Source organism: Nycticebus coucang, chromosome 24, assembly GCF_027406575.1.
Source record: "Nycticebus coucang isolate mNycCou1 chromosome 24, mNycCou1.pri, whole genome shotgun sequence".
Lineage (NCBI taxonomy): Eukaryota > Metazoa > Chordata > Mammalia > Primates > Lorisidae > Nycticebus > Nycticebus coucang.
In genome coordinates this window covers 11,314,178-11,602,535 of record NC_069803.1, presented here as the reverse complement: position 1 = coordinate 11,602,535, position 288,358 = coordinate 11,314,178, and the positions used below count along the sequence as shown (strand labels likewise).

General features: G+C 38.8%; 2 protein-coding genes, 1 non-coding gene and 1 pseudogene across 9 annotated transcripts; 2 read left to right on the top strand and 2 right to left on the bottom strand.

Moving 5' to 3' along the window:
* The first annotated feature begins 360 nt into the window (after positions 1 to 360).
* On the top strand, positions 361 to 914 carry LOC128576415 (ragulator complex protein LAMTOR5-like; annotated as a pseudogene). Its single transcript, XR_008377369.1, has one exon. The product of XR_008377369.1 is annotated as a ragulator complex protein LAMTOR5-like (transcript).
* Positions 915 to 51,247: 50,333 nt separating this feature from the next.
* Positions 51,248 to 91,774, bottom strand: PURG (purine rich element binding protein G). 2 transcript variants are annotated; one of them, XM_053578462.1, is made up of 3 exons: positions 91,486 to 91,774; positions 90,309 to 91,181; positions 51,248 to 52,127 (listed from the first exon to the last, which is right to left on the bottom strand). In XM_053578462.1, exons 2-3 carry the CDS (start codon positions 91,173 to 91,175, stop codon positions 51,951 to 51,953), a joined length of 1,044 nt encoding a protein of 347 aa, XP_053434437.1. In that variant the 5' UTR covers positions 91,176 to 91,181; positions 91,486 to 91,774; the 3' UTR covers positions 51,248 to 51,950. The 2 variants fall into 2 exon arrangements, with proteins under 2 accessions (XP_053434437.1, XP_053434436.1); XM_053578461.1 differs by lacking the exon at positions 51,248 to 52,127 and having other exon boundaries at positions 89,216 to 91,181.
* A 333-nt stretch (positions 91,775 to 92,107) lies between these two features.
* WRN (WRN RecQ like helicase) lies at positions 92,108 to 240,657 on the top strand. Of its 5 annotated transcripts, none has more exons than XM_053578458.1 (35): positions 92,108 to 92,326; positions 111,923 to 112,030; positions 125,794 to 125,909; positions 130,797 to 130,942; positions 131,410 to 131,558; positions 132,659 to 132,808; positions 134,469 to 134,538; positions 139,443 to 139,557; positions 142,934 to 143,363; positions 145,515 to 145,595; positions 152,766 to 152,904; positions 153,856 to 153,931; positions 155,384 to 155,451; positions 156,041 to 156,149; positions 157,612 to 157,680; positions 161,715 to 161,797; positions 166,005 to 166,111; positions 183,060 to 183,247; positions 187,162 to 187,336; positions 192,448 to 192,629; positions 196,610 to 196,711; positions 196,994 to 197,086; positions 201,835 to 201,976; positions 210,552 to 210,722; positions 210,800 to 210,903; positions 211,471 to 211,543; positions 212,368 to 212,441; positions 216,784 to 216,859; positions 217,068 to 217,180; positions 219,007 to 219,121; positions 224,087 to 224,215; positions 226,582 to 226,744; positions 234,889 to 235,100; positions 237,464 to 237,598; positions 240,264 to 240,657. In XM_053578458.1, the coding sequence occupies exons 2-35, from the start codon at positions 111,935 to 111,937 to the stop codon at positions 240,381 to 240,383; spliced, it is 4,371 nt and encodes a 1,456-aa protein (XP_053434433.1). In that variant the 5' UTR covers positions 92,108 to 92,326; positions 111,923 to 111,934; the 3' UTR covers positions 240,384 to 240,657. The 5 variants fall into 5 exon arrangements, 4 of the variants coding, with proteins under 4 accessions (XP_053434433.1, XP_053434434.1, XP_053434432.1 ...); XM_053578459.1 differs by having other exon boundaries at positions 212,365 to 212,441; positions 234,889 to 235,082; XM_053578457.1 differs by having other exon boundaries at positions 212,365 to 212,441.
* LOC128576648 (U6 spliceosomal RNA) lies at positions 135,359 to 135,464 on the bottom strand. The gene has a single exon (XR_008377476.1). It is a non-coding gene; the product is annotated as a U6 spliceosomal RNA (small nuclear RNA).
* Positions 240,658 to 288,358: the final 47,701 nt, after the last annotated feature.

The following is a 288,358-nucleotide window of genomic DNA, read 5'->3' as shown; positions in this document are numbered from 1 at the left end:
ACTACAAGCACCCACCATGACACCCAGCTAATTTTTCTATTTTAGTAGAAATAGGGTCTCTAATTCTTTGGGCTCAAGCAATCTACCTGCCTCAGCCTCCCAAGGATGCTCTTTTTATTCAAGTTCTCAGTTATCCTGAGAAGATAATGAAGATCCCCTGTTACCTTTTTTCAAGGAATTCTACTCAACCTTCCGGTCTCGTTTCTCTTTCTCAGTAACTTCTGGTCCTTGTATTGTTAGCTTGTATTGAAATATAACTTTGTGCTCTTTAGATAAGAAATTGAGGACATGACTGAGGTCTGTGGCAGAGAGGGATGTGCTACACGTAAGAGTTTTGTGCCAAAGTGGATGGTGGACGGGATGGAGGCAACCTTGTGGCAGCACTTGGAGGACACAGTGAAGAGTCCCGCCATTGTTGGAGTCCTGTGCACAGATTCACAATGACTTAATCTGGGCTGTGTGGGACCGTGTCAGATGAACATGCTGGAGTGATATCTGTTCTAGCCCAGCAAGCAGCTAAGCTAACCTCTGACCCCACTGATATTCCTGTGGTGTGCCTAGAATCAGATAATGGGAACATTATGATCCAGAAACATGATGGCATCACAGTGGCAGTGCATAAAATGGCCTCCTGACATCTCATATCAGCTCTCTAGTAGCCTTTCATTGGGACTCAATGCTAACTATGTTGATGATCTTATAGAATTACTGAAGTTCCAGCAGTTAGGCAATTCATTTAATGGACATTGGGCACTTTTCTATTTATTTTAAACTAAGTTGCTTCTTAACTAACTCTATGGCCTGACTAACCTATCAAGATACTAAATATTAGTAAGAAAGGATCATGTTTTTAAGCAGCAGGTCCATGTCACTTTGTATATAGAATTTTTTTATGTTTAATAAATCTGTTTAGAAGAAAAAAAAAATTGAGGAAAATGTAATACAATGTGATTTTGCTCCTTGAAAAGACTTGTTAAGAAAAATATAGCTGGCCAGATCCGGTGGCTGACGCCTATAATCCTAGCACTTTGGGAGGCTGAGGTGGGTGGATCTTCTAAGCCCAGGAGTTCAAGACCAGCCTAAGCAAGAGCAAGACTCGTTTCTAAAAAATAGTCAAGCATTGTGGTGGACACCTACATCCCACCTACTTGGGAGGCTGAGGCTAGATTGCTTGAACCTAAGAGTTGGAGGTTATTGTGAGTTGTGATGCCACTGCACTCTACTGAGGATGACAAAGTGAGACTCTGTCTTCATAAAAGAAAAAAGAAAAGGAAAAAATAGAAAAATACAGCTTATAACTCTGGTTTAGAATCAAATTGCCAAAATACCTTAGTTTCTGTACAGACTTGCATTATTTTTTCTTTGTATTATATGTATTAACCTAAGTTAATAGAAAAAGATGCATATAAATGTGACTAGAAATGCAACACAAAATACTACACTGTATGCCATATGATTTTTATTTATTTATTACTTATTATTATTATTTTAATGACAGTCTCACTTTGTTGTCCTTGGTAAAGTGCCATGGTGTAATAGCTCACAGCAACCTCAAACTCTTTGGCTCAAGTGATCCTCTTGTCTCAGCCTCCCAAGCAGCTAGGACTACAGGTCCCTGCCACAATGCCCAGATAGCTGGGGTCTTGCTCTAGCTCAGGCTGGTCTCAAACTCCCAAGCTCAGGCAATCCACTTGCCGCAGCCTCCCAGGGTGCTAAGATTACAGATGTGAGCCACGGTGACCAGCCTTTATTTTATTTTTTGAAGACAGGGTTTCACTCCATTGCCTGGGCTAGAGTTCAGTGGTGTCATCATACCTCACTACAATCTCAGACTCCTGGGCTCAATCGATCTTCCTCCTTCAGCCTCTGGAGTAGCTGGGATTACAGGCATGCACCACCATATCTGCCTAAATTTTTCTTTTAATTTTGGTAGAAATAGTCTCACTGTGTTGCTCAGGCTGGTCTTAACCTCCTGAACTCAAAGGATTTTCCCATCCCAGCCTCCTAAAGTGCTAGGATTATAGGCATGAGCCATTGTGCCCAGCCTAATTAGTTTTTAAGACCTTTTGTCAGGGCAGTTAAACTCTGGGTTTGTTTTTTTGTCTTATTTTGAGATTGTTTGTGTTTTTCCTTCAGTTGTGTGGTTGAAAACCAATGGATAAGACGGTCTTTAAGATTCCTTCGAGTTCTAACATTCTCTCACTCCTATGTCATAAACTCACAATCTGAGCTTCAGGGCATGCTGGGACATTCCAAACAGCAGGATCTAGGAGCCAGAGCCAGAGAGAGGCATTGCCTGGGAGAAGCCAGCAGATGCATCAACTCCCACTGGGGAGAAGGTGTGCCGACAAATCAGCAAGTCCAGGGGGGTGCAGCAAACTCCAGGTGGATCTGGGTCAATAATGCTCTCCAAGAGGGGAAACTTGATTCCAGAACATGGCACCGTGTGTGGGGTTTCTGGGCAGTGGTGATTTTCAGCCATCAGATGCTTTTCCAGGAACATAATTCAGGGAGGGCTGTCACAATAGAGTCATTGTGAGAGTTGTAAAGGGAAAAAGGTGGACTAAATTGGGTGAAGGAAATTTGGATTATGGTCTACCAAGCTGGGATGCAGGAAGCTTTGTTGCCGAAGGGAAGCTGCATGGGGAGAGAGAACCCTGCTAGCCCCGTTAGACAGACTGCCCATCCCAGGAAGCTGTAAGTGTGAGTGAGTAAATGTGTCTGTCGTTGGGGGTGAGGAGTACAGGGGAGCCTCTGCTCAACATTCACATAGACATTCAGGGCTCTCTTTGCCTTTGCCATAATGATTTTTTCCAAGTCCTTCGTGAGAGGGGAGAGCCTCTCCATTTTTGCCAGGCTGGATTTCAGAAATGGGCAAGGCTGAGCCAACACACAGCAATGACTGGCTCTCAGCAAGTGGAAGAGAGAACAGACTTCTCCGTGGCCGTTTCAGAGACGGAATGCGGGCTACCTGGTAGTCATAGGAGGAAGACTGGGCCTGAGCTGCCCCGAAATGAAATTTTTATCACTTAAGTATTAAATTAGAGTTGTCTGAAGATCTATGGGGGATACTGTGGAAGGGATTCCTGTGTTGAGTGGGAAATTGAACCAGAAAATAAGAGTCAAGTCAACTGTCTTTTCACTTTTTACCCCATTATAGGTTCTGTTAATGAATCATATTAACTCACATAGGGTATACCAGGAGTAGGTATGATCCAGCTTTAAGGCGTTGTCCTCCTCTATTACAAATATAATGCACACAGTTAACTTCATTTTTGCTCAGCCAATTTGGATCTGGTGTTCCTCAAGCTCCCCTTCAGTGGTTTCTGCCTTCTTTGCTCAGTTCTTTGAACTCTGATTTTGCCACAAGTATGACTGACTTGATGTACCATTTTATTTTATTTTTTATATTTATTTATTTATTTATTTATTTATTTATTTTGAGACAGAGTCTCAAACTATGTCATCCTCTGTAGAGTGCCATGGCGTCACAGCTCACAGCAACCTCATACTCTTGGGCTTAAGCAATTCTCTAGCCTCAGCCTCCCCAGCATCTGGGACTACAGGCGCCTGCCACAATGCCGGCTATTTGTTATTGTTGCAGTTGTCATTGTTGGTTAGCTGGCCTGGGCTGGGTTCAAACCCACCAACTTTGGTGTATGTGGCTGGTGCTGTAACCCCTGTGCTACGGACACTGAGCCTGTTTTTTTTTTTTTAATTTTTTTGAGACAGTCTCACCCTGGCTAGAGTGCCATAACATCATTGCTCACAGCAACCTCAAACTCTAGGGCTAAAATGATCCTCTTGCCTCAGCCTCCCGAGATGCTGGGACCACAAGCATCTGCCACCATGCCTGGCTAATTTTTCTAGTTTTAGTAGAGATGAGGTCTCACTCTTGCTCAGGCTAGTATGGAACTCCTGAGTTCAAGCAGTCCACCTGCCTTGGCCTCCCAGAGTGCTAGGATTATAGGCATGAGCCCCTGTGTCCGGCCTGATGTCCAATTTTAGATGTAAAACACAGCCCAAGCTGGAAGTGTCCCTGGACAGAAACAGATTAGATGGGCTCTTTTTACTTTTCTTTTCTTTCTTCCTTTTTTTTCTTTCTTTCTTTTAGAGATGGGTCCTTTCCCAGGCTGACCTTGAGCTCAGGGGCTCAAAAGATTCTCCTGCCTCCACCTCCTGAGTAGTTGGGACTATAGACATGTGTTATTGTCCTTGGCTTACATGGGTCTGTTTTCAATTCAGCCATGCTGCTGAGAGAGGGGAACTGTATAGCATTCACCATTGTTATTTCCTTCTTTTATGCAGTGACCTGAGCTAACTGCTTCCCAAGCTACACTTTTCAAGAAGAGAGCATTTGAGGACAAAATTAAATTAAAGGAATGGAGAGAGGAAAATGAGATGAGGCTATTTTTGAGCAGTGGCTGAAGATGTACTTGGGAAGAGAAGTGACTGTCATAGGTCTGAATTTCTAGCAGCAGACTATGTGTCAAGGCTTCATGTATAAGCGATTTATTATAGAAGTGCTTCCAGAAGAAATGGATAAGGGAATGGGGGGTGTAGGACAAAGAAAGAAAAGGAGCTGAACAAAGGTGAGAATGCAAGTACTTGGTTCATTTCTTATTGCTGTGCACCTTAAACTTAGTGGCTTACACAGTGATTTATAATCTCATAGTTTCTGAAGGTGAGAATTCGAGGCACACCATAACTGAGTCTGCATAACCATAACTGAGTCTGCATAACTGTAGGGTCTCACAAGGCTGCAATCAAGGTGTCATCCAGGACTGTGGTCTCATTTGAGGCTTGGGGTCTTCTTCTAAGCTCACATGGTCATTAGCAGAATTCATTTCCATGAAGCTGTGGGACTCATAGTGGTTTGCTTCTTCAAGGAAGACAGGAGAATATCTCTCTGATCTTAGGATTAAAGAGCCCTCTTTTAAAAACTCACCTGAATAGATCAGGTCCAAACAGTCTCCTTTATAAACTCAAAGTCAACTGATTAGGGACCTTAATTACATCTGCAAAATCCTTTTATTTTGCTATGTAATGCAACATAATCGCAAGGGTGGCATTCCATCATATTCGCAGGTCCTGCATCCACTCGGGGGAAGGGTATTTAGACATTGGCTGCTATCTTAGAATTATGCCTAGACCAGGTGCAGTGTCTCACGCCTGTAATCCTAGCACTCTGGGGGGCCAAGGTGGGTGGATCGCTTAAGCTCAGGAGTTTGAGACCAGCCTGAGCAAGAGTGAGACTTCTATCTCTACTAAAAATTAAAAAACTAGCCAGGCTTTGTGTGGGCACCTGTAGTACTAGCTACTCAGGAGGCTGAGGCAAGAGGATCATTTGACCCAAGAGTTTGAGGTTGCAGTGAGCTATAATGTCATGGCACTGTACCTAGGGCCACAAAGTAAGAATGTCTCAAAAAAAAAAGAAAGAAAGAAAGAATTCTGCCTACCACAGGTATAATACCAGCAACTGCACGATCCTGTTGAAACCTCTAGGAATTGGTAGAACTTGAGACAAGGTTGGCTTTCATGTTCTCTCACCAGTCAATCACTTGCTAAGTGCCTCTTCGGGGGCTATAAATTCCCAGGTAATCTTCGCTCTTAGCAAGTATGGGCAGTGGCTCTGGTAGCTCTGTTGTATGAAGAACATATCTTCTCGGGCTCAGAGAAGATAAGGCTCACAGAAAGAACTAAGGAATCGTAGGGATCTGGCAAAGCACCAACAGTGGTCACTACTGGCCACTCATTCAAATATTCAGACCTAGTAAAGTCTCGCTTAAAGTCCCTCCAGCCTGTCATAACTCCTTCAAGACCATGGATGGCCACATTTCTGGGGGGAAATACTAGAGGAACATGGGTGAGGTCAGGTAAAGCTCCCATTGCTGAAGTTGGTCTTAAAGTCATAACTGACATGCTTCATCTCCCTTCTCTACTACCAGTTCTAATTTCTCTCACCCTCAGCAAGCATTTCTGCTATCTCAGTGGCTTATTGATGAGATAAACAGATTATTGATCTAAGACCCTGATCACTACATCCTTATCAGGCCATTTATTGCTGAGATTGCCCATTCAGAATTAAAACTGGGCCTGGGAGCACCAGAAGTTGCCCCAGTGGGTTCTTGGAGTCCTGGAAACATTCCTCTTGCCTCCTTCTGTAATAGTAGTTCTATGTCCTCAAGATGAACAGGGTCAATTGTCCTTGCCAGGATAATAACTCTTCTTTTTGCCTTTTATACTACTGGCAAAAGGAACTCTGTCTCTGTCCATCTTGTGCTACTATAACAGAATACCTGAGCCTGGGTCATTTATAATGAACAGAAATGTGTTTTCTTACAGTTCTGAGACTGGGAAGTCCAAGATCAAGGTGGTAGCATTTGGCAAGGGCCTTCTTGCTGCACCATCACATGGCAGAAAGTGGAGGGCAGAGGCCAACGGGGGCCAAACTTGTCTTTTTATAACAACATGAATCCCACTGGCCCATCATCTACCAGAGGTTCCATATCCCAGCACTATCACAGTGGCAACCAAATTCAATGTGAGTTTTGATAGGGACAAACTTTCAGAAGTCACAAACCCTTGGTGACCAGGTGGCAGCTATAGCTTGAGGTTTATTAGGATTCTAATGGTATCCCATGGTGGAAGCATTTCCACTCTGGCAACTTGGATATCTAGACTAGCAGGACCTAAACTTGTGGAGACAGGAAGCATGAATTCCTCAGGTGGGTAAGTGGAAGTGACAGCAGTAATACTTTGATTTCCGCTCCTAAGTTCCTGAGCTGGCACATCCATGAACCATTCAAACCTTGCCAACCAGTATCGTAATTAAGTTCACCTTGTCTCTAGTGGTAAAGAGCTGCCCATTGGCCTTTACAATTCCAGAATCCAATCATTCCCAGTAGGGAGAACACATCCGTAATAGTACCTGAAACTATCAGCTCTGAGAAATGGAGGACCCTACAACTGGGTGTCTCAGGACGCTGTGCCCCCCTCATGTGTATGTCCCTTATTGCATAAGTCAAAGGAGCATCCTCTGGGTCCTTACATAGAGAGCTGGTGGGCCTGTGAGTCTGACATAGATTCATTCTGATGTGTTCTTTTCTCTGAGCCTTTGAACACCATCCTTAATACTGCTGAAGTACCGCTGGAGTCTCCACCTCTTTTAACATGGGCCATTTCCCTCGCCCTCCCACCCCCACCACCACACACACAAATTTCCAAAAGCCATCTCCACAGTCCATTGGGATGATTCTGTTGCCAGGGCATGAGTTCTAAGGCCCAGGACAGTGTCCTTGTAATTAAAAATCTCCTTTGTCCAGCTTGGTTCACTGCTCCCCACTCATTCCACCACACCCAAGATCCTCTCCTGCAGACACCTGCCAAGCCTTGCAGCTCTTTCAATGACCGCTCCCTTTCATTACTTGGTAGGACCAACACATCCCCAGTCAGGACACAGTGAAACTCGTCTCTCATTATTGGTCTAGTGGCCGGGGTGGGGTGGGACGGGAGGCTGCTGAACTTGAGGAGGAAGAGTATTATGTTGAGAACCACAAGGCATATGCGGCCTTGGGGCCTTTGTGTGGTCTCCAGCAAGGGTAGGCCACTATCCTCCTGCCCACCCAAGGGGGTCAAGGTTCTTAAGTGCATTTACCCAAGTCTTAGGTTCACATTCCTTCCCTGACAAGGCCCTGGTCTATGAGACTTGAAGTTGCAAGGTCAGCCTTCTTTGAAGTTCTTCCACTCTGACCCTTAAATGCAAGCCTCCTCTCCAGCACACTGCATCCTCTGGTTTCTGGAAAGTGTCTCTAAGTGATTTCGCAGGAGGCCTTCTGAGTTTCATGCGTCAGCTTATCATTTTCTCTTCAATGCATCAATGATGCCCAGAATCAGTCAATCAACTTCACAGTCCTTTTTTTTTGAGACAGTCTCATTATGTCGCCCTTGGTAGAGTGCCATGGCGTCACAGCTCACAGCAACCTCAAACTCTTGGGCTTAAGTGATTCTCTTGCCTCAGCCTCCCAAGTAGCTGGGACTACAGGTTCCTACTGCAGTGCCTGGCTATTTTTTGTTGTAGTTGTCATTGTTGTTTAGCTGGGCCAGGCTGGATTCGAACCTGCCAGCCTTGGTGTATGTGGCTGGCGCATAACCACTGTGCTACAGACGTGGAGGCAATTTCACAGTCCTTATAATTGCCATTTCCCTTATACTTCTTGAAGAACAAAGAAATAACACAAGCCAGTGTCTCCTTTCCTTCTGTGTCCCACCCCAATTTACCACTGGAAGTCTTGGGGATTGCAGTTCTACAGTGACAGGGGCTATCAACTCCCCCATTCGCTCTAGCAGGGAGGAAGTCCTGCCTGGCTGCCAGTCAAGTAACCCAAATACAGAAGCCCATGCTGAGGGCCCCTTTCAGAATCTAAAACCTTGGCCTTGGTTCTGCAAAAGCAGATATTGAGACAAGGATTTGTGAGCAACTGATTTAACAATGAGGTACTCCCAGAAAAACCCATGAGGAAATGGGGAAGCAGGACATGAAAAAGAAGAAATGAAACGAGTGTGCCATTTGGGGGCAAAGTTTCAGCTTCAGCCTGTCCCTGTTGGGCCTTCTGGAGTATAAATTACCATTGAAGGTTGGACTCTCTCAAGAAGGGAGATGAGTTTTCACCCCACACACACAAGGCAGTCATTTGTTTTTTGAGACAAAATCTCACTATGTGCCCTCAGTAGAGTGCTGTGGCATCACAGCTCACAGCAACCTCAAACTCTTAGGCTTAAGCGATTCTCTTGCCTCAGCCTCCCAAGTGGCTGGGACTACAGGTGCCTGCCACAGGGCCCAGCTATTTTTGTGTTGCTGTTGTCATCATTATTTAGCAGGCCCAGGCTGGGTGCAAACCTGCCAGCCCTGGTGTAGGTGGCTGGTGGCCTAACCACTGAGCTACGGGTGCTGAGCCAAGGCAGTCACTGTTTACAGGCCCCTCCAGGGTGAGGTGGCCTCCCAGGCACATCTGCCCTGGCAGTCCTGGGGCAGTACTCTCAAGGGAGTTGCTGGTGTGTGCTGTCAAAAGCAAAACGACAGAGGGGCTGGGAGAAACGCCCTTAGAAGTGATAAATGGAATCTAAAATGATCTGGAAGGAGTCTCTCCATATTTCTACTACCCTGAACAAAGGGGGTGATTATTATAGTGGTGCACATGTCAGCTCTTCCAATAGACTTCCCTGATTAGTAGTGTAGTTGGAACTCCAAGTGAGGCCAGGGGACAACAGCAGTGCCAAGTCAGAAGACTGCCTGGATTGTGTCTATTGCATGGGAGTGATAAGGATTCTGTCTCCCTCCCTCCTTCCCTCCCTGTCCCTCTCTCTCCCCCTTACTCCCCTTCTCTCCCTTTTTCTCTCCCCATCCCCCTCCTCCTTCCTTTTCTCTCTCTCCCTCAACCTCTCTCCCTCCCTCCCCTCCTCCCTCCCTCTCTCCCACTCTCCCTCCTCCCTGTCTCTTCCCCTCTCTTCCCCTCTCCCCTTCTCTCTCCCCCTTCTCTGTCTCTTTCTCCCTCCCTACTCCTCCCACTCTGTTTCTCCCTCTCCTCCCTCTCTCTCTCTCTCTTGCGTTGTGAGTCCTCAATGCTGTCAGGTTTCTTCTGGGCTCGGGCTTGCATTCCCTATGATTCAATTGCCATCAGAAGTAATGTGTCCACATTTCCATATCAGTGGAGTGAAGGAAGGGTTGTAGCCATTCCTGTCCTTTGCTTCATGGTGGATGAATTGTCACCTCATGCTTATTATAGAAGCACAAAGCAAATGGAACCGTGGCTATAGTTCTGAGAATTAGTGAACACCTATCCAGCATAAGGCCTGGTGTGCAGGCCCTCCAGATGACGGCACGTCTAACCAAAGATCAACTCATCAGAAATTACCCAGAATAAAAATTAACTTTTAGAAATAGGATGAAGTTAGATAAATGACCTTCATTTATTCAGCAAACATATTCTGGACACTATTGCCTGCCAGGCATTTTGTTACAGGAGAGGCATATAGTAACAAATAGGACGGATCCCTTCTCTTTAAGCTTACACATTAATGGAGAAAACACACAGATGTACGGCTACACAATACGAACATATATATATATATATACAATATTTTTGTGTATATGTGAAAATAGAGGTATATAGAGCTTCTAGAGAAGTACAGAAGCTGAGTGTGGTAGTTCATGCCTATAATCCCAGAAGCTCAGGAGGCTGAGGTGGGAGAATGGCTGGAGGCCAGGAGTTCAAGGCTAGCCTGGGCAACATAGTGAGAACACTGTCTCTAAAAAAAGGGGGGGGACGGGAATTTAGTCAGGTGTGGTGGTACTTACCTGTATCCCCAGCTACTAGGGAGGCTGAGGCAGGAGAATAGCTTGAGCCCAAGAGTTTGAGGTTGCTGTGAGCAACCCAGCCTGGGTGACAGTGTGAGACCCCATTAAAAAAAGAAGCACAAAGTAAGGCTGCTAGGAGGGTGCCTTGCTGCAGCCTCGGGAATACTTGGTAAAACTGTGGTTAAAAACTACAGATGCAGGGATGGGTGCGGTAGCTCATGCCTATAATCCTAGAGGGAATTCTGAGAGGCTGAGGTGGGAAAAATCACTTGAGCTCAGGAGTTCAAGATCACCCGAAGCAAGAGCAAGACATTGTCTCTACTAAAAATATAAAAATTAGCCAGGTATGGTGGCATGCACCTGTAGTCTGACCACTTGGGAGGCTAAGGCAGGAAAATCAATTGAGCCCAGGAGTTTGAGGTTGCAGTGAGCTATGATAACACCACTGCGGTACTCTAGCTTAGCTAACAGGGCAAGACTCCATCTCAAAAAAAAAAAAAAAGTTGAGCAGCGCCTGTGGCTCAAAGGGGTAGGGTGCTGGTCTCATATGCTGGAGGTGGCGGGTTCAAACCCAGCTCCGGCCAAAAAAAAAAGATGAAGCAATCAAGGGTCCCATGGGTCCTTCATACGTTGCAAAAAGTATCTTTCCTTTATATCACTCATTTCTTTTGTTTTCTGGGTGTTTTTTGTTTTTTTTTTTTTCCCCAGATGGCCAAAGAATTTTATCTTTAAAGCCTGGTAATTTTTCTAGAATATGTCTTGGCATTGGTAATTCTCAGGTTGATATAGGTACATGGTGTGCTCATTGAGCACACAGTTTTAAACGTTCTTGTAATTTTAGACAACATCTCTTGAATTATGGATTTTAATATTTGTTCTGCTGTCCAGCTTGATTTGCAGGGGCAGGCCTCTTGTCTGCACCTGCTGCTGGACTGGACAAAACCCTCTCCCAGGTTCAGACGCTGTTGTGAATCTGCTTCCCTGAGAATACCTGTTAACTATCTGAGGTTCTCCAATTTCAAAGCCTGTCGGTCACTTGCTCCCCTCTGCCTTTCTCCTGCATAAGCGCAGATACCATGCAGGTCTTATGGCTGGTTTATCCTCCTGCTGCCCTTTGGGGGTGTGGGAATATCTTGTTACCTAGTTTTGGTTTTGATTTTGCTATGTAATTACTTTAACTGGTTATATAATGATATGTGGGGGGAGATTCAAAAGCTATGCTGCTGTTGCTGTCTTCCCAGAATCCCCTTCTCTGGAATAAAGAGAAAACTCTGAAATTTTCAGAATGGATCAAGAATCAGAAATGTGTCATACACAGAAGCAATAATGCTGGAAATGAGAAAACGGAGAAGAAATGTCTTTAAATATTAAGGGAAAATATTTTTAACTTAGAAATGCTCTACCCAGGTAAACTACCAGAAAGGGGGAAATAGGACTGAGTGGAGACCTTTGTTTTAAATTTTTCTTTTGTAAAAGGCAGGGTCTTGCTCTGTTGCCCAGGCTGCATTGCAGTAGAGCAATCATAGCTCACTGCAACCTCAAACTCCGGGGCTCCTACTTTAGCCTCCCGAATAGCTATGATTATAGGAGCATACCAGCACACCCAAATATTTTTTTTTAATTTTTTAGAGAGGAGGGTGTCACTACATTGCCCAGGCTGTTCTTGAACTCCTGGCCTCAAGAAATCCTTCCACATCGGCCCCCCACAAAGTGCTGGGATTGCAAGGATGAGCCATCGTGTCCTGTTGTTTTAAGTTTTGAAAACTTGCAATACTACTTGAGTTTTAATAAATCTTGGGTGGCTCAGTGAGCAAGGGTGCTGGCCCCATATACGGATGGTGGCGGGTTCAAACCCAGCCCCAGCCAAACTGCAACAACAACAACAACAACGAAATAGCCAGGCATTGTGGCAGGCGCCTGTAGTCCCAGCTACTTGGGAGGCTGAGGCAAGAGAATCGCTTAAGCCCAAGATTTTGAGGTTGCTATGAGCTATGATGCTATGGCACTTTACTGAGGGCAAAGGGGACATAGTGAGACACTGTCTCAAAAAAAAAAAAAACTCATGATAAACGTTTTTTTCAAGAACTTAAATATTAAGTAATTTTCTCCAGCAATTTTCAAACCACTTTGCTTGAATATTAGTCTGAAGAAAAAATATATTTAAAGAGCTGAGACTGGGGCGGCACCTGTGGCTCAGTAAGTAGGGCACCGGCCCCATATGCTGAGGGTGGTGGGTTCAAATCCAGCCCCGGCCAAACTGCAACAACAACAACAACAAAAAAATAGCTGGGCGTTGTGGTGGGTGCCTGTAGTACTAGCTACTCGGGAGGCTGAGGCAAGAGAATCACCGAAACCCAGGAGTTGGAGGTTGCTGTGAGCTGTGATGTCATAGCACTCTACCGAGGGTGAAAAGTGAGACTCTGTTTCTAAAAAATAAAAATTAAAAAAAAAAACTATTAAATCTTGTTCTTATTAGATAAAAGTAAAAAAGTGGGTATTAGAATGCCAAAGTGGCTTAGAAGGTAAAGAGTAAGGATAAAGGACATCTGAGATAAAGCTTGGAACATTAGGGGGCATTCGGGAGGAGAAATGTGACAACACAGAAATGAAACACACACCCAGACAGGGTAGAGTCAGATGACAATGTTGTTACATTTCATTTGTATGTCACAAAACGTAGTAACATAACAGAGTTCACCTGGTAGAAAACAATAAGAATTCAACAGGTAGAGAATTTGACAGGTCAATCATAATTAGCATAATTATATAAACTTATTAATCATATATTCACCAGGTTATAATGATAGCTCAGACTCAGCCCCTGCCTCATGTTTCTTATAGTACAGCATGGAAGGAAGTCATTAACTAAAAAAAAAATGAAAGCATACACCTACAGCTATGATAAACAGTGTGTGTGTAGAACAAACGGAGGGTGGGCTGGGAGCGAGTCCGGCTGACCCGGGAGGCCTCCTCCAAAAGAAGCAAAGCTGGCCAGCATGCTCGGTGTGGTGGAGGGCCGGCTGGGAGCAAGTCTGGCTGACCCAGGAGGCCTCCTCCAAAAGAAGCAAAGCTGGCCAGGATGCTCTATGTGGTGGAGGGCAGGCTGGGAGCGAGTCTGGCTGACTGAGGAGGGCTCCTTTCAGAAGAAGCAAAGCTGGCCAGCATGCTCGGTGTGGTGGAGGGTGGGCTGGGAGTGAGTCCGGCTGACCCAGGAGGCCTCCTCCAAAAGAAGCAAAGCTGGCCAGGATGCTCGGTGGAGTGGAGGGCCGGCTGGGAGCGAGTCCGGCTGACCCAGGAGGCCTCCTCCAAAAGAAGCAAAGCTGGCCAGGCTGCTCGGTGGAGTGGAGGGCCGGCTGGGAGCGAGTCCGGCTGACCGAGGAGGCCTCCCTTCAGAAGAAGCAAAGCTGGCCAGGATGCTCGGCGTGGTGGAGGGCCGGCTTGGGAGCAAGTCTGGCTGACCCAGGAGGCCTCCTTTCAGAAGAAGCAAAGCTGGCGAGGATGCTGGGTGTGGTAGTCCATTGTCTGTTGCATGTAACAGAATACCTGGAATTGGGTATTTTTTTTAAAAAAGAATTTATTTCTTATAGTTATGAAAGCTGAGAGGTCCAAGGTGAAGGGGCCACACCTGGTGAGAGCCCCTGGCTGGCGGGGAATCTCTGTGGCATCTCAAGGTGGTGCAGGGCATTGCCTGGTGAGGAGGTTGAGAGTGCTCATGTTCTCAGGTCTTCCTTTCTCTTCTTCAGAAACCACCTGGTTGGGCACGGTGGCTCACACTTGTAGTCCCAGCTACTCAGGAGGCTGAGACTGGAGAATTGCTAAGCTCAGGAGTTCGAAGTTGTAACAAGCTATGATGCTGCCACTGTGCTCTAGTCCAGGAGACAGAGGGAGACCCTGTCTCAAAAAAAAAAAAAGGGAAAAGATTCTGCCAGTTCCTTTTCCACAGTATCCCATTAATCCGTGACTCCATGAATCCTTTTATGAGGGTAGAGTGCTCATGATCTAGTCTTCCCTTAAAGGCCCCATCTTTCAAAACTGCCACATTGGGGTTTGAGTTTCTAATGCATAAAATTTAGGGGACATATCAAAACCATAGTATTCAAAGGAGAGGGAAGGGGAAAGTGGCACAAAATGGGACTGGAGAGTTAAGGTGATGCTAGATCATGCAGGGTCATGGGGATGTAAGTAGGATGCCATCCTTTTTCTAACAGAAATAGAAATACTGAACAAGGCAATGATGAGATCAGATTTTTGATTTCAAAAGATTGCTTGATCATACTGTTTCTGTTATTTTAAACAATATATTCATAATGTGCTCTCAGCAAACTAGGAATAGAGAACTTCCTCAGCTTGATAAAGAACATCTACAAAAAAACTAGTATCATGCTTAATGACGAATCTTATAGGCTGAGTTGAGTCCCTCCAAATTCATATGTTGAGTCCTAATTCTTGGTATCTCTGAATGTGACTGAAATTGGGGACAGGGTCTTAAAAAATAAAAAGAGATAATTAAGTTAAGATAAGGTCATTCACTAGCACTCTAGGAGGTGAGTATGGATTGCTTGAGCTCAGGAGTTTCAGACCAGTTTGAGCAAGAGTGAGACCCCTCTCTAAAAATATCCGGGCCTTGTAGCCGGCGCCTGTAGTCCCAGCTTCGTGAGAGACTGAGGCAAGAGGATCTCTTGAGTTCAAGAGTTTGAGGTTGCTGTGAGCTATGATGATCCTATGGGACTCCACCCAGGGCAACTGAGTGAGACTCTGTCTCAAATTAAAAAAAAAAAAAGTGAGGCCGTGTGCGGTGGCTCATGCCTGTAATCCTAGCACTCTGGGAGATGGAGGTGGGCAGATTGCTTGAGTTCATGAGTTTGAGACCAGCCTGAGACAGAGTGAGACCCCATCTCTAAAAATAGCCAGGTATTGTGGTGGGTGCCTATAGTCCCAGCTACCTGGGAGGCATCTCTTGAACCAAGAGTTTGAGGTTGCTGTGAGCTATGAAGCCACGGCACTCTACCCAGGGTGACAGAGTGAGACTCTGTCTCAAAAAAAAAAAAAAAATCTAACAAAATATGTACAAGATCTATATGAGTAAAACTGATGAAAAAATCAAAGATACAAATAAAATGGAAAAATATCCCATGTATATGGATAGAAATATTGCTTAATATTGTCAAGATGTCAGTTCTTTCCCAATTGATTCATTCCCAATGGATCAATTTCCCAATGATCTATAAATTCAATGCAAATCCCAGTCAAAATTCCAGCAAGTTGTTTTATGGATATACATCTACATTTTTGCATAACTAGAAAGATTCATTAGAAACTGCTAATGGTGGCCCATGGGTGAGGAGCAGGGGATCTGGGAGGAGACCTGCCTTTACATATTTTGTACCTTTTGAATTTTGTATCATGTGCATGTATGTAGATAAAAAAAATTTAGGCTAGAAAATAATTTAACTAGGTCACAGAGATAGTAAGGAGTAAAAAGTAGTTAAATCCAGGTCTTCTGCACTGTAAACCCAAAGCCTTTTTTTTTTAATTATCCCACTGTGAAGGTGGATAAGGAATGGGATTTCTCTTTGCATAGGGTGGCAGGTAGTGAGAAAGAGGGATGGAAAGAGCCTCGTGGTTGGATTGGGAATGGGGTAGGCAGAAAACCAGGCTGAGAAGTGCGGATGTTCCTCTGTAGGAGGCCAAGGCCAGTGGATTGCTTGAGCTCAAGAGTTCTAGACCAGCCTGTGCAAGAGTGAGCCTCTGTCTCTACTAAAGATAGAAAAACTAGTCTGGCATTGTGATAGGTGCCTGTAGTCCCAGCTACTTGGGAGGCTGAGGCAGGAGGATTGGCTGAGCCCAGGAGTTTGAGGTTGCTGTGAGTTATGAAGCCACAGCACTCTACCCGGGCAACAGAGTGAGAGAAAAAAAAAAAAAAAAAAGAAAAGAAAGAAAAGAAAGTCTCATTCTGTTTGTGCTGCTGTCCACAAGAAACTGGGAATTCTGGGTAACTTATATACAACAGAAAAAAAAGGAAAAGAGAAAGTCTCATTCTATTTGTTCTGCTATAACAGAATTCCACAGGTAACTGGGAATTCTGGGTAACTTATTTATTTATGGTGGGGAGGTAACTTATATACAACAGAAATTCATTTCTACAGTTTGGAGGCTGGGAAGTCCAAGATCAAGGCAGCTGCAGACTTGGTGTCTGGTGAGGGCTGTGTTCTTCCTTCAAAGATAGCTTCTTTTTGCTGCATCTCCAAGGGCAGAAGGGTGCAAGGGAGTTTGCTTCCACCTCTTGTATAAGGACATTAATCCCATTCACGAGCATGGGCCCTGGTGACCTAACCACTTCTGAAGGGCCCCACCTCTTAATACTCCCGGGTATTAGGGTCCAGCATATGAATTTGGGGAGACACCAACACTCAGACCCATAGCAGAGGGATTCTGTAAGAATTGAAAACATAAGATATGGAAAGATTCTCCAAGAGTGCTGGGGAAGACATGGTAGCATAGAAAGTGATGGAGGGAGGATTTGATCAGTAGCTCAGCAGGGGGCATGTGTGTAACTGGTGAGCAACAAGGAGACAGGGAGAAGGTCTGCGGAAAAAGCATCAGGAACAATTCTGACGTTCCTGACTACCCTTCATACCGATTGCTTTTTTCTCTTGTACAAAGAATTAAGGAAATTGCTTTCAAATTAGAATTCCTTTTCAGCATTATGAAAGAATCTAGGATCTAAAAGTCATCGCATTTTTACACATAAGCCCAGCTGTAATGCAATCATTTGCATTTATATAGCAACATTCATCTACGGCAGAAGCGTCGTCATTAATTCTCACAGTGTCCTTGTGTAGGAGCTGGTAAGCAGGATTATCTCCATTTCACAAATAAGAAAAATGGAGCCAGTGAGAAGATAAGTGATTTGGGTGCAAATAGGTTGAGTCTATATGGGGAATTAATACTAGTATCAATAGAAGTCTCTTGGAAATGAGTTATAGATGATTGGTTCAGCACTGTTTGGTGTTCAGATACTCAAGAATTTTTTACATCTTACTTTGGCTTTCCAACCAATAGAGTATGATTGCTACTCAGGTTTTATTCACCCTGACTGATGAATAACAAAAATCATCCTGTGGGATTTAAAGCCACATTTCTACCGTGTTTTTCAACCTTTTTAATCTCATGGCATACTTGAACCTATAGTTAAACTTCCACACACACTTAAATTATGTTAACAAAAAAAAAGAAAAAAGTTAAAAAAAGAATATACTTATTGCCTGGCTCAGCACCTGTAGCACAGTGAGTACAGCGTCAGCCATGTGCACTGAGGCTGGTGGGTTTCAGCCTGGCCCAGGCCAGCTAAGCAACGACAACTGCAACAAAAAATAGCCAGCGCCTGTAGTCCCAGCTATTTGGGAGGCTGAGGCAAGAGAATCACTTAAACCCAAGAGTTTGAGGTTGCTGTGAGCTGTGATGCCACGGCACTGTACCAAGGGCGACACTGTACCGAGGGTGAGACTCTGTCTCAAAAAAAAAAAAAAAAAAAAAAGAATATACTTACTGTGCTTTGAATTTCTTTTGAAAATAATTTAATTAGTGATCTTTAAGAATTTTCAAGGCACACCTAAGATCCTCTCATAGAACACCAGTGGAAAATCACTGCTCTAGAGCCCAGCAGTCTATGAAAAGAATTCTAAGATCAGAGTAATAATAAGAGAAAGTTACTTGGTTTAAACAGGTTATTTGCAATTTGCTTTGTTTTTTTAACTCCTCGATAGTCAAATTTTAAGGTAAGGATTTGGGGTGTAAGTCATTTATTCAGAGGTTATACCAGGAAGCATATGGAGGAAGTGGGGGAGATCAGAGAAGAGAGGAAGGTTGATAAAGGGTCCCATCGTGAGTGAATCATACTGGTGGCAATGCTGTCTGCTGGCCCCTCTGTGAGACGCTGTAGCCCACCTCAGAATTGTCTCACCCATGGGCAAGGAAGTTGGGGTTTTTTTACCCACCACCTCGCGACCCTTTTCAGACGAGCATTACTCTCCTGTCATTTCTCTTCTGTCCTGTGCTCAGGATTGCCAGCTCTGGCCCAGACAAAGAAATGCTAGGAAGCCTTCGGCTCATACCGAGATACCATATTTAGAATCGCTGATGATGATTTCTGGTCTCAATTAAAATTTACTGATATTATATAATCCTGAAATTCCATATTCTTTTCTGATTTCCAAAGTGCCACTGGGTGAATTCTTTCTCAGGATGGCACAGCTGTTAATGAGAAAAGACAAGCCCCTGTCTGTTCTGAAATACAAATGCATTCCCGATAGCATTTGAGTACTTTAAAAACGGCTCTCAGTGGTCAGCCTTCTCAGTCCTCATTGTTGTATGGGGATTGTAGTAAGCATAGCAAGATCCTTATTTGAACATAGAGGCAAAGGTGATTTGCTATCCAGACAGAGGGCTATTTCTGCATGGTGGTTAAATCACGTGGATTATATTTCTAGACAGTTTGTGAAGAAGGTAAATAAAGTAATTTGGGGTGGTGAAGAGGATTCAAGTCCTATCTCTGTTAACTCTTGGGTAGTGTTTGCTGACTGTTGAACAACACTCTTGGGCATCTTTGTGATTTCGTGTGTGTGTGTGTGTGTGTTCACAAAGGCAATACTAAATGAGTGTTTTAGCCATTTTGCATTATCAGAGCTATGTTTACTTGAAAAACTGAGAGTTAATGCCACATCTGCTTGTTTTTGTAGCCATCCTCAAAGGTGAACAGAGGCTATCAAGAAAGACATAGGAGGTATAATTATGTAATTCTGCCAGCAAAAGTTGACTTCCTCTTTCACCCATGGGAACAATCTGAGGAGGTGGTAAAGCATGGGCCATAGACAGAGATTTCAATCTATTATATAATTCACAAGCTGAATATTCTCATTTTGGCAACATTCAGTAGTTCATTATGTTAGCTGCTGGGAGTGGAAGAAAGGAGAAAGGGACTGGAAATGTAGCCTTTTTATCACTTCAGAAAACAATTCCAAATGGAAATCACAAGGGCACATTAGTCTCTCAAGAATGTTGGCCAAAAAGGGAAGGAGAAAGATAGACTGGGAATATAAAAAGAAGCAGGATCAAAAAACTAACAAGCAAGCAAGTGAGCAAGCGTTCTGTCCTCGTGGGATATTATCGAATGAAAGCAGGATGTTTTATTTCTGCCTCTAGTCTCTAAATGTCCCCTTTGGTTTTCATTTTTTAGCAAAAATGTCCGAGTCTCTACCCTGTGCCCCATGCTCTCACTGCGTGTGGGTTAGGGTAGGGTTAGGGTGGGTTAGGTGGGGCTGACTCTGTTCTGCTCTAAGAGTGAGAACACATTTCATGGCTGGATAGTCAGAACAGTCCATCATCCCCCTAGCAATGGGATTGGGCATCATCCACGTGAGGCCAATGAAATCAGTGCCAGGATTTTCACTGGAACTACTGGGAGAGAGGGACTCTGGCGTGGTTGGTGAGGTGATAGGAGGTAGGCCTGGAGCTGTGGTGTCCATTTTCACTATCATCTGTAGAGGAGCCTGCATAAGCATGAAATTAACATAGAGGACTGCATGACCAATAGGAAGAGACAGAATTATAAGGACACTGAATATCTGAATCCAGCCATACCTGAAATATAAACTTGATTAACTTTTCAAGAATGTGAGCCAATACCTTTCTCTCTCTCTCTCTCTCTTTTTTGTATAAACAAGTTGAGTTTATTTTCTTGTCCGTGAGAACTAAAGAGTTCTAATTTTATGGCCAGGTGCAGTGGTTCATGCCTATAATCCTAGCACTCTGGCAGACCGAGGCAGGTAGATTGCTTGAGCTCAGGAGTTGGAGGCCAGCCTGAGCAAGAGAGAGACCCTGTCTCTAAAAATAGCTGGGTGATGTGGTGGGTGCCTGTAGTCACAGATACTTGGGAGGCTGAGGCGAGAGGAACTCTTCAGCTCCAGAGTTTGAGGTTGCTGTGAGCTATGATGCCAAGGCACTCTACTAAGAGCAACAAAATAAGACTGTGTCTCAAAAAAAAAAAAAAAGTTCTAATATGATCTTGTATTGATCAATTGCTTCTTCTTTCCTTTGCTCCATTCAGCTTGTATGTGTAACAAAAAGCCTTTTTTCATTGTCATAAAATACCCAAACTATGAAATTTCCCATATTAACTATTTTTAAATGTACAGTCTAGTTGGTTTAAGTATTATACATTCACAGTATTGTTTAGTCATCATTGCTATCTCTTTAGCTCTGTCTTTTTAAAGAAAGCAGTGTTTCAGCTACATTTTCTTCTTTGTAATCTACTTCCTAAGAGGTTTAGTCAATTACAGGACTGCTGGATCAAAACCATTATATGAAATTAACTTACAAAATCAATGCTTGTGGGACAAAGAAATAAGCCATCCACAGATCACAGAGGAGCTGTTTCTCCCAGAGACATATTCAGTGGATTCAATCTTGCTGTACCCTGCATACCTCTTAAACTAATATTAGTACTGTAGAAAGGCCCAGAACAAGAAAAGCCTTATTAAGTAACGAAGCTAAATTAAGACTTAAAATCAGAGACACAAATTGATGTCTAAACACCATTGGACCATTGGCAAGTAAACCATTCTAAGTCCTTGATCGTGTGGTTTGCAGTACTCTTACCATTTGAAGTCTTTGAAAAATAACTTTGAAAACTTTTAGAGACTTAGCAATGGAGAATAGAAGGCGCCGAAGTGAAATTTGTTGCAAGAGACATGTAGGACAGTGTTGTAAGATGGTGGAGGAGTATGTGTGTGTGGGTCTGTGTGTCTGGTGAAGGATGGGGAGTTGTGTTTAGGGAGACTTGACCAGAGCACCAGCACAGGTTTCATCTGAGTAGACCAAGGCAGCCTTTATTTAGAAAATCTGAGGGAGTTGTTAGACGTGGTTTTTCACTTCGCAGCCTTCACCTGTCCATTCCTTTTCTCTTTCTGTTGTCCTCACCCTTCACCTCCTGACCAGTTGTTTCTTTCTTCCTTTTTTTTTCCCCCTCAGTCCTGTAACCAGTACCAATGATAGTGGTAGACAGTCCTAAAGCGTGTTTTCTTTTTTTTTTTTTTTCTGTAGAGACAGAGTCTCACTGTACCGCCCTCGGGTAGAGTGCCGTGGCATCACACGGCTCACAGCAACCTCTAACTCTTGGGCTTATGCGATTCTCCTGCCTCAGCCTCCTGAGCAGCTGGGACTACAGGCACCCGCCACAATGCCCAGCTATTTTTTTGTTGCAGTTTGGCGGGGGCTGGGTTTGAACCCGCCACCCTCGGCATATGGGGCCGGCGCCCTACTCACTGAGCCACAGGCGCCGCCCCCTGAAGCGTGTTTTCAAAGCTCCTTAGAGTTCCAAAGTGAGTCCATTCTGGTCAGGAATCACCTTAATTTCCCAAAGTCAAAATTTAACCCTTTCTTATGACTAGTTGGACAGGAGTTCAGAAGTCAAGTTCCCTATTAAATGTGCATGGAATTTTCTTGTAGATATCACATTATTGTGATTCTCATACTTCAAGCCCTCAGGCATTTTTTCTTTTTTTAAAAAATTTATTTATTATTAAATCATACCTATGTACATTAATGTAATCATGGGGCAACATACACTGGTTTTATAGACCATTTGACATATTTTCTTTTTTTTTTTTTTTTTTTTGTAGAGACAGAGTCTCACCTTATCGCCCTCGGTAGAGTGCCGTGGCTTCACACAGCTCACAGCAACCTCCAAATCCTTGGGCTTACGTGATTCTCTTGCCTCAGCCTCCCGAGCAGCTGGGACTACAGGCGCCTGCCACAACGCCCGGCTATTTTTTTTTGTTGTTGCAGTTTGGCCGGGGCTGGGTTTGAACCCGCCACCCTCGGCTTATGGGGCCGGCGCCCTACCCGCTGAGCCACAGGCGCCGCCCCATTTGACATATTTTCATCACACTGGTTAACATAGCCTTCCTGGCATTTTCTTAGTTATTGTGTTAAGACATTTATATTCTGTGTTTACAAGTTTCACATGTACCCTTGTAAGATGCACTGTAGGTGTAATCCCACCAATAACTCCCCCTGCCTCCCCTCCCTCTCCCCCTTCCCAATATTCTTAGGTTATAACTGGGTTATAGCTTTCATATGAAAGCCATAAATTAGTTTCATAGTAGGGCTGAGTACATTGGATACTTTTTCTTCCATTCTTGAGATACTTTACTAAAAAGAATATGTTCCAGCATATTCTTTTACATATTCCATCCATGTAAACATAAAAGAGGTAAAGTCTCCATCTTTCTTTAAGGCTGCATAATATTCCATGGTGTACATATACCACAATTTATTAATCCATTTGTGGATCGATGGGCACTTGGGCTTTTTCCATGACTTAGCAATTATGAATTGGGATGCAATAAACATTCTGGTACAAATATCTTTGTTATGATGTGATTTTTGGTCATCTGGGTATATGCCTAGTAGAGGGATTATAGGATTCAATGGCAGATCTATTTTTAGATCTCTAAGTGTTCTCCATATCTCTTTCCCAAAGGAATGTATTAATTTGCATTCCCACCAGCAGTGCAAAAGTGTTCCCTTTTCTCCACATCCACGCCAACATCTCTGGTTTCGGGATAGTCTCACTGGAGTTAGATGATATCTCAAAGTAGTTTTGATTCCCATTTCTCTGATGATTAAGGATGATGAGCATTTTTTCATATGTCTGAAGGCCGTGCGCCTGTCTTCTTCAGAGAAGTTTCTCTTCAAGTCCCTTGCCCAGCCTGCGATGGGATCACTTGTTCTTTTCTTGCTTGTACGTTTGAGTTCTCTGTGGATTCTGGTTATTAAACCTTTGTCAGAGACATAACCTGCAAATATCTTCTCCCATTCTGAGGGCTGTCTTCTTGCTTTACTTACTGTGTTCTTGGCTGTGCAGAAGCTTTTTAGTTTGATCAGGTCCCAGTAGTGTATTTTTGAAGCTGCTTCAATTGCCCGGGCGGGGGGGGGGGGGTGGTCCTCCTCATAAAATATTCGCCCAGACCTATTTCTTCAAGAGTTTTCCTTCCACTTTCTTCTAGTATTTTTATAGTTTCATGTCTTAAGTTTAAATCTTTTATCCAGTGAGAGTCTATCTTAGTTAATGGTGAAAGGTGTGGGTCCAGTTTCAGTCTTCTACAGGTTGCCAGCCGGTTCACCCAGCACCATTTGTTAAATGGGGAATCTTTTCCCCACTGAATGTTTTTAATTGGCCTGTCAAAGATCAAATAATGGTAAGTAGCTGGATTCATCTCTTGGTTCTCTATTCTGTTCGATACATCTACCTCTCTGTTTTTGTGCCAGTACCATGCTGTTTAATCACTATTGATTTATAGTATAGTCTGAGGTCTGGTAGCGTGATTCCTCCTGCTTTGTTTTTATTTCTGAGTAATGTCTTGGCTATTCGAGGTTTTTTCTGATTCCATGTAAAACGAAGTATTATTTTTTTGAGATCTTTAAAGTATGACAGTGGAGCTTTAATAGGGATTGCATTAAAATTGTATGTTGCTTTGGGTAGTATGGACATTTTAACAATGTTGATTCTTCCCAGCCATGAGCATGGTATGTTTTTCCATTTGTTAACATTTTCAGCTATTTCTTTTCTTAGAGTTTCATAGTTCTCTTTATAGAGATCTTTCATGTCCTTTGTTAGATAAACTCTCAAATATTTCGTCTTCTTTGGGACTACTGTGAATGGAATAGAGTCCTTGATTTTTTTCAGCTTGACTTTTTTTGGTATATATAAAGGCTACTGATTTATGAATGTTGATTTTGTAACCTGAGACACTGCTGTATTCCTTGATCACTTCTAAGAGTTTTGTAGTAGAGTCCCTAGTGTTTTCCAGATACACAATTATATCATCTGTGAAGAGTGAAAGTTTGTTCTCTTCTGACCCTATATGGATACCCTTGATCACCTTTTCTTCCCTAATTGCCATGGCTAAAACTTCCATTACAATGTTAAAGAGCAGTGGAGACAATGGGCAACCTTGCCTGGTTCCTGATCTGAGTGGAAATGACTTCCATTTAACTCCATTCAATACCATATTGGCTGTGGGTTTGTTGTAGATGGCCTCCTCAGGCATTTTTCAATGGAAGATGCAGGAGAAATGGTAATGATCAAGAGTTATTAACAGTGCGTATAATCTAAGTATAACTTTTTTCAAGTCTTAATGGGTAATAGAAGGAACTGGTGATCAAAGGCTCTTCAGAGTAATTGATAATGATTAAAATATCTGTCCTACTTGATATTCCTCATGTAACTATTTTGTGCCATTGGAGTTACTATGTTGAATTCTCATTTGGTTAGCGTGTTGCAGATGTTGGGGATACTGTATGTCACCCCTGTGAAAAGACTGAGGACTCTCTCTGAAGGGACCAATTATTCCTAGTGTCACTTATTCAACTGGCCTTAACTCAATAAATCAGAACTTAGAAAATATAATAGGGGATAGGTGTCCCATTTAGGACCTTATTCTTTATTGGAGTAGATTTGTTTTCTTCTTTTTCACTTTTTCTTTTTTTAAGAATCTTGATGACAATGAAGGGACTTAGATTTTTGTTTTTGAGACACTGTCTCACTTTGTCACCCTGAGCAGAGTGCCATGGCATCCTACCATAGCTCACAGCAACCTTAAATTCTTGGGCTCTTGCCTCAGCCTCCCAAGTAGCTGGGACTATGGTGCCCACCACCATGCTGACTTAATTTTCTATTTTTAGTAGAGATGGGGTCTCATTCTTGCTTAGGCTGATCTTGAACTCATGAGCTCAAGCAAACCATCTGCCTCGGCCTCATAGAGTGCTAGGATTACAGGTGTGAGCCTCTTTGTGCCAGGCCAGGGTTTGAGGGAGGTGAGTGCCTGGATGTGGGCTCCTCAAGCTACCTGGAAAACACTGTGTGACCTGCCCTGCCCCAGGTATGGACACTTGTGGGTCTATTAGATTTCTACTATTGGAAATGCTGGAATTTTGACACTGAGAGTCCGAGTGTGTTGGATGAGTATGTATACTTGAACTAAAAGATCCTGGAGTTGATTTCAGGGTAAGGGCTGGTCCTTGTCACAGCTGAAATTGTGGGATCCTAGAGAACTGGTCTTCAAAGAGAAGCAGGAGAAGAGATTAGCAATGCAGGCAGAAGAGACCAGAGGTTACACAGCACCCGATTAGTTAGGGAAAGTAACGCCAGCTGCTACAATAGAGAAAACCCAGTGACGTAACAGATATATTTCAGTAGTTTAACACACTATAGAAGCTTGTTTTTAGCGACTAATGTCCAACTGGGGGCCCTGGGTTGGTGGGTGGCCGTCTACTTAATCACTCAGGAACCTAAGGTCCTTTCCTCTTGAGACTCTGGCCTTCTCTAGTGGTTCATGATTATATTTTTGATACATGCATACCGATTACTATATTAGAGTAAATAATGCTCTGTAACAGATACATTCTCACCCCAGTGGCTTAACATAATGGCAGTTTATTTCTTGCTCATATAAACCCCATTTGGGATTTCTAGGTGGAGAACAGCCATCCATGTGGACATGCTGGGTCCCAGAACCCTCCTATTACAGTTCCGCCCCCTTCTAAGGCCTTGGCATGCTCTTCATTAAGTGATCAAATGGGGAAAGAGAAGATTGTGTATAGGTGGTTTTCATGCCCCTTCAAAGGGGCATGATGTCTATTTCTATTCCATTGAGCAGAGCTCAATCATTTGACAATAGCTAACAACAAAGGAAGGTTGGGGACTGTAATCTTAGCTCTGTGCCCAGTGGTAGAGGAAGGTGGGTTTGGGGAGCAGCTAGCTGATTTTTATCACAAACAATGGCTCCAGTATTTTCTACTTCCAGTATTTTCTTTATCTTCCATAACATTTAAGACCTTGCGACATAATGTATATTTCATTTATTTTTTTAGTTTATTGTCTGTTTCTACCATATAATGTAAACTCTCTGGTAAAGAAGGTTTGTCCAGGGAAATATTTTACTACTATATCAGCATCATCTAGAACTATGGCCCATACCTCAGAATAGATGCTCAATGCATTAATAAGATTCAGAACTTTCTTTTTCTTTTTTACTTTCTTTTTGAGACAGAGGCTCACTTTGTCATCCTTGTGAGAGTGCTGTGTTTTTATAGCTCACAGCAATCTCAAACTCTTGGGCTGAAGCGATCCTATTGCCTCAATCTCCCAAGTAGCTGGGACTACAGGCGACCGCTTCGAAGCCTGGCTATTTTTAGACACAGGGGTCTTGCTCTTGCTCAGGCTGGTCTCAAACTCCTAAAGCTCAAGCAATCCACCTGTTCCCAGGTGGTTAAATCAGCTCTGCTTTGTTTCCTACGTGTGAATGTGGTTTTGATCACCTGTTGCATCCTTTTTTTAAAAAAAGTAAGTCTTTTCATTTGAGCTAATTTGACTGCAGTTTTATTTATTTATTTATAGAGTCTTACTCTGTTGCCCAGACTACTAGAGTGCTCTGGTGTCAGCCCAGCTCACAGTGACCTCAAACTCCTGAGTTCAAGTGATCCTCCTGCCTCAGTTTCTTGACTACAGACTACAGATACCTGCCACAACATCTGGATAGTTTTTCTATTTTTAGTTTAGAGACAGGGTCTCCCTCTTGCTCAGGCAGCTAGGTATAACCATGTGACCAAAGTGCTCCCAGTGGAATGAACAAAAATGAGCTGTGCAAATTCTTCCTCCGTTGTTTGTGAGGGAATCCCAGCTTTGATTATGTTGTATTCAGTGTTGTACCCACAGCCACCTGTACGAAAAACTCGGACCCCACTTCAGATATAAATCAGATGGTGATTTATTACACCTATGCAGGTGGGTCGCTGCCCAAAGGGCAAATGGCCCTGAAATGAGGAACAGGCTGATTTTCATACCATTTTTGTGCTGTGTTGGCAGGCAAACTGGTGAGCACAGGAGCAGAACATGGCCATTTAGCTCAGGGACGGGGTTACAGAGTTGGCTCAGGAGGGCTACAGCACGGTGGTTGGCACCGGGACAAACTTAGCTTGGAAAACTAAACTTGAGTAAGCTTTCACCGTTTTTACCTGTGGTTGGGAGTTTTTGGGAACTCAGGGAACTTCCTTATTCTATTCTGAAACCTGTTCCTGGATTTTGCTGGTGGGGTTGGGGTTTGAGATATGTGGGGACTCAGGTTGAGACAGGGGCCTTTAGAGTTCCTTTTGCTGGGTATTACAGATTAACCATTCTTTTCTTCTGTCATTTTCCTGGAGTAGTAAAGACAAGAGTGCCCTTGGAAGCCACACATTTGATACTGCAGAGTAGTTATCAGCCAGGGTTCTTGGACCATCCTTCTGGACAGGAGTGAGAGATAGAAATAAACTTTTAGGAAAGTTATGTTATTACTTTGAGACTTGTAACCACAGACTGATAGGCAATCCCAAAGAGAAAATAAGTCTTGGGGGCTAAAATCAGGGCTGCGACACCCCTTGGAGTTGGCAGAGTGTGTGCAAGTATTAAAGTCTCACTAAGGAGTGCTGATAATCACAGATAGGAATTGGTTTCTGGCTTGGTGCCTGTGGCTCAAGTGGCTAAGGCACCAGCCACATCCACCTGAGGTGGTGGGTTCGAATCCAGCCCGGGCCCACCAAACAACAATGATGGTTGCAACCAAAAAAGAAAAAAAAGAACTGGGCGTTGTGGCCGGCGCCTGTAGTCTCAGCTACTTGGGAGGCAGAGGCAGAAGAATGGCTTGAGCCCAGGAGTTGGAGGTTGCTGTGAGCTGTGATGCCATGGCCCTCTACCCAGGGCAACAGCTTGAGACTCTGTCTCAAAAAAACAAAGAGTTGGTTTCAACTCACTTGTTAGCTATCTGGGTCACCGTACATGAACTTTGGCTAATTACAGTATCATTTGCATTGTGCTTTTAAAATTTCTTCACCCTTGAAATCACCATGACAGTTCCGTATATGGTATAAAAATGGGAGGGAACCAAATTCTAGGAATTGCTATCCAAAGTCTTCATAAAAGCAGCCCCTTAGCCTTGAATATTCCTCCCTTCCATTAGTAAGACTTCGAAAGACCGAAAACCAGATCCTTCTGATGCAGCTGCTCTTTTTGAGCCTGCCCACCCTTTCTCTCTTGAGAGAGCATACTTTTACTTTTGCTTTCAATAAAAGCTGCTTACTTTGGCTTACGTGGTGTGACCTAAAATTCTTGTATCTGATGATCACCAAGAACCCAGGGGAACATCCACTGGGAGGACAGTAACAGTGTGATGCCTAAAACCAGAGGCTTTGGGAGGCAATAACCTGGGGTCGAATAATGGCTTTTCCATTTAAAGCAGGCAGCTTATTTAATCTTTCTGGGCCTTAGTTCTTTCTTTTGTTATATAAGGATAAAAATAATGCTATTGATGATTTTAGAAGGGATTAAATGAAATAAGTGTATCAAACACATGGTAAATATTTAAGAACAGTAGTGATGATAACTTTTATTATAAGAATTCTTCCTTCATTGCCAACTTTAGAGAAAACATCTTATGTTTATTGGAGAGACAGTGGATTTCCTAAAAAGGCACAGAAAGAGCTTTTGTTTATCTAAGTTGACCATAGTTGGACACGGAATGCCATAATCTCTGACTCTTTCAAACCAGAAGTGTTCTCACTTCGCAAAATTGAGGTACAATTCACATACAATAAAACACACAAATTTTAAGCATATAGATCAATGAGCTTTGAAGAACATATACATTGGCTCAAACATCACCCCGGTCAAGTTATAGAACATTCCCATCACCCCAGAATGTATCCTCATACCCTTTCCAGTTAATTCCACTCCCAGTGGTGACCAATGTCCTGATTTCTATCATCATAGCTTAGTTTTGCCTGTTGTACAATTTTATTTTATTTTTCTGAGACAGAGTCTCACTACATTGCCCTCTGTAGAGTGCTGTGGCATCACAGCTCACAGCAACCTCCAACTCTTGGACTTAAGCAATTCTCTTGCCTCAGCCTCCCAAGTAGCTGGGACTATAGGCACCCACCACAACACCCAGCTATTTTTTTGTTTGTAGTTGTCATTGTTGTTTGACAGACTCGGGCTGGATTTGAACTCGGCAGCTCCAGTGTATGTAGTCGGTGCCCTAGCCACTGAGCTACAGGCATCTAGCCCTGTTGTCAAATTTTAAATAAGTGAAATGATACAGTGTTTGGCTTTTTCCATTCAACTTAATGTTTCTGAGATTCATCCATGTTGTTGGTATCATGTCAAAGACAAAATTAACAAAGGCTATTTATTCATTAACTTGGGGCAGAGAAACCCATCTGCCATCACTTTTTGTGTCAATGAGGATTCAGAGGTGTTAAGGAAGGAAAGTAAGTTTCATACACTGGGTGTGGTAGCTCACACCTGTAATCCTAGCACTCTGGGAGGCTGAGGCAAGAGGATCACTTGTGCCCAGGAGTTGAGTTTGCTGTGAGCTATGATGACACCACAGTGCTCTACCCAGGGTGACAGAGTGAAACTTTGTCTCAGAAAAAGAAAGTAAGTTTTATAGAGCAAAAAGAGAAACTCCCGGGAGACTGAGGCAGGAGGATAACTTGAGGCTGGAAGTTCGAGATGAGCCTGGGCAACACAGACAGACTTTGTCTCTAAAGAAAAGAAAGAAAGAAAAAAAACTAGCCCTGTGTTGTGGCCAGTGCCCATAGTCTCAGCTACTTAGAAGGCTTTAGTGGAGGATCCTTAAGCCCAGGAGTTTGAGGTGGCTGTGAATTATCACAATGCTTCTGTGCTGTAGCCTGAGAGACAGAGTTAGACCTTGTGTCAAAATCAATCAATAAATTTTTTTTTTTTTTAAAAAGGGAGGAAATCCTGAATCCTGTGACAGTCTCTAATTGGGAAGTGTTCAGGTAAGGCAAGATTTTTGGAAGCAGGGGAAACTTTCTAATTGGTTTCTAGACACATTTCATCTGACAGTCCCCTGGTTGGCTGCAAGGCAGCAAGCCAGCAGTTTGGGAACATTTCAAAAGAAGCAAAAGAGCTTAGGAGTAGAGGGTTTTCTGAGGCTAGCTATTTCCTGGAACAAATGAAGATCAGTGTTGTTTTTTTTTTCTTTTCTTTTGGGGGTGCGGAACCTACCTTGGCAGGCCGCTCCTCAATCAGTAGTGAGGTTCTTTCCATTTCTGAATAGTATTCCATTCAGCACAATGGGTATCATTCCACCTAGCTCACAGTAAACCACAGTTTGTTTGCTCGCTGATAAATTATCTTATAAGAAAACTCAATACATAGCCAATAAATTTGCTAAACTGTTAAGTTAGGAAACTATTATTCATATCACAAAGGAATTTTTCAATTTCAAAAGGACTTTGCTCAGAGATTCCCTTAACTAGGAAGGACCCTAGTAGCCCTTAAAATGTAGCCAATCAAGTCAATTTATATATTTTTTAATGTAAAAATTGTATCTGTATATCAGGGTTCTAGTCCGGAAGACTAGAATTTAAATTTAAATTTCTTTTTAAAGTCCAGGATTCATGATACATTTAGTGGTTTTTCTCCTCTCTTAGGGGGAAAAAAATAGAAATATGAATCACTGATTGTTAAGTATTTCTCAAGCAAGTCTCACCAAGGTCCATCTGCACTTTTGTTGGAAAAAAATTCACATTATCACCACAAATAGAACATATAAAGTTCATAAATTTTCTATGGGAAATTGCTGTATAAATATTAGTACTAAAAGTTGTACTAATATTAATATTATCCTAATATTTGAACTAATACAAATATAGCATTAGTACTTAAGAATAGAGGGACCTACCTATTGAGCGAAGTAATAGAGTTATAATTACATGCCCTGATTGCCCCTCTTTTCTGCATCAGAATTTTTTTTTTAAACATTCTGGAAATGCTTTATCCCTTTGAAGAAAGGGAAAAGTGTTGCAACCTTTTCATTTTTTTTTTTTTTTTGTAGAGACAGAGTGTCACTTTATGCCCCTAGGGTAGAGTGCCATGGCATCACACAGCTCACAGCAACCTCCAACTCCTGGACTCAAGTGATTCTCTTGCCTCAGCCTCCTGAGTAGCTGGGACTACAGGCGCCCGCCACGACACCCAGCTATTTTTTGGTTGCAGTTCAGCCGGGGTCGGGTTTGAACCTGCCACCCTTGGTATATGGGGCCGGCGCCTCATGGACTGAGCCACAGGCGCCGCCTGCAACCTTTTCATTTTTTATATGAAATGCAGGGAGGGCTACATCCCTGCATTAAAAGTATGAAAAAAGGGGGCGGCACCTGTGGCTCAAAGGAGTAGAGCACCGACCCCATATGCCAGAGGTGGTGGGTTCAAACCCAGCCCCAGCCAAAAACTGCAAAAAAGAAAAAAAAATATATGAAAAAAAGTGAAGACTCCCTTAGGCAGAAGTCTAAACTAAAGGCTAAAATAGAAGGCTATAACTGTGATAATGCTCGAATGTTGCTTAATTTCATTTTTGTCAGAGTTGGGGGCCCTACCGTGGCTCCATAAGAACCCTCCCCTCTCCTCCTCCTCCTCTTCTTCTAAAACAAAGAACACAAAAATCCTAGTTAGCCCCACTTCCTGAAGAAATTCATGCCAAAGGACCCTAACTCACCAAAGCCTTCCCTCCAGTCCTATATAAAAGGGGTCTCTAACTGCCTCTGGGCAGATGCCTTTTTTGCCCTGCCCAGCTGGGTTCACTGTCCCTTTCAGTAAACCTGGCCTGAAACTGTCAGCTCCTGGTCCAGTCTCTGGGTGGGGCTGCAACACTTTTCAATCAGTGAATAAATAGGTATTATGAACTTTTTTTATGGGCCTCTAAGTCTTTTTTGTATTTTTAAACTTTTTCTTATAATTTATTTAAAAGAACCAAAATTAGGCCTAGTTCAAAAAAGGGAATCGTCTCTGATTTTAGCAAGCGCTTAGCATAGGTACTAATTGATCCTCTTACATTTGTCTTTCAGGAACCATCAGTTCTGAGCAAGTAGAATGACAATTTGCAGGATTGTATCGTCTACTTACGAGTGCTCATGTGATTCTCAGAATTCTCCCTGGTCAAAGCCTGCAGTTTACATATTTTTTTTCAAAAACAATAAATTATTTAGCATTATTATTTCTGTGTAACTAATACTTATGTGCCAATCCCTATTGTCAGGGACACAGTAGTGAAAAACCAATAAGTTTATCGCAAAACAAGTTGAAAATACTTGGTGAATTTTCAAGTGAGAAATTCATCAAGTTGAGATTTTGCTTTGGGGAAATAGATGCAGGTAACTTGAGAAATAAAGATCTAAGCTGAGCTTTGTTAAGGAATGGCATTCACCCTAACCTCCACAAGCTTGAAAAGGAAGTTCTGTGGTCAAGAAGCTGATATTTAAGATTAAAATATTCATTCATTAGAATAATTCCAATTCCCTCCTCCTAACATGGAACATTGTTTATAAGCTGCCACACACAAAGAGCAGCAGTCTTTAAATTTGTAAGCAAGATGGAAGAGGTAGCCTGCATTTTGTGTAAGAAATTCATAGAACATGAAGTGCGGCTCAAGGAGTAGGGCGCCGGTCCCATATGCCGGAGGTGGTGGGTTCAAACCCAGCCCTGGCCAAAAAAAAAGAAATTCATAGAACATGCAGACCAAAGAGCAATATGAGTTTGTTTTATCTCACTAAAAAAAAGTGAATATCGGGTGGTGCCTATGGCTCAAAGGAGTAGGGCACTGGCCCTATATACCTGAGGTGGCAGGTTCAAACCTGGCCCCGGCCAAAAACTACAAAAAAAAAAAAAAAAAAAAAGAATATTGTTTAAATTATCCTTTTAAGGGAACAATGGGCAGAAACTGAAGCCTGAGGAAACATTTGTTACTAATACGTAGATTTTCTTCATTCCAACAACTTTCTACCATTAATGATGAGAGTGAGAGATAAGCCTCAAATGCAGATGCTAAGTCCTTACCCCGACCTGTTTATACTGCTGTCTAATCAGGAGGCTAATAATGTCCAGCACAGGTGGGGATTGCCCTGAAAGATGAGAGCCATCCCTTGCTGTTTAAGTGACTATTCCTGCTGGCAGCAATCTTCACAAAGAGAGAACACACTAGCTGGGAGGAAAGAAAAGTTCCTTTCCACCGTTATTCTTCTATAATGCCAAAAATAACCTGCTGAAAAGTAGTGGGGAGCAAATCTAAAAGACAATGGAGTTTGCTTTTTTAAAAAAATATTTTTAATAAATTGACTACACTGCATAATTATTTTTGCACCAAGTAGAAACAATTTGAGACTTGCCAACAATTTGAGACAGACTGCTAGGCCTGTTACTTGATAAACCATGTAATGATAGTTGTGCTAAGTGGGATTTAAAAAAATTTTTTTTGAGACGGAGTCTCACTATGTTGCCCTTGGTAGAGTGCTGTGGCGTTACAGCTCACAGCAACTTCAAACTCTTGGGCTTAAGCGATTCTCTTGCCTCAGCCTCTGGAGTAGCTGGGACTACGGGTGCCCGCCACAGCACCTGGCGATTTTTTTGTTGCAGTTGTCGTTGTTGTTTAGCTGGCCCAGGCTGGGTTCAAACCCACCAGCCTTGGTGTATGTGGGCAGTGCCATAACCACTGTGCTATGGGTGCCGAGCCTGTTAATGATATTTTTTATGTTTTTTTTACAGAAAGGCAATCCCCTGACTTTGGTTTATTTATGAGCAGCTGAATTTTTTTACTCTGAGTTTTCAGACATCTGTTTGCTATTTGATTAAAGAAAAGTAACGTTTTCATCAGTCTTCAAGCACCTAATTTTTTCAGCCTTTGTGTATACATTAAAACTATTAACTTTCCATGGGTTATAGAAAAATATTAAGAGGTCATTGTTTTGGAATAAGCTCCTGCACTAGGACCCAACAGACTAGACTAAAACTCAAGAGTGGAATCACTCATGCTGAGCTTCCTTGTCACAAAAACCAGTTTATGTTGTTATCAGACCTTTTAAAGAAGATTTTATTTTATTTTTTTATTTTTTATTCTTTTTTTTTTTGCAGTTTTTTTGCCAGTTCCAGGTTTGAACCTGGCATCTCCGGTATATGGGATCTGCACCCTACTCCTTTGCGCTACAGGCACGGCCTTTTAGAAATCAAGAGAGAAAGCTAACAGCCTCCTTTCCCAATGGGCCACTTCCAATCAGCATGACAGTGAAGTTCCCTCTACTTAATTCTTACAACATAAGGTAACCTGAAGTAACCCGATATCAAACAATCAGGTATTTCTTTTTCTTTTTTCTTTTTTTTTAATTATTAAATCATAGCTGTGTACATTAATGCGATCATAGGGCACCATACACTGGTTTTATAGACCGTTTGACACATTTTCATCACACTGGTTAACATAGCCTTCCTGGCATTTTCTTAGTTATTGTGTTAAGACATTTATATTCTACATTTACTAAGTTTCACATATACCCTTGTAAGATGCACCGCAGGTGTAATCCCACCAATCCCCCTCCCTCCATCCCTTCCCTTTCCCCTTCCCCCTATTCTTAGGTTATAACTGGGTTATAGCTTTCATGTGAAAGCCATAAATTAGTTTCATAGTAGGGCTGAGTACATTGGATACCTCCTTCCCATGTTATAAGGGAAGTAACTTTGAAATGACCAAATCCATTTTTTTTTATTCCTTTTTTTGTTTTCTTCATCCCTTCTCTGTCTATAAAACCAGCACAGCCCATAATGATGTGATTGTAACTTTAGGCTTCCACAGAAGAAAAGGTCAAAATTTGTGTGGCTCATTGGAACACTTATTTTATTTAATGGCATGAAATATTGCCAGATTCTAGAATCACAAATAAAGCCAGTCAAGATCTTTGAGCTAACTTGTGAATTTGTCTCTTGACGCACACATGGAATCTATGAATTTGTAGAAATGGAGAAATATACCATCAAATTTAAGGCATATGTCCTAATTTATTCTTTTTAATTATCATTTTCTAAACTTAAATTATACAGCTATCAAAATGTGCAAATAAAAAATTCCTACCTTGGCACGATCAAAATAAAATATTTTGGTATGCAACTAAATTACATGTTTATCTTCAATATACCTTACTTATGTCAATGGAAAAGAAGCCATCCTCTGTAAAATAATTTAAAGAGGCTTATTCTGAGTCAAATTTGATGACCAAGACCCAGAGCCACACCCATGAAGCCTTGAGCAAGTGGACACACGGTGGTGGGGTTATAGCTTGGGTTTATACATTTTGGCAGACAAGAATTATAGGCAGAGTCATAAATCAATACGTGGAAGGTATACATTGGCTTGGCCCTCAAAGATGAGACATCTCAAAGTGGGGGCCCACAGGTTATTGGTGGATTTAAAGATTCTTTGGTGGACTGTTGGCTAAAAGAGTTAGGAATCAGCGAATAGGAATTCTGAGTTAATGTAAGGGTCTATTAATCAGAGACAAACTACAGGACATATGTCCGGACTCAAATGGTTTGTTGTGTATACAGAGGACCTACAGGTGGGTCTTTCATAGCCTGAGGCCTGTTAAAGAGTCACAGAGGACATCTCTAAGAAGAGGAGGGGGCCATGGTGAGGCCTGTCTGATCTCCTTTCTCATGACTAGCAACTCAGTTTTAGGGATCCCCTGTGTCAAGAGGGGGTGCAGTCAGTCAGTCGCTAGGGGAAACTTAAGATTTTATTTTAGTTCACACTCAACATCTCACAAAATGTATTTGAGGCTGGGTAGGGTGGCTCACTGCCTGTAATCCTAGCACCCTGGGAGGCTAAGGCAGGTGGATTGCCTGAGCTCAGGAGACCAGCCTGAGCAAGACGGAGACTTTGTCTCTGCTAAAAATAGAAAAACTAGCCTGGTATTGTGGCTGGCACCTGCTGTCCCAGCTATTTGGGAGGCTGAGGCAAGAGGATCTCTTGAGCCCAGGAGTTTGAGGTTGTTCTCTACCCAGGGCAACAGAGTGCGACTGTGTCTCAAAAACAAACAAGCAAAAAAAAACAAAAGAAGCCTGAGAGATTTTATTTGATACTTGGATATTTTAAAAGCCTTTCCTATAAATGAAGTACTGATTCATGCTGCATGGCTGAGCCTTGATTCCTTTTATAGGAAATGTGCAGAATAGGCAAACCTCTAGTGACAGAATGCAGATCAGTGATTGCTTAGGACTGGGGAGTGGGGGTGGGTTGGGGTGAAGGGTTGGGGGGCTTGGACTTTGCTAATGGGGATGAAGTTTCCTTTAAGAGGGATGGAAATGTTCTAAAATTAGATCACGGCATGTTTGTGAACCAGCCTTTTTTATTTCCCTTTAAGCCTCCAACAAATTTGCATGTGGGAGCACATACCACTTTAAGTATTGACATAGCAAAATCACATAGTTACATTCAGAGCTATTCAGTGGTGAGATTTGCTACTGTTTCTATCCCATCTTTCACAGAGTTGGAGTGTGGCCAGCGCCTTCATATCCATACACAGAGTGCCCTGTTTTCTGGTGTAATTAACAAGTGAGAATGTTTAAGTGACTGATGCTGTGTGTCTAGTTTTAACTCAACCATCAAACCGTCTTTCAAAACCAGGAACTACAACATAAAGAAAGGAATTCTATTTAAATAACAATGCTCCTTCTATAGAAAATCAAAGCCAATTATTCTCTTTCCTCTGTTGAGGATACAGGCAAGTGAAGAAGATAATCCTTATTCTGGAATCCTTTTGCTCCCAGCTGAGCAATGAATATATGAACGCACAAGAAAGGGAGCTACGTTAAAGATCGCATATGTGAAAGAAAATAGCATAGTGGGGAGCATATGGTGGATAGGAGATAAATGATACAGTAGTTTCTTAATAAATAGGAGGGGGGTTTTCTGTTAAATAGAAAGCGGGCTTCCCCTTGAAGCTCTTCACTAATGTATAATTACTATTTCAGTATGTGAGAGATTCAGAATATAATTAGTGATTTTCAGTATTTAGACCTTTGCTGACTGGGGCAAGGTAGAGAGAATAGACTGTAGAGAGGAGATGACTGTTCTTCACTAGGGGCTCAGTTTTTGTTAGTGTGGGGTCAGAGCACTGAGCCTGTTGGGTGCGTTTTTAACCTTTCACTCTCTGGTCTCCTTTGAGAACTGTCGGGAAATTTTTTAATTTTCACTCTTTCTGCTTTGAGACCCATGAATTAGGAAGATGTAGAAATAGTGTCCTGAGAGACAAAAATGATGTCCAACCTAGCAGCCCCAGCCTAAAGCTGATTTGGGAGAGGTGTTGAGTGCCCAAACACCATGCCAGATTGCTTTGACCTGTGACAGTAACGACAGTAACAGGAGACAGAGGGATAAGAGAATTCAGAGACAAGGCCAGGCGCAGCAAGCCTTCTCGGCAATTTCATTAAATACACTCGTAAGCAGGCAAGCATCTACCAACACATTCCTCCAGCCAGGAGTAGAAAATCTCCAAATCATCACCTGTTGGGGAATTCTGAGGACAGACGCAAGGTCTGTCGCCTTCATAAAATCTGATAGTGGCAGCAATTGTTTTAAGATTGTAGAGAAAAAAGGAGAGGACCTCTTTTGGGCAGGGTGTGTCATTCATTCATTCCTTCACTAATTCACTCAGCTTAATAAATACTGAGTGTCAAGTATGCACCAGGCTCTGTTTTAGGTATTGGAGATACTTTATTAAATCAAGACATTCAAAATTGATAGTGATGCTGAGAAGAGGAGATATAAATGAGGAAAGGAAATAAATTAGAGTTGTTTCTAATCTCCTCACCTCCTAAGAGGAAGAAGCTTAGGTCATTACTGACCCAAATTAATAGGGATAATGGGCAAAGTAAAAACAAAACCAAAAATAAATAAAATGGAGAATATGGAAATATTAGTGGGATTATATGAGAAAAGAAAGCTTTACCAGAAGATGAGAAAGAATGGTTAGGGAAATGGAAATAGAGAAGGAAAGAAAATAGCTAACATAGTTGAATTTGCCTGAAACTTTTGAAGATCATGAAGATGGATGAACAAGGGCTTTGTGGCAACTTTTTTTGAGCATGGAATTAGAAAAAGAAAGTGTGAGAAAAGAAAACAGAAAAAAATGTGTTTGAATAAATTAACTTACTCTTTTGGAATTTTCTTTTTGGTCAAATTTATTTTTGAATTGGTAATAGGTGGTTTCAGGGAGAAAAAAAGTGTATATACCAAGAATGTCTCCTTCCTAGTCTGTCACACAATTCCTTTTCCCTAAGTCATGAATTATTATTTGTTGCTCCTATGTCCTTCCAGGAATATTGTGCCTCTAAAACCAAACACATGTATATTCAGTAATATTTTACCTCTTTTTATGAAAATGGCCCATAATTTATACAAAGCGAAAAAGTATTGAAAGTCTTCTGAGATCAGAATTACAACTTGGGAGGAAATGCACCATTTGTACTTGACTAAACAGAGGGTGCCAAAAACATATGCGCATTTTTTTTCTTTTTTTTTTTGCAGTTTTTGGCCAGGGCTGGGTTTGAACCCACTACCTCTGGCATATGGGGCCAGCACCCTACCCCTTTGAGCCACAGGCGCCACTCTACATTTTAAGAGATGTTATCTATGCATTATTTTTTGAGTTTGAGTTGAATTACACAGTAGCAATATGTAGTGTGACATTCATTCAAAAGATGACATTAATTAGGGCGGTGCCTGTGACTCAGTGACTAGGGTGCTGGCCCAATATACTGAGGGTGGCGGGTTCAACCCCGGCCCTGGCCAAACTGCAACAACAATAAAAAAAGCCAGGCGTTGTGGCAGGCACCTGTAGTCCCAGCTACTCGGGAGGCTGAGGCAAGATAATCGCCTAAGCCCAAGAGCTGGAGGTTGCTGTGCAATGTGATGCCACAGCACTCTACCGAGGGTGACAAAGTGAGACTCTGCCTCTAAAAAATAAAAAATTAAGAAAAGAAAAAGATGACACTAATCAAATGAATGCTAGCATCACCATGAAACAGCTAGGATGGCCAAAGAAAATGGCAGAAACAAGGTTGTCATTCAAGGAGGAGCACAAGACCATTTTGAAGTGGTGTTTGAAATTCGATAATGCTGTCGAGGTACAATGACAATGGAGTATGCAGCAGACCCTTCACCACACTTAATAATTACACACATTTATGATGAGTTAGAGACACATGGTACTGTGTGTGGTGTGCACAAGGAAAGATCTGGGAGGCTTCATGATATTGTTCAAGACAGAGTTCACCTGAGAGGTTTAGGTTAGAGACAGAGTGAGGATCTGCAAGAAAGAGGGGAGGTGAGGCCAGGGGTAAGGAAAGGCTTTACTAGAGGAAATAAGGGTAAGGGAAGGCTTTACTAGAGGAAATAGGGGTAAGGAAAGGCTTTACTAGAGGAAATAGTGGAGTCAGCTCCCCCTCACACAGTTGCAAGATAGAATAATTAAAATGAAATAAAAACAGTCAAGCATTTGTTAAGAAACACAAGAAGGCAAGAGCCTGTTTCTTTAACCTTTAAAAACTAAAGACATGGGGCAGCGCCTGTGGCTCGGTGAGTAGGGTGCTGGCCCCATATACAGAGTTGGCGGGTTCAAACCCTGCCCTGGCCAAAAACTGCAAAAAAACCCCAAACAAACAAACAAACAAACAAAACTGAAGACAATGTTAAGGACAGAATGCTTGATGGGTTTGAAATAGTTTGGTAAATCAGATTAGAAAACGCCCTATACATTGTTTCCCCAGGCTTTGATGTTGACACAAGACCACCTGTGTGTCATTAGTATGGTCATATTTCCTTTCCTACCCCTAGATTATCTTGATGATTTCAGTATTATTTGAAATGTTAATAATATTAAGAACACAATAAAAACCCTGTGAAGTTTTAGGTCCGGGGCAGTACTTCCTTACAACCTGTTGGCATGTGACGCTGTTTGCCTCTCTGAGCCTCATAGGTTATTTCTTTGAAAATAACTTAGTGGAATGTAATTGTCTTAACACAATAACTAAGAAAAATGCCAGGAAGGCTATGTTAACCAGTGTGATGAAAATGTGTCAAACGGTCTATAAAACCAGCGTATGGTGCCCCATGATAGCATTAATGTACACAGCTATGATTTAATAAAAAAAAAAAAGAAAAGAAAAGAAAATAACTTAGTGTAAGTTTAGTTTTCATGCTGTCCCCTCACCATTTGTTCCTGAAAACAGAATGACAATAGGAAGAAGCTTTTATTAGCCTTGTCAGTATAGTTGGAATCAGGGGGAGATGACAGCAGTCATTCTTTTCTGATCGATGTTTGTCTCTGGGTTGCCCCTCTAGTGCCAGCCAGGATATGGGTAGGATGTTTCCAAGGAACTCTTGTCTTAAAGTGCTCCCAGGAGTCTGGGAGTTTCTGACCTGTTTTTCTAAAATATCTGACTCCTGTCAGGGTTATCAGAATTCCTTTCCCATATTGCCATAATCAGAAGTATCTGGATACTGATGGTAAGAACTTGGAAGACCTCTTATAACTGCAGAAGTCAAATGCCACTTGTATTCTTCTTTTGTTATTAGTATATATTGAGTATTACAATTTTTTTTTTTTTTTTTTGTAGAGACAGAGTCTCACTGTACTGCCCTCAGGTAGAGTGCCGTGGTGTCACATGGCTCACAGCAACCTCTAACTCTTGGGCTTATGCGATTCTCTTGCCTCAGCCTCCCGAGCAGCTGGGACTACAGGCGCCCACCACAACACCCAGCTATTTTTTTTTGTTGTTGTTGTTGCAGTTTGGCCGGGGCTGGGTTTGAACCCGCCACCCTTGGCATATGGGGCCAGCGCCTTACCGACTGAGCCACAGGCGCCGCCCAAGTATTACAATTTTAATATAGCTTTTTTCCAGGCCAGGTGCGGTGGCTCATGCCTGTAATCCTAGCACTCTGGGAGGCTGAGGCAGGTGGATTGCCTGAGCTTATGGTTTTGAAACCAGGCTGAGCAAGAGCAAGACCCCGTCTCTGAAAAATAGCTGGGCTTTGTGGCGGGCACCTGTAGTCCTAGCTACTTGGGAGGCTGAGGCAAAAGAATTGCTTAAGCCCAGGAGTTTGAGGTTGCTCTGAGCTATGATGCCACGGCACTCTACTGAGGGTACAAAGTGAGACTCTGTCTCCAAAAAAAGAGAAAAAAAGAACAAAAGAAGAGCCAGGTGCAGTGGCTCATGCCTGTAATCCCAGTGATTGGGGATGCTGAAGTAGGAGGATTGATTGCTTGAGCTCAGGAGTTCAAGTTTCCAATGAGTTGTGTTATCACCATTGCACTCTAGCCTGGGCAACAGAGCAAGACCCTGTCTCTTACAACAAAAAACAAAATCCCACAAATACCACATGAGATGGCTAGATATGCTGTTCAAATTTTGAAAATTTAAAAAATTGGCCATATCAAGTATTGGCAAGAATTTTAAGAAATTGCTGGTAGGAATGTACTAATAAAATGGAACAGCCACTTTGGAGAATAGTTGGCAGTTTCTTAAAAAATTAAACATATACTTACCATATGATCTAGTTAATCCATTCCTAGGTATTTAGCAAAGAGAGGTGAAAACAAATGTACGTAACAATACTTGAACACAACTTTTTGTAATAGCTTTATTTTAAATAGCTGAAGACTGTAAACAACCCAAATATCCATCAGTAGATCAACAAAGGAACAAATTTAGCGTGTCCACACAATGGAATACTATTCAGCAATAAAAAAGAATGAACTATTGATACATGCAACAATATGGATAAATCTTAAAATAATTAAATTGAATAAAAGAAGTCAGATAAAAAAAGAGTACATATTATACTCAATTTATATAAAATTCTAAAAAAGGCAAACTTATCTATACTGATGTAAAGTAGGTCAATGGTGGTCTTGTGATAGGTAAGAATGGCTGTCAGTGAAGGAAACTTTTTTGGGTGATTAATATGTTTATTATTTTGATGGTAGTGAATGTTTCATGGTTGTATACCTAATCAAAACTTACCAAATTGCACACGTGAAATATATACAGTGTTTTATTTGTCATATATTCCTCTATAAAATAATTAAAATATGCACCTTTTTTGACTAAGACACTTCATTTGTTAAGCTGTGTATAAAATATATAGCAGTGGTTGACATTGTAAAAACCAAAGAACAACGAAATGTCCATTATTAGGTGATTAGTCAAATAATTTTCGATGCCTTCATACAATCATACAATGAAATATTAAAGTTACAAAAAATAATTGTATAAATTTATACACACAGAAAGATGCTAAAGATGATTTAAATATAAAACGTAATTTGTTTGCTGGTGGGGTATAAAATTGGAAAGCTATTGTACACAATAGTTCTGGCAATTCCTCAAAAAATTAAAGATAGAATTGCCATATTATGCAGAAATTCTACTTTTTGGTAGATAACTCAAGAGAACTGAAGATACCTGTGCATCCAAAACTCATACATGAATGTTGATAGCAGCGTTATTCGTTATAGCTCAAAGAGGAAACAACTCTAATGTTCATCTGGTAAATAGATAAATAAAACATGGTGTATCCATATAATGAAACATTATTGAAGCATTAAAAGAAATGAAGTACTGGTTGGCCCAACCTACCCCAGGGATGAATGTGGAAAACATGATGCTACATTGAAGAAGCCAGATGCAGAGGACCACGTACTATATGACCCTGATGAGACGAAATGTCCCAAACGGGGAAATCCATAGAGACAGAAGGTAGATTAGAGACTGACAGAGCCCCAGGGGAAGAAGAACTCGAGACTAACTGCTAATAGGTACAGGGTTTCTTTTGGGGAGGGGAAGAAAATATTCCGGATGATGTGGTGGTGGATTGCACAACATCATGAGTAAACTGAAACCACTGAGTATACCCTTTCAAAGAGGAAATTTTATGTTACTTGAAGCATATCTCAGTTTTTAAAAATATTATTTTAAAAATCTGTGAAGAGTAAAAGGAGAAATATTTTTAAAAATTCATTTGGACATAGTATAATTCGGGGCAGGAAAATACTATTTTTTCTTAGAAATCATATACACAGGTTAAGGTGTGCATACCAACAAATTCAACACATTATTCACTGAAGTCTGAACAATGGTTATCTTTGAGGTATGATATTATGGAGGACCTTCACTTTCTAAATAATACACCTAGATGCTATTTGATTTAAAAAAACAAACAAACATTATTTTGTGGCTTGGCACCCGTAGCTCAGTGAGTAGGGCGCTGGACACATACACTGAGGCTGGCAGGTTTGAGCCTGGCCTGGGGCTGCTAAACAACAGTGACAACTGCAACCAAAAAATAGTCAGGCATTGTGGTGGGCTCCAGTAGTCCCAGCTGCTTGGAAGGCTGAAGCAAAAGAATTGCTTAAGCCCAAGTGTTTGAGGATGCTGTGAGCTGTGACAGCACAGCACTTTATGGAGAGTGATAAAGTGAAACTCTGTCTCAATTAAAAAAAAACCCAAAAAACATTATTTTGTGATCAAGTAAAATCAAAGACTTTTAAATGATTAAAGAAATACACTAGCAGAGTTTGCTATTACATACAAGATATAGGGAAATTAGGCACAGTGACCCAGGCCATTGGGAGGCCCAGGTGAGAGGATCACTTGAGAACAGGAGTCCAAGACTAGCCTAGACAACACAGTGAGACCCTGTCTTTACAAAAAGTAAAAAATTTAGTCGAGCATGATAGTGTGTGTGCCTGTAGTCCTAGTTATTCAAGAGGCTGAGGCAGGAGGATGACTCGAGCTCAAGAGTTTGAGGCTGCAGTGAGCTACGACCACATCCTAGCTTGAGTGAGACCCTATAAGATTATTTTTAAAAAATAATCTTTTAAAAGTGAAAATAACTCTATATTTACTTTTTGTGCAAACGTAGGTTTTGAATGAAAGAAATGTTTTTCTTTCAATATATAAGATATATGTGTGATATCTGTATACTGAAATAGTTTTTAAAGTTTGATTTTTTGGTGATAGGAATTTGACTATTGAGCTTAAAAGTACACAGTCATATTTAAATATTACTTTTAAATTTATTACTCATGGTCAGTTCAGATTGTAATTAGGATAATTCTTTCCCCCAATTTTGAATATAAGAATCAAAATCATCCCCCTCTCAAACTGAGCAAAATAGTCACCGTTTCATTTATGATTGAGATTAGCTCTTTGTGATCATAAACTCCTCTGTGAGATGCAGCAACTCTGAGTCTGTGCCTCTCAGATCTGCTGCTGCAGGGAGGAAATTAACAAATGGCTTGAGCTTCTGTGCTCTGACTTCCATCAATGTGTTCAGGCCAAGGTCCCACTTCCCCGGTCCTACCGACTGCTATGGCAGGATACTGAGGCAGACCCATTTCTGTAGACATAGGATTCTTCTGAAGGGCCCCTTTGACTCGAAGACTCCTGTTGGCCTTGCTAACTTCCTAGGACAGCACTTGAGGCTAAAAGCTACCTCTTCTCCTTCACATGGGTTGGTCATCATTGCTGTTTGGTGCTTCTCCCAGCCTGCTCCAGCTGCCCAGCCCCCCCTCAGTAGTGTTTGTTCCCATATCCTATCTTGGCTTTTGTTTCTCAGGTGACCTGTACTAACACAAGTAGTACCAAGAGTGATCCAAGAAAATAGATAGTAAGTCTATGACTTGGGACTGACCCATTAACAGTCCAGTGGTTAAGTAGGTGGGGCATGGAGAGTCCTTATAATAAGCAAGGAAGTCAAATGTTAAAGGTTTCACTGGTGGTGATCTGGGCAAATGTGCTGGCAGTGGGCAAAGGTGTTGCTCATGTGATGACTGAAGCATTTGAAAACTATGGAGAGAAAAAAGTCCTCAAAGGTAGCAGACTTGTTGGCTGATTACTGCTAACTGGTACTGTTGGTAGCAGTGGGATAACAAGAGCAATTAAAGGACAGTTGACGGCCACGTGTTTGAGGCAGGGTCTTTCTTTGGTTGCTTATGGAGAGGCCCTTGCCTTCTGCAGAGTGGGAGAGTACACACAATTGAACAAGATCAAATACTTAGAATTGCAGAGATCCTTAGATGTTTGAACATTCAGCAAAGAACAGTGTTGGGTGGGGTGATGGTGAGGGGTATGTGGAACTCTGAAAACTGGGATGAGGGGATGTAGGTGAGGCCCTTGAATACACTGTCTGTGCTGACTGCCGCGCAACCCCAGTCTTTTACTCTTGTAAAGATGTCCCGTCCTTCCTGGTAAGACCTGGCGCCTTCATTGTGCAAGAAGATACCACAGAGGACTCTCCCTCCCTAGGCAGCACACACTCCCCTCAGTGGTTCCCTCTTCTCTTCTCCTGTCTGATAACCTAATTTCAATCCCAGCATAACTGGGACGGGTATATGCTGGGTACAATTAAGAAGGAAGGAGACTGCCTCGGCACCTGTGGCTCAAGCTGGCAGGTTCGAATCCAGCCCGGGCCCACCAAACAACAATGACGGCTGCAACCAAAAAATAGCTGGGCTTTGTGGTGGGTGCCTGTAGTCCCAGCTACTGGGAAGCAGAGGCAGGAGAATCACTTGAGACCAGGAGTTGGAGGTTGCTGTGAGCTGTGATGTCACAGCACTCTACTCAGGGTGACAGCTTGAAGCTCTGTCTTAAAAAAAAAAAGAAAGAGAGAGAGAGAGTAAAGAAAGAAAAGAAAAGAAAGAGAGAGAGAAAGGAAGGAAGGAAGGAAGTAGGGAAGGAAGGAAGGAAGGAAGGAAGGAAGGAAGGAAGGAAGGAAGGAAGGAAGGAAGGAAGGAAAAGAATACACCAGGTGAGCAGCAGGAATTTGCAGGAGCAGATGAGTGCACCTTGATCCGTACCTCGAGAGCTTGAGCCAGGGGCCCGGAATTTAAGTTTCTCAGAACCTGAGGTCTAACACCTTGGGAAGGACTCCAGGGAACAGGGCAAACACAGTGCTAGGGTGGTACTCAGAAGTCTGGGAAAAGCGATGGCCAATACTCAGGGAAGTGGAAATTTGAAGAATTCTGCTGCAGGCCAGCGTTAAGCACCACGGCCCATTGGTCCATAAGCTCAGAGGAAGGGATACAGAGGCTGACGGAAGTGAAAGCTCTGGAATGCGCTCTAGGAACATGCAAGATCTTTACTTCAGTGAAGTTTTTAGGGGCTCCAATAGGAGCATGCCAGGTCATCTCCAGAGCAAAAGACAAGGTGCATCTTGCATCCCTGCTACATAAAGGAAACTCAGCACCCTGTCAAATCTTTCTGGGTTCAGGAGACAATACATTCCACAGATAAGAGTATTGCTCTGGTCCATATACGAGTGAGTGACATAGATTATAACCACCAGTTTTGAGTTGGGCTCAGGGCAAGAAAGTGTTCTGCAGCAGGTGAAGCAGACCTGTGACTCAGTCCGTATGGTCAGGCAGACTCTGTGGCATTGGAGTGTCAGTGCAGGGAGAAGATGCAGTGGGAAAAGATGGAGCTTATGGCGAGCCCCAGGAGTTGTAGGCATCCATTTTGTATGGAAGAAGTAGCCTGAAGTAAAAGTATTTATAGTTCCTGGGCTGTGGTCAGTGGCATGGCCATCTGGTCTCCTGAAGAAAAAGGACTAGAAGGAAAAGGACTGGAAGATTGGGATGAGGAGGTTTGGGGTGGAGGCTTGTGGGTCCATACGTGGTAGTAGTTACCAACTGCGATGAGTTTTGTATCACATATTAACATCCTCCGGGGAGAGGCACAGAACAACCAAGTTGACAAGATGACTTGGCCAGTTGCCATGAAGCACACTGTTATTGGCCGCCTAGAATTGGCAGGATGGGCCCTTGAACAGAGTGGCCATGGCAGCAGAGACAGAGATGTCCAACTAGAGGGCCACTTCACAGCAAAGAGGCAGATGCACAGTGCAGGCCTCGGACGTGAATACCACACTACCTAGAAGCAAGCCCCACAGAATCAGAAGTAACCTGTGGGCCAACTGTGCTCCCCACGGTGGGAGATCTCAGAGATGCATTTTCATGGACACCACAGGCCACTCTGCACTGCACTGTTCTATGTCTCCACCTCACTGACCCTCAGACCCAGCTGCTGTGCTCTGAAATCTGTTGCCAGTTCCTAGGCTGCTCCCAGCCCATGTCTGCGTGTGGCAGGTTGGTACCTCAGTACCTTGCAGGATGACTTTGGCTCAAGGACTCCCTGTAGGCTGGCCTAGAGCTTGCTTAGAACTGTACTGTAGTCTACGGAGTGATCTCCTTATTGCCATCTTCCCTCCTGCCCTCCCTCTCCTCTCCTCTCTGTTTTCACAGGGGACAGTCCTGCATCAGTCTGACGGCTCCTCCACCAGCTCCTTCTACATTTTCCCTCTGGCATTTACTCCAATAAATCCCTTGCACATCAAATCCCATCTTGGCACCTGCTCCTTGGAGGACCCAGACTAACGCAGAAGGCCTGTGTACATGCTGGTGGGCTTCTAAGGCAGAATGGCCAATGTCAATCTTACATGCTAACTCAGTCAGCTGGAGTGGCTGCCAGGTGAGTGTGGGGTTGAGAAAGATTCTAGAACTGTGTCTGGCCTGTTGAAATGAATGCCCTGGTCTATCAACATGGTCTGCCAGGAGGGTTAAGGTAGGAGGGTCCTGGTCTTTCATTAGTCACTTCTGCTGAACTGTGATGTTCCCCAAATTTCTATCAAGAACGGTCACTGAGGTCAGAGAGAGAGCTGTAGCATGCAAAGCTTTTGTAAATGATGAATGACATTCATAATGAGAACGAATAATTAATGATAATGAAGTTAATAATTAATAATGATTATAAAATGATTATATAATGGTGAAAATATGATTATATAATAATACTTGATTAATGACAATGCTTAATGATGAATGAAAATTATAAAATGGTATTATATCACCGAGCATCCTAAAGTCATACTAAATGTAAGAATACATGGGTTCATTTTATCATATAAGCAATAATATTTCCATGCTGAAAGATGATGAATCACATGGAATCGAGATAAAAAGGTTCAAAGCCTACACATTTGTTAGCAGTTTCTGTCTCTGACCGGGGTGAGTGTGCAGTGTGATTATTCCTGCTTCCTTGGTGGGTCTGTGTCATGGAGCCCCGCGTAACATGATGCTATTCATGAATATTACTCATTTCCCTTTATTTGATTTTATATTTGCCAAGCAACATCCTGATGTTAATTAGATTTTAGGAGTAGGTTTTCCTACTGGAAAGAGAACGTGCTGACCAGTTGATACAGCTATTTTAGTCTGTCTAGCCCTTCATTTCCCTGTTTTAAAAGGTCATTTAAAAAACTACAAAATAATACATGCTTATCATAAAATAATACTTAAAAAAGTAAAAAAGAAAACGTCTAACTTCACTTCTTACACCCAGCGTCTTCCCAGTCCTCCTCAGGAGTATCACTTTGTTTTTTGTTGCAAATTAATTGGTTTCTCCATTGGAGATCTGATGCTCAAGATGTTTTCCTCATGACTTTGTTTAAAAGGAATCTCTTGTGAACTCAGGATGAACTGGGTTTCTAAATATATAAAACTGAGGGCCAACTCTTTCATTCAGAGTCCTTTTTATCTTCCTGTGCTAGTCTTCTTAACAATCTTTTATAATAGCAAAATGCTTTGCAAAAAGTGTCAGCTTTACCTACCACTCCAGGAATATGAGACCAATTTGGAAGAGTATGTGTAGGCCTGAGTCCACTGCGTTTTATGATTTATTTAGTCTTATGAACTATTACCACTCACATATTTTTTTGTGGAAATTATATTACTTTTTAGTTATTTTCTAGGAGTCTCTTCATCATTGCCCAGCAGCTGTGAAGGATAAAATAGTGGGTAACATTTACACTTTAGTCTAGTGCAAATCAGTCAGTATAGACTTCAGTGGTTTTTTTTTTAAATGTATGAAGACAAATCTGAAGTGATGCAGATTTCATTGGATTTGTTTATTTTTTAAGTAGCTAAAGATTATGATTATTGGCCATTTTCAAGCTGAAAGCAATTCTTGTTGAGAAAAATTACTTCCATAAGAAGAGTAAGGTTAGGCTTTTAGCAGAATCCATTTCAAAAGATTTTCCTTAATGCAGAACATCTGAATCTTTTTTTGAACCTGCTTTCCTACAAGGATTTACGGAAGACACCTTAAACGTAAGTTCTCTAAGGGAAATTATTATTTTAGGAACAAGAAAGACAATTTACTAAAATAATATGGCTATAACTATAAAGGCAGATATAACTGTGTAATTAAAAAAACCTTAAATCATGGTTTCACTTAGAGAGACTACATTATTTTCATAAATAAACCAAATTTACAAAGTATACTTTTTTAATTTAAGGATGGTGAGTTTAAAAAATAATTTCAATACTACCAAAAACAGCTGATAAATATTTTTAGGAATAACTTTTTTATATGGGACAAACATTATAGTAAAAATTAATACAGAAATCTGGTTGACTGATCTTTTCATATAGATCAAACAGATAATTTTTCTTCCAAAAGCATCTCTTATCCTTTCCTAAAATTAGGATTAATTTTTCTGCTATTAACAAGGATATTACCAGAGAAAGAAAGATTTTCTAAAACATTCAAAGACCTACTTATTTTCTCTCTCTTTTTCATTAAAGAAAATGTGGAATTATTTTGTAGCACATTTATTATTCATCAGTTTTCATAAAATGGAATGCTGTAAGGGAAGTTACAAAAAATATACTGTAGAAATATCTTTGAACAGGTGCTGTAGTTAATAAATATGGTAGAACCTCTGTAAGTTGATCATCCAAGGGACTGTAACAATCTGGTCAACATACAGAGGTGGTCAATGTAAGGAACTAGGCCTGTTGTACTGGTATGTATATGTGGTGCATGTCCAGTCTATGAAAATTAGGTCAGCTTAAGGAGGTGGGTTTTTTTAAATGTATGAAGACAGATTGGATTTGTTTATTTGTTCAAGTCAGTCACAGAAACAAACCTAGGGTTCACACTGGTTCTGTTCCCTAAACTTCATTTTCTGATATTGAAAATCAGACATGATTTAATAGCTATTTGAGATAAAATTACTGCATCTTACACTCTTTATATAATAAAGGACCATAGTAATATGGGAATGTCATTTCAGTCATCAGATTTGCTAGAGTAGATTGATGGATTTGATCATCTTCTATGCAAGGCCAGTGATTGTTGCTTGAGAAGTCTTAATCCATTTGTTCTGATTTTTTTTTCTTTTTTCTATTATCCATGGGTTAGGCAAAATACCAAGCTCAGAATGCAAACAAACACTGCCTTCATATTGAATTTATCTCTGGCGTGGGAGAAACTGCCCTCTGCCATCATGAAGATATTAGCAGCTTCACATGTCCCACTGTTGTGATTCTTAATTTAGATTCTAAAGCTAAAAATCCAATGAAACTATTGCAATGAATTTATTGATTATGCCATTCTATCAAATGATGTCAAGTTTGCCCTGGAAAATTCTAATTTGGGGGGTTTCTTATTTTCATAATAAGGAGTAGAACTGTTACTTTAAATATTAGCAAATAGGACTCGCCTTTTCAATGTCATTTGAGTTGCAATAAAGGTTTTGAAGTCATACTTGCTTTTATGCCAATGTTCTTTCCCGGCTCAAACACATGGTAAGACTTAATTAGTAAAAAATGAAACAGGTATAGACACTCTATTGGCACATTTTTGGGGCTTCTCAACTTACTTATTTTCAGGTTTGATAGGTCTAGTTTTTATAGATCCTACCTAAACATGAATTTAGATGCCAGGTAAACTGGATTTAAATTCCCAAAGATACACACACACACTCAAATGAATTCACCTCAAATTTGGGGGCGTAATTGAAATAAGGCAATAAACACAAGATCAACTTCTGGAGCCCATGAGAGCTGAGATTCTTTCTGTAAAATAATTAAGAATCCAAACTACTCACACATATAAACAAGTTTATTAGATTGTCAGTGATACTTTGAGACAAGTTCAAGTTATCTTATTTTACTTCTTATAAACAGAGGAAGGGAGGAAAGTTGTTAAACTTCAAGCTTTGTTCAGCATGTGTGCAGTTAGCATCCACAAAAGCACCATCGGATATGGAAGAATTAGCACCACAGAATTTTAGGACCTAACTGTTAACATGCATCACTGAAAAATCTGGAACATCAAAACTGAAGGAGTACGTGGTATGGTCTATAATAAACAATACAAGGCAATTTATGATTTGTTTTCATACAGTACAACACAGTCACAATAAATGAGAATCTTTTAAGTACAATACAGGACAAACCCCCACCTGTACCCTGTTAACACTAAAGCAGTTACAGATTTTAAAAAAATGTGTCTTGTAAGAGAAAGTGGGTTGAAATTATTCCTCCCCACCTAAATTTTTAAATTCAGAGTTATATAGTTACATGATCTCTTAAGAAAGTATTTTCAAATCTATACGTCTCACTACCTCAGTGCTGACAAACGTGGTTTGAAAAGTGAAAGGTGTGGCGAATTCAAAAAAACAAAAACCAAAACCTGATAGAGGTGAGAAGTACTCCAAAGTGCTGGAAGGTATTTCACATAAGATCAGTTTGAAAATGATGCCAATGGTGTTGAAACTTGTCTTATGTCAAGTACAGAAGCTTGTACTCAGGAGGAACTTTGTTCATTTCTTTCACCGAATGCCTTTATTTTGAGGTGTAACACAAGAGACTTATTCCTTATTCCTCCGCTGTTTTCTGTCGTATCATAGGGTTGTTCCTTATGCTTGATTTGACAACAGTGAAAAGGGTTGATATTCCCTCTGGGTTTAGGGTAATTTGTGAGCTAAAGAAAAAATATTAATTTAAATTTAGCAAATACGAAATTTTAAAGGGAGTTCCACTATTTTCATAGTACAAACCTATAATCAATAACATTGAAAACCTTTCTGTGAGAAAGCATGTAACAAACCCTCGATTTTTAGTTGTGTCTAGGCCAATTTTGGCACATTAGAAGCTACTGTATAAGAAATGTGCAATGAAGGCGGATAGATACAGGTATATTCAGATCTCAAAGCACTGATGCCAAGGAAAATATAATTTTACTCACCAAGAGAAGAATATACCTTGAAGCCGCTATGCAGACACATGAACTAGTCATGTATCTGCCCAAATTCTAAGCCTGGAATAGTGATAACAGGGTCATTTAGGAAAAAGTACTCAATTACAGTACAGCAGCAATTTTATGTTATATATTTCACAGCAAAACATTTTTGAAAATAGATTCAATACTATATGGTTAAGTTTACAATTCACCATTGCTCTACTTGTAATACATGCGTTTATTTGTTTTCCAAGTTTTTAAAAACCCCACTAGGACCAACATCTTTCAGAACAACAGTCTAACATTAAACAAAACTTTCTAAGGAAAATATTTAGCATCACAGAGATTTGAGAAACGTCTGCTACTCTGCATAACAAAATACTCAGTAGGTCTACATTTAAGATTGTTCATGCCATGACATTAACACACCTTTGGGTTAATGTGTCCTATTTTAAAAAGAAAACAAAGAAACCAAACAATACACATGTAATTGGTCTTTAGTCTCTCCTTGGGAAGGATAGACCTCCAATAAATTGGACTCCTATTTATACCATGTTAATGATGACTCTGCCTATGAAACTGCATTTACATTTAGTAAAATGTTTAAAACTAAAGATAGAAAAATGGCCACCACAGAGAAAGACTTAAAAATATGTAAAATTATAGAAACAAAAATTTTTTTAAGTGTACTGCCCCCAAATAAGAAAGCAAAGTTTGAAATATTCTTCTGTTGAAAAACATTCTTGGGTAAAAGCCTATCCTTATAACATCAAAAAGATGTTGAAGTTTAAATTAACAGGGTTGAACTCTTTTGAAAAAATTATCCCAGGCTTTTTGTACTGAACTAAACTCATTGTATACATCAACTACTAATTTTCCGAGCAGGAAACAACTTATACACAGCAATACATCCATGTTGATGATTTAAATCTGATAATTCACCAGGCTCAGCTGACTTGAGCAAAGAAGAAACAAACTGATTTTATAATGTTTTAGGGTTACATTAGAAAAACTCAACTAAACCAAAAATGATTTCAAGATAAGGTAGTACCAATTAAAAATAAGGTTAAAAAATTAAAACTGCCCAAAAATGTTTAATGAAAAAGCCTTCAAATTTAACAACATTTTAAACTCTCAAATGACTATAGACTTAGACTAACAGTTTTGTCATTATCACATACAATTCTGTTACTGGAGTTTTATTTCTGTATTGTTCATTGGTTATATTATGTAATACAATCTTTTGTTAAATTAAAGTAGTTTGGATTATTACATTATCCTATAAGAGGCTTTAGAAAAACATATAACTAGGATAAATTTATAAAAGGATAAAGAGTAAGGGATTTTAGACAAATTCTATACAGACATCGCTAGTTCAAGGTAATAAAGTGCCTTTTGTTCCTGGTATGTAATTTTTCACTAAAATATTTTAAGGCTTTATAAGAAACTCAATGTTATTAGATGGTTGATAGTACACAGGGTTGTGTTATTAATTAGTGTTTTTTTATAACTCTTATTCCATTTACTCTTCAATTCATCTGATAATCTTTAATAATTAGCAGCTTAAAATTATAAATTTAAATTGACAGTTCTGAATTCATTTTGTGAGGAAAGGGAAAGATGTATAACTTCCAAATGCTGTGATTTGTACATATGACTCACATGTTGCTTGTGAACAATACAGTTTATGTCATAATAAACTATATTGTTATATAATACAGCAGCCAATACCCCTCAACAAATTCAACAGGACATTTATCTCAGGGCAAACAGGGCCATCATTTCATTCAGTCATTCTTATGTTCTGTCATCTTTACATTTAAGATGATCGTGCAGCCTTAAATAAAAAGGCCAGGGAAAACCCAAGGCAAATTCTTCAGATGCAGGCACAATGAATATCTTTTATTGCAACAGTTTATGCATAATCTGTATTGATGCCAACATTAATATAAAGCATTTATATTCATTTTTATTTTGCTTCTACGACTCATAGGTGTAAAATGGTAAAATACTGGTAACTTAATAGAAGTATATATATATACTGTAGTGTATATGTATGTGTATATATACAAAAATATGTATATAATAGCAAACGTATAATGACACAGAATTCTACTTCTTCTAAGTCTTATGTTTCTTTGGGAGAGGGGGTGTGTTTTAAGCATAGCTGTGCACATGGTTATCTTGGCAGCTCCAGATTTTAGATAAATTATGACTATGTGGACATCAACCACTCAATTATTCATAACAAATGAAAACGTATGAATGTTCTTTTTTAGGGATTCAGTTGTTTCATCAGAAAATTACTAAAATTTGGCATGTGATTAAATGGCCATGATATCTAAAATATTTTTCTAGTTACCAACAGATTTAAAATGCTTCTTAAGTTAAAGATTTTGAAGTTAGGATAGAAAAGGGAAAGCTAAAACTCATTGCCAAAAATGGTTTGTTAAATGTTCCACAGAATTGGAAAAACAGAAATTACCAGGAGGAAAAAGTGCTAGTCTTAAAATTGAGTTTGGTTTTGAATCTAAAGCCTAGTTAAGAATAATTCCTGGGAATTAGAAAACAATACAATGGCATAAACCTTTATAATTGCACAATCCTTCACCAAAGTGCCATAAGTTACCAAATATTTTTCTAAAATGCACTTGATGCTACTTTTCAACATTTAAATAAACAGTTTTACCTTCTTCCTACTAATATAGTACAGTTTCACAGTCTTAGCACAAATATAATTAGGATGAGTTATATTTTATAAAAACAGTATAGTCTGTGGTTTTTTCTTTTTTAAGTAACTGTTGAGAGCCTTTGTCATTATGAGGATTCAAATCCAAGTACTGTATAGCGAAAGTGTTCCCATAAAACCTGAAAACATTATGAGAGTTCTTTTAGGTAAATTTTAGTAATACTCTGCCATGCAATGCATGTAAGTCATATGCTTTTTTTTGGAAAAAACATTGGTTTAATTATCCTGTTTTTATTGATTTGACTACATATTATACTTACTGTCTTCAATCACTAAACTGATAATTTATGTAACAACCAAGCTTTGAAAAGAGTATTAAACACACTTTTTTCACCTTAACTGCTCCCTCCTATGAAGTACAGCAAAAATGTTTGATGCATGGGTTATTAATGTTCATGCGTCTATCTCTTTACTCTCAATAGAAACACTAAATGGAAATGTACAAAGATAATACAATAAGGACAAAAGGACATCTGTCCTTGACATGTGACATAAAATGATATGCAACTGTGTGGAAGTCTCCATATTATTGAATTTGGCAAAATAGGGGAAGACAATAAAAAATGAAGACCTCTCATCCGTGTAATAAGTATATCATTATATATTTTCAAATACATAAATGTCATGCACATGAAGTTAAATTTTGAATATTTCTGTTGTCTCTGAGTATGATGAAATTAGACAGTTGCCTTATTACAAACTAAGACAAAAAAAAATCCTATCGTTCAGAGAAAGAGAGATTGCAAGATCACGATGCCCCATGACAGGTCATCTGGGTCTGTTACGCCAGAGGCTGAACACTGTGATGTAATACCCCATTTAATTTGGGTGAAAATGCTGGTAAAAAAATAAAAGTACTAATGTTAAAATAAGATTTAGTTTATAGTCACAGAATATTAATGACTACCAAAAAGGATATATTCCTTTTCCTACACATTGAGAATCTCAGTCATAGGTATGAGAATGACTATATAAAAGCATCTAGAAGAAACGCCCAGTTTTATAAATTCTTCCTCTTCTGAGGATGTAGAAAGGGATATAAACTGGTATCTTTTGAGAAAATTAACAAGCTTTAAAAACATAAGTAAAATCAGAAAGGATCAGGTGTAATAAGCCACTGAAAATAACTCTCCAAACCTAACATACCGACAGGTTAATCATAAAAGGGATAGCTATTCTTCTTATTTAATTTAAAGAACCTCCTCATAGTTTCTGAGTATAAAAATATAATCCTTACATGGATGGAGCTGGAACATATTCTTCTTAGTAAAGTATCTCAAGAATGGAAGGAAAAGTATCCAGTGTACTCAGCCCTACTATGAAACTAATTTATAGCTTTCATATGAAAGCCATAACTCAACTATAAGCTAAGAATATGGGGAAGGGGGAGAGTGGAAAGGGAGCGGGAAGGACGGGCGGAGGGAGGGTGATTGGTGGGATTACACCTACGGTGCATCTTACAAGGGTACATGTGAAACTTAGTAAATGTAGAATATAAATGTCTTAACACAATAACTAAGAAAAAGCCAGGAAGGCTATGTTAACCAGTGTGATGAAAATGTGTCAAATGGTCTATAAAACCAGTGTATGGTGAAAAAAAAATAATCCTTATTGGCAAACAATGGTCTTATATAGTTTCAGCATGTAAAAACTATTAGAGAAATATTTCCCACCAATGAGGATGCAGAAGATTCTTAATAGAAGCTACAGAGGTGTAGAAACTCTGGACTATACGTGATATTTCAACTATGCTTAGCTCATGTAATGCCAAAAATACAAGATTCTACAATCTCTCCTGCTGGTCTGAGAAGTGTTTTGATTTTGTAAGAGCTAGGCAATTTTATTTACCTAAAATAGCTTTTCCATGGTAGCAGTCCTATAACATTGACATGAATTCCGAACTTACCTAGGAGAACTGTTTCTACCCTGTACTTTAATCTTATTTTCTGTTATTCAGCTCTTTGGTAGCACTTTCATTTCCAAAATGCCTCACAACTAGTTATAATAGTTATTGCTCATTGTATCCTGAAGAAGAGGGCAGAGTTAATACTTGTGCAGTGGTGGAGGTGCACAGTTTGCGAAGGTCTTAGGCAGCTGCTCTGCTCTGTGGGGCGGCTATCTGGCCTTGTCCTATAGTGTGCGTATCTACCATATGCTCTTTGGGGCCCAAGACTAGATCTTGTTGTCTTGTTGTTTTCCAGACCTAGTAGAACATTCAGCTCATGCCATAAGCAAAATAAATATCTGTTGATTCAGTGAATGAGAAATGGGGGGCGGCGCCTGTGGCTCAGTTGGTAAGGCACCGGCCCCATGTGCGGATGGTGGTGGGTTCAAACCCAGCCCCGGCCAAACTGCAACCAAGAAATGGCCGGGCGTTGTGGCGGGCGCCTGTAGTCCCGGCTGCTCGGGAGGCTGAGGCAAGAGAATCACATAAGCCCAAGAGCTGGAGGTTGCTGTGAGCTGTGTGAGGCCACGGCACTCTACCGAGGGCAGTAAAGTGAGACTCTGTCTCTACAAAAAAAAAAAAAAACGAGAAATGGGACTAAGAAAGCAGAACAAAAACCTCACCATAACATTCCCCCACAACTAGCCCCCACAAAAATCTGTGCTGGTCTGCTTTTGCTTCTCCACTACAATAGGGTGGATAGGACAACTTGTCTTAAATAATAGGAAAGGTAGTATTACCTGTCTTAAATAACACGGTAGCAGGAGTTTGAGGCTGCAGTGAGCTATGATTGCCCCACAGCACTTAAGCCTGGGTGACAGAACAAGACCCCATCTTAAAAAAAAAAAATCAGTAACAATAAGGTAGTGTTACTCTTGCATCACTCTGACAAATCCCATCTGGTATGTTTTCCAATGGTACGTTCCAATGGTCTGGCTACGTTCACCAACAACACAATTGACTCTTGCTATGACTACTCCTAAAACTTAAAATGACTCATCTTTACCTTTGCCAGCATTTAAATCGAAAAGTGTGCTTCTGCGTGTGGTAGGCTAATCTTTTCCTAGGCTAATTCAGGCATGATGAATCAAGGACGTAACCCTCACGGCTGCAATCATTAGCATGAATGTCAAGAATATCAGAGGCAGGGCAGGCCTGTGGCTCAAGGAGTAGGGTGCTGGCCCCTGTACCAGAGGTGGCAGGTTCAAACCTGGCCCTGGCCAAAATAAAAAAAAAACTGCAAAAGAATATCAGAGGCAATGGAAAGGCAGTTACGCATATAGCATATACAGCAGAGGGGATCCAGGGACCAGCTGTCTTCATTTGTTTTGGAAATTAGGGCAGGAAAACTACTAAGACTTGAGAATAGAAATCTTATTATCAGGTGAATACTAAGGACTTTAGACCACATGATGTTAAAAGACTTTTCTAGCTCTAACATTCCATATTGTGCTAAATGGTTCTTCCTCTGATAAGATGGGAATCTGTACAGTATTCTATATGTATATAGACATATTTAAGAATAAAGGATAGTTGATCCTGAACAGTTTGGTGTTCAGCTCAAACCACTGAGAATATTAAATGTTTTCTTTAAAGCACTATTACTTCTTCTTTTGCAACAAAAACATGTCTTTTAAATCCCAAATAAATCTATTAAGAGTACATGAATATAATGTGGACGTTATAATATTCTACATTATCCACCAAATTAGTAGCTAAAAGTTTGTTCCTACTCCCAAGACTTTATTTGAACTTGTCCCCTAAAATTATACTTAATTGTTATCAATTAAGTATAATTTATAACCTCATTTCTAATTTCAAAGATAAAATTATAGCTATGATTTTAAATTATATCAGTGGAAAAACAGATAGCTTTTATATTAAGTTGGAATGTCCAATATAAATTGCTGTCATGTAAAGAAACCACTTTAGGCCAGGCACAGTGGCTCACACCTGTAATCCTAGCACTCTGGGAGGCTGAGGCGGGAGGACTGCTTGAGCTCAGGATTTTAAGAACAACCTGAGCAAGAGTGAGATCCCATCTCCACTAAAAATGGAAAAATTAGCTGGGTGTTGTGGCGGGCACCTGCAGTCCCAGCTACTCAGGAGGCTGAGGCAGGAGGATCACTTGAACCTAGGAGTGTGAGGTTGCTGAGAGCTAGGCTGATGCCATGGTACTCCAGCCTGGGCAACAGAGGAGACTCTGTCTCAAAAAGAAAAGAAAAAAAAGAAAAGAAAATCAATTTAAGTTACAATGTTTTGATTGAGAAGCAACAAAAACACTCTTAATTTGAAAACTAGGAAGCAAAAACCTAATTTTTATTAGCCAGAACCAGAAATAGATGGGAGGAGGAAAGATGATTTACTATCCACTTTAACTTCTGTTCAACTAGGACTCTTCAAAATCCTCAAGCAGAGGATATTCCCTCGGAAATGAGGTTAATAATTATGTATTTCACAACCTAAGCTCTCTTTACCTTTGTAACATTAACCTAATATTATTACTTATATTCGAATTAGGGATATGGGCCATAGCCTCAGTTTTCCATCTGGCAACACACATTATTGGGAGTTAATTAAAATTAATTACTACAATTAAAATGATGTGAGCGGCATAGAGAATTCAGTTTATACTTTTGAGCAATTGCTCAAGAGTAGCTACCAGTCTTTAGAGTTTGGAAAATACATCCTTGAGGCTTAGTACAACGGTACTGCAAAACCTCCTCCTGGGTTAAATTATACTAATGAGATTCACTTGGTAATTCACATGTACCTGCTCTTGAATGAGAAATAAGACTTGGGGCAAATTCTGCGCTAAAGTAGGTCATGTTAAAGGGAAGCTTCATTTCAATATTTTTGGAATTATCAGAATGAAATATGAACATGGTAAAATAATTTAGGAACTAGAAGAAGAAAAGTGTGAGAGGGGAGAAGGAAAGTATGTATATTTCAGTGGCAGGTGAAGGAAATGAGAAAAGTGAGTAAGAGGGATTTAGAAAATGAGAATAACCTGAAATTTTATAATAGTCTCTCAGTACTCTGGCTAAATTTCTTACTTCAGGCTCGGTGCCTATGGGTCAAGTGGCTAAGGCACCAGCCACATACACCTGAGCTGGCAGGTTCGAATCCAGCCTGGGCCTGCCAAACGACAATGACAGCTGCAACCAAAAATAAATAAATAAATTTCTTATTTCATGTGGTAGGTACTCTTTTCCATTGAATTGATATGACCATGATAGTACTAAATGGCTATTCTTTCTCTTGCTGAAAAATTGTATAAACCTTGAAAATGATGTACTAATTTTTGTAAAGATAAGAAAGTGGCTGTCGGTATGCAACAATATTTGGCACCTGTTTGTGTTTCTGTAGCTACTATTTCAGAATCTTGAAGGTGGAGATGGTAAGGGATAGGATTAGAGTAGCTAAAGGTCAGTCCGATCTTCTTTATTTTGTGAAGTCAAAATTCAGGCATCTTTTTGGTAAGAATAGAATTTTCTTGAAAAAGATAATAGAAGAGAGTAAAAATTCAACCTTTAGATCGATTGGTACACAATTTACTATGGCTCCCTAGAATCACAGTATAAATAATCTTTGCTTCAATTTATTGCTGCTCCCCAGATTTTCAATGAATCTTTGCCTACCAGAGCAAGATGTAGGGACATTTCAGTATTAGTTTCAGAACAACAAAAACGCAGTGTGAATGTCGCTCTTATTGTATCTATTCTTCTTTCACTTATATAATCTTAGCTAGAAATGACAGGGTGAAAGTAAATTTCTAATCAAGTACTAAGTTCATCAGGTCTTTTTTTTTGTTGTTGCTGCAGTCTGGCCGGGGCCGAGTTTGAACCCACCACCCTCGGCATATGGGGCTGGCGCCCTACCCACTGAGCCACAGGTGCCGTCCCAAGTTCATCACGTCTACATCAAATCATTTTAAGAGTGCATTGCCATATTGATAAACAATGAAAGCAGTCTTTAAAAAAAGGCAGTCTTTCCAACATGTTTGATCATTGAGATACTATAAGAAGTCTACCCTCACCTGAGATTATCTTACACCTTCACTTTCTGAAGTCAATGTAAAACTGTACAGTGATGAGAACCCATAACAATAATAAGATGGGAGAGTTGAGTGTCAGCAGTCCTGTCACATAACATTAATATTACAGAGCATTTCTCTCCCTGCAGTCTTACTACAGGTTTGTTGCCATAATTTTAATAGTTATGCATCAATTAAGATACTCAGTGAAGATCTGCTTCTTTCTTTCTTTTTCTTTTTAAGTATCATCAGCAATGAAATGGAACTCTCTAGTGACAAACTCAACAACATGGATGATATCAGAACTATTAGGCTGAGTGAAAGAAGCCGAAGAAGACAAAACACTGCCAGTTTAACCTGAAATTCAAAAGAGACAAAACTTACAGAAATCTGATCAGGGATTGCTTTTGGAAGTCAGGATAAGGGGGGTGTTGACTGGGATGGGGTACATGGGAACTTTCTGGGGTGAGAAATGTCCTGTCTCTATAGTCCTTAAAACTGAATGGTCACACTTATAGCCTTGAATTAAGCATTATAAAAGCTATACATGTAAAAAAAAATCTGTACCCCCTTAATATTTTGAAATTTTAAAAAATCTGAATGGTATATTAAAATCTAAGCATTTTATTGTATTTATTATTTTATTTATTATTATTATTATTTTTGAGACAGAGTCTCACTATGTCACCCTTGGTAGAGTGCTGTGGTGACACAGCTCACAGCAACCTCAGACTCTTGGGCTTAAGTGATTCTCTTGCCTCAGCCTCCCAAGTAGCTGGGGACTACAGGTGCCCGCCACAATGCTTGGCTATTTTTTTTGTTGCAGTTGTCATTGTTGTTTTAGCAGGCCCAGGCTGGGTATGACCTGGCCAGCCTTGGTGTATGTGGCCAGCGCCATAACCGCTGTGCTACAGGTGCTGCCCATTTCACTGTATTTAAATCATATATATATATATATATATTTTTTTTTTAGACAGAGTCTCACTCTGTCACCCTTGGCACAGTTCTGCCATGGCATCATAACTCACAGCAACCTCAGTCTCTTGGGCTCAAGTGATCCTCCTGCCTCAGCCTCCCAAGTAGCTGGACTATAGGGGCCCACCACCACACCTGGCTATTTTTTAGAGACAGGATCTTGCTCTTGCTCAGGCTGATCTCCCACTCCTGAGCTCAAGCAATCCACCTGCCTTGGCCTTCCAGAGTGCTAGGATTACAGGTGTGAGCATTGCACACAGCCTTGTAAATTATATTTTAATAAAAAGTACTGAAAAGCATTACAACACACAATATTCTTGCTCTAGCATTAGAGCTTGGTTGGCATTTTTCTTCTATTTCAGAAGTTCTCCCTTAAAACCTGTCCCATGGAGAACAACATTCCCTGTAAGACTCTTCAGAAGACATGGATTTTCTATCAGGAGCTACTGGTAAGGTGGTGGTATACCACTAGCACAGGAAGAAGATTAATTCACTTAAAACTTCTAGGAGGGAAGGAAACAAAAGTTTACCTAATGATTCTCGGGGCATAATCAAGTATGTGCGTGTATATATATCTACAACAATTTAAAACCATTTTGAGTGCCAGGGGCCTAATTTACAAAGATTACTTCACCACTTCAAATCTAAGAGGCCACATTTTTATCAGCTTTTAAGAGGTTATATTCAGATCAAATATCCAATGAATCCCTGTTTCCTATAAAAATAACCTTCTTACACTGACAATTCTAAAAATAAATAAGTGTGAAAATTCTATTGGTTCTGAGAAGAATTGTAGTATCTGAACAGAATTTATCCACAAGCGATGCTACGTATTCATTTATAAAATTAAAACTGTAATCAAAAGCCAATTCTTTCCCTAATTTATTTCTTTTTGTAATTCAAGTTGAAGCCCACCAAAGGATTATGCTGCCCCAAATCCATATGTCATACAAAGACATCTAAAATGTGTGATTTTACTACTCATTATCACCTCTACCTGAGATCAGAGGGAAAAAAAGAAAAATAGTACACAATTTCCCTAGACAACGCCTAGCCTCTGGGACGAAGTCAGTACCTATCTGCCAAATAAAAAAATGAATGAATGCTTTCATTTCTCTTAAATTGCCCTTTCTCACAACATGCTAAATACATTACATATTTAGCATGGTTAAAATGGAAAAAGCACAGGCACATAATTAGGTAAAAAAACGAAAGCTCTGAAACCACATGCCATTCTTACCCCTACGTTTATTGTTAACACAAAGATAGCATAAATACAAATTGACACAATTGTAAAACCAAGACTAAATTGATACAATGTGGATTCTTAGCTATAAAATTTTCCTCTTAAAAACTCTATTAATGACACTAAATGACATTGTTTGGCTCCCTAGAGTGAACATAAAACTTTCCTAATTAGCCCATGTGCAGTGGCTGGCACCTACCTCCTCCTAGCATTCCAGGAGGCTGAGGCCAGAGGATCATGTGGGCCTGGGAATTTGAGGCTGCAGTGAGCTATGATGACACCACTGCACTGCACTGGGGCTACCGAGGGAGACTATGTCTCAAAAAAAAAGAAAAGAAAAAGTCTTTTGCAATCAACGGAAAGGATAGTTATGTGATGTTTCATGTAAACATTTCTGATAGTGAGAGAAAGTTTCATTAGTTCCAGAGGAAAACAGAGTTCCAAGGGCTAGAACACAGAAAAAACATAGTCCAAATATTAGAGAGGAAAATCTAAGTATCAAGATGTTAGGCTGTTAGGAGCCTTTTTTTATGACAGTTGCTGGGGCTAAATTATAATGGTTCTTTACTATCTCGAAATAAAGGGTTAAAATATGCATTACCTTTCAAAAACTATTTTTTTCAGAGTCAAATGACCCATTAACATAACCTTATGTTTATGTTTTCAACTTTAAAATAAATAGGTGAGAAAACTGTAATTGAGAGATTAAAAAAAAGAAATATTCTGGGTGGCGCCTGTGGCTCAGGGAGTAGGGCGCCAGTCCCATATGCCGGAAGTGGTGGGTTCTAAACCCAGCCCTGGCCAAAAACCATAAAAAAAAAAAAAAGAAATATTCTGAACGAAGACCACTTACTCTGCTGATTTTTCTTTTCTTTCTTTCTTTCTTTCTTTTTTTTTTTTGCGGTTTTCGGCCAGGGTTGGGCTTGAACCCGCCACCTCCAGCATATGGGGCGGGCGCCCTACTTCTTTGAGCCACACATGCCGCCCTACTGCTGATTTTGAAGTGAAGTAACAGAGAAGCAGACCCTGACCAGTGGGAGGACCACCTAAGGATGGTCTTGTCTAGTCCAAGTTTTGAAATGATGAGTTAAATGATTTTGAATAAGTCACATATCATCATCTTATGTGTTATAAATGACGGTGTTATGTGACTCCCAAAGACTCCTTCAGGCAAACAAACAAAAGCCCCAAAACAAAAAAAGTCAAAGTTGATGGCAGATTTAGACAGGAAAAACCTTAGGTTGTTGAGCCATTGTGGGTCCCTACACCAATATTAGAGAATGGGTGAATATAATCCGTTCAGTGCTGGGGCAAGTGGTCCCCAAACCATACAAACTGCCGAATGATCATCTTTTTTTTTTTTTTTTTTGTGTAGAGACAGAGTCTCACATTATGACCCTTGGTAGAGTGCCGTGGCGTCACACAGCTCACAGCAACCTCCAACTCCTGGGCTTCCGTGATTCTCCTGCCTCAGCCTCCCGAGTAGCTGGGACTAGAGGCGCCCGCCACAATGCCCGGCTATTTTTTGGTTGCAGTTTGCGCCCTACTCACTGAGCCACAGGCGCCGCTTGTTTCCTCTTTTAAAAAGATGATCATTCGGGCGGCGCCTATGGCTCAGTGAGTAGGGTGCCGGCCCCATGTGCCGAGGGTGGCGGGTTCAAACCCAGCCCCGGCCAAACTGCAACAGAAAAATAGCCGGGTGTTGTGGCGGGCGCCTGTAGTCCCAGCTGCTCGGGAGGCTGAGGCAAGAGAATCGCTTAAGCCCAGGAGTTAGAGGTTGCTGTGAGGCGTGGGACGCCACGGCTCTCTACCCGAGGGCGGTACAGTGAGACTCGTCTCTGTCTCTACAAAACAAAGTAAAAAAAAAATAAATAAAAATAAAAGGAGTAAAAGAGGAAACAAAGCTGTTCTGATCTCCAGGAAGAAAAATAAGCTTTGATATTTCCCAGTCTGTGGACAGTTTATTTATTTTCTGAAAGGTGTCTCTGATGAGTAGAAAATGTTGATTTTGATTTTGATCGAGTATAATATATCATGTTTTTTATAATATATCATGTTTTTTCCTGTCTAAGAAATTTTTACCTATGTAATCGTGCCCTTTTATAATCGACTGAAAACGGTTTCAAGAGATTATAATTAGACCAACTCTCTTGCCGCAGCTATACCTGAAAGTTCCTATGGTTAAAGGAGGCGCCTTCCAACTTTAATTTTGTTATACTTTCTGGGGGATCCATTTATTTTATGGGTTAGGAAGGATTAACAATAATGCTCATTAACATTTATTACATGTTTTTTATATGGCAGACATTTTACTAACAGCTTCATGTATGTGAAGGCATTTAATTTTCTTTAAGAGAATTCTGGTTGACTATGGGTTCTATGAAGGCAAGGAACCTTATGTTTTATTACTGATACAGTCCCCTGGACCTAGAATATTGCCCAGTACACTGAATGCTGGATGAACCAATAATTACAATAACTCTACCCAGTTACATAAATTGCCCCAAATTATACAATAAGTGATAGAATTTAGAATTGAACCCAGGACTGACTGATACCAAGGTTTGTGCTGGGTACTCTGTACCAGGTCACTGTGACTCCCTGGTAACTCGGTGGGGACCTAGTAGCTAAAAACACAATTGAAGCTACTGCTATTGCCTAAGAGGGTGGAGGAAATGGATTTCAATTATTGTTGTTTTATTCTTCTCTGAGAAAAAGGCAATTATGGAACTTCTATCAAGCTCCTCTTTAATAATCTTAGGTATAGTGATCTGATTTTTTATATTTATAACTGTATGATAATTTGGTCAGTTTGAGTCAATACGAAATTTTTACGGCCATAAATATAGAAACAAGATAATTTAATCTACATACAAGAATCTAGAATTTAGCCTGCTAATTCCTCAGTGGGGCTGCAAACCATGGTTAATTGGAAATGCCAGCGAGCCGAGTCATTTATTCAATGGCATTTCCTAGTTGACAGAATGTTTCTAATCCTATTAAAACTGAAATTTACTAATATGTGCATTTTGACTTTCTGCTTTAATAAAGACAACCTAATGAACAGGATTAAATTGTGTGAGTGTGAATGAGAATACTGCAGTGCTCCAGGGTCTTCATGGGTAACAACCAGAGTCACCTGCAGTGAAGAGGCAAGAGTGGGTTCTGGAGGTGGTTGGATAAAAACCTGGAATGTTGGGTGGTACCTGTGGCTCAAGGAGTAGGGTGCTGGCCCCATATGCTGGAGGTAGCAGGTTCAAACCTGGCCCTGGCCAAAAACTGCAAAAAATAAAAAACCCACAAAAAAAAAAAACAAACCTGGAATGTTCCTTTCAAACAGATTTTAGAAAAAGCTTGCTTCCAACTTATTATATAATCATTTATCTCTTTTTCATAAAAGTGTAGAGATTCACTTGAATTTCAACTGACTTCTTATACATATTAAGTAGCTCTACCTCTTAAATTCTCTTCATAGTACCATTTTTACGGTGCTACTCTGCAATGCAAGTGCCATGACAAGACCTGAGATAGCAGGTCAGGGGGAGGGGTCAAATTCTAGAATGTGAGCTAAGGTGGGAAGCTCAGGTACAGAGGATCAAACTCAGAGTTCAAGGTAGAAGCTGATGAGACTCTAGGCCAGGAACTACGCCTGGAAACCATTGTAACGAGTTTCTGGGCCTCCCCGGGGCCAGAACACTGAGAGTACACTGGGTACATAACTGAGCCTACAGATGTGATCAAAACAAAATATACCTCTAATATTTTTCAAAAGCCTCTTTGTGGTAGCTATAAAAACGTGTGTTTAATTTCATCAAAGTTTGATTTCAAGATTACTATTTAAAGTTTCTGCAATGTTATTACAAAGCCTCTAAGAACAGTGGGCTTGTTAAAACCCTAGTATTTTAGTAAGTAGCTAAGTGATTACAGCAAATCATTTTACTTGCCAGGGCCCTGGTTTTCTTCATCTGTTAAGTGGGGATACCGATATTAAACTAAACTAATCTAATTCAGTAGTTTCATCAGGATGAAATGAGATGGAATTTGTAAAGGAACTTTAAAACCTATTTCAAATTATATGTAAGTTATAATTTAAAATGGATCCACATTCTTTTTACATTTAATTGAGCCAGAAAACATTTCATAATTAATTACCAGTTATGAGAAAATTTTTAGGACAAACAAATCTTTGGTTTACATTAGAAAAGATTTTGTAGAAACTGTGTCTAACTATGTTGTCCAGGCTGGTCTCAAACTCCTGGCCTCAAGTGTTCCTTCTGCCTTAGCCTCCTAAACTGCTGGGATTACAGGTGGGAGCTACTGCCTTGGCTCTAAATTGATCTTTATTGCAATGTTTGTTTTTTTTTTTGTAGAGACAGAGTCTTACTTTATGGCCCTCGGTAGAGTGCCGTGGCCTCACACAGCTCACAGCAACCTCCAACTCCTGGGCTTAAGCGATTCTCTTGCCTCAGCCTCCCGAGTAGCTGGGACTACAGGCGCCCGCCACAACGCCCGGCTATTTTTTGGTTGCAGTTTGGCCGGGGCTGGGTTTGAACCCGCCACCCTCGGCATATGGGGCCGGCGCCTTACTGACTGAGCCACAGGCGCCGCCCTATTGCAATGTTTTTAAAAGTGACAATTATTATTACAACTGCTGATTTACTAATACAGCCAGAGTAGAATCAGACTTATTTCATTTGGCCAAGACATCAATAAGATAGTCATTATAATCGATGACTGATGGACTTTTGTCAATCCAAACATATGAAAAGGAATTTGTGACCATATGGTATATGCAGTATGAGTGAACTAACATTTAAAGTGAGGATGAACACATGAGCTGAGGGCAGGGAGGGGATGGCATGTGTGAGACGCATGTCACTACTCCTTGCCTTCCTCAACTACTTCCCAAATCAATACCCATCCATACACAGAAATCACAGCAGTCTTTTTTTTTTTTTTTGTAGAGACAGAGTCTCACTGTACCGCCCTCGGGTAGAGTGCCGTGGCGTCACACAGCTCACAGCAACCTCTAATTCTTGGGCTTACGCGATTCTCTTGCCTCAGCCTCCTGAGCAGCTGGGACTACAGGCGCCCGCCACAACGCCTGGCTATTTTTTGGTTGCAGTTTGGCCGGGGCTGGGTTTGAACCCACCACCCTCGGCATATGGGGCTGGCGCCCTAATCACAGCAGTCTTATTTATGATGGGCTTGTGTAGAGCTTCATGATCATCTCCAAGCTAGGGGTTGAGATGTCATTACCACTTAAATTGTTATTTTTATCCAAGGACATCAAGAGAGATTTGGGATGAAGACAGACTTATTGTTTAAAATGATATTATTGTATTTGTCTAAATCTGAATCAATAAAATACATTTTGACTGCTATGACTGAATGTAGATAATCATATTCAAAGGTACACTTTTAAAGGGAAAACAACATACAGGATTGGATAGTAGCTTCAAACACAATTCTCATATATACCAACACACTGCCTGGCGCATGGCAGATATTCAAATGGAATTATCTGGCAAATTAAGAAAACGACAACTTGATCAGGCTCAAAAAGCTGCTTTTAATCAAATAATTTAGGACATTGCACCCTTGAAGCTAATGGCACTCAAATCTGTGTCTTTTGTAAATTATTGTATTCTTATTTTCTAGCACAGGATCTGGCACAAAGTATCCACTCAATGTCCATTGAATGAATAGAGTAGCAGCATTTACCTATTAAGCAAGGGAAATACTTCTGAAATAAAATTTAGGATGGGCAGAAAATAAAAGTTCCCACAATTAAATTATAGCGTAATTTGTACAACACAGTATTTCTTGTCAGGTTTCTAAATCATCATTTCATTAACGCTTGTCGCCATTTAGATTTGTCTGTTAAACAGTGTGAGTCTAAAGCAACAGATTTGAAAGATAAAATAGAAAAAGGAACGCTGGTCATTAAGTGAAGACAGATGATTTAAGCAATCAGCTCCGTGCTAGGTGTACAGAATACAAAACAGGAAAAAACAGTCTCTAGTTTTAAACTTAAATTCAAATTAAGGAGATGGGATTCTTACATGGCAAACTAAGTTTAAAATATATTTAATCAAGTTTTAGGTTGTTTGTCTAAAAAAATCTTTTGGAACTGAAATAATTGCCTATTTAAAGCTTTTCTGTATAAGGCCAAAGATAAGTCTTACTAATTAAATATATCATGAACAATTAGCTTTTGTGTTCGTTCCAAGATAATTTATATATAAAGTTAAGCAGCATTGGCTGCCAGTGGTGGCTCATGACTGTATTCCTAGCCCTTTGGGGGGCTGAGGCAAGAGGATAGCTTGAGCTCAGGAGTTCCAGACCAGTCTGAGCAAAAGCAAACCTCCATCTCTACTAAAAATAGAAAAATTAGCTGAGCATGCTAGGGATGCCAGTAGTCACAGCTATTGGGGAGGCTGAGGCAGGAGGATCACTTGAACCCAAGCCTCTGAGGTTGCTGTGAGCTAGGCTGATGCCATGGCACTCTAGCCTGGGTGACACAGCAGGATTGTATCTCAAAAAAAGGAAAAGAAAAAGAAAAAACAAAAATATTAAATAGCAAGGAAAAAAGTGGACTATGCAGATTAGAGAAACAGCAATACTGCAACACTGTAAAGCAGTGATAAATAAATATGAAGGATGCCAAGAACAAATGGATAGTCAATATACATTGCATGAAACAAAGAGATAGAGAAAAATGAGAAAAGGCCATAGGAGGAAGTCGAAGATAACTTGAAGTTTCACTAGACTCGAGAGATACGAACTTGAAAGGGTTCTTAGAGGTCATTTTCTCTGATTCAATCCCTTCAATTTAAGATTAAGCAAGCTGGGGTTGACAGAGGTTAAATGACTTGCTCTGGTGTTGCCCATAGCTCAGTGGGTAGGGTGCTGGCCATATACACCGAGGTTAGCAGATTCGAACTTGGCCTGGGCCAGCTAAAACAACAAGGCAAGAAAAAAATAACAGTAAATAAATAAAAACACAGGAAAATGTAAAAAAAATAAAAATAAAAAAGACTTGCCCTGGCCCAGCCAGAAAGCACAGATCCAGGTCAGGAATGGTGGCTCACACCTGTAATCCTAGCACCTGGGAGGTGGATTGCTTGGGCTCAGAATTTTTAGACCAGTCTGAGCAAACAGAAAAACTATCCAGGGTTTGGGGTGGGCTCCTGTAGTCCCAGCTACTTGGGTTGCTGAGACAAGAGGATCGCGTCAGCTCAAGAGTTTGAGGTTGCTGTGAGCTATATAATGACACCACGGTACTCAACCCCGTCCACTGAGTGAGACTCTGTCTCAAAAAAGAAAAAGAAAAAATAAGAAAGGAAAAGAAAAGAAAAAAGAAAAGAAAGCACAGATCCAGGGCTTCTGAAGGAGAGCACACGGTCTCTATATTACACTGTTGCATACCAGGAGGTCAATGGCATCCTGTAAGGATTTTTTAAATTCCTTGAATGCTTAAAATCATACTCCAAATAATACCTTTTTTACTTCATTAATTATAGCATAAACACAGTGAGTAATTTAACATTCATGTGATTTTATAGTTATTTTGTAAAAAATTTACTAACTAGTCGTTCAGAATTGAGTTACTAAAAATCTAGTTTAATGCCTGTAATCCTAGCATTCTGGGAGACTGAAGCGGGTGGATTGTCTGAGCTCAGGAGTTGGAGACCAGCTTGAGCAAGAGTAAGACACTGTTTCTAAAAATATTTGGGCACTGTGATGGGCACCTGTAGTCCTAGCTACTTGGGAGGTTGAGGCAAGAGAATCACTTGAATTTAAGAGTTTGAGGTTGCTGTGAACTATGATGCCACAGCATTGTGCCAAGGGTGACAAAGTGACTCTGTCTCAAAAAAAAAAAAAAAGTCTAGCTTAAGAATCAAGCTGTGTGGGCGGCGCCTGTGGCTCAGTGAGTAGGGCATCAGCCCCATATACCGAGGGTGGTGGGTTCAAACCCAGCCCCTGCCAAACTGCAACCAAAAAAATAGCTGGGCGTTGCGGCAGGTGCCTGTAGTTCCAGCTACTCGGGAGGCTGAGGCAGGAGAATCGCCTAAACCCAGGAGTTGGAGGTTGCTGTGAGCTGTGACGCCATAGCACTCTACTGAGGGTGATAAAGTGAGAATTGGTCTCTTAAAAAAAAAAAAAAATCAAGCTGTATGTTTACCTATGATTTTTTTCCATGTAAATGTAAAACATTTCTATCAAATAAAATGTTGATTTTACGTAATATGTCTCAAGTCAGATGTAAATCACCACAATGGAAGTTACTGCTTGAATTACAGGTGGGTATGTCATTAAATGTGATATTTGAGTCTTTTAAAAAATGAGTGAGGCCAGGTGCAGTGGCTCATGCCTATGATTTGAGCAATTGGGGAGGCCAAGATGGGTAGATCGCTAGAGCTCAGGAGTTCCAGACTAGCCTGAACAAGAGCGAAACCACTAACAGGCATGGTGGTGGGCGCCTGTAGTCCCAGCTACTCAGGAGGCTGAGGCAGGAGGACTGCTTGAACCCAGGAGTCTGAGGTTGCTGTGAGCCCTGGCACTCCAGCCGGGGTAACAGAGTGAGATGCTGTCTCAGGAAAAAAAAAAAAGAGTCAAACAATAAATGGTAATTAACAAAACAAATCATAATTAGTTATCGAATGATCCAAAGACTCCCTTTAAAAAACAATAATGTTTGGGTAGTGCTTGTGGCTCAAAGGAGTAGGGCACCAGCCCCATATACTAGAGGTGGTGGGTTTAAACCCAGCCCCAGCCAAAAACTGCAAAAAAAAAAGAATACCGTTTAATAATGCTTTAAGAACAACAATGCAAACTAACTTTAGTTATTAGAAATCATACAGGCGTTCTTCATTTTAAGTCGATTTATTATTATAATTCATAAACAAAGGAAATATTTATTAAATAAAGGCTTAGAACTTGGTGAATTTTCAGGCTGCAATTTGCTATTATATATATTATATATTACTTTATATTATTATATAGATGTTCCTACTGGCAGAATATTAATGCCTAGCTTATGTTAGTTCTGGCAGCATGTCCTTTGATGAATGCAGGAGATGAAATGCATTTCTGTGCTTTAGAGGTGATGATGGGGAACAATGAAGAAACATCTTAAATAGGGAGCATAGTGATGAAAGAAAAGTTATTGCTTGGTATGTTACTGAAACAGCTGCACTTTGGTTCCTTCATTCAATTTTTTCAGCTCAAGTAATTCTTGTCCCCTTACTAAGAAAACATTTCTAATTAATAGAAATCAAAGAAATAATGAGATTCATTATTTAAAAATTAAATTTAGAAAAATTTAAAAATTAAATTTAGATAAATTAAAAAAATTTTTCTTTGCAGTATATATCAATAACTTGCAGATCATTAAGGAAAAATCTGAGTGCTACAAAAATTAAGAAAATTATTACAAATGGTTCAATAGCATTTGTTTGTCAAACTCATAAGGAAGCACTGATGTTATGAATTATAAAAATTTAAAAAATGAATGAAGATTCAGATATCATCATCCAAGAGTCAAGATCAACTAGTTTTTATGCTTGTTTTAAGATAATTTAGGCCAAGAAAAGATAGATTATTTTCCTGTGGAAAGATCATAAACATTATACTCATACCATTTTGGGTTATTTAGATGTATATTACTTATAGGTTTTAAAACTTTTATTGACTTCTTAGATATTTTTAATAATAGGAAGACTTTTTTTAAAGAAAAACTTTTGAAGAATAAAAGTTTTTAAAATATATTTCTTTGGTTGACTTTTTCTTACTGCTAAAGATTTTGAAAATAATACTCGAAACATTTCATCTACAGAAAAACACATTTTTTTTTTGACAGAGTCTCACTCTGTTCCCCTGGGGTTCAGCGTTGTGGTTTCATCATAGCTCACAGCAACCTCAAACTTTTGGGCTGAAGTGATTCTCATGTCTCAGCTTCCTGAGTAGCTGGGACTACAGGTACCTGTCGCAACGCTCGCCCAATTTTTATTTTATTTTTTTACTAACGATAGGGTCTTGGCGCTTGCTCAGGCTGGTCTGGGACTCTTCAGCTCAAGCCATCTGCCTTTCTCGGCCTCCCAGAGTGCTAGGATTATAGGCGTGAGCCACCGCGCTCGGCCAGAAAAATGCATTTTTATTTTCTACCTATTTCCTTCCAAATTATGTTTTCAATAAAGCTGTTTAAAGCTAAACAGTTTTATATTGAAGTAAGAAAAACTTGTGAAATCATTTAGTAAACACTGTCAAATCCCACAAAAACTTCCAACCTACCACATAGGTTACAATGTGTTATGGTAAAAATAATCATAGAATGTACATAGGAAAAAGCAAAGGAAATCTTAGAATTTACACCCAATTGCTCTGGTAACTCTAACCTCAAACCTTCAATAAACAAACAAGGAAGCAAGCACAAAATGATTCCCCTGGGTCTTATCTTTCTCTGTAAATCACTGGAAAACCTTCCACGATAAAATACCCTTCATTCAAAGCCACCAAATATTACAAGGATCTCTTATCTTAATACAGCACAATTGCTTTGTTATTGTAAATCTTTTTGCAATGTGAGAATTATCACAACACAGGTGATAAATTTTATACTTGCAGCCCTAACTGATAACTGCAAACCCATCATTAATGGGAAAAGGATAAAGAAAATACCCATTTAAAAAAGCACACAATTAGGGTGATGGGGACTTAACAACTTTGACTCAAACTGTACAAAAGCAATTTATGTAACCAAAGCATTTGTACCCCCACAATATTTTGAAAAGAAAAAAAGAAAAAAACAAGGTTGAGAAGAAAAGTACAGGCCGTGTGTGGCGGTGGCTCATGCCTGTAATCCTAGCACTCCAGGAGGCTGTACAGGAGGATCGCCTGAGCTTAGGAGTTGAGAGAAGCCTGAGCAAGAGCAAGACCCTGTCTCTACTAAAAATAGAAAAACTAGCTGGGCGTGGTGGTGCATGCCTGTAGTTCCAGCTACTTGGGAAGCTGAGGCAAGAGGATGGCTTGAGCCCAAGAGTTTGAGATCGGTGTCAGCATTCTACCCAGGGCAACAGAGTAAGACTGTCCCCAAAAAAAAAGTACAACGGTCGGGCGGCGCCTGTGGCTCAGTCGGTAAGGCGCCGGCCCCATATACCGAGGGTGACGGGTTCAAACCCGGCCCCGGCCAAACTGCAACCAAAAAATAGCCGGGCGTTGTGGCGGGCACCTATAGTCCCAGCTGCTCGGGAGGCTGAGGCAAGAGAATCGCTTAAGCCCAAGAGTTGGAGGTTGCTGTGAGCTGTGTGAGGCCACAGCACACTCTACCGAGGGCCATAAAGTGAGACTCTGTCTCTACAAAAAAAAAAAAAAAAAAAAAAAGTATAACGGTAGTTGCTAAATGGGTATAGGATTTCAGTTTTGCAGGACAAAAAAGTTCTCAAGACAGGTTACAGAACAAGATGAATATACGTAATACCACTGACTACAACATTACTGTTCACTTTGAAATGGTTAATATGGTAAATTTTATGCTATGCATTTTTTTAACCACAATTTCAAAATAATCAACACCACAATATATGAGGCATTCAAAGATTAACTAGGGATATTTTTTCCACCTCTAATAAATTGTAGGTTTATATAGTATTTTAGGAAAAACAAGGTTGAGAAGAGTCCTTTGAGACTTGGAAGGTTAACTTGAGACAGAATGACAGATAATCACTGGACCTAGGATGGAAATACTCAAAATGTTTTGTTTGTGAAATCTAGGGAGTAGGCAACCAATGGTTAGATATCAAGTTAGAACAGTTTGAACTGGAGCTGAGGAAGTGTGTCCAAAACTAGCATTTCTAGTAATCACTGACCAGAAAGCTTGTCAATATGACAGCACAAAATCTTAAATACCCAGATTTATGCATTTAGCCTCATTGTGTTTAAAGTGAGTCCTAGATAGTACTTGTTAATACTGGCACCAAAAAAAATCATCATCCCATGGTGTCATGGCTGACAGTATTTAAAGTGTAAGCAATTCCAGCAGGAAAAATGATATGGAAGAAAGAACACAAGCCAAAGTTTAAGTCCATGACATAGAGTGGTTTCCATACCATCTACATCAAAATGAGTAAGACTCTAGGATTAAAACAGTGTCTTTGAATTATTAAAGGAGACATTCCTAGGTGTGTCACATGGTAGTTTGTGCTGCTTGCCAGTTGTCTGGCTAAGCTTGAAATTTTTAGAGCTACAAAGGGAACTTTTATAGCTCTACAGAAGGAATAACAAATAGCAAGTATTTGGGGGTGAGTGCTGTTCCCTGTCTTTCTCTCTGCAGATGCAGATTTTAAATCTTCAACACTTTAGGGCAGCCAATCAATTCTAGTAACAAACAAGATGAAATCAATTTGCCATTATTTCTCTACGGGCAAGGAAAAGGTAGGCAAGACTGAGTTCTCTTTATAAATTATACATACAAAGAGTGCCAAAAAAATGTACATGCAATTTAAGAAAGGGAAAAAGTATATTAAAATTGTAATATTCAATATATACTGGTAACAAAGATGAATACAAGTCATGTTTTACTTCTGTAATTATAAGAGGTGCCCAAAGTGGTTACCATCAGTGTCTGGACACTTCTGATTATGGTGAACTACTGTTTGAACAAAAGTAATACATAGGCTGGGCGCAGTGACTCACACCTGTAATCCTAGCACTCTGTGGGCTGAAGTAGGTGGGATTGCTTGGGCTCAGGAGTTCCAGACCAGCCTGAACAAAAGGGAGACCCCCGTCCCTAAAAATAGCCAAGCGTTGAGGTAGGCATCTGTAGTCCAGCTACTTGAGAGGCTGAGGCAAGAGTATTGCATGAGCCCAAGAATTTGGGGTTGCTGTGAGCTATGATGTGATGGCCCTCTATCCAGGGTGACAGAGTGAAACTCGGTCTCAAGAAAAAAAAAAAAGTAAAAAAAAAATACATATATAGATAACATTGGTTAAAATGTGTGAACATTTTTTTGGCACCTGCCATATACATGTTTTTGCGCACACACATGTATATGTATAATATAGTGGATATTGTAAGGTTTGTGCACAGGATTCAAATTTGCTTAGCTAAGTATTTAGAAATGCGTAAGATAGTTTATAGATGTTGGCGTAATATATTTCAATTTATTCAGATCTTTCCATAAAAGGTATTATTTGTTCATTTTGAGATTAGAAATGTTACAGTATCATAAGAAAGTACAGATGATTGGAAGCACTGGCAAGAAAAAAGTCAAGCCTGTCAGGAGAACTGAGTTTCATGTTAGTTTGCAGTGGATCTTGAATTTAGATATTATTGCTACAGCTACCCTTCTGCTCTTTACAAAGCCTCGAAACTCTCCAGGAGAAAACTACGTATCATCAGTAGCAATAATTAACTTACTTGGAATCTGGTTCTTTAAAACAGAATATTTAAGATAAAATTAGTGAACCATGTTGTTTTTCCCACTTCAATGAGCAGTGCAAGAAAAAATGGAGAATGATATTGTTCAACTTTGAAACAGAATTCAACCTGAATTTTTATAAAGAAAATCTTTACAATATCCAATAATTTGGTTTTCTAATATGCTCCAATGTCTCTTATGTCTTCAGAAATAAATCTGTAGCAAGTACTTTCAAAATAGCAATATAGGTACTAAATGTATTCCTTTATATATAATCTCTTTAGAAGAAAAATTATAAATGTAAAATTTCTTTGTAAATTATGAGAGGCAGACTCAATTTGCAGGGTAAACTTTATGAAAACTATTTCAACTAATCCATATAGTTAGTAAAGCTCATGCAGATGTGAAAACTAGTTCTTATGCTGTTTTGCAATAACAAAGGTTAGGAGAAAGGTTAAGTTTTTGTTTTTACGATAATACTAGAAAATTTGAAATCATACTTCTTTCTCCAAATTGGTAAATGAACAGAAAATCTGAATTTCTGTTCCAAGCAAAAGTTTCAAGTATTATTCCTAATAAATTTTAAGTTCCTCAGAGTTGATAAGAATCTTTGAGTTAATATTTCAATTTTTGATTTATTAATTTCTTTCACATATACTACCTTAAGGGCAAGTCTAATTTCTGCCTTAAATAATTCCAGGAATAGGGAAGTTACATAATTCTTGAAGTCTGCCCTCATGTTGAGCTGAATTCTGCTTCTACAGTCTGAAGACTATTCAGATTGTAATTTTAAGTAATAATTAAAAAATTTTAAAATCTAAAATGTGTATTATAGCTATAATACCAACAGTACAAAGATTTTTTAAAGAAGTTATACTGCCTGTTATGATCCATTTGAGTTCATGACTATCTGTTATGTCAGCAGTTAATCTTTTTCACAATCAGGAATCCATTTAGTGTTCTGGAGCAGTTATCTTTGAAAGGTAGTAGCTGGAGAGTCGATTAACTTGCAGAACTGCCAAATGTCTATGTGTGAATTAATTAATACTATCAGTAGGATGTAATTCACTAGAATGACAGCTATCAAGGGGTTTATAGATAGTTTATATGCAGCATATACAGAGGGTGTCCCCAAAATGTATTCACATTTTAAGAAAGGAAAAAACTGTATTTAAATTGTAATATTCGGGGGCTGGGCGTGGTGGCTCATACCTGTAGTTGTAGCACTCTGGGAGGCTGAGGTGGGTGGATTGCCTGAGCTCAGGAGTTTGAGAGCAGCCTGAGCAAGAGCAAGACCCTGTCTCTAAAAAATAGCCAGCTCCTATGGAGGGCACCTGTAGTCCCAGCTACTTGGAGGCTGAGGCAAGACAATCGCTTGAGCCCAAGAGTTTGAGGTTTCTGTGAGCTATGATGCCATGTCACTGTGTATCAAGGGTGACAAAGTGAGACTCTGTCTCAAAAAAATAAATAAAATTGTAATATTCCAGTCATGTTTGACTCCTGCAGTTGTTAAGAGGTGCTCAACATGACTTGTATTTATCTTGTTACCAACGTACATTCAGTATTACAATTTTAATACAGATTTCCTTTTTTGAAATGTGTATAATTTCGGGCAACCTTTGTGTATACGTTAAAATTACATATAAAATATAATTTTATTAATTTTGATCAACATATTATGGTACAGTGTGTCCCCAATGCTGGCAAAAATAGAATAATTTATTTTAAAACATATTAGTTATGCTTTCTAATAATATACTCAATGAGTGATCAGTTGAAACATCTCTAAATTTAAAGTAATAAGTTCAAATGTTAATCTGAAGAAAGTACCACAAATACACTGTAGTACGTAGTTTCTGTATCCTGTACATACAGAGAGGATACAGGACGATGGTGGAAATGCTATATGCTTTCAAAAGAGGTTAGTATATTTCTCACCATCTATATATATCTTGAGAATCAGCATTGTAAGCTTTATTATTTTAGTAATTAAGAACCATTTGACCTACATAATTTGTGTCAAAAAATGTAAAATTAAGGGACTAAAGTAATTTCAAGGTCCTTCAAGTCCTAATATTTAATATTAACTAAACTTGTATTAATAATTCTTCAATAGAGAAATTACTCCCTTTACTAGGATTTTTATACCAGAATCATGTGATAAATTAAAAATATCCGTCCATCTCCGCACATCTGAAAGCTAAACTTTTCATAAGGCTGCGTAATTGTTTACTCCTGTCAGATGTATCTCAAGATGGCTAGAAAAATGAGAAGGAATCAGAAAGGTTATTAAAAAGGGGAGAAAATAGTATTTTACAAAAACTCCAGTCAACTTATAAAAAATCTTGCTTAAGATTTATAAGCTTCTCAAGGCAGGATGAGTAGCATGGAGTCTTTTTTCTACCACAATACTAGCTGTTTTGACTAGCTTTTTCCTTCACTATCTTTTGTTGCTAAGGTAAAATCTCATCAGTCTAGAACAGTGGTTCTTAAAACATGGTCCCCAGATCAATAGCATTCACTCTCCTAGGAATGTGTTGGAAATGAAAATTCTTGGGCCCCCTCCCACCTCTCCAGTCCTACTAAATGGACACTCTGAGCTGGGAGATTCTGTGGTTTAACAAACCCTCCAGGTGATTGTTACATCCAAGTTTGAAAGTTATTCCTCTGGGTGGTGCTTCAATGCATAGGGCGCCAGCCCCATATACTGAGGGTGGCGGGTTCGAACTTGGCCCCGGCCAAAGTGCAACAAAAAAAAATAGCTGGCGTTGTGGTGGGCACCTGTAGTCCCAGGTACTTGGCAGGCTGAGGTAAGAGAATCACTTAAGCCCAAGAGTTTGAGGTTGCTGTTAGCTCTGATGCCACAACACTCTACTGAGGGCGATAAAGTGAGACTCTGTTTCTAAAAAAAAAAAAAAAAAAAAAAAATTAAAAATGAAATAAAGTGAAAGTGATTACCCTACAGTAATGGGGAAAAATGTGCATCTGCAAACAGAGCAATTATCTTAGTTGATCCCGCTGGAGTTAAGAGAAAGAGTAAGAAATTTGGTAATTAAATATAAAAAGGAATGGAACAGTGTAAGGAAGAATATGAACAGGAAAAGTGGTGAAAAGTCAATTAAGATGACAGGAAAAGTTGTGAGAAATCAATGCAAATCTCAGTAATACTGATAGGATTTATTTCCAAATTAATTTAACATAATGAGTTGTTTTTGGTTCACGAAAATGAAATTGTAGTCCCACCATAAGCAGTAATTTGTTTCCTTTCTGCACTTAAAGAGAATTATTATAGGACTATCTACCTACATTCTTATTATTAATCCTTCTTAAAAATTACTGATAATTAGCTGGGGATTGTCGTGGTCACCTGTAGTCCTAGTACTCGGGAGGCTGAGGCAAAAGGATCTCTTGAGCCCAAGAGTTTGAGGTTGCTGTGAGCTGTGACACCATGGCACTCTACCCAGGGCAACAGAGTGAGACTCTGTCACAAAAAAAAAAAAAAAATTACTAATATTTATTGGAAATAGCTAATCAGGGTTAGATGTTCTACCTGAACACTAAGTACTAAAGATTAAATAACCTGTGATTTTTAGCACTAACTTTAACTGAATGAATCCTCATAAAAGCAAGGGTCTCTTAGAGATACTATAGTTTCATACATGGCGGTATAGTCTTCAATAAAATAATTCCCAGTGAACTGAGGCACATTTATTTATAATGGTGATTGGGGGTCGATGGCACTTTCTTGAGTTGGTGGGATCAACTGCAGAGTTAGTCTTAAGGATAGTTCAACCTCACTGAATAAGTGTAGTTTTTGGCTTTGGTGTCAATTTGGGTTCAAATATATTAGTTCTGAGATAACTGTACTGGCTTCTAAACCAGTGGAAAAGATCTAAACCAGTCTGGAGATCTACTGTGTACTGGAAGTTGGAGTAACTGACATTTCAGTCCATATCATGCCAAGTGAAATCTGTTTTACAGTCATACTGTTATATAGAAATAAGTTAAGTGTTGAGATTAGTTCAGTGAAATAATATCCCTTCCTTATTAAGAGTCTATAGATCTAATTCATACAATTTCTAATTTTTCAAATAGACTAGCAGCTCTAGTCTTTATTGTGTTTTAGTCGTCATCTGAACTAATAAAGAGGATGGAGTAGGTCCACTGCGGTAGTGAGAGAAATTAATGCTCTTACCCACGTCCTATAGGAGAAAGTGTAGAGGAGGGAAGAAGGGAAGATGGATGGAATTTTAGGATTCTACTTTTACATCTGATAAAACATGGCACACTCTTATCGGAGTATTTACTAAGCAGCAATAGATTTTGTTCTATTTAAATTCTAGACTCAGAATAGTTGGAATAAATCACATTGTCAATCCAGAGAATGTAGAAATAAAATACAGCAGTCTCTGAAGACAATAGCAAACAGTAAGAAATGTTTTGAATTTCAATGTCTGTACATATCCTTGCCCTTGTTCTTAAATCATTATCTTATGGTTCTGCTGTTTGATGTTGCTGGTTACTCCTGGCACTTATGTGTGCTCTTTTGGTAAAGCTGCTTAGATAATGTTTGATGGGAAGCCGAGGAAAATTTCTACAAAATGGCAAGGGTAAAGAATTGCCAAACTAAACTATTCTCTTGCATCCTTAGATTTCAAATAACACTGAAAAAGAAGCAATCACTAATCAATCTAAAATGTATCTGCTGTTTTGAGGAGAAAAGAGAGAAAACATTTTCTACAACAGCCAGTTCATTCTGTAGAATTTGTTGAAAATAGATCAAAATGCTATTTTGAACCACCACCAGGCCAAAAATTGTTTATCGTAAAGAATATTTCTGCAATGTAATTTTATGTGCACAGACATTTTTGAAATTAACAAAACATGATGTGCATACGCACTTCCAAATATGCTTAAGTTATTCTTGACCACTGTCACTGATAAACAATTAGGCACCAAAAGAGAGGCCTAGGAAAAAGGTGTCACTATTTTCTTTATCATCTCTTCTGATCCTTGTGGTGACACTGCACAGTAGAGGGTGCTTAACTAAATGCCTCTGAGATAAAAATCTTCTGTGCTGCTTCACCTCTCCTCGAATCATCAACCTTGGCAGTTTTTCAAGGCTAAAAAATCTCAAACCATTAGATGTTTTATCTTTGCATAGCCAGGTAGTTCCACGTTCTCTAAAACAGAGCCATACTGTTTGTTTTTCTTGATGGGCTATGTTAAAGGTCCTTATTTGCCATAGGACACATTCAGTAGGACCAGGAAAAAAGTGTAAAAGGCATTATTTGATTCTCATAGCTACTATTATGACAGTTGCAGCGTATTATTTAGCAATGTAATTTGTGGTTATTTTCAGGAACAATGGCAGGCACTTCAGGAAGTGACTGATGTTAATTTCTAAAATTCCTTTACCATGCAGACTTTAAGAAATGATCAAAGAATGAGCAGAAACAAGCAGTGCCCCTTTCAAAGAATAAGATCCCAAATATAGATGATAAAAATACTTAAAAAATTAAAGTATAGGATATTTATGTAGTTTGTATATCAACTTGGTTTTAAAAAGGACTAGGAACACAATTTCATTTTGTGTGGCCAAAGAAGTACGTACTGACATTACGAACTACAAACTGACATTTCTGCATTGTCCCGTTGAGTGTTACCACAGTTGCTGCATTATTATAATTGTTTTTAATATAAAGAGAGAAATTCATATACTTTCCCATTCTGGTATTCTCCATTTGTATGTTTCTTTTATACTCCACTGATACAGAATTTAAAAAGTTTAGGGAAAGAAGGAGTCTTAGCTTGTAACACAGTATTGTCCATTTTTCCCATGAGGAAACCATCTATAAGACACTGAATGACTTATATAGGGTCAAGCCATAACCTGGTATAAGCAGGTCTTATTATTCTTTCTTAAGTGCTCTTTTAAAGGTTAAACAAATAGGGATATAGTTTTGAGAATTACTTATTTCTCTCATTCTGTTAGATTGGTTTTTTTTTTTTTGTTATAGGCAAGCAAAATCAGCCACTATCTTTCCCTTCCATTATTTCTTGTTCTCTACTTGATATCTCCAGGCAATAACCTCAAGAAATCCACAACAAATAATAAAGAAAATCCTGAAGAATATTATCTTATTTTCTGTAAGAAAAGTAAAATACTGAATATTTCTGAATATAAAAGTTCCAGATAAATTCATCTTGAACTTCCAAGTTAGAAAAAAAGTTTCAGATAAAAGAAATTCTGACTTAGATCAAATAAAATAATCAGGTTTATACCATTACTTTGATAAAGACAAAACCCAGCATAAGCCTTTCCCCCCCCAAGCTTATAATCTGAGCAATTCTAACTTTTAAATACTATGAACACTTTCCTGTTAGGGATTATTTTCCCTTTTCTTTGTTCGCTTTCCTAGGAAAATGAAAACTGAATTGAGCAACTCTTACAGAAACTAAGGATAAGGGGGTGAAATGATAGGACAGGAAACTGCTATTCAATCTTAGAAATAAATCAACAAAATTAAAGAAGAAACCATACATTCCATGTAAATGAGTTATTTTTTTCATATTCATACCATAAAGTAACTTCACTAGAGCAGCACTAATTCATCACGTTTTAATTTGCTGGTGGATGTCACTGGCCTCAATAAAAATAAGCAAATTTTCACAAGGGATATTCCAAAGGAGATGAAGTTTGGAAATATAATTTACCAGAAAGCACTAACATGGTAGAGTTTTCAATTAAGTATGGAAAATTCTGAATATTTTTTAGCTTAAATTTAAGTAGAATTCATTCCTAAAGGCTAACTTGCCTTCTTTTTGACCCCTCTCTTTAAATAAAGAGAAAAAAATACACACACACACACACACACGCACACACACATGCACACACACCATTTTAAGCCTAAAGAAGCAAATATCCGGAGAGCTCTACTAGTTTTACAGACAAAGGATAATGGGTTATTTATCATGAAAATAAAAAAGCAAACTTTTTATTGTTTTAAAACATGTTTAAGCAGATCCTGTGTTCTAACATCTTCCTCATTTTACAAACAGGAAATTATGCCACCAGTTATGGAGACATCATTCTAAAGTTTCAACCAATGCTTTAAATTTTTATATCTTATGACATTTTCATAAAATTTACAAATAACCAATATGTTAACAACTTTTTTTACTTGACCCACATGTTTTTTAAGCTTTTTCTAACTGTATTAGATCTTTTTTTTCTGGTTGCTTTAATTTATAACTAGATAGTGTTTTTCAGGATTTAAGTATGGGATATTTAATTTTTTGGATAATACTTTTTTGGTGGCCAATAGAAAAGTGATCCTAAAATGTACCCTTGATGGTAATGAAAAGAGGATTATTATTTTTTGGGTGGGGGGATGCTTAGGCAACTATTAAAGCAAATCTACTAATATTTACAGTAATAATAATGATGCTATCTTCATTTATAAATACTTATATTTACTATTTTATGTTCTTCCAGCAGAAGATAGAGATGGTTTAGTTGTACTTGTAACCTCATAAAGCCCTACTCCCCCAATTTTTATTCCTTTCCTGAATTAGCATAGCATCTTCTGGTCCCAAGGATTTCTGACAGACTCTGGGTTCTTCAATGAAAAAAATCAATGCTTTAAACAAGCAGGACTAGTGTTATTTCCTTGCTTAGACTCGAATTTGATGAAGTTGCTAAATGAATCTTATACCCTTTTTATCATAAAGATAAAAGCTCCATATTAATAAATCAAAAGATTTCAACAGAGTAATAACATAACCTTTTACTATAGTTGTAATACTCATTTGCTCTTAACGGCAAGGTCTTTGTATAAAAATATGGTAATTAGTAAAAGAATTAGTAAAAATTGAATGTGATAATTTGTTAAAGCTTTTAAATATGAGTGTTTTTCATTAGAGAGCATAGTTTATCTAAAATAACACTTGGTTAAATTATTTAATATCTTGCTACTCCCGAACTGTGTTACTTCAGGAAAAAGACAAATATTTTTTTGAGGGAAGAAAGAGTTGGAAAATAGGAAGGCAAGATGGCTAGAAATAAGGAAGGAAACTAGTAGGATAAACTGAATATCTGTACATTTAAAAAATTAATTTATGCATATATTTTAAGGAAACACAAATGGTATTCATTCAAAATTTCTTTGATATTCCCTTGTAATATAGCTCATTTATAGTTACCTATATTAAGTATACTAAGTAGAAAAAATTACTGAAAATGACAGATCTAAAATTGATCCTACTAAATACAGGATAATATATATATGTCTTCATCTGTATGTTTAAAAATAATATATACACACACATATGCTTATAATGCAGAACTCTAGAGGGACACACAAGAAATTGATGACACTGGGATACTTCTCACTGTCTATCCAGCTGTAATGGTTAAATTTTGTATTATATATTTTTCCCTATTGAAAAATATTAATTAAAACCCCATTACTAAAATAAATTTAAATGGTTTAAAATAGCATGTCAAATTAAGAACAAAGACTGATTTTTTTTTTCTATTATACATAAAAATATACTTACACATGTACTATTTTTCTAAGACCTGCCTACATAAATTTGGGTCTATTTTCTTTATGACAGAGTTACTGTGATCTAAAAACCCAATTTTCACATGACATTAAATTGGGAAAAACATTTCCCTGTACTTCACCGCTACGGTATTGTGGACTAGGGATTATCTCTCCCGTGTGCTAACATCCTTATTCTCTTCCTCTGATGGGCTGTCCATTAGCCACCATTTATCTTAGAAATTCAAGAAAATTTTTAGGTATTTCCAGAATGATTTTAAGACTGCCAATTGGGCAGTGATAAATATTATACCTGTGTTATTATGTAGGTACAGAATCAATGTTAACCTCTCTTTGTATCCTGCCAAAGAAGTTTGGTGTGTTAGTAAAGACGGGACTTCAAACTAAGTGGCGACCAAGCAAAGCCCTTACATAAAGCTTAGAATAGGATTTCATAAATAGTTCCAATGAAAGACATTTGGAAATAAGCAGAAACAAAATCTCACATTCATGAAAATATTATTTTCAGAAAACGACCTGAAAATTCAAATCAAATACTATTCATTTAAATATTAAAATAAACCATAAAACAAAATGTAAAAGAATGATAATACATACATCAGCTTTCAATGGTAGCTGGTTATTAAAAAGAGTATCTGAGGGTATATTCGAATTTCATCTCTTCAAATTGTGCAGCTCAGATAAATGTTTATTTTACTGAAAATATTTGCAAAATTACAATATAAATACACGATTATATTAAGATGACTATATATAATGTAGTCTTATCTATAGATATAAAATGAATGCAGTAAATATAGCACACTCTTGATGAATTGTTAGTACACAGTGTTTCTCAGTAAAGTACATACAACCTATTATTAAGCAACAATGATCTAGTTTTCAAATGTACATCTTAGGAAGTTTTTAGGATAAAAGGATATACTAAATCCCCCAATACCCTTCTCAGTTGGTGAAGGTTAGTACTTGTGTAATTTTTGAAATGTCACATTTAAACAACTGTTCTTAGGCTCTATGCATTTCCTTAACTTGAAACTTTATTTCTTTAGTCTGGCTGTTTTTAAAATAATGCTATTTCAAGATATCTATACTTTTAATTCTAGTACAGTATCAAACACTGCTTTTTAATTAGTTATCTAAACATATCAACAAAGAAACAAAATCATTAAAAAAATTTTTATCTGGGACAAATTCCCAAAATTAACTTTCAGGGTATTAAGAGGAGTCTCAACTAAATATCGTCTCAACTGTAATATTAACTCAGGTTAGAAATAGTTTTTAAAATTTATTGTAGTCTTTAAGAATACAAATATGAACTCTACTTTAGAATTCTTTGTTAAATGTACTGGGATTGCTTCAAAAGCATCTTTTACCCTTCTCCATTACACTGATTTAATGGAAACCTGTTACTACAACAGTTCCAACACAAACAGAAGCATGCAAGAGATCTCCCTACGGATTCTAACTACATAGTTACTGAAACACATCCCACCTGTCAAGTGGCATAAATGTACATCTTCTATATACAAAAGATAAAGTGCATTATTAAATTAGTGAACTGACAGATTGTCTGCCTGGACCATATAGCTTTCAAATAGACAAATGTGAAATTCTCCCATTAGAACCCATTATTTAAGAGGTTCCAATTAGCTTTTCCACCCTGTCATTTATTTTTTTGGCCATGCTCTTTAGTGCAAATAAGCTTGTGTTTGACTCAAGTTTAAGGGACATGGCAGTTTGGGGCTTTAACAAGGAAAATTATAAAACGTGGCAGAACTTTAATACTTTTATAATACATTGCATCTTTTGCATATAAGCAACAGATTAGTGCTGCTTTCAATTGCTAGGAGCATACTGCCAACTATTACAAGGAACCCGTTTCCAAATTTCATACTATTAGCTTATATTATTACAGTTTGGAGTATGTACCACATTATGCTTGGATTATTATGTGCAAACATCATCAGCGTTTTAGAATTATACAGTGAACTAGTACTTTTGGTTACTAACTTTCATGCTCATTTTTTTTTACTTCTAACTTCAGTTGCCTTAAGAGTTTAATGTTTTCAAGGCAGGAATTCTGTTATTTTGAAGAATACCATGTACACTTGCAGCTTCATTTATGTTACAAATGACAGTAAATAAAATGCATATTGCACAGATAAGAATAGTAGCTTATTTTATAAGATACATGGCAATACATGTTGTAATATCAGAGTTTTGAACTGTATTATATTTGATTATGGCTAATGAATTCTTGGGAATTTAAAGTATAAAAAATTATAGCATCATTTTGTTTTTCAGTGAATACCTTAACTAAGAAAAAATGAAACCAAAGTACTGGCAGAAGGCTTACTGATTCTAGAATATATCAATTGCCAGTATATATGAATCTATCAACCTGCAGTTTTGAGATGGTAAAAACCTTGACATTTATGTACAAGGTAGAAAATCTGGATAATTAACTAATTCTTTACTTAAATAACTAATGTAAAACTAAACTTAATAATATTTAAAGAATTAAAGGTGTTTATCTTTAAGTCTGACAAAGTAATGTATGTACGTACTTCTACGTATATATACCTACATATGTATACATACTGACACACACACTCAAATCTTATCAGACTAAAAATCAAAACAAATCATTTTGACCTAATGGATATAAATATTTTAGAAAGGAAGATTTTAAGAGTATACACTCATAGCAATAGTGATAGGAACAATTGAATACTAGAATATTCACAGCTCCAGTTTACCAAAATTTGACAGGTTGATTATTATTAGGCACCATGATGGGCAGCAATAACAATCAGTAGTACAGTAATTCAAGTGCACATCACTCCTTCATATACCAGAAACTACCTTTAAGCAAGCCTATATAATTATCTTACAGTTAAGACTGTTTAAAAATCCTTGCTACTCAACACCCACCATGTGCTATTAACTGTAGTACTAACATTCTCTTCTAACTTTCAGTTGTTCCATAGTGATCCAGAAGGTCCATAATTATAATGAACTAATGAGATTCCTTTATACTACTTGAGGAAACATGAAATACAATCTGCAAACCAAGACCAGTATGTATGTCTGGGTTATTGATTGCTTGTTCTTAAGTAACATAAACCAATGAAATAAATTTTCTTAATTTATACCATAAAGTTTTCTTAGTGATCTTATTTAAATGTATTTGGGGACAAACCTTTGAAGGAAAAAAACTGTTAAAAACAATTGTGAATTACTTATACACGTGGCATATAGAAGAAGAGCTACATTCTGATCTCAATCCATGCAGCCACCTCTCATCAATGAGAGCTATATTGGGGGATTGAAATCAGTGTTCTGGCTCTTAAAAATGACTTGTGTGGGAGGTAAATAAAGCCAAGATAAAAGACAATAATTTCATTCAAAATAAAATGTAGCTCAACAAATGAAATTTCAGTCAGTTAATACAGGATGGGTTGGTACACAAATACACTATATCCACGTTTAAAAAATTGCTTAGGTGTTGAAAAATTGCTATGGCACTTCCTGGAAAGTAATTTTTAATCAGGTAAATGGGTGAGTCTTGTGTAAAGTCATAAACAGCACCTTGGAAAATGCTTGAATTTTCCTTTCAAATATATTTATAACCAATCTTCAAATAATATTTTTCCCAGACTGAAAATTTGTATTCTAAATACTTTTTAGAAAAAAATGTCCTGCCCCCTCAGCCCCCCATGGAATTAAAACATCTGTAAAAGTCAGGCTTACATCAGAAGTACTGACATAGTTTTAAGGATAGCAATTGCAAAAGTGCTACTAAAATATATTATTACAGATGTATTTTTATATCAGTTAACTGGTGCACCAACCCCTCTGAGAAAGTGTTAAAGAAGAAGCATAAAATATAACACCTTGAGTCCAAGATAGATTTTTGGGGAAAAAACCTCATAATCTTCAAATTAGCATGAAAAGCTAAAACACCAAGATTTCCATAGCAAAGCCATTGGATGATGCCTCCCACTCAATAGTGACATAAAAGTAATTCCTGAAACTTTGGAAAGTCCATAAAAATATATGATACAATAAATAGCTGAAGATGGGATTGTAAATAGCTTAGAATAACCAATTAAAATTCTTCCATGGCTTTGATATGGCAACTAAAAACCGTAGGGTTACCACAAAATTTGAAATTACAAAATACTATAGTAACTCTTAAGAAATATTATGACACTGTATTTTTAAGGTTTAATTAGGTAAGATTTGATCCATTAATGATATTGTTTAATATTCAGTTATCCAATAGATGATATATTTCTATTTGTACTTTTATAAATAAATATATTTATATATACTTGAGGTCAATTTCTGTTTCTGTGGTAACTGTCCTACAGGTAAGCTTAGCAGCTTTTAATGACATAGGAATGAAATGCTTTTGGGGGAACTTATTAAATAGAAATTCACACTTTCACTTAAGTATATGTATCCTTTTTCAGGATTATGTCATAGTGCAATGTAAATCTTAGTTATGGTATTTAGAATGTCACATTTTGTGCTGATTTGCATACTTCAATAGTCTGGAGCAGTTGAAGCTGCTAAACAAGTTAGCTCTGGGAAGGTTGGAATTCCCATAAGCATTATAGGGATCTACGTGTAACATAACATTGAAAAATCAGACTTCTTGAAGTATAAACTACTAGAGGTATTACTAATAACAAAGGGCCAAAAAAAAGAGGAAAAACTTCTTCATATGATTATGGATCAGTACTTTTAGCCAATTTATGATTTTAAATTTTGCCTGTTGGAGTTCAATTTCACTCTAGTCGAGGCATTCTTGTTCTTCACCACTGGCCCTTCTGCCATCCATTCTCTTTTCTTTATGGCTGTTGCAAATTTTCCTCATCTCTTCTTCATACTTGATAAAATTCTCCCCAAACCTTGTCCAAGCTTTGAACGGAACAGTAATAGTATTACGGTAAGGTGGCCTCACCTCACTTACCTTCAGGAATATTCCATATTTATTAGAGCCCACATCAAAGTAGAACCTTTTATTGTCCACTCTGAATGAAGTCCCCTCGGGGAGCTCAGGCGGGTCATCATCTCCACCTCTACGTTCTTCAATGTCCCCTTCACCATAGTCTTCAATCAGCTGAACCAAGGCATCACGAAACTCAATCATTCCTTGTGCTGGGAGGACGATAGTCTGTTCTTGGCCCAAACTGTGGCCAAAATAGCCTATCATGCCAGTCCCCCGCATCATGGTTTGTCTAATCCTTAGGAAGCGACCCCGCTGATTTTCCTTTAGGTCTAGGTAATATTTCCTGTTGTCCCTCTCTATATAGTCTGTCTTGAGCACACTGTGAGGATGCTCTTCGGACCCCACCGAGACTGGAGGGGAGGGTGCTGAGTGCTTCTGTCTCCTTCTGGAGCTTTGCTCTTTGCTGTGGCCGTGCTCTTGCCGGTGGCCTTTCAGGCCCAGGTGGGCGTAGTGCTCGATGAAGTCCCCTAGACAGTCCTTCAGCTCAGCTGCCACCGACAGGGACAGCGTCAGTTTACTCTTTCTGATGTTGTCCTGCCGGCCTCTCCCTATCCAGACTTCGGCTATCTTCAGGAACCGGCCCCTGGAGCTTTGCTTCACGTCTAGGTAAAACCTCTTTTTCTGGATGTCCACTCGTTTGGAGGCCAGCTCCTGGATTTCGGCTGCGCCCCCGGCCTGATTAGGGGTGGCTGAAGCCGCGTAGTGGGGGTAGTGGGAGTGCTGGGCCTGGGGATAGAGTCTACTCTTGCTTAGGCCAGAGCCCCCCACATTCTTGCCTCCGCGACCGCGGCCGCCGCCGCCTCCTCCCCTTCGCCTGGCTCTTTCCATCTTCAGCTGCAAGTGACAAACAGACACACGGGGTGGGGGGGGAGGGGTGTTGAGAACAATCGCAGACGCCCCTCGGCCTGCGCCGTCCCCGCCGCCGCCCGGGACCCCCACGCCGGGCCCGGATCCCACGGCGCCGGCCGCCGCAGCGCCGGGCTCCAGCCTCAGCCGGACGGTCGTCGTCAGCGGCGGCTCCCGGCTCCGCAGCGCGCTCACAGCATCCCTCCGCCGCCCCCGGCCTCCCGCTACCGCACGCCGCCGGGCCGCCCGCCGCGGGCTCGCAGCCCCCGGTCCCCAGCCAGCAGGCACTCACATCATCTCTGCCATCACGGCCGCCGCCGATGCCCTTCACGACCACCGCCGCCGCCGCCAGCTCTCGGCCCCTCTGCCGCAGCCGCCGCCCCCCGCCTCCTCCCCTGCCGCCGCCGCCGCCGCCGCCGCCGCCGCCGCTCGCACTGCCCCCCGCCGGAGCAGCCGGGCAGGGGCATCGCCTGCGGCGCCCACCGCCGCCGCCCCGCCTGCGGCCGCTGCGGGGGCCGACGCCTTAACTCGGACGCCGGCCCGACACCCGCCGGGAGGGCAGGGGAAGCGGGAGGCGGGGAAGGTGACGGCGGGGGGCGGGCGGCGGACCCCGCCTACCCCAGCACGGCCCGCTGGAGGGGGTCTCGCGCTCTCCCTCAGCGCGAGCCCTGACGGAAGCCCAGCGCGTGGAATGGAGCGCAAGCGCGAGGCGAGGGACAGGTGTGAAGACAGGAATAAGGAGCGGACGGCGGGAGTGTTCTGACTTCTCCAGATTCCGCCGGGATGTGGGACTCCGGCTGTCCACCGACACCTGCGCAGGGACTACATTTCCCGTAGTGCTCAACGCCCGCTAGAGGTTCTGCGCAGGCGCGCCGGCCGCAGCGGGCCGGGCTGCGGTGGGAGGGCTGCGGCGCCGCGCGGAAGTCGCCGAGGTGGGCCGGGGAAGGTTAGTGTTCTCCGGCTGGTGCATACCGTGTACTGCGGCGTCGCCCCGGCTTGCTCTCTGCAGCGTGGGGATAACGTTTATTGATTTGGTGCCTGGCCTGGTTGCCTGGGTTGCAGGCCCTGCTGTCGTGGCGCTCCTCAAGTTGTCCAGCTGAACGAGAAGACCCGTTGAATTGGCTCTGCTCAGGGTAACGTGTCCTCCCCACTCTTGTGTCCGCAGTTCTGCACCCTTCTCCGTCACGTGTGTGCTTAGGCCGGCGGAGGCCCCTGGACTGAGTTTGGGATAGTCCCTAGAAACGGACGTTCCCTTACCCACTCCGCGTTTCGAGCACCACCAGCTGAACGGGAGCTTCTTTCAATCAAAAAGCGGGACGGGTCGGGTGTCCTTCATGCTCTTAAGGATTACTATTCTTCTTGTTCGGCCTTTACTCTTGCACAAATTGCGCCACTCCTTGTTTACACTACACAGTCGAGGGAAATAACCCGATAGATATGATTTAGCAAGTTATGCTGGTTTTTGAGTTCTCAAAGTTCAATCCTTAATGGTTTTTGCCCCTCCGTCTCGTTGAATCTGAGCTCTATGGGTAGGTTACATAAGTAAAAATACCACTCGCTGTGGGAGAGAGTAATACGATTCTTAGGATGCTAATTTAGGAGTGGAAGTCAGTACTTCCGGCGTTATATTCTGTGGTCCGTTCATTTTTACAGGTTGGAGGTCGAGATAGGAAAGTTCAGATCTTGAAGTCATTGAATAGTGGTGTTTACCTAAAACCAAGAGGCTGAGGTACTAAATATAGCAGTTAACTTGAGTGAGGACAGCTGCTTGGGACTCACTTTCCACTTACCTTGGGGAGTACCCCTTGGGCCTTATTTATAAGGAGGTTTTCTTTCTTTTCTTTTTTTTTTTTTTGAGACAGAGCCTCAAGCTGTCGCCCTGGGTAGAGTGCTGTGGCATCACAGCTCACAGCAGCCTCCAACTCCCGGGCTCAAGCGATTCCCCTGCCTCCGCCTCCCAAGTAGCTGGGACTACAGGCGCCCGCCATAACGCCCGGCTATTTTTTTATTGCAGCCGTCATTGTTTGGCGGGGTCCGGGCTGGATTCGAACCCACCAGCTCAGGTGTATGTGGCTGGCGCCTTAGCCGTTTGAGCCACAGGCGCCAAGCCTTCTTTTTTTTTTTTTCTGGAGACAGAGTCTCACGACGCCCGGCTATTTTTTGGTTGCAGCCGTCATTGTTTGGCGGCCCAGGCTGGATTCGAACCCTCCAGCTCTTGTGGATGTGGCTGGCGCCTTAGCCGCGTGAGCCACAGGCTCCGAGCCTATAAGCAGGTTTTTAAAGGCAGAGGGAACCAGGAGTGGGGCGGGTATAAAGTATTGGTCAGGAATTCTAATTGGTTTGCAAAGATGAAGTTACTTGGTGTCAGCTAGAGCCTACATAGTAGGTGGCTAAAAGACATAAGTATTTAGCTCAAGGGGACGTGACATGGCCTGGTTTTCTTTTTTATTCCACTGCCACCCTCGACCTCCATAGTGTTAGGATTATAGGCGTGAGCCACCGCGCCCACCTTGAGAAGGTAATTTTTTAAGTAAAGAACTGAAGGAAGTGGGAGAGAGAACCTTGTGTTAACTGGGAGCAAAGAAAGCGCAAAGGAGCATGCTTGGTTGTATTCAAAGAGCAGCCTAGGAGACAAGCAGAGTGGGAGGGTAGGTTAGGTCAGACTGGCAAGGGCAGGGGATAGATTGTGTGAGGACCCTGGGCCATTTTGAAAATTTGTGCTTTCATTTTGAGGGAAAGGGGAAGCTATTGAAGCTATTATGGAAACTGTGTGATCTAAATTATCTTTTTTAAAAAAATTGCGGTAAGATATACATACCATAAAATTTGCCACCCTAACCATTTTTAAGTGTACAGTTCAGTGATCATGAGAATGGGCAAGTATCCAGTGTATTCAGTACTTAACATGAGGCCAGTAGAGGATCTAACACACTGCCCACAGGAGAGAAAAACTCAATTCAATTCAAGATGTGGGGAGAGGAAAGGAAGGACAGGGGAGGGAGGGAGATTGGTATGCTTCTACTTAATGGGCACAGTGTAAAGGTATGTGGTACACCTCGGGGCAGGACACAACTACGGAAGTTATCTACCTAACAAATGCAAACATTGTAACCTAATTATGCCCTCACATTAATTTGAAAGAAAATGTGTACAGTTCATTTATGTTAATTACATTCAGTGTGCTAAGGAATCATCACTATTATTGCCAAAACTTTTTCGTTACTTTAAATGGAAATTCTAACCATTTTGCAATAACTGCCAGTTGCCTCTTCCACCCAGCCTTTAGCCACCTTAAATATACATTCTTTCTCTATAAATTTACTTATTCCAGGTATTTTATGTAAGTGGAATCATATAATATTTACATTTTTTGTATTTGGCAAATTTCATCCAGCATAATTTTTCTAAAAGCAACTTTATTGAGATATAATTCACATACCATACATTCACTCATTTAAAGTGTACGATTCTGTAGGTTTTAGTTTGTTCACAAAGTTGTGCAACCATCATCACAGTTTTAGAACGTTTTTATCACCCAATAAAAAAACTCCATAACATTTAGTACCCAACCCCCTACCCCTTATCTATTATTATACTTTCTGTTTCTATACACAGTCATCTCCCTTTTATCCAGCACCCATGGGTAGATTCTGGATAAATGTAGTTTTCTGTTGAGAGTTACTATTAAAAATTAGCCAATTCTATACCCCGTACTATATCATACCATAAACTCTTCATTGACTTAATAATGAAATACACTAATTCAGAGCAAGTAAAGACCAACTTCATTTAGTGTAACACAGTTTTACTATATTATAAAATAGCTTTGTAAATGCAGTGTACAATTTTTGTTAAATGGCAGTCAATAAACTTTTCAGCTTCACTACCATATTTTAAAACTGTTACAGAGAGGCCGTGTGGTGGCTCACACCTGTATTCCTAGCACTCTGGGAGGCTGAGGTGGGTGAATTGATTGAGCACACTAGTTCCAGATCAGCCTGAGTAAGAGCAAGACTCCGTCTCTACCAAAAAATAGAGAAAACTAGCCAGGCATGGTGGTGGGTGCCTGTAGTCCCAGCTACTTGGGGGCTTGAGGCAAGAGGATTGCTTGAGCCCAAGAGTTTGAGGTTGCTTTGAGTTATGATGATGCGACAGCATTCTACCCAGGGCAACAGAGTGAGACTCTGTCTCAAATATAAAACAAAACAAAACGAGCTATTACAGAGAGCGCACAGGAGCCAGTGAGTGACATAGGAAGTGGTAGGCTTACTGACAGCATCATCAAGTTTAAACTCGGATTTTTTTTTTTTTGGCGGGTTGCATGCTTGACTTCCAGATAATGGGGAGTTTACTGTATAGTATCTGTCTAACACTACAACTTATTCCTTCTATTTAACTTTTTCTCCCTGTTAACCAATCTCTCTGCATCACTATCCCTGTCCATCCTAGATTTGAGTAACCAACATTCTACTTACTACCTCAATGAAATCAATTATGAGTAGCTCACACATATGAAAAAGAACATGCAATATTTGTGTTTTTGTGCCTGGCTTATTAATGTAATATCATGCAGTTTCATCTCTGAAATGAAATGATAGAATTTCATTTCTATTGCAGCAAATGATAGAATTTTTTATGGCTGAGTAATATTCCACATTTTCTTTATGCATTTATCTGTTGTGGGACATGTAGGTTGATTACATATCTTGGATATTATTGAATGGTATTGCAATAAACATGGGATTGTAGATAACCTCTTCAATATATGAATTTCATTTCGCTTGGATACATACCTGGTAGTGCATTTGCTATATTATATAGTGGTACAATTTTTAGTATTTTGAGAAATCTCCATTCTCTTTTCCATATTGGTTTTACTAGTTTACATTTCTGCCAACTGTGGCAGGGGTCTGGTTTTGCATCCTTGCTAAAGCTTGTTAACTTTTTTTTTTTGTTAATGGCCATCCTAACAGGTGTGAGGTGCTGTCTCATTGTAGTTTTGCTGTGTGTTTCCCTGATGATTGTTGAGCACCTGTTCACGTAACTGTTGGCCATTTGTACATGTTTTTTTGAAAATGTCTATTTAGGTCTTTTGCCCATTCATTAATAGAGGCTTTTTTTTTTTTTGCTATTGAGTTTTCTAAGTTCCTTACATGTTTTGGCTATTAACCCTTATCAGATATATAGTTAGCAAATATTTTATTCTTTAGGTTGCCTTTTCACTTTGTTGATTATCTCTTTCCTTTTATGTGCAGAAACTTGTTAATTTGGTGGAATCTCACGTGTTCATTTTTGCTTTGTACCTGTGCCTTTGGTGTTAAGACTTCAAAATCTTTGCCAAGACCAATGTCAAGCACCTTTCTCTTCTACAGTAGATCCCCTGTAAGTTGACCAAGGACTGTAACAAACTGGTCAACATGTGGAGATGGTCAGCGTAAGGAACTAGGCCTATGTGGTCATGTCCTGTCTGAGGTCAACTTAAGGAAGAGGTCATTGTAGGGAGGTGGTCAATTATGGAGATTCTACTGTATTTTTTTTCTAGTAGTTTTACAGTTTCTGGTCTTAAATTTAAGTCTTTCATCGATTTTGAATTGATTTTTGTGTATGGTGTACGATATGGGTCCAAAGACTATCATTCTCCATTGTGTGGTCGTGGGACTCTTGTCAAATGTGTCCGTTTCTTGGTTCTCTATGTGTTCCTTTGGTCTGTATGTCTGTTTTTTTTGCAGACTATTGAGTGAGCTCCTGTGTTCCTCTTCTTGAAGAGACTATTTTGTCTTCTGGGTGGCCTTGTTGAAAAGTAGTTGACTGTATGTGCTTTTGTTTATTTCTGGGCTCTCTATTCTGTTCCATTCTCTGTGTCTGTTTTTAATGCCAGTACTGTACTGTTTTGGTTATTATAACTTTGTAAAATACTTTGCAACCAATAAGTGTGATGCCTCTGAGTTTTTCTTTTTCAAGATTGTTTTGAATATTTGGGATCTTTTGTGGTTCTATATAAATTTTAGAATTGTCCATTTCCGTGAAGAATTGTCATTGGGATTTTGATAGGGATTGTATCAAATCTGCACATGGTTTTGGGTAGTATGGAGATTTTTAACAATATTAACTCTTTTAATCAAGAATAAGTTACATCTTTCTGTTTGTGTCTTCAATTTCTTTTATCAGTTTTTCAGTGTACAGATCTTTCACTTTTTGTGATTAAATTCATGTTAAGTATTTTATCCTTTTTGATAACATTGTAAATGGGATTGGTCCTGTGATTTCTTTTTTTGGATATATCGTCAGGTTTATTTCCTCTGTTCTAACCCCAATACTGAAGGATGGTGACTAGGACTGAGTTGATGGAATAAATGAGCAGGCCAAATAGGCTAGCGAGCCAAACACCAAGATTTATTAGACACAGTATATTCACGTGTCTATATCCTCAGTGGAAAAGGACCCCAGGTTCCTAACACACGTGATTTTTTTTTTTTTTAGATGCTTCCTGAGGCTGCCCCTCCTCCTTTTAGGTGGTATTTCCATTTCCTACCCTCGGGTAATTGACAGGTTTCCTTACAAACTTCCTTAGTCTGTGTGCATGGGTCCTCTCAGAATTGTCCATGAAAACTCACTGACCTCTGCTCCCAAAATGCATTATAAACTAGATAGTAATGAACCCTGGGCTAGTTAAAGGACAATCAGAATACCTCCTGTGTGTGTTCTAGAAAGCCCCTTGATCATACTCCACTTTGTGGTTTCTCTACCTCTTTCTGGTTATAATAGACTAAACATCCGTTCCTCTAGAATCCCCCTAGTTCAGTCATCTCTTCCTCTTCCCTCCTCCTTCTCCCTACCTAACATAGATCGCTATCCTATGCAAAGAAATGCAAATGATTTTTGTGTGTTGATTTTGTATTTTGCTACTTTACTGAATTAATATATTATGGGTTTTGTTTGTTTTTGGAGGCAGAGTCTTACTGTGTCACCTTGGGTACAGTGCTGTGGCATCATAAGAGCTCACAGCAACTTCAAACTTTCGGGCTCAAGCAATCCTCTTGCCTCAGCCTCCTGTGTAGCTGGGACTATAGGTGCCCACCAAGACACCCAGCTAGTTTTTCTTTTTTTTTAGTAGAGACGAGGTCTCGCTCAAGCAATCCACCTGCGTCAGCCTCCCAGAGTAGTAGGATTACAAGCATGAGCCACATGCCTGGCCTTATTCTGTTTTTTTAATGGAGTCTTGTGTTTTCTATATATAGGATTGGACATGGTATGTTTTTTTTTTTTTTGGTGGTTTTTTTGGCCAGGGTTGGGTTTGAACCCGCCACTTCCGGCATATGGGACCAGCGCCCTACCCCTTTGAGCCACAGGCATGGTATGTTTTATTGTGTTGATTTATTTCTGTATTTTTACACCATTTCCACACTATTTTAATTACTGTAGTTATATACTGTTTTATATTTAATGAGGCGAGTTTCCCCTTACTGGTCTTATTTTTCATATTTACTGCTCTTGAGCATTTTCTCTTTGAAGTGAACTTTAATAAAAACTTCTGTGGTTTGATGAAAAATTCTGCTGATATTTTTTTCTTGGTATTGCTTCTTGAATGTATTGATTTAATTAATATATTTACAGCTTTGAGTCTAGCCATCCGGGAACTCAGTGTGTCTTATCGTTGACCCAAAATAAGTGACTGAGGCAAAGCTCTCAATCAGTGGAGGATTATTAAGTCAAAGTTGAAGATGCTGTCAGTAAAAACACAAACTGCAGACAAACCTGTGGCTGTTTTCTGAAGGGGAATTTAAAAGTTTCAGTATTTAATGGGGGATACGGCATACAAAAAGAAAAGAAGGCAGGGCCAAAATAGTTAGGTTCTCGCCAGACCCATGAAAATCTACTTTTTACATTAAGATAAAGCAAGAATGGTAGAAGAGAAAAAGGGAGTGAAGGAAGCATCAGTTATAGAAATCCCTGGGTAGGTGGAAGTATGTCTGATCCTTTCCCGGTTTTGCTGACCTGTGAAGACAAACTTGTAATTTCTTATTAGTGTGGAATTGAACAGACTTTGGCTTTGGGAGCTAGACTTCACTTTTAGAATCTAGAGACCTAGATTCAATTACAATTTGCATGTCCTTGCTTATGGGAGGCCAGAAGGTGATTTCCTGAGGGAATGATCTGGAGGGCCAGTCCTTCAGAGATGCTGGAGGCCTTTACCTTGCCTTTTGCTAGGTAGTTGCAAGGGTGGTCCCTGAGATTTTTATTTTCTTTTACATTTATTTAGCACTTTTTGATGTCTTAATAAAATTTTCTAGTTGTCTTTAAAATGGGCTTATTCACAGGTAGATTGTCATTTTTGCCATTATAGATTTTGGATATATATTTTGGATATAATTTGATTTTTGCTCATATTTAGAAAAGTACTTAATTTGGGTAAGCTTATGTTGAATCTGGTCACTCACCTTGTATGCTTCTGTTAAACAAATAGGGAAAATTTCCTGCCCTCAAAGAGATACTGAAGAAAAAAAAATTTTTTTTAGAAGAGTTTAGAGCTTTGATAAAAGTTAAGCTTATCTTTTGTAAAAACTGGTTGGATATAGGAATCAACTCTTTTAAAAGTGATCTGTTTTCTCTTTGATAAAATACTAAAAGAGAAGATTAAGAAGGAGGGTAGTTTTTCTATAATTTTTCTTGGGATAATAAGAAATTAGAATAATTTCATGTTTTCCAAAAAGATCAGTGGAATAGTGAGTTGCCCACCCAAGCCTGCTTCAAGGCTTTCTTTCTCATGTGGCTGTTCTTGTCTCTGCATTTAAATGGTGCCTTGTACTGTTACTGTTTTAGGCTAGGTCTTCAGGGGACAATAGAGATTCATCTTCTTTTAGCTCTCTTTGAAGCCAAGAAGATAGAGCTATGGTCTTCCTAGTCTGTGGCTGGAATACGAGTAATACAGAGTTTCCCTGTTCAGGGCTAGACAGGAACCCCCATTTTCTAGGTCCAGGCAAACATACTTTTCAGACTGCACTCTGGAGGCAAACTGGGTGGAAGCAAAAGCCGCATGACCAGTGTCTCATCTGGTGGCCCCTCCTGGAGTGGAAGCCATACACCCTGCTGCTTTGCCTGGGGCGGAAACTATGGAGAACTGCCTTCTTTGCTGACACATTCATTCACTAATTAAGACATGTTTTCTGTCTTCCGGCTCCCTGCCAAGTGTGCCATACATTCCCAAGGCCCCTCTCCTGGCAGGCCATACGTGAACCCTTAGACAAAAGACCCATGTGGGTTTTCCCACTTGGGAATCCCCACTCTGTTCCTGGAGGTTTTGTTACCCTTCTTCGTTACCCTTATTTTCTATGTCTTTCTCTGTAAATAAACTTTGTTTGTCACTTACTCCCATGGTCTGAGGTTTCATTCTTGAATTTCCAAACCAAGGACCTGCCACAGAGAGAAAAATGCTGGTAACAATAGAAGCTATCAGAGAAAATACCAAAGGTTTGTAGCTCCTCCTGGAAGTTTTGATGTGATATCACCTATTGGTAGATGACCTGCTTTTGCTGTTCATTCATAAAACTGAGTTGCTAAAGTACAGCAGAAAAATCATTGGACTGGAAGATAACTTTTTTCCTTTCAGAAAGTACATAATCATAAAACTTGATTTAAAAAATTCACATTATATTAAATTTACCTGTCTCATGAGATTATATCAAACTTCTTGTATAAGAGGCCAGGCATAGTGGCTCATGCCTATAATCCTAGCTCTCTGGGAAGCCGAGGCAGGTGGATTGCCTGAGCTCAGAGTTTGAGACCAGCCTGAGCAAGAGCGAGAGAGACTCTGTCTCAAAAAATAGCTGGCTATTGTGCCAGGCTCCTGTAGTCCTACCTACTTGGGAGGCTGAGGCAAGAGAATCACTTGAGTCTAAGAGTTTGAGGTTGCTGTGAGCTGTGACGCCATGTAACTCTAGCAGGGGTGACAACGTTGAGACTCTGTCTCCAACAAACAAACAAACAAACCTTCTTGTGTAAGAATTGTGTTAGGTAAATATGAACTAAAATAAAATCTTAAGGCTCCCACCAAGAGGCCGACTGACTGGGCCCTGTCTTGGCCTAGGGGATCCCTAAAACTGAGTTGATAGCCCTGAGCAAGGAGATCAGACATGCTTCATTATGCCCCCTCCCCTTTCTAGAGATGTCTTCTGTGACTCATTAACAGGCCTGAGGCTATGCAAGACATACCTGCAGATCCTCAATGTATATGACAGACCACTTGAGTCTGGACATACGTCCTGTGGTTTGTCTCTGATGAACAGGCCCTTGTATTAACTCATCCTTTTCGCTGACTCCTGGTCTTTTAGACAAAGCCTAACTCAGCTAAAGAATCTTTAAATCCACTTATAATCTGTAAGCCCCCCTTGCAGATGTCTCACCTTTTTGGGACAAACCATTGTTTCCCATGTATAGATTTTGACCTCACCTGTAGTTTCTGTCTCCCTAAAATGTATAAAACCAAACTGTAACCCCACCACTGCGAGTCCACATGCTCAGGGCTCTTAGATGTGACTCCAGGTCACGGTCCTTAAATTTGGCTCAGAATAAACTTCTTTAAGTTATTTTACAGAGTGTGGCTTCTTTTCCACCAACATAAATATGTAGTTGCTTAAAGAATTGTGTGTGAGGGCAGTGCCTGTGCACTGGCCCCATATATCAGAGGTGGTGTGTTCAAACCCAGCCGTGGCCAAAAACTGCCAAAAAAAAAAAAAAAAAAAAAAAAAGGTGTGTTAATTTTCTAGTTTCTTCTTAAGCTGGTATCTATTTTTATCTTTGCTGCTGCTTCCCACACTTAATTTGGCCTTATTGTAAATTTTACATATTGTTCTTTCTACCTGGCAAAGCTGAATTTCAACCCAATGCTTTATATTGTAAAGATCACCAAATTACTTAAATTGTAATTTTCTGTTACGTTGCTGCTGAATGTTATTTTGATTTAAAAAGTTTTGGAATTCTCTATTTGTGAAGTCATGAAGCTTTTGGTACTACCCTGTTTTCCCGAAAATAAGACAGTGTCTTATTTTAAAGTGTGCTCCCAAAGATGCGCTAGGTCTTATTTTCAGGGGATGTCTTATCTTTCTGGTAAGTAGGTCTTATTTTTGGGAAAACAGGGTATATACCTTTTCTGTGGCTAGTTTCTCCAAATTATTTTTATTTATGTAAGTTATTGTTTTAAAACAAGGATTGACTAAATAATTTTATTTTCTGTTATATTTGTGTAACACTTGAATACAAGTATAGAAAACTTGATTCATATAGGATTAAAAAATAAGGAAATTTATTACAAAAATTTAACGCAAAGACTGGGCTAGGGATTAGTTGAGGACTGCTTTAGTTCAATGATTATTGCTCCATTTCTCATTTTTGCTGCCTTTTGTGTGTTGACTTTGTACCTAAGTTGGTTTTGTCCTTAAGCTTTCATCATGGTGGCAAAATGGCTGTAGAAGATCTGGGTTTCACATTTTCAAGTAGAAGGCATCTCTTCTGGTAGTTTTCTAATAAGAACAAGACAGTGTTATTCTCTGAAATTCTCCAAAAAATGCCCTCTTGTGTCTCATTGGCCTGAATTAAGTCATATATTTTATTCTTTTTTTTTTTTTAACTTTTTTATTTTATTTCTTTTTGGAAATAAACTTTTTTTGTGTGGTTTTTTGGCCAGGGGTGGGTTTGAACCCACCACCTCCGGCATATGGGACCGGCGCCCTACTCCTTGAGCCACAGGTGCCGCCCCATATATTTTATTCTTAAACTAAACCCAGAGGTAAGCTTTGAGTTAGGCCTGAGTTTCTGAATCATGCTTCTGGCAAGAAGAATGGGATTACCTTTAGGCCAGGGGGTCTCCCATGGGAGCTGGGAGTGGGGCAGATTCCTTAAAACACATTGACTTTATGGGTAACTGATCATTATCTAAGTTAAATTTATTGGTACTGTAAAAAGGGTCCAGGGTTCAATGGATGCTGGCTAGGCAACCGTCAACATTCACTTAATAATGAGTCCTATAAAATTTCATCTCAGGCCATAAGAAGTAATGATAATAAATATAAAAAGAAAAATAGCCTCGGCAAGTTTTAAATTGACTTACTTGAAAACTTTCTCTGTAGTTTCCCAGTTTATAATGGTTGATTTCAGCTGACTGGCTATAGTTATTTAACAGAACAGAGGAAATTCATTAAAATTATGAATTATTCGGTTGGATAGTGAAATCCAGTTATAAATCCACTGTGCCATGGATTCAGGTCAGCTTATCTTTCTGGTTTATGGGCAGCGCTGCTTCTCACTGTGACACAGCAGAAAGAGAGGGTTTTATCCTTTTTCCTTGTTGTTAGCTAAAATTAATGGCATTTTATTGTGTTTATTTGATTGGTTCCACTTACACTTTATTTCACATGCTTTTAGTAATACAGAATTGTACTTTATATGATATTTGGCAGGAAAATATGTTAGGTAGCTATAAAGAAATACGTCTCTCAAAAATATCCTACTACTTTTTAAAATTACATTGACTTACTGTAGCGAAATCAAATGTTAACAGGTGATTGCAGTTAGCTTTTCTGGTTTGCTTGTTTGGGCTATTTGGAGGGAAATTTAAGATTAGTAAAAAATCTAGTAATTGAGTAATAAAGTCTTGGAAGCCTCTTTTTTTTTTTTTTTTTGAGGCAGAGTTTAACTTTGTTGCCCTCAGTAGAGTGCGATAGCGTCACAGCTCACAGCAACTTCAAACTCTTGGGCTTAAGTGATTCTTTTGCCTCAGCCTCCCAAGTATCTGGGACTGCAGGCACCCATCACAATGCCTGGCTATTTTTAGAGGTGCGGTGTCTTTTTTTGGCTCAGGCTGGTCTTCAACTCATGAGCTCAGGCAGGCCTTTTGAAAGCCTCTTTAATTACTTAATGAAGGCTTTGTCATGGATTTCTTGGTTCCTCTCTGTTTTCCTCACCCCTTTTTCCTGTTGGTTCATAGAATAGGAGGAAGGAAATTTCAAAAACCTTATAGGAGAATACCTTGTAAATCATGTCTTCTAAAATGTATGTTATACATGTTTGTATATGTGTGTGTGTATCTCTGTATATAAACTAGTTGCTAGTATATTGATATACGTAAATAAACAATGTGCAAGGTCATATTTTCAGAAAATATGTAATATAATAAAGTAAAAGAAATCAATGCCAGAACTTTTAAAGTTAATTGAATTGTTGATTACTCAGCAGCCATTCAGTAAAAATAGCATAATTATATTGGTGAAACCCAGAGAGTCTAACCAAAGTTAAGTCATTGATAACCAAACTGAATTGCTGAAAGATTTAAGCTGAATTTTTTTTTTTTTTTTTTTTGAGACAGAGTCTCAAGCAGTTGCCCTGGGTAGAGTGTTGTAGCATCATAGCTCACAGCAACCTCCAACTCTTTGGGCTCAAGCGATCCTCTTGCTGCGGTTTTTCTATTTTTTTGTAGATACTGGGTCTTGCTTTTTTTTTTTTTTTTTTTTACGGTGTCTTGCTTTTGGTCAGGCTGGTCACGAACCCATGAAGTCACGCAATCCACCTGCCTTGGCCTTCCAGAGTGCTAGGATTATAGGTGTGAGCCACTGTGCCCAGCCTCTGATTTGGTTTTATAATTTTTCTGTTAGAGTTTTTGAAAAATACTTATTCTGTCTTGTAACTTATCAGTCATCAAAGTTCTTTTTCTGTATTCTTTTCTACACATATGACAAGTAGGATGAATAATGAGTATTCTATTGTCATTTAGATTATAGTTGGAAACTTCCTAAATAGTTTGTATAGTATAGTTAAGGAGAAAGAAAATAGATGGATGTTGAAATTTAATACTCCTTGGGTCAGGACCCTGGGTTAGGACCTGTGAATTCATTTTATCATCTCCATTTGAATTTATCATTTAAAAGAACATTCTCTGCTTGGCGCCTATAGCTCAAGCGGCTAAGGCCCAGCCACATACATAAGAGCTGGCGGGTTCGAATCCAGCCCAGGCCTGCCAAACAACAGTGGCAGCTACAACCAAAAAATAGCCAGGCGTTGTGGTGGGCGCCTGTGGTCCCAGCTACTTGGGAGGCTGAGGCAAGAGAATCGCTTAAGCCTAGAAGTTGGAGGTTGCTGTGAGGCCATGGCACTCTACCCAGAGCTTGAGGCTGTCTCACAAAAAAAAAAAAAAAAAAAAAAAGAACATTCTACTTATGAAGCACCTAAGTGCTTAATTAACTGTTGATAAATTTACATATCTTGTCTAATTTGTATGGGTTTGGTATCTTTATCAGTAGATTCTTAATCCTCTCAAGGGGTCTTAGTGTACTGTGGGTATAACAGCTATAGAAGACTTATCACTACTCTGTAAACGTTCTAATTCAAGTATAATTAGTTTAAAAGATGTGAGTGATATCTTATCTGTCATATCTTCATGTTAATCCTGTAGTCAACCAGGGAAGTCATGCTATATAATAATAATATTATATCACAAAACAAGTAATAGAACTATGGGACTACATAATCCCATTTTATAGACAAGGAAGTGAAAATTTAGAAAGGTTAAATGACTTGTCCAAGGTCATGAAGGCAGAAAAGCCACCTGCAAGATGGAGTCTGAGAAGCTAAGCTGAAGTAGAACCATGCATCCTGTCTGCTCAGCCTTCCCTGCACACTTTATAGGGTTGTGGTGTTGGTAACGGTTACTTTGATAATCTGGTTTCCTTCTCTTAGATATTTTGTTACGGTGAAAATCACCTTTCTGTTGTTTAAACATTTTGCATTGTTAGAATGGAGATTACTTTGATGTTACTTCCTATCAGATAAAGTTTAAATTTTCTAGGTTGGTTTCCTTGTATTTCATTGTAAAAGTTGTTAGAATTGTAACTGAAGCAGAACAGTCTTGGAGAGGCCACGCTTATTTTCGTCAGAGTCTTGCTGGCCTTCTGACAAAGTTTGGTGGACCTGTCCCCAGCTCTGCATATTGGCTGACAGTGACAGAGGGCCAGACCCTCTTGGTTTGATAACAGTCCACATGGTACTAATTAACCAAGTGTCAAAGTATAATTTTCCAAAAAAATTAGAGAACAGATTCTCATAGAAAGCTAGACTGAAACAGACACACACGTCTCATGTACGCAGTTCACTAATGAGGGAACCTGTAGGATGTAAAAACTTGGTTCAAAGAGTAACAACGATTATACAGATGCTGAAGAAAGAAGCTTAGAATAGGACTGCTAGGTTAGATACAAAGCTGTTTTATATATAAAACAAAAAAACCCTTGAATTTGAAATCTTTTTCCCTGGAGAGAATTCAGTTGCATCTTTACTAGACAAAAATTTATAAGTTAACATGGAACATCATAGAGTGTGATTTTTTAAATCATTAGTAAATCGTCAACTAAAGGTGTATTCCTTAATGAAATACTATAATGGTTGGGTGGGTTTGTGGTCCTATATGACATTGGACATACATACTGCCCTCTCTTTGTCTTCTAAGTTTTTTTTTGGCCAGGGCTGGGCTTGAACCCGCCACCTCTGGTATATGGGGCCAGCACCCTACTCTCTTGAGCCACAGGTGCCGCCCTGTCTTCTAAGTTTTGAAAACTTTTTCTTGACACAAAGCAGAATTGGAACCTAGGTTTTCTGATTCCATTTCTTTCCACTCTGCTTCCTTGCTTTTTCAAAATTAAATTTTCATTACTAGAGCAATTTGCTAACTTTTGCTAAATTAGCTAACCCTTGCTGTTAGTTGTCTTTGTTCACGGTGGCGGTGATACAATACAGCTTTATTCCCCAGGGAAGCCTTATGAAACTCAATGGATACTTGTAAAATTTGCGTAAATGTCCAAAGTAGGTCAGGCATGATGGCTCAGGCCTGTAATCCTAGCACTTTGCGAATCTGAGGTGGGAGGATCACTTGAGGCCAGGAGTTTGAGACCAGCCTGGGCAACATAATGAGACCCCATTTCTACAAAAAATTTTAAAAATATTAGCCGGATGTGGTGAAATGCACCTTTAGTCCCAGCTACTCTGAAGGCTGAGGCAGGAGGATCGCTGGAGCCCAAGACTTTGAGGTTTTAGTGAGCTGTGATTATGCTACTGCACTCCATCCTGGGGAACAGAGTGAGTTTCCTGTCTCAAAAAAATAAAAGCCCCGGAGGGAGGAATTGAAATTATAGCCTAATTCAGTGATTCTGAACTTCCTAATGCCGCAACCCTTTAATACGGTTCCTGTGGTCGTTGAGAACTGCTGGCTTAATTACTTTGACTATTCTTTCATAATGTTTTGTTAGCAACATTTTAGAATAATTGTAAACATTTTTTGTATATATAATAAGTATTTATAAAATAGTGTATTTTATCAGATTAGCCCTTACATAATTTGAACAAAATAGAACTTCATCATTTTAGATAGCAAGTAGAAATTTATTCATATTAAACAATATAACTGGCTAATAGAGTTAAGCATTGAATTTTTTACCAATAATTTTTTCTTGAACTTGAAATTGAGTTATTTATATATGTCATTTAATGTAACAATTTCTTTTAATACTTTCTAAAAAGATTGTGTTGCTTTTTATTCAGTTTAGCCCCAAGCAGTTAGGCAAGTCAGTTACCATGGTAGGTATTAATTTCCTTACCTTAGTTAGAGGTTTTAGGAACACAGAAATCTCTGAGCTCATCCACTGAAACCCAACTTTCACTTGAGATTGGCCTCAAGAAACTAGTGTTACCTAGAAGATGGCACTGTTTTAAGTGTAAAAACGCTGTGCTATTGAGTTGAATTTCTGTTCCATCGAAGTATGGCTTAAAAGGTGATTAAAAAAATAAAAGGTGATTAAAAAACTATCCCTTCTTAGCTAATTTGGAGTGTAATTGGTCTTAATTATTCTTAATTTGTTCTAAATTAAATCTTACTGGTGTTATTTCTCTTGATTTGAACTAAAAATGACTTCAGCAGACTTGTCCTAATATTTCACTGCTGTCAAATAGAATCACTTAAGATGAATTTCTTTGTAAACATAATTCCATGATTTTGACAGATAATCTCTTAACATGTAATTGGCTAATATTACTAAGTCTGTGCAGTGGGTCTACTCATGTAGCTATCATGAGGACTACTGTACAGCTAATTGATCACAAAGGCTTTATCAAGAAGGTGCATTCATACTGGATATTTTATGAATGTATTATGGAGATAAGTAGGAGTTAGCAGATGGGCCACTGTGCCCTATTTGACTTGCTGTTTTTATGCTAGGAGCTAAATGGTTGTTACAGTTTTAATTGGTTGAAAAATCAAAAGAAGAATAACATTTTGTGAAATTTGTATAAATTCAGCTTTCACTGTCTATAGGTAAAGTTTTATTCTAAAATTGCTGTGCTTATTTGTTTAAATGTTGTCTACGACTTTTGTGCTGTTGCGGCAAAGTTGAGTAGTTTTGACAGAGACCATCTGGCTCCTGAAGCCTGGAAGATTTACTGTTTGACACTGTACTGTAAAACCATTTCCCCCTTTTATTGATGTACTTTTGCCCTCTGATTGCTGAAAGGAACTATTTATATAAAAGTTGGAATGTAAAGAAAAGTACAAGGAATAATTTTAAAAATCATCTGCAGGCTCGGCACCCATAGTGCAGTGGTTAGGGCGCTGGCCACATATACTGGGGCTGGCAGGTTCGAACCCGGCCCAGGCCTGCTAAACAAAAATGACAGCTACAACAAAAAAATAGCCGGGTGTTGTGGTGGGTGCCTATAGTCCCAGCTACTTGGAAGGCTGAGGCAAGAGAATTGCTTAAGCCCAAGAGTTTCAGGTTGCTATGAGGTGTGACACTACAGCACTCTACCAAGGGCAGCATAATGAGACTCTGTTTCAAAAAAACAAAAACAAAAACCCGTCTGCAATTTTGAGATAACTGGTAATATTTTAGTAAACGTTGCTGTAGACCTGGGTGACCAACTTACTTTTTCTCTGCTGCACATTGGAAGAATAAGAGTTGTGTTGGGCCACTCAGTAAATACGCAAACGCTAATGAAAGCTGATTAGCAAAAACAAAGTCTGTGTATGCTTTCTGTGATGTCTAACACCACAGAAAAGCAAAAAAAGTCCACACAAAGGCTGCAGGACACCCCTGGTCTAGACCTTCATACACAACACACATATATGTATTTACAGAAATACACATATACTACTTGGGAATAACTTCTGTCCAGAGTTTTGAATTTGTAGCAATATAAATTTATTCATAACTAGTAACATTGATGTAATACAAGGATTTATATAGTTGATAACACATATATTTTACATATTTTATCTTACTACCTATAATGCATGTGGCGACCCCAAGAGTTGATAATGTCAGTTCTGATTCAGTGAATCATAAATCTTACCCAATGGCAAATTTTGAGAATGATTCAAAGAATACAAACAAGCACCAACTGTAGATGGAATGCTCTTTTTTTTTTTTTTTGGAGGAGTCCCAAACTGTGAGAGACAGGTTCCAAAAATGTACCTTAGGACATGTTATGGCTTTGGATTAGTAGATTAATTTTAGGCAGTGTGTGCAAAAACATTGCACAAGGAAAGTTATTTGGTTTTGGAATGCCTGTTTTATATTTTCTTTCTTTCTTTTCTTTTTTCCTTTAGAGACAGAGTCTCAGTTTATCACCCTCGATAGAGTGCCTTGGCATCACACAGCTTACAGCAACCTCCAACTTCTGGGCTTAGGCGATTCTCTTGCCTCAGCCTCCCAGTAGCTGGGACTACAGGCGCCTGCCACACGCCTGGCTATTTTTTTTGTTGCAGTTTGGCTGGGCCCGGGTTTGAACCTGCCACCCTTGGTATATGGGGCCGGTGCCCTACCCACTGAGCCACAGGCGCCGCCTCTGTTTTATATTTTCTTAGATGGTTATTTGACTATCCCCCCCACCCATTTACCATCTACAAACTAATGAATCCATATTTCTAAGCTTATTATGGTAATCTAAATAGTTGAGTTATATATCTTGCTCACATTTTCTTGATTTGAACTCCTTGGTATTTTTCTATTTGGATATGCTCTTAATGAGTTTTCAAGGCTACCAGCTGGTTTGAGGTCATTAGTATGTTTACTGGGAACCCTGGTTGAAGTTTTTTTCCTTTCCCCCATAGTAAAAGAGTGAGTTACAGGCCAGCTATTAACTATTTCTTTTCTAATGCATGGGAGTGATGGAGTTTGGTCTGTATGGACAACTTAAATTTGGTAAAGTAATCTTTTAAGTTTTTTGTTCCATAAATTGTTAATGTTTTTAGGTTTTGGCTCATGCTTGGGAATATGAATAGCTAAAATGGATATTTGCCAGATACTGTTTGAATTCTTCAAAGTTTACTTTGCTAAATATCAAATATAATCAGCTATCCCTAAATCATAAATAGTTACTATGATTATTTAACATCATGTTTCATCATGAGAGTCTTTGGGGTATCTTCACAACTGCTACCCCCTGATTAGAAATTTGAAATATGGGCCAGGCACGCCTGTAATCCTAGCACTCTGGGAGACCAACGCAGGTGGATTGCTTGAGCTCAGGAGTTTGAGACTAGCCTAAGAGTGAGACTCACTCTGCACTAAAAACAGAAAGAAGAAGAAAAAAAAGAAAAGAAAGAGAAATTTGAAGTAATAGGAACTAAGATTGAGGTTTGAGAAATTTACTAAGAACTTTAGGCTACTTCAGTTTATGTGAGTCATATCAGAGTGTGGTTCCAAAATATAGCTTGGCTTTGTGGTGGGCGCCTGTAGTCCCAGCTACTGGGGAGGCTGAGGCAAGAGGATCGCCTAAGCCCAAGAGCTGGAGGTTGCTGTGAGCTGTGACGCTAGAGCACTCTACCGAGGGTGACAAAGTGAGACTCTGTCTCTAAAACAAACAAACAAAAAACAACAAAACAGAGTGTGGGTCCATTATACCATTAACAAACAATATATTCGTTCTCTTATTCACTGTGTTTTCTTTAAACATTATTTGTACTTTGGTTTACATTGAGGAGAGCCCTCAAAGGTAGTACATAGATCAATAAAAAATCATTTAAGAAATTTATTGTTAGGGAAACTTGTTCACATAGGCCAAGAACATAATGAAAACTCTTTAATATAGAAGAGCTCTTATCTGTCTTCATAATTAAATCTCTAAGTAGACTTGTGAATAAGTCTAACAGTTTTGTTGAATTTACTTAGATTTTAGGTAGGTGATAATCATACAGAAAATTAAAGATGTCAGAATATATATAACAATTTATGCACCCAAGGATTTTCATTGTTAAAGAAATAAATGTTATTCTTTGTAAGGATTAGTGTTAGTAAGGATTAGTCATAGAATAATAGCATTTTGAAATTGCTAAAACTTTTAGAACTCAATTAAAATGGCTGATTTGTTTTTTAAAAGGAGAAAATAATAAAAGCTTAGTTATTACTTCTGTCTCATTGTTTTTCTTTGTGTTTTCAGCTCTTGTAACCTATCCTTAGGCTTAGATGCCACAACTTTAAATATGTATATTTAGTTTTTCAGTTATCTCCACAGGGCTATGAGTTTTCTTTCAAGATTGTGTTGTATTGGTCCATGCCTGTGGCTCAAAGGAGTAGGGCACTGGCCCGATATGCCAGAGGTAGCAGGTTCAAACCAAGTCCCTGCCAAAAACTGAAAAAAAAAAAAAAATTCTTTTGTATTTACACGTAAAGTCATTGCATTTTGGATTTTGCAACTAGGGCATTTTGGAGATGAATGAGGAAAGATTGGAATCAGCCCCACAGCAGCGGAAAGTTCCTGAATGGATGTTTAAGAGGAATAAAAGATGTGCTGTAGAAGAAAGAAAGGTATGTTGCACACTGATTAGTCTTTCAGATGGGAAATTTAATTTAAACTTGACCATACAATTCTCACTTGTAAACTTCAGGTCATTTTTTTTTTTTTGAGTTTGAACTGTGATTTATTTTCTTTTTATTTATTTTTTATTGTTAACTCATAGCTGTGTACATTAGTGCAATCAAGGGGTACAATGTGCTGGTTTCATATACAATCTGAAATATTCTCATCAAACCGTTCAATGTAGCCTTCATGGCATTTTCTTAGTTATTGTATGTAGACATTCGTATTCTGCCTTTAGTAAGTTTCGCCTGTACCCATTCTAAGATGCACTGTAGGTGTGACCCCACCCATTACCCTCCCTTCACCCTAACCTCCCCCCTCCCTTCCCCTTCCTTGGCCCTTTCCTCATAGTCTTGTGCTATAGTTGGGTTATAGCCTTCATGTGAAAGCTATAATTTAGCTTCATAGTAGAGCTGAGTACATTGGATACTTTTTCTTCCATTCCTGAGATACTTTGCTAAGAAGAATATGTTCCAGGTCCATCCATGTGGACATGAAAGAGGTAAAGTCTCCATCTTTCTTTAAGGCTGCATAACATTCCATGGTATACATGTACCACAATTGCTAGTCCATTCGTGGGTTGATGGGCACTTGGGCTTCTTCCATGACTTAGCAATTATGAATTGGGCTGCAATAAACATTCTGGTACAGATGTCTTTGTTATATTGTGATGTTTGGTCTTCTGGGTATAAACCTAGTAAAGGAATTATGGGATTGAATGGCAGGTCTATTTTTAGGTCTCTAAGTATTCTCCAAACATCCTTCCAGAAGGAACTTATTAGTGGGCATTCCCTCCAGCAGTGTAGAAGTGTTCCCTTTTCTCCACATCCACGCCAACATCTCTGGTTTTGGGATTTTGTTATGTGGGCTACTCTTACTGGGGTTAGGTGATATCTCAAAGTAGTTTTGATTTGCATTTCTCTGATGATTAAGGATGATGAGCTTTTTTTAATGTGTCTGTAGATTGTGCATCTGTCTTCTTTAGAGAAGTTTCTCTCAAGTCCCTTGCCCACCCTGAGATGAGATCACGTGTTCTTTCCTTGCTAATATGTTTGAGTTCTCTGTGGATTCTGGTTATTAGACCTTTATCGGAGGTATAACCTGCAAATATTTTCTCCCATTTGAGGGCTGTCTGCTTGCCTTACTTACTATGTTCTTGGCTGTGCAGAAGCTTTTTAGTTTGATCTGGTTCTAATAGTGTATTTTTGATACTGCTTCAGTTGCCTGGGAGTCCTCCTCATAAAATATTCACCCAGGCCGATTCCTTCAAGAGTTTCCCCTGCACTATCTTCAAGAATTTTTATAGTTTCATGTCTTTAGTTTAAATCTTTTATCCGGTGAGAGTCTATCTTAGTTAATGGTGAAAGGTGTGGGTCCAGTTTCAATCTTCTACATGTTGCCAGCCAGTTCGCCCAGCACCATTTGTTGAATAGGGAATCTTTTACCCACTGAACGTTTTTCATTGGCTTGTCAAAGATCAAATAACGGTAAGTAGCTGGATTCATCTCTTGGTTCTCTATTCCGTTCCAGACATCTACTTCTCTGTTTTTGTGCCAATACCATGCTGTTTTGATCACTATCGATTTATAGTATAGTCTCAGGTCTGGTAGTGATTCCTCCTGCTTTGTTTTTATTGCTGAGTAATGTTTTAGCTATTCAAGGTTTTTTCTGATTCCATATAAAACGAAGTAGTATTTTTTCAAGATCTTTAAAATATGACAATGGAGCTTTAATAGGAATTGCATTAAAATTATATATTGCTTTGGGTAGTATAGACATTTCAACAATGTTGATTCTTCCCAGCCATGAGCATGGTATGTTTTTCCATTTGTTAACATCTTCAGCTATTTCTTTTCTTAAAATTTCATAGTTCTCTTTGTAGAGATCTTTCACGTCCTTTGTTAGGTATACTCCCAAATATTTCATCTTCTTTGGCACTACTGTGAAAGGAATAGAGTCCTTGACTGTTTTTTCTGCTTGGTTATTGTTGGTATATATAAAGGCTACGGATTTATGGGTGTTGATTTTGTATCCTGAGACATTGCTGTATTCCTTGATCACTTCTAAAAGTTTTATAGTAGAATCCATAGTGTTTTCCAGATCTACGATCACATCATCTGTGAAGAGTGCAAGTTTGATCTCTTCTTACCCTATGTGGATACCCTTGATAGCCTTTTCTTCCCTAATTGGGATGGCTAAAACTTCCATTACAATGTTAAAGAGCAATGAAGACAATGGGCAACCTTGCCTGGTTCCTGATCTGAGTGGAAATGATTTCAGTTTAACTCCATTCAGTATGATATTGGCTGTGGGTTTCCTGTAGATGTCCTCTGTTAGTTTAAGAAATGTCCCTTCTATACCAATTTTCTTAAGTGTTCTGATCATGAAGGGATGCTGGATATTATCAAAAGCTTTTTCTGCATCAATGGAAGGAATCATATGGTCCTTATTTTTTAGTTTGTTTATGTGCTGAATTACATTTATAGATTTACGTATATTGAACCAACCTTGAGACCCTGGGATAAATCCCACTTGGTCATGGTATATAATTTTTTTGATGTGTTTTTGGATTCTGTTCATTAGAATCTTATTGAGTATTTTTGCATCAATATTCATTAGTGATACTGGTCTATAATTTTCTTTTCTTGTTGGGTCTTTTTCTGGTTTGGGGATCAAGGTGATGTTTGCTTCGTAGAATGTGCTGGGTAATATTCCTTCTTTTTCTATATTTTGGAAGAGGTTTAGTAGTATAGGTACTAGTTCTTCTTTAAAGGTTTGGTAGAATTCTGACGTAAAGCCATCTGGTCCTGGGGTTTTCTTTTTAGGGAGATTTTGTATAGTTGATGCTATTCCAGAACTTGATATAGGTCTGTTCAACATTTCCACTTCATTCTGGCTAAGTCTTGGTAGGTAGCGTACTTCCAAGTATTGGTTGATTTCTTTCAGGTTTTCATATTTCTGAGAATAGAGTTCCTTGTAGTATTCTTTAAGGATTTTTTTGAATTTTTGAGGGGTCTGTTGTTATTTCATCGTTACCATTTCTGATTGATGAGATTAGAGATTTTACTCTTTTTCCTGGTTAGGTTGGCCAAAGGTTTATCTATTTTATTGATCTTTTCAAAAAACCAACTATTGGATTTTTTGATCTGTTGTATAATTCTTTTGTTTTCAATTTCATTTAATTTTCTCTAATTTTGGTTATTTCTTTTCTTTTGCTCAGTTTGGGGTTGGAGTGTTCTTCCTTTTCCAGTTCCTTGAGATGTCCCATTAAGTTATTAATATCCTCTCTTTCCGTTTGCTTGAGGAAGGCTTGCAGTGCTATAAATTTCCCTCTTAAGACTGCCATTGCAGTATCCCAGAGGTTCTGGTGATTCGTGTCTTGATTGTTGTTTTGTTCCAAAAATTTGATGATTTCCTTCTTAATCTCATCTGGTTGTTTGGCTTCCATGTTTTTGTATGGGTATACAGGTTCCTGTTGTTATTGAATTCAACTTTTATTCCATGATGGTCTGAGAAGATGCAAGGAATAATTTCTATTTTTTTAAAATTTTCTGAGGTTAGATTTGTGGCCTAGGATGTGGTCAATTTTGGAGTATGTTCCATGGACTGATGAGAAGAATATGTATTCAGTTTTGTTGGGATGAAATGTTCTGTAGATGTCTGTTAAGTCCAGATGTTGAATGGTTGAGTTTAAATCTAAAATTTCTTTGCTTAGCGTCTTTTTAGAGGATCTATACAGCACTGCTAAAGGATCTATACAGCACTTAAAATCTCCAACTACTATGGAACTGGAGGAAATCAAGTTGCTCATGTCTGTTAGAGTTTCTCTTATAAATTGAGGTGCCTTCTGGTTGGGTGCATAAGTATTAATAATTGAGATCTCATCATGTTGAGTATTACCTTTAACAAATACGAAGTGTCCATTCTTATCCTTCCTTATTTCTGTTGGTTTAAAGCCTATTGCGTCTGCGAATAGGATTGCAACGCCTGCTTTTCTCTGCTTTCCATTTGCCTGTAATGTAGATGACCATTCCTTCACCTTGAGTCTATATTTGTCTTTTAATGTAAGATGCGATTCTTGTATGCAACAGATATCTGGCTTGAGTTTTTGTATCCAGTCTGCCAACTTGTGCCTCTTTAGAGGACAATTTAAACCATTCACATTAATTGAGACTATTGATAAGCCTTTCGAGAGTCCGGAAACTCTTGAAAGTTTTTTAATCCTTTTGCGACTGGAAGTTGGAATTTGATCAAAATTTTCTGGGTGCGTTTACTTTTGTGGTGGAGGATTACACTGGTCTTTATGGAGGATAGGTCTGAGAATATCCTGTAGAGCTGGTTTAGTTATGGCAAATTTCTTCAACATGTGAATGTCATTCAAGTATTTAATTTCTCCGTCATAAATGAAACTCAGTTTAGCTGGGTACACGATCCTCGGTTGAAAGTTATTTTGTTTTAGGAGATTAAAAGTGGATGATCATCCTCTTCTAGCTTGAAAGGTTTCAGCAGAGAGATCTGCAGTTATTCTAATATTCTTGCCCTTGTAGGTGATGGTTTTCTTTTGTCTGGCTGCTTTGAGAATTTTCTCCTTCATATTAACTTTAGTGAAATTGATTATGATGTGTCTGCGGGATGTCTTATTTGGGTTGAGTCGTGCTGGAGTTCTTAAACTGCTATCTGAATTTTAGAATGTCTTGGCATGTCTGGAAAGTTCTCCTTCATAATCTCATGGAGAAGAGACTGTGCCTTGTGAAGCCACTTCATCGCTTTTGGGGATCCCTATGAGATGAATATTGGTTTTGTTCGAATTATCCCAGAGCTCTCTGAGAGAGTGATCTGTTTTCGCCCTCCATTTCTCTTCTTCTTTGAGAGTTTGGGAGCATTCAAAAACTTTGTCTTCAATGTCAGAAATCCTTTCTTCTGCTTGCTCCATTCTGTTACTGAGTGATTCTACTGTGTTTCTCACATTTTTGAGGGCTGCAACTTCTTGTCTCAATGTGTCACAATCTTTGGTCATTTAGTCTTTGAATACTTTGAATTCTTTAGATATCCTTTGGGTTACTGCTTTGAATTCTAATTCGATCTTATTTACTATCCAGATTCTGAATTCATTTTCTGACATCTCAGCTATTTGTTTGTGTATGGGATCTTGTGCTATGTCTGCCCCATTGATCCTTGGGGGAGTTGATCTACTCTGATTATTCATATTGCCAGAGTTTTTCTGTTGATTTCGCCTCATGATTATTTTTCACCATTGCCTCTGGCTGTCCTCAGAGTTGGGAGGTGTTGCTCCAAGATTAAACCCCAGCAGGATCACTCTGTTGATGCTGGATCTTTGTAGGTAGTGACCCTGTGTAATTTCTTTGGGGCTGCCCCAGCCAGGGAGTTCTGGTTGTAGAAGCAGCTCCGGAGGGTGACACACCCGGATCCAGCAACAGGGTGGGAGGTGGTGCGCACTGTTCTGGGAGTGCCTGGCCCCCAGTGACTTTGGCACAGAGAGCCCAAGGCTCTAGCAGTCTCTGGCTGGGAGAAGGGCTTCGTGCAGAGGCATGGAGGGCTCCAGAGGGCACACGGCTACCAGAGTCCCTGGTCAGACGTGCAGGCGTTGCGGACGCAGGGGAGGGTACGGGAAGGAGGATGCAGGGTTGCGCGGCTCCTGCAGTTCCTGGTCAGGGCATGCGGGGGCCCAGCGGGCCTGGGTTGTGGGTCGGGGGTTGTAGCACAGCTCTTATGGAGGTCCTGGCCACGTGAAACCCAGGAGTTTGGGGTCGCTATGAGGTGTGATGCCACGGCACTCTACCCAGGGCTACAGCCCAAGGCTCCCGTGTGCCAAAACTGGTCTCACTGTGTCCCTGAGAGTTAAGGCTGTAAGGCAGCTCAGTCTCCGCGTTTAGGCTGCTCAGTCGCTAGGTTACTAGCTCCCGCCTGATTCTTGCTCTGCGACCCTGAGGGTGGAGCTTGCGGGGGCAGTTCTCTCCCTGCGGCCCACAGCCGAACACTTTTAGCTCTGTCCGGCTCAGCGGCTCAGTCTGGGGCCCTAGACAATGCCCAGAGTTCTCCGCACTCCTGCTCAAGCTCTCCCCAAGGCAGTTCAACTGAGTGCCAAGTCCAAAAACACCGAAACAGTTCACAGGTAAGGCCTTTCTGGTTTGCAGTCTCACTGCTACTTGTAATTATAGCTGCCTGGGGGGATTAGGTCGATTGGACACACACAATCACTTGGCAGTTTTCCACTGTTTTTGTCCTCCTCTTGGGGGCCAGAAGTCCCTTTCTGACTCCCTGTATCCTCAAAGGGATGATTATAGGTAGATCCCACCAGCCAGAGATGCCTGGAGTGTTAACTCCCCAGATTCACCGTGCCCAGTTGCAGGGAAGCAGTTACTCGGCTGCCATCTTGCTCCCTCTTTTTTTTTTTTTTAATTTTTTATTGTTGGGGATTCATTGAGAGTATAAGAAACCAGGTACACTGATTGCATTTGTTAGGTAAAGTTCCTCTTGCAATCATGTCTTGCCCCCAAAAGGTGTGGCACACACCAACGCCCCTTCCTCTTTCCGTCTCTCTGCTCTTCCTTTCCTACCCCTCCCTCCTCCTTTCTCACTCTGCTCTCCCCTTTCGACACCACCCGTATCCTTAATTGTCCTCATATCAAAATTGAGTACATGGGATGCATGCTTCTCCTTTCTTGTGATGCTTTATTAAGAATAATGTCTTCCACTTCCATCCAGGTTAATACAAAGGCTGTAAAGTCTCCATTTTTTTTAATGGCTGAATAGTATTCCATGGTATACATATACCACAGCTTGTTAATCCATTCCTGGGTTGGTGGGCATTTAGACTGTTTGCACATTTTGGCGATTGTAGATTGAGCTGCAGTAAACAGACTAGTGCAAGTGTCCTTAGTATAAAAGGATTTTTTTCTTTCTGGGTAGATGCCCAGTAATGGGATTGCAGGATTAAATGGGAGGTCTAGCTTGAGTTCTTTGAGGTTTCTCTATATTTCCTTCCGAAAAGGTTGTACTAGTTTGCAGTCCCACCAGCAGTGTAAAAGTGTTCCCTTCTCTCCACATCCACGCCAGCATCTGCAGTTTTGAGATTTTGTGATGTGGGCCATTCTTGCTGGGGTAGATGGTATCTCAGGGTTGTTTTGATTTGCATTTCTCTAATAAATCGGGATGATGAGTATTTTTTCATATGTTTGTTAGCATCTGTCTTCTTCAGAGAAGGTTCTATTCATGTCTCTTGCCCATTGTTATATGGGATTGTTGGCTTTTTTCATGTGGATTTATTTGAGTTCTCTATAGATCCTAGTTATCAAGCTTTTGCCTGATTCAAAATATGCAAATATCCTTTCCCATTGTGTGGGTTGTCTCTTTGCTTTGGTTGTTTTTTTTTTAGCTGTACAGAAGCTTTTCAGTTTAATGATGTCCCGTTTGTTTATTTTTGTTGTTACAATTACTAGGACAGTCTTCATGAAGTCTTTCCCCAGGCCAATGTCTTCCAGTGTTTTTCCTATGCTTTCTTTGAGGATTTTTATTGTCTCATGCCTTAAGTTTAAGTCCTTTATCCATTTTGAATCAATTTTTGTGAGTGGAGAAAGGTGAGTCCAGTTTCAGTCTTTTACATGTGGATATCCAGTTCTCCGAACACCATTTATTGAATAGGGAGTCTTTCCTCCAAGGTATGTTCTTCTTTGGTTTATCGAAGATTAGGTGGTTGTAAGATGTTAGTTTCATTTCTTGGTTTTCTATTCAGTTCCAAGTGTCTATGTCTCTATTTTTGTGCCAGTACCATGCTGTCTTGACCACTATGGCTTTGTAGTACAGACTAAAATCTGGTATGCTGATGCCCCCAGCTTTATTTTTATTACTAAGAACTGCCTTAGCTATTCGGGGTTTTTTTCTGGTTCCATACAAAACGCAGAATCATTTTTTCCAAATCTTGAAAGTATGATGTTGGTATTTTAATAGGAATGGCCTTGAATAGGTACATTGCTTTTGGACGTATAGACATTTTAACAATGTTGATTCTTCCTAGCCGTGAGCATAGTATGTTCTTCCATTTGTTAACATCCTGTGCTGTTTCCTTTCTGAGGATTTCATAGTTCTTTTCATGGAGGTCCTTCACCTCCCTTGTTAGGTATATTCCTAGGTATTTCATTTTCATTGAAGCTGTAGTGAAGGGAGTTGTGTCCTTTATTAGCCTCTCATCTTGACTGTTATTGGTGTCTACAAAGGCAACTGATTTGTTGACGTTGATTTTATATCCTGAGACATTACTGTATTTTTTGATGACTTCCAGGGGTTTTGTGGTTGAGTCTTTGGGGTTCTCTAAATATAAGATCATGTCATCAGTAAAGAGGAAGAGTTTTACCTCTTCTATTCCTATTTGGATTCCCTTTATTTCCTTTTCTTGCCTAATTGTATTGGCTATAACTTCCAGCACTATGTTGAAAGGTAATGGTGACAGAGAACAAACAACCTTGTCTGCTTCCATTTCCAAGAGGAAAAGCTTTCAGTTTTACTCCATTCAGTAAAGTATTAGCTGTGGGTTTGTCATAGATAGCTTCGATCAGTTTCAGAAATGTGCCATGTGTGCCTATACTCCTCAGCGTTCTAGTTAGAAAAGGATGCTGGATTTTATGGAATGCTTTTTCTGCATCTATTGAGAGGATCATATGGTCTTTATTTTTGCTTCTGATAATATGGTGGGTAAAGTTTATAGACTTGTGTATGTTAAACCAGTCTTGCATCCCTGGGATGAAACCTCCTTGATCATGATGTATGACTTTGTTGATGATAAGCTGTAATCTATTGGGTAGGATTTTATTGAGAATTTTTGCATTTATATTCATGAGTGAAATTGGTCTGAAATTCTCCTTTTTGGTTGGATCTTTTCCTCGTTTTGGTATCAGGGTGATGCTTGCTTTGTAGAATGTGTTGGGGAAGATTTTTTTCTCCTCAACTTTTTGGAATAATTTTTGGAGTACAGGAATAAGCTCTTCCTTGAAGGTTTGATAGAATTCTGGTGTGAAGCCATCAGTACCAGGGCATTTTTTTGTTCGAAGCTTTTTTATTGTTTCTTTAATCTTAGTGTATGAAAGTGATCTGTTCAGAAGCTCTGTTTCTTCCTGGCTAAGTCTAGGGAGAGGGTGTGATTTCAAATAGTGATCTGTTTCCTTCACATTGTCAAATTTTTGGGCATAGAGTTTCTGGTAGTATTCAGAGACGATCTCTTGTATCTCTGTGGGATCATTTGTTATTTCCTCTTTATCATTTCTGATTGAGTTTATTAGAGATTTTTCTTTTCTGTTTCCAGTTATTCTGGCCAAAGGTTTATCTATTTTACTTATTTTTTCAAACAACCAACTCCTTGTTTCATTAATTTTCTGAATGATTCTTTTGTTTTCAATTTCTTTGATCTCTCATTTAATTTTGAACTTTGCTTTTCTTCTACTGGTTTTAGGCTTAGATTGTTCTTCTTTTTCCAATTCTGTAAGATGGCTTGTGAGTTTGTTGATGTGCTCTCTTTTCTGTTTTTTCGAATGTAGGCATCTAAAGTGATAAATTTTCCTCTCAAAACTGCTTTTGCAGTATTCCACAGGTTTTGGTAGCTTGTTTCATCATTGTTGTTGTGCTCAAGGTTTTAGTGATTTCCTGTTTTATTTCTTCCTGTAGCCATCTGTCATTCAACAGAAGGTTGTTTAATTTCCATGCCTTTGGGTGAGGTTGAATGTTTTTGTTGGAGTTCAGTTCCACCTTTAGTGCCCTGTGGTCTGAGAAGATACAAGGTAAATTTTCAGTTGTTTTGATTCTGTTGAGGTTTGTTTAGTGTCCTAGGATGTGATCAGTTTTGGAGAATGTTCCATGGGGCGATGAGAAAAATGTATATCCTTTATCTTTGGAGTGGAGTGTTCTCTACACATCTATCAAGCACAGTTGTTCTAGGGTCTCATTTAAGTCCCTTATATCTTTGTTTAATTTCTGTTTAGAGGCTCTGTCCAGCTTGGTGAGAGGAGCATTAAAGTCCCCTTTTTTTATGGTATTATAGGATATCATATTGCTCAGACTAAGGTCTGTTTTAAAATTAGGCACGTAAATATTTAGAATTGAAACGTCTTCTTGTTCTATTTTTCCCTTGACCAATATAAAGTGACCATCTTTGTCTGTTTTGACTTTAGTTGCTTTAAATCCACATGTATCTGATCTGAATTCCGTTTGTCTGAAAAATTGTGTTCCAACCCTTAACTCGGAGTTTTAATTTGTGTTTTGAAGCTAGGTGTGTTTCCTGCGGACAGCAAATGGATAGCTTGTGTTTTTTAATCCAGTGAGCCAATGTATGCCTCTTCAGTGGGGAATTCAAGCCATTAATATTTTGAGATAATTGATATGTATAGTAGTGTTCTATTCATCTTATTTTGTGAGAGTCCATTGCTTCGTTTTATCTTTTGCATCAGTGTGGAAGCTAGGTTCTGTCCTTTAATTTCTGAGTTCTTACTTTGCTGTTGATCCATTGTGATGGTCAGTTTGTAGAACAGGTTGAAGCATTTACTCTGGAGCTGGTCTTGTGGCAAATTTCCTCAATGTTTGTATATCAGTAAATGATTTGATTTCTTCATCAATTTTAAAGCTTAACTTAGCAGGATATAGAATTCTGGGCTGAAAATTGTTCTGTTTAAGTAGATTAAAGGTAGATGATCATTGTCTTCTTCCTTGGAATGTTTCATTAGAGAAGTCTGCAGTCACCCTGATGGATTTGCCCCTGTAGGTCAATTGGTGGTTACTCCTGGCAGCTTGAAGAATCTTTTTTTTTTGTCTTGACTTTGGACAGGTGCATCACAATGTGTCTTTGAGAAGCTGTGTTAGAGTTGAGGCAACCTGGGGTCCAGTATCCCTCTGAAAAGATTATGTCAGAATCTTTTGTGATGTTTGGGAAATTTTCATTTATAATATTCTCTAGTATGGCTTCCATTCCCCTGGGGCATTCTTCTTCCCCTTCTGGGATACCTATCACTCATATGTTTGAACGCTTCATGAAGTCCCATAATTCTGTCAGTGAACATTTTGCTTTCTCTGTCTTCTTTTCTGCCTTTTTAACTATTTGAGTTATCTCAAGAGCTTTGTCCTGTACCTCTGAGATTCTTTCTTCTGCATGTTCTAAGCTGTTGTCTATACTTTCTATTGCATCTTTAAGTTCCCTAATTAACTGCTTCAGTTCCTTCTGTTCTGCTTTGTCCTTTCTATATTCTTCATCTCATTCATCTCTTGTTTTATTCTGTTTTTTCCTTTTGTTTATTTTGCACTTTATCAGCAGTTTCCTTCATTGTTTCCATCATTTCCTTCATTGTTTTCATTATGTGCATTCTAAATTCCCTTTCTGTCATTTCTAATATTTCTTTATAGGTGGAATCCTCTGCAGTACCTACCTCACAGTCCATTGGGGGTGTTGCTCTAGATTGGTTTTTCATGTTGCTGGGATTTTTCTGCTGATTCTCCTCATGAGTGATTTCTTTTATCTGTTTCCTTGCCTTAATTTCCCTTTGACTTCCTCTTGCTCTTTAAGTTGCCATGCCTGTGGACTAGGGTTTTGATGAGTCCTTTTGGTACGGGATCAGAAGGATGAGAAGGTTGAAGAGGAAGAAAGGAAAAAGGAGAAAGGAGAGGGGGTTGGTGAAAGGGAATATTTACAAAAGGAAGAGGGGCGCAGAAAGAGGGAGACAGAGCAATATAGGTGCACAGTAGGGTACTTTGACCCAACCTTAAAAACCACCCAACCTCTGGGGGTGCCGGGTTGGGTGGTTCCCTTGAGGTCAGCAGCTCTTAGCTAGCCTGTTTAGACACAGCACCCCACCTCTGCCAAGTAGAGAGGAAAGACAAAAATGCTATAAATCAAACCAAAACAAGCAAACAGAAAACTTTATGGGATAAAATTGGGGAATTGCGGCGTCTGTGGCTCAAAGGATTAGGGCTTTGGCCCCATATGCCCGAGGTGGAGGGTTCAGCCCAGTCTTGGCCAGAAACTGCCAAAAAATAAAAATAAAATTTGGGGAAAAAAACGAATAAAAGAGGTAGAAACACTAGGAAAAATGAAGTTCTAATTGTTCAAAAGGCAATAATGGAAAATTGTATTTAAACTAGAAAAATGAAGAAAGAAACAAAGAAAAACAAGAAAAGAAAAATCTGTAGGGAAAATGTTGAAATTAAAAAAAAAGCAAAAAACAAAGCAGTATATACATCTTGCTGGATATTGTCTGGGCAACAGGTGATCTTCTGGGGTATGAGATGTTAATCACACTGCTGGTACAGCTGTACGAGATGGAGACTGGAGGCCTGTTCTAATTTCTCAAACCCCTCTGGGTGGAGAGCCTAAAGTGGAGACCCTAAATCTCTACTCAGTTTGGCTAAGCAGAAGCTTTCCCAGGAAAGTGCTTGTCACTGGGATCACTCCTAAAGTGGCTATTTACTTAACCAGTGTCCCAATACTAATCTTGCTTATGCCCTTGAGGCCTAAGGCTGCAAGATATCTCTGTCCCCTCCTTTAGGCTGCTCAGTCACTAGATTACTAGCTCCCACCCTGTCCTTGCTCTGTGACCCTGAGGGTAGAACTTGCTGGGGCACTTCTCCCACAATGGCTCCAAGCAGCCCACAGGTGAACACTATTAGCTCCGTCTGCCTCAGCGGCTCAGTCTGGGGCCCTAGACAACGCTTAAAGTCCTCCGCACTCTTGCCCAAGTTCTCCCAAGGTAGTTCAACTGAGTGCAAGTCCAAAAAAACCAAAGCAGCTCACAGGTAAGGCTTTTCCAGTTTGCAGTCTCACTGCTGCTGTACTCACAGCTGCTGGTGGGATTAGACTGAACGAACACACGCAACTACTTGCCAGTTTTCCACTGCTTTTGTCCTCCTCCTGGGGTCCAGAAGTCTCTCGCTGACTCCCTGTGTCCTCAAAGGGATGTGTATAGGCAGATCCCACCAGCCAGAGATGCGTGGAGTCTTCTCTCCCCAGGCTCACTGAGCCCAGTTGCAAGGAAGCTGTTACTCAGCCGCCATCTTCAATTAAATTGTCCAGGTCATTGTTTAAGTCACCAGGATCTAGTTATTGAGTGGTTAAATGGCAGCATGTTTTAATTGAATTTACAAAATGAGAATTTGTATTATAATATTTTCCCTTTTTATATTCAGTTTGCATGGTTGACCTTACTAATTTGCTTTAATTCATTTAATAATTTAGACAACATTAACATGTTTGAATTATTTTTATTGTTTTTGCAGTTTTTGTCTGGGGCCGGGCTTGAACCCGCCACCTCCATGGCCATATGGGTCGGCACTCTACTCTGTTGAGCCACAGGTTGAATTTTTTGATTGAGCCAGTTTTAAGTGCTCATAGATTTGAGGACTTTTTGCTTGATTTGCCATCCAGTCTTCAGCATTTTAAGGCAACCTTGTTATAGCTAGAATACTAATATGATTATCTGGAAAACACTCAGTGAAATAAATGCTTTTATGAAAATAGGATTAGAAGTTTGTAAATAAACTTGTTAAGAAAAATAATTTTATAATAGGATGGTTTTCTAGTTATTAAATTGTCTTTATGACTTTATTAGTCTAGAAAGCATTAATTGATAAAACTTAAAAGTATAAATTAAATGCTTCTGTGAACTTTATTATTTCAGTGAACATTTATTATTTAATGTGAATTTTATTTGCACTTTTAAAGGCATCGTCTGTTCAGAGGAGTGTTTTTGAAGATGACCTTCCGTTCTTAGAATTCACTGGGTCCATTATGTATAGTTATGAAGCCAATGATTGCTCTCTCCTGTCAGAAGATATTGGGTAAGAGATTTGAATTTCCTAAATTCATTTGAATTTGGACCCTTGGAAGATAACTATTGTGGTAGTATTTGTGGGTACACTGAGTTTTACAGTTGAGATATGTTTAACACATAATTATTTCTACATGTAGAATATAACTAAGTTGTATTCTACTTGTTTTTTTTTTGAGGCAGACACTTACTTTGTCTCCCTTGGTAGAGTGCCGTGCCATAAAAACAGTAACTTTGAACTCTAGGGCTCAAGTGATCCTCTTGCCTCAGCCTCCCAAGTAGCTGGGACTACAGGTGCCAACCATAGTGGCCTGCTAAGTTTTTGTTGTTGTTGCAGTTTTTGCCCGGGGGCGGGATTGAACCCGCCACCTCTGGTATATTGGGTCGGCACCCTATTCCATGAGCCACAGGCACCACCAATTTTTTTTTTTTTTTTAAGTAGAGACATGGTCTTGTTCTTGTTCAGGCTCAGGCTCTTGAACTCCTGAGCTTCAGCAATCCACCTGCCTTAAGCTCCCAGAGACTGTTAGTACTTTTTTTTTTGGCCGGGGCTGGGTTTGAACCCGCCACCTCCGGCATATGGGACTGGCGCCCTACCCGCTGAGCCACAGGAGCCGCCCGACTGTTAGTACTTTTAAATTTGGTTGCCTTGTTAAATTAGAACTCTGCAGTAATGCAATCTAAAAGTCTTGAAGCATTTTACAAGCAGAATTAGTAAGGAATTCTTTCAGATCTCCTTGAAGTTGTTATAACTGTCCTTTTTAATTTTTAACTGTTATATATCGGGTTAAAAGAAGCAGAGGCAAGTTAAGCTATTTATTAATGAGGTCCTGGTGGCAGCTATAAATAGACATAGCATTCCGGTGTCCTCACTCCCACTATCGTTTTCTGGCCCCTTTTGAGTCTCATATTGAATTAAATTAAATCTCACAGAGAAGGTAAAATCTATTATTTATGATTACGTATTAAATCTACCACCTTACCTTTGGTATTGCTGTAGTATGTCATTTCTGAAGGCAGTAAGCATGAGTGGTCTGAAGAATTGTAGCTTTGATGAATTGTTTGTATTTTATCAAAGGCAGATAGGTTTTGTTGTTTTTTCCCTCTCTGTTGGCCACGTTTTTTGTTTTTTTGTGACAGAGTCTTACTATGTCGCCCTGGGTAGAGTGTTGTGGTGTCACAGCTCACAGCAACCTCCAACTCTTGGGGTTAAGTGATTCTGTTACCTCAGCCTCCCCAGTAGCTGGGACTACAGGCGCCCTCCACAATGCTGGGCTGTTTTTTTTTTTTTTTTTTTTTTGGTTGTAGTTGTCATTGTTTGGCAGGCCTGGGCTGGATTTGAACACTCCAGCTCTGGTGTATGTAGCTGGCACCCTATCTGCCTGAGCTACAGGCCCTGAGCCTGTTGACCATTTTTAACATTATGCTAACATTTGCAACAATTTGATTATGAAGTGCCTTTGGGTTGGTGTTGTGTGGTTTATATTTATCCCCCTTAAGATTCATTCAGTTTTTGGATCTGTGGGATAATAGTTTAAATTAATTTAATTTATAGATTTAATATTAAATTTGAAAAATTTCTTAAAATATTTGTTCTTTTTTCTTTCTGGGACTCTGAATCTACAGAAGTTATGTTGCTTAATTCTGTGTCATAGGCCACTGACATTTTTTCCTTTCAGTGTTTTTTTCCTTTTGTCCTTTTTTCTCTCTGTGCTTCACTTTGAATAGTCTTTTTGCAATGTCTTCAAATTCATTTATTTTTTTTTTCTTCTGTAGACTCTTCATCCTGTGACTTTTTACTATTTATGTATTTATTTTTTAAGGCAGTCACAGAACAAAGTTTATTGAGGAAGAGAAAGTTAGGTTTACAGAGTAAGAGCAAGATATAGGTTTGCAGAGCAAGACGCGTTCGCCATAGGCAGCGAACAGACCTCCACTGCCAGGCAAGGGGGCAGAGAGGCATTTTTTATTTATTTTTGAGACAGTGTCTCACTCTTTTGCCCTGGGTAGAGTGCTGTGGTGTCATAGTCGCTCATAGCAACCTCAAACTCTTCGGCTCAAGTGGCTTCCTGCCTTAGCCTCCCGAGTAGCTGGGACTATAGGTACCCACCATGATACCTGGCTAGTTTTTTTCTATTGTTTAGTAGAGAGGGGGTCTCCCTCTTGCTAAGACTGGTCTCACACTCTGATCTCAAGGTATCCACCCACCTTGGCCTCTCAGAGTGCTAAGATTACGAGTGTGAGCCACCACACCCAGCATGACTTTTTAATTTTAGATAATTATATTTTTCATCTCTATTAAGTTCCATTCAGTTTTTTGAAAAAAATATTGTTTTCCATTTGGGTCTCATCATATTCATAAGTCCTTGAACATATGTTGTTTACTTACAACAGCTGTTTTAATGTACTTGTCTGTTAACTGCAGTATTCTTGATTTTTTTCCTATTGGATGGTTTTCTTCTGATATGGGTCATATTTTCCTGTTTCTTTTCATGGCTGTTAATTTTTTTTTTTTTTGATTAGGTATTGTGATTTTTACCTTGTTGGATATTAGATTTTGTTTTCTTCCTTTAAAGAAAGGAGCTTTATCAGACAGCTAAGTTACATGGAGATCAACTTTATATATATATATTTTTTTTTTTGCGGTTTTTGGCCGGGGCTGGGTTTGAACCCGCCACCTCTGGCATATGGGGCCGGTGCCCTACTTCTTTGAGCCACAGGCACCGCCGTATATTTGGGGGCTTTTTAAAGGGTTTATTAGGGCAAGTCTATAGTTGTCTTTACTCTATGGGTAGTTTAGCCATGACTAATGTGTGACCCTTCTGGGGTCTTTACTGATTGCCCCAGGTGATCAGCAAGGGTTTCTACCCTGATTTTTCAGAACTTTAATGCCTCTTGCCTTTGTGTAAGCCCTAAGAAGTATTCAGAATTTTAATATCTGTTGCCTTTGTATAAGCCAATAAGAATTGTCAGCCTCACAGTTTCAATATATACCTGCATATCATAGTATTCTACAAAGACTAAAGGAGAACCCTATGAAGATTCCTAGAGCTCTTTCCCTGCCTCGTTCCCTCCTCTCCAGAACTCTGCTCTGCAAGTTCCAGCTCTTTAGCTTCTGTGATTATAAACTCTCTGTTGCCTGGAATGTGTTCAGGCAGAATGCTGGGGCAACTGTAAAACTCACCCTTTGTTTCTAGTCTTGTGCTGCCTGTTGTCTAGTGTCTGAAAACAGTTGTTTTTATATTGTCCACTTTTCTGCTTTATGGTGGAAAAGTGTGGTCCTTGTTATTCCATCTTGTCATGAAGGTGAAGCTGAGTTTATTTTTTTAAAACATGTCTTTAATTTAAAAAATTGTGAAATAGGCAAATATAAACAATAACAGGTAACAAAATAACAAAGACACATATTTCTCCCACCTTGCTTTATCAAATTTAATATTCATTTTCTTTGAATCTTTGTTAAGAAATGAAACAATGAAATACAGCTGAAGCCCCATGTGTAGCCTTTCTGATTCTTCCCCTGTGCCCCTTTAAGATAACTTTTATCATGAATTTAGTGCTTAGCAGTCTTTCACATGTTGTTTATACTGCTACTTCACAATTTTATATCCTAAAATGTTACATATGTTGTTTTATCCACTTACAAACTTTAAAAAATGCTGTCAAATTATGTGTGTATTCTTTAACTCAACATTAAGGTTTTCAGAATTTTTCTTGTTCTAGTTACATTTTAACTTTTTTTTTTTTTTTTTTGAGACAGGGTCTCACTTTGTCACTTGGGCTAGGGTACAGTAGCATGATCAAATTTTTGGGCTCAATTGGTCCTTCTGGCTCAGCCACCCATGTAGCTGGGACTATAGGCTTGTGGCACCGTGGCCAGCTAACAGTCTTGTTATGTTGCCCAGGCCGATCTGGAACTTTTGGCCTCAAGTGATCTTCCTACCTGGGCCTCCCAAAGTGCTAGGGTTATAGGCCAGCCCCATTTTCAATTTTATATGATTATCTATTGTTTTACTATGCCATAATTTGTCCATTCTCTTATTGCTAGAAATATCATTTGTTAATAATTTTCTGCTATTAGGAACCATGTTGCAGTGAATATTTTTGAGACAGAGTCTTACTTTGTCACCCTTGGCAGAGTGCTGTGATGTCATAACTCACAGCAACCTCCACTTCTTGGGCACAAGCAATTCTCATGCGTCAGCCTCCTGAGTATCTAGGTCTACAGGCGCTCACCACAATGTCCAGCTATTTTTAGAGACAGGGTCTCTATAACACTCAGGCTGGTCTTGAACCTGTGAGCTCAGAACAGTCCACCCTCCTTGGTCTGGCCTCCCAGACTGCTAGGATTACAGGTGTGAGCTACTGTGCCCAGCCTTGCAGTGGAATATTCTTAAGCATTTCTGTTTCTTTGTACACATAAGAGAGTTTCATACACTTAAAGAAAAAATTGCTAGGTTTATTCTTTCTCAAGTAGACATTGTCCTTGTTAAAGTTTTGTCCAATAGGATTTTATCAATTTATGTGTTCACTGATAGAAATGCTTCTCAGAACTTAATATTATGAAACTTTGATTTTCGCCAGATAGAGTGAAATTGTGTAGATTTAATTTGCATTTCTTGGATTGCTAATGAGAATTAAGTGTTTTCACATATTATTCGGATTGACCTTTTGGATTTCCTTTGGGAATTATTCGTTTCTGTTATTCTGTGTTTTTCTTTGGGATTATTAGACTTTTCTTGTTTTTTAAGGAATTTAAAATATTTTTTGTCTATTCATTATCAGTTGTATGTATTGCAGATACCTTTGACTAGTCTGGTAGACATTTTTGAATGTCTTTTGATGCCGAAGTTTAAAGTTTTAATGTAGTGAATTAATACTGTGTTTCTTCTCTTAGCAAGAGTTTATCTGATGGAGATGTAGTAGGATTTGACTTGGAATGGCCACCAGTCTACAAAAAAGGGAAACATGGAAGAGTTGCACTCATTCAGTTGTGTGTGTCTGAGAGCAAATGTTACTTGTTTCACGTTTCTGCTATGTCAGGTTGGTTATCTGTTGCATTTTTATATGGCTAATAATTGTGATATGCTAACTTCATTTCCTACAAAATTAAGCTCTTTCATTAGCTGGCACCTCTCTCTTCTTAAGGGTTTATGTTCCACCTGAGTCACTCACATCCCTTGTTTTCATTTTCATGACATTCCTGTGAGGTATTGATTTTTGTTTGTTGTTTGTTTTAGAGTAGAGAGAACTGAAGTTTAAAAGGGCTAAATGACCGGGAATATACTGCTAATACTAGCAGAGGTGACATTCATGCTATTTGTTTTTTCTTAACCATTTGTCAATAAGGACCTTTTAGTCTAGGCAAGGGAGGAAATAATCAAGGTGAATGTGTTTCTGAATTTAAGCTTAACATAGAAACAAATTTAAATATAAACATTGTATAGGGTGTAGACAATAAATCCATCATACTTTAGGGAATTTGTGGAAATAACAATAAACTGTTACAGTTTTTCCTCAGGGATTAAAAATGTTGCTTGAAAATGAAACAATTAAAAAAGCAGGTGTAGGAATTCAAGGAGATGAGTGGAAACTTCTACGTGACTTTGACATCAAATTGAAGAGTTTTGTGGAGTTGACAGATGTTGCCAATAAAAAGGTAAAAACAATACATGTATTATTTTCATAAAGAAGATGATTTTGCGGCCACAGAATATGCCTTCTATTCAAGTGTTAGATTAAAAAAAAAAAACGAAGTTGTGTTTTTGTAGCAATAAAGAAGTTTCAAGTACATGTTCTATAATGAAAGCTTCAGTTGTAATCTATTGTTTTGGTAGACAGTTTGTTTAAGCAAGTTCTCCTTTCACAATTCTGGAATTATTTCACTTCTTTCATGTATTTGAAAGTTTAAATACTGTGTTTTAAGTTTATCTTTTTATGCCATTTCTACCAGTAACTTTTTTTTAAGGGAGAACATGAAGCAGCTCTTAATGGTTTAATGCTTTTACTAAAAGGTTGACCATTAATTCTACCACCCATGTTTCACATTTTATTAATGAAGTCATTAAATTTAAATCTTTTTTTTTTTTTTTGCAGTTTTTGGCCGGGGCTGGGTTTGAACTGGCCACCTCTGGCATATGGGGCTGGTGCCCCAAACCTTTGAGCCACAGGCGTGGCCCTAAATTTAATTCTTATATTTAGCCAAATATTCATTTGGCTGGGAGGTAGAAAGCCTACTAATCTTTTCAACATTTTTCCATGAATAATAATTTTAAAGTTCAAGTATTTTAATACTTACATTGGGGAAATTCCAGAATTAAATTCTTTCTTTCTTTATTTTTTTTGAGACAGTGTTACTCTGTCACCCTCAGTAGAGTGATGTGGCGTCACAGCTCACACCAACTTCCATCTCTTGGATTTAGGTGATTCTCTTGCCTAGCCTCCCGAGTAGTTGGGACTGCAGGCACCCACCACAATGCCCGGCCATTTTTTGTTGCAATTTGGCCGGAACTGGGTTTGAACCCACCACCCTTGGTATATGGGGCTGGCGCCCTACTCACTGAGCCGCAGGCACCGCCCCAGAAGTAAATTCTTACAGTGTGGGCTGCAAATGTTGCAGGAAGTTTATTGAGATCCATCTCTGGGTTTCATTTTGATACATTTTCTAATTTTATTTGTGATATGGTCATTTGGTGGTATTTAGGAGTATCTGAAAATAGGAATAATAATTTTTACTGTGTTGATTTTCATTACTTCTAGCTGAAATGTATAGAAACCTGGAGCCTCAATGGTCTGGTTAAACACCTCTTTGGTAAACAGCTTTTGAAAGATAAGTCTATTCGCTGTAGTGATTGGAGTAATTATCCCCTCACTGAAGACCAGAAACTATATGCAGCCACTGATGCTTATGTATGTACTTAAAAATCTTTAGATTGTGATGTATTTCTTAAACCTTGTGATAAGTTGCTTTAGAAAAATTTTATTGTAATAGCTGGGTGTTGTGGAAATCCCAGGTACTTGGGAGGCTGAGGCAAGAGAATCGCCTAAGCCCAAGAGTTGGAGGTCGCTGTGAGCTGTGATGCCACGGCACTCTACCGAGGGCAACAAAGTGAGACTCTGTCTCAAAAAAAAGAAGAGGAAGAAAAATTTTATTGTAATGATGGCACAAACTCAACTAAAATATTTTATATCAGTTTGGCATTGAAAAATGCTTAGGAAGACATTTTAGTCAAACTGCTAATTCTGTTTTTTTTTGACCACAGAGTCTTACTATGTCACCCTGGGTAGAGTTGCTCTCAGCAACCTCAAACTCTTGGTTGGGCTCAATCAATCCTCTTGACTTCTTTAGCCTCTTGAGTAGCTGGGACTATAGGCATCTGCCAAAATGCTGGTAAATGTTTTTAGCAGAGATGGGATCTCGCTCTTGCTCAGGCTGATGTCAAACTCCTTGAGCTCAGGCAATCCACCCGTGTTGGTGTCCCACAGTGCTAGGATTATAGGCATGAGCCACTGCACCAGGCCTGGGAAGTGCTAATTCTTGACATTAACGGCAAGTATCAATCAATAGATTGTTCAAACCAATGTTCTTTTCATTGTCATGAAGCCAAAATAATGTCCCATTTGTATGTAAAAAAATGTGAACTTGCTAAAAACATGAAGCCCAGGCTGAGCAAGTACAAATACTATCAATGATGTAGTTGATAAATAAACAATTTCAGATATAAAAAGTTTCTGTATTTAAAATGGCCTTTTTTTTTGTATTTATATTTAAAATGTGGAGAAAATTTAGAAAAATTGCCTCCAAATTTAGCTTGCTATTGCCATTAGATACATTTTCACATTTACGTATTTGTATATAAAGAAATCTGGGTTTATCTTCATATATAGCACTCCTGTGTGCATGTTTTTAAAGAAATATATTTTCCACAGTGAATTTCTTTCCCCCTAACCCATACTTTTATTTGTTATGACTTTCTTACTGTTTCCCTTTTTGCATTCTATTTTTAGGAATGGAAACTGCTTTGATTTGTAACCATAAAATTATTCCCTTTTGTTAGGGAAATAAAGTGATCATTTTCCTTTGAACTTAAAACTTGCTCAGAACTAGCATAAAACTTGCTCAGAACTAGCACAAGTTTTGTAGCATTTTTACCCATGAAAAATCAGTGTGACTCGATTGTTCCTGGTAACAGTGCTTAGGAGGGCTGGTCATACACTAACAGACCTTCTCAGCTGTCTTAATAGAGGGCAGTGGATATCTGTAGACAAAACAGGTTGTATTTTGGTAGGTTCCATTTACAGGTTATTTGATTTGGATATCTACTAATAACATTGAGTATTAAAAAAGTGAAAACTGAAGAACTTTTCTTTTAAGGCTTAGTTTACTTCCTCCATTTCCACAATGGTGTGGGGAATAAATGAAGACATTATAGATCTTTGTGTAACATAATAGGTTAAATTCAGTGATTCATTTGATTTGGGTATCATTCTCTTAGATTTTTCTGTAGATGGGATGGATAGTTTTATTTTGGTTGTTTTTACTATGCTGTTTTTATTATTCTGTTTATAGGCTGGTCTTATCATTTATCGAAGATTGGAAATTTTGGGTGAGGCTGCTTTCAAATTTGCTGTAAATAAAGGTATGCTATGACCTAAAAACAAAAGAAAGTGTGAATTTGCCCTTCTGTGAAGTTTATCTCCAAAAATAAAATATTCACATATTTGCAAAGTATTATTTGTATTATAGCTTCTTGAATATCTGAACAGTGAGATCCATCAGGGTCAGGATTAAGGTTTCAGATGTGTCACTAGTGGCAAAGCAGAAAGGACTTAATTGCTTTTACTTTGTAGCATTGCTCTTGTTAGGTACCTAGAGTTAGGGCTTCGTGGCTTTGGTATCAGTGATGTAGTGAGTTTTCTCTCAGTCTGGAGATTATACATCCTTGCTATAAATATTTAAAATGCTTTATATATAATGCTTTAAAATATATAAGATGCTGGGTGGCGCCTATGGTTCAGTGGGTAGAGTGCTGGCCCCATATACCGAGGGTGGCGGGTTCGAACCCAGCCCGGCCAAACTGCAACAAAAAAATGGCCAGGCATTGTGATGGGCACTTGAATAAAAAAATAAATAAAAAATAAATTAAAAAAATATATAAGATACTTTATAGTGTACTGGTTTAAATTTCTAAATTTTTTATGCCAATTTTATCCAAAAAAGATCAACTTCATTGCTTTTTTTAACTGTCTTAATAGGTCAGTGATGCCAGACAGAGCCACTTCAGAGAGTTGAGCATAGGCTTTAGTTATGTGACCGGTTGTATACCTGTTTCTCCATGTTTGGAATGTAGATACTAGCATAGTATCTGTTCCGTAGAATAGTTGTAAGCACTAAAAGAGACAAAATACCCAAAGCACCTATATTGATATGTATAAAGTTGTGTGTTGCTATTCATTTAGCTTCCTTTTTGGAGATTTTAAATAATACAGCACATATTTGTGCAGGTCCATTCTAATCTTCTCTGTATTATTCCAGTTTTAGTAAATGTGCTGTCAAAGCAAGCACAGAAATAATATTTGTTAAGATGTTAATTAAATTAGATGATTTTGCTAAATACACTTTAAGTATAGCATAATATCCTCATATAGAATTATATAATGTACTTTATAATTGTCATTGAGGTGGGCCTCATGTCCATGTGATAAGGCCCGCCTTCTTTACGTGTTATATCAATTTTCTTTTCCTAGAGGGCCACTTCCACAGTTGGTCTTAGCCAAAACGCCGAGACATCATGGAGTTTATATTTTCTCCTAAGAGCAATTAAAGCTATTGAGGATTTCAAACACAGGAGTAAAGTGAATCATATTAAAACAAATAACTTAGGGTATGGAATACAAAATGGATTGTAGGAGGGCAAGTGGGAAGGCCTTTGGGGAGGCTGTAACAAGAATCTAAGGGAGAGGTAATGACAACTTGAAATGGTTATTTATATTGAGGATGGAGAGAAGTGGATAGATCGAAAATACATTTAACCCTTTACGATCTTATTTTGGACTTTATTTGACATAATGAATTTTTTTTTGGTTTTTAGACAAAAATACTTTAATTATTTTATGTAACCTAAAATAGATAATAAAACACTTTAATTATTTTATGTAACCTAAAATAGATAATAAAATTATGAGGTGAGTTCCTATTTATGTTTTTCTCTTTTAAAACTGTAGGATAAGTACAAGTAATCAAAATAAATAAATCCCAAAATAAGTGAAAGCTGAGGATTATGAGGCGGCAGAAAAATTGGATTGGAAAGAGTTAGTAATAGAGCAGTAGAAGCAGCAGCGTTTGTGTTGGTGATGAGAGACGCGTGTCAGGGTTCATCCCTGGGTGGCCGACTTGAGCAATAGGGATGGAAAACTTTGACCAGGAAGAGCAAGATTTGGGGATAAGTCACACAGCTGATTTCAGGTCTATTAAAGGGAAACCCGTAAGACAGCCAAGTGAGGTGTTCAGTCGACCTTTAGATCTATAGGCTGTAACTCAGAGGACAGTTTGAGTTAGAGAATAGAGTCCTGAGTAACTCTTAGTGTTTCATGTTTGTATGGGAGAGGGGACCCCAGAGGACTTGCCGTAGGCATAGAAGGAAATAAGGAGGCGTGGTGTGCAGAGAGCCAAGGGAGGATGTTATCAACTGTTGCCGATTGTGCTGAGAGTTGGAGAAACTGAGGCCTTAGAATTATTAGATTTGGCAATATGGCAGTCATTTGTAACCGTTTACACAGTAGCTTTGTGTACTGGGTGACAGAAGAGTGTTTCAAGGAGTGGTCATTTGGAGCAAGTGCTATTAAAACAGAAAAGGGTACACAGGTGTTGGTCACATGAAGGTGCTAACCATAGCCAGAGGAGAATGTGGGTGGAGATCACTAATGTGGGTAGAGGAGTGAGTCAGTGATAAGTATGTGAAAACAGCATTTTTTTTTTTTTTTTTAAAGAGAAGTATTCTTACCGTGTTGCCTCAGTTGGTTTCAAACTCCTGCCTTCAAGGGATCCTCCCAGATAGCTGAGACTACAGGCCCAGGCTATTGGACCTAATTTGAAAATAGCTTTTTCTTAGTAAATTGCTTTTGTTATTTTAAAAACAAGTAAAGCGTGTATTAACTTGGTTATTAGAAGCTTTGTTTGGAAAGGTAATGTGTATTGAAATCTACAATGCATATATATATATATATTTTTTTTTTTTGGAAGTTTTTGGCCAGGGCTGGGCTTGAACCTGCCACCTCCGGCATATGGGGTTGCCACCCTACTACTTTGAGCCACAGGCACCACCCAGAAGTCTACAACACATATTTGTTGAGTATTCACTATGTGTCAGGCACTGTTAAAATTGCTGGGGAGTATCCACTGAGCAGAACAGACCAAGCCCCTTGCGTTTGACTGAAGTCAGGGAGCAAGTCATGTGGGTATCCGAAGGAAGAGCATAGCAGGGTTAGAGGAAGGTGAGTGCCTATGAGAGTGGTTGCTCGCCTCGTTTGCCGAACAGTGAGCATAATTGAAGTGAAAGGAGTAAGGGTATGAGTGGTAGGAAATGAGGCTAGGAAAATAGCTTGGGGCCGATCTTTTAGGGCCTCGTAGACTATGAATCCGACTCCCTGTCTTATTAATGAAAATAAGTATGATGATGGGAAACCCTTAGAGGGTGTTGAACAGGAGAATGACATGGTTAAAATTTTGTTTTAAAAGGATTTTCTGGCTGCTGTAGGAGTGCAAGTGTTTAGGCAGGGAGTTAGGAGGCTATTGTAATAGTCCAGGCAAGAAAAGATAATTGTTTGGATACACTAGTAGCATTAGAGGTGGTGGGAAGTGGTTGATTCTATAGATATTTTGAAGGTACGTTGTGGAAGATTGCTGGTGAGTTCTCTGTGAGAAGTGAGATAGAGATAGAATAATAAGGTGTTTTGGTCAGAACAACTGGTGAATGGAAGGGTCAGTTGTAGTGGAAAGATTATGGGAAGACTAGGTTTGAGTGAGAAAACTCTAGATTTTAGAGTCGGACATGCTAAGTTTTAGATGATTATTGATATCCAAGAAGATATCTTCGTTGGAATTGTGATTCTGGAGTTCAGGGGAAAAGTTGAGGTTGGAGAAATAATGTTGAGAATCACAAGTACACAGCTGGTAGTTAGGGCAGGGAAACTCGTTGAGATAAAATAGAGTGAATGCAATGAAGATGAGAAGACGTGTTTATCAAGGGCACATCAGCCTGAGAGTATCAAAGAGGACAGAGAAGAGCATTAATGGAGGAGAAAGTATAGGAGGTGTATTCAGTAACGACGGAAAGAAAATGTTTGAGATTTGTGTCAGGAATTTAAAAGGAAATGAATAATCATATTGTGTTTTATTTTCAACTATGTTCAACTAGGTGTAGTGATCAAGTAGGTAAAAAAGCTGGGTTAAAATTTAAGAGCAGGGTGTTTTGCCAGGTAAGTACCACAAAGGGAGTACATCTCTGTATTTAAAGGGATAATTATTGTGATATGGGTAGGAAATGAATGTAAGGAATTGGTGGGGAGTGGGAGTGGGGAATATAATAGGCAAGGAAAAGATGGTAGAATCAATAGATTTAGTTCTGAAAGTATCAGAGAATTGTTGGGAAAGGGTGCTGGAAAGAAAGATGGGCATGCTGGTGTCCAGAGGGGGATGCTCACAACTGAGGTTTGGAAGAGGTGATTTTATTTATAGTTAAAAGGTCAAGCGTATGAATATAGAATTGGGTGGCTAAAGTCAGTTGAAGTAAAGATTGTTGGAAATGAATGGATCATGGAGCTGAAGAGACCACAATTTTGGATGGAAACTCTCTATGTGGATGTTGAATTCACAGAAGTAGCAGTGGAGAGAAAAACAGCTAATGAATCAGGCACTAAGATCTTCAGTGAACGGAAGGGTGCGATTTTGAGATCACAAGATAACTATAGTAATCAGGAATAGCAGGTTATATATTCCTATATCTTATGCTTCAGAAGAGGTGGGCTTTTTGGCTGATAAGATAAATGGTGATGAAGAAATTCTAACCAGGGGAAGGGTTTGGAAAAGGTGGGCAGGTTTTATGCTGTTAATGCAGTGAGAACAGAATTGCATTTTGTGTTGGTGATGGTTATGGATAAAGTTTTGGATAAGGTTATGTTCACGAAAGAGTATTATTAAGTAGCAGTCCAGATGTCTTACACTTATTTCCGATGGTAAACATTACAGGTGGTTTCAGATTCTCATTTGTACTGCCTTCTGTCTAGGTCGATAACCACTGGTTTGTAATATGTATGAATGCAGATGGTTTGCCATTTATTTTCAGTTTTAAACAGCAAATCTTTGAAAGGAATGTAAAGTGACTGAGGTGATTTGGGAGTGATATAAAGAAGTCTTTTTGTTGGAATTCACTTAAGGAAAGAAAATGAAAATATGGACCCTGATACTACTGTTTAATGAAGCAGCTAAATGACTATTGCTGCTTTGTGGTTTAAAAATTAAAATTGATTTTTTTTTTTTTTTAAGAGGAGGAAATCCTACCTAGTGACCTGAAGAAACAGTTGACTTCAATCTCTGAGGAGGCGATGGAGCTGGCTACACATCTTCCTGATACTTTCAGAAGATTAGATAATCCACAGAGGTTAAATATTAACTTTTTTTTTTTTTAAATCAATTCTGTTCTCATTGCCTTTTCCTATATGTGAAGAATTACTATTGATTAAGATAGACTCTTGGAAATTTGCTTGAATACACATGCACACAGACTGAGAATGCCTTGAGAAACATCTTTCTGGTTGTTAACGAAGAGCATCCTACGGATGTTTTATGAAATAAAAAAGTATTTTTATTATGCCTTTAAAAATTATATCTATTTTTTTTGTCAAAACAAAATAAGTAGACATTACAGAAAATAAGATTTCAGAATTGTCCCTTTCTTTCTATGAGCCTCTTATATTTAATTATAGTTTGGTCACTTGAAATCTGTAAATAAGGCAACTTTTTTTTTTTTTTTTTGAAACAGAGTCTCACTCTGTCGCCCTGGATAGAGTGCCATGGTGTCATAGCTCTCGGCAACCTCAAACTCTTGGGCTCAAATGATCCTTTTGCCGCAGTTTTTCTATTTTTTAGTAGAGACGGTGATCTCGCTCTTCCTCCGGCTACTCTCAAACTCTTGAGCTCAAGCAGTCCACCCTCCTTGGCTTCTCAGGGTGCTAGGATTACAATTGTGAGCCACTGCACTCAGCCAATAAAAGCAACTTTTATAATTAGTAGTTTCATTTTTTTTGTTGTTATTTAAGAATTCTACCTAATTGGGCGGCGCCTGTGGCTCAGAGGTGTAGGCACCAGCCTCATATGCCGGAGGAGGTGGGTTCAAACCCAGCCCCGGTCAAAAACTACAAAAAAGAAAAAAAAAAGAATTCTACCTAATTAGACTATTAGAACAAAAAGCATTCAAATTTCAAATATTGTTTTATAGCAACAGCATTAGGAACTTGAGATATTTGGATCAAATGTTTTCTGTAGATTAATAGTCCTTGGAGTGCTGGTACTGTGTAGCTAACACTTTTTGGAATGAGACCTTGACCTAGTCGTAATTGCTGAACGACTTCCTCGTTAAATCTCTAAAATCAGGAATGCTTTAAACAGTAAACAATTACAATGTGATGATATAATGTTGAGCCCAAAAATACCTTGTAGCAATGTGAATGTAGAATATAGTTGGAATAGAAAGAATACTGACTCTGAAAAATGTAATGTTAACATATTCTTTTCTGGATGAGATTTGTGATAGATTTTGATTGAGAAATTTAAAAATATGGTCAGAAATTCAGCTCTTGGGGTGGCACCTGTGGCTCAAAGGAGTAGGGCGCCAGCCCCGTATGCTGAAGGTGATGGGTTAAAACCCAGCCCTGGCCAGAAATTCAGCTCTTTTTCAAAGTCATTTTTCCTTCCAGAAATACATTTTAGTAGTTTTTATGTAACCTTTAGAATTTCTGAAGAAAGATACAAACTTTCAAATGGGGAAGGATTCCAGTAAAGCCAGTTCTTACTAATTTTTACAGTTTTCCCCTTACGAAATTATAATAATCACCCTTTATGTGATGTTTTACATGCATTTTAGATTTCTACACTATCAACAAAAGAATCAATTATATGTAAAATACATATGCTTAATGTTTTGCTTCATAATGTTTGTGAACGTCAACTAAAATAGACATGAATCTCTAAAATGTTTTATTTGGGAAGCAAGAATTATAGTTTGTGGCGCATATATATAGAGAGAGCGGGTAGTCTTTGGTATGTACAAAGAACAAAGAGAAGGTCGGAGGTTTTATTAAAAAGGAAAAATGTTATGTTTTGTTCTGAAAGTTAAGTCACTGGCATCAGTAGTCTGGGGGACGTGGCCAGCTCTCCCTGGAGAGTCACTTCTTAGCGTGGCAGCAGGGTGTTGCAGTGGCCATGACGGAGATTGGTTTCAGCTTAGTACAGGCAGTGTCAGCAGCCAGACTGGCAGAGAATTACATTCTCAAAAGTACTCTGTGTGCTTATTCTCTCTGGCCCTTTTACCCTGATTTAGTTGGGTCCGACAAATGACCCAATTTGTATAATCAGTTTTCACATATCAAAATTAAATAGGTTTCGGCTCTCGGCACCTGTAGCACAGTGGTTACAGCGTCAGCCATGTACAGCAAGGCTGGTGGGTTCGAACCCGGCCCGGGCCAGCTAAACAGCAATGACAACTGCAGCAAAAAATAGCCTGGTGTTGTGGTGAGCACCTGTAGTCCCAGCTACTTGGGAGGCTGAGTCAAGAGAATCACTTAAGCCTAAGAGTTTGAGGTTGCTGTGAGCTGTAATGCCATGGCACTTTACTGAGGGTGACATAGTGAGACTCTGTCTCAAAAAACAAAACAAAACAAAACAAAAATCCCAAAAAACCAAATAGGTTTTCTTAAAACTTGAGAATGGGAAATATTGGGTCTTGTAAAGCTTTAGTGTCAAAATGAGAACTATTAAATCTCTTATTTCATGTTATTTGTAACGTGTCTATAGTAATATCTAACTTACCTAGATATATCTCGGAATGAAGAGGGAAGAAAAGGCCTCTGAACAGTCAAAAGTATTTTTCAAACTTACTGTCTGCATTTCCAGAATTAAAAGTGGCCACATTCAGAGCAGTTTTTTCTATTCCAAAATATATGTGTCAGTTTTGAGATTTTTGAAGATGTGAAAAAACATCATATGCAACTTATAGTAGCATGAACACTGATGTGTTACAATTGGGACTAGCCATTGCTCAGGGAATTGAAAAGTTAGATAAAAATTTTCTTTTAACTTAAAATATTAATGTTTGTTTCTTCCCAGTCTTTTAGTATATGTCAATCATTTTCATTACTAGTAGGCCTGCTGTTGAGAGTTCTGCACAGTGTTTCTTATTTGAGCCATACCCATAATGTATCATTTGTAATTTTAGTGTTTATTTTTTTAAATGGAATGATATTAAAGATACTTGAAGCAATCTGAGTGCAGAATCCTAGGAATTTTTAAGATACATCTTCCCAACTTTTCCAATTCTTTTGACCATAGTCTATCAAACACCTTTTTTTTTTTTTAAAGACATTTTCTAAGTCTTTCCATGTATTCAAATGAGAATTTAGTAAAATAGTTTTTCTTTGTTTTTGTGGTCATGTATCACTGATTCACTTTACATTTAATTAAGTTAATCACCACAAAATAAAAAGTATCACTGGAAAAAAACAAATTTTAGGCTGAACACTAGTGGCTCTGAATAAAGCACACAACTCAACTGTTGGATGCAGAGTGTCTAGTTGTGTTAAGAGAGTAGCCTCCCAGATGTATTAAATATGGACAGTAGGGAATGAAAAGCAACTTTCAGACACTGGGTTCTGTAAGTGAAGGTCAGTTTAGAAAGCTTTTACTTATTAAAATGCTTTAAAACTTGTCCTTATAGTTAATGCAATTAAAATTGAATTAACCTTGCTTCAATTTTTTTTTAGGGTTTCTGTCCTGTTAAAGGGTATTTCAGAAAATCTGTATTCACTGAGGAAGGTGTTATTTGGTTCTACTAACACTGAGGCTGAAACGAGGCCCAGCAATAATTTTATCTTATCATTGGAGGATTCAGCTGCTGCTGTAGGAGCGCGGCAAAAAGAAATTACAGAACATAGACGGTTTACTAACGCTCAAGATGAGATATGGGAGCCAATAGCTGATAATTTAGCTAAAGATCATAGCAAAAATGTACCTGGAAATGAAGTGAAACCAAAAGAAGATGGATTTGACAATGGCATGGAAGACAGTAAATGGAAAGATCATACGGAAAGAAATTGTTTGATGTCATTAGATATCACAGAATACGAACTTCAAATTTTGGAACAGGAGGCTCTAGATAAATCTCACCATGTTGTTACTTACACATCTGCTAAGGTACTAAATAAAGACGACACTTTTTGTAGTTACGGGGTTGGCTATCTTTTTTTCTGTAAAGATGCAGGTGGTAACTATTTTAGGCTTTGTATCTCTGTAGGTCTCTGTATCAGCTAGTCAGTCCTGCCACTGGAGGGTGAAAGCATCCGTAGACAAATATTAACAAAATTGCATCTCTGTGGTTCAGTAAAACTTTATCTACACAGACAATGGGCCTTATTTGGCTTGTAGGACCTAGTTTGCTGCTCCTGATTCAGAACAATAAGCAGCATTGCGTAGTGGAAAGATCGCATAGTATCAATGGACATTTGTTGTAATTTTGCTATTTTATCATTTCTTATGTTTTTTTTTTTCATAGTTGATATCTTTGCCTTTATTCCTTTCATATCTACTCTTGGTTACTCTTCAAACTTGATTTTTGAGGGTGATTTTTATTTCTTTATATAGAGTTTCTTTATATCCTAGTGTAAGGAATTGTCTAATAAGTTGATATTTTTGCTTGACACTAGTCTTTACTGTCTTCCAGAAAGTCAGGTTTTTTTTCCCTTAATTTTTTTTTTTTTTTTTTTTTTAAGCAAGGGTCTCATTCTATTGCCCAGATTGGGGTACAGTGGGGATTCAGAGTTCACTTGGATCTTCAAACTCCTGGGCACAAATGATCCTGCTGCCTCAGCTCCTGAGCTGCTAGGACTGCAGGCACACACCATCACTCTTGATTAATTTTTCTTTCTTTTTGTTTTTCTTTTTTATTAGGAATGGGGGTGTTGCTTAGTTGCGTATTCTGGTTTTGAACTCCTGGCCTCAAGTCTTGGCCTCCCAAAATGTTGGGATTATAGGCATGAGCTACTGATTCTGGCCTTTCTAAAATTTTTTAATTAAATTCTTTAATTTTTTATTTGTTTAATTACTTAAGATACCCATATTCTCAAGATGCCCATTCTTAAGATGCCTGTAGAATTTTATTCACTTCTCTTGTAAGTTTTTACAAAAATTAGATTTTGAAAACTATTTACTGGAGTTATTTCCTGACATTTTTGAGAAATTCTCCTTGTTTTGGTAACTATGTTAGTAATCATTACTATTGGTATATAAGTGCATTTTATTTTTCAAAATGTTTTTAAAATATTCTCATATTAACCATTTACAAAGCAGATTCTCCTTTGGGGAAATATCATTTTTTTGCTAACAGTTGCATTACTCTTTATTTTCCTACAAATTTCTTATTAGGTATATACTAAAATGATACATTTCACATACAGTTATAGAATTATGATCAGGAATTTATAATTTGACATCTTTTTTTGTGTACTAATTAGCATTGTTTTCATTACTCATTAGAAGACACCTTTAAAGAATAAAAGACTTTTTCTCAGTAAAAATCTTATCTTTTTTTGGGGGGGGGGGCTTAAATTTTGTAGGTTAGTTAAGACTATATTTTCTTTTTCTACTTCCAATTTAAATATTAGGCATTTTAGGGGGGGTCCTTTTCTTTATAGGTTTCTTTTGTGTGGGTTCTCATCCGGTTGAACAGTTGCTTCCTGGAGATTTTCAAATTATTATTACATAAAGGTTTTCATATCTAAATATCAGGAATAGACTAGGAAAATAACATCTGATACTGTTTTTCAAATTATATGTATATCTATGTGCTATTTGTAAATGCTGATTTATTTAAATATACTATAATGAGTCATAGTAATTTATTTTTTTTAATCATTGGATATAAATGAATAACTACTGTTTTTGCTTTGTACAGAATTTTCCAACAGTGTGAAGAGGCTTTTGTACTCAGAAAATTTGGGAGGCAGTTTGACATTGTTTAACTAGAGTTCAACTTGTCACTTTGTACTGTTGTTTAGAGAGGGGATTTTATTTTAATTTTATTTATCTGACTTGTCTACCTTTCTAACTATATTTCTTTTTTTTTCCTCTTTGGTTGTTTCTTTGTTGTTCTCTCCTCCCTTTTTCCTATCTACTTATCATGTAAACATATAAATATGAATTATATACTTATCAACATATAGGAGAAGAGGATGTTGTCTAAAGGTATCTAGCATATAGGAGCTTTATTTTGCAGAAAACAAAGGTTATGGACTCAGTTGCAGTAGAAATTAAGAAATTAATTTTTGAAATACTTTCTTTTTTTTAAAGCCTGTATCTCCCAAGGATAGTGAAATAGATACTTCTTATGTAATCGAAAGTGATGAAGATTTAGAACTGGAGATGCTCAAGGTATGTTTAAAATTATAAAAAAGTTATGTCTTGTTTTTTCTTGAGCACAATTAATTAAAATGTTACCTAATTCTAAACAAGGTGTCACTGCAGCGAAATGGCTACTAATTATGAACATTAGATTCTATGTTTTCCAATTCGTATTTCTTTGCATCTTTATATAGTCTGTGAGCAATGTTTTTAGAATGAGTATAGTCATTTCTTGATATATTTTCTTGCTTTTGTTTTTGAGACAGAGTCTCACTTTGTTGTCCTCAGGAGAGTGCTGTGGCATCGTAGCTCACAACAATCTCAAACTCTTGGACTCAAGCTATTCTCTCTCCTCAGCCTTCTGAGTAGTTAGGGCTATACACGCCCCCAACAATGCCGGGCTATTTTTAGAGGTGAGATCTTGCTCTGGCTCAGACTGGTTTCGAATCTGTGAGCTCAGGCAATCCACTTGCCTGGGCCTCCCAGAGTGCTAGGATTGTAAGTGTGAGCCACTGTGTCCAGCCTATGTTACTTTTTAAAGAAATTCAGAAAAAGATGGGAGTAGAAACATTCTTGGTTACATAAATCACTTTTGTACCAGTTGAGTCACAGTTGGTACGGTACCCATCACCCATACAGTATGTATTGTACCTGTTAGGTGTGAATTTACCCATCCCTTCCTTCCTCTCCCACCTATTTGAATTTGATGAGTGTTATCTCTATATGTACAGGTAAGTTCCAATTTAATAGTGAGCACATGTGGTGTTTGTTTTTCCATTTTTGTGATTCTTCACTTAGAAGAATGGTCTCCTTTTCCATCCAGGTTGTTACAAAAAGTATGAGTTCTCCCTTTTTTTCCTGGCTGAGTAGTTCTCGTGGCATACGCTGCATATGCTGCTTATGTATCGATAAGCACTTGGGTTGTTTCCACGTCTTTGCAATTGTGAATTGTGCTGTATAAGCTTTTTATTAAAGTGTTTTTTTCACTTTTGGGTGAGTACCCAGTAGTAGGATTTCTGGATCAAATGGCAGGTCTACTTTTAGTTCTTTGAGAAATTGCCATACTGCTTTCCATGGCGGTGGCCCTAGTGTGTAGTCCTACCAGCAGTGTAGGAGTGTTCCTGTTTCTCTGTGTCACCACCCACATTTCTTCTTTTGTGAGTTTTTGATGAAAGTTGTTGTTGCTGGGGTTAAGCAATATCTCATTGTGGTTTTGATTTGCATTTCTGTGATGATAGAGATGTTGAGCATTTTTTCATATGGTTGGCTATTAGTCTATCTTCTTTTGAAAAGTTTCTATTGATGTTTTTTGCTCACGTTGTAAAGGGGTTGTTTTTGCAGGATATAAAATGCTAGATTGGCCTTTGTTTTGTTTAGAGAAAATTGAAAATGGGGGCTTACTCCCTTCTGGCTTGTAAGGTTTTTTGCTGAGAAGTCTGCTTTTAATTGGATGGATTTAACCTTGTAGGTCAGTTGTTGCTTACGTCTACCTGCTTGCAAAATTTTCTCTTTCACTTTGATTTTGGCCAGGTTGAACTGTGTGTCTTGGAGATGTCTTATTTGCTGTGAGTCTTCTCTTTGACTATCTTGTATCTGAGTGTCTGGATCTCTGGTGATACTTGAGAACTTTTCCTTAATAATTCCCTCTAATAGATTTTCCATGCTTTCAGCACTTCTTCTCCTTTGGGGATATCTATAATTTATGTTTGTTGTGCATAGCCTCATCCCTCTCTTAGCGATTGCTCTGCCTTTGTTGTTCTCTTCTCATCCTCCTTAAGTGATTGCCTTAGGTCAAGAGCCTTGTCTTCAAGCTCTGAGTTCTTTCTTTGCCTTGGTTTAACCTTTTGCTGAAATTTTCTGCTGAATTTTGAAAATCCTTGAATGACTCTTTCATTCTTTAAGTTCAATAATATCCTTCGTTTAGCGCTTTGGTGACCTTTTCATTAATTTCCTGATATATTTTTTGAGCTTCTTTTTGTTGGTTTTCAACTTTTTCTTCAATTCCATTCATCTTTTTTGCCATCCATATTCTGTGTTCCATTTCTGTCATTTCAACAAATTTCTTACAGTTGAAGATCACTACTGTAGCTCCATTATGATCCATTAAGGGTGCTGAACTGTTTTGATTTTTTCATGTTGCCAAGGTTCTTTTGCTGGTTTCTTTCAAATCTGGGTTAATGGGATTGCTGGAGTCTTGCTCTTTGCTGGGAATTCTAGTTGTTGCATGTTCAAGTTAGGAGCTAGATGAGACTCTTTTCACAGAGACAGGTGTCGTGGGGATGGTGCTACCTGGGGTCTCCCCATAGCAGCTGGGTAAGGTTTTTCTTGGTTCCCAGTTGTGGGTGTTTGCAAAAGGCAAGTCACTGTGTGCTGGAAGCTTAGGACTGGGGGGAGTAGTCTAACTCTGGCAAGATGTTAGACTTTGGGGCAGCTCTTTTACTCCTGCTTGGGGTGTGGTCTTGAGGTCCAGGTGCATCACTGGAGACTTGTGGATGATGTCTTCAGCCTGTCAGTTCTGGAAGCACAGGGACAGGACCTCAGGCTCTGGCATGAATGCCTCAGAGCTGGTACTGGGGGAAACTGTAAACAGAATCTCTTAGTAGGGCTCTGAGTCAAAAATGGGGCTGGTGCCTGTGGCTCAGTGGGCAGGGCGCCGGCCCTATATACTGAGGGTGGCGGGTTCAAGCCTGGCCCCGACCAAACTGCAACAAATAACTGGGCGTTGTGGTGGGTCCCTGTAGTCACAGCTACTCGGGAGGCTGAGGCAAGAGAATCGGCTAAGCCCAGGGAGTTGGACGTTGCTGTGATGCCATGGCACTCTACAGAGGGTGATAAAATGAGACTTTGTCTCTAAAAAAAAAAAAAAAAGAAAGAAAGAAAGAAATCTTTGCTTAACTTGTGGATGTCCTACACATTTTTGGCAGTGCCTATGGCTCAGTGAGTAGGGCGCCAGCCCCATATACCGAGGATGGCGGAATCAAACACAGCCCCAGCCAAACGGCAACAAAAAACAGCTGGGCGTTGTGGCAGGCACTTGTGGTCCCAGCTACTCGGGAGGCTGAGGCAGGAGGATTGCCTGAGCTCAAGAGCTGGAGGTTGCTGTGAGCTGTGATGCCATGGCACTCAACTGAGGGCAACAAAGTGAGACTCTGTCTCTTAAAAAAAAAATGGGGCTGGCCAGCCAGATGTGGAGGGTGCAGTCAGGGCTGAGCAGTTGGGAGACAGTTGGGGTCCAGAAGGCAGAAGGAGGAAGGAAGCATCAGGCTGTTCCTCAGGCATCGGTCCTGCAAATGTCAAGTCAGGGCATTTGAGTTTATCTCTGGTGATCAGGGAAGCATGGGGCTTGCCATATCAGTTAGGGCTTGCTGAAATGACCTCTTGGGGGGTCTTTCAGTCTGGGACCTGCTATGCCCCTAGTTGAATTCCTCTGAGCCAGAATGGGGGTAGAAGTAGAAGCAAAGTCCCTGAGTAAGGGCTGTGGGGCAGAGGTGGGCCATGCAGATGTCTGATGGATTTGGCCTGAAGGGTATAGGCAGAGCCAGGCAGGCAGGAGACAGTGGGGCTGGAGTGCAGCGTCTTGGCCGAGCAAGCAGCAGGTTGCTTTGTAAGCTCTGGTCCTGAAAATGCTAAGTGAGGCAGGTGGACATTGTCTCCAGTGGCCAAGGGAGCATGGGGTTCTCCACGCCCCACTCGTGACATACGGAAGGTATCTCTTAGGGGCTGTCAGGTCAGGGCCTGCTGTACCCCAAAGTCACTTCCTCTGAGCCAGGACTGGGGTGGAGCTGGAAGCAAGGCTTCTGCACAGAGCCCCTGAGCTCCATAGAGTGGGTGTGCACGTGGTGGAAGCAATTGGTGGTTGGAGGGTGGACTTGGACTGCACAACAGGGGGCTGTTTTTCTGGCACCAGAGTCCTACAGATGCTTGGTCAGGGATGCAGAGGTCTTAGCTTTCCATGCCTCACCCAACATGCCAAAGCAGTCGCCTAGATTGCCAGTTAGAGCCTGTTGTATTCTGATCAGTTCCCGCGTTCAGGTCTCATTGTACCCTACGGGTGAATCACCTAACTTTACAATCCAGAGTATGGCTGAGGAAAGTCGCAAATCAATTTGCTTCCTCCCCTGCCTGGTGTAGACCTGGTGCAGTGCACCTGGGAGTTCATCATGGCTTCAGCTGTATCTAATTCTCACAGCGCCTGTTGCTTATGACTCTGAACAGAGTTCAGGCCGCACCTTGTCTGAGCAGGTAGGAGAATTGTGGGGGCGCTGGGAGCTGTCCTGCAGTTCAGGGGCACTGCGCCCGCAGGGTGCTCGTATTGCTCCTGTGTTCTAGTTTCCTGTTGTTCGTCTCCTGTTCTCTAAACTAGTTACCCTGTGTGATATCTCTAAACTGGGATACCCTGTCACCTTTTGTTCCCACAGTAAGTGTTCTGCGTTGCTTCTCTGTGACTTCACAATGCTGCTTTAGAGATGAGTCCAGCTTCCTATACTTCTTTCTCTGGGATCCACTCGTTGGGAGGCTGCCTGTAGGCCTCTATCTCACTGTCTGTCCTCATGTTCTTTTAATCTTTTCCTAGCATGGTTAGTGATCAAGCTCTCGAGTATTGAAGTTAGATTCCCTTTCTTCATGCTAGATTGGGATAAGGAGGAAGGAAGAGGAACAGATGTTTTGTCTGTTAGGAAAATTTAAGAACTGACCAACCAGAGGGAGATATAGAAACCACAAATTGGATATACGGTCAAGGCCACAAGTGGGGTGAACTGGAGCAAGCCCTGGAGGGGTTTCACTTGTCCTCAGCTGACCTGGCTTCATTACCATCTAATTAGCATGGCTGTTTTGGACCCCCCACCCCCAGCCTTTATGGTGGATTTTGGAAGGATGCTTGTGTATAGACTGGAGGAGTTATGTAAGGAAAACATGTCAGTCACTCAAGGGCAGAAAGTGAAAATTCCAGCTAGAGAAAAGAAGGGCTCTCAAGTCATTTAAAAATGTTTGTGCTAAAAACTCAGGGTTGTCTTCGCTTGTGAAGGAGACCTGGTCCCACTCTGAAATGTCCTGTCTTAATAAATGTTGCTGTTTGGCTTGCTAGCATCTGTTTGGTCTTTTCACTTGGTTATGTTGACTTGGTCCAACTAACCAGTCTTTGGTACTGGGATAAGAACCAGGAAACATGAACCTACATTCCCATCCTTGTGTATTTTTTTTTTTAATTTGAAAGTTCTGTTTTATACATTCAGTATTCTTTACTTTCTTTAGTATTATTTAGTATGGATATTTTAAATTATATACAATTTTCTAATGATTGGTTTGGTTTTACTCCATTTTATTATCAAAGTTGAAAATAATACTTTATATATTTTCTACTTCTTTCAACATCCAATTTTTTGGTCAGGTTTTGTGAAAGACGTATAAGAAAGAAAAGCTAATTTGGCTAAATTAAATAAAAAATAAAAACACAGAAGTTTACTATTATGTGTATTTTTTATTCCTCATCTTTGGTTGATGTGATTTTTTTTCTTTTTAAAAAAGGAGATTAATTTTCTTATTCTTAGTTTTGAGGCTGAGAAGTGGGAGTTGATCAAGGATATAAATTCTGAATTCAGATGAGGGTTTGAATCTTACCATTCTAATTATTTGCTGTGTGACTTTGGGCAAGTTCCTTAGCATCTTTTTTTTTTTTAAATTTCAGATTAATATGAGGGTACAAACGATTAGATTACAATGTTTGCATTTGTTAGGAAAGGTCCCTGTTGTAGTTGTGTCCTATACCCTGGAGGTGTGCCATAGATCCTAATTGTGCCCATTAGGTGGGAGCAACCTCCCGCTCCTTACCCGCTACAACTTGAATTGAATTGAGTTTTTCTCTTATGTGGGTGTGTATTTGCTCATCTACTGGTTTCATATTTGTATTGAGTACATTAGACACTTGCTTTTCCATTCTTGTGTTACTTTACTAAGAAGAATGTATTTCAACTCCATCCAGGTTAATACAAAAGATGTAAAGTCTCCATCTTTTTAATGGCTGAATAGTATCCCATGGTGTACATATACCACAGTTCATTAATCCATTTATGGATTGATGGGGTTTCTTAGCATCTTCAATACCCAGTTAGGAGTTATAATGATAGCTATTAGAGGTATTGGTTGTGAAGCGCTTACTTCAGAGCCTAGTAGCATTTAGTAAGTGTTTATTTAAAATCAGCTAATAATAGTAGTAGAACATAAATACTAAATGATATTTCTATATTAACCATTTCTCTAAGGAGAGACTCTGAGAAGTACTCTTGAAGTAATGCCTCTATAGGATACTTAGGGAATTCTACAAACATATATATACATGTATATATTCATATATATATAAATCTTTGAGAAGGCAAACTGGGTTCCTATATTAGAGGACCCTATTTTAAGAATACTTTGTAAGTATGTTTGTGGGCTTGAATTAAAAAGTCAGATATAGAATCACTTTAATTTTCCTCTTACAGGCTTGAAATGAGTACAGTTTTTGAAGAAACCTTTGAGGTCAAGATATTAAATGAAAAGTTTACTAAAAAGAGAAAATGAAAATTGTGGCTCAGTAAAGTCTTTTTTGTCACTCCTTAGTAAAAAATTTTGTGGAGGAAACAGTTTGGAAATATCCTAATGTTGCTAAAATAGATAATCTGTATTTAGAGGAGAAAATTAGGTACTGTCAAGCCAAAATAAAAACAAGTAACTATTTCAAATTTGCAATATTCCTTTTCTAAAATTATTTGAGTTCTTTGGTTTTGGCAATTCCAAACATTTATTGTTTGCTTATAATTTAAGCCTCATCTTTGCTAAAATATTAATGGATTTGACTGACAGATGATTATAAAAATAACATTAAAATCTAAATTTACCAGTTGAGGAATAAAAACACTGACATATAATGGAGAAAAAAACCTTTTAAATTCTTCAATATCAAAATTTATGATCACTTCTCCAGGGGCAGTTGTTACATGCTATTAATGAACCTTGTTTCCAGCTTTGGCCTTGTGCCTTACAAACCATTCATGGGTGCGTATTTAAACTGGAGCACACACGTTCTTTTGTTATATTGCTTGCACATCTGCCAGCTTTGAACAAATTGTAGGCTCTGTTAATAATACTCCTTTTGTGTTTGCTGAAAAAGATATGACACTGTCTGTGGTTTTGCTTTTAAAATCTCTTCTAAATTTTCAGTCTTTAGAAAACCTAAATAGTGGCGCCAAAGCCCCAACTCATTCTAAATGCTCAGAAATGGAAGGAAATCTGGGACTTCCTACTGAAGATGATGATGAAGATGAAAATGAAGCTATTGAAGAGGAAGATGATGAGAAGGGTAAGCACTGGAATAAGTTTGCAATGACTCATCTCCCAGTGTCTCTAGGTTTTGAATGTTTTGGCTGTCAGGGACTTTGTGACATAGTTAATTACTGGATACCATAAGCTTGCCATTAAATTCCTTATGCTTTTGTTTTCATAAAACATAATTTTCTTATAAGAATAAAGTAAAGGTAGTGTCGTTGATGAAATGTTTTCCCATTTGTTTTCTTGTATTACAGACACAATTGCTTCAACTCAGTTTAGTTTTCTTTTTAAAATTATTGACACTGAGAAGTATAATTATGAAATTTTATTTGTTTAATGATAAATTATTTTGATTCTTTGTTTTGCCCTTTTTTTGCCACTCATGAATCTTTTAGCCTAGCTGTGAACAGTGAAAGTCAGTCGGTTAGAGCTAACATAACTCTATTGTAATTTTGACCAAAGATTTAGGTAACGAAATTTACCTAATTTAATTAGATTTTGATAACAAAACTAGATTTAGGTAACTAAACTTAGATGTAACTAGGTTTAGTGTTAGGTGGTTGAAATTTCTGTTTTCTTGGTGAAATTAATGTGATTTCTTATTACCATTAATTAAAAGTTGGTTATATTATAAAATTTGGATATGGTAAATTACTTGCTATAATTTTTTCTAAATGATAAATTTTGGAACTATACCTGGGTTTTAAAACATTGGTGTTTTACAATGCTGGCAAAATGTAAATCACAACAAAGTTCTGATACTTAGTAGTAGCCAAAGTGTTTACCTGAAATTATGATGGGTACTCAAAAGCCCCAATTGGACTGGAATTAGACAGAAAAGACAGAAAACGGTAACCCATGGTACATCTTACTATGTTCTTTAAAAGAAGCCAAGGGGATAAACCTTTTTCTCCCTTTAATCTAGTGTGTTTCTATTTAAACATAAATGGCCTTTTTCTATCTTCTTTTTTTTTTTTTTAAGACTGTTTGTTGCCAGTACCCAGTGCAACGCAAGTTACTTTCCTTAAGACCTACTTTGGCCATTCCAGTTTTAAACCGTAAGTATAATCTCAGTTAATTATTAAATCACATATTTAGTATTTTCTTCACAAAGAAAAAAAGCAAATAACCCATCCACTTAGTAGTAGCACAATAGTTACGTAGTTATTCCTGCCACACTATATTTTTTACAAGTGACAATAAATTATTAGAGTATTTATATAAAATTCATTTCTGTAACTTGGTTTTATAAGTTAGGAAAAATGTTTTTTCTTTAATTGAGTGATTCTGTGTAAAAGTAGTTTAAAGACACTTATAAATACATTTTAATTTAATGATGACTTGTTTTTTATTAAAGAAGTATCTCTATACCTGTTTTGTGCATCATACTGTCCAAAGCATGCTGACATAATATCTTCATTATGTAACAATTTTACAAACAGCAATAATCTTATGTATTTTAACATACTCAAAATGTGCTTATGTCTAAGAGGCACATTTATAATGATAAAAATGAAATGAATAAAAATGAGATGAGGAACAAATAAATTAGAGCATAATTAAAAAACATGTAAAAATCTGGAGTAGATTTTTTTTCTGTTCTGGGAATTTAAAATATACACTGAAATATTTCTTTCCTTTATTTCTTTTGTTCTTAACAACTTTTTATTTTTGTTTCACATACAGAAAAGTACACATGGGGGTACAGATCAATGACATTTCATAAACTGAGCCCCCTGTATAACTGGCACTTAGGTAAGAGTAGGTCATAATGAAGTAAGATCTTCAGTACACCAGAAGATCACCTTTCTAAATGATTTTTCCCTTGACATTTAAAGAAAAATTTCTAAGATACGTTAAAGTTGAAAGAATTTTCTGTGAATGCCTGTACACCCACCACCTCAGTTTGATGATTAACATTCTACCTGTCCATTAATCCATTGAAGTTTAAACATGCATCTCAGGGTCCGTTGAGGACATTGTGATACTTCCCCCTAAGGACTTTAGCATTAATTATTAACTAGAATAAATATTTTTTACAGTTTTTTTTAGATATAAAATTTGCATAGAAGGATATGTAGAATTTTAAGTGTATGTGCATGTACGTATTTAACCTAAAGATGTAGAACATCATTATCATCACCTCCCAAAGTTCCCTCATTTCCCTTCTCAGTCAGTCCTTGTGACTGGTGTGTTTCTCTTATTTGTGTTAAAGAATTGATTTTTTTAAAGATATCTAGTATGAAGCTTAGAATCGGTAATATACTTAGGTATATGTAACGAAATCTAATACATATATCAAATTGAAACTCCTAGTTGTTAGCTTGAATGGAAGGTTGGTCAAATGGGGTTCTTCATTTTAAAGTTCCTGAGTTTGTACGTCTTTATATATGAAGCTCAGAAATGTAAAAGACATTTTATTAGTGGAAATAAAAAAATTAATTGGGTTTTAACTTTGCCTGGCTTTCTTATTAATAAAACAAAATAGTTTTTTGCTTTTTACCTTTAAGGGTTCAGTGGAAAGTGATTCATTCAGTTTTAGAAGAAAGGAGAGATAATGTTGTTGTCATGGCAACTGGTAAGTTGTACAAAGAAAAAAAAACCAAACCTAATCATTAGAGAAAACTTCGGCCTGGCGTGGTGGCTCATGCCTGTTGTCCCAGCGCTGTGGGATGCCAAGGCGGGTGGATTGCCTGAGCTCAAAGGTTCGAGACCAGTGTGAGCAGCAGTGAGCCAGAGTAAGACCCTGTCTCTACTAACATCAAAAACAGCCAGGCATTGTGGTGGGCGTCTGTAATCCTAGCTACTGGCGAGGCAACGGGACAGAGCATCGCCAGAGGAAGAAGAAAATGAACTAAAAGAAAGAGTACTTCAAACGAAGAAGAATGAACAAGCAAGCTGAAATTAAAAATTAAAAAAAAAAGACAACAAACTTCAAGTGTTTAAAATGCTTAATCTTCCATTAAACTCTTCAAATACAAATACAAATGACATAAAATATAGGAGAAAGTACACAGAGCCTACATGATCAGATATATGCATGAAGTAGCTTTTATGAAAATAGCATATTAGTAGTGACCATTCTGTGGTACAGGTACATTGTAAGAAGAAATTAAAGTATCAAGGGTTTATTTTTATTTCTATGAATGTATTATTTTTATTTTAAGGATATGGAAAGAGTTTGTGCTTCCAATATCCCCCCGTGTATGTTGGCAAGATTGGCCTTGTCATCGCTCCCCTCATTTCTTTGATGGAAGACCAAGTGCTCCAGCTTAAGTAAGTCGTGTTAGCATTGCCACACCGTTGCCTTCTTTTTTTCTTTTGTGAATGAAATATGATCTAGCAGGGGTGTCCAAGCCACGGCCCATGGACCACATGCTGTTTATGCACAGGCCCTTTTATTTGCTCCTCACCTTTTGTTGGTATTTATGTATTTAATGTGTAGCATAAGATAATTCTTCTTCTTCTGACATGGCCCAGAGAAGCCAAAAGGTTGGACACCCCTGACTGTTTATGAAATCTAGTTCATAAAAACATTTTCTGCAAGTGTTGTTTTATGATACTTTAGTGGGAGAACTGTTTTCTTCCTTAAGTTCTTTGTGATTCAAGGCTACCAGATGGTCCCAGTAAAATTTTTTAGAAAAGCATTATTACTTTATGCTGGTTTACACTGAATATTTCAGAATTCTTTTCTCTCTTATCCTTGCTCTGTAACTTGGTATTAAGTGTGTACATGGAAGCATACGTTTTAATCTATGAAAACTTTCCAACTTCTTTAAGCTGAGCTTATTATAATCTTTTTTTTTGGTATTGATACATAATCTTTGTATATATTTCTGGGGTACATGTGGTATTTTGATTCATGCATATAATACATAATAATCAAATCAGGGTATTTAGGATATCTGTCACCTTGAACATTTGTCATTTCTTTGTGTTAGGAACATTGCAATTCTTCTCTTCCAGGTATTTTGAACTATGCAGTATATGTTGATTAATTACTATTATTGTACTATGCTATCAAACACTAGAACTTATTTCTCCCAACTATGTTTGTATCCATTAACCAATCTCTCTTTACTCATCAACCCTCCGCTGCCCTGAGCTTGCAGTCTTTTTGAAAGACCCACCTGGGCGGCGCCTGTGGCTCAAGGAGTAAGGCGCCGGACCCATATGCTGGAGGTGGCGGGTTCAAACTCAGCCCCAGCCAAAAACCACAAAAAAAAAAAAAGAAAGACCCACCTTAAAAACCTTCCGATGTAGCCCACGTGTGGTGGCTCATGCTTATAATCCTAGTACTGTGGGAGGCCGAGGCGAGTGGATTGCAGGAGCTCAAGAGTTTGACACCAGCCTAAGGAAGAGCGAGACCCTGTCTCTACTAAAAATAGAAAAAGTAGCTGGGCGTCATGGTAGGAGCCTCTAGTCCTAGTTACTTGGGAGGCCGAAGCAAGAAGATTGATTGAGCCCAAGATTTTGAGCTATGAGCTATGATGATGCCGTGGAATTCTACCTAGGGTTACATAGTGAGGCTCTTTCTCCAAAAGAAAAAAATGCAAAACAAGATAAAACCTTCTGATATGGCATTTGAAGGAATTTGTTTGTCAAGTTAGTGAGTGATAGAAAGGAAAATTGCAAAGAAGAGGAATGCACATTATTACATTTCTTTATTCCTTTTCACAAATGAAGTTGATGTTTGTAGTATGTACATGGCTTCAGAGTGTTTGTTTTTCTCTTATAGAATGTCCAACATTCCAGCTTGCTTCCTTGGATCAGCACAGTCAAAAAACATTCTAAATGATGTTAAATCGTGAGTAATTAATGATTTGTTTTCATATTGTCAGGTGTCTGTGGTACATGAGAGAATTTTGTACACACAAAAAATTTTTATTTAATGCATGAATAAAGTGTTCCATGATTTAAAAATATGCTTTCTTTTTATAGTACATTTTCAGAACTGTTAATTTTTTAATCTTTCAGAGTTAAAGGAATTTATTAAATATTCTCAGTTTTCAGGCTATAAGGTTAGCATTATCACCTTGGAATTACAAAATTTTGGTTTTGGAAGGGAACTTGGAGAATATCTAGATTTGTCTCATTTTTACAGGTGAAAAAACTGAGGCCCAGGACAAGTAATTTGCCCGGCGTTACTCCATTAATTTGTGGCTGAGCAGGGATTGGATTCTAGGTCTCTAGCCCTACTGATTCTGTCATGATGTAATTGCTAAAAAGAATATCATCTCAGATACACAAAAAATATGTGTTCGTACATTAATATACAGTAGAACCTCCATAGCTGACCACCTCTGTGCATTGACCGCCTCCTTAAGTTGACCTAATTTTCATAGGCTGGACATGCACCACATATACGTATCAGTACAGTAGGCCTAGTTTTTTAAGTTGACCACTTCTATATAGTGACCAGTTTGTTACATTTCCATGGGTGGTCACTTCCTAGACATTCTACTGTATATGGACATAGACATGTATAGATGCACGTTCTAATTTCAGAACATTTTCATTACTCCCAAGAGAACTCTCATACTTATTAAACAGTCATTCCTTATTGTCCCCTTTCTTCCCCTTTTCAACCACTAATCTGCTTTCTGTCTCTGATTTGCCTATTCTGGATTTTTCTGTAAATGAATTTACAGAAATGGGGCTTCTGTGTGTCTGGCTTCTTCCACTTAGCATAATGTTATCAGTACTTCATTTCTTTTTATGACTGAGTAGTATTCCCTTGTATGGGCATGCCACATTCTGTTAATCCACTCATCAGTGATGGGCATTTGGGTTACTCCCACTTTTTAGCTATTAATGAATAATGGTGCCATGAACATTTGTGTATAAAATTTGTTATGAACATGTTATCTGTGCTCTTGTACATATGCCTAGAAGTGGAATTGCTAGGGCATATGGTAATACTTTGTTTAACTTTTTAAGGAACTGTCAAACTTCTTGCGAGTAGTTGTACTATCTTACATTCCCCCCAGTAGTGTATGAGAGGTCCATTTCTTCCACATCCCTTTTATCATTTAGTATGGCCAATATTTAATTTTATCCATTCTAATAGATAGATTCTCATTGCGTTTTTTCTTTTTTTTTTTTTTACTTTTTTGAGACAGTCTTTACTCTGTTGTCCTGGATAGAGTGCTGTGCTCACAGCAACCTCAGACTCTTAGTCTCAAGCGATCCTCGTGTCTCAGCTTCCCAGGTAGCTGGTATTACAGACGCTCACCACCATGCCTGGCTAATTTTTCTAATTTACTAGAGATGGGGGGTCTCACTCTGGCTCAGGCTGGTCTTGAACTGAGCTCCAGCAATCCATCCCCTCAGCCTCTCAGAATGCTAGGATTATAGGTGTGACCCACCAGGCCAGGCCTCATTGTGTTTTTAATTTGTTTTTCCACAGTGACTAATTATATTGAACATCTTTTCATATAGTTTTTGGCCATCTGTGTATTTCCTTTGAGGAAGTATTTATTCAAATCTTTTGCCCATTTTTTGTTTTTTATTTTCTTAAAAAAATTTTTTTTTTAACTTTTTTATTGTTCGGGATTCATTGAGGGTGCAAGAAACCAGGTTACACTGATTGCATTTGTTAGGTAAAGTCCCTCTTATAATTGTGTCTTGCCCCCAAAAGGTGTGGCGCACACCAAGACCTCACCCCCTGTTTTTTATTTTCCTATTGAGCTTTGATAGGACCTTTCTGTATTCTGAATATAAATCCTTTATTTGATATGTGCTTTGCAAACATTTTTTCCTAGTTTATGACTTTTCATTCTCTTCACAGTTCTTTTGAAGAGAAGCAGTTTTTCATTTTGATGAACTTCAGTTTCTCAATTTGTTCTTCTAATGGATTTTGCTTTTGGTATTTCAGCTAAGAAATCTGTGCCTCACAAAGATTTTCTTTTATGTCTTCTCCTAAAAGTTGTATAGTTTTAAGTTTTACACTTAGATTTATTATCCATTTTTAGTAGATTTTTGTATATGTGTTGCTTGTTTATGTATTTTTCACATATGAATGGTCCATTTCCACTGGGCAAAAAGACTATCCTTTTACATTGAATTTCTTTTGCACCTTTGTCAAAAGTAAGTTGACTACATGTATGTGGGTCTATTGCTGCACTCTCAATTTGCTCTTCTGTCTGCCTTGACTGTCTTGATTACTACAGCTTTATAATAAGCTTCAAATCGGACAGTGTAGTTCCGCCAGTTTCATTCTTTTCCTTCAAAGTTATTTTAGCTAGTCTAGGTTTTTTGTATTTCTATAAGTATTTCAACATCACTTTTTCAACTAAAATGCCTACTGGGATTTTGATTGGGTTTACCTTGAATCTAGATATCTAAAGAATTAGCTGTTTTGATAATCACTGTCAACTGTTTTTATACCAAGGAAAATGCACATTGAAGTTAAGTAACCTGCCTATGATCACTGGCCTTATAAGAAGTAGAACTGAGAGTCAAACCTGGACAGTTTGGTATCCAAGCTTATTACTTACACTGTTATCTGTGTCAATTAGAATAGTAATTTCATGACTTACCCATTTTGTTGGTGACTGATTCCTAGTGAAAGCACAATGCCTAGTGTACTATGGATGCTCAAGTATTTGTTGAGTGAATAGACTATTATAAAGTTTTTTCATGTTGAAAGTGATGTTTCATTTTATTTAACTTGATCTAGGTCTTTATTTGGTAGAATGGATAATAGACTCATAATATTTTCCCTTAGATATAGCCTTTCTTACAAACATTGACTTAATTAGGACTCTTTTCTGCCCAGAATAGAAATTTACTCAAAGTAGCTTAGGTGAATATTGAATTTTATATTAAGGATAAAGGAATGTCTCATGGATCCCGCTGAAAAGGTAGCCAGCCTTTAAGGAAGAAACTGGAAGAGGCTGGGTGTGGTGGCTCACGCCCCCTAATCCTAGCCCTATGGGAGGCCAAGGCTTGTGGATTGCTTGAGCTCAGGAGTTTCAGACTAGCCTGAGCAAGAGAGAGTCCCTAAAAACTAGCCGGGCATTGTGAGGGGTGCCTGTAGTCCCAGCTACTTGGGAGACTTAGGCAAGAGGATTGCTTGCGTTTGAGCTTACTGTGACGTATGATGCCACAGCACTCTTATGAAGGGCAACAAAAGTGAGACTGTCTCAAAAAAGAAAAAAATACAGTAGGGTTTTCCTTTGATGTATCGCCTCCATGTGTCTTCTTCATTTTCCTCTGAAGAGATAATCATCCTTTGCCTTTCAAGTCATAAAATAGAAGATGGCTGCTCTGTGCCTCCCTTTCTCTCCCCTTTTAAACATGTTGCAGGTCCTTCCGCTTGCAGAGGCCTACTGACTGTTTCTTGATCAGACCTCCAGATTTTAGAACAGAGATTAGTTGGCATGGCTTTGACACTCGGCTCAATGAGTTTTAGGCAAGAGATCAGAGTATGTAGAATAGATGTGAAGGCTGAGGGTTTAATGGTGAGGGAGTGGTGGGGGGTGTATAGTTAGAGTGTGGGATGTGCGTGGTATGAAAGGTTTATTATAGGCTTGATCATCTAATTCAAGCACATGAGGGGGACTAGGTTGTTAGAAATCAGAATCTGGCTTCTACTGTCACCTCAGTGCTAAATAACTTCCTGATAGGTACTGTTACTTTTTATTTGATGCATTGAAGAGAAATGAAAAAACTAATATATATGAATATTCATTTGGTTTTTCAAAAGTAGTATAATGTATTATTTAAGCATTTATCAAGTATTTTGATTTAAGTTGTAATGTATTTGAGATGACTGTTTTCTTTATAGTTCACATGTTTTTTTTTCCTGTTTTTCTTTCCTTTTGTTTATTTGTACAGTGGCGAGTATCGGATTGTATATATGACTCCAGAATTCTGTTCAAGTAACTTGGACCTACTTGAGCAACTTGAAGCTAATATTGGTAAGTGGCAAAGGAGGATCTTTGTAAATACTTAAATGAATTGAGGTTTTTTTTTGTTTTTTTAGTGTTAAAACTGTGACTGCAGACAGGATTAATTTCTGTTAACATTTATTTCAATTATCTCCTCCAGGAAATCTGTGACTCTCTAACTTGTGTTTCTCCTGCTTTACCCCATAGTCTCCTATAATTGCTTTTGCCATAGTAACTAGGCTTTGGTATTACATGTATAACTGCTGTTTACGTATCTATTTTCTTTTAGTAGACTGTAAACTTTTCAAGGGAAAAATGCCATTCTTATTTACATTTTCCTAGCGTGGTGCTTGGCGTGTATATTTAGGCACTTAAACTTATTGCTGAATGAGTGTTGAATCCAAGATTCTATGAAATTTACCTTTCTTCATATTTTGACTCATAATCAAAGGTACAGTGGTTTTCAAGAGGACAGTGGTTTTCTACCTTTGTTTATGAGAATCACCTTTCAAACTTTAGAATAATGTAGGTAACTACCCTCCAACCTTCTCTATTGTGATTTAACAGGCTGGGGTGGTACCTGGCATTGATAGTTTTCCACAGGTGATTCTGACATGTGGCCAGGATTTAAAACCACAGTACCCTTGACAAGTTGCCAACAGTGAGTGTGATTGATTACAAAGAACAAAACCAAAAACTTACGCATTTGCTGAGGTTTCAACAAAAGGAACCCATACAAACAAAAAAACCACTTGAGTCAGCTTTTTTCCTAGAAAGCATAATTCTTTTTTTTTTTGTAGAGACAGAGTCTCACTTTATGGCCCTCGGTAGAGTGCCGTGGCCTCACACAGCTCACAGCAACCTCCAACTCCTGGGCTTAAGCGATTCTCTTGCCTCAGCCTCCCGAGTAGCTGGGACTACAGGCGCCCGCCACAACGCCCAGCTATTTTTTGGTTGCAGTTCAGCCGGGGCCGGGTTTGAACCTGCCACCCTCGGTATATGGGGCCGGCGCCTTACCGATTTTTTTTTTTGGCCAGGGCTGGGTTTGAACCTGCCACCTCCAGCATATGGGCTGCCCAGCGAAAGCATAATTCTAGAATTAGTCAAAAGCTGATGTCACATTTTTTTTGTACTTAAAAAAATTTTATTTGGCTTGGCGCCTGTGGCTCAAGTGGCTAAGGTGCCAGCCACATTCACTTGAGCTGGCGGGTTGGAATCCAGCCTGGGCCCACCAAACAACAATGACGGCTACAATCAAAAATTAGCCAGGTGTTGTGGCGGGCACCTGTAGTCCTAGCTACTTGGGAGGCAGAGGCAGGAGAATTGCTTGAGCTCAGGAATTGGAGATTGCTGTGAGCTGTGATGCCACAGCGCTCTACCCAGGGGGACAGTTTGAGGCTCTGTCTCAAAAAAAAAAAAAAAAAAAAATATATATATATATATTTGTTGCTTTCTTCTTGGTGGTTAGGCCTACCTATCACAGAGCTGCAGTCATGGCTTCTGTTTCTAATGTCTATATTTGAGACCTTCAGTTGAATTAACCAAAGTTAGTTTTCTGAAATTGTGTAATTTATTTGTGTAGTTATACATTAAAATAATTCCAGATAGGTTAACTTTTCAAATTGCAGCATTTCCTTAGTGGTTACTTATATGTAACTTGAGTTAAGTATTTAATGATTTTTCTGACAATATAATGAAAATAAGCTTGTATCTTCTAGTATGAGTTAAATCCAACAAAAGTTTTAACATTTGATTAAATACATGCATTTGATTAAAAGCATTTTATTTAATACCCTTATAAGAGGTGCATTCATCAGCCACCAAACTCCCATAGTGGTGTCTTATATTTTTGCCTTTAATGGATGATAAATTTGATATATTTTTTACTAGGGCATGTTTCCCTTTGTAGTAAGTGCAACTACCCTGTATATAAATTTCATGGTTTTGTTAGAAAGGCTATGTGTATAGTAGTAGGGTATATTTTATTTCATTTTAGTATTTTCTTTGTTTTTGTGATGGTGTTAAATGAATAATCAGTATAATTAGTAACTAAATACTTTTGACAGCTAGTGACAACTTTCTATTTTTATTTTTGGATTAATTATGGATTAAGTAGATTAATTATGAGCACTGCAATCATTAGGGCAGAGTACTTTGCTGCCCTAATGGATGAAAATGAGTGGATGGATGAAAATGCTTGATTGACTTGATATTAAAAAGGGATAAATTAAATAAAAATTATTTTTGAAATATTTTCCTTTGGCTTTTGTTGGAGAAAATTGTAAATTGCTTATAAAAAGGAGTACACCGAGGATGTTCTTTGTACAGTACTCTGACATTTAATCAGATTTGTCATTTTTAGGTAAATGTTAAATTATTTAGTCTGGATTTTTAGCAGAAACAGCAAACATATTATATGGAGATTCCTTACCAGCCAAACTTGTAATTGTCTTTTAACTTTGGAAATAAGACTTGAAAGACAAATATGCCAAAATGAAATATATATAGGTACTCAGAAGATACTTGGACTTGCATATTTAAAGTGAATATTGGTAAAGCTTGTCTCGACTGATTTTAAGGGACAAAGTTTAGCCCCATTAAAAGCTATTTTGTCAACCCTGTAAGTAAGGCTTTTTTTTTTTTTTTAAGAGACAGAGACTCACTTTATCGCCCTGGGTAGAGTGCTGTGACGTCACAGCTCATAGCAACCTCCAACTCATGGGCTTAGGTGATACTCTTGTCTCAGCCTCCTGAGTAGCTGGGACTACAGGCGCCTGCTGCAATACTGGGCTATTTTTTGTTGTAGTTTGGCCAGGGCTGAGTTCAAACCTGCCACCCTCCATATATTGAGCTGGTGCCCTACCCACAGTGCCACAGGGGTCGCCCTGTAAGTAAGGCTTTAAAATAAAATTTTAAAAGAAAAGAGATTGTTATCTTTGTTTTAATCCATTTAATTTAAAATCAGAGCGATTTAGTTTCTAAAGCGAAAGTAAGTAGAGTGGTAATATTGAACTTTTCCTAGCCACTCAGTGGTGACCAGAGACGTTTGGTGCTAACAGCCGCCTTCACTCATATTTAGTAGGTTTGTTTTTCCTCCATGCTCTCTTAGGATGATTACAGTTTGTTACTCAATGAATTGGAATTGTTTATTTGAACATCTGTCTCCTCCTTCAGAATTGTAAACGCCACAAGGGTATATATTTTATTAATCTTTTTATTCCTGGAAAAGCATTTGGATCATAATAGACACTTAATAACCATAATATTAATAATCGTAGTATTTTCTTTCTTTTGAGCTCTTTTTTGTGCCAGGCCCTACCTTCGCATTATATGTGAATGACCTAATTTAATCTTCAGAATAACTAAAAATGCTAGGTGCTGTTTTTATCCACATTTTAGTTGTGAGGAAGCTGAGTGCATGGAAAGTGTAAGGTAATGCACATGCTAAATGGTCAAGCCAGGTTCTTCATCCAGGAATTCCTACTCCAGAGCACAGGTTTCTAATTACCCTGCTGCCGTTAGAATATTACTGATGCTCAGAGAAGTATGAAGTAATGATTATACGTATTGAGGGAAAACAGTTATTCTTGTATTCAGTATTAATTTGGTAATTGAGGGCAAAAAGCACTACTGACGCTACTTTTGAATAATGAGATTTACTTCTCCCCATACCATTTTACACTAGAAGATGTGGGTGTCATCCTGTCCTCTGTTACTGCAGTTTCAGAAAGACTCTGTGCTATCCGTGATCAGTCATAGATAGTGACGCATCTAATCTCAGTAAAATGTACTGACACTTTGTGTATGTTTTAATACCTAGTTCAGGAGATAAAATTGATGGTATTACCAAGGAGAAAGGGAACAGTTCTTTTTTCAAAGGCATTATTATTGCAGGTGGTTCATGAGTGATAGTTTTTGGGACAAAGTCATAATAAGCAATTTGTCTTGCTGAGGAATAATGATAAAAGTTGAAATCCAATAAATATATTGTTTGGATTAATATATACTTCCTCTTCATTTTAAATTTTTATGCCTTTTATTCACGTATCTCCCCTCTCCCTGTTTCTAATGATAATTTTTGGTATTATCTGATGCTACATATGCCTTTATTTTTATATGAACCAGATAATTTGATTTGGCTTATTTATTCTTTTGGTAATGTTTATGTATTGTAAGTGATGAAATTAATATTGATTTTAGCTCTATTTTTCCAGTCGTGTATTTTTCTTTTTTATAGGTATCACACTTATTGCTGTGGATGAGGCTCACTGTATTTCTGAGTGGGGACATGACTTTAGAAGTTCATTCAGGACACTGGGCTCCCTGAAGGCGAGCTTCCCATCGGTAAGCTTCACAAAGTCTCATGTCATGAAATGACATTCTTAACCTGAAGGGACCCTTCCAGATTGAGGAGTTGCCAAAAAGCTGAAGAAGACATTTCTATGACAGGGCAAATGGTGATGTAAGCAAGGAAAGACTTTTTAAAAAATTCTAAGGTTGGCATATAATTTATTGAGGAATACTATTAAGCTTGACAAACTTTTCCTGAAAGAAAAGGCTTTATATTCCAGGCTTTATAGGCACATACAGTCCCTTATCACGTATTTCTCCCTGATACGTTTTTTTAACAACCATTTAAAAATGTTAAGGTTACATTCTTTGCTTGTGGGCAGTCACAAAATGAGCTGTGGGCCATAGTATGCAGCCTGCTGCTTAAAAGCCCTGGGTAGACTCTGGTGCCTTTTCAGTGATTTTTTTTTATCTATATGTCCATTTGCTCTAGGATGCTCTGAAACCATGGTTACTCTTTTTGCATCATAATTAAAAACCTAAAAATTGAACCATTTTAAAGGGGGATTTATTAAAGTTTCTAGTATTATTTTAGAATTCCCCTTTCTTCCTTAATTGTGAAGAATAGCAAATTTTTACATGAATGTTCTGCATGAATGGGATACTTAACGTGAATGGCTTGAAAACTCACACTATTAGCACTTTTATTTTCTATTTTGAAAATTATAGGTTCATAGGAAGTTATAAAAAACATGCAGAGTTGTCTTGTGTACCTTTCACCCAGTTTCCCAAGGGAAACATCTTGCATGACTGTAGTACAATATCGAAACTAGACAAGACATGCGCCATTTGTGCAACATCCAGAGTTTACTCTCATTTCGCCAGTATTATAGGCATTCATTTGTATGTGTGTGTGTTGTTCTATAAAATTATATCTGTTATGTAACTTCCACTGTAATCAAGATACCAAACTGTACAAGACTCCCTGGAGGTATCGTTTTACAGCCACAGCCACTATCTTCCACCCCCAGTCCCCTGGCACCACTGACCTGGTCTCCATCTCTACAGTTTTATAATTTCAAGAATGTTATGTAAGTAGAATCATATAGTGTGTCACCTCTTGGTATTAATATTTTCACTCAGCATAGTTCCCTTGAGAGCTCTGTCCAAGTAGATGTGTACATTCATGTGTTGCTTAACAAGGGGCTACATTCTGAGCAGGGTGCTATTGGGTGACTGTGTCTTCGTGTGAAGATTGTAGAGTGTACTTACAAAACCTAGATGATATAGCCCAGGGGTGTTCAACCCACTGCTGGTGAAGACGCATGCTGATTTTATGAAGACCTTTTTTGCTCATCTGTGGTATCAGATACCAGGAAAAGAATGCATGGATCTTTTTTTAATGAGCTTTTGTTAGTGTTTGTGTATTTAACGTGTGACCCAACTACTCTTCCAATGTTTGGCAGAAGAAAAAAAGGTTGTTGAACATCCCACCTGTTGCTTCTAGGCTACAAATGTGTTTAGCATGTTTGTGTATTGAATATGGTAGACAGCTGTAACACAATGACAAGTATTTGTATATCCAAACACAGAAAAGGTACAGAAAACATATGGTATTTTTGTCAAAACTGCACGGGAGTTTCAGCATAGGTCCGGTTGCTTATTGTGCAGAGACCCGGTTATTGAGACAATGAAGGTGGCCCAGGAAGAAAGGAATATTTTAATACAACAGGAGGAAGTCTTGTCTGGTGGGGGCAGGGTGGTGAATCTTGTCAGGAAGCCTGGCCAGGGGCCTTCAGAACCTTAGCTCCTTTGTGTTGCAGAAAATTCACCATTTCTGGGAGATAACTCAGAGGTCAAGTAGTTCAGGGAGAGGATTATAAAAAGGTATATATATGTCATTGAAATCTGTTCATAGAGCCATTTACAGTATGAAAGATAAAGAAAGGTACACCTGTATAGGACACTTACCATCAGTGGACTTTGCAGCACTGGAAGTCGCTCTGGGTGAGTCAGTTAGTGTGAAGGCCTACTGTGAACTACTATAGATTTAACAAATACTCTACACTTAGGCTACCCCGAATTTATAAAAAATAATTTTCTTCAATAATAAATTAGCCATAGCTTATTATAATTGTTTTACTTTATAAAAAAAATTTTTTTTTTGAGACAAAGTCTCACTATGTCACCCTTGGTAGAGTGCTATGGCATCACAGCTCACAGAAACCTCAAACTCTGGGGCTCAAGTGATTCTCTTGCCTCAGCCTCCCAAGTACCTGGGACTACAGGCGCTTGCCACAATGTCCAGCTATTTTTTGGTTGCAGTTGTCATTGTTTAGTAGGCCCGGGCCAGGCTTGAACCCGTAGCCTTGGTGTATGTGGCTAGCACCCTACTCACTGAGCTACGGGTGCCGAGCCTACTTTATAAACTTTAAAAAAATTTTGACTCTTTTGTAATGACAGCTTAAAACACAAACATATTGTACAGCTGTATAAAAATACTTTCTTTATATCCTTATTCTGTAAGCCTTTTTAAAATATTTTTTACTTTTTGAACTTTTTATTAAAAACTGAGACAGAAACACGTTAGCTTTTAGGGGTCAGGATTACCAACATCATTGAATATCACTGTCTTTTTCCTCCACACCTTGTCTGACGAGGTCTCCAGGGGCAACAGTGTACATGGGGTTGTCACCTCCTACAATAGCAGTGCCTTCTTCTGAATGCCTCCTGAAGGACCTGCCTGACGCTGTTTTATAGTTAATGTTTTCTTTTTTTTTTTCTTTTTGAGACAAGGTCTCGTTGTGTTGCCCAGGCTAGAATACAATACCATCATCATGCTTTAGCCTCCCAAGTTGGAGCTATAGGTGTGCCGCCATACTTGGCTCATTTTTAAATTTTCTTGTAGGGACAAGGTCTCGCTCTTGCCTAGGCTGGACTTTAACTCCTGGCTTCACGTGGTCCTCCTGCCTTGGCCTCTCAGAGTGCTATGATTACAGGTGTCAGCCACCTTGCCTGGCTAACTTTAAAAGAAAAAAGTAGAAAGAATACATTGTAAAATAATGATAAAAAGGTATAGTGTAGTAAATACATACTCCTGTAACATAGTCATTTATTATCATTGTCAAGTATTATGTACTATATATAATTTTATGTCCCATACTTTTATATGACTGGCATCTTGAGGCACAGTAGGTTTGTGTACATCCCCACAGATGTGTGAGGTTAAAGGCATCATCAAGCAGTAGACATTGTTCACCTCTATTATAATCTTTTGGGACTACTGTCAGTTGTTGACTGAAATGTTAAGTGATGCATGACGGTATTTCAGGAGTTTTCCTGTTTTTATCGCTGTATAGGATTCCATGGTATGGAATACCGTTTAACCATTCAACAATTGGAGACGTTAGTTTTTGGCTCTTATGAATAAAGATGGTATGAAAATTTGTGTACCGTTGGAAGGTCTTTAGATGGGTACGTGTTGAACGAGCTGTAAATGTAATTTTCATTTCTCTGGGAGTGTAGTTGCTGGGTTCTGTGGTCAGTGGATGGTTAGTTTTAAGGAACTTTTAAAGTGTTTTCCAGAGTGGCTGTACTATTTTGTGATACATTCTCACTGGGAACATGCAGGTGTTCTAGTTTATTCTCATTCTTGCCACTGTTCGTTGTTGGCTGTGTTATTTTCAGCCATTTTGGTAGGTGTCAAGGGGTATCTCATGTTTATAAGGTACATTTCTCTAATGGCTAATGATGTGAACATCTTTTCATGTGCTAATTTGCCTCCTTGGTGAAATGCCTGATTTAACTGGAGTACTTTTTTTTTTTCAAGGCAGAGTCTCACTATGTTGCCCACAGTAGAGTGCGATGGTGTCACAGCTCACAGCAACCTCAAACTCTTGGGCTTAAGTGATTCTATTGCCTCAGTCTCCCAAGTAGCTAGGACGACAGGCACCTGCCACAATGCCTAGCTACTTTTTTTTGTTATTATTGTCATTGTTGTGTAGCAGGCCTGGGCTGAGTTCGAAGCCACCAGCCTTAGTGTATATGGCTGGCACCATAACCACTGTGTTACGGGCGTCGAGCCTAGAGTGCTTGTTTTTAAAACTCTTAAAACTAGACCAGAAAACCCTACGTGGTAGATAATGCGATCTTGGTCAGACGCGTGGTCTGTAAACATTTTCTTCCAGTTTGCAGTTTGTTTTTTCATCTTTTTCACAGGTCTTTCGCCAAGTAACTGTTATAAAATTCTGATGAAATTCAGTTTGTCAGGTTTTTTCTTTTATGAATTGTGCTCTTCAGTTGGCTCTAGAACCTGATTATTTTTCCTGTGTTTTTTTTTCCTAAAATTTTTATAGTTTTGTGTTTTACATTTGGTCTTTCATCCATTTTGAGTTAAATTTTGTATAAGGTGTTAGGTTTAGGTCAGGTTTCATTGGTTTCTCCATACATGTTCAATTACCCCAGACCATTCATTGAAAAGGCTATCCTTCTTCTATTAAATTGGTTTTGCCCCTTTGTAGAAAATAATTTGAGTATATTTGTGTGGGTCTGTTTGTGGTTTGTTGGCATGCTGTATTAATCTTGAATGAATGAACAATGTTGGCTTTTGTTTAAGTTTTCCTGTAGTAGCGAGGCAACATGTACTCAGAAAAAGTGTTGGAATTGTTTCTTACTCTTTTGGTACAATGTCTAGTTCAATTTCCTTGTTCATTTATCTTGCCTATAGATAGCAAATTGAGTGGATCTTAAATATATTTTCTTTTTGTTAGCCTTTCTCCTAAAGATTTGGTTGGATTAGATATTAAAATAAAACATACCAACAAAATATTTAAATGCACCGGTTAGCATGTTTATAGTGAAGGAAAATCAAACTATACTCTGAATTGAGCTCTGGCTATGGGATTGGTCTTTGTTTGATTTTTTAAAAATCTTGGTTCAAAGAAGTAGCGGTTAATATTTTCACGTTGCTTTTCCTTGAAACAGCTCGTCACTGGTCAGATGAATAGCACATGCCCCTGGCTTTCTTGTTTCCTTACTGTCTCTTTGTTCTCAGCCTCCTCTGTTTCTTTTCTCCCTGCCCTTGTAATGTTGGCATATCTGAAATTTGAGTCTTTGGACCTATTCTCTTTCCTTTGTACTTCCTTCCTTGGTCATTTCAACCAACATAGAGTTTTAAATACCAGCTATATACTGAGACTTTCCTAATTTTGTCTCCATCTTGGGCTGATACCAGCAGTGCACAAGTGATTCAGTTTTTCTGCTTCTCTGCCAGCATTTGGTATTTCCACTACTTTTTGTTTTAGTCATTTTATAGAATGTGTGTGTGTGTGTGTGTGTGTAGCCCCTCAACTTACATAGATTCTGCTCTATAATAATTGCCTACTCAACACTTCTCTACTTAGATGCCTAACAGATATCCTAGATTTCTGGATAATCTCTCCACTCCAGATCTGCTCCCATTTTGTTTAATAGCAATTCCATTGGCCAAAAGCTTGGAACTCTTCTCTTTCTCTTATGCTACATCACATATTTAAACAGCAAGGAAGTGTCATGAAATCTTCACACTATATTCAGAATCTAATCACTTATCTCTTGATTCCTGCCTTTCTCTGGTTCACACCACTGTCTCCTTTCACTTGCCTGTTACACCTCTTGCTCTCCTTCTTTCTCTCCTTTAGTCTATTTCAACACAGCATTGAGAGCAGTACTTCTGTGAGTAAGTCAGATCAGGTCATCTGTTCAAAACCCTCTATCAGTGTGCCATTTCACACTGAATAAAGGCAAAAGGCCCTGCAGTGTCTTACCAAGCCTTATATGATACGGTCTTCTGTTTTGTCTTTGACCTTGCCCTGCTCTTTCTTTGGGTTCTAGCCACACTGCCCTCCTTGATATTCTTCAGACATTCAAGACATGCTCCAGGGTCAGGGCTTTGCTGCTGTCCCTCTCCCTGAGGGCGTCTCACCAGGTCATTTATCTTGTGTCCTCCCTTTTTTCTCTCAGGTCTTTGCTTTCTCCGTTAGGCCTCCTGGGCTACCATATTGGAAACATCAAATTTATCTCCTCTTCCCAACATTCAACATTCCTCATATACTTTTGCTATTTTTTTTATAGCACTATCACCATTTAGTTATATTTTGTCCATCTTTGAATCCTCACTAGAATATTCTTTGTGAGAGGGATTTTTGATTGTTTGATTTATAGTACCTCATTCATAGTGGGTACTCAATGAATTATTGAGTGAATGAATGAATAAATTCTGATGAGAAAACTAAGAATCAATATTTTGCCACACAGGTAGTGAGTGGTGAAGTGGGGTAAGAAATAGTTATCTGTGCTAGTTTCTGAAGCAAATGATTTGAAAGAGGTATAAAACATAGTTTCTACTCTCAAATAGCTCATAGTCCAATAGAAGAATTTAGATTTACACCTATAAAAGTAGAAGAAAGAGTACCAAACAACATATGGTATATGGTGTGGTACAAATAATCTTTCCATATAAAAGCAGTCCAAGGGATTTCTATGGGGAAAGTTACTGGGTACAGTGCCCCTGGAAGACCGATTTCCATTAATTTAGTAAGCTTTTAGAAAGTAAGAAGATTGCTTTCTGTAATCCTTTCCTAGGCCTTTGATTCTAGAAGGATTTTGCTAAAGGAGTTTAAACTGTTTTATACTGTTCTTAAATACTTTTTGGATCGAATGAAATCCTCTATTATGTCTGGCTATGGAGTCATTTGATCATTTTCATTTCTTACTGTGATTAGTAAAGCATATTCCTTCTGTCAAGCCTCCATGGCAGGTGTTTGTCAAGCACTGACCGAGATCTTTTTTCCCTGGTATTTTCAAGCATCTTCTTTCTTAGCTAAGTGATGAGAAATGCCACCTGGTGGTTGTAGTGTTGCCATTATTCTCACTGTTTCTGGTGCTTTTTTTTTTCCTTCTAATTTCAACTACACTAGGACAAATGGTGTAAACCTGGAATGTTTCACAGTATGTTATTTTAGTAGTTTCAAAAATAGCAGAGATCACTGAGCCATTTAGAACAAAGATTTGGAGGGAATCAGACAGAGTCTTGAGAAAGAGCAGCCAGGTAGAAAGCTCCGCATTGTTCCTAAAAGTCTATAAAATTCTAATAAGAGGAATTGTGAAGTCCATGAGACATGTTGTTTCTTTCCATTACTTCCCTCCCCCACTCCCCATACCCGTCACAAAGATTATTCCATAGTAGACACTCAGTAACTATTTGGAATGAGTGAATGAATGAAAGAAGTGTGTGTGTGATGTTATGAAGTGCAGAGTGAGAATTGGCAACATGACCGAAGTTTAGATAAAGTGGAATAGTTACAGTTCTTTCAACTGTGGGTGCTTCACCATTGAAGTATGTGACTAAGATCTTCCAGTGTTTATAGTCATCAGATTAATTTATATTTGGTTGTTTGTTTTAATAAAACTGGGTACCTGTGACCTACCAACTTAGAAAATAATAACTTTTGTGAGTTAAGAACTTGATATAACTAGGTGGTGGTGTAATTTATCATTCAAACCAGTTTGCTTCTGAAAATTAAATGGTTTAGGCTATTAATAATTATGCTGTGACCTCAAGTATAAACTGGAAGCATCTCAGCTAACGAGGATGTGCAGTTCACCTTTTCATAATCTGCCTGCATGTTATTTTCAAGCTTTATAAATCTTATACATTTTAATGTCATAAATGCCACATACTTCTAAGAGAAAGGATTCTGTTCATTGCTTAAGTAAAAATTCGTTTAACTATAAACAACTAAAAAGAAAAAAACTGTCTTCTGTTCTGTTTTTGCTTCAACATCTATGTCTTCTGCTCCCTGCTTTTTGGAGAAAACATTGTGTTGTTTATAGTTAAAGTTAGTACTAAACACTGATTTTTTTGATCTGTAAATCTGTAAATTGATTTATAAATCATTTTTCTGTTGAAAATGTTTATAAATAGTATTTACCCACCACACAACTATTTAAAATGTGGATGTGTTTGTGGTGTTTCTTGTTTTTTCACCTGTGAAACAATAAGGTGCTTTCATTTTGCACTCTAACTTAAGAGTTATTTACTTTATTTGGTGATACCTAATACAGTTTTGAAAATACAAAAAAAATTGTTTCTTTAATTTTGATATATTCTGTTTTCTAATTGTAGAAGCAATATTCTGAACTATTGTAGAATGTTGAGGCAAAAGTGATTTTAAAGTGATTTTCATCACTAGCAGGTTATGGAATAACAAGTTGCTAGTAGCAAAATGGGAGGTTTTATGTTGGTGGGTCTAGCAGATCACTTAGCCCTCTAAATCTCAGATTTTGGGGAACAGATGAGTCCTTGCCGAAGTTAGCAGCAAAGCTGGGAGTAGTTCCTGTGTCGCTGGAGTTCTTGTGTAGAATTCTTTTCAATTGTTGCAATAACAATATCAGTAATACTTGAAACTTTCTGAATGCTTACTACATGCCAAACGTTACATTGTGCAGTTTACATGTTTTATCCTCAGAACAGCTTTATGAGATTGGTGCTGTTATTGTAGCCATTTTATGGATGAGTAAACTAAAGTTTAGAGAGTTAAATACAGAGCCCGAAGTCTCACATCTACAAGGTAGGATTTGAGCTCAAGCAGTCTGATTCCAAGGCAGATTTTTTTCACCACAGTGCTGTTCTTTGGCTTTATTTTCATGTTAACGTATTGAAGATATATCCTGTTTTCAGCTCATGTCTTTATTTTTATAAATGCATTGCCTATCCACTTATACATTATATTGCTTAAAACATACCTGTCTTTTCACATGTGCAGAAACCCTAAAAACTTCTGTTTTCATCTGCATATGCAGTGAAATCTTTTTTTAGTGTATTTATAAAGTGTTTGATTAAAACACTTAAATTGGTGAAAATACTTTTTTGTGAGGCTAACAATGTACATATCCTGTGAACTTCCAATTTTTAAACTTCCCTTATTTTTAGCTTACATTTATTAATACTTTTATATTAACATGTCTGTGTTAGAACTCGATTAGAAAAACTAACCTCTTTATAAACTGGCTCTAAGATGTCAGGCAAGTGCTCTAAATTCGGATAACTAATTGTAAACCAAAGATCAATGAATTTTACCTTTTAAAAAAATTTTATAAAATTTAAGGGTAAAGAATGTAAAAATGAGACCAATTATCTGGTTGATTTGGTTTTGATTTATTTTTTTTCAACAATTACCTTCAAACTTAATTTTTTTTACGTGAGTTCTGAAATGATTTTTAATTCAGTAAAGCTATTTTGATTGTAAGAGTGGATAACAATTTTTGATAAATTATATCTTGTTTTAATTTTCAGTCAGTCTAAATAATTGGCTTCTTTCAAACTGGCAAATGCACATACATTTTTAATTTACTTACAAGGTAATTATTTAAGCTGGTTTGTGAGGTAGATGCAGTGTATCCAAAGAGCTGTTTGTAAGGATATTTTTTCTGGTATATCTATAATGGGCCAAAAAAGAGTATTTTTAAAGAAAGTTTTATTCTTGGTATTGGAACAGCTAATGACTTAGAAACAACTTTAAGAAAGTATTTTTTTCTGATTATGAAATAATAACATAAGGAAATGTAACTTCTTATTATAATAGGAAGAAAAATAATAGGTCTGTTTTCATGAGAGGTATGTTGTTATCCTGCCTTAGAATTTTTGAAAGATGACATATTCACGTTTTTCCTGATACCCAGTGTGCCTCCTGCTTTGTCTGCTAATACAGTCAATAACTTTTTACTAGACTGAAAATAGAACATTACTTGGTTGTTTAAGGAATCAATTAATAATATATGTTTCGGAGTCTGAGGAGAGAAGACTCCAGGCATCTCTGGCTGCTGGGATCTGCCCATACACATCCCTTTGAGGATACAGGGAGTCAGTGTGAGACTTCTGGACCCCATGAGGAGGACAAAAGCAGTGGAGAACTGGCAAGTGGTTGCGTGTGTTTGTTCAGTCTAATCCCACCGGCAGCTGTAAGTACAGCAGCAGTGAGATTGCAAACTGGAAAGGCTTTACCTGTGAGCGGCTTTGTTTTTTTTGGACTTGGGACTCAGTTGAACTACCGTGGAGGAACTTGGGCAAGAGTGCAGAGGACTTTAAGCATTGTCTAGGGCACCAGACTGAGCCACTGAGCTGGACTGAGCTAATAGTGTTTGGCTGTGGGCTGCACAGAGCCATTGTGGGAGAAGTGCCCCTGCAAGCTCTGCCCTCAGGGTCGCAGAGCAAGGATCAGGTGGGAGCGTGTAATCTAGTGACTGAGCAGCCTAAAGGCAGGGACTGAGACGCCTTACAGCCTTAGCCCTCAGGGGCAGAGTGAGACCAGTTTTGGCACGCAGGGTAAGTGAATACCCACTTCAGGAGTGATCCCAGCGACAGGGGCTTTCCTGGGAAAGCTTCTGCTTAGCCAAGGTTAGCAGTTTAAAGTGCCTTTTAAGTGGGCTGAGGAGAGATTTACACTCTCCACCCTGCGGGGTTTGAGAAATCAGCAGAGGCCTCTAGTCTCCATCTCTGGCAAGTGGCCTCCAGTCTCCATCTCAGCCATATCAAAATTGTGATTAACATTTCATACCCGGAAGATCACCTGTTGCCCAGACAATATCCAGCAAGATATATATACTGCTTTGTTTTTGTTTTTGTTTTTTTTTTTAATTTCAACATTTTCCCTATAGATTTTTCTTTTCTTTTTTTCTTTCTATTCTTTCATTTTTCTAGTTTAAATATAATTTCCCATTGTTGCCTTTTTCAACAATTAGAAGTTCATTTTTGCTAGTGTTTCTACCCCTATTATTTGCTTTTTCCCACAATTTTATCCTGTAAAGTTCTCTGTTTGCTTGTTTTGGTTTGATTTATAGCATTTTTGTCTTTCCTCTCTACTTGGTGGAGGTGGGGCACTGTGTCCAAACAAGCTAGCAAAAAATTGCTGACCTCAAGGGAACCACCCAACCCGGCATCCCCAGAGGTTTGGGGTTTTTACTGTTGGGTTCCTGTCTCCCTTTTTGTGCCTCTCTTCCTTTTGTCAATATTCCCTTTTACCCCCTCTCCTTTCTCTTTTTCATTTTGCTGTTGAATCTTCTCATCCTTCTGGTCCTGTACCAAAAGGACTCATTGAAACCCTAGTCCAGAGGCACAGCAACTTAAAGATCAAGAGGAAGTGAAAGGAAAATTAGGGCAAGAAAACAGATAAAGAAATCACTCATGAGGAAGAATCAGCAGAAAACTACAGGCAACATGAAAAACCAGTCCAGAGCAAACCCCACAAGGGTCTATGAAGTAGCTATTGCAGAGGATTCCACCTATAAAGAAATGTTAGAAATGACAGAAAGGGAATTTAGAATACACAATGAAAACAATGAAGGAAATGTTGGAAACAATGAAGGAAACTGCTGATAAAGTGGACAGTAACCAAAAAGAAATCCAAAAACAAAATCAAATAAGAGATGAATGATGTGAAGAATATAGAAAGGATATAGCAGAGCTGAAGGAACTGAAGCAGTCAATTAGGGAACTGAAAGATGCAATAGAAAGTATCAACAACAGATTAGACCATGCAGAAGAAGGAATCTCTGAGGTAGAGGACAAAGCTCTTGAGATAACTCAGATAGTTAAAGAGGCAGAAAAGAAGAGAGAGAAAGCAGAATGTTCACTGACAGAATTATGGGACTTTATGAAGCATTCAAACATATGAGTGATAGGTATCCCAGAAGGGTAAGAAAAATGCCCCAGGGGAATGGAAGCCATTCTAGAGAATATTATAAATGAAAATTTCCCAAATATCACAAAAGATTCTGACACACTGCTTTAGAATCGGACCTCAGGTCGCCTCAATTCTAGCTGTGCATCTCCAAGACACATTGTGATGAACCTGTCCAAAGTCAAGACAAAAGAAAAGATTCTTTAAGCTGCCAGGAGTAAGCACCAGTTGACCTACAGGGGCAAATCCATCAGGGTGACTGCAGACTTCTCTAATGAAACATTCCAAGGAAAAAGACAACGGTCATCTATCTTTAATCTACTTAAACAGAACAATTTCTAGCCCAGAATTTTATATCCTGCTAAGCTAAGCTTTAAAATTGACAGAGAAATCAAATCATTTACTGATATACAAACACTGAGGAAATTCGCCACAACAAGAGCAGCTCTACAGGAATTACTTCAACCTGTTCTACATACTGACCATCACAATGGATCAACAGCAAAGTAAGAACTCAGAAATTAAAGAATAGAACCCAACTTCATACTGATGCAAAAGATAAAACTAAGCAATGGAATCTCACAAAATAAGATGTATAGAACACAACCACACTTACCAATTATCTCAATAAATGTTAATGGCTTGAATTCCCCACTGAAGAGGCATAGATTGGTTCACTGGATTAAAAAAGCCATCCATTTGCTGTCTGCAGGAAACACCTAGCTTCAAAAGACAAAACTCTGACTTAAGGGTTGGAAGACAATTTTTCAGGCAAATGGAATTCAGAAGTTGCAATCTTATGTTTAGATACATGTGGATTTAAAGCAACTAAAGTCAAAAAAGACAAAGACGGTCACTTTATATTGGTCAAGGGAAAAATACAACAAGAAGACGTTTCAATTTTAAATATTTATGCACCCAATTTAAATGCTCCCAGATTCTTGAAACAGATCTTACTCAGTCTGAGCAATATGATATCCTATAATACTATAATAACAGGGGACTTTAATGCTCCTCTTACCGAGCTGGACAGATCCTCTAAACAGAAAACAGAAATTTAACAAAGATATAAGGGAGTTTTTAAATGAGACCCTAGAACAACTGTGCTTGATGTGTATAGAACACTCCACCCCAAAGATAAAGAATATACATTCTTCTCATCACTCCATGGAACATTCTCCAAAATTGATCACATCCTAGGACACAAAGCAAACCTCAAGAGAATCAAAAGAATTGAAATTTGACCTTGTATCTTCTCAGACCACAAGGCACTAATGGTGGAACTCAACTCCTAGAAAAATGTTCAACCCCAGACAAAGGCATGGAAATTAAACAACCTTCTGTTGAATGACAGTTGGGTGCAGGAAGAAGTAAAAGAGGAAATTTCTAACTTCCTTGAGCATAACAATGAAGACCCACGCTACTAAAACCTATAGGATACTACAAAAGCAGTTTTGAGAGGAAAATTTATCCCTTTAGATGCCTACATTCGAAAAACAGAAAGAGAGCGCATCAACAAACTCACAAGCCATCTTATGGATTTGGAAAAAGAAGAACAATCTAAGTCTAGAAAAAGAGAAAGAAAAGAAAAGCAAAAGAAAAGAAATATCCAAAATTAAATCAGAGATCAATGAAATTGAAAACAAAAGAATCATTCAGAAAACTTAATGAAAGAAGGAGTTGGTTTTTTGAAAAAAATAAATAAAATAGGTAAACCTTTGGCCAGACTTACTAGAAATAGAAAAGTAAAATCTCTAGTAACCTCAATCAGAAATGATAAATGGGAAATTACAAGTGATGCCACAGATATACAAAAGATCATCTCTGAATACTATGAGAAACTCTATGCCCAGAAATTTGACAATGTGAAGGAAATGGATCAGTATTTGGAATCACACCCTCTCCCTAGACTTAGGAAGAAATAGAGCTCCTGAACAGATCAATTTTCAAGCACTGAGATCAAAGAAACAATAAAAAATATTCCAACAAAAAAATGCCCTGTTCCAGATGGCTTCACACTAGAATTCTATCAAACCTTCAAGGAAGAGCTTATTCCCGTACTGCAGAAATTATTCCGAAAAATTGAGGAGGAAGGAATCTTCCCCAAAACATTCTACGAAGCAAACATCACCCTGATACCAAAGCCAGGAAAAGAGAGAAGGAGAATTTCAGACCAATTTTACTTAGGAATATAGATGCAAAAATTCTCAAGAAAACGCTAGCCAATAGATTACAGCTTATCATCAAAAAAGTCATCCATCATGATCAAGTAGGTTTCATCCCAGGGATGCAAGACTGGTTTAACATATGCAAGTCCATAAATGTTATCCACCATATTAATAGAAGCAAAAACAACGACCATATGATCCTCTTAATAGATGCAGAAAAAGCATTTGATAAAATCCAGCATCCTTTTCTAATTAGAACACTGAAGAGTATAGACATAGGTGGCACATTTCTGAAACTGATCAAAGCTATCCATGACAAACCCACAGCTAATATTTTACTGAATGGAGTAAAACTGAAAGCTTTTCCTCTTAGAACTGGAACTAGACAAGGTTGTCCTCTATCACCATTACTTTTCAACATAGTGCTGGAAGTTCTGGCCAATACAGTTAGGCAAGGCAAGGAAATAAAGGGAATCCAAATGGGAGCAGAGGAGGTCAAACTCTCCCTCTTTGCTGACGACATGATCTTATACTTAGAGAACCCCAAAGACTCAACCACAAGGCTCCTGGAAGTCATCAAAAACTACAGTCATGTCTCAGGATATAAAATCAGTGTCCACAAATCAGTTGCCTTTGTATACGCCAATAATAGTCAAGATGAGAGGCTAAGTAAGGACACAACTCCCTTCACCGTAGTTTCAAAGAAAATGAAATACCTAGGATATTCCTCTATTTCCTCTATAAAGAAAATTATGAAATCCTCAGAAAGGAAATAGCAGAGGATATTAACAAATGGAAGAACATACCATGCTCATGGATGGGAAGAACCAACATTGTTAAAATGTCTATACTTTCCAAAGCAATCTACCTGTTCAATGCCATCCCTATTAAGATACCAACATTGTATTTTTGAGATTTGGAAAAAGTGATTTTATGTTTTGTATGGAACCAGAAAAAATCCAGTATAACTTAGGCAGTTCTTAGCAATAAAAACAAAGCTGGGGGCATCATTATACCAGATTTTAGGCTGTACTACAAAGCCATAGTGGTCAAGACAGCATGGTACTGGCACAAAAATAGAGACATAGACATTTGGAATTGAATAGAAAACCAGGAAATGAAACTAACATCTTACAACCACCTAATCTTCGATAAACCAAACAAGAACATACCTCGGGGGAAAGACTCCCTATTCAGTAAATGGTGCTGGGAGAACTCGATATCCACATGTAAAAGACTGAAACTGGACCCACACCTTTCTCCACTCACAAAAATTGGGAGCCGACCCCATATGCCAGAGGTGGTGGGTTCTAACCCAGCCCTAGTCAAAAATTGCAAAAATTGATTCAAGATGGATAAAGGACTTAAATTTAAGGCATGAAACAATAAAAGTCCTGAAAGAAAGCATAGGAAAAATATGGGAAGATATCGTCCTAGGGAACGAGTTCATGAAGAAGACTGCCGTGGCAATTGCAACAGCAACAAAAATAAACAAATGGGACTTAATTAACCCGAAAAGCTTCTGTACAGCTAAGGAGACAATAACTAAAGCAAAGAGACAACCTACACAATGGGAAAGGATATTTGCATATTTTGAATCAGGCAAAAGGTTGATAACTAGGATCTATAGAGAACTGAATCCACATGAGAAAAGCCAACAGTCCGATATATCAATGGGCAAGAGGCATGAATAGAACCTTCTCTAAAGAAGACAGACGAATGGCTAACAAACATATGAAGAAATGCTCATCATCCCTATTTATTAGAGAAAAGCAAATCAAAACCACCCTGAAATACCATCTAACCCCAGTGAGAATGGGCCACATCACAAAATCTCAAAACTGCAGATGCTGGCGTGGATGTGGAGAGAAGGGAACACTTTTACACTGCTGGTTGGACTACAAACTAGTACAACCTTTTTGGAAGGAAGTACGTAGAAACCTCAAAGAACTCAGGCTAGACCTCCCATTTGATCCTGCAATACCATTATTGGGCATCTGTCCAGAAGGAGGAAAAATCCTTTTGTTATAAGGACACTTGTACTAGACTGTTTATTGCAGCTCAATTTACAATCACCAAAATGTGCAAACAGCCTAAATGCCCACCAACCCAGGAATGGATTAATAAGCTGTGGTATATGTACTCTATGGAATACTATTCAGACATTAAAAAAAAATGGAGACTTTACAGCATTTGTATTAACCTGGATGGACGTGGAAGACATTATTCTTAGTAAAGCATCACAAGAATGGAGAAGCATGAATCCTATGTACTCAATTTTGATATGAGGACAATTAAAGACAATTAATGACACAATGGGGTAGGGGAGAGCAGAGAGAGAAAGGAGGAGGGTGGGGTGGGGAAAGGAAGAGCAGAGAGTGGGAAGGAGGAAGGAGGGTTGGGTATTGGTGTGTGCCACACCTTTTGGGGGCAAGACAGGGTTGTAAGAGGGTCTTTACCTAACAAATGCAATCAGTATAACCTGGTTTCTTGTACCCTCAATGAATCTCCAACAGTAAACTAAAAAAAAAGTATCATGTTTCATATATAGTATTTCTTAACACATAGTATGTCACTGATTAATTTAGTAAAACCAGAGTGAGGTTGTCCAGGTCATTGGGAGCTTAGCTTCTAGAGTTGTGAAATCTAAACCTATACATTTAATATGGGAGACAAAAAGTAAAAACCAGTTGTATATAGTTAGATTTTCAAGGAATTGAAGGGCTTATTATTTATGAAAGACACATAAAGAAAAAATTACATTGTATGTCATCTGCTTATATCCATACTATTATAAATGTAGTAAATGTTAAAAATAATTGGAGAAGTAGATAGCTAATAAGTAGACTTAATTTAGTAAGACAAGGTAAATTGCATTTGGGAACCATATAGATTTAGTGTTTCACTGAAATTACTTTTTTTAAAAAGCCAATTCAGAAGGCTAAGAAATAAGTAGGAAGTTTTATTTCTTTTTTGGGGAAAGAATCTTAAAGTTGTTTTTTGACACTGTATCTAATTCCTGTAGTTGTCTTAACAGTCTCTTTGTAGGAAAGAAGAGGGAATGTTGGGAATTAATGAGTTCTCTCCTTTTTGAAGAATCATTTTTGCTTCATTCAGGTCCCAGTTGTTGCACTCACTGCTACTGCAAGTTCTTCAATCCGGGAAGACATTGTACGTTCCTTAAATCTGAGAAATCCTCAAATTACCTGTACTAATTTTGATCGACCAAACCTGTATTTAGAAGTTATACGAAGGACAGGGAATATTTTTCAAGATCTGAAACAATTTCTTGTCAGAAAGACAAGGTAAGGATTCAGTTGTTGATGAATATGAGTAATAATTTCCTTTTTAATATTTTTATTTGCTATTTCCTTCTAATGTATGTTTAACATACTTCAGGTTAATTGTGGTATTATATGATTAATTCAGTGACTAAGGAAAATGTCTCTTTCTGAAGGCAGAAATTAATTTTTCTAATATTTTCCATATCTAAAGCAGCTCCTGTAGAAGGTATATTATGCCTTGTTTTTAATCTGTAATTCATAAATTATAACTTCTGTTGCTTGAACAAGACATATACTTTTAATTAACATAATAAACATAAAATGAGTCTTGCATCTCAATTTTACCTAGTTCACTCATTACATGACTAACTTCATTCTTGGGAAGTTTAGACAAGGTCATCCTATAAACATGTTGGAGCCTGTATCAATTTTCAAGGACTGTTTTAAGTGCTTTATATAAGTGAAGTTTAATCCACATAACTGCTCAGTAAGCTACATTTTATTTTCACTTTACTGATGAAGAAACTATCAGTAGTATTTTTTTTTCTATTGTTTAAAGGCATCTATATGTGTATCTATGCTAAGAAGCTTTTCTAAGCCTTACTCCACGATCTGTCTGCTCAGTGAAAGGATTATAATTTTCATGTTATGAAATGTGGTTTTTAGTCAGAATATATTAAAATAATGTTTCTCCTGTCAATATAAACACAAAACAAATCTAGGCAAATAGAACTTAAAGTGCATTATTAGTGTGTTCCTATTAAGAAGGGGATTAAAAGAAGAGCCATTTATCCTAGGTTAAGGAAATCTTCTGATTATTCTTGAGGACGACCCTAAGGAATCAGAATCAGTTTGTTTGTGGGCTTTGCTACTGGCTTAGTTGTCTTATGTTGAGAGTAAAACAAGAATGTCAAGAATATATTCTGAGTGTTCTGGCGCCTCTCCTGGTCTCTCTGAAGTGAGTACTTAACTGTGTTTCTCATCCGTTTCATCCAAAGGAAAAAAGTCTTCTTGAAGGGTGTTGTCTCAGGCTGGAGTCTGCACAGTCAGATCGCGATCTGCTCCTTGTCTTTCGCACTGCTAGTCTGTGTTGGCCGCAAGCTCATTTCCCCCTTGTAACAGCCCTCTTCTTTAGAAACAGTTCACCGCCTTGTTTTTGTTTTGTGGCATTGTGTTCTCCTGTTTTCTGACTCTGTCCTTCTCTATGTCTTATGCAATGTTTTCTTCTCACTGTCTTTCATGTTCCCTCTGCTAATTGAGGTCTTTGTAACCTTTTAGCCCAGATTATTATAACCTCTCCTGACGGAACTCTGTCCTTAGTGTTCCTCCTTGCATTCTATGCACAGCTTTCAGTTTATTATCTGAAAACACATTACCAAATCTTGGAGTATGTTTCTGAAACTCTTTCCAGTGGAATAAAGGCTCCTAAATCTAACGTTCAAGACCATCTAAGATTTTGATATTTTATATGAAATTTTCTAAAAGCAGATTAAGAAAGGTTTTTACTCATTCTCAGTCCTCCAAGAAGAGCTATGATAGCAGGGAACCATGGAGAGTCCGAATATTTTCTATAGATTTTTGGCAAATAGAAACTTTCCTTTTAATGATAATGAGGTGGAGGGTAATTAAGGCTTTAGAGTGTTGTCTTTTATTTCCAATTTCTTCCCTTCCTTTAATTCTGCCATTTGTTTACCAGTATTCCCATTCTTTTTAATGCAGAGATAGACCTCTTAAACTAACCTTATTCTGTTTCTGTATTCATCATATATTTAAATTAGATAACAGCTTCTTTTGTCTAATTTAGTGTTTAGATATTTGAGGATAGAATTTTAACCCCCTTTGGAAAATTGTTCTGAGGAAATTAACAGTTTTTAGAAACTCAACTTTATGATAACAAGAAAGAATAAGAACGGTGTAACAAACTTTATGCATACGCCTGTGTAATCGCTTACATCAGTTAAGACTAATTGTTAGTGTAGTGCATCACATTCCCCAAAATATTTGTATCAGTAGTTTATAAGTTTTCATCAAGGTTTCAGTAGATGCACGTGATAGTACAGATGCATGTAATTGAAAAGTACTTTAGCCTTCCAGTCCCATTCCTCATAATCACTGTTGATAGTTTAGCATTTGGCTAAAATACAGACTTATTTTCTCTGACTCTATTACTTTGTAGATGTAATAACAACAAACTCCTAGATTTTGTTGCTGTTACGTTTATACGGAATACTGTGTCTATTTCTTATGCCATTTTCTCCTTTCATTTAAAGCACTGGTTCTCAACCTGCCTAATGCTGCAGCCCTTTAATACAGTTCCTGATTTGAAGTATCTTTTCTATCTTTCCATACATATATTGTGCTTTCTTAAACTAGGGCCTTAACGTAGAGAATATCTAGGTTTCGATGAGCAGTTTTTTTGATCTTTGAAAACATTTGGTTGGTTGCTTCTTTCTTTATTTATTTTTGAGGCACAGTCTCACTCTGTCTCCCTGGGAAGAGTGCCATGGCATCATTGAAAATGTGTTTTTAATGAGATTTGTGTATCCTTAAAGACAAAAAGATTGTCTTTTTTCCCCTTACTCCATTAAGTTATTTACTATACATTTTTGATATTGGAACCCATTTGGTTACTATCAAAAATTGCTTTGAGGATAATATTCAATAAGACTCTTGCAGTGAAGTTATTGCCCTTTTTTCTCTGTTAAGTTTTCAGTGGCTTTGGCCATAATCCTTATTTATTAAAGGTTTTATAAATTCTGAGAGGCTGAAGTGGTTGGATTGCCTGAGCTCAGGAGTTGAAGACTAGCCTGAACAAGAGTGATATGAGGTATTTAGTATTTTCTACTAAAAATAGAAAAATTAGCTGGGCATTGTGGTGGGCGCCTGTAGTCTCAGCTACTTGGGAGGCTGAGGCAAGAGGATGGCTCACTTGAGCCCAAGAGTTTGAGGTTGCTGTGAGCTAGGCTGATGCCACAGCACTCTACCCAGGGCGACAGTGTGAAACTCTGTCTTAAACAAAGAAGGAAAAAAAAGGTTTTATAATCTTGTATAATGTTTACTTTTTTAAATATTTGCTTAATATTCCATACTATGAATGTACATAATGATGAACATTTATATATATTTTTTACTATTATAGTTTTATGGCATATATGTAACTTTCAGAAGATATGGAAGTATCTTTGTAAAGCAGAATCCTAAAATTGAAATTGGATTACAGGGTATATGCATTTAGAATTTATTTATTTATTGCATTTAAAATTTAAAAAGAAAAATTTTTCCTAAATCTAAAATAGTAGTCTTTTTTATCGATTGCCACCATAAGTGAATGCATTTATATAAATTTTGAATATTTTGAGGCATTGAATAAATGTTTCATGGAAATAGAATGTAGAAGTTTTAACACTTTTAATAAGCACAAGTTTCTACAATAGACATTCTAATACATATCACTTTCTGTATAAATATTCAATATTATATGAAAGCGCTTTTTAGTAAACACAGACACTCATGTTTACAAGACAGAATAAGAGCAATGTAACATTTTATGCATAATCCTATGTACATGTTTATTTACCTCATGTAAAGTAAGACTAATCGTTAATCTACTGCATTGTATTCCTTGAAGTATTTGTGTCAATAGTTTATAAGTTTTAATCAAGGTTTCAGCTAAACAAATAAACTTGTTTCTGGCTTTAGCTTTAATTTGAAACAAAACTGAGTTTCTCTAGGTCTTACCACAGTTCATTTCCACATGTGATTCTCCATAATGGTTTAAATTTTCATGCATTTAAATATAGCATTATTTTTGATATGCTTTTTCCTTTTAGTCTGTTATTTAGAAATTACAGAGGAAAAATTAAATAAGATAAAGCCCAGCTGTTCTCAAGCATATGTGTAATATATGTGTTTATTCTTTTGTTCTTTTTCTTCAGTTCTAAATGGGAATTTGAAGGTCCAACTATCATCTATTGTCCTTCCAGAAAAATGACAGAACAAGTTACAGCTGAACTTATGAAACTGAGTTTATCCTGTGGAACATACCATGCAGGCATGAGTATTAGTGCGAGGAAAGAGATTCATCACAGGTTCATGAGAGATGAAATTCAGGTGTGTGATCGATCATCATTACTTTCTGTTCCCCATGGAACAAAAAGTCATAGGTGGAAATAGATATTCCCCAAAAGGTTATTTACCTGGTCTTTATACTTTGTGTTGAGCATGAAGCAGTCCCTCTGATAAAGGGACTCATTGGGTAATGTGGGAGATAGGGATGTGAATAAATTGCTACAGATTCGTATAAATGTCAGTCTGCACCCAGTGCTTAGAGGTGTGGAGGGAGTACCAGCTCAGGGTAGCTCTGTGAAAGGGGTGATCCAGGAGAGAGTCTGAATATGTGAATAGAAGTTTGTCAACTGTGTCAGGCCAGTGAGTAATGAGGGAAAAGGAATTGGTTATAGAATTTTAGGAAGAAGGACTAGGGTATACAAAGATACTTTGATATAAGAATGTATACTGGGCATAAGAAGTTCTGATTGGTTGGTAATGGCTGGAGGGAAAGAGAGTGGGTAGTGGGAATGGCACAGAGCCATGATCTAGAGGCGGGAGGAACTGTCGGAGACTCAGGGAAAACTTTGAATGGGTCAGTTGGCCAGACAGCTTTGAAACTTGCAAAGAGGCAGCCTTAGCTTGGTGTAATTCATATAATTCTAGTTTTTCCAGATTACTTTAACTGTAGAATTTTAAATTTCCATGAAATCATATTTAATAGTAAAACAGATTAAAGTATAATAATTCTGGTTGAAGTTGATGGGTGAGAAATCAGTGTCCAAGAGCCTCTAAATTTCTAAGATAGTCCTTACAGGTCTCTTAGTATCTTTTGAGTGACACAGAATAGTTTGAAAACCCTCATGATGTACTTCTCTGATTTTTTTTGAGCAAGATAATGGTACTATAGAAAAATTAGACTGCCAGCACTAAGTAGGATTGATTTGAAGGAGAGAAATTACAGAAGGGAAGGATGTGAATCAAGTTACTGTGAACTACGACATCTGAGATTCCTGTGATGATTGGGCAGGTTCAGTGGATGTCATAGAGAATATGTGGGAGGATTTAAATGAAAGAGAATTGAGTAGTTTTAAATCAACAACTTTACACTGTCGAGCTCATCCACACTCTGTCTCTACATGTAAGCCTGTGGAATACCCTTCTGTCAAGAGATGAACTTAATTTCAGTTCTGGCATTTTCTGTCCAATAGGTCATCTGTTTCCCCTCTATGACATCTAGTTATTACCTCCCCAAGCCAATATTCGTATGTACTGTCTACAAAGTTCACTATGCATAGTCATGCTGTAATGCATACCTGCCTGAAAGCATCTAATCTTTCTCTTCTTTACTAAGTTAGAAATGTCTGTCACAACTGTTGAGAAATCTTTTCCATATTCTTGAATGTTTATATTTTTATCTGTTATCTCAGTGGCTTGAAAATTGGCACATAAAATTTATTAGCTGCTACTACAGAAACTTGGTGATTAATCTTCAGGCCATTAACTTACCAATGGTTTCTTCTGTCTAGATGTCTCAGTAATTACTAATTTAGACTAAAACATCTCCCAGGGACATGACAGAGTACAGACTTTGTCCATGTACTACAATGGACCAAGAATATAAATGGACCAGGAGTATGTTTATATCATAATTTTGGTTAGATCAATGTACAGGATATGTACAGTTACTCTGCCTCTTATCGTCCTACTAAAACACAGCTTCATGAAAACATTAATGTTTTGAAATATGGCTTAAAAAAACCTCATGGTGATCATTAATTATACCTAATTTTTAGAAGAGGATACAGAGGGTACCAAAAATATATACACGTATTTTAAGAAAGGGAAACACTGTATTAAAATTGTAATACTCAATGTATACCAGTAACAAAAGATGAACACAAGTCACATTTGGCTTCTGCAATTATAAGAGGTGTTCAAATGTGGGGCGGCGCCTGTGGCTCAAGGAGTAGGGCGCCGGTCCCATATGCCGGAGGTGGCGGGTTCAAACCCAGTCCCGGCCAAAAATAAACCACAAAAAAAAAAAAAAAAAAAAGAGGTGTTCAAATGTGACTTGTATTCATCTTTTGTTATCAGTATAAATTTAGTAATATAATTTTAATACTTTTTTTCCTTTCTTTTTTTTCTGAAACAGTCTCACTCTGTTGCCTTGGGTAGAGTGCCATGGTATCGTAGCTCACAACAACCTCAAACTCTTGGGCTCGAGCAGTCCTCTTGCTTCAGCTTCCCAAACAGCTGGGACTGGAGGTGCCTATCACAATAACCCAGATATATATATTTTTTAAGTCAAGACTCTCTTGCTTAGGCTGGTCTTGAACGCTAGAGCTCAGCAATCCATCTGCCTGGTACCACCTCTCCCCCTTTTCCCCCAAAAGCTAGGATTACAGGTGTGAGCCTCCATGCCTGGCCAGTTTTTTTCCTTTCTTAAAATATGTATACATTTTTTGGCGCCCTGTGTGTGTATGTATGTGTATTTGGTGTTTATCATTCTATCTTGCCAACATGGTTTTTATCATGCACTGCTATATCTTCCTTTTCTGTGGCAAGATGTTTCAAATTTTGATCCACATTATGAAAATAAATTGATTGTGTGACCTTAGGCTGACATCAGCTGTTCTGTTTTATTTTATAACTGGCCCAATATGCTCCTTCTTTGCCATAATAAACAATTTAGGAGCTTCACTTGTATTGATGGTTCTCGCTTTCTCCTGATAGGGAAAATATATCTCACCATCTGTGTAGAATAGTTTGGGGCTCTTGGAATTGATTAATTGCCATTAAGTATTTATTGAGTGCCTATTGAATGCGTAAATATACAGAATTCTAGACATTCACTCTCCTATCACATTTGGATGTAGATTTGCGTTTGTAGTCTGTGACCATTCTTGATTTTAGTCTAAACTTTTAGTTCTGTATCCTTTTGTGTTTCATTTGCCTTCAAATTGCTTTGAATTCTTTCCTTTCCTTTTGAGGTGTGAGTAAATTATTTGATAAATTATCTTTTTTTTTGGAGACAGAGTCTCACTATGTCGCTCTCGGTAGAGTGCAGTGGCGTCACAGCTCACAGCAACCTCAACTCTTGGGCTCAAGTGATCCTCTTGCCTCAGCCTTCCAAGTAGCTGGGACTACAGGTGCCTGCCACAATTCCTGGCTATTTTTGTTATTGTTGCAGTTGTCATTGTTGCTTTAGCTGGCCAACCCTCCAGCCTCAGTGTATGTAGCTGGTGCCATACCCACTGAGCCATGGGCACTGCCTTGATAAAATATCTTTACACCTGTAAGTTTATAGTGATATTTTGAAAATCATATCTGTAGCATAGGTTAATGTCCTCTAAAACTAATGTGATGAAAATTAAAATTATTTTTGTGTTGCTTATTCTCTTAAATATAGCAAAATTGCCTAGTCTTACCAAAGCCTTTACTTAGTATTATATTCATTCTTATATTAATTTTTTCCTCACTTTTCTCATATTTAACTTGTTCAGCATTTTCTTCCTTCCCTTCCTTGCTTTCTTTTTTTATTTTTATTTATTTATTTATTTATTTGTAACAGAGCCTTAAGGTGTCACACTCGGTAGAGTGCTGTGACATCACAGCTCACAGCAACTTCAAATTCCTGGGCTTAAGCGATTCTCCTGCCTCCACCTCCCAAGCAGCTGGGACCACAGGCACCCACCACAATGCCCAGCTATTTTTTGCTTGCAGCTGTCGTTGTTTGGTGGGCCCGGGATTTGAACCCACCAGCTCCGGTGTATGTGGCTGGCGCATTAACCACTTGAGCCACAGGCGCCGAGCCCTCCCTTGCTTTCTTCCTTTTGTTGTTCTTTCTTTTTCTTTCCTTTCATACTCTTGGTCCATTGTAGTACGTCTTGTAAAAAAAAAAAAAAAGGCACTTTAATTTTTATGAGTCATACATACAAACAGTTCTTCTGTACTTAAAATGAAAAGCTTCAGCTTCTCAAGCTTTCCCACTTCTCTTTCCCACGCCCAAGTCTTTAGCCGATTCTTTTGGTGTTTATCATTCTATCTTGCCATACTTTGCTTATTTATGTATTTGCTATAGACATTATCTATTGACTATCCTCCATAAAAGATGAAGTTTAGCTTCCTTTTACATCCTTTATTGCCCCTTTTCTCACCCTGTTTGTGTTTTTTTTTTTATCTTTTATCTTTTTGTTAAAATAGAGACAAGGTCTCTCTTGCCGAGGGTAGAGTACAGGGCTGTGATCATAGCTCACTGTAACCTCAGATTCATGCATCAGCTTCCCAAGTAGCTGGGATTATAGGCATGTGCTGAGATGTCTGGCTAATTTTTTTATGTTTATTTTTAGAAATGGGATCTTGCTCTGTTGCCTAGGTTGGTCTTGAATTCCTAGAATTCCTCCAGCCTTGGCCTTCCAAAGTACTTGGACGAGCCATCGTGCCCAGCCTGTCTATGCATTTCTAATTACCTTTCCTCCCAGTGTGTTTATGTCATAATTTTGGTTAGATCAATGTACAAGATTTATACAGTTACTATTTTGTAAATGCTTCTTATCTCTAAGCCATGTTGTTTATATTATGGATGTTTTTCTTGCCTTTTTATTTTATTGTTAATATTTTTTGTTTAGTTTTCTGTGTATTTATCACTAATTCTTCTCTAAAATTTTCCATAGTCATTCAAATCTTATGGCATAACATTCATACATGTAAGCATTCCTCAAGTTTTATCCTCTTAAAGATGTAGAGATAATGTTTCATTTTACCATCTTTAATGAGAATCTTGCATCTTAGAATGATGCTAGAAAATATTAAGATACTCTGCAATCAGGTAAGGAAATCTGAAACTTCGTAATAATACAGAAGTTTTATTTAATATGATAAACAGCTTAAGAGCCTCTTTTGTGTCTTGTATTCACAGGTATTCAGAAAAACCACTTCGTTTACAACTTTTTACAGAGTGAACTGAAGTCTCATTTTATAGTCACCAGTCCTTAATCTGTAAATTGGGCAGATAATCTTTTAATGCATAAAGGATTGATTGAAATTATATTAAATTCACTATAATGCCAGGGACTTTAGTTAATGAACACATTATTTTACCAAAGCATACAGATGTAAGGTTTTAGTTCTGTTAAAAATGTTTGTTAAACTGTGCCATTATTTATCCTCAGTGTGTTATAGCTACCATAGCTTTTGGAATGGGCATTAATAAGGCGGACATTCGCAGAGTCATTCACTACGGTGCTCCCAAGGAAATGGAATCCTATTACCAGGAGATCGGTAGAGCTGGGCGTGATGGACTCGAAAGTTCTTGTCATGTACTCTGGGCACCAGCAGACCTTAACTTAAATAGGTAAAAACATGTATTGCTTTTACCTTTGTAGATTTCTCCCTTTCTTTCCTTGTAATCTTTGGAAGTATTTGAGGCAAGGCCCAAAATTTCAAGTAATTTGTGAATAAATTTGAAGTAAAAATAAAAAGAAAACTCTGCCCAACTAGAGGACTAAGAAGAACTTGCAGTAGGTATTGCCACATGGAGGAGATGAGCCCGTTTCATCCATGCCTTGGTTAACGTGAGGAATGAACTAAAGCAGGATTGTACTTTGGCATCTCACATAGATCCTATGGAATCCCTTCGTGCTGTTGTGTATCACTGAATAGTTGTTTTACCCGCTCTTCAGATCCTCTCAGGTTGTGGTAAGTCTTCAGCCACAGTTATTACAGACACCACTTACTTTGTTATTGGTTCTTTCTTCCCATAGTACAATGGTAATTACTCCAAAAGATTTTATTAGCCCTTATTTGACTCTCATTTGTTTCCTTGGTTAGTTCACGAGAGCACACCAGTTCTCCTGGCTTTTGTGTGAGTAATCATATTGTGCTGTACTGATAAGACGGCCCTGAAAAAATATTTAGAATTTGGTATTTAAACACAGGAAAACCATTGTACTTAAGTCTTAAACAAGTAATTTTGTTGGTACTTAAGTTCCTTAAGATTTATATTAGAAAAAAAATCTTTTGTCTTTCAAAAATTTAAGGACACAATTTACCAACTTACATGGTTATCCATAGGAAAGAATACGTCAGGAGAAAAACCTATACGTGGGAACTAGTGAGGCTGCCAATATGAAGCGTTTTCACACTATACCTTCATGTAGCTGAATAAATTGAGATCTTAAATGGACATTTTAGCCCATTTCATTAAAATATTTACCCAGTACAGTTCTTGTTTTTATTCCTCACTCACAATGTTTACGAGTGGCCACTGTGTTGAAGGTTATGCTGTGACTTGAGGATAGAATGTTAGAAGAGCAGACCTGGTACCTGCTTTCGTAGAACTCATCCTGTAATGGGAACGGTAGATGTTAATCACAGAATCACACAACTGTGGACACTTAGGGTTCGTTTTATTGTTTTCTTTTTGTGTTTGAAAATGTCAATAGTCAAATGTCAGTAGTCCTTTCTAAGAAAAGGATCGTGCAATATGTTTAAAATTACAGCTGGGTGAAGTGCTGAAGGAGGTTGCGTTGAGTAGTGAGAGTATATGATGGTGTGTGGTATTTACCGAGTTGAAAAGATCAGGTAAGGCTTCCTTGAGGAAGTGATAGTTAAGTTGGGATCTGAAAGAAGAACAGGGATTAATAGAAAGTTTGCTGTAAATTTTAAAGTTTCTTCTAGGAGTAGTTAGTAGCTTTTGCTTCTTAGTATAGAAGACAACAAACCATCCTCATTTTCTACAGAACAATTCTTGTTTTCCTTTTGATGCTAATGTTTTTGTGAAGTAATTTAAAATAATTGGGATAGAACACAGCTGTGCATGCTACTGTTAAATTTGGGCTATAGTAAAAATAAGTTGAATCTGACCATTTCTGATTTTGTGAATATGCCAAAGGTGCTGAAGATGTTAATAGCCTGAGTTTTTATATTGTAGCCCTGCAGGCTTGTCAGTACATGCAGCTCCTATTTATCTGGGTCTTAAAAGATATTTTAAATGGCTATCTTATTAAAATTTAGTGATTAGTAATCAAATAGTGGTACTAGAAAACCCATAACTTGAATGGTATAGACAGCTTATTCTTTGAATCACTCCTGGGGAAAATAAGAGTGTAGGGTTAATTAGGGTAAAAAAGAATTGATCAAATACTGAGGGTGGATCTGTCTTCTAGAAAAAACAGAAATCTATGAAGAAATGAAATTACTCATTCTACAATGACGAGGTCACTGTTAACAAAAATTTTGGAGTCTATCCTATGCCCAAATTCTTTGATATATTATTGCAAAAGCTATACCACATCATTTTATTAAAATTATAATTTGCAAAATAATCTCAATTCAATAAATCTTTCACTGACTCCAGCTGATTTCCATTAATAGTACTGTTTTTTTCTGTCTACTATTGTACTTTATTTTTATAGTCCCAAAAGAAGAATAAATATTTATTTGATTTGCCGTTAAGAGACATGTGAAGTTATTTTCTCAAATTTGTTACTGACAGTGATGAGATGAGCTAAATTAGGTCTCATGTGAACCAAAATATAAAGCAGGATCTAGTTCTGGGAGTGTGAGCTTTTGTATTCCTTGTTCTTTCTATGTGAGGAGGAGGAGGAGGAGGGGAGCTAAACAGACAGAATAAAGCCACAAACTGATTTTTAGCCCTCGAGGTAGGAAGAATGAGATTACAGTGGTCCTCCATATCTGCAGTTTTACTTTCTGTGGTTTCAGTTACTTAAGGTCAACTGCAGTCCACAAAAATTACATGGAAAATTCCAAGTTTTAAGTTGCCAGTAGTTCTCTTGCTGACCTGTCATCCCTCTGTCTCATGTATCCACACTGTACAGGCTGCCTGTTTCTTGGTCACTTAGTAGCCCTCTTGGTTAGGTTACCAGACTGAATATATGTTCAAGTAGCCCTTATTTTACTTAAGAATGGCCCCAAAACACAAGAGTACTCTACCTAACAAATTGAAATTTATCATAAACGTGTGTGTAGGGTTTGGTACTATCTATGGTTTTGGGCATCCACTGGAATCTTGGAACATATCCCTTCTGGATAGGGGGGACTACCATATATGATTAGGTTAGGAATTAGAGTCCACAGTTGAAAGAGACTTTGGAGAAAGTTATATAGAAGGGTGTGGTGGTTGGTGGTGTCAAATGACAAGAATGTTTTTGGATAATAAATCATTTGTGTGTTCATACTTTCCAGAACTGCTTGATAATTGTACAGAGGTATTTTAATTTTGATCAGTGAGGAGGTTGAATAATCAAAATATTAATGAGTGAAGTCTATCTTGATGAGGATTAGTATCTGAAACCTATTTAACCTAGACTTTTATTCATTGTTGGAAAGATCTGCAAAGCATTTTGGGATAGTGTCATCATCTGATATTTGATATTATGGAGTTTCTTTAGAGAAAACTAGAAATTAACATAGTCAGGATGAGTTATAGCAGCACTGACTTTTAAAAAGGGAATATGCTGGCTTGGCTCCCATAGCACAGTGGTTACTCTGCCAGCCACATGCACCTAGGCTGGCGGGTTCAAACCCAGCCCGGGACAGCTAAACACAACAATGACAACTGCAACAAGAAAATAGCCAGGCGCTGTGGCGGGCGCCTGTAGTCCCAGCCACTTGGGAGGCTGAGGTAAGAGAATTGCTTAAGACCAAGAGTTTGAGGTTGCTGTGAGCTGTGATGCTACAGTGCTCTACCCAGGGCGACATAGTTGAGACTGTCTCAAAAAGAAAAAAAAAAAAAAAAAGAATATCCCTTAATGTTATTAAACTATTTTAAATAAATTCAGTATTATGTCATACAAAATCAGTTATGATTGATTGAGAAAGGAGCTTGATTTTGGTATATGTTCCACAGTACCTCATAATACCAAGAGAGTTTTGGAAGGCTGAGGGTCATGATCCTCTTTTAGTATTCCTTATGTTAATGCTTTTAGTTTTTCGTAGATAATTAAAGAATAATCCTTTTACTGGGGAAACAGAAAAATTGATATATTGTAGAAGGCTTGATATAAGCCAAAAAGAGACATGTAAATCAAAATGAAAACTTAAGGTTTTCTAATAAATTTTCAAAAGCAGCCCAAGGATACTTGATCTTAAGTAGAATTTTTTGAAAAGCAATTTAAAATGCCAGCCTCTTGTATGGGGTATTAACTGGGAAAGAATACAAAAGAATTCTCTGGGTGATAGAAGTGTTCCTTATTTTTATAGGGGTGTGAGTTTTCTAGGTTATGGAAAATAAGTAGTAATAGTTAAGTAAATAAAAAGTGACAAAATGGCTAATGCAGTTTAACATAGTCCTATGATATTTTTAATTAACAGGATCCGCCTTACTGAGATACAAAATGAAAAGTTTCAATTATACAAATTGAAGATGTTGGCCAAGATGGAAAAATACCTTAATTCCAGTAAGTGTAGGCGACGGTATGTATCATTTTGTATTAATTAATAGCATAGATTTATGGATGCTTCTCTTTTAAAAAAAGTTTTGATAAATAAGTCGAAGTATTTTGAAAAAAATATGTTGTTGATGTTACATGTGTGCTGAATTTTATGGCAACCTTCTTCATACCTGAATAAAATGAAGTCAAATAATGAAGTCCCAAGTGAATTAATTAATGATGATTTTATCTCATTATTTTCAGGAATGAATTTAACATATACTTTTTTGTTCTTTTATTTAATTTAAAATTTTCTCTTGGGTAGAATCATCTTGTCTCATTTTGAGGACAAACAACTACGAAAAGCCTCCTCAGGAATTATGGGAACTGAAAAATGCTGTGATAATTGCAGGTCCAGGTAAAGCTTGCCTCTTATAGATGACCAGTTCTATAGTATGATTCCATTTATAGTATGATATATGGTATATAGCATGAAACAGGATATAGTATAGCCTGTGAAACATGAAACTATGCTGTAGGGATGAAGAAAAGATGAGTGGTTGCCAGATATTAGGAAGAGGGAGAACGTATGAGCACAAAGGGGTAGGACAGCCAGTATTTGGGGGGGATAGATTTGTAGTGTGTTCTGATTGTGGTGGGTTAGATGAATATGGATGTGTTAAAACCTGTACCACTTTCTACACACACAGTCTGTTTAACTGTGTTAAATGAAAAAGTAAAACAAATGATACTCCTAGCCGAGTTAGCTAGGTAAACCGAGATGTGGTAGCTATGTTACTATAAGACAAAAGAAGCATTATTAAGGATAGAGATATTCTCTGTGTAATGGTAAACAGTTTCTTCACCAAGAGGCCATGATTGTTCTGTGAACTTAAAAAAAAACCTACGGCGGCGCCTGTGGCTCAAGGAGTAGGGCGCCGGTCCCATATGCCGGAGGTGGCGGGTTCAAATCTAGCCCCGGCCAAAAACCAGGAAAAAAAAAAATACCTACAAATACATAAAGTACAGGTTGACAGAACAGGTGGAGAAATCAACAGATCCACCATCAAAGACAAAGAGTTTAACATAATTTTTATTTACTGGCAGATTAAACCATCAGAAAATCAGTAAGTTATAGAAAATTCTGTCAACATAGTTAACCAGTTTGGTTTATCAGACACATGGTACAACCTAGACCAAGCAACTGGAGCAAAGTATCTCAAATGTTTTTACTTTGTTACCCATATAGCAAATGATAATATTTGTATAGCACACAGGGCTAATAGTCAGAGCCCAGGTTCTGTCCAGGACTTTAAGGTCTGGAGTGATTAACAATTTTTAGCCCATTTATAATTCACCTGCTGGATTTACATTGAATTTGACTACTGTATGTATACATGGGTGTTAATCAGTTAGCTCCATTTAAAGTGAGCCTGTAATGTTTGTTTTTCCATTCTTATGATACTTAGGAGGGTGGTCTCCAGTTCCATCCAAGTTGTTATAAAAGGTATTAATTCACCATTTTTTATGGCCAAGTAGTACTCCACGGTATACATATACCACATTTTATTCGTCCTCTCATGTATTGATGAGCATGTGTGTTGTTTCTACATCTTTGTGATTGTGAACTCAAATGTAAGTGTCTTTTTTTATAGAAGGACTTTTTTCTTTTGGGTAAAATGCCCACTGGTGAAGTTGCTGAATCAAATGGTAGGTCTACTTTTAGTTCTTTGAGGTCTCTCCATACTACTTTCCAAAGAGGCTGTACTCGTTGGCTGTCCTGCCAACAGCGTAAGAGGGTTCTTTTCTCTCCCTGTCTATACCAGTGTCTGTTGACATGGGACTTTGGATAAAAGCCATTTTCACTGGAGCTGGGTAATATCTCATTGTGGTTTTGATCTGCATTTCCTTGAGCCATGAGCATTTTTTTATACGTTTATTAGCCATTAGTCTATAGTCTTCTAAAAAGCTTCTGTTTATGTCTTTTGCCCTTTGTTTAAGGGGAGTGTTTAAACTCTTCTCGCTTATTTGCCCGAGGATTCTGGCTATTAGCCCTTTATCAGATGTGTAGCATGCAAGTATTTCCTTCCATTCTCCCTATTGGTTGTTTTCTTGGCTATGCAGAAGCTTTCTAATTTCATCATGTCCCATTTACATATTTTCGTTGTTGCTGTGATTGCAGGCATTTGGGGTATTCTTCGTGCATTCTTTCCCTAGGCCAATAGCTGTTTAGAGTTTTCCCCTCTTCTTCTTCTGGAGGTCTTGTAGTTTCATACCTTTGGTTTAAGTCTGTTATCCACTCTGAGTTCATTTTTATGAGTGGTGAGAGGTGCAGATCCTGTTTCAGACTTCTACATGTGACTATCTAGTTTTCCCAGTACCATTTATCGAATAGGGATTCTTTTCCTATAATGCTGTTCTCATTCCCATAAAGGACTCTCCCCACTTTCCTGCCCGTCCTGACCACTAGCTTAGGGAAGGAATGCTGCTTTTAATGCCCAAAAAGAGAGGGAGAGGTTTTAGAAATTACTTTTACCCCTTTTCAGGCCGTTCCACCTGTTACAAATTGAACAACTGTATTACTTGATTTTTCTCTAAGAAGTCCTTTAAAGAAAGTACTACTTAAAGAATTCTCATTTGTATTAATGATAATTTCAGGCTCAGCACCTATAGCTTGTGGTTAGGGCACCGGCCACATACACTGGGCTCGTTGGGTTTGAACCTGGCCTGAGCTTGCTAAACAACAACAACAAAATAGTTGGGCATTGTGGCGGGAGCCTGTTGCTCTGAGCTGTGACACCATGACATTCTACTGAGGGTAAAATAGTGAGACTCTGTCTCAAAAAAGAAAAAGAAATAAAATAAAAATAAATAAATAATGATAATGTCAGAAGGATAACTTAGGAATTTAACTTCTGAATGTACTAAGTGGGCCAGGAGCAATTGTTTACACCTATAATCAATCCTAGTGCTTTGGGAAGCTGAGGTGGGAGTATCGCTGAGGCCAGGAGTTCAAGATTAGTCTGGGCAACATAATGAAAACCCATCTTTATGAAAAATAAAAAAAAAAAAAATTAGCTAGGCCTGGTGGCATGTGCCCAGATACTTGGGAGACTGAGGCAGGAGAATCACTTGAGCCCAGGAACTGGAGGCTTTCGTGAACTTTGATTGTGCCCCTGCATGCCAGCTTGGGTGACAGAACAAGACCCTGTTTCAAAAAATAAATACTTAAATATTTATAATCTTTGTGTCATATTTTATGGTCATTAGAGTTTATTTATTTATTTATTTATTTTGAGACAGAGCCTTAAGGTCTGGGTAGAGTGCCATGGCATCACAGTTCACAGCAACCTCCAACTCCTGGACTTCAGCGATTCTGTTGCCTCCACCTTCCAAGTAGCTGGGACTACAGGCGCTGGCCACAATGCCCGGCTATTTTTTAGTTGTAGTTGTCATTGTTATTTGGCAGGCCTGGGCTGGATTCGAACCTGCCAGCTTTGGTGTATGTAGCTGGCACCTTAGCCGATTGAGCTACAGGCACCGAGCTGGTCATTAGAGTTTAACAATTTATTTTGTAGGAGATGGAGTTTTCTTTTTTTCATTTTCAATAGGTTTACATGAACACCAAGGTATTTATTTGGGGCAGCGCCTGTTCAGTGATAGGGTACTAGCCCTATATACTAAGGGTAGTGGGTTTAAACCTGCCCTGGCCAAACTGCAACAAAAAATAGCCAGGCGTTGTGGCATGCGCCTGTAGTCCCAGCTACTTGGGAGGCTGAAGCAAGAGAATTGCCTAAGCCCAGGAGTTGGAGGTTGCTGTAAGCTGTGACGCCACGGCACTCTACCAAGGGTGACAAAATGAGACTCTGTCTTTTATTAAAAAAAAAAAAGATATTTATTTGGTATAAGGGAAACTTAGAATGATAGATTGTACTACAAGTAACAGCTATGTACATAAAATGTTGTAAAATTGTTCTTAGTTCTATAATGATGAACGAAAAATACTAAGGTTCTCCAGTTGAACTAGGTGTGCAAGGATTTTTATGTTCTTCTTTTGTTGGAACAGTGATTGTAAAATTACTTACTGGAATATAAAGAGCTGAATGAGCATGCCACCAGGGAAAAGAGGAAGTCTTCTCCCAGAACCAGTATTTTTTTTACTTTTCCCCATCCTATCTTTATTTCATGTCAATCAATATATAACCAGGGCCATTTAGTAAAAATCAACCAACCAACCAACAAGCCACAGTGTTGGTTACTTTCATACCCTGGTTACTTTATGTACAATAAAGACAGTGAAAGAAGACAGTGACAGTGAAAGAAGAGAGAAAATCGAAGATGTGGTGGAAGCAAGTTGCCGTTTCCAACTGAGCGTGTATTCTTGGTTTCTAAGAACAGAGTTCTGGAGTAAAGCAGCAGGTGTCCTGTGTGGTAGGCGCCTCCTGTCTGCTACTAGAAGACATCACTTGGATCTTCACCCTCTACTTTCTAAAGTACAAATGTGTCAATTTCATTGATTGGTGCCTATCAAATTGGAATCTGATTAGCCTCATCAGCAAGCCCCGTCCCTCACGATTACAGGTTTTCATTGGTTTATGTGTGGTACATGCCTCTTGATCCTAAGGTGTACTCGAGAACCATCCTGCCCTTACCACCTTCATATTATTCTCAGTCTTAACTCCTTCCTTGGGCTTCTCCTTGGTCATGTTTAATTCAGGACTTTTCTCAGCTGCTGTTTCACAAAAGAGATCCCAGGTCTGCTCTGAACAAGCACTCAGGACCAGCAGCAGAGGGAAACAGCAAAAAAGATTTATTTTTTTAAAGTTAAAAAACCCCTCTTTTTTTTTTGCAGCAGACCTTTGTTTTTTCGACAAAAGCTAACGCAGAGTTCAATATCTTATACAGTTGATCAAATGGAAATGTTCTAGTTGTAAATACTGGGGCCCCGCTTGCTCAAACTTCTCTGCAGTTACAACTGTTATGCTGTATTATAGTTTCTTGTTTTAGATACACCCATGCTCTTGGCTGTAATGAACTTTCTTGGTCACTTCCGAAACAGTTGACACATTTGAGATACTTTTACTTCTCTAATTGTTACACTTAATCTTTTTATTTCTAAAGGTGTGTACCTTGGCTAAGATTTCTTAATATATTATTTTTATTTAGATTAGATCATTGCTATTCCATTGATGATTCAGAAGATACATCCCAAGATTTTGGTCCACAAGCATTTCAACTACTATCTGCTGTGGACATCTTGGGAGAAAAGTTTGGAATTGGGGTTCCAATTTTATTTCTCCGAGGATCTGTGAGTATCTGTGAATTCTCTTCATAGTTCTTCTTTTACACGTTTCTTTGGAAATTTGCTGTATTATGTTTGTAACTTTGACCTAAGATGGGTTATTAGGAACTTAGAGAGTCATGTAAAGTTCTGGTTAAACACTACATTCATTACTTTTGATAAAACCTGTTTGTATCACATTTTCTGATGTTTTCATGTTTTGGCTTCTGTTAGCTCTGCATAGCAGTCTGAAAACATTGTCTTAGTTTATCGCATTGCAGTTAGGTAAATCCCTAGGCTGGTCTTTCTTAGGATAATTAAGAAAAGTTAACTTTTATTGTGTCAAGGGACAGGCAGAACAAAATTGTACCTTTTGGTGTCCAAGCAGCTATATTTTTTGAGGAACTTCAGTTTCAGGGATTGTTTTCTAAGTGTCTAATTTCAATAATGATATTTGGCAAAAAGTTTTTCTTTTTGTCTTTCCTTCTATTGTGTTTCCTATCAGAAGTATTTTTTCCACAAGTATTTAAAATTCTAAGTATTTTTGTGTATGTGTGTTATTTTGCTTTCATTATGAATACATAGTCATTTCAATTCAACTACTTTTTTTTTGAGTGATTAGTATGTCAGCATTCTGCTAAATTGCAGGTACAAATATGAGTAAGACATGACTCTTACAGTCCATGGGCTTGTTCTGTAGTCCTTTAGTTTATATGATTTTATTACTGATTTAGAAGTCTGTAAAACAAAACTATTAGAGATTGATACTGGTTGAATAAATTAAGGATGAGAGATAGACTGCTTTTCAAATATACGTATTTATTAAAAATGTACTTTACAGACATTAAAATTCTCAATTTTTATGTAGAATTTTAAAAATCATTATTTGTTAAGTACTTGAATACTTCACATGGATATTTATTTTCTGAGTTTTAATTTTGTTTAGAAAGGAACATATTAGTTGTGAAATACTTTTAATGAAGTTTGATGAAAAGATCTATTGACTTTTCATGTACTAATGTCTTTAGATTCTAAATGGAATTTAAAATTTTGTAAATAACAAGTTTGATTAGTATAGTAGAAGTATTGCCTAAAGAACTATTAATAGTTTAGCTGGTATGAGTAATACTATTATTACATTTTTCATAAAAATAATTTTGTTTGGAAGGGTCAGCTTAAATATAGTTGAGATCTATGAAAAACTTCTTTATCGCCTTTAATAAAACGTGTATCCCAGTTGAATGTATAATTTATCAAAATTATCTTTGTTTTAATTTGGAATAATCCACCTGTATCCAGTATCAACAAATAAGTGTAAGTGGGCTCTTAGACGAACTTGAACTGGTCACAAGAGGGATCAGATTTCACCTATTAAAAATCCAAGTCAGACCACTTACACTGGCAGTCTCTTCTGGGAGTCCTCAAATTAAGAAGTTTATCATTTGTGAAATTTTATACTACCCTTGCTAGATAAAAGGCTAAAACTTTTTAAAAAGTGCCACTTAACAAAGATTTGTAGGTACTAACTGCAGTGAAAATAAGGCAGGCCTTCCCCCGTTTCAGTGATCTGGCTGTCTACTGGGATATCGTTTTTAAGATCATCATTTTAATTCCTTTGAGAATTTAATAAATTGTTTCCCTTAACCAATTTAGGAAAAACTGATATCTTTGTAGGTAATTTCAATCTGTAAAATAAGTGTCTTAAACTGGGAACTTTTGGAGTTTGTTTAAAAATATATATAAATATATAACGTCATTTCAGTAGCCCATGATTCTCTCTTAAAAAGGATTTTTCTGAATGGTATAAACAATTATGCAGTGTATCCACAAGTTTGTGAATGTATTTTAAAATTTTGTTTTTATAGCACAAGTTTGATTAGAAATTAAATAGTGAAAGTATTACTTTGTTGTAGTTCTAAATAGCTCACTATATAAAAGTCTTCAAATAACTCTGCGAATATGTGATAAAATTTACAATGACCTTTATTTTATAGATGAGAAAAGAGAAACACAGTCATTAATTTGTATAACCAGGAGATTAAGTGAAACTTTTTTCCTGATAACATTATCAAAGTGTTGAACTTCATCATGGCTCTAGAATCATATAACACTTTTCATAAAATATGATTTGATAATCGGAAGCTGTTGAAACCGTTGGTAGTTTTAATGACCTTTTGTAATTTTCAGATTAACAGGAGACAGTTGTCTATTTAATTTTCTGGACAGGTCATTTCATCTCATTGAAGTATATTCCTAATGATAATTATTGTTACTTTATCTTTGGTTTCATTTTGCACAGACAGTTAAGACTCACAGTGACTTTCTTTTTTTTTTTTTTTTGTATTAGAATAGAGGTTTTATTATTATCCAGGTATGGTAAATATGGGATGGTATGGTAAAGTCAACAGATAAAGATATGGCAGTCACTGAAAAGATGATTTCTTATCCTCATAGCTGCCATAGGAGGGGGCTTGCTATAGTATACAGGGCCATAAGGGAAGCACTGGTCAGTCAGAGGGAGTGAAAGAAAATATTTTCTTCTTCCAGGAAGAAGAAGCAAGTAAGGCCAGGTAAGCAGGTTTAGGATTGAAGAGTTAAGAGTAATTTCAGCAGGCTCTAGGGCACATGGGACTCACAGTGACTTTCTAAAGCTCTGCAGTAGCAGCCGTGAATTGATTTGGGCTATAGAAACTGGGGATCGAGAAAAAAATTAACAAAAGCTATGGGTTTGTTCTGTACTTCTAGAATTTAGGAATTTTAAACTTCTTGGGTTGAAGTTTGCAACTATTTTTTTCCATTTAGTTAAACAGGTATTTTTGGAAGGCACTACATTCTATCTTGTAGGAGATTCAAAGCTAAATTAGCTGAGATTGATCATCCAATATGGAAGGTGTTTCTGGGGAAGAAATAAGTATAATGTAGAAAAAAGGACATATGAATAGACATGAAATCTTACTGAAGTTCTGAAGAGAGAGTGCATAAGGAAAGCAGAGAAGTGGTCCTGAACACAGCACTAGGCCTTCTTTTTTTATGGGGAAATAGTCGATTTTGGTGAGACTGCCAGTTCGGATATTCATTCAGCGATAGAGTGAAGGAAGAATACAGCATGCCCAGCAGAAAGAATTACGACAAAAGCAGTTGTGATTTTTAAAGACGTTCGTTTGGGAGAAGCAGCACATTTTTTGTTGTTTGGCTTTTTTTCTTTATTGGATAACGGGACAGAGGTGTTGCTTTTACTACATGTCAGAAGCTCACACCTTGCACTGTGTACTCTGGGCAGTCAGTTCTCTTTATTCCAACACCTCCCGGTCAATTAGCAGGTTTCCACATTCCGTGATGTGTCAGTTTTGGTGACCCTTCTATTTCCAACCCGGTTTTTAAAGGAGAAGAATGAGATGAAAATGTTCCTTTTTGAGACTACGTCCTGTAGAAGTGTAGCCTCTGAGAGCTGAAACTGGCAAAAAGACGATATAACTCCAGCCCGTATCTTACTGTAGTGGAAACTGAGTTAGAAAGGAAGTTAAGTGACCGGCTCTAGGTCATACTGTATACTTTGTGCCAAAATCATGTCAGGCAAATGGTATCCTGCCCTCTAGTCTAATGCCTTTTCTCTTTATTGTGCTGTTACATACAGTTTTAAATTCATATTTTTTAATTGAATGATTTAGAGATACTGCAATGAAGTTATATGATTGGTAAGAGATACGTGTGTAAAATTGTGTTCCTCTTGAAAATCACTGCCTATTTGGAGTCCAGTCACTCTTAAACAAAAACTGAGATCGATGCCCAAATGCCCACACTGTGTTCTCTGCACGTGTTATGTACATGTTACTACATTATCAAAGTGTTGAACTTTATCATAGTTTTCTCATCCTGGTCAGTTTTACTCTATTATTGGTGGATAACCTAGACCGTTATATTAACTGGAACACTTAAGCAATTAATGAATGTACCATGCTAAGAGTGAGAATTTTCTTTTTTTTTTTTTTTTTTTGGTAGAGACAGAGTCTCACTTTACTGCCCTTGGTAGAGTGCTATGGCGTCACACGGCTCACAGCAACCTCCAGCTCTTGGGCTTCCGCGATTCTCTTGCCTCAGCCTCCCGAGCAGCTGGGACTACAGGCGCCCGTCACAATGCCCGGCTATTTTTTTGTTTTTGTTGCAGTTTGGCCGGGGCTGGGTTTGAACCCGCCACCTTCGGCATATGGGGCTGGCGCCCTACTCACTGAGCCACAGGCGCTGCCCATGAGTGAGAATTTTCTTACTGTATTAATTCTGTGTTTAAGAAAAATGTCACTTGGCTCAGTTTGGATTTCTAGTTGAGAAGGGAATATGATTTCTTTAAAACAAAGATATTCTGCTATCAAAGAGCAAAAATATTTCATTCTCTGCATGGTGACTGCCATGGTAACAAGGCAGTGTGAATTTATTCAAAAGGTACATAGTAATCACAATGATTATTACTCATGACAGGTAGGGACAGTCACTCCCTACTGATAAGAAGAGACCTCATTATTCCACACTAATAGATGTGCTGACTCACTTCAGGGTTTTTTTGCTTATGAAAGGAAGAGCGAAAAGAGTTCTTTGTAGTGTCTAGAGAGCTAGTAAGTGCTAGTTAGGCCACCTAATACTTTTGGTGTTATTAGTTTACAAGTGATAGAATCCCCTACCCCAAAGGCAAGTCCCCACCTGATATAGACTACCATTAGCAATTACTCCAGGGAAAACTGACTAGCTACTAAATCATGGTTTTTAAGAAATTCAAATGTAGTTCAAAGATTAGCTGTTAACTAATAGATTAACTAATGGGCCTGGTGCGTTGGGACAGGTGGATTGCTGGAGGTCAGGAATTTGAGACCAGCCTGAGCAAGGGCAAGATCCCATCTCTAAAAACTAGCCAGGCCTTGTGGCAGGGCCTTTGGTTCCAGCTCCTCAGGAGGCTGAGGCAAGAGATCACTTGAGCCTAGGAGTTGGAGATTGCTGTGAGCTATGATGCCATGGGAGTCTACCGAGGGCAACATAGTGAGACTGTTTGGAAAAGAAAAAAGAAAGTTAATATTATTAAGGCAGGTTTTATCCTGATTACTCAATCTTTACAACATTCCCAAGAGATAGAAATGAATATATTTGTATCTTAGATAAGGAAATAGAATCACAGATAAAGCAATTTGCCAGAGCTATGACTTGAACCAAGGCAAGCTAGTTCAAGAGCCTGTATTTGTATGTCAATTAGGTGTGTATGTGTGTGTGTGCGCGTGTGCTGGGTGTAGTGGCTCTCACATTAAAGCACTCTGGGAGGCCTTGGTGGGAGAATCACTACTTGAGCTCAGGAGTTTGAGACCAGCTTGAACAAGAGAGATACCCCGTCTCTACAAAAAATAGAAAAATTAGCCAGGTGTTGTGGGTGCTTGTAGTCCCAGCTATTTGAGAGGCTGAAACAAGAGGATTTTTTTCAACCCAGGAGTTTGAAGTTGCTGTTAGTTGTGGTGACGCCACGGCACTCTACCCATGGGGACAGAGTGAGACTTGGCCTCGAAAAGAAATGTAAATAAATATAAATTAGAGCTAGTAGTCTGGAGGCCTGTGTTTACTCCTGGCTGTAGTGCATGGACACACAGTGGGTTTTTAGGCTATCACTTAACATCTTTGAATCCCTGATTTTTTGTTAGCATTATGAGTAAAAAGTGACTAAGATAGAACATTTCCAGCTCTGCAATTCTATGATGTTTTATTTTATTTTACCTTTTTTTTTTTTGAGACAGAGTCTCATTATGTCGCCCTCGGTAGAGTGCTGTGGCGTCACAGTTCACAGCAACCTCCAACTCTTGGGCTTAAGTGATTCTTTTGCCTCAACCTCCCTAGTAGCTGGGAATATAGGCACCCACCACAATGCCCGGCTATTTTTTGTTATTGTTGTCATTGTTGTTTAGCAGGCCTGGGCCAAGTTTGAACCTACCAGCCCCAGTATATGTGGCTGGCGCCCTAACCACTGAGCTACAGGCACCAAGCCTTATTTTACTTTTTAAAATAAATAGTTTTTGCTCATATTTAAGAACATGGTGTAATAAGGCACCTATCTATAGTAAAGTGGTTACTGCAGTGAAGCAAATTAACATAGCTGTCACCTCATGTAGTTACCCAGTTTTCGTTTTTGTGGCAAGAGCAGTGAAAATCTATTCATTTAACAGGAATCCCAAATACAGTACAGTTGTATTAACTGTAGTTCTCATGTTGTACATCAGATGTCTAGACTTGTTTATCTTACATACATTAGGCTTGATTTTTGAAGTCTGCAGAAATCAACCTAAATATCATGGTTAGCACAGGCAGGGATAGTTAATAAGGAAAAAAGGTGCCATGTTATACCTGGGTGTTTACATTTCTCTAAATCTTGTTCCCATAACATTTTTGTAAGTATAATCATTATAGTTCATTCCTTAGCTATCTTAATAAAAACAGTCTCTGTGTTTGTATTTATTGTTAAGACTTGATAGAGAGCATGTTATGAACTATGTTAACTACACTTACGGGAAGCTTATGTTTTAAGTCCAGTGTCTGGACACTGCTGTATTTGTCTCCGGTGGGAACTTATCCTGCTTCACCCAGTTTCATTCTAACTGCTTTTCATGAAAGATCAGCCTTATAAAGCCTATTTTTGCATATCTTTACCTTAGAAATAGTAGTAAACGATGTAAACATATTAATATTTACCTATATGATTTATTTTTACTTTTAGTCATATGCTTAATATCTTTGCATTTAAATGTGTCATTCTTGTTTTATCTGGCTTAGAATGCTTGTATTCACATTTGTAACATTTCAAAATGGTAACCTATAACCATCATGTTCTCATCAGCTGACTAAAACCAATACATTTGTAATAGCGAGCGTTATAGTTAGTTGCCTCAGTTATGTCTGCTGCAAATTATCCTATATATTCTTTTAATTTTGATTTCTGGATTTTTGTATACATTGATTGTTAAACCTCCTTTAGGGTATAGATGAAATGTAAAAATATTGAATTATAGTCTGGGTTTTTCGTAAATTTTTATACTGCATTTTATATTGACATTTTTAGAATACAGTAACTTCTTGACATATTCAAGGGATGAATGTTTTGAAACATAACCTAGAAAACTATAACCTAAAATACTGTACTTGCTTATAATCATTCCAGCTAATTTAAACAGAAAGGTACGTATTACTGGGTAATAAATAGCTTATGATGTTGTTGACAAGGTTCTGTTGAAAAATAGTTCACCAAGGGAGCTGCTGGCTCCTCTATAGTCAAACAGCTACCTGTCAACTTGGGAAGCTGCCACTGGAGCACCAGCCCCAAACTGCACTGAGGTGGAAGTTACAACAACCAAGAAAGATTTACTTCTGCTTGCTCTGAGAACCAGCCTCCACCTGCTCTATCAAAATAATGGATGCCTCTTATGAAGCTAGAAGTTGTATGCTGGGTTCTTTGCTGACACTTTTTTGTAAAAATTGAACACATCCACAGTCATACATCCCTGTAGAAAATAGCTGTGGAGTAATTTTTGCAGTCTTTCTGCTTATACATGTCATGCAGCTAGGGATCTGATTAGCACAACTTAAGTCACATCCAGAACCATAGCTGAAGGGGAGTTAGAGAAATAGTGTTTATAACTTCCTAGATTCTGCAGTAGAGGAAGTCACAGTGGTTGGAGGTTAAAATGACCCTTGAATTACAGTCTGCCCTATTCACCACAAATACATTAGACAGGAGTGATTTTCTATAAAGCCCCATTGTCATATACTATTATACACATTTAAAAGTAGTGTTTCAATGTGTAGGATGAATGAAAGAGGCAGTAAGAGGACAAAATGAATGGAAAAATACTTTATAAATTATAGAGTGAAGGCAGGGAGAGGCCTCTCCAATGAAGGACAGGAAAATTGCATGTGATAGGCTAGAGTCCCTAACATTTCTAGAACTTGATGGCAATGAAGAGTCTCCTGTAGGAATTCTCTATCTGGAAAAAATGACTCAAAAGCATTAACTGTTTAGCATGTTCCTGCTTTGCCCAGTGTGTCTCAGTGAAGCAGCTAAGTCACAAATGATTAAGTAAACGTCACAGCGTGTCATGAACTAGATAGAGCTCAATAAAAACAGCCATGCAGTGGGAGCTGTGAGTTGTACCATGCTGATGGGTGAGCCGCTACTGGGTCACGTTGCCTTTTAATGCTTCTGGTTCTAGTCTTCAGTTGAAGATTAGGATCAGTGTTTTTAAAGAATAATGTGAGTATGCTAAACAGAGGTCCGAAAAGCAAAGGTTAAGTATTTCAAACATATACATGTGTCCAAACCTATACATTAGGAAATGCCTCTGAATTGTATGTGAAATTTCCTGCTATTATTTTAAAACACAAAGGGAACACTAGTTTGATTATACATGTATATTTATTAGTGAGTTGAGTTTTCAGAACAAGCATAATGCATATAAGAATTCTGTAGGTTTTTAAAACGGAAATTTAATATTAAACCCAAAGAAGCGATAGGTGGATGTGTGTTTTATTTAACCCATTTAATTAAATCAGCATGTTAAAATATTGAGTTTATTCCTAATTTCAGAATTCTCAGCGTCTTGCAGATAAATATCGTAATCATAGTTTCTTCGGCATTGGCAAGGCTGAATCAGAGAATTGGTGGAAGGCTTTTTCCCGTCAGCTCATAACTGAGGGATTCTTGCGAGAAGTTTCTGGACAAAACAAATTTGCAAAGCTTTGCACCCTTACAGAAAAGGTAAACAATCTAGAAGTCTACCTGTTTGACTTAATTTTTCTCACTATGCATTAAAAGATTCTTCTTGCTTTTGATAGGGTAGAAATTGGCTTGATACAGCCACTACAGAGTCTCCCCACAGACTTGTCCTTCAAGCCAGCGAATGTGAAGAATTGTTTCCAGCCAAGTTTCTTCGACCTAGGTTCAGTTTTTAATTTTTTTCTTTTAACTTCTGGGTTTTTTTTTTTCTTTCTCTCTTTTTTGCTGTTTAATGACTCAAATCACACCAATTTATAGGCATCACACAAGGCACCTTGGTTTCACACCCCTATTTTAGTCTGTTTGGAGGTTGAGGGGGGTGGGTCTGAGGGAAAAAGATAATCATAGAACACTTCCTTGGTTGATGGAAAGTATGACGATAGTATTTAAAAGCTTCTTTCCCTTTCGTTAAAGAAGCAGCATTGAGTTCAATGCTAAGGAATCCATATATTTCCTTCATATGTGTAGAAGGTGGGAAGGGGATATACTTGTTGCTTACTTTTTAGTACCTTTACATGCTGTCTATCATTTATGAGTTTTTTTCTTTCAAGCTTCTAAACCAGAGCTTTTCCTGGGGGGAAAATATCAATTTTTAAAATCATCAGTTCTGAAAGGATAATATAATCTCATTCACCTTTCTGAGAGTGAGAGCATGATGATTTATGAATTAGATAATCGCAGTCTAACATTTGAGATAATTTAATTTTATTCTTTTTTTTTTTTTTATTAGCTCTAAAGCTGTATCTTCAGGCACTGAACAGCATTTCTCTCAGCAAGTACCAATTGAATTAACTGCAGAAAAGGTTTGTGTTAAAGAGGTGGCTCTTATTTCATTCTTTATGAATGCAACTCTTATTTTAAAACTTTACATTTTAGTTCCCCTCCAATTAAAGAGAACACAGCATATATAGCAAAATATAAAATTTAGAAAAAGAAGTGAAATGAGCAGACTCAAATATGTGGTATATGATTTCTGGGGCTAATAGAAGAATTAGAAGTATTTTAGAAAGCAACTCATTTTTATTCTTTTAAGCCTTCTTACTCATGTGGCTTAAAGTTTTTATATATTATAATACTTATAGTTGATAGAAAAATAAGACTGATTCCAAAATGTTTTCATTTAAGCTACATATGTGTAAGTTCTTGCTTTGTTTTAGAGCTTAGATCATTATTAGGTATTAAATACTAACCCACAGGCAGACTTCAGCTAATTAGAACACTGGATGATAGACGAATGTGGTCAATTAAATTTTCTGGTGAATTTTTTCTGCTTTATGCAGAAATGTAACTGGATTATTGTTTTAACTTTGGCTTTTATTATTGTAAATGCTTTATGCAGTATGCAGAATGTAACTGGATTATTGTTTTAACTTTGGCTTTTGCTGTGTCTTAAAGCATTCTTTTGATCGTTTATTTTCTACACTTTTGAGAGGAAGGAGACATTGAGTTGCATTTCTAACTGCCTTTGGAATCCTAGTAGTTCTTATTTTAAGGTGATTTATTTGTTGACTTGGATAGTGAAAAGAAAAATTGTCATTGTGACATTTTGCATCTTTTATTTTCCTCACATTTAAAAGTTTTTTGAAACTTCTCTTTTTTTAATGGACGTTTATGTATTTAAAAGAAGTCTAACTTGGAGATGATGTATTCTTACAAAGCATTCGATAAGATTTCTTCTGGGAGTACCATTCATAAAAAAAGGTACAGAGTTCCATATCTCTATGTTTTATACTTTATGAGCACTTTTTTCTTTTTCTCCTTAAGAGGAAAGACTGTTAGATGTTGGGATATTTCATTGGCAAAAAGAAGTTAAAGCCTAAGTCTTCAGTATTATAATTATTAAGGCAACCTATTATTATTAATGATAATTTAATAGCTAATGCTTCTTGCGCATTTCTATTCCAGGCACTATGTTAAATACTAAGAACTTTCTATGTAATATTTCATGTAATTCCTACAACACATTTATTAGCTATTAATGTTAATCCCAGTTTTATAGTTGAAGATACCAAAGGCTAAGGAGTTAACAAACTTGTTCAGGAACATACAGCTAATGGCAGAGTTGGCGATCAGATCCATATGTGTCTACCTCCAGCATCTAAACACTATTTGATTATATTTGTGTGAAACATATACAGGCACACCTTGTGTTATTGCACCTTACAGGTATTTCATTTCTTACAGATTGAAGGTTTATGGCAACCATGTGCTGAGCAAATCTATTAGTATCATTTTTCTGACAACATGCAATGTTATTATATCTCTGTGTCACATTTGGTAATATCCAGAATAGTTCACATATTTTCATTATTACTATATCTGTTTCAGTGATCTGTGATGGGCAGTTATTTTGAGCTCCTTGAACTGTGCGCATAAAAGATGGCAAACTTAATAAATGCATGTGTTCTGGCTGCTCTGCCAACTGGCCTTTCTCCCATCTCCCTCCCTCTCTTCGGGCCTCCCTATTCACTGAGACGCAGGAATATTGAACTTAGGCCGATTAATAACCCTATATTGACCTCTAAGTGTTCAAGTGAAAGGAAGAGTTGTATGTCTCTCATTTTATGTCAAAAGCTAGAAATAATTAAGCTTACTGAGCCAGGCATGTTGTCAAAAGCCGAGACAGGCTGAGAACTAGGCCTTTTACACTAAACTGTTAGCCATATTGTGAGCGCAAAGGAAAAGTTCTTAAAGGAAATGAAAAGTGCTACTTCAGTGAACACATGAATGATTAAGAGTTCTAGTACCAATATGGATGAAGTTTTAGTAGTCTAGGTAGAAGATCAGAGCAGGCACAACATTCCCTTAAGCCAAAGCCTAATTTAGAATAAGGCCCTAACTCTTCAATTCTGTGAAGACTGAGAGAGGTGAGGAAGCTGCAGAAGAAAAATTGGAAGCTAGCAAAGGTTCACGAGGCTTAAGGAAGGAAGCTGTCTCCATAACGTAAAAGTGCACAGTGAATAGCAAATGCTGATGGAGAAGATACAGCAAGTTATCTAGAAGATTTAACTAAGACAATTGATGAAAAGTGGTTATTGTAAACAACAGATTTTCAGTGTCGATGAAACAGCTTTCTATTGGAAGAAAAGCCATCTAGGACTTTCATAGCTAGAGAGGAAAACTCAATGCCTGGCTTCAAAGCATCAAAGGATGGGCTGACTCTCTTGATAGGGGCTAACGTAGCTGGTGACTTTAAATGGAAGCTGGTGATCATTTAACATTCCAAAATCCCGGTGCCCTTAAGTATTATAGTGTTCTAAATCTCTGCAAATAGCAAAGCCTGGCTGTTTATAGCACGATTTATTGAATATTTTAAGTTCATTGTTGATACCTTCCGCTTATAAAATGTTTCCTCTCAAAATATTGCTCATTGACACATGGATCAAGGAGTCTTTCCAACTGTCAAGTCTTCTTATTTAAGAGATATATTTTATAAGGCTGATGCTGCCATAGTGATTCCTTTGATAAATCTGGGCAAAGTCAACTGAAAACCTGGAAAGCATTCACCATTAAAAATATTCATGATTCATGAGAGGAGGTTAAACTATCAACATTAACAGCACTTTGGAAGAAGTTGATTCTGGTTAAAATCAGTTTAGTAATAGACATACTGAGTTTTGGGGATACCTGTGGAATGGTCCAAAAATTAGATTAAATTTAAAGACTTAGTATGCAGAAGTGAGCAGGCTATGTACATCATCGGTAACTATTATTTAAAAATTCATTTAAATTTTCTTCAAATAATCCGTGTACTAGGCTTAAGATGTCAGTTAGTGCTTTGAAGGACACTAGTCCACACATTTCCCAAACACACTTTGTTCTTTTCTATGGCAAAAATCACCCTTGAATCTTCTAGCTGTTTGGTCTGGTATTTGCCTCCTTATTTCTAAATGACATGCTCAGATTACTATTTTTTGACTTAACCAGGATTAGAAATTTTCTGTTGACTTTCTATCATGGTAGATTTCCCCTCGTTCATTCCTCTACCAATGTAATTCTATTAAAAGTTGGTCATATTGGACACAATTATAAGAGAGACTTTACCTAACAAATGCAGTCAGTATAACCTAATTCTTTGTACTCTCAATGAACCCCAAACAATAAAAAAAAAAAAAGTTGGTCATATTTGCCAGGCACAGTAGCTCGCACTGTAGTCCTGGCACTCAGTGGGAGGCTGAGGCAGGTAGACTGCTTGAGCTCAGGAGTTTAAGACCAGCCTGAGCAAGAGTGAGACCCCCGTCTCTACTAAAAATAGAAAAACTGAGGCAAGAGGATCGCTTGAGCCCAAGAATTTGAGGTTGCTGTGAGCTATGACGCCATGGTACTCTACTGAGGGTGACCAAAGTGAGACTCTTTCTCAAAAAGGAAAAACATTTATTTTTTGGTGTTCATAATTTTTTTTCTTTTGCTTGTTTTTTACTAATTTTTCTTTTCTCCCATTTCAGTATCTCTGTTTCTAACTCTTGGCAAATTCCTTGACTTTTTATTCCCTCCCATTTAGTAAAATTTTATTTTTAGTTATCAAATTTTTAATTTCTCTTTCTTGTTCTCTTCTTGTTTCTGTATGAATGTATAACAGTCTTGTTTTGTGGATACAGTATCTTTGCTTAGATCTGATGATACTCAGTTATTTTATATCTCTATCTTTGCTTGTATCTCTGATGATACTCATCGTCCTCTTCTGTGTACTAGTAATATTCATAAGTAAAATGTTTTTCTATTAAACTTTTTCTGCATATATTTCTGCCTCAGGGATATTTACCCCAAATTTTGCTGATATATAATGTAACAAAATTTCTTGGTGAAATAATTTAAAATACTATTTTTATAGTAGTACATTAATATAGATTTCTTTAAATACTAAGATAAAGATTAATATACGTAGATAACTTCAAAAAAGTTTATTACTGATTCTTTGAGGTAGAGTTATCTTTCCTTGGGTTTTAAGTATACTTACTTTAATGATAAGATTTGACAGCTATGAAAATGAAATTTTACTTTATACTGTAGTTTATGAATTCTTACTAGCAGACAAATTAATATAAACATTTCCTTAGTACCAAACACATTTTCCTTTATGCCCTCAAGAATTGAGAAGTCACTTGAATTTGACATCTTTTATATAAGCTATTTTATACTATTTCATTTTGTAACTTTCTCCATTTATAATTAATTAACAAGAAATGGCTCTTGTAGAAATTGGTTTTCTATCTAGTTTGCTTCCTAGGACCATTCATTCCATGATGTTTGCTAATTGGGTGTTTTTCCTCCTTGTGAGGAATCAAAAACAAAATGACTGATTTATTTTATTTATTTATTTTTTTTTTTTGTAGAGACAGAGTCTCACTGTACCGCCCTCGGGTAGAGTGCCGTGGCGTCACACGGCTCACAGCAACCTCTAACTCTTGGGCCTACGTGATTCTCTTGCCTCAGCCTCCCGAGTAGCTGGGACTACAGGCGCCTGCCACAACACCCGGCTATTTTTTTGTTGCAGTTTGGCTGGGGCTGGGTCCGAACCCGTCACCCTCGGCATATGGGGCCGGCGCCCTACTCACTGAGCCACAGGCGCCGCCCGATTTATTTTATTTTTTTGTTTTATTTTGAAGAAAATTCTAAATAACTTAACTAATGGTGCCCACCAACCCAAAATCAGTGACATTATAGCAAGAATTAAAGATTATAACCCAGTATGTTAAAAAACTATAAAACTAGTGGTTTTTAAAAATGTTATTATTGGTATGGAGATTAAGCAGTACTTTCTTTCAAAGCATTTAGTTGAGGAGCAGAATGAGAAAAATACTCTGTAAACACATCAGTTTTGTGATGAGCAGTTTTTACTTTGCCATGATAATGAATGTATTTGATCCAAGATGTTTAAAATTTAGACCATTGTTACTTAAACATTAAATAAATTACCTTACTGATACTGTGAAGAATACATGTTAGTAATGCATGGAAAGATATTCTCATTTTGTAGATGAAATAGGAAGTAAACTAGCAAAAAATAAATCTCTTATTATTTATTTTCTTTTCAATATTTTAGTATCATGGTACAGTCACCAGAAAAATCTTACACTTCCACAGAACCTGTTATTTCAGCTCAAGAGCAGGAGACTCAGGTATGGCTTTTTAAAAGGGTAATTAGCATATGAGGGATTAGTGACAATTCTCTGCCTGTTCAAAATTCTGTTGTCAGTATCTGAAAAAGTCTGAGGTAGAGTTCAGATTATATTTATCTGAGGGGACAATGTGGTATCTGAACATCTAGAAGTAAAGGATTGGATCTAAGAACACTTTTAAAGTCTTGTTTCTTTGTTTTTTGTTCAGACTGTGTTATATGCCAAATTGGTCGAAGCTAGACAGAAGCAGGCCAGTGAAATGGATATTCCTCCAGCCGTGCTGGCAACAAACAAGGTGCTGGTGGATATGGCCAGAATGAGGTGCTCTGCAGTGTTTGTATACATTCTGTTTTCTGCTAACATGGTCACTTACGAAATGGGTCATTAAGTTGATACCATGTCCATCCTTCAGCTGTCACCTGTGTGAGGTGGCTTCCAAATCTCTCGTGCTGCCGTGCTCATCTCTATGCTGAGTGTCAACCCCACGTTTCTACGTCCATGAAAACCAGCTCTGTTTTCAGCAAGCACATTCAATATATACGTGAAATCTCACTTCATACCTGCAGCCCACCCAACGCCCAGATCTTTTCTTTTTGAGTCTCTATTTTTGTTCGTCCTGCCATCACATTCCTGATCGGAGGTTCCTGCTGTTTAACACGTCTCATATTTTCGCTCTGATATGTAGCCCCTTCTCCCTCGTGTGTCTATCCCTCCTCCTCTTTAGTGATGTGTGTTTGTTCAGACCATTTCCCCCTGGCCTGGTGTAAAAGCCTCTTCACTGCTCACTACTCCTTCACTCTGTTAACATCTGATATTAGTCTTCCTTTATCATGAAACGGTTTCACATTGTTTTAGCTTCTTTAGCTTAGAATTCAAGGCCTTCTATTTATGGACTTAAATTTACTTTTCCATCTAAGTCACAGAATTTGCAATAGTTTCGTTTACCATTGTTGAAGACCCTTTTGGCCCCTCCATGTTTTTCTTTGCAGTGTCTTCCTTGTTTCCCAGATTTCCTCAGAACTCCTCTTAAGAAATCCTTTAAGGTCTAGCTTCATTACTGTTTCCTCCAAGAAGCCTTCCATGGTCTTAGCAGCAGAGTAAATCCTTTCTCTTGAATTAATAAAAGACCTTTAGATGAATTCTAAAGATGCTGCTATGACATTTATCACATAATGCTGTATTTCACTTTTTTGTAATAATTCATGTGGTAAACATGTATTATTATATCTTTTAGATTTTAAACTCTCTGCATAAAGATCTTAGTTCCTTATGTGCTTGTGTCTCCCACAGCACCTGGCATAATTCCTAATAAACACTAGATGGTCGTTAAATATTTATAAACAATTATTTTCAAAGAATAGTTGTTGGTAATTATATTCTTTCTTTTGAAAATTGTTTCTGCTAATTGTATGCTTCTTTTTAAAAAATCATTTCTATCCCTAAATTTCATCCAGTAGATGTTATTTCAGTGCAGACTATTCTAGTGATATTACACAGTGTTTGTATCTTACAATAATTATGTTAAATATAAGTATTCTAAGATGTTCCTTGATCTTGTCTGAACATTTAAGTATAAAGTAATCATTAGTTTGGTGGATTTTTAGAAAGAAGACATCATATAGTCTCTAGATTTTGTGTGCAATAAAGAACAATAAGAAATACTGAGCTAAAAGCCAGAAGCATAGTTAGCAGGGTTACTATTATAGGTAACTACTTTGTAGGAAAAAATAATAAATGAGACTTTCTTCTGAGGGTTTCTTAGCCTCTTAGTGTTCCCCAGTTGGAGCCCCATAGTTTTCTTTTTCATTTCTATAAAGTAATAAAAATGAATAACTAATAGAGTGGAACATTTTACTTTAGTTTGTTCTTTTATGATAATGGCCGGTTTAACAGTTAATACCGTGCTTTTGTGGTGAAGGAGGCAGTAGTGTTTTTATTCATAAATTGTTAAAACAGCAAATCTTTGAATGGTGGAAAGCAAAGAAAGAAATTGTAAAACTTGATTACTTATATTGTATATTGGTTTGGTTGTTGGGAAAAATATGCATTTATTGAGGTTGAGTTTCAGTACGAAGCTGAACATCAGCTATTTTGCTAGAATGATACTGTTTCAGTTGTTTTTAGACTTTTTTTTTTTTCTTAAACAGACCAACTACAGTTGAAAATCTTAAAAAGATTGATGGTGTATCTGAAGGTAAAGCTGCTATGTTGACCTCTCTGTTGGAAGTCATCAAACATTTCTGCCAACTAAGTAGTGTTCAGGTAAAATACTGTGGTTTGCAGGAGCTCTTAGAGAATAAGCATTTTGGGACCATTTCAAAAGCAACATTTTCTCCCTTTATTATTTGCATTTCCATACTAGATGCTTAGAAGATGAATTCAGATCGTTTTTACAATCAATCTGTTGTGAAGACATGTCAGTTACCTATTTTGAAAGATGATACTAATGGAGTTGTGAAGGCTGCTCATGTCTTTCTATTAATGTTTCATTGGGAGATTTTCTTTTTAATTTTGAATGAAGGCCAGGTGTGGTGGCTAACGCCTGTAATCCCAGAACTTTGGGAGGTTGAGGCAGGATGATAGCTCACTAGGAGTTTGAGACCAGCCTCGGTGACATAGTGAGATCTCTTCTCTAAAAAGGCTTTTTTAAAAATTAACTGGGGGAAAAAAAAGAAAAATTAACTAGGCAAGGAGGCTTGAGGATCATTTGAGCTATGATTGTGCCACTACACTCTAGCCTGGGCAACAGAATTGAGACCCTATCTCACCAAAAAAAAAAAGGATTTGAGTACTGAATTTTTGGTTGATAAACTCCAACTTTTACTTTCCAATGCGGTTGCTAGAAATTAAAGATGTAAAGTTAACCTAACTATCAGTTGCTAAGGAGCTCATCCACTTTTTCTTATTTTTTGGCATATTGTCTGATTAGTCTCCCCTTCCCATAATGCTGTCTTTTGATGTTATATAGATTTCATGTTACTTTCTTCTGCCTTAATAGCATTTCCGTTTTTAGCATTTCCTTAATAGCATTTTCTTGCCCCACCATAAACCACTATTTGCATAAGGATTGTTTGGATTTTTCTTTGAACTACGTGTAGACTCTATAGCATTTCCTTAATAGCATTTTCTTGCCCCACCATAAACCACTATTTGCATAAGGATTGTTTGGATTTTTCTTTGAACTACATGTAGACTCTATGCTGTGTACTGCAGCACAGAAGGTGAGGCAGTGTGTGGTCATGGAAAACTGCTGGACTCAGTCAAGGAATCAGGATCTGGGTTTGCCTCTGTATAGTTTACCTGGGAAGCCTCGACATCTTTAAATTCTTTGGGTCTCCAATTCAGTAGAAATGGTACAATAAAAATGATGCTTCTGTTCCAAAGTCAAGGAAACAATGATGACATTAGAAAGATAAAAGACATGAGATGCTATAAAAAGTTGGAAGAGTTAAATGTGTTCAAGGGAGTATTATGGGATTGCTTTTTACTTCGAAGAACTTACTATGCACAGTTGCATCTTGCTTTAGAAAAATCCTCGTTAAGTAGAAAATCTTTCTGCTTTTTGTATATAGCATTTCTCTCTTTTGTTATAGACTATCTTTGGCAACTTTTTTTTTTTTTTTTTTTTTTTTTTTTTTTTTTTGGTTTTTGGCCGAGACTGGGTTTGAACCCACCACCTCCAGCATATAGGACTGGTGCCCTATCCCTTTGAGCCACAGGCACTGCCCTATCTTTGGCAACTTTAAGTTTTCTTTTTTATACTTTTATGCAAGACATTATGTGACAATTCCTTGTATTCCATATGGATATTTTGAAAATGAAATTACAGTGTCCTTAATGATTTGATAAAGGGTACCGTACCTACCAGCAGTAATTTGAGTAAGTTCCCTCTGTCTGCACATTGGATGGTAGTATCTTCTTTCATAAACGAGAGATATTATTTAATAAGGAATAAATTGTCCTTCCTAACTGCCTTTTGGAGAGGAAGCTGAAGTAGGGCAAAAGATAAAGATGTCCTATAGGATAGGTATGGAAACCTTTATGAACCTTCTACATAGAGAAAATGACTGCTGAATTCTTTGATTAGGGATTATGCCTGGATTATTCTGCAGATTGAAACCATTTATTATAGTAGAGAAATTAATAAACATTAATGTCCGTTAAGCCAGTTTTGTTATTTACCGGCTTCATTGGCTTTTAATATATTTTTAAAATTTTTGAAGTAAAATATAAATACTATCATAATACAATAAAAAGTTAAAAATATGGTAACAAGGGTATTAAACCTATTGAGATGGCTGTTTAGGAAAAATATACTAAAATAATTATACAGAAATATGTTTTAGGGAAATTATGTTTTTAAAGTTTCTGTGGTTTCTTCTCTGAGTTATATTGCCAAATCTATAAAGATTTTAGGATTTATGGGGCAAAAAGATATTATGTATAAATGTGCAACTAAAGGATTTAGGAATATCCAAAATACTTAGGAAACTAATCCAAAGTCATCTGAAGATGGCAGGACTAGAATGTGATTCTAGTGAACAAAAACCTAATCAGATCATATTCCATGTAGACCAAAGACTATGTAAACATGTATCCCATAAATATATATAGATACTATGTTATCAATTGAAAAAATTCAAGGATAGGGGAGTTGGTGAATGTGTAAGGCTATTGATGAAACAAAATAGGTTATAAATGACAATTATTAAAATGGGGTCATCCATTCACGGGGGCTTATTTTACCATTCTCTTGACTTTGGAGTATGTTTGATAGTTCCCACAGTAAAACTTAATAAAAACATTTAAAAAAGACTAACAGAATGGTCAGTTATAGAAATGCATGAATAGGAAAGGTATAAGGATAAAAGTAGGCAGAGCTTACCTAAGCTTTCTCATCTGTATTCAGGTGAGAATACATTTTGACTAACTACATTTAAGTATGTATTATAGTTCAATTGGCAAGGAGAATGCCTTAACTGACCTTTGTAATTAAGAGGCGACTTAAGACACTACCAGAAATTCCCTTGTTATATTCCAAGCTTGCTAAACAACTTTCAGGTAAGCTGGCTTCCCATGTAATCTTCCATAGGACAGAACACACTGGCTGGGCCAAGTGAAACTTCCCAGTTACATGCCTCACTAGAAATTAATGAGTTTGGTTTCCAGTATATACACTTACATTTACTTACACAACCAAGTTCACAGAGATGAATAATACAAATTTACTTCCCCAAACACAGCTACTCTGGAATAAGATTAATCAGACTTGCGAGATTACAAGGGTTAGACCATGGCAAATGCCACTGTGGGGACCAGACTAGGCAGCAAGGTAGGCTTCCTCAGAAAATCCCCATTCTGTCTTGAGGTATACCTTCTAAAAACTGCAAATTGCAGCCATTCTGAAGCTAAAACCAGGCTCTGTTTCCTTAAGAACTGTACTATACACTCAGAACACTAGGGTTATTTGATTGAAGTTGTCTTTGGTGTTGATATGAGAGGAGAGCTCTGAGGTTCTTCCATATGCAAAATGAAGTCCTGCAGAAGGTTTGGAAAACACATTTTTTTGGCCGGGGCTGGTTTGAACCCCCCACCCCCAGTATATGGGGCCAGTGCCCTACTCCTTTGGGCCACAGGCGCTGCCCCGGAAAACACATTTTATTGTTTTGGGTCAATGATTCAAATTCTGAAATTGGGCATCATGCACATAACATGGGAAAAGGAAAACAGAAACATTTGTATTTTTCACCAAGCAGTAAATAAATGTTCAACTAATAATGTTTTATATTGAACAAATACAAATAGAATAGAATATGCAAATAGAAAGTGTATTTCTTCCTCAAAGATAAGCTTGTAAATATTCTTCCTTAGGTATCTATGTGTAATATAGTAGAGCATATGTTAAGTAGCCATATCAAAATGATGCCAATATCGTTCATCAAGAGACTCGGCTCTTTAAATTATTAAATTAGTTTGTTAACAGGTTTTATTATGACTGTAGCGTGCTGTTTCAATCTACTTTTTATGTCTAGTTAAAAAATAATTGTTTCTGAGACTCTGTACAAAAAAAAATAATAATAATTGTTTCTTTACCTTTTTTCCAGGTTTTAAAAATATTCCATTATTCATGAATCTTATTTTTCATTCCTTCCCCATTTTTTCTTTTTACTGTCTCTTAACCATATTTAAAATTTCATAAATTTCATAAATAATACTTAAAGTTTAGAGCTCTAGTTTAAAAGTGTTAGGCCAGGCGTGGTGGCTCATGCCTGTAAGCCCAGCTCTTGGGAGGCTGAGGCAGGTGGATTGCTGGAGTTTAGAGGTTCGAGACTAGCCTGAGCCAGAGTGAGACCTCATCTCTAAAAATAGCAGGGTGTTGTGGTGAGTGCCCTGCTACTCGGGAGGCAGGGGCAAGGGAATCGCTTGAATCCAACAGTTTGAGGCTGCCGCGAGCTAAGACACCGGGGAACTCTACCAGGGACGACAAAGTGAGGCTCTGTTTCAAATAAAACAAAACAAAAATAAAAAATCTTTATCTTTTAACATCTTATATACATAAATGCAGTGTTATAATCTGTTTTCTTGTGATATATTAGCAGAATTTGTGATTATAATACCTAAATTTCAATATAGATTCAATTTATTTATTCATTTATTCAATTTTCTCTTTGAGGGTATTCTGTGCTAGAGTACAGTGGTCCAATTATAGTTCCCTGTAACCTCAAATTTCTGGGCTCAAGTGATCCCTCTGTTTGACTCTCCTGAGTAGCTGGGACTACAGGTGTAAACCACCTTGCATAACTAATTAAAAATTTTTTTTTCTTACACCCTGGGTCTCACTGTATTGCCCAGCCTGGTCTCAAACTCCTGGCCTCAAATGATCCCAGGTGCTCCCAAAGTGCTAGAATTATAGAGATTTGAGCCATTGCATCTGGCCTATAGCTACTTTTTTAATTCCTTCTTACTAGCTAAAGAGAAGACAAGGAAATGTTTTTCACTATAAATATTTTATTGAAATTATGTTTTCTAGCATTATTTTACCTTTTAAATTAATACATTAAAAAAAACCCAGTTGTATTTAGAGCTCCCCATAAAAAGAGAATTCTTTAACTCGTAGTGAGAGGTTTTACTTGTGCTATTTTTTGTCCCTCGTGATTGGTGATCATATTTATATTCTTTCATTATATTCATACTGTTGATTATTTGTCTATACTTAAACTTATCTAGACAGACCTCTTTTCAAGTATAAAACCTCAAGAAGAGCAGAAGAAAATTCTGGTAGCAGAAAAGAAATACTCACTTCCACATTCTGTGGTCATCACTTACTCTTTATTCCAAGAAAAGAAGATGTCTTTGGTAAGTGTTACTTTCAAGTTACAGGGAATTTTTTAGTTTTCTAAGCTTTTGTTTTATCTTTTTAATACTAACGCTGTAACGTGGGATCAGTTTCTTCTAATCCTAAAGTGAATCACATTTTATCTTTAAAAGAAAATGTTGTTTTCTCTTTCTGTTACTCCTCCTTCTGTCAGTTAGGCAATAGCAGGAAGTCCAGTTTGGCCATGATCGAGCTACAGAGGCTGTTTCAGGGGTGCCGAGAAACACATTTATAACTCAGGGATGTTACTGCAGGCATAGTTTAGAACGCAATTTTTAAAAACGGCACTAATAGTTAAAATACTATTAGTATCTGTAATGTTAAGAAACAATCTTGAAGATACATTAAGTTAAAAAGGAAGGTACAAAGCTGTGTGAAAAATAAATGTAAATGTACGTGTGTGTGTCTGTATAGAAACATGCTTATATATTCACCTCTTCATGTATGTATGTAAAAAATACATACAGTATCTTTGGAAGGAGATCCAAAACACTGGAAATAAGTTTGTAAAAACTTGATTTTTCATTCGTATCATCTAGTTCTAATTTTTTTTTTTAACCATGCCTGATGGTCTTTGAAAAATATCTAATTACTATAAAAAAGCCAAACTTAATGTTTCTTCATTGTACTAACATAAATCCTTAAGGTTGTTGAGTTTTTTTATAATCAAAAGAGAAAAGTATATCTTCATGGAATAGGGACACAGTATGAAGCTTCCATCTAAAGTTAACTGATGTGAATTCTCATCTTCTGTGTCATCAAATTGATTTGGAACAGGTTATGTGGTCCCGTACCAGCCTTGTCTGTCTTTTGTGCCCTCATTCATGTGGTTACATTACATACTCTTTATTCAGATAAGACCCCTAAATATAAGAATAAACAGGCCATAGCTTATCTTACTTATGGAATGAATGTTCTAATTAGATAGTCAAGTTTCTTTAAATTCCTTACCAAGGCCATTAAGTCCAACCCCCAAATAATTCCGTGTTGCTATTTTTGAAGTAAAACATGATAGGAATTTTAAGTTCAGTCTCTTATATAAGAGTGGTAACTTACATGTATATTTTAAAAATGCCTGTGCATACATAATTTGACCATGCATGTATGGTAGAGCTAAATAGAGTTACTAAGAAAATTTGGTAGTGGCTCCAAATTTTCTGAATACGGCCATAAATATTCACATATTATACACATATTGTATATTCATGTGAAGAATGTATATCTTCACATATTAATTCACATAAATATTCACGTATTATATATGTATGGCATATTCATGTTTAAGATGTGAAGAATGTATATCTTCATTGTATATTTTGGTACTATTTGGTTGTATTTTATTGTATAGTATGATGCTGTAATTATCTGTACCTCCTGGGAGTTTGAGAGGGTCTTGCCACTTAACCACAGAACTAAACATGCCTAAGGACTAATTAATCAGGAGAATAATACAGTTAGTGATGGTAATTTGATTCCTGGTATCAAATAACCCTGGCGTTACACACACATGGTGCACACTTTCTGGTAGAAAAGAATAGGCAATTAATGAAAGCAACTTAAAACCTGCATTTGAAGGATTGAAATATAGCTTTAAATGCTATTCTGTGAAAGTATCATTCATGTAAATACAGTCTAAATTTAGACTTTCAAAATGTAGTGAAAGCAAGCCTCCTGAAATCAGTTAGAGCTGAGTGACTCAGCTGAGTGTTGAAAAGAATGTTTTACCTAAAACATAAAATGTACTGGGAGTCACATTTGTATAAAAAGCTGCATAAATATGTAGCACTATCCTAAATTTAAACAATTCATGTTAAGTTCAATAGTAGGAAAATGGTCATGGCCCTTGTGAAATTGTAGTTTTTGTTATTTTGTGAATAGAGCTGATTTAAACACTTGTTATAGTCTTCTCAAGAACTTCAAGAATGCATCTGGAGCCTGTGTTATCATAAGCATTTTAGGATTTGCTTTCCTGTAACCAAAGCACCGTGTGTATTTCAAGTATAGAGAATATCGGATTACGGTTTACTGTGTTTTCAAAAGGTTGTGACAGCTATTAGACTTACACAGAAAGACTTCTCTCTGCCACTAATTGCTTTTTAAAGTGAATAATTAAAGATAGATAAAGATTGAATTTAATTAAGTTTATAATGTGAGTAATTCTGAAGAAATTGTTAAAATGAAAAATGTAAGTGAACATTTAGTTCATGGTTTATTTCTCAGTGAACATTTACTACCTGAACATTTTGGGTATTTTTTTTCAATGAAGTACAGTGAAAAATAATTTTTTTTACAGTGGAGATATAAAAAAAAAAAAGACTCACTGGTTCTTTTGCTGTTATTTCTCTAGAATAAGATAGCTGAGAACAGGATTCTGCCTCTCCCGGCAGTTGGCATGCATTTGTTCCACGCAGTGAAGGCTGGATACCCCCTAGATTTGGAGCGAGCTGGACTTACTCCAGAGGTTCAGAAGGTTATTGCTGACGTTATCCGAAACCCTCCCGTCAACTCAGGTGATAAGTGGCCCTCCTCTGCAGCCTTAATGACTTGGGTCATTGAACCAAGATAAAGTAAACAAGCAGCGCTCTCATATTTTTCAACTGCCTTGATCCTTTATGCTGTTATGAAAACCTTATTATGGTAATCTGGTTTATTGTTTTAGAAAAACAGTCTTTCTTCCCATTGTCACTCAGAGGAAGTGATACCGAGAAATTATTTTTCTTTTCAGCTTCAGATAACAACTTTGAAACTCATTCAAAAACACTGCACTTTAATTCTTTTCTAATTTCTACCCAATCACTCGCAGAGAACACCTTTTTTTCCTCCATGTTATTCCCAGTACCTGACTCTGACTTTTTCCCTAAATCTTTGAGTCCTCGTCAAGTAGCCTTTCTATTCATCATAGTCAGTGGTACCAATCACTGTGACACGGAAGAGACAACTGAAGTTCTGTGGGGCCCTTGTGGAAGGATTTCCTCTTGTCACTTTGCTGCAGAACCTCAACTGTGCTCAAGGAAGTTAAGCCCTTCCCATTGCTCTGCAGAATGTTTTAAATTATGATTCATTTTTTTTTTCTTTTTTTTTTACAAAAGTAAAGATGAGGTACATCAGAGGATTTCCCTCCTCAGTGTAGAAATACAAAATTTGGTGTCTTATAACTCAATAAATCTGATAAATTTCTCTAGACTTGTAGGATAGCGCAGTGACCATTCAGTAAGCCTAGTCTCCAAAGCTGCAGTTAAAAAAGTACTTGTTATGGTTCGGCGCTTGTAGCACAGTGTTTACGTCGCCGGCCCCATACACCAATGCTGACGGTTTCGAAGCTGGCCTGGGCCTGCTAAACAAAGACAACTGCAACAACACAGAAAAGTAGCCAGGCATTGTGGTGGGCGCCTGTAGTCCCAGCTACTTGGGAGTCTGAGGCAAGAGAATCACTTAAGCCCAACAGTTTGAGGTTGCTGTGAGCTGTGATGCCATGGCATGCTACCAAGGGCAACATAATGAGAATCTGTCTCAAAAAAAAAAAAATTGTTCCTACCTCAAATTGTTTCCTACTTGGGAACATCTATACAGTTTCCCCAAGAATTTAGAAGTAAGGAAAGTAAGATTACTTTCCAAAAGCACAATCAATACTGTGTATAATTGACCAGAAAAAATAAGTTGCTGTAATGAAAGCAGTCTTTCTAGTTTTGAGCAAGACTGGACTGCAGGTGTAATGAATGGACACCTCCCCCACTTCCATTGACGTTCAGTGGAAGCACTGGGAAGGAGACAGGGAGGCAGGTTTGGGTAGGGCGAGGGGGGCGGTGGCCAGTAACGTTTCATGCATGTTAAGGGCCTACTGATACATTATGTCAACACCGTTCCTGTTAAAGGCGATAACATTCTCAACAGCTAATTTTGCTTCTGTATCATTTGGAGCTCTCTGGATATAATTTGGTTTCACATGTAGATCTGTGTATAAGGAAAGCATGCAGCGGTCATGCTGATTGGAGTGTTTATTTACCTACAGGATGCTTGTGAATTCATAATTGTAAGTAAATAAGTTGCCATTTTGTGAACTTGGTTAATATGGATCTGCTAAAGTTAAATGAGGTTTCTAAATTTGAAAACCTCAGGGCCGGGTGGCGCCTGTGGCTCAGTGGGTAGGGCGCCAGTCCCATATGCCGGAGGTGGCGGGTTCAAACCCAGCCCCGGCCAAAAAAAAAAAAAGCCACAAAAAAAAAAACCTCAGGGCCAAGTCCTGGACTAAGTGATAGAATATCCCAGGCAATGTATTAAGTCATCTTGTGAGAAAGGTAGCCAGCTCTCTTGGTCACATTCCAATCTATCAAACTTAAGAAATGAACCCAGAGGGAAGAAAATAGTAATTACTTTGTAGGATTAGAATTAAGGGTTGTCTAAACCTCTGTTTTTCCAATACAAAATTAGATCGTGTTTTAGGGAAGCCAAAGACCCAAATGCTTTGATTTTAATCCAGAATTGAGCTGGCGCCTATGTTTCAGTGGGTAGGGTGCCAGCCCCATATATTGACCTGGCCATGGCCAAACTGCAACAAAAAATTGCTGGGTGTTGTCGTGGGCGCCTGTAGTCCCAGCTACTCGGGAGGCTGAAGCCAGAGAATCGCCTGAGCCCAGGAGTTGGAGGTTGCTGTGAGCTGTGGCACCCTGGCACTCTACCAAGGATGACAAAGTGAGACTCTGTCTCTAAAAATAATAATAATAATGTTAATCCAGAATTATTTTTTCCTTGATAAATGTATTATCTCTCAGGTCTTAAATAAATTTGTGTCTTTTGACATGATATTAAATAGTAGGCAATATTCCCTGAGTTTGTGCATTTTTTTTTTCTATTGACAATTATTTTTGCTGTCATTTGACTGCCTTCTTTAAATCTTGAAGATCGATGGTATCCGTGTAGTCAGCAAGAGCAAAGGCTTTGGCAGCAGAAGGATCTTTGTTCAGATCTTGGTTCTACCATTTCATTACTATGTTACTTTCAACAAATTACACAATCTCCCTAAGCCTCAGTTTCCTCATTACTAAAGTTGGGAGAGATAATATTTACTCTCTTACAGAATTGTGAGCAATACAATCCTGCATTGCTTAACAGTGGGAATATGTTCTGAGAAATACGTATGTTAGACAATTTCATCATTATGCAAATGTAGATGATGTAGCCTGCTGTACACAGACTTTATGAACATGTAAATACTGCACACTTAGGCTATACTAAATTTATCAAAAAAAGTTATTTAGTGTACACCGGGTCCGGATCATCAGTATCACTGTCTTCCACCTCCGCATCTTGTTCCACCAGAAGGTCTTGGGAGGCAGTAACACGTCTGGCACTGTCATCTCCAGTGATAACAATGCCTTCTTCTGGTAAACCCTCTGAAGGCCCAGCCTGGGCTGTTTTATAGTTAACTGTTTCTTTTTTTTCTTTAATGAGTAGTAGTGTACTCGAAAATAACAATAAAAAGTGTAGTTCAGTAAACACAAACTAATAGTGAAGTCATTTATTCTCGTTATCAAGTATTATGGACTGTACGCAGTTTAATAGTGTGTGCTTTGCTTTTGCATGTTCTGGCAGAGCAGTGGGTTTGTTACACCAGCGTTATACCAACGTGAAAGTGATGCTACGCCCTGCAGTGCTAAGATGTCACTTGCTGATAGGAATTTTTCAGCTCCATTATAATCTTATGGGGCACTGTCATATAAATGGTCTTTCATTGACCCAAATGTCATTATACAGCACATGAGTGTAAATTAGTAACTGTAAAAGAAAGCCTGGGCACATAAGTAGTTAGTAAATGGTGGTGGTGAATATGACGGGTGATGACTAAAGAAGTAGATGGTAAGTCAGATTCGATGGCATCTTAAAAATCCCTCTAAACATGATTACTTTTATACTCTATCCTTTTTTATTCACTAAATTAAGAATATATGAAAAAGTGACGTTCATAAATAAGGATATAAGAAGGAAATTTCTAAAATCTGAATTTTATAGAAATATACAACTTTACGATTTCAGGCACATTACAGTGACACCCGTGAGAGTGTGTGTGTGTATGTGTGTATGTGTACTAAAGAATTTTTGGACAGAAATATTCGTGAATGATGTAAATGAATGTTTCAGTCTCTACGTATTATTGGTAGGGGAAAATGATAAAGGAACATTTAGGATTATATTATTCAGCCAAGTATTGACAGTATCTATTTTATTTGGCTGTGACAAAAATTTGCAGTAGTGTTAATTTGGTTTCTAAATCGTGTAGTCATAAAATTATGGAAATTTAGATTTGGAAAAGAAATTGGAAATCATTAAATTTTCCTTTTCCTCCTGCCACCCTGTTTCAGGATAGGAATTGAGGCCTAGAGAGGTGGAAAATTGTTTTAATGTCACGTCTAAGATTAATGATGAGCAGGTTTTTCTGTTTATTATACCATGTTAGGGGTGGTGCCTGTGGCTCAGTGAGTAGGGTGCCGGCCCCATATGCCAAGGGTGGCAGGTTTGGACCCAGCCCCGGCCAAACTGCAACAGAAAAATAGCCGGGCGTTGTGGCGCGCGCCTGTAGTCCCAGCTGCTCGGGAGGCTGAGGCAAGAGAATCACGTAAGCCCAAGAGTTAGAGGTTGCTGTGAGCCGTGTGACGCCACGGCACTCTACCCGAGGGCAGTACAGTGAGACTCTGTCTCTACAAAAAAAAATAAAAATAAAAAAATAAAATAAAAATAAAAATTATTATACCATGTTAAAGTCACACTGTCAACCAACTTAAAAGAAAGAAATATTCAGTTTCTAATACTGACATAGGATTTAGGTGTATAAACCCAACTTAATAAGTGGAATCAATTAACTTATATTCAGTTTAATATCTTTGTATATCTAATGTCCTTAAATATTCTTTATCATATTTAGTACCATCTATTTTCTGAGTTTAGCAATTTCAATTTCTGATGTTAGATAACTTTTAATTGTGTCTTAAGAACTATTAAAATCAAGCAGAATATATAAACATGAAAAATTCTTTATTAGAAATTTGAATTTATTTGAACAACCTGATTCAACAGGTATCAGGGAGGTCAGAGAACACATATGGTTTTAGTGACAAATTAGTGAGACATTTATCTTCCACAAAGAGCACAGCATTAAATAGAAGAATGACAGAGAACAGTTTAAGTATACTTGTTAAATACTCATTTCATCTTTTTAATACACTGTATGTAGACTGCACATATTATATAAAAAAGCATATTTTTATAGCCTACTTTCAAAGCCAAAATAGAAATTAAGAAGGTTGTGATAAGTATGAGCTCTAACTTTTACTTCTTTTGATCATGCATTTATTGTCTCTAAGACATCATTTATTGATACGAAGTTTTGCTTTTGGATTCAAATAGAATACTGCTTATTTTGTTACTGGAGGAAATACTGAGTTATAAATAATAAAAAGAAATGAAGATAGACATACTACATTAATTATTCAGATGTTATTTTCATATTTTATTTAACTGTAGCCAATCACATAATTCAGTGTTTTAATGAACGAGTTTGATTGAGATCTAAATTTTGTACAGTCCTTGAGAAATGTCCTATATTTTATTAATGACATAATCTTTACTTAAAAACAGAGTAATTGTGAATTGAGAAGACATGTCTATTTTCATACCACCATATTTGTTAAGTAGGTTTTGTCCTTGCAATTCTTAATATTTAAAGGAGTTCTGTACCTTCGTATTCTTTTATTTTTTTCCATGTTTATATAACTTTAAACTTGTTTTATAGAGTTGAGATTCTAACTGTGCTTAATAATCAATCCAGCAAGGCATTAAATGAGGTGCCTAGTTAATATTTTTGATATTTCATTCTTCATGTGTGTGTAACTGGAAAATTCAGAATGGCTTCCAAGAGACCTGCTGTGAATGTAGGGGCAATATGATCTTCAGAGCACTGAAGGAGTGCAGCCAATGTTATTAATTCTCCCACACTTATGTACCTGGGAAGATAGAGCAGAAGATGTACTTTTAATGCCACTTATTTATGTGTATAATGCAAGATTAATGAGTTGGTTAGGGTATGGGAAAATTTACATAGTATTTCTATCCAGTAGAAATACAATATGAGCTACATGTGAAATTTAAAATTTTCTAGTAGCCACATTAAAAAGTAAACTAATGTAATTAATTTTGATAGTACAAATTAACCCAAAATGTTCAAAATTTTATCATTTCGACATATCAATATAAAAATTAATAGGACATTGTAGTACTTTTTCTGTAATAAGTCTTTGAAATCAGGCATATATTTTACATTTACAGCATATCTGCTGATGTTAAACTTAAAGTGAAAATAGTTGATCTATATTTAGCTTTCATAAGATTTACATTGGAACAAAGTAGATCAATATACTCAAGTTGTTCCTAACATATTAATATTTAAATTTTTCTGGTGATGCAGTCAAATGCTATCAGATTTTAAATTTAGTTTTGAATTCATTAGAATTGCTTAAATTTAAGAATTCAGTTCATCAGTCACACCAACACCCTTCCCCCCCTTTTTTTGTGCCAGAGTCTTACTCTGTCATACTCAGTAGAGTGCCATGGCATCATCATAGCTCATAGCAACCCCAACTCTTAGGCTTAAGAGATCTTGCTGCCTCAGCCTCCTGAGTTGCTAACACTACAGACACTCACCACAACACCCGGCTGATTCTTTTTTCTACTTTTATTAGAGATGGGGTCTTGCTCTTGCTCAGGCTGGTCTGTTCTGGGGGGGGTCTTGCTCTTGGCTGGTCTGTTCTGGGGGGGTCTCTCTCTTGCTGAGGCTGGTCTTGAACTTACGAGTTCGGCAATCCACTGGCCCAGGCCTCCCAAAGTGGTAGGATTGGGTGGCGCCTGTGGCTCAGTGAGCAGGGTGCCGGCCCCATATACCGAGGGTGGCGGGTTCAAGCCCAGCCCCGGCCAAACTGCAACCAAAAAATAGCCGGGCATTGTGGCGGGTGCCTGTAGTCCCAGCTGCTTGGGAGGCTGAGGCAAGAGAATCGCGTAAGCCCAAGAGTTAGAGGTTGCTGTGAGCCGTGTGACACCACGGCACTCTACCCGAGGGCGGTACAGTGAGACTCTGTCTCTACAAAAAAAAACAACAAAAAAACAAAGTGGTAGGATTACAGGTGTGAGCCACGGCTCCTCGCTCACACTGTCATCACACTATCCTGTTTCAAATACCAAGTAGCAACATGTGGTTAGTGGTTACTGTGTTGTACAGCACAGTTCCAGAGGTAGTTTGGCAGTTTCAAAATATAAGTGTGTCCAAATGTGACACATATAAATGTGTCAACTAGCAATCCCACTTCCAGGAATCTAAAAGTATGGAAAGATATATGTAATATGTGTATGATACTGTTCATCAGAACACTTTTTTTCAAAGAAAAAGTGAAAACAAATGTAAGTGAAGTCCAATTAAATTCTGATACATACAAAAAACATTCCTCAGGCATTAACAAATGATTAAGTAGAAAATAGGTGGATTTTCAGTGGCATTAGGATGGTGTAATGCCCAAAGGACAAATGAAATTTAGCTTAGTGACGGTCCTGACTTGGTTAAGCGTAAATGTAATCTTATCCTCTCCATGACTTCGCTTTGCACCAATCTTAACATTTTAAAATTTAATTAGATAACCCAATGACCTAGTTTCCATTAGCTGTGTAATCCTCTTTTCCTTTTCTTTCTTTTTTTTTTAGCTGCAGTATTTATGGGAAGTCCTGGAGTAACCTCTTTGAAAGAAAGGAGAATATAAATATGAAAACTGTAATAATTTAAAGAACACCTGTTCAGGGTGGCATTTGAAAATACTTGGTTTCTGATTGCTAATTTGAATTGGGTTTCAGAAATGTTTGGTATCTTTAGTAAAGGACATGAAGGTGCGTGAGCAGGGTCTGAGCTGCTGAGGTTTGCCTTACTCCGGCAGTGCAGAGTTGGAAGGATACCTGTAGGAGATTGACACATCATTTGTAGAAGTGTGAAGAGATGGACACACTCTTAATTTCTTTGTAACTTAAACTCATTTAAAATTCTTTGATTCCAAAAATAAGACATTTTTCCCAGACACTTCATCTTGTTTATGTGCATTTTAAATAATTGGTTTCTTTTGTTATGTAATAATAACCATTGAGAAGATCCTTTTCATTAGAATCTTATTTAACAAGTATGATTAGCTTCTATTTTAAGAATAAGTTATGTTTACACTTGATCTTAGCTAGAAGGCTGAGAAGCAATAAGAATAAATTATTCAAGAAAAAATTAATTTGTAATTGATTCTTGGAATTTGAAGCTGTTTCCTTTAGAAACATATCTGTGAATGGTTTTTTTTTTGATTCTCAAGACAGCCCACAAAAGACAGCTTGAAACATATTTTATGCAGAGTCAGTAATAATGACCCGACTTTGGGTTTTGGAGGTGATAGGAAGATTAGTGTGGGGTGGGGTGGGGGTGGGGTGGGGGTGGAGTTTTAAGTCTATTTCCATTCTGTAGGGCGTTTGAAAGAGAAAAATTTTCTTTGGCAATCTTCCTCCTTCCTTTCTATCCAGTTCCAGCTTATAGGTTTTTTAAAATATTTTCTGTAATTTTTTTTTAAATTGAGTTTTTCATCTTTTACAGATATGAATAAATTTAAATTAATTAGGATGTTTGTTCCTGAAAACATTGACACGTACCTTATCCACATGGCAGTTGAGGTCTTTAAAAACAACTGTGACAGCAGATTGTTATGCCAACCTTCATGTGATTCCAACAAAAAAAGATGCTTCCCCAACTCTGAAGAGGGCTGGTCAAGTTCTAAGAGAAGCAAAGAAGTAAGCACTAATACCAAGGTGTTAATCATGCACTGTTTGTTCAATTTGCATATTCTCATATTAGAATTCTATATTTTTTTAACTGTTACTAAACTTTTTTTTTTAGACATTGTTTTAATCAGATATTAGCCTTTTTGTTTTCTCCCTATTGAAATAATATCAGATGCCAACAAGAAAGTGGTGAAGGGGGGTGTGGGTTTTGAGGGGATGGGTGCTGAGAAATTCTAACCAGGCAGTGATATGGAAAAAAAGTATGATATTCCCATTTAGGGGAACAAGGGAGTGTATTGGGTCTGGGAGGTAGATTCGGAGGTGAATGAGCCATCCAAAGCCTCTTTTATTTATCAGCCTCCCTATATAGAAGCTACTGTGATTACTACGATCTTTTGGATGCCGTTTCAGAATCTTTCATTCGTTAACATTCATCTTCTCTGCTGACCTGAGTTGCATACCTTAGTCTATTCATTTTATAATCATGAGGCTTCTGATAAAGCATGATGTCATTAGATCAAGTTTTTTATTTGTCGATGCGTGGTTATGTTTACATCTATTGTGTTCGGTCAGTCAGGTGTTTGTTTAATAGAGAATTACGTGTTGGCTTTAGTAGATCTGATTATTGAATAGATACATATATACATAGATACACAGTGGGTTCTTTAAATAGGTAGGTTTTTTTGTATCTTCATAAAGTTTTCTTAAATTACAGTTTAAAATCCTGTCTATTTCAAGGCAGTTTTTAAACTTCACTCCTGTAGTCTTTAGCATTTTGTTCCATTGTTTTGTTTTCTTCTTCAGGAACTTCTGCTGTCAAGTCCACGTTCTCTTTTATTAGTCTTTCACTTGCTTTATTAATTTTTGTCCCTTCTCCTGAATTGTGTTTCTTCATTTCTCTTTAAATTTTTTTCTTCCTTTTCACCATGTATTTTTTCCAGACCTAATGTGTGTTGTATTTATTACTGTGTTTCTTGTAATTGAATATTCACTGCTATAATTTTTTAAAATTTCTTTTATTTCTGATTCTTTCCTGAGTTTTTCCCTTCTTGAGTTTTTCTGATTTTAATTTATAAAGTTCTTTTGTGTTTTAGATAATTTTCTTAATGTTTTCCAGCTCATTTCAAAAGGTTACAGTTTTATTCTGTGTCTAAGCAAGTCTTTCTGGTGTCTGACATTTGACCTTGATAGATTTCCGTTGCTCATTTTCATGTGGAATTAGTTTTCGTGTATGTTCAAGGGAAAGCATAGTTGAGGATGGCTTTCCTAGTTTCACATCTCTCTCATTTTTTTGTTTTTAAACGAGGCAGCGTCTTGCTCTGTTGTACAGACTGGAGAAGCTATGGCTTCAGCATAGCTCACAGTAACCTCAAATTCCTGCTTAAGCAGCCTTCCTGCCTCAGTCTCCCAAGTAGCTGGGACTACAGGGCGGACACCACTGCACCCAGATAATTTGTCTGTTTTTAGTAGAGACAGGTTCTTGCTTGTCCTCAGGTTGGTCTTCAACTCCTGACCCCAGTGATCCTCCTATTTTTTCTTTCCAGGGTACTAGGATACGGATGGGAGCCACCCTGTCCGCCTTGTTTTTGTTTAGTGCTCAAAATGTGCACACATGGTTTCTGAGACATGCCCACCACGTTTGTCTGGGCTTTCCCTCCCCTTTGCTTCTGTCATAGCCATCCTGCTTGATGATGATTGAACCCCAGCAGTTTCTCCTGAGTGTGGGGCCTTCTCCTGAAGGCAGCGTTGGCTGGTCTCAGAGTTCACAGGAGCGACTATTGTGGACTTCTTGTGGTCACATGCCGTTGGGTCGGAGACAAGCACTCCCGTTTTCAGATGCTGCCGTCAGATTACTTTAGCCTGCTTTTCCCTGTATGCCTGAGGGCTACTTTGGGTTCTCCAGCTCAGACCTCCCTGCTTGCCTTTGCTTTCCCAGTACAAATGCAGTTCTGGGCAGGTCTGGATGGCTGCTTGTGGTTTCTCCTTACATGTACGTAGTTTGAGTTTCCTGAGGATACCTTCAAATTCAGTTTGTTTTGTAAGAAATTTTGTTTTTTTCTATGTGCTGCTACCACCAGGTTCCCAGTGCCCCCTCCTCTTTTTTTTACTTTTTTCCTTTTATTGATTGCATAAGAGATAGAGTATATGGTATTTCCTGCCTTGCCACTGCATTTGGTTATAAATTAAAATATATAGCATTATTTACAGGCTTTTAAAAGATACTCATAAGAATGCTTTATGTGTAATATTATGAGCACTATTGTTAAAATTTGGCACTTTGGAATAATAAGAATTGTAAGCCTTGCTTTTTTAGGCTTTTTTTTTTTTTGTATTTATGACTAAGCAAATAGTGCATGATATAACTTCTGCTTTCCATAAAAATGTTAAAGGTTGATGGAAAACAACCTGAAAATTTTTCACTGAAAGATGAAAGTCACAACAGTTCCCTAAGACCAACAACTTCTTGGAATGAGCCATTGAAAGATTCAGAAATAGAAGATTTAGTTGCAGATTCTCATTTACAGGTAAAATTGATTTAAGAAAATAAGTTTTCATGACAAATACATCAGGATTGATCAATGTTTAGATTTACTTCGTTATAGATGAAATTGTGAAAGTGTGCATGTATAATCAGAAAATGAATTGATGTTTTCTATTTGCAACTTAGTGGTAATAAATGGTAATAGAATTTGGAGTATCAGAAAAGTATAAAGAGCACCTTTAGGTTCTGTATAATTACTGGGAATTTTAGTCTTCTACTGATGAAGGGTATAGGTTCCGAAGGCATTGTTTCTGTTACGAGACTTAGACCTCATAACAAAGTCTCTTTAGATACTTATAGTTGAGACTCATAAGACATACTGAAAACTGCACATGGTGGTTCATGCGTATAATCCTACCACTCTGGGACACCAGGGTGGGAGAATTGTTTGAGTTCAGGAATTTGAGACCAGCCTGAGCAAAGCTGAGACTGTTCCTTGCTCTTTGGCTGGGCATGTGTAGTCCCCGCTACTTGGAGGCTGGGGCAGGAGGATTGTTTGAGCTTAGGAGTTTGAGTCTGCAGTGAGTTACAGTGATAACCACTGCACTCTAGCCAGGGCAACAGAGCAAGACTCTGTTTCCATTAAAAGAGAAAAAGACACAAAGTAAGTAAGCATTTTCCCCATTTCTCAATGAAATCATTATGTTGATTATATTTTATAGAAATATTAAGGAAGCTAAAAGACTTTAAATGATAATAGCTACCAATTAATGAGTATCAAGAGTAAATCAGGGTGTGTTATATTTTACAATATATCCTTACTTAACTCCAAATAATTTAGTGATGTTTTATACTATTGTATTAATCCCATATTCTGTGTGAAGAAATCGAAGCTTAAATAACATGTATAAAGTCACGTATTTAGCAAGTGGCTCAATTAGAATTCAAACCTAGTTCTGTCTGGTTTTAAAATCTTTGCTTACTCCATGATATTAGGCTACAATAAGACTGAGAATTTTTCTGCTGCTTTATTATTACTGCTCAGTATCTTTTTTTTTTTTTTTTTTTTTTTGCAGTTTCTTGGCCGGGGCTGGGTTTTGAACCCCACAGCTCCGGCATATGGGGCTGGTGCCCTACTCCTTGAGCCACAGGCGCCGCCCCACTGCTCAGTATCTTGCTCTGTCTTACTCTTTGGCCTCGTCATCACCTTGGTTCTTCCCTGTACATGTACTCAGGGGTTCAGACTCTTAATTGTAAGCAACTGTAGTTGTCAAAGGCTACAAGGGATTTTGATATTAAGATCTTTTTTGAAGAATAAATACATGCATTTCTGGGCCTATCACTATCGAAACACTTTTTCTCTATGCGTTATCTCTCTAATACTTATTTCTACGTCAAACATGATAGGTTCGTAGGTGTACATAAATCTCATTCTTCAGACTTTTTTTCCTCCCTGCTTGGAAATGGATACCCAGGAACAAAATTGCTATCTTAGCCAGTTTTTTCTTTTAACTTTTGCTGATGTGTGGAGAGCCCTTTTTTTCTACACTGGATTTCTTTAAGCTGGAAGAGCTAACAGTTTGTACCTTTTTTAAATATAAATTTTTATCGTCTTCAGCCAGCTGAAGATATTTTGCCTTTTTCCTACCCTTGACTATTTCAAAACCATTTTTAAAGATAGATAACATAATAAAACTTAGCAATCAGTTGATAAACAATATATACATACAGTCTTCATTCTTGAGACAGAATAAATTATAGTTTTGTCTTTTAGGCTAACAGATGCATTATGACTTAGATGAGGCCACCTTATCATAAAGTCCTTCAGATATGTCTAGTATCCAAATCTGCTGGATTCCAAGGTGTATTCATGGTAGAATGATTCCTCTGGCGTATTATATGGAGGATCTGGTATTCAAACTGAGATAACACGAATTTATGGCATTTTAGGTTTATGAAACACTTAACTACTTAATAGTTGTTTTTTTTTTTTTCTTGTGCATATGGTATAGTACATAGTACACAAACATTGCCTTTTTGTTCTTAAGTTCTTTTCCCCCCAGGGACTAACCTTTTTGGTACATGAACTGTTAAAATTGTGTGCGGAGTACTGTGCGTGTGTGTGTGTGTCTTTTTCTCTGGGTGTCAACAGATTCTTAAAGGAGTCTGTGAGACAAGATTTATTTTTTTTTTTTCATTTATTCAGTGAATGTTTTTTGAGTGTTTGTGTCTCAGCCACTCTGCAAAGTACCGGTGATGATTGGACCACTCTTCTGTCTACTGCTGTGGACATTAGCAGTTATAATTTTCTTCACATGCCTCATGTATTAATAACTGTGTGTGTGTATGCCCAGGCAGATGCCTTCCTTAGAACAATAGATTCACCATTTGGTCAACTCAAAGCAAATATACCATGGGACATAATCTGAATTAAGGTCTAATTTTTTATTCACTGAGTATCTATACTTGAGTGTCTAAGATGGGCTGGCAAGTAACTACTGTCTGAAGAAATGATGCAGTGATTTTGTCTCTCTTATATTTATTTACTTTTTGACCCAGAAGTAAATTCTATAGATATTACTATTTTGTTTTGTTTTGTTTGGTGGAGGAAGAAAGGGTGAGCATATATTCAGTAATCTATGTTGCTTTTTTGCAGTTGTTACATATTCTCAATATTGCTGATAATTTCTTCTTCCTGTTTCCTATAGACTTCATCTGAAACCTCAAAGAGAAAATTACCTGAGTGGTTTGCTAAGGGAAATGCAACCTTAGCTAATACCAGCACGAAATCAATGGACAGAACAAAGAAGAAAGGCCTTTTTAGTTAAGTTGGCGATTGCCAGAACAATTATGTGTCTTACTCTATTATAAGAGGAGAAGTGTATTCATTTCTGAAGAATGAGGACCTATATTTCAGCTTAAAAATTATTCTGATCACAATGTAAAACTCACCTATTCATTGAGGCACTGGCATCTTAAATCGGCCTTCTGCAGTTCACATAAAGGATTTGGGTCTTCTGAGGGCCTAAGTGAGAATATCAAAACAGAATATTAAATTAGATTTGCCTTAAGATTGCCTTGAGAAACTGTTATTGTGCTGTTTCTAATCTCTATTTATAATATTACAATAGTATATTACCAAAATTCTATCTTATAAATGGAAGAAAGCATAGTTATTTTACAAATTGTCTTCACTGTCTTTGGAAGAAGCTTTTATATGCATTATTAAATGGTATGTATAAGTTGAGCAGAGCACTAAAATGAAACAACATTTTGAGTTCCTTGTAAATAGGGAAAAAGAAAGTAAAAAGGTACCAATTGTACTAGGCAGCTATGCACTTTGTATTTTATAAAAGATTTCTATTTTTCAAATAATAAAACAATGTCTTTCATACTGAACATTATAAAGAGATACATATGTATATATATGTTAACATTCATTTACTTGAGTACCTTTATTTTTTGATGTCAGAATATGATTAGAATATTCCTCATAAGACTTAAATATTTAAATTTAAAACCCATACTCTGCTACAGAATTGAGTAAACTTTTATACAGAATTTGGGTTTTGATTAACTTTGAGCAATTCACCTTTCCAAAGCCTTTGGTTGACTTTTTTTTTTATAAATAAAAATAACTGTTGTTGATAAAGAAGAAATATGTTTGTTGTGGAAAACCTAGAAAATCTAGAGAAGAGGAAAAATGAAAATAAAAATCACCAGTGGGACAATCACCCTGTTACGTGTCCTGCCAGACTTGTTTTCTTGGTTTATTACATGAATAATGGATGAAGTAATTTTCACTGTAAAACATTCAAACTGTACTTTAAATAGAAAAGTTTCCTATGGTCTCGTTTCCACGTCCCATCACCAGAAGGCAGCTCCTGTTACATGTGTGGCCTATGCCTCAGTTGTCCTGCGTTTACACACCTGTGTGTGTCTGTGCACACATGGTGGTTCCGTGTGCTGACGTGGTGAGTACCCACAAAGTGCTTTTGCTGCACACGGAAGTATGATGGTTGTTTCCAGGGAAAGCACTTGTTTGTTCAACGTGAGAATTGAAGTAGCTGCTTTTTATCAGAGAATACCATTCTCACTGCAAAGAGTAGCTGATAGAAAACTGTGGTTGGTCATTTACTGTTGAATGGTGACATTTTTTCAAAATTTGTTGAAGTTGGCCTCTCACTTCAAGGAAAATAACTGATGCTGTTTGTTACCAGTGATAAAATTTAAGATTTCTCCCAAAACCTATAATTTTGGAAAACTTGTGTCCTTCACTGGTTGCTTATAGCTTCCCTCAACATAAAGACTTTTCCAATGAGATGGGTAGTAATTTACAAATGTCATTTTTTGATATTATATAAGAATAACAATTTTTGCCTGAATTTAGAACAGTGGTTCTCAATCTTCCTAATGCTGCATCCCTTTAATACAGTTACTGTGGGTTGCGACCCACAGGTTGAGATTTGATTGAGAAGATTTGTGCAACTCAGTAAATCTGTAATTTCTGCATAACTAGCACATGCTGCTACAAAATCATGAATGAGCGAAAGATCTGTCCAGTGTACAAGATGGACCAATGGATTTTAATGTGGCAGAGTATGAGAAAGTTCAATGATGGTTTCAGACCATACCCTGCAACTTTAAGGAACTACCACTTGTCCAGTTTGGGCGTAATTTCAAAGGAGCACGTCCACCATTATCTGAAAAGGCTGTTGAAATGCTCCTCCCTTTTCCAACTACGTGCCTGTGGGGAGTCAGATTCTTCTCATATACTTCAGCCAAAACAGACTGAACGCAGGAGCAAATCTGAGAATCCAGCCACTTCTGTTAAGCAGGACAATAAGGAGATTTGAAAAATGTAAAACAATACCACTGTTTTATTCCTTTTTTGAAAATAGTTACTTAAAAAAATAAAGTATATTTTTAAACTATAATAGTTATTTATGTTTATAAAAGCATGTAATGGATTTACTAGTACCTTCTCTCTCTCTTTCTCTCTCCCTCTCCCCCCACCATCTCTGGTAGTCTGCTAGTTTTTATTTTTAGTAGAGATGGGGTCTTGTTCTTGCTCAGGTTACTCTTGAACTCCTGAGCTCAGGCGATCCACCTGCTTTGGCTTCCAGAGTGCTAGGTGTGAGCCACTACACCTGGCCACTGCGATTTTTAAATAAATATTTTTAAAATTTCTCAGTTTTAATTCCTCCACCACTTTTTAAAGACACAGATCTTGTCTGTCACCTAGGCCGTAGTGCAATGACACAATCATAGCTCACTGTAGCCTCCAAGTCCTGGGCTCAAGCGATCCTCCTGCCTCAGTCCCCCAGATGGTAGTATAGCTTTGTGCCACTATGCTCTGCTAATTTTTCTTATTTTTTGTGGAGGCAGAGTCTCACTATGTTGTCCAGGCTGATGGGGAACTCCTGCCCTTAAGCAGTCCTCCTGCATTGGCCTCCCAATGTGCTGGAATTTCCGGCACGAGCTACTGTACCTGGCCTCCGTCTTAATTTCTAAAATGGTAAATATTGATAGTTGTAACCCACATTAACAAAAGCTCTTTGGAGTCCTCAGTGATTCTTAAGAATGTAAAAGGGTCCTGGGCGGCGCCTGTGGCTCAGTGAGTAGGGCGCTGGCCCCATATGCCGAGGGTGGCGGGTTCAAACCCAGCCCCGGCCAAACTGCAACAAAAAATAGCCGGGTGTTGTGGTGGGCGCCTGTAGTCCCAGCTGCTTGGGAGACTGAGGCAAGAGAATCGCGTAAGCCTGAGAGTTAGAGGTTGCTGTGAGCCGTGTGACGCCACGGCACTCTACCCGAGGGCGGTACAGTGAGACTCTGTCTCTACAAAAAAAAAAAAAAGAATGTTAAAGGGTCCTGAGACCTAGAGGTTGAGAACTGCTGCTGTACTATTTTGTTACAGAGAGATAGCATGAATTGTGTATCTGACTTCATATTGTTGGACATTAAAGTTGCTTCTAATTTTTCTATTTTTAAACAGCACTGCTATAAACATTTCTGTTTCTCTTGTTTTTTATTTTAAATGAAGTAAATTCCCACTATTTTGGCCAGGCTAGAGTGCTTTCAAGTAGCTGGAACTACAGGTACACGCCACAGCACTTGACTATTTTAAACATTCTTTAAATATAGTCTTATGTCAGATACATAGCAAAATGTTACCAGACGAAGCGGGTCCAGCCGCCTGTCACTGTCAGCCAATATGCAGAGATGGGGATAGGTCCACTAGACTTCATCAGAAAGGCCACCAATTCTGGAGAACAGTGAGAGTAGACTCTTCAAGACTGTTCTGTTCTTCCATTTCCAAACTCGCAGTTCCATACATCAAAGTTTCAAAGAAAAAATCACAAATAATCTTTATCTTAAACAACAATTAACCCATGAGCCATAATAAGTAATACTCAGCATAGTCCATGACCCCAGACAACACTCCAGTTCAAAAGTTAATCTCCTAAACCAGTCCCCCTGAACTACTCAAGACGGCATCTTTGTGGTGGGAGCTAAATTTGCAAAACAGTAAGAATGGGAGATGGGCTGAAGGTCACAAGGACCTAAATTGACCAGACCAGCTGTGTCTTGTTGGCCCTCGCCTGACTGCTCCATCTTATTTTCACTACGTGTGCTTTCACACGGAAGGAGAGGGAGAATTATTTTTGTTGTTGTTTATCTGTTATCATCTGTAGTGGACTTTATACCTTCCCAGCATAAATTCTCTCTTTCTCCATTTCCTGTGGCTCTTGATTTTTGTCGGGGTTGGTTCCAAGGAGAATAATGTCAACCAGGATACAGGATTGGCACCTATAACCTCATCTAAGCTAGCTGCTGGCAACGCACAGCGTTTGGATCTGGGGTGGGCCTGTGACCTGCTGAACCACTAGGTCCATGCCTTTTCCTGAAGTCAGCCCTACCTTTGAATATTTCGTATATGTGTGGGGCATTAATTTAACCTTTACTTATGTTAAACCTGTTTGAATGAAGAGGTTTTTGGTTTTAACTTCCAGTTTTGTTCTGTAGTCACAACATTACAGTGATGTGATTGACAGAAGACAAAGTTCTTTTGGACAAGGATGTGGAATCTCAAAGATAGGGACACAAAGTAGAAGGTAAGGCAGCATGTTCTCAGAGAGAGGCACAAGCTCCCTAGATCTTCAAGTTCTCCACGAATTCTTGTATCTTCCTGGTTTTCCTCCCCTCACTCCCTTTCACCGGAGTGTTTTGAAGGCTGTCTGTACCTACCTATCACCAGATGCAAATAACCAGTGAAAACCAAGCTTGGCACAACACAAGTATTTACTGCTTGAGTAGAAGAACTGAAGGTTCAGTCCCCCGGTATAGCAGTTCTTGCAGTCCCAGGCCTGAAGTTTGCCTCGGATTCATTCTTAAAAGCAGCGAGTTTCTTTTAGGGTACTGTATTGATGCCATAATATCTCTTCCAGGAAGTATTGCTTTCTCTTCTGTATTATTTGTCATTTGACCATAGAATTGTGAAGGAGGAGCCGATGAAATGGACTTAAAGTGGTTTTAGAGCGAGTTAGATGTTTCGCTGTCTTAGGGAGACGGAAATGCAAAACCACCACTACGGTGAAGGTTTGGTGCAATCTTGATGGGGGCTGCCGACTTTACCAGCCTCAGCTAGCAGAGAGGGTAAGCAAGATTTTGGTTAGGAGGGCAAGCCAAGAATCATTTGAAATAACATTTATTTCCTTACTGGATAAATTTGTTTAAATCTTGGGAAAATGTAGAAAAAATAGAAGGTAGAGCAAATTAAACCTTTCATAGTGGTATTTTAGGATTAAGGAATGATACGCACATTTGATATTTCAGCATTTGTAATGCCTGAGATAATTTATCTTATTCAAGTAACAGATTCCTCTTGTGACTCCAATATAAAGTATATCATTAAAAAATTGTATATGCTTGTGATTTTTAAGTACAAATACTACCAAGTTCAAAACATGATTGCAATATTTAGTATGAATTTTTAACTTTGTTATTTCTTAGAAGTATTATCAACAAATTTCACTTTTGCTAAGGTTACTGTAATTATTAACTAATAGTAATTTATTGAACCCAGAGAGTTAAGTATTTTTCAGAAAAATTAGTAAAATATTGGCCTCATATCCAATTTCATTTTATTTTATTGTTATTTTGGAGACAGAGTCTCACTATGTTGCCCTGGTTTGAGTGCCGTGGTGTTGTTTTAGCTCACAGCAACCTCAAACTCATGGGCTCAAGTGATCCTCATGCCTCAGCTTTCCAAGTAGCTGGGTCTACAGGCACCTGCCACAACGCTAGTTTTTCTATTTGTGGAGACGGGGTCTCTCTTTGCTTAGGCTAGTCTTGAACTCCTGAGCTCAGGCAATCTGCCCACTTTGGCCTCCTAGAGTTCTAGGATTATAGGTGTGAACCACCATGTCTGGACCCAACTGCACTTTCTATATCAATTTTTAAATACTTTGAGAAGTACTTCTGTCTTTGTTGAATAAGCATTTGTGTTTGTAATATATATGACTCAGACCTTCATAAAGGATGGAATGAGTAGAAAAAATTGCAACATGCACCCCACTCTTAAGAGGGAAAGACTGAGTGAAGAACCATGTTTTAAAAATCTCAAAAAATATTTTCCTACAGGAAACAAAACATTTAGTTTATATAATAAGATATAAGAAAATATCAACTGTGTGAAAGACAAAAAAGGACATCATATGAAAGGCCCATAGTAATGGCTATCATAACTAATAATTTATAAAACATTTGCTGTGTGTTAGTTAAACAAGCATAACCTGAAGAGGTAGAATACCTCAGTCTCCCCTTACCCCTGTGGGATACATCCCAAGACTCCCAGTGGCCGGAAACTGAGGGTAGAACCAAACTCTGTGTTTTTCTGCTGCTTCATCACATCATACCTGTGATGAAGTTTAATTTACAAAGGACTCTGCTGGACGACAAAGGGATGATTCCATGTCCTGAGCAGGCTGGCGAGGGATGGGCCGAGATTCCATCACGACACTTGTAACAGCCCACAATTTGAAGGTAATGAATTATCTCTGGAATTTTCCATTTAATATTTTCAGGCTGTGGCAGGTAAGGTAAACCCTGGAAAAAGAAAGCACAGGTGAGGGTGGGGAAAATACTGTAATGCACCTGATCTATTTATGTGAGAACTATATAAAAATAAGAAAAGACATCTCAGTATGTCGTGAGGTTAGGGATTGAGTGAGACTTTCCTTATTTTTGTGAATTTTGACCAAACCTAAAATTGATAGTTAAAGGCATTAAGTGCCTCAAATTCTAAATTCAGAGCATTTCTGTCCATTAGTTATGATAGTGCCTTTTTACTGCCAGCTCTCCCCCACCCCGTACCTGTGGAAGAGGAGTCTTGGGTTACAAGAGCAAGCTTAGTTTACAAGAGGACAGTTTGTGGAGAGCCGCCAGCCTTTCATCCTCTCCAGTGTTTTTCGACCTTTTTTATCTCAGGGCACACTTGAACCTATAGTTAAGCTTCCACACCGCACTTAAATTATGTTGATCAAAGAAAAGAGTAAACAAAAGAATATATTTACTGTACTTTGAACTTCTTTTGAAAATAATTTAATTAATGATATTTAAAAATTTTTGCAGCACACTGGAGCTCCTCTCACAGCCACTGGTTGAAAATCACTGTTCCTGTCTTTCCCTGAGAGAGGTGGCTTTTCTTTCTTTCTTTCTTTTTTTTTTTTTTTTGTGGTTTTTGGCCGGGGCTGGGTTTGAAGGACCGGCGCCCTACTCCTTGAGCCACAGGGGCTGAGAGGTGGCTTTTCATTCCCATCCTTATTCTGAGAAGGTTGAAGGTGTTGGAACAGGGCACTGGGTTAAGGAGTGTGATTGTCTCTGAAAGCTTCTGACCTGAAGGTCCAGCGGGGTACCTGATGCCCTGGGGTGAGAGTGTGGTTGCCAAGGGGGCAGCCTGCCATCCACTGCATGTCACACAGGGGCGAAGGAGCTGGGTTTGAAGAGCTCCTCATGGAACCTCAGGAGGGGGTTTCTGACGGGCAAGGGAAACTCAGTAGCAAGACCATCCTTGGCAGGAGATTGGAGAGGGGGTTACCCATTGGGCCTTCTGAAGAACCAACTACTGTGCTCCAGAGTACTGGGCCAGTGTATGGATATCTGCCACGCGTCGGGTGCTGCCGGTCAGCCAGAGACCAGCTGCGGCCAGAAGAATGGCAGTGGCAGCGCTGCGTGATCAGCTGTGTCTTCCTGCTCTTCCTCCCCGCCCCCCATCCCAGCTCCAAAGGGTAAAGGCCATAGAAGAGGGAGGGGGCTTGAAAGAGACAACTGCAGCCATCAGTGTAGCATGACCTGGCTCAGAGGGGACAAGGGGAGAACGTTGAATCAGATTCACGATGAGACTTAGCTGCAATGAGTCTGTTCTCATAGCCCATCATGAGGGAAAATTCTAGAATTGGACGCCTCTACTCAAAGGGCAAGGGGGATTTTACACTTGGTAGTGGTTACAAAAAATTAAAGTTTATGTGTGTGCTGTGCTGCAACATACCTGCTGTTAATATTTATTTGTATGGGGGCAGCACCTGTGGCTCAGTGGGCAGGGCGCCGGCCCCATATACCAAGGGTGGCGGGTTCAAACCCGGCCCCGGTAGAACTGCAACAAAAAAGTTGCCAGGTGTTGTGGTGGGCGCCGGTAGTCCCAGCTACGTGGGAGGCTGAGGCAAGAGAATCGCCTAAGCCCAGGAACTGGAGGTTGCTGTGAGCTGTGTGATGCCACGGCACTCTACCAAGGGCGATAAAGTGACACTCTGTCTCTAAAAAAAAATATATATATATATGTATAGACACATATATATTATATTTATTTGTATGTTTATAGGAACAGAGAAGTTGTGCTCTGGAACACTCCCAACTATGGACATTTGCTCTTTCAGGGCAGTGGGCTTGGGTAGGTGGAAGGACCAGCTATTTAAATTTTATCATCTCTGTATCTTTCTAATCAAATCAGAATATATTGTTCTTAAAAAATAAAGTAGGCAGGGCATTCTGGGGCTGGGAACAATGTGTTTGCTTCCCTTCACCCCCAGGTTTACCCTCCAGCCATCTCCTGGTGAGTGTGGCCCCAGGACACTGGCAGGATGGCTTGCGCCGGTAGCGGAGCTGGAAAGCCCAGGGAAAGGATGTGATTGGAAGATTAAGGAGATTCCTGGACCTCAAAGGAAAGGTCTCTCTGGGTTTTCTGGAGTGTGTTAGATCTTGGCTCCCAAAGAACGGAGAAAAAGCTGGACAGGGAGACTGAATCCTTTCCATCCTTGAGGATGGGAGAGCACTGTGATACCAGGGGACAGAGCTGACAGGGTTCTGACTACCCACCTTCTGCTAGACCCCCAGCAGCAGAGCCTTCATGAGAGGGCGCCCCACACACTCATTTTCCATGGGGAGGACTCCCTGGGGTCCAGGGGCCGCGCTCACTGGAAGTTCCCATCGACCCCCCTTTCTAGACCATGCCCCTAGCACATAGGACCCCACAATACCCAGTTCAAATGGTCCTGAGCCCCTTGGGTCTGCAGGGGCTTCTGGCCTTTGACCCTCTGGCCTTTGACCCTCTGAGTTCCTTTCTTGGTCTGAAGCGAGGTAGAGCATGGCTGTTTGCAGGGGTGATGGACAGGCTCCATGCCCGGCTGAGTGCTCATATGTGTGCACGGGAGACCCCTAGCGGTGGGGCACAGCTAAGGCGGAAGGAGTGGGCTGCGTCCTTAGCTGATTCTCTCTACACCCACAGCACAGGACTCTAAGGGAGCCAAGCACCTGAAATTCAAATCTGGCCTTCCACGTGGTTATAGTTGTCTAGGTAGGAGGAAAAAACTTATTTAATGGCACTGGTCTGATATATAACATTTACATATTTATGTATATCACATTTGGACTTCCATTTGTTCCTTTGTCTTAGGTCCCAAAAATATATTAGAAATGGGCCTGTCTATTCTCTTGGATGGGAGGACCTCAGCAACTTCCAGTATCCTCTGAATGTTTCCTTCCCAGCTCCTTACGTCTTATTACATACACTAAAATTTACTGTTTTTTAGTCAATATTGATACAGTGAACCAACATGGTTTGCTATTATCCTGGCCTACTGGTTTTTCTTGCATCACTCATCTTCTGGCAAATTTTCTGATTCTGTAGCTGTATCCCATTCATTCAATATCAACTCTTTTTTTTTTTTTTCTGAGACATTGTTTTCACTTGGTCACCCTCAGTAGAGTGCTGTAGCATCTTAGCTCACAGCAACCTCAAACTCTTGGGTTCAAGCGATCCTCTTACCTCAGCCTCCCAAGCAGCTAGAAGGTGCCTACCACAATGCCTGGCTATTTTTTAGAGACAAGGTCATGCTCTTACTCAGGCTGGTCTCGAAACTGTGAGCTCAGGTAATCCACCTGCTTCAACCTTCCAAGTGCTGGGACTACGAGCATGATTTTGTCTGTTTTGTTTGCCACACCCGGCCTCAATATCTACTCTTAGTAGGTGGTCAGGTCCAGTGGTCTAGTATCGCAGCCACATAGCAGTACATGTTTCCCCACGATAAATGTGTTTGCTTGTTTCAAAATAATGTGCACATGCATTTCCTCCTCAGATCGAGAGATCTCCACTTATCATTTTTAATACTTGTTCAGTGAACAATTGGTATCCATTCCAAACTATTAGTCTTTGCAAAAACAGACCAGAGAAAAGAAACTTTCTTTTTGTGGCCGGGGCTGGGTTTGAACCTGCCACCTCTGGCTTATGGGGCCTGTGCCCTACTCCTTTGAGCCACAGGCACCGCCAGAGAAAAGAAACTTTAAGTCAGTGGTTTTATCACTTTTGTAGTAGGCTGCCAGGGTTATGCTGAATTTATCAAGTTGCCAAAACAAACAACAAAAAAACCATCAAAACCCCAAACTCAAAAACCCCCCAAAGTCCTACAACAAAAAGCAATTTAGTAAACACTGTGACTCACTAACAAAGATATACATGCGTTTTGTAGAGGGAAATATTCTTTTTTAAAAAGAATAACAGAACGGGCGGCGCCTGTGGCTAAAGGAGTAGGGCGCTGGTCCCATATGCCGGAGGTGGTGGGTTCAAACCCAGCCCCGGCCAAAAACCACAAAAAAAAAAAAAAAAAAAAAGAATAACAGAACATTACCTTTATGTATGTGGTAAAATTTCACAAGCTACAAATTCAACAGTTCAGAAATGTTCCTGACACCTTTCATAGATGAGAAAGATCAGACCTCTATATTAAACACTACTTTGACCTCTGACACTACTACTGACCTCATAGATCAGACCTCTGTATTGAACACTACTTTCTCCCACATCCCTCTTTTTCTGTGTATAAAACCTGCAGCTCTTACAGATGCCCAGAAGGTCCTGTTGGGATCTGCCCTTGGTCCCCTGACTCTTCTGTTTGGCTCCACCTCCCTGTTTCTCTCTGTGCCCCAGCCATGCTAGACACCAGGCATGCTCTGTCTTAGAGGGTGTGACTTCATTGTTCTAGTTTGTTCTTTGAGACAGAGTTTCACTCCTTCACCCTGGGTAGAGTACTGTGGCATCATACCTCACAGCAGCCTCAACCTCTTGGGCTTGAGCAACCACCTGTTCTCAGCCTCCTGAATAGCTAGGACTATAGGTGTGCAACACAATACCCTGCTAGTTTTTTTTTTTTTTTTCAATAGAGGCAGGGTCTCACTCTTGCTCATGCTGGTCTTGAGCAATCCTGAGCTCAGGCAAATCCGCCTCAGTCTCCCAGATTGCTAGGGTCATAGGCAAGAGCCAGCGTGTTCCGCCAACCTCATTGTTCTTTTTACCTGCAATGCTTTTCCCTCCCCAACCGTGAGCAAACTCCTTCACCTCCTCCAGTTTGTTCAGATGAACATAACTTACCTAAAATCTCAGTGCCCTCTCTCAACTATTCTAGTTCTCCCCACAGAACATCCCACCTTCCAACATACTAAAAATTTTACTTATTATCTTTATGTATGATTTTCCTCTGCTAGGAAACAAACTCCACGGCAGCAGGGATTTTTGTCTGTTTTGTTCACTGCTGTATCCCTAGCACTGTCTGGCATACAGCAGGAACTCAGTAAATATTTGTTGAGTATGTAAACATAGGAAGGAATGAATAAATGAATAGAGCATCTGAGTGCTGCCCCATCTGGTCAGAGCTCTGGTAAGGGAGGAGGCCTATGGAGCTGAGTGGTCTGTGCCTTCCATGCAGGTATCCTCTGAGATGTACAACCCCATCTGGTCCTGGGCCTGGTTACCCTGCATGTTGGCTTCTGTTAAAGTGTCTGGGTTGCATCTGGTCTCCAGTCCTGTGGACTACATATAGCTTTATCATTACATCTGGACCTCAGCAGTCAGCCACACGTTCAATAAAGTCCAGAGCTCTGCCATTTTTAGAGTCCAAAGTGGTGTTGGACAAATTACTTAGATATTCTGAGCCTCATTTGAACAGTTGGTAACGTGTAGAAATCTTGCCAGGATTAGACACAATGCATACAGACCGTTAACAATGGTCAGCACACACAGATGGGATTTAGCTATAAAAATATCTAACAGAGGGCAGCGCCTATGGCTCAAGGAGTAGAGCGCTGGTCCCATATGCCAGAGGTGGCGCGTTCAAACCTAGCCCCGGCCAAAAAAACCAAAACAAAAAAAAATATATCTAACAGAAAAGGTGGATAGTCAACAGCTAGGAGTCCAGAGAGAAGCAGGCTTCTCTCCCCAGACATCACACGGTGGGCACTACTTGGTGGACTCACCCCTGTGCCCTTTTATGGTGATTGGACACAGACCCGTGGTCTCAATAGTCTGCACGGGATGCTTCTTTCTAGGGCAGACCAGGCTCTCATCCAAATTGACAGAAGTAAATACTCAACACACATTAATTGAGGACCTCCTATGTGGCAGGCACTATTCTAGGTGCTGGGATACAGCAACACACACGACAAAACTACAGAAATGTTCCCCCTTTGATGGTGGTAAGTGGCAGGAGGGCAAAGCTGGGAAGAAGAGGATGTGGATGGAGTATTTCAGATTGGGTCAGGGAAGCCCTTCCTGAGAAGGTGGGAGCTGATTTCTGGAATTAGTCTGGGTTTGACAACTTGTAAATGCGAACTTATGCAAGTCAATCCCCTGTAAGCCTCTTTTATTAATACCATTTTATACAAGAGGAAACAGAGGCTTAGCTAAAGTAATTGGAGGACTGAATGAAAGGCCTTTCACAGTTCTCAGCATGCTGTAAGAATAATAAACATTTGCTGTCCTCATCTTTTGCCTCTAGGAAGGCTGTAGGGGAAGCCGCCTTGTAATCAGAAGGTTGCCTAGTGATTTGGCAAAGACAGAGTTAGGTCATTTGGTATTTAAGTTCACAGGGCTAGATGTCTCAATATGTTAGAGTAATGCTTACTTTTCACTCAGTAACGATACAAAGGTATGGCCATTCCAGAAGCTTTTAAGACAATAATTGGAGTAATCAAGTATTTGGAAGTTCACAAATAACTCTGGGTAACTCATGAGTCAGTTACCTGTTAAATCAGTCTTAAAATTACAGAATACAGATCACTTTGAATTTCCTCAAAGGCTTTCTGTATAGCTGATTAAAGGTGGGGATATAGGCAGCGCCTTGTGGCTCAAAGGAGTAGGGCGCCGGCCCCATGTGCCAGAGGTGGTGGGTTCAAACCCAGCTCCGGCCAAAAACTGCAAAAGAAAAAAAAAAAAGTGTGGGGATGTTTAAAATGGGGAGAAAGTGTGGAATTTGCAAGACGGGAACAAGGACTAAGGGAAAGGCTGGAGTGCTTAACAAGCCCCCAGACTCTTTGTTTTGGGCCTTACTAGGGACAATTTAGTATTTTTATTGACTCATTTGAATTTTATACTGTTTCAATCACTCACCAAGAACCGGTCTGCGTTTTTTCCTTCTTTTGGCTCTGGGGGGAAGAGACCAAATGGACATTTTAATTCATTGGTTCAAGAGTACCACCTACTGGTCAGACTTGATCTTTGCACTTCTAAAGTGCACAGAAAAATCAAAGACCAGTTTGTTTCAGTTTTGTTTGTGCTCAATTCAGTTATCAATATGATTTTCTTTTAATACAAAATAATGGGGAAGTTAAAAAGGTAAGGTGGGCCATAGAATGCCTCTTTCTATCACAGAAAGATGGGAAACTCAAGATTTTACTTTTTTTTTTTTTTTGAGGCAGAGCCTCAAGCTGTGGCCCTGGGTAAAGAGCAGTAGCATCATAGCTCACAGCAACCTCCAATTCTTGGGCTTAAGGGATTCTCCTGCCCCAGCCTCCCAAGTACCTGAGACTACAGGGGCCTGCCACAATGCCCGGCTATTTTTTTTGGTTGCAGCCGTCATTGTTTGGCGGGCCCGAGCTGGGTTTGAACCCACCAGCTCAGGTGTATGTGGCTGGTGCCTTAGCCACTTGAACCACAGGCGCAAAGCCAAGATTTTGCATTTCTAACACCAGCTAGCAGACATTTATTAAAGAGCAGACTTTGGCTCGGCACTTGTAGCTCAGCAGCTAGGGTACCAGCCATATATACCAGAGCTGGTGGGTTGGAACCCAGCCTAGGCCTGCCAAACAACAATGACAACTACAACCAAAAAATAGCCAGGCGTTCAGGGTGCCTGTAGTCCCAGCTACTTGGGAGGCTGAGGCAAGAGAATAGCTTAAGCCCAAGAGTTTGAGGTTGCTGTGAACTGTGATGCCATAGCACTCTACTGAGGGCGTCATGGTAAGACTCTGTCTCAAAAATAAATAAATAAATAAGTAACAGACTTGACAATGAGCAAGAAAGTGGTGTGCTTCTATAGTGTGCTGGGCATCCGGTTATATAGATGGGAAGACAGGTCCTTTCTGACAAATAGGCAAATCCCCCAAATCTCCATATAATGGATGTAAATGGTGAAACATGGGTGGGATTAGGAGTTTTGTTTGTGAGACTAACAGGAGGGAATTTAAAGCAATGTGCAATTAAGAATGAGTTTTTTTTTGCTTGGAAAGCCAACTTTCCATCAGGTAGAAAGGAACGGTCTCCTTTTAGGGAGATAGAGGCATCTCTGGAATCTCAGAGTTTTAGAAGACTCTGGGCTTCAGCTTTGTGAATGATGTGTTAAGCGTTGCAGGGGAAGGGAGGTCTCTCCACACTAGGCCCATTTCCATCACCTAGAGAAGCTGAAATCTGTCAGCCATTCATAGAGCAACAGAAATTGGAATCTAAGCCCATCTATCAGTCCCTTATGTGCAAGGCATAGTTGAATTTACTTCTCTATTCTCAACTGGAGATCTTTGTTTGATCTTCATCGAGAGAATTCTATGACTCCCCACAATCCCGAAAGGGGCTTCTGGAACTTTCCTTCTTGGCCCCCACACTCCACCACCAACATAGAGAATGCAACGTTATCTACCCACAGATAGAATCAGTGAAAGGGTGGAAGTTTAGCAGGTGTTCATGGCAGGTGGAAAAAGTGTTCTGAAAGTTCAGGATAGGTAGAACTGCAAAATGTATTTATTTTCCTGAGGAAAAAACAAAGAAATAGAAGGAGTAAAAATGCTCAGAATTTTTAAAGGGTAGCAATGGCTTTTTTTTCTCTCTGCTTCAGCAGACTGATAGCAGAAGCACCTGCCAGGTTGTTTGTGGTGCTCTTTAATTTTCCTTTCTTTCCTTTCTCTCTGAGGCTGATGTTACCAGAGTCCTTGGAATCTGTCTGGTTAGTGCTGGGGCAGAGAGTTCCTACTCCTACGTGGGTGGTCATGGCTGTTTACACAGTACTCTAAAAGACCTTTCTGCAGGCAGTGAATTTAATGACAGTCTTTGAGATAGTTTACCCTTTCCTCCTCTCCTGGAGACTTTTCCTCCTTTGGAATGTGTTCAAATTTGAGATTGAGAGATGATGTGGGTCTGTTTTAAACTTTCAGTCATAGGAAAGAGAGAGAGAGAGAGAGAGAGAGCGCGCGTCACTTTTCTTTTCTATGGTTTTATCTTGCCAGATTTAATTTCTAATTCCCTGTGGGAAACATCAAGAGAACTGTAGGTCAAGGTGGCTGAATGGCCCAGAACGTCACAACTGAGCCACTCTGCTTCTGTTCCATGTTGCAGCAAAGGTCAGCAGAGGCCATGCCCCTTGCTCTAAGCCTCCTTATTGTTTAAGATACTTTAGTTGGGTTTTCTATTATTTGTAGCCAAATTGTCTTATCTAATATCTGGCGACACCAGCAACTTTATTCTCTCATTCTACAGCAGACTCACAGTATCTCTGAATCTCAAATTTTAATACTGGAAATTATAAATAAATTTACCTGTAAGATTAAACTAACAAGGGAAATCACCAGATCCATGGTCTCAAAGAAGAGGACCAACCTGGAAAATGGAAGTATATGTCCCCCTAAGAATTAACTATCAATTTTTGGAGACAGAGTATATTGAGGTACATCCACCCGTCTCGTTTTATTTTCCAAAGGTGCTTGTAGGGCCTCACTTTGCGTCCTTATTACCATCACCTCTCTGAGTTCTAGTATTCTTTACAGCCAATTCAGTTTCTTTCTCCTCTGTAAAAATCTTCCAAAGTCATCCTGTCCTAATGGATGTGATATAGAGCCTTTCAAATCAGTCACGTCATATATGATCTTTTTTGGTACCTGTACCTTGTTCTGGTTCAGTGACTCTTTGGCAATTAATCTGGGACTGCTTTGCAGGCTATTACCCACTACAGATTTTTAATTTTGTTCCTATACCTAAATTTTAAACTTATCAAAGGCAAGGAGCATCTTTATATGTTCTGTAGTGCTCAGTCAATATTGATTTTGTGCATTTTGATGCATTTGACAATTTTTACATGTTCATTAGAAAAACTGGGTAGATGATAGTAAGGTGAATACAGTACTTTAAGGTACAGCTTATTCTTTAGGTAAAAAGAGGAATATAGTGATCGTTATGACTATATCTGTAATGATTTTATCTGATCACATGGGGTTAGGTGAATTAGTCCCTTACAGATCTATCACAGCCCAGAACTACTTTTATTCCTTCTCTGCTCCCAGCACCAAGAGATACCAGATCACCCAGATATTCTATTTTTTTGTTGTTTTTGTTTTTGTTTTTTTGTTTTAGCAGGCCTGGGCTGGGTTCGAACCCACCAGCTCTGGTGCATGTGGCTGGCACCCTAACCCCTGAGCTACGGGCACCGAGCCTCCCAGACATTCTCTTTCAAGGACTCCAGAGTAATTTCAGCTGATAAGGTGATGGTGGTGATGGTGGAGAACGAGGAAGGGGTGGAGAAGGACCGGGGAGCAATGCCAACAACAGCAGTATCAGCAAAGTGGAGTTCTGGAGGGATTGGCGTAAGCAATAACCGAAGTTCTTAGTTTTCCTGGATGATCGCAAATTCCCAGAAATTCTCTGGGCTTCTAATTTCTAAAATTCTAAATTATAATTCCCTAAATTAAGCAGAAGAACTCTGTCCTTCAGAAATAGTATAATCAGATCGTTACATCCTTGCTAATTAATCCTGCTATATGCCTTGGCACATCTCCTCCATAATTCCTACACCAAGGTCCCAGCCTACTGATTAATCAATAAGTCTGCTCAGAGTTCTGTCAAATGAGTTGAGACATTGATTTATACACAAAACAATGTGTTGCCTCTCTTTGATGATATTAAAAAGGTAACTAATTCTCAAGAGTATGCTAATTCCATTTGAAATAATAAAATTGCCTTGCATTTAGAGGTATGTGATTACAGAATCTACCAATTAGCCTGCTTCCAAAAGTTCAATTCTTCTAATGGGGAAGACTGTTTAATTCAGATAGCTCTAACCCTGATCTTTTGATGAAAAGAAAAAAAAGCTTGTGTGTATTCAGAAACCACCAGTTCTATGGGCATTTTATTAAACAAGATAAAGTATCTGCCATGAGAAATGGGAGTCATTTTATCATTTTGCTGTGATCCAGAGCTTACTGGATTTGTGTGTGTGTGTTCACTTAGATGATAATACAAATTCCTACGAGTTAAAAAAGTAACTAGTTAAAACCACAAATAGCAAAACTGAACTAGCCAGGTTAATTTCCGGATGGACTAAATTGCATTCTTCAGAACAATTTCTTAAATCCTAAGCCAAACCAACTTAAAAAAATCGTCTAAGTTTGATTTTATGTATTTTAAAATGTATTTTCCACTCCAAGTTTCCTTCTCCCTTCCTTCGTACATCTCCTTTCTCTCTCCTTTTGCCCTTTCCTATCTTTCCTCTGTTCAGAACTGAAACTAATCATTTTTATTTCTTTCATATTCATTCACTCATTCAATCATTTATTCAATAGGTATTTATTGAATGTACTGTCATACTGGGCCAGGCACTGGGAATTTAGTGATAAGCAAATCCCAGTTCCTAACAAATAAATATATACATAATTTTGATAAATGCAATAAAGTAGAAGAAGAGGCTCCAATGACAGAAAATAGTAGGTGGTACACTTTGGGGACAGTGTCTTCCAAGAGCAATATTTAAGCTTATACTTGAAGGACCAGAAGGAACCTGCCATGTGAAAAGAGGAAGAGTGATTTGATCAGAGGGGCCATGTCAGGTTCTAGTGGGAAGAATTGGTGTGTTCAAAGATGATGGAAGCAGTGAGGCTGGAGGGGTGGGTGATGGCGGGGGGTCTTGGGGACCATTCAAAGGAGTTTAGGTCTTATTTAAAGTATAATTGTAAGCCACTGAAAGGTTTTCATCAGGGCAGCAACTTGGTCCAGGTTATAAGATGCCAAGGGTGGAAGCAAGGAGCTCAGTATGGAGGCTCTTAGCCCTGGAGGAAGCGGGTGGTGGCTCAGACTAATGGGTTGACAGTGGCTCAGGGGAAGTCAAGAGATTTGGTATGTGCTTGGCAGGAGTGTGGAAATAAGTAGCACAACAAGCAATTGTTCTTGGAGAGGAATCAAAGTCATGTTTAGGTTTGGGGCTTGCCAAATGGATTGGATAGTGTCCCCTTGTGACATTTCCTGAGATGGGAAAGACGGAAAATGCAGGTACGAGAAATGATGTGGCGTGTTTACAGTTCCCCCCAATGGAGACTTTTTGCAAATATAACAACCAGGATATTGACATTGAGAGGTCTGGGAGGCTGTGTGTGTGTCTGTAGATCATGACATTGAGAACATTTTTATCACCACAAAAATAAAATGTTACTACTCTTGGCTTTTGTATGAACACATTTTTCATTTCTCTGACATGGACAGATGCTGGAGAATGCAGTAGTTGGGTCCGATGGTTGTTGCATGTTTAGCTTTATAAAAAAACTGCCAAGTTGTTTTTCCAGAATGGTTGTACTATTTTATATTTCTACCAGGAATCTAAGAGCAAACCAGTTTCTTTACAACCTTGCCAGCATTTGATGTTCTCGATAGTTTTCATTTTAACTGTTATGATATGTGTGTAGTGCTCAGTCATTGTGGTTTTAATTTTTCAGTTCCCTAGTGCTAATGTTTGAATTATCTTTCATGTAGTTATTTGCTAACTGCATATCCTCTTTGATGAAATCTTTCCTCACGTCTTTTGCCCCATATGTGGTTTGCCAATATTTGCCTGTAGCTTGTTTTTTCACATGTTAGGGCTTAAGTCTGCTATTTTAATGTAGGCAGTCCCTAGGTTCCGAGTGAGATAGGTTCTGCAGGCTTGTTCTTTTTTTTTTTTGTGGTTTTTGGCTGGGGCTGGGTTTGAACCCGCCACCTCCGACATATGGGACTGGCGCCCTACTCCTTGAGCCACAGGCGCCGCCCAGGCTTGTTCTTTTTTTTTTTTTTTGCAGTTTTTGGCCCGGGCTGGGTTTGAACCCGCCACCTCTGCATATGGGGTCAGCGCCCTACTCCTTGAGCCACAGGAGCCGCCCCCAGGCTTGTTCTTAAGTTGCATTTGTGTATGAGTTGGAACAGGTGCATTTACCTATTACCAGTAGTAGTCTCCATGTGTGAATGAGAGTTGTACATAAGTTGGATGTTTGTAACTCGAGGACTGCCTGTGTTTGTTCTCTGTGCCTCTTTTTCTGTGGGTTGTTTGAACCGTTTTTGAGGATTTGTGTTGTTTTTTGTGTGTGTTTCTTTGTACAGTTCTCTTAGTGGTTGCTCTAGTGTTAGGAAACGCACATACAAAGTGTTGCATTCGACTGGTATCAGTGACCTTCCAACTCAAGGGAAGTGTAGAAACTCCACCTCCAGTTAGGTCTTTTACCTTATCCACATTTTTTTTTTTTGAGACAGAGTCTTGCTCTGTCACCCTGGGTAGAGTGCTGTGGTGTCATAGCTCACAGCAACCTCAAATTCCTGGGCTTAAGAGATCCTCTTGCCGCAGCCTCCGAAGTAGCTGAGACTTCAGGTGTCTGCCACAATGCCTGGCTAGTTTTTCTATTTTTAGTAGAGACGGGGTTTCATTTTTTTTTTGTATAGACAGAGTCTCACTGTACCGCCCTCAGTAGAGTGCCGTGGCGTCACACAGCTCACAGCAACCTCTAACTCTTGGGCTTAGGCGATTCTCTTGCCTCAGCCTCCCGAGTAGCTGGGACTACAGGCGCCCGCCACAACGCCCGGCTATTTTGCCTTTGGTTTTGTATTTAAAATGTCATCGTGAAACTCAAGGTCATCTTAATTTTCTCCTGTATCTTCTAGGAGTTTTATAGTTTTATACATTTAGATCTGTGTTCCATTTTGAGTTAATATTTGTGAAAGTGTATCTGTGTCTAGATGACTATTCATTGCCCCCCTCCTCCCTTCCCCCTTCAGTCCCCCCCCCTCCTTCTTTCTGCATGTGGATGTCCAGTTGTTATGGCACTGTTTGTTAAAAGATGATGCCTTTGCTTCTTTGTCAAAGGTCAGTTGACTATATTTGTGTGGGTTTATTTGGGGGCTCTTTATTTTTTCCCATTAACGTTCTTGCCTATTATTTCACCAATACGACACTCTCTTTATTACTGGTACACCATAGTAAGCCTTAAAGTCAGGTGTTGTCTGTCCTCTGACTTTGTTCTTCTCTTTCAATGTTATATTGGCTTCTGAATCTTTTGCCTCTTCACAGAGGCAAAGAATTAGCTTGTCATCCAGAAAATAACTTGCTGATGTGATGACTGGGATCGCATTGACTCTAGATCTAGTGGGGAAGAACTGACATCTTCACAAATTGAGTCTTCCTATCCATGAACATGGAGTATCTGTGCATTCATTTAATTCTTCTGTGATGTTTTTCTTTTCTTTCTTCCTTTTTATTTTGAGACAGAGTCTCACTTTGTTGCCCTTAGTACAGTGCTCTGGTGTCATAGTTCACAGCAACCTCAAACTCTTGGGTTCAAGTGAGTCTCTTGCCTCAGCCTTCCAAGTAGCTGGGAACAGGCACCCGCCGCAACACCCGGAGATGGAGTCTCACTGGTCTTGAACTGGTGAGCTCAGGTGATCCGCCCACCTAGGCTCCCAGAGTGCTGGGATTACAGGCATGAGCCACTGCACCCAGCCTTTTCTTTGATGTTTTTCACCAGAGTTTCTTACTTTTTCTCATATAGTCTTATGCATTTTTTTTTTTTTTTTTTGCAGTTTTTGGCCTGGGCCGGGTTTGAACCCGCCACCTCCGGTATATGAGGCCGGTGCCCTACTCATTTGAGCCACAGGCACCGCCCCCAATTGTATGCATATTTTGTTAGATTTATATCTAAGTACTTCCCCTGGGAGAGGGTCTAATGTGAAACAGTATTGTGTTTTTAATTTTAAATTCCACTTGTTTGTTGATGGCATATAGAAAAGTACATGATTTTTATGTTTTTTAACCTTGTGTCTTACAATCTTGTTATAATTGCTTGTTAGTTCCAGGAGTTTTTGTTGTTGTTGCTTCTTTTGGATTTTCTACATAAACAATCATGTTATCTGTGAACAGTTTCATTTCTTCCTTTCCAACCTGTATACCTCATATTTCTTTTTGTTTTCTTATTGGATTAGCCTGAACTTCCAGAACAATGATGAAAAAGAGTGGTGAGAGGGCACATCCTTGCCTCGTTTCTGGTATAAGTGGAAAAGTTTCTGGTTTCTCACTTTTAGGTATGGTGTTAGCAATAGTTTTTTTTTTGTAGATATTCTTTATCAAGTCTATTTTTAGTTTGCTGAGAAGTGCTTTTTTTTTCTTTTCCTTTTGAAATCAATAGATGTTGGATTTTGTTGGATACTTTTTCTGCATCTGTTAAAGTGATCACATGATTTTCTTCTTTAGCTTGTTGAAGTGATGGATTACATTAGTTGTCTTTTGAATATCATGCCTGGAATAAGTCCCACATAGTCATGATATATAAATCTTTTTATTCATTGTTGGATTTGATATACTAATATCTTATTGAGGGTTTTTTGCATCTATGTTCATGAAAGGTATTGGTCTGTAGTTTTCTTAGTTTGGAATGTCTATGTCTGATTTGGGGATTTAGGTAATGTTAGTCTCAATGAATCAGTTAAGGATTATTCCCTCTGTTTCTATGTTCTGGAAAACATTGTAGTAAATTGGTATCATTTCTTCATTAAATGTTTGGAATAATCCACCAGTGAACCCAGCTGGTCTGCAATTGCCTTTAAAATGTATGCTGTGGTTTTCCTGGTTCTTGTTATGGTTTGTGTAGTCCATATGACTTCTCATTGTCTCCCAGACATTTTAAGTGTTCTGAGACCCTGTATGCCGTCTCTTCTCCTTGCAGCAGGAAGTCAGCCTGCAGAGGTGTAGCCGGAGGGCCGTGTAGGTGTGTGTGTTAGACCTTCTGTCGAGCCCTACTGATGCCACTCTTGGAAAAAGTGCAGCACTGATTCACCTTGCCTCCTCAAAGACTGGTGGGGTGGAAATTCGACTTCCCCCTCAGCCCCACTGACCTTTCTGGCCAAAGTTGGTCACTGACTTATACCACATTATTATTTCCAGGTGGGTTTGTAAGATAAGCTTTCCCCTGGGCCCAGCTACCACCAAAGAGGGAAGGGGGGAGGGGAGTGGGATGCTGACTAGTTCATCTGGCACCACTTCTTTTCACCTAATCGATGCCCAGTAGGGTTGGAGGTGGGAGCACAGGAGTGCTGGGGGCCCTGCTTTACTTGGCCTCGTTCAGTGGGCCTGGAGGCTCAGCTTCCTGCTAGACCTTGCTGACACAGTGGGTGGAGGTGAAGTCTGATGGTGAATAGCCCCAACTCTTAACTGCAGCTGGGTGGGGCTGAGGGCTCAGCTCCGGGACCTTGTTGACACTATCTTTCAGGGGAATCAATGAATCTTCCTCCAGAGGGTAATGAAAGATCAACTTCCTGGTGCCTGGTCCCACTGACATCAACACTTTTGTGCCACCTGCTTCTGAGGGGTGGGGTGGTGGTGGTATTGAAGACTGACTCCCTAGTTTGCTCCCTCAAGGCTGCTGGTGTGTGGGGTTTCCCTTTGGTGTTTGGCTGGAGCAGGTGGTTTTCTGTTGCTGGGCTCCCCTTGCCCAGGCATTTGGAGGAACAGCCTTTTCTTGGAGCTTTTGCACCAGTGCTGATATCAGGTTAGAGGCTTCTGAGCACCATGCCCAAGATCTCAGGGAGGCAATAAGGAAAACTGCAGAAGCCCCACTGTGTGGTCCTGAGGTCCCTAGGCAGGTCCACCTTCTTCTTTCTACTTTGCAGAGTCCTCCAGTACTTGGTGTTACATTCAGACCTCCTTAGTCACATGGAGGAGGATCTGGAAAGAATGGGGCGGCTCCTTCTTTGGAGCAACCAGAAGTCTGAAAAAAAAATTATTTTTATTTTTTATTTTTTTGATACAGAGTCTCACTTTGTCTCCCCCTGGTAGAGTGTCATAGCGTCACAGCTCACAGCAACGTCAAACTCTTGGTCTCAAGCAATTCTCTTGCCTCAGCCTCCCAAGTAGATGGGACTACAGGCGCCCGCCACAACACCCAGTTATTTTTAGAGATGGGATCTTGCTCTTGCTTAGGCTGGTCTTGAACTCGTGAGCTCAGACAATCTACTCTGCCTCGGCCTCCCAGAGTGCTGGGATTACAGGTGTGAGCCACCAGGCCTGGCTTAAGAAGTTTGAAAATTTTTAATGTGTAAAATTTAGTTGTTGATATTGGTCTTGATATAAGTAAACGATTCTATGAGTGAAGGTGCTAAACCCAACAAACAACAACACATCCTCTGCAAAGTCCTCCAAACCACTATGACTGGGAACTATTGACAACTCCAGAGAGGCACCAGCTTCAAGGGTTAAAACAATTAGGTAGGAAAAAAAAAAGCTTTGTGTAAAAGAGCTTGTACTGTAATAATTTAGCATTATTTTGAGATAATTTGTCACAGTAGATATTGAATGAATTTTTATTTAATCTTCATTAAATAAATTGATTTTTCTCTTGAGTTGTATTAGAACTTTATTACAATGTATAAGTTTATAAATCTTGTTAAAGATTGCTAGTGCCCTATCTTATTTTTCTTTCTTAAATAAAATGTACTCAGTAGACGTCAGGCTCAGGTATGTAAGTATTACTTTCTTCCAGTCAAGTCTGGACCAAAGAAGTTTTTGTTCTAGGTTTAGTGATACTAGTATTATTCTGATTAATTCGATATTTTGACTGAGAGATGGAAACCTCTTCATTTGCTTTTAAAATTCTTATTTAGAGTATTCTGTTTCTGTTAAAACTTTTAGAAAGACACAGACTTGTGTGGGTGCTGTCCCCACCAGCCATAGGGTTCTAAGAAGCATTGCCTCGCTTGCTCTGGACAGCTATTAACCCAGGCCTCTGCTCGTCCTTACAGAGAGTGCTCTTAGCAGGACCAGTGCTCTTCCCTGGTAATGCTGTTGGGTCAAGACTCCTATCTTTACCAGCTCTACTGATAACTTCAAGATTATTCTTTTCAGCCAAACATTATGCCTTTCCTTTTTTTTGCTGTTTTTGGCCGGGGCTGGGTTTGAACCTACCACCTCCGGCATATGGGGCTGGCGCCTTACTCCTTTGAGCCACAGGGCCGCCCCATTATGCCTTTCCTTTATCTCTACTTTGCATCAACAGAAAAACAAACCACCTACTGGGGATGGGTGGAGAAATCACACTGGCTCCTGTTGCACCTGTGACCCCTGCCCTCCATGCCAGAAGCCAATGGAACAATGTCCACAAAAGAAATAGTGACTCCAGAATATTATCCTCAATGAAGACGTCCTTTAACTAAAGACCTCTGACATATATCACCTTAAAAATACATATTCTATATATAAAAGCATACAGGAAATACAGCATTCGTGAAAATTTCTTTGCCAATGAATCTAGAAAAATAAGAGTTATAATCAAAGAATAGAGAAGCTGTAATAAAATGACTTAGTGGTGCAGTGAATCCATTTAAATGTAGATTTCACAATAAATTATGATTAAAGAATACAAATTAAATGATATAAATCTAAACAATGTAAAATAGTAATACAGCTAAGAAAACTGGAGGGCTGGGGAGAGAGGCTGTGGGACATGTTCTTCCCTAACAGGGACTTGGTCAATTATGTCTAAGATCGAAACATGTAAGAGAAGAAGACCCTAATGACTGAAAAGTAAGTTTTCCTCAGCTTCGTCTATTGTTCTCTGAAGGTTATTTTGCAGCTCAATTCATAATTGCCAAGTCATGGAAGAAGCCCAAGTGCCCAGCGACCCATGAATGGATTAATAAATTGTGGTATATGCATGGGGCGGCGCCTGTGGCTCAGTGAGTAGGGCACTGGTCCCATATGCCGGAGGTGGCGGGTTCAAACCCAGCCCCGGCCAAAAACCACAAAAAAAAAAAAAATTGTGGTATATGTAAACCATGGAATATTATGCAGTAGTAAAAAAAAATGGAGACTTTACCTCCTTTATGTTTACATGGATGGAGCTGGAAAATATTCTTCTTAGCAAAGTATCTCAGGACTGGGGAAAAAAAAGTATCGAATGTACTCAGTACTACTATGAAACCAATTTATAATAACTCACACTTGCATATGAAAAATGAAACACAACTTTAGGCTATGATGAAGGAGGGAAGGGGATGGGAGGGGTAGTAGGGGATCGTAGCGGGACCACAACTATGGAGCACATTGCAAGTACAAGTTGGTTCTATCATGTGTAGAACACAAATGTCCTAATGCTATAATTGGGGAAATGAGATGAAAGCTATGCTGATTAGTATGATGTAAGCACTCCAATTTGTACAAATAATCAACACATTGAAATGGGCATAAATGTATTTATGATCTATGTACAAAAGACTTAATAAAAAAAAAAAGAAAGAAATAATATCTTGGCTCAGCGCCTGTGGCTCACGCGGCTAAGGCGCCAGCCACATACACCTGAGCTGGCAGGTTTAAATCCAGCCCAGGCCGCCAAACAACAATAACGGCTGCAACCAAAAAATAGCCAGGCATTGTGGTGGACGCCTGTAGTCCCAGCTACTTGGGAGGTGGAGGCAGGAGAATTGCTTGAGCCCAGGAGTTGGAGGTTGCTGTGAGCTGTGATGCTACAGCACTCTACCCAGGATGACAACTTGAGGCTCTGTCTCAAAAAAAAAAAAAAAAAGAATATCTCTTGTGAAGAAAGAACATTGATTTGATGTTCACACTTCTAGTTGATTTTCCTTGTTAACTTTAAGTAAAATGAAATTCAATGTATTTTGTCAAAAACGGTATGATTTAAGTAAATGTCATTATTCCATCTGTCTATCCGTCTCTAATTTGCATCCATAGATGGGTCCATGTGCATAGGCAAATGCCTTCTTTGGAGGAGAGCTTCGGGGTCTTCTTTTGCAAGGGCTTCTCTGGGGGCCCTCTGAATAATTTTGAAATGTGTTCACCACGGCTGGGAGGCACAGAAGCCGGGGGCCTGATGACTGCACAAAAACTCCAGAGGGTGAGAGAAAGACTAATTAGCTGCTCCAGTGACCGAGCATGAAGGGGTTTCTGCTGTGCTTTGTAGCCTGCTTTGCAAGAGTTTGTCAGGGCAAGGGGTGTGGAGTCATTTCATGTGGGCACACTTGGACCCAGTCGGGGAGAGATCTGCTGGGGGTTCTTCTTGACGCCTGTTGGGTAAGGTTGGCTGGCAGACAGAAGATGCCCCAGGATTGAAGAAGGAGTCACTAAGAGGTTCTCTTGGTCATAGAAAGCTCAGGGAAACTCTGAAGAGTCCACGGAAAGCAACACCATCACCCGTGTGTGATGCACAGGCAGACCACGTGCGAGTCCAGCCCAGTGGGAGTCTTCTCACCTGCTGCCACCCCATATCATTGCCCATGTGTGATGAATAGGCAGACCACGTGCGAATCTAGCTCAGAGAGTCTTCTCACCTGCTGCCACCCCTGTACCATCACCTGTGTGTGATGAACAGGTGGGGCACGTGAGAATCTAGTCCAGTGGGAGTCTTCTCCTCACCTGCTGTCCTCACCTGCTGTCACTCCTGTTTGACCACAAAGTGTAGCTTCCCAGTGGGGGAAGATGTAAGCAAGAGAGCGGAGGGCAGAGGGGCCACAGGCCCCTTCCCCACCTCCGAACAGAAGCCACAAAAAGCTCAAAGATGGACAAAATGCAAGGCTTAGTTTTGGATATTTTACTATCACATGGGCCTACACACTTAAAATTTGGAATGGAGGCTATCTTTATGACTAAGAGTGACTGAAGGATATTCTATTATCTTCCAGGAGCCCAGAAAAGTCAAGTGCGTCTGCCCCCAGCTGGGTGCTTGCCAGGCGGGGTCTCACGTTTGCCGCTTTGTTCCTGCTGCTTTGTCTTCCTAGAATGACACATACCACCCTCGACTGAGAGCAGCCCTGCTCTGCCTTCAAGGCCCAGTTCCAGGGTCACCTCCACCATCAAGCCTTTGTAGATCTACTCAAGTGGAAACCTTCGCTAGCTTCTCTAAACTTAACACTGTAGTTAATAGCATTGGCTTAGCACACAGCACAAACCCTACCCAATTCTGTCACCCAAGAAAAACCAGGATACTTGGCTAACACTAAAACCAGTTTCCACTTTTGCATCTATAATAATCTTTCCATGCTCATGGGGAAAGTAGAGCAATATCATTTCAAAACTTGATGGGGAAAAAAAAACTTGATGGAAGAGAAAATTAAATTCTTAGCTGCAGGGCCTCAAATTACAAGCCATCCCAGCAAGGGTTCACACTGCTGCAAGACTGGCATTTAGAAAACAGGAGCACAGCTATAAAGGGACAATTCTTTCTTTACTCTTCCTGCCTGGAACAGACGGCACACACCCCTTTATCCCTGCATTTTCTGGGTTTGCCTACCTTGTGATTTGGCACTTTGCTGTATTCTGAGATCTACCCCTCCGACCCTTTAAATTCCCATCCACCTTAGCCCACGTGCTGACTCCTTTCTCGGACTCAGCTCATTTGCAGGTAGGTGGAAATAAAGGCCACGTTGCCCACACAGAACCTGGACTCCAATTTCCTTTCATTCACATTTTGGATTAATACAAAATAAAGCACAAAATGGAACAAGTTATAGAAACAGGTCATATAAAATTTCAGGATGTTGTTGAGGTGGAGAAGTTGCTGAATTGGAGACAATGTGACTAGCAAATCCCAGGATCCCCGAATGTTGATGGAACCAATGGTTCCCTTTTTTTTTTTTCTGTCACATGTATGTATTGAACAATGGTGGCATCTGGGCTGTTGTGTATCCCATCACCTGCGTGGTGTACATTGAACTACATAGGTAATTTTTCATCCCTCACGCTCAGCCTCCCCACCTGGGAGTCTCCAATGTCCGTGACAGTGCCCTGTGTGTACTTGTGCAGCCAGAGCTTAGCCCCCACGGACAAGCGAGAACACACAGCTCTTGTTTGTTTATTCCTGGGTTACTTCATTTAGGATAATGACCTCCACAGCCATGATTTAATAATAATAAAAAAGGATAATGACCTCCAGTTCCATCCAAGTTGCTGCAAAAGACATTGTTTTATTCTTCTTTATCATTAAAAAAACTGCTTCATGCTATATATATTAATATGCACATATATCCCAGATTTCTTTATCCACTTATCAGATTGATTCCACATCTTTGCAGCTGTGAATTGCACTGTCATAAACATATGAGTGCAGATATCTCTTTGATATAATGATTTCATTTCCTCTGGACAGATATCTAGAAGTGATATTGGCGGGTTGAAAGATTTACTTGATGATATTTTATGGTGGCTTAGGGAGCAGAGCTTCCTAAGAGAAGTCACTTTTCAAGTCTAGGGTAACACTAAATAAAGAGAAGTAAAATGTTCCACATTTAGAAGATGACAGTATTATTAAGAAATGAGTATAACTGTGATGGATGTGTTACTTAGTTCAATGTAAACATTTCACATTGTGTATCGAAGCAGTACCCTGAACCCCATAAATGCATCAATGTAAAAGTTATGATTTCATAAAAAATAAAAAGAAGAAGAAATGACAGTATTATCCTCAGCTGTGGCAGACGTAATGATGTTAGAAGTAAAGTTTGGTGAAAAGGAAGGGAATTATCAAATGTTTTGTTTTGTTTTTTCTTAGTGAAAATGTACAGCATATTCTCAACTAAATTGATTAATCTTACAGATTTTTTTAGTGAAATTTCCAGTTTATGTAAAGAAAATTTCAGTGCTTAATAAAAATCAAAGTTCTACTGCAAAATGGAAAGAGGATCTTCTAACACCAAAAATAAAAAAAAAAAACAATAAAACCTCTTTTCTACAGTAGTGACTACAATGAACAAGTTGGTGTTAAAATGAGATTTTAAGTAATACTTGACAAGTTGCTAATATCTCTGATGTCTTAGTCACTTTTAATCATTGTAAGGCGTTTTATAGGCAGAACTCCAAACAAAACTAAGGGAAGAAATAATCCTGTTGCATAAAACAGGAGTTATAAATGCTTTTCCTATATTTTATAACATCTGTCCGACGTGTGTGAGGTTCAGGTTACCTAAGTTTTAGCTAAATCTGTATAAGAACGACATATTACCAATTAATGTGGGATTAATGTAAGGTGAGTCAAACAAGCGAATTTCTAAAACGTGTGTTAGCCTGTGGAGGCTTCAGCTGCACAGGACAGCCTAAATGTTCTGCTTAAAGACCTGTGAAAAGAATAGAAAAGTCCAAATCTCAAAGTAGCTCACATTTGGAAGAGATGCGTGCTTCACATTCTGAAAGGATCTGTCAGTGCAACAAATAGAAGAATTTTCTGAGAGGTCAAGGATTGAAAATAAAAGTTTATTCCGAAACGTGAATGAAAGGAAATTGGAGTCCAGGTTCTGTGTGGGCAACGTGGCCTTTATTTCCACCCACCTGCTAACGAGCTGAGTCTGAGAAAGGAGTCAGCACGTGGGCTAAGGTGGATGGGAATTTAAAGGGTCAGAGGGGTAGAGATTGGCACGTTCAGTCTTTCCTGGGAGGGACCTTCCAGGCACTCATTTCTACCTAGGCAGAACGATTTTCTTTGGGTGGGTTGATTCTGTTTGGGCGGGTCCTACATTTGATTCTATCATTTTCTATCAGGGTATTTATAGAATCTAAGAGAGATATTTGTCAGGCTTTCCTACACTCGAAAATAGCCTGTTTTCTCCCACAAACTATCATTTTTTGTAGGTGAAATGTTTTGAGAAAATGCCCCTAAGTGAACTCTCAAAGCTATTTTCTGAGCTGGTAAGCATTTGTGTGTGTGTGTGTGTGTGTGTGTGTATTTAACATTATAAAGAGCAGATCACTTGACTACACTTACTTTTAGTGTGAGTTGAAAAAGACTGCTTTCAGCTCTCACAACTCTTGTATGATGGGGTGTCTGTCCTTTCTGGCTCGGTCTCCCACCCATTTTTTTTTTTTGGAGAAGTTAGAAAAATATTCATTTATTTTGAGAATTTATTATTCATTATAGGCAGAACTCCAAACAAAACTAAGGGAAGATTAGATTTTTCCCTAAATGATGAGATATTGTATTGATGTTTTCCCAGCACTGATTAGGAAGTAACATAAAGGCAGGATATAAGAACACAGTGTTACTATATATATAATTCTTTTAGGTATTGAACTTCTTTGGGATTCAAGGTACAAAAGACATATCCTCTACTAGCTTTGTTGACAAATTCAACACAGAGGGTGTACAGTGTAGCCTATTACTTCACAATCCTGAATGTACATTATATCCTCCAGGGAACATAAGTATTTACCCTTGTCTAGGATGCCACCCCTGAGTGATATTGATTTAATTGGCCCATTATAGAGTTTTGACATTACCATGTTTTTAAAGCTCCTCAAAATAGTCTAGTATTTAGAGTAGAGAACTACTGTCATAAAAGAGCCAATGAGACAGAACTTCAGGCCTAATTTTTATGCAGAATTAGTGGGCTATTGGGACAGTGATCTCGATCTAGAGGAAAAAATCACTGTTTTATGGTGTAGTTCTAATCAGCAAAGAGAGTTGTCTTTAAATGAATATATCAAATTAAGCAAAAACTATTTAAAACCTCAAGGAGGAAAAAAATAATCTCTTGGTTGAGAAATTAAAGAGAATTAAGATGATATAAAAGAAATTATAACTAAATGATCAAAATATAATGGAAAATGATAAGGAGAAAGAACATATAAATTCTCTGATAAATGCAGATTTAAGGAATATACATGAGTTATGGAGGGGAGACATTACCCCAAACCCAAGTACCACATAAATATTTTATTATAATTAATTTAGCTATTTGAAAAGTTATCTTTATGCAGCATTTAATCTGTATATTCCGGAAGGTAATAAAATTTACAGAACATAATTTTGGCCCAGCTATTGGATTAAAGGTCAGATGTACAAAATGGTTCTGGGACTTCAATATTTTTGCAGACAAATTAGTGAAAAAAATATTTTAAAAAGAGTATCCTTCAAACTTAAATATCCCAAGATTAAAGAACACAAAAAAAATAAAACAAACTTAAATATCCTATTGCCTAAAGCAGGCCAAAATTAAATAATATGCATGCAGGGGACCTGAAAAAAGATGGCGGCCAAGTAACAGCTTCTGTGCAGCCGGGTGCAGTGAGAGTGGCGAGAGAAGACTCCAGGCATCTCTGGCCAGTGTGTTTTGCCCAGAGGCTTCCCTTTGGTGACACAGGAAGCCAGTGAGAGACTTCTGGACCTCACGATGAGGATATAAACGGTGGAAAACTGGCAAGTGGTAGGTGTGTTTGTTCGGTCGGGGGCTGCCTGCAGCTGTACCCATAGCAACAGTGAGACTGCAAGCAGGAAAAGCCTTACCCATGGGCTGTTTTGGTTTTCTTGGACTTGGGCACTCGATTGAACTGCCTTGGGAGATCTTGGGCTGGTGTGTGCAGATGACTTTGGGTATTGTATGGGGCCTGGGTCTGAGCTGCTGAGCCGGAAGGGAGCTAATATCGTTCACCTGTGGGCTGCTCCTGTGTGTTGCAGCCCGGAGATTAGCCAGGAGAACTTGGGCGAACAATCTAGTGACTGAGCTGCCCTAAGGAGGGCACTGAGACACTGGGGAAGTGCGGAGTTCCAAGTGTGGCAGATTAACAGCCTTGGCCCTCAGGGCCATAGTGGGAGTCTGGACTTGGCGCACAGGCAGCCACACCAGGAGAGATCCCAGGGATAAGTGCTTTCCTTGGAAAGCTTCTGCTTGGCCAAGGTTCATAATTAGGAGTGTCTTTTAAGTGGGCTGAGGAGACTTTTGGGCCTGGGGGATCTGAGAGATCAGCAGAGGCCTTCAGTCTCCATCTCCTACCGCTGTATCAACATTGTGATTCACATCTTATGCCTCAGAAGATCACCTATTGCCCAGACAATATTCAGCAAGATATATATACTGTTTGGTTCTTTGATTTGGGTTTTTTTTGGGGGGGGTGGTGGTGTTGTTTGTTTGTTTGTTTTTTAATTTCAACATTTTTCCTTGGCATTTTTCTTATTTTTTCTTTCCTTTTCGTTTGTTTTTTTCTTTTCTTTCTTTCTTTTTTTTAACTATTCTATCTTCCGTTTTTGCCTTCTTTAACAATTAGAATTTCATTTTTGCCAGTGTTTCTGTCCCTATTATTTGACCCCCCCAATGTTATCCCATAAGGGTTCTTGCTTGTTTGTTTTGGTTTGATTTATAGTATTTTTGGCTTTCCTCTCTACCTGGTGGAAGTGGAGTACTGTGTCTAATCTGGCTGGCAAAGAGCTGTTGACCTCAAGGGAATCAGCCAACCCAGCACTCCCAGAGGTTGGGGGGTCTTCAAGGTTGGGTCATTGTACCCTACTATACACCTATATTACTCTTGTTTCTTTCTTTCAGTGTCTTTCTTCTTTTTGTCAATATTTCCTTTTACTCACCCCCTCTTCTTTCTCTTTTTTCTTTCTTTTTAAAATCTTTTTTCCCTTCTTGCTCTTCAATTTTCTCATCCTTCTGGTCCTCTACCAAAAGAACTCATTAAAACTTTAAAGAGCAAGAAGAAGTGAAAGGAGAATTAGGGTAAGAAAACAGATACAAGAAAGCACTCATGAAGAAGAATCAGCAGAAAAATCCTGGTAACATGAAATACCAGTCCAGGGTAACCCCTTCTAGGGATTGCAAGGTAGCTACAGCAGAGGACTCCTCCTATAAAGAAATGTTAGAAATGATAGAAGGGGTGTGGCACCTGTGGCTCAACGGAGTAGGGCACAGGCCCCATATGCCAGAGGTTGCGGGTTCAAACCCATCCCTGGCCAAAAAAAACTGCAAAATAAATACATAAATATTAAAAAAAAAAAAGAAAGAAAGAAAGAAAAGAAAGCCAGCTCCTGTTTAAAAAAAAAAAAAAAAAAAGAAATGACAGAAGGGGGATTTAAAATACAGATGATGAAAACAATGAAGGAAATTACTGGGAAAGTGGAAAACAATCAAAAAACAATGAAGGAAATTGCTGAGAAAGTGGAAAACAATCAAAAAAACAATGAAGGAAATTGCTGAGAAAGTAGAAAATAACCAAAAGGAAATCCAAAAACAGAATCAAATAAGAGATGAACGATATGAAGAATATAGAAAGGATATAGCAGAGCTGAAGGAACTGAAGCAGTCAATTGGGGAACTTAAGGATGCATTAGAAAGTATCAACAACAGATTAGATCATGCAGAAGAAAGAATCTCAGATAGAGGATAAAGCTCTTGAGATAACTCAGATAGTTAAAGAGGCAGAAAAGAAGAGAGAGAAAGCGGAACGTTCACTGACAGAATTATGGGACTCTATGAAGCATTCAAACATATGAGTTATAGGTATCCCAGAAGGGGAAGAAGAATGCCCCAGAGGAATGGAAGCCATTCTAGAGAATATCGTAAATGAAAATTTCCCAAATATCACCAAAGATTTTGATATACTTCTTTCAGAGGGATATTGGTCTCCTGGTTGCCTCAATTCAAATAGAGCTTCTCCAAGGCACATTGTGATGAATCTATCTAAAATCAAGACAAAAGTAAAGATTTTGCAAGCTACCAGGAGTAAGCACCAACTGACCTACAAGGGCAAATCCATCAGGGTGACCGTGGACTTCTCTAACGAAACGTTTCAAGCCAGAAGACAATGGTCATCTGACTTTAATCTACTTAAACAGAACAACTTCCAGCCCAGAATTCTATATCCCTCTAAGCTAAACTTCAAAATTGATGGAGAAATCAAATCTTTTATTGATATGCAAACATTGAGAAAATATGCCACAACAAGACCAGCTTTACAGGAAATATTTCAACCTGTTGTACACACTGACTGTCACAATGGACCTTCAGCAAAGTAAACACCCAGAAATTAAAGGACAGAACCTAGTTTCCATGATGATGCAAAAGACAAAACTAAGCAATGGACTTTCACAAAATAAGTTGACTAGAATGCTACCACACTTATCAATTATCTCAATAAATGTCAAGGGCTTGAATTCCCCACTGAAGAGGCATGGATTGGCTAATTGTATTAAAAAACACAAGCCATCTATTTGTTGTTTGTGGGAAACGCACCTCACGTCAAAAGACAAATTAAAACTCAGAGTGAAAGGTTGGAAGTCAATTTTTCAGGCAAACAGAATTCAGAAGAAAAGAGAAGTTGCAAACTTATTTTCAGATACACGTGGATTTCAAGCAACTAAAGTCAAAAAAGACAATGATGGTCACTTTATATTGGTCAAGGGAAAAATACAACAAGAAGACATTTCAATTGTAAATATTTGTGCCCCTTTTCTGTCTTATTTTCCTTCTTTTTTCCTTTCCCCTCCCAGGACCCCCTCCCTTTTTCTTCTATTTCCTTGCCCCTCTTCCTTCACCTCATGGAACTTAACCTTCCAGATTGCCCTGAGTTAGCCAGAGCTCAAGGGAGAGGACCCTTGATGGGGGAATCACCATATTTAAAGCCAGAGCAGGTAGAGAAGCTGGTCTCCAGGGAGCTCACAGACCCATTATGCAGAATCCAAAGGCAGTCACTGATTGACCCATGCTCTGGTCTAATTCCAGTTTAGGGAGCAAGTTTCAAGCACCTGCACAGGCATAGTCGGGAAATCACTAAGTTCATGGTATAAATGAGGACCAAGGTGGGACCCGAGGCATCTCTAGAACAAGCTGAGAAAGAGCCAACTGGCCACCCCAATGCCCCTGACATCTCATGGTTTGTATTTTTACTGGTTCATTCACCCCAAAGTTTGCCCCAATAGCACTCAGGGATCCTTGCTGTCCTAGTGCAGTTCAACATACCCACAACAGGGCCAAATGTAGGGACCTTCCCAAATAGAACTGTCCCACCCAGGAAAGATCATCCTGCCCAGGAAGGAAAGAATGTGCCAATTCCTACCCCTCTGAACTTTTATATTCCCATCCATTTTATCTCACGTGCTGACTTCCTTTTCGATCTCAGCTTACTCGCACCCAAGTGGAATAAAGGCCACGTTGCCCACACAGCATGTGGATGCCACTTCCTTTTATTTCTATTTGGTAATAACCTCTCATTTTCAGTCCTTAATCTCTCAACCACCAGGAATGAGCACTTCCTTCTCATTGTCAGTAGTTTCTGAGGAGTCATTTCCTATAGCTTTTGCTTTCTGAGAATGATATTTTCCATCCCTAAACACAGCCCACACTTACTTTCTGTAGCAGACGCCATGATGCTGCCTCCTCTGTAGAGTGGAAGCACTTACTTTCTCTGTAGCAGACGCCATGATGCTGCCTCCTCTGTAGAGTGGAAGCACTTACTTTCCCAGTCGCCGGGTGTGTGGTCAGAAAGCAGCCCCCTCAGGCATCAGCTCCCTCTAGAAATTGCCCATGGCTGTTCTTGGGGGGGAGGGGGCAGCCTGCACTATAGACTATTTTCCAGGGGGCAGATAGTCATACACCCTTGCTGCGATGCAGGACAACTCTGAAGCCATCCCAGCTTCACTGTGCTTCCGTGGGGTTGGTGGAGGCCTTTGTTGAGGCTGCATCACTGCTCAACTTCTCTCTCTCAGTCCTGCTCCCTTCCCCTCCCCTGCACAGAGCTTGATCCCAAGAGCATTCTCTTATAAACTTACTGCATTTTAATCCCTGTTTCAAAGTCTCTTTCCAGGAAACCCAACCCTATGAATTCTCCTTTCACAAACAAACAAATCTGTCATGAATTATTAGCATAACAAGAGATTACACAGGCTCAAACTTTAGCATGCTAAAGTTAAGCTTTCACCCTCTTTAGTTGGGCCCCAAAGAACTGGGTAGAAGAGATTTAAATTTTCTCATAGAAAAGAAATGTTCAGAATTGACCCCAAACCAAGCAGTTCCATGCAGTGGCAGACTCTGTAGACAGGATGCCTTAGTTTGAGTTCTGGCACTGCCATTCACTGTGTTTCTGTGCTACACCCCCTTGTTTGTAAATGAGAATAGTGTACTTACCCTATGGAGTTATGAGAGACCGAAGGTACAAGAGGATGATGGCCAGAACATAAGTAAAAATAGAATTCCCTCACAGCAGCAACCAGCACAAACCCACCCCATTATCTCCACTAAGCAGCCCAGGAAGCTAGCCTGGTATCTACAAGTCAGAGCTGGAGGAAATCAGACCATCATGTGTAGCAAGCAGTCCAGGAAGTCACACGGCCCTTGTAACAATTAGCCACAAATGGCCAGGACTTAATTAATAACTGACAGCTTCTCCAATTTTTTTCCTGCTTCCCACTTGGGACATCCCCATTCCAGGCCCATGCCAATAGTCTCCAGCCAGGGAACACTTGAATCTCTCCTGTTTCCCCACTATAAAGCTTTCCCACATCTTTGCCTGCCTTTGGGTCTCTGCCAAAACACCAGTGACAGTGGCTGACTCCCTTGCTATAGCAAGCTCTGAGTAAATAGCTGTCTTTGTCCATTTTCTGCAGCTGTAACTGAATAGCACAGACCAGGTAATTCATAAAGAAGTTTATTTTTTTGTTCTAGTAGAGTCAGTTAAAAAAACACAAAGAATAACTTTATTTGGCTCATCATTCTAGAGGTTGGGAAGTCCACGATAAAGGGGGCTGCATCTTGGTAGAGCCACCTTAACTCGTCATAACGTCCAGAAAGCATCACTTGGCAAGAGAGGATGAGACAGAAAAAGGGGGCTGACCTCCTGTGATAACTAACCGACTCCCACCATAATGGCATTAATCCAATCATGAGAGCAGGTGACCTCTTAAAGGTCTCACCTCTTAATACCATTGTAATGGCAATTAAATTTCAACAGGAGTTTTGGAGAGGACATTCAAACCATAGACATAGCATTGGCTTTTCTCATTTGAGTTGTCTTTGTTTCCACACTTGCTATGAGGAATAAATAAGTTAACATTTGTAAACCACTTGGAAACTGCCCGGCACATAATTTTGTTAAGTAATTTTGTTCATGGTTTAGAGGTAATATACTCTGTCCCCAGCCTTAATCATTTTCTCTTATACATTTTGTTTGGTATTTCATATTCTTGTTTATCACAATAATCCACTTTTATTTCTGGTGGTTCCTCATTTTGAGAAGTCTTTAAGTGGAGAAATCTGCAACAGACGCTAAGCCAGACAGTGACCTTCCTAGAAGCCAACTGGAGCAAAGGAAGGGACTCCTCAACACCCCACCTTTGTTGGTTCTGGTGTTTGTTTCTCAGGCATCCTACTGATCTCTTTGAGATTATTCTTTCTTCTTGAGGCCAGGTAGTTTCTTTTCTTTGCTATTCCTTTCGTATCTGCTTCAGTAATCTTTTAAAATAGCATTTTCTAAGGCTGGGCACGGTGGCTCATGCCTGTAATCCTAGCACTCTGGGAGGCCGAGGAGGGTGGATTGCTTGAGCTCACAGGTTTGAGACCAGCCTGAGCCAGAGCGAGACCTTTGTCTCTAAAAATAGCCAGGTGTTGTGGTGTGCACCTGTACTCCCAGGTACTGGGAAGGCTGAGGCAAGAGAATCATTTGAGCCCAAGAGTTTGAGGTTGCTGTGAGCTATGAGGCCATGGCACTCTACCAAGGGTGAAAATGAGACTCTATCTCAAAAATAAATAAATAAAATAAAATAGGATTTTCTATTTTAACATGCACATGACCATCCCATCCCAGCTTCCTGTGACCTTCTAGACACTCAATAAGAACTCCATAAAGGCTGACTAATCCTTATATCTTTTGGGTCTAGTTCTCTCAGAACATAACCCGATTGGCTGATGGATTGGGTGATATACACCAATAGATTGGTCATGTCCCCAGCTCTGGCCCAATCAGTTGTGCTCATGGGAGCAAAATTACTGTAAGAGAAGTTTAATTTATTTATCCAGTACTTTATTTGTTTGTTTTGGCTAGGTACTCTGCTAAGCAGCTATAATTTAATCTTGAGTGAAGCATATATACGTGCGTTGTGGTGTCATGGTCTTATGGTAGAGTAAGAAAGACGGATATTAATGAAATACAGTAGCACCTCCATAGTTGACCGCCTCCCTACACTGACCACCTCCTTAAGCTGACCTAATTTTCATAGACTAGTCATGCACCGCATGTACATTACCAGTACAGAAGGCCTAGTTGTTTATGTTGACCACTCTGTATGTTGACCAGTTTGTTTCAGTCCTTTGGGTGGTCAACTGACAGAGGTTCTACACACATGAATAGATAACAAGATGCTTCAGGGTGCCAGATGGGATCCTATGTTGTGAGTTTGATTACTGAGGCTCCCATGGAGGAGATACCACACCACCCACCCTGCAGTCTAAGGATGGTCCTCCTGAGTGAGGAGACCAGCCACCCACCTTGGGTCTTCCTGAGAAGCAACTCATTTAGAGAACAGATCCAGTCACCTCCCACAACACTTCTTTGGACAGAAGAGGATGGGGACGGGGTGGAGGATTCTGTCTTTGGGGGGTGGAGAGGACTGCAGCGTTTGTGATGTAAAGCTATTCTTGCCCCTCTCTTCCCTAAGCTGGACAGAAAGTGGGCGTTTCCTCTTTCCAAGCTAAAGCAGGAAGTTCTCAAGAGAATCATTAGAGAAGGAACTGCTGTGCGTTGTTACAAACAATTCAGTCAACAACAATCCCAGAGTAGGGTCTCTGATCAGACATCTGCTTATTGAGCAGATTCCCTGGGTAGCTGCTCTGGTAGCAGAGCAGGGACAGTGTGTCTGGGGAGAGATCTGTGGTGGGGACATCAGGCAAGAGGGAAGTCAGGGTTTCCTACCTCAAGCTTCAAGCTGTGACTACTCCAAAAGCTGGATACTACAAGGGCCTGCTGGCTGAAGAGTTGGCCAGGAAGGAAGAAGGGATTGGGGCTGCAACAGGGCCCGGGACTGCTACAGTGTGGGACAAACTGATGCTCATCTCAGAGCCAGCAGGGCTCAGTCACTACCAAGAACCACCATCTGTCTGGGAAAAGCCCTCCCAGAGGGGCCTGTTGGAGTGTCTACCTGCATAGCTGAGACTGAAGACAAGAATCTAGAAGAGTGTTTATCAACTTTTTTTATCTTATGGCATACTTGAACCTTCACAACCTCTTTATCTTAAGGCACAGTTAAACATCTGTGGCACCCTTATGTTGATCAAAAAGGGAATATACTTACTGTGCTTTGAACGTCTTTTAAAAATTATGTAGCTATGTATTTTTGAGACAGTTTCATTCTGTCACCCTTGGTAGAGTGCCACGGTGTCATCATAGCTCACAGCAACCTCAAACTCTGTGTTTGAGCCCAAGGGTCTTTCCTCAGCCTGCCAAGTAGCTGAGACTGCAGGTGCCACAACACCTGGCTAGTTCTTCTATTTTTAGCAGAGTTGAGGTCTCACTCTTACTCAGGCTGGTCTCAAACTCCTGAGCTCAAGCAATCAATCTGCCTCTGCCTTCCAGAGTGCTAGCAGTACAGGCATGAGCCACAACACCCAGCCTGAAAATAATATAATTAATGATATTTACAAGTTTTCATGGCACACCTAAGATCCTCTCATGGCACACCAGGTGAAAACCACTGCTCTGGGAGGACAGTTATGGCCCTTGGGAGAGACACCATGTTCACTCTGGCACTGTTTCTTTCTCCAAGACCAAAGAGGCAGCATAGGGAAGAGAGAGAGAGGAGGGGAGGTATGTGACAACGGGCCCCTACACCATGTCCTTTGCAACGCCCCTATGTCCTTGGCCACTGGAGCCATGGAGTGGAGGAAGAGATTTGACTGAATATTGGCTCAAACTTTAAAATGAGCAGGATGGAGCTTTTAAAAAGCAGAGTGCAATTGTCTTCATAATGAAAACTGATGGGAAATTCACCAAGATTACCATGGTATTCAGTGGGAAAGGGTTTCAAATAAATAAAGTATGTAAGGGGTACAGAGTTTAGGGGAGGAAGGCAGCCAGCAGAGAGGTATCCCAGCCGCACGGTAGACTCCACCTGGCTGGAAACCTAGAGGGGCATGAAATCAGCATGAAATGAATTTGCTCCAGAGAGAGACAAAGAGCTTGCTGTGAAAGTGGCTAAAAAAGGTTTTGGTGTGTGGCTGTGACAAGTAGGCACGTTCAGTTAGATCTCCAGTGTAGCTTTTGTTCTACAGAGGAGAAAGTAGGCCACAGGAGGAGCAGTGACCTCCTGATCCCGCACAGCCATTTGCTGGAGGAAGCTGAGTCTGGAACTTAGGGCTGGCCTGACTTGGGGCGGCCAAAAATGCATTTCCTCTCCGTTACTCAGCATCACCCCACAAGGTAGTGAGAAGGCAGGAGGGTGTCTGATCCTGAGGACAAACATTTCATCCTGGGAGTCAGGGCTTTCTGGTTTCTTAGGAACCAAGACCAGTCACAATAACCCAGTAGCCCCATAAACATCTTGCTGGCTGTCCTCAGGTCAAATCATTCAGATTAATGAGCTAAATGGAATTGACATTGAAAGCATATGACTAACTGACATGTAACGATTGCCTCTTATATTTCTGTGTTTGTTGTAAATCATGAAATGGCCCAGTAAGTAACATCTCAACGACTTCAAGGTTTATTATCAGGTCAGCTGCTCCATCTTCAAAGTTTTACAAGTCTATCCATTCATGTAGTCATTCACTCATCCATTGATTCACTGGACATTTACTAAACACTTTGTGCCAGGCTCAAAGATGGGTAAGACATGGTTCATCTACTTTGCTACTCACTGTCCAATAAGGGAGACGAGTATGTTGACAAATGACAGCAAGTAGAGTGTGATAGCTTACAGGTGTAGTAAAAGCACACAGGATAATTGAAAAAAAAAAAACAAAACAAAACATTATAGAGATATGAGCCTTGAAGTTGGGGGGAAAAGGAGGACAGAAGGGTATTCCATGTCCGTAATACGATGGACAGACATGGAGGTATGTTTGCATGTCATGGTTAGAAAACTGCAAGGTTTTATTTTTTGGTGGAGGGTGGATGAAAAATAAAGTTCAAAATTGGGAATGACAGTTGATAAGGGTTGAGAAGGGAGGCTGCTGCTGGATCATGGGGACCTGGATGCCATGCCAAGGATTTGGCACTTGATCAAAGAGGACATCCACTGAAGAGCTTATTAGAAAATGTCACCTGGAGAGCTGTGTGAAGAATGGTCACAAAACTGGAAGGAGGAGTAACAGTTTGACTTATTTTTTAAAAAAAATATTGATATTTAGCCTCATTCCCCCAAGAACTTCAAATCGTTTATAATAACACAGAGCAAGATGAAAAAAGGATTTTATAAAGAAATTGGATACAGATTTCAACGGAAGACTTGCTGAGAAGAGATTCATGTTATCCTCCCAAAGACAGAGCCAGCGAGTGAAAGTTGCAGGCAGGTAGATTAGGTTCAAAATAAATATAATTGAACATTCTTTAAAAAACAAATAGATTGGTGGTGGGAGTAGGTAGGGAGAGAATATAAATGTAGAAAAGAGGGGATTTTCCTTTTTTCATCTTGGGGTAACATTATACCCTAAAGTACATGTCACCTAGCTAGAGATGGGTTGACTATTCTTGGTACTGAGACTAGTGAAGAAAGTAGTGTTTGACATAGTGAATAACGTCCTGGACATCAGCGTGATTTGGACTGACCCGAGGCTCACGAATCTCAGTTTTTCTTCTTGTGCTCCGGGAGGACCGTGTTTCCCAGCCTCCCCCTTTAGGTAGGTGAGTGAGACCCTGGACGTAACGTAATCCTCTTCCAGGCTTGGCCACTAAGAACAGCTTTCACGTCTTCCAGCTCTCTGTTCCTCTTCAAAACAGACCTCGGAAGCCATAGGTTTCAAATGGTGTGATCTAAGACACACGCTAGACTTTTCAGGAGAGGGAAATTTACCCCGTTGTGTTAAATCACAGAGATTTTGGAGTTTAGTACTGCAGCACATCTTAACCTTTCCTGATTTATAGAAGTCTTACTGTAGATACATGTATAGGTTTTCTTGGAAAGTAGTGGGAAATTAATGTTTTAAGTTGTCAGCACTAACCTAGTCAGTGCCAAATGGGATTATTATAAACATGGTTGCTGTGGAGACGCACTTTTCCCCTGTGCCGTTCACTGGCAATTCTCATCTGTTCTCTTTCAATCTCCAGGAAGCCATGACAGGCCTGGATTCCCTATGATTCTTGGTCAGTCCCATGGTAATCATTAAGATTCATTCCAAATGTGAAAGGACTTCTAACGACCTCTGATTACATATTGATATTTCTCCTCAATTTTCTTTTCTGTTTCTTTGAAAGCACCTGTTTCTTTGAAATTTGCTCTTTGATGCCATAACAGTCTTCCTGTTTCTCTGAGAGATGCTGAGCACTGCCACTTGTGTGATTTTTGTCATGGATCAAAACGGTTCATTAGAACAGAAAATAAATGGAAGAAAGAGAGGCTACAGCAGAATAACAACATGGATTGCAGAACACACTTGGCTTTGGATAGAGTCTTGTTGACTAAAGGGTGAAGTGTGGTGTCCTAGAGTAGACGGTACAGTGGGCTGGCCAGCGTCCATTGCCTAAGATATGAACTATATACAAGATGAGTCATTTCTTTTTCTTTCTTTTTTTTTTTTTTTTGAGACAGAGTCTCACTATGTTGCCCTCCGTAGAGTGCTCTGGCATCACAGCTTACAGCAACCTCAAACTCTTGGGCTTAAGTGATTCTCTTGCCTTAGCCTCCCAAGTAGCTGGGACCACCAGCTCCCGCCACAACGCCGGGCTAGTTTTTGTCGTTGGTGCAGTTGTCATTGTGTTTAGCTGGCCCAGGCCAGGTTTGAACCCGCCAGCCTCAGTGCATGTGGCCAGTGCCATAACCACTGCACTACAGGCGCCGAGCCCATTTTTTAATTTTTTTTTTAGAGACAGAGTCTCATTATATTGCCTTTGGTAGAGTACAGTGGTGTCACAGCTCACAGCAACCTCCAACTTCTAGGCTTAAGCGAGTCTCTTGCCTCAGCCTCCTGAGTAGCTGGGACTACAGGTGCCCGCCAGAATGCCCTGCTATTTTTTTGTTGCAGTTTGGCTTGAGCTGGGTTCGAACCCACCACCCTGGGCATATGGGGCTGGCGCCCTACCCACTGAACCACAGGCACCTCCCCCCCAATTTTTTTTTTAGGAAAATATTTCATAATCAGGTGATATATTTCACACTGGTACTGATCAAAGATTTGTTACATTAGAATATTAGAAAGCATTTTGTATAGCTATTTATTACAGCTTTTAAAGCAAGCTGCTGGCATAACACCACAGAACGATTTAGTATACCATTTTGTGAGAACTAAAAACCGATGTGGTCCCTGTATCCAGTCCTCTGATTGTCAGGGAACAATGGTCTTTTTCTTATCAAGCTATTACCCATAAAATCATGCTTCAAAACCGAGCTTTTGATCAATATTAGATGTAGGAACTATGAGATTACTTATGCTCTTACAGTGTCTGGATGGACAATCTAAGTTTCTTTCAATCTAAGTTTCTCCTATCCTTGGTCAGGTAGATCCTCCAGGAACTTCTATCATAAGTGAAGCATCTGATTCCTTTTTTTTTTTTTTTTTGTAGAGACAGAGTCTCACTTTATGGCCCTCGGTAGAGTGCCGTGGCATCACACAGCTCACAGCAACCTCCAACTCCTGGGCTTAAGCGATTCTCTTGCCTCAACCTCCCGAGTAGCTGGGACTACAGGCGCCCGGCACAACACCCTATTTTTTGGTTGCAGTTCGGGGCCGGGTTTGAACCCGCCACCCTTAGTACATGGGGCCGGCGCCTTACCGACTGAGCCACAGGCGCCGCCCAGCATCTGATTTTTTGATGTCTTGGTGAAGGGCCTTCTAAAGGTTAAGATTAGGGGTGGCTGTGCAAGCAGCTCATAGTTGATCTATTTTGACATCTCCATCTCACTGAGGTTTTGGATTCCTCCTACAGTGAACCAGAGAAATTTTGGGATTGACTTACTCTCACTATTGAGTCCAGTCTTTAATTAACCAATACAGTAGACTGTTAACACCTCTCCCTGGCACTGAAGCCAATCCATTAAACTCCAATTCCTGCTTACCATATTTTTCTGTATATAATGCACCCTTTTTTGCCAAAATTTTTGAGGGAAAAGTAAGGATATATTTTAGTATTAATTCTGTATCTATATGAATGTTTTTAATTCTTTCATTTATTCTTTCTAGTGTTATAACTCTAGAAAGCAATAACAATATCCATATGGAAAAGAATACCCTGGAATATGGTAATCAGTTTTGTTGAACTTCATATTTCTCTTTATATATTTTAGGCAGGAGCTAGCAATCTACCCTGATATTTTTACAAAAATTATTAGAAAATCCCTTGTACCTTGTACAAGTGAGAAAGTTAGTTGTTTTTGTGTTTTGTGATTATTTGTTACATGAGATTTCTTGTACCATAGTATGTTAAAAATGCTAATTTTTTATGATACAAAAAACAAGCAACTGAATATAAACAAATAAAAATTTGAATTAAGAAATTAAAAGGGGCTGGATGATGTGGCTCACACCTGTAATCCTAGCACTCTGGAGGGCCAAGGTGGGTGGATCGCTTAAGCTCAGGAGTTAGAGACCAGCCTGAGCAAGAGTGAGACCACGTCTCTAAAAATAGCCAGACATTGTGGCAGGCACCTGTAGTCCCAGCTACTCAGGAGGCTGAGGCAAGAGGATTGCTTGAACCCAAGAGTTTGAGGTTGCAGTGAGTTATGACACCACATACCAGGGCAACAGAATGAGACTGTCTCAAAAAAAAAAAAAAAGAAATTAAAAAGAAAGATTTTTTTCCCTGAAAGTTTGGGCCAAAACCATGGGTGCACATTATACACAGGAGCATTTATACATGGCCAAATACGCATATCAATACCCAAATTAATACATGCAGTCCAATCAGTTTTGTATGTTTCAGTTTCCCTGGCATGACACTGTTCAAATCACTCCCATACGTGGTACAACCCACAGTCCCACATTGAATCCTGTAGTAGACTTTGTACTTCTTTGACTTGGGTCTGTGGGTTTGAAACTCTGATCCTGAACTTGGAGGCAAGGAAGGGAGAAGGGCTGCACTCTGAGGAGAATAAGTGTCCAGTTTTGAAGCAAGTACTCCAGGGACAGTCATTGAAATCTCTTTTGTCCCCCAGGATATGGCACATCCCTGAGATGGAGAGCAGGAGGGATTGGCTCCTTTTTAAGGAAGCTTCAGAAAGATTCAGGGTTGAAAGTGCCCAACCTCATTTCTGATTGCTCAGACACCCCCTCCCAGTCCCAGTTCCCCCTCCTTCCTCAGCAGCCAATACACTTACCTTGGTGAAAAGACACACTAGCCCTGAGCACTCACAAGGTTTTTCAGCTCTGAAATGAGGCTTGCTCTTGGTCTTCAGCCATCTCTTCCATTACAGCCTCAGGGAAAGGGCTTGTATTCTTTCAGCTTGGCCATTGACTCTTTCTGTTTGCCATTTGTGTTTTGAGTTGAATAACTCAAATTCTTCTCCAATTTCTTTTTCCTGAGTTTGCTCTCTGTGGAAATCAGAAAAAGCCAACTGGACCCCTCCACCCCCAATCTTTACAATCAACCCTATTAATTTACTCTTGTTGCCATGGCAACGGTGTGTCCCAGCCCTTTCATCTTTCAGCACATTTCCTCCTTCCTGCTGTTCACCCCCTGCCCCACCTGTGATTATCTGAGTGATCGTGGTGCCGGTATGTGCTGTGGGTTGCTGGAACCCCACTTGCTTGAAGCAAGGAGGTTGTCTGTGAACTTCTCAGATATATATGATACCTTAAATTCGGAATCCCATTTCGAAAGTCTTTTTCCTATGATCACTCTAGGTAACAATTACTGTATCAGTCAGGGTCCCAGCAAGAAACAAAAGGTGTTCTCAAACTAGTGAGTTCTGAGGAGGGTCTAATGGGGGACTCTTATAAAAGTGTGGGTAAGGCTGAAGGAAACCAACAGAGGATAATGTGGGACTGTGGGTTGTACCTGTAGGGAGCCGAAACCACTGGCCTGAAGAGGGGAGGGAGTAAGTCACCGGAGAAGGAAGCTGCGCTGAAGCCTGCCTGGCAGAGGCTGAGGCCTTTGGGAGGAGGAGGCAGCACCCTCAATGCAACCTCCATGGGAGGGAGAAGGGAAAAGAAAGCTTTGGACTTTATTTCTTTCTTCTGATTTCTTCCCAGCACTTTCCACTGGCCAAATCCTAGCAGAAGCCGGAAGGCAAAGGGTACCCATAGGTGTAGCCTCTTTGGGTCAATCTCCTGGGCTCAAATTGGGATGAAGACAGTTGGAGAGTAGATCTCCTAGGGCAAGTGGAAGAGGCGTGGCATAGCGTCTGACCGCAGCCTGGTCTAAAATACAGGCCTATGTGCCAGAAATTGGCGTGGAGTTTCTCCCAGAATAATATACAGCTGCCCCTTGAACAACATGGGTTTGAACCATGCAGTCTCTGTGTGAGGATTTTCTCCTGCCCGTCCCCACTCAGTCTACACAACATGGGGAGACGATGAAGACCTTTGTGATGGTCCACTGCCACTTGAATAGTAAATGTATTTTCTATTCCTTATGATTTTCTTAATAACATTTTTTCTAGCTTAATTCCTTGTAAGAATACAGTATATAATACTTGTAACGTACAGAGCTTTTGATGTTGATGTTATTGGTAAGGCTTCCAGTTAAGAGCAGGCTATTATTATAGTACTTAAGTTTGGGAGGAGTCAAAAGTTATTATGAGGGCCGCTCGTGCCTGTGATCCCAGCACTTTGGGAGGCTATGGTGGGAGGATTGCTTACAGCCAGGAGTTTGAGGTGCTAATGAGTTAAGATGGTACCACTGCACTCCAGCCTGGGAGACAGAGCAAGACCCTGTCTCTGTTAAAAAAAAAAAAAGAAGTTATATGCAGATTTTTACTATCTGGGGGGTCAGTACCCCTAACTTCCAGTTGTCTAGGGTCAACTGTATATGGTCTTTCCGGTTAGTGAATGTGTATGTATTTTTTTCTGAATGGATTCGGTTCTCTACTGTTTGGGACTGTATCTTCATCATTTCATTCTTTTTTTTTTGGGTTGTGAAGGAATTTTTTGTGTAGGTTGATATGTAGCTCTTAAAGAAAGTCCAGTTATATAGTAATGGTTCTATTTCTTAATCGTTCCATATAAAACCTCATGTATTCTACTTTTAACATAGAAATAATTTGCTTCCAATGTAAAAGATATTTACTTTTTTATGCCCCCAAATAGGAAAAAGAAATTCATGACTGAAAGGAATCACCTCAATTTCCTAACCTAGGGAAGCTTCTTAGTAATGAGGTGATGGGTAGAGAAAAGAGATACATTGTAGAGATATTTAAATGCTGTAATTGTTAGGCTTTGAGGACTAGACTGAGGGGAGGAGCCTGGGATGGAGCCCAGTTTCTCACTGGGGTTAGTGTTGGATGGTCGTGTTTTAACCAAGGCAGGGAATACTGGGGATGTTAGAGGGATGGGTTGAGAAGATTCTCACTTGGGTCTAGGCTGAGTTTAGAGGAAGCAGTGTAGAAGAGACTGTGCTGGGAAGCAGGGGAGAGACCCTGGGCCTTCGGGAGAGAGTTTCAAGCTGGAGAAGTAGATTTGGGTTCCTGTTTCTGGGCTTGGAGCTTGTTTTTTTGTCTGTGTGTGTGTGTGTGTGTGTGTGTGTGTGTGAAGTAGATAGAGGTGATAATTATGCACATTTTCTTGAAAATGTCCTGGCAATAGATAAACTAGAAAACTCCCTGGGGGAGCTGCTGTTCCACTTCTGCTCAGGAGCCAAAAGGAGGAGGGAAAGGGCATTTTGGGGAGAAGGAGAGGGGCCCACTCTGGCTCCCAGTTTGGTCTTAGGCTAGCCCA

Excerpts from the sequence above, each read along its gene's own strand:
- WRN (XM_053578457.1), top strand. The coding sequence starts at position 111,935 with ATGAATGAGGAAAGATTGGAATCAGCCCCACAGCAGCGGAAAGTTCCT. Across the intron at positions 145,596-152,765 it reads TAGAACTGGAGATGCTCAAG|TCTTTAGAAAACCTAAATAG; the intron begins GTATGTTTAAAA and ends CTAAATTTTCAG. Across the intron at positions 211,544-212,364 it reads TTGAATTAACTGCAGAAAAG|AAGTCTAACTTGGAGATGAT; the intron begins GTTTGTGTTAAA and ends TGTATTTAAAAG.
- PURG (XM_053578461.1), bottom strand. The coding sequence starts at position 91,175 with ATGGAAAGAGCCAGGCGAAGGGGAGGAGGCGGCGGCGGCCGCGGTCGC.